This window comes from Balaenoptera physalus (assembly GCF_965194825.1).
Source record: "Balaenoptera physalus genome assembly, chromosome: 15".
NCBI classification, from domain to species: Eukaryota; Metazoa; Chordata; class Mammalia; order Artiodactyla; family Balaenopteridae; genus Balaenoptera; species Balaenoptera physalus.
In genome coordinates, this window is record NC_138894.1 from 82,306,273 (window position 1) to 82,557,782 (window position 251,510).

The 251,510-nt window shown below is 43.0% G+C and overlaps 2 protein-coding genes, 1 long non-coding RNA gene and 1 pseudogene across 10 annotated transcripts; 1 reads left to right on the top strand and 3 right to left on the bottom strand.

Moving 5' to 3' along the window:
- Nucleotides 1–28,388: 28,388 nt before the first annotated feature.
- LOC309643924 (beta-1,4 N-acetylgalactosaminyltransferase 2 pseudogene) lies at nt 28,389–58,625 on the bottom strand (annotated as a pseudogene). The gene is made up of 3 exons: nt 58,507–58,625; nt 58,003–58,106; nt 28,389–31,250 (listed from the first exon to the last, which is right to left on the bottom strand). The product of its transcript is annotated as a beta-1,4 N-acetylgalactosaminyltransferase 2 pseudogene (transcript).
- A 24,884-nt stretch (nt 58,626–83,509) lies between these two features.
- Nucleotides 83,510–130,783, bottom strand: LOC309644106. Of its 2 annotated transcripts, XR_014254239.1 has the most exons (3): nt 130,273–130,783; nt 119,079–119,168; nt 83,510–86,617 (listed from the first exon to the last, which is right to left on the bottom strand). It is a non-coding gene; the product is annotated as an uncharacterized lncRNA (long non-coding RNA). The 2 variants fall into 2 exon arrangements; XR_014254240.1 differs by lacking the exon at nt 130,273–130,783 and having other exon boundaries at nt 119,079–127,757.
- Nucleotides 130,765–235,979, top strand: LDAH (lipid droplet associated hydrolase). 5 transcript variants are annotated; one of them, XR_014254221.1, is made up of 9 exons: nt 130,765–130,845; nt 142,008–142,163; nt 151,848–151,991; nt 163,900–164,069; nt 195,294–195,528; nt 207,973–208,055; nt 220,424–220,660; nt 223,885–223,953; nt 227,115–235,979. XR_014254221.1 is itself a non-coding variant. In XM_082427483.1 (7 exons), exons 2-7 carry the CDS (start codon nt 142,010–142,012, stop codon nt 220,613–220,615), a joined length of 840 nt encoding a protein of 279 aa, XP_082283609.1. In that variant the 5' UTR covers nt 130,765–130,845; nt 142,008–142,009; the 3' UTR covers nt 220,616–223,846. The 5 variants fall into 5 exon arrangements, 3 of the variants coding, with proteins under 3 accessions (XP_082283609.1, XP_082283610.1, XP_082283608.1); XR_014254222.1 differs by having other exon boundaries at nt 228,914–235,979; XM_082427483.1 differs by lacking the exons at nt 223,885–223,953; nt 227,115–235,979 and having other exon boundaries at nt 220,562–223,846.
- On the bottom strand, nt 234,788–240,336 carry GDF7 (growth differentiation factor 7; the record flags this gene model as incomplete). Of its 2 annotated transcripts, none has more annotated exons than XM_082427475.1 (2): nt 234,788–237,171; nt 239,946–240,336. In XM_082427475.1, the coding sequence occupies 2 exons, from the start codon at nt 240,334–240,336 to the stop codon at nt 236,225–236,227; spliced, it is 1,338 nt and encodes a 445-aa protein (XP_082283601.1). In that variant the 3' UTR covers nt 234,788–236,224. The 2 variants fall into 2 exon arrangements, with proteins under 2 accessions (XP_082283601.1, XP_082283600.1); XM_082427474.1 differs by having other exon boundaries at nt 234,788–237,183.
- Nucleotides 240,337–251,510: the final 11,174 nt, after the last annotated feature.

Below are 251,510 nucleotides of genomic sequence, written 5' to 3' on the forward strand. Positions count from 1 at the left end.
AAGCAAACCAAAATTGAAACCTAAGAACCACCAGTCACAAGCAGCCAACTAGGCTCTCCCAAATAAGGCAACCCCTTCAGCTGTAGCCAATCAAATCATGTCCTCGCTTTGCTTCTGCCCCTTCTCCACAAAAGTCTTGCCCCCAGCTCCTCTTGCACTGCCCAGTTCAAATCGATTTTGCTCCCATAAACTCTTAAAATGTTTAGTATGCCTCAATTTATCTTTTAACACCTGTATATAGACAGCAGGCACACACACACGTGGCTACACACATCTGCATGAACGTACACACGTACCCATACACACACAAATGAACAGATGCACCCTACACTTACATACCCCCCAGTGCATCCTTCCTCTTGGTGCCTCCCTGTAGCTGCTAGAGACGCACCATCCCAGGTCCGCTGCCCACCTCTGCTTCTGAAATTCTCCCTTTCCTGTTCCACGGTACATTCAGCTGCTCCCTTGAAAGCCAGGGCTATGCCATCTGGTACCTGGAAGCAGAGAGGGGCTCCACAGCCATGGTCAGATGGCCGGTCCTTGAGAAAGGGGGCTGAGAGCAAGGTCTCTGTCAACCCAGCCTGGCGTCCCGGGCACCCACCGGTGTTCTGCTTGTTAGACATCAGCTCAACTAGGAGAGAAATAGCCCAATTACAGGCAGGCAGGTTTGATTGCCTGATTGCCCACAGCCGCCGAGCTCCCGGTAAGTCCACACGTTCAGCCTCTTATCGCAAAGTAGGTGAAGAGGCGTTGGTTCAGCCAGCTCTGGGTGAGCCCCAGCTGGGCACCGGCCGCGGGGCAGGGGCAGGGGAGTTCCTCGCTTGGCCTGTTACTCCCCATGGGGTACAGTTCCTGGAGCAGTTGTAGAAATCCCCAGAGTATGTCACAGCACTTTTCTCTCAAATGAGCTCCTGGGCAGGTCAGCCCACACCCTCTGCCTGAGCACAAGTCCAGGACCCCTCACCTCCCTGCCTCCTACTCCAGCCAGTATCACAGGGTGGGGAGACAGGCCCAGAAGTGGAGATGGGCTGTGCTCTTTCATTCATCAGTTACTAAGCACCTGCTGTGTGCCTGCTGCTTTTCTAGGAGAGAGCAAACAAACGCAAATCTCTCCATTCTGCCTGAGTAGCTCTGCCTGCAAAGCTGTCCCCTATCCTGCAGTAACATGTCATTTGTTGGCCTCTGACTCTATTGGGGCTACAAACTCCCTTTCTGTTCTATGAGGTGTTTGGGTCTCAGAACCTCCCATCTCGGGCTTTTATCAGGGTAACTCCCAGAGACGTCTAATGTCTCACGGCCAGGAGTGCAGCTGAGCCTCCAAGGAAAGGCCTGGAGTGTCTGAGCAGGCAGCCATCTCTGCTGGAGAAAGCGCTCCCTCCCAGCACCGGCCCCAGGCTGGCGTTTCTCCAGGGAGTATCTCTCATTTGAGTAAGATGTCCCAGAAATAAACCCCCTCCTGCCTCAAGAACTCCATCCAAGGGCCGCCTGGGGCCCTGACTGCTGCGGAAACGCACTTCCAGCTGCACACGTGCTGTCTCTGTTTCACTCCACGTAGAGGGGCCCCTGGGAATTTCAGAGGTGACACTGATGAATAGAATGCACACAGCCTGACTGCCAAGACCAACAGGACTGCTTGGAGGGACTTTCAGCCAAATTTCTGTGCTTGAGGAGTCGCTCACCAGAGCTGCTGCCGCTGGACCAAGCCACTCTCCATTGGGACCACCCCCCAACCTATAGCCTGGAAGAGCCCTGCACCCCTCCCTGCATGCAAGGAGCACACCCATAGCATCTCTACCGCCAGCACAAGACCAGACACAGAGTAATGACCCCCTAAACACACTGCTTGTGTTTGCCTCCGCAGAATCAGCTCAACGAAGGCAAGGTCTCTGTTTCAAACCCTTTCCTGGATGCCCATGTGTCCTCCCCCACCACCATCACCTCTTGTGCCATCTTGCTCCAGGTCAACATCAGCTGAAGGGTCAGGGCAGGGAGCCAGTTTTCTGCACAGCTCCTGCCTCCAAGGAGTTGACGTGACTCATCCCCACTGCTCGCCTCCATCCTCCCCGTGTACCTGTGCCCCTCCGGACAGAGGAGGTCACATCAGCACACCGGCTGTCCCTCACCCAAGGAGACTGATATTTTATACACAGCCTCGAGGTTCAGGGTAAGTCCCACTGTTGGCTCCAAACCAACTTTCAAAATTAACTTAAACCTCAAAATGTGCCAAAAATGCTCAGCCCAGGGTCAGGATTTACAGAGTTGCCCAGGCCATGGGTGTTAAGCTGACTGTGCATATTCCTCACTGGATGCAGGACAAGAGTGGACCAGACCTGGAACTACTCTCAGACCCCCCAAGTCCTCCCCAGAGTGGGGGTCTTCTACCCTGGCCTTGCCACCCAACTTTGCACGAGAGTGCCTCAGGCACGACCAGCAGGAGGAAGCCTCACTGCAAGCTTCCCGAGCAGAACAAGGATAGAAAAGACAAGAACAAAATGTTGCTTTGACTCACCTTGGTAATAATATTTCCCATTCCCTAGATGACCTTCCAACCCCAGAAAACCCATATAAAAAACTTCAGCCCACTCAGTAACATCAAGAGTTTGCAAAACGTGTGTGCCCATTGAAATGACAGCTAGATCGAGGCCTGAACTTTGTACTGTGATCTCAATGCCCAGAACAAGGAGGTCATTGGCTCCTGTTCTCTAATGAGTGACAAGAGCCACGTTGTTACGGTTTGGCTTGGTTTGGGTTTTGTCTGTTTGTCTCTTAAGCCTCTCACCATGTTATGTTCGTGCCACACAAAGAAAGCCTTAGCCATGAAGACAGGCATCATGGGGCCAGTAAGAACGTGGACCCATAGGAAATCTGCAGGACGAAAGGCAAACCTGGGCTGAGGGCCCCGGGCTCCACAATTTCCTAAGAGCCGTGAGCATTGCTTCCTTTCTCTTCTGAGGCTGTAGGCTCTGGCTGTTTCTGTGGCCTTGGCTCTCTATATATCAGGTTCTGCCAGCTTCTAGCTTTTTATTCAATTATGCCTTTCAGTGTCTGGGCAATAACTTTCGGGAGGATGAAAAAGTCACGGCACCACCAAATTTATCAGATGTCTGGGGAGCTTAAGAAAAATGCCTGTCTGGCAAATAGAAGGGTGTCAGAAAATAATGGAACTGGGAAGTGGGCAGGAGTTCTATTTCCAGTCCTAGTTCTGCCCCCAGCTGCCCATGAAATCTTGGGAAACTCCTTCTAGTCTTCAGTTTCCTTAGTTTCTTCAGAGGGAGGCCAAAAGGCAGAAAATGTCAGAGGGGCCTGGAGAACCGCCTCCCTGGAAGAAGATGCTGAGGCAGCTGGAGCCCAATTAGGGGCTAATTGCCGAGGCTACTGTGCTGGCTGACAGGTGAGGCCAGAACCCTTCTCCTCGGCCCTGGGAACCAAGCAAGCAGTCGGGATCTCAGACTCACACAGAAGATGCAGGGAGATGTGAGGTTGCAGGGTCCACTCAGGGCCCTCTCTCCCAACTCCGGGGCGCACGGCAGGCTTCCTGAGTCACTGCGTGCAGCAGAGTCCCCAGGGCAGCCACCCAAGCTGCACGCGGGCATTGTGCTGCTTAGGAAGGGGCACTGGTGGACGTGGTCCAGCTCACTCAGTGCAGGCTTCTACCAGGCAGAGGGCCAGCCAGCCAGCCCTGAGGCAGCTCATTCTAATGCTTGAGAGAGTCATATGGGATTTTAGGCTCAAAAAGACTTTTGATCACCACTGCCTCTTTGAGAGTGAAAATGGATGGTAATCCCCTTGTCCCAGAATTCTCATGGTCTATCTGTGAGATGCCAGCACTGTGACAACCCCACACTCTTCCTGGCCTTCCCTCTGCCCCGGGCTACAAGGCTGGTGATGTGTTTGAGAATCCAGCAATGGGAACTTGGGCTCCAGAATGGTGAAGGGCGAGCAGGGCAGCAGAGGAGCGCTCACCCACCCTAGACGGGCAAACAAACTAAAGCAGCACCTCCCTAACCCTCCCTTTGGTCCCTTTGCCTTGAGTGAAATCCAGGCCATGAGGATTCAAGAATGTGCCTCACAGTGATCCCAGACCCCAGCTCCTTATTAAACATTTCCATACTCATTTGAGCACAATCAGGATTTTTTAATCATCTTCCTGAACATCAATTTATGGGGATAGATCATTTCCAGATGTGATTCAACATACAAAAAAAAAAAAAAAAAAAGCGCACTCATTGATTAACAAATGATTTCTAGATGGAGAATACATGCGATTAGCAATCCGCAGCTGAAACTTGCATCAAATTCTGTTTGAGTGATACAGAAGCCAGGTACCCCCTGGTCCGGTTTATCTCTTTTCAGCTGAGGTCTCTTCCCTAGGCTGACTCAAGATGTATCCGTTTCTGACCAGAACAAACAGGAGCTGGAGAGAGTGCTTTGGCCTTTACCAGATTCTCTCTCCCACTTTTGCTGGTGATTTCTCACAGCCCCCAGGCTCTGGGCCACAGGCAAGAGCAAATGATCCACAGAAGAAGAATTCAGAGCTGCCAATCAAAAGACAGCTTTCTAGTCCACACTCAACAACAAATTGCCTACGAGCTTTAGGAAGACACTTGCCCTGTCCGTTCTATTCATTCCTCATTTGGCTACTCGCTGTACAAACATTTCTAAATCACGTACTGTGCACTAGTCCCTGATTAGCCTATGCTGTGTGTGCCCTTGTCCACAGCAGACATTGCTAATCGATGACTGTACACTTTCCCAAGATCCTTCCCTTGGTGCACTAGGCACCCACTAAAAACCTACTCCTGCTGCAGAGATTCAAATCTGGGCATGACTTGGTGTCCTCAGCCTGAGCTGGCAAGTCAGCAGAAGAGGCAGATCCAGACACACTTGCCACAGAAAGCAGCAGGAAAGCAAAGCCACAAGTGAGGGGAAACTCGAGATTCCAGAAAGGGCAGAACCGGGGCTTGATGTTTGGGCTCTGATGTAGGAACTTACCAGTTCAAAGAGGGATGTGCCCATCCTAGAAAGAAAATAAGGATCCTGAGAATTTGGGAGATTGCCCCAGTGCCAGTCAAAACCACTAGACTGGCTTTAGTTCTGCCCAGACTTAGCACCAGCAGCTGAGTCCGGTCCACCTGGGGCCTGCTTTGCTGCTTTTCTCTTTTGGCCTTTCAGAGCCCCTGCGGTTCCCCTAGATGCCCCACATTCCATCAGTTAATTGGTTTGTTCCTTCTATTCTGTGCATAGCAGATATCACGTGACATTTGCATTATTCCCAGCCCTCTTTCAAAGGATATCAATTCCTCCAATGACCGCAAGTGATTCTCAGTTCCTGAATGTTTCGCTGGGCCTCTGGAAGGGCAGATGCACCTATCAAAAAGGAAAATGTCTGCATCTTGGGCTGCAACCAAGCCACAACTTAATTTCCTCTTCTGGCTGTACTTCTTGAGAAGTAGATATGAAAAATGGGGCTGGGGTGACTTTGTCTCAGATAAACATGCGACACCCTGTAGCTGGACAAACAAGGTGCTTGGCTGGAAATAAGATGTTCTTTGGCTGGCATCTCCAAAATGTGACAGATTCTTCCCAGATGCTATTTAAAGGATGCAGTGAGCTTTTCCTGCCTTGATACACTGCCTACACCAGACTTTAAAAATCAGGCAGAGCGCAAACATAGCACCAATAAAACTGACGCTTTTCAAATAAATACTAGGTAGTAGTCACTAATAGAAGCATTTTGCCTGTGTTTTCTCCTTTAATCCTCACTGCAACCCTCTGAAGTTGTTTTTTTAATCATTATTATTACTATTACTATTAATATCTTCCCATTTTGCCAATGAGGGAACTGAGGCTCGGTGGGGTTAAACCAATTGCCCGAAGACACACAGCTAGTAAGTGATGCAGCAGGGATTTGAACCAAAACCTAACTCCAAAAACCATGACCTTAATTGCTACCGTGTGCTAGCTTAATTGCTTTAAGTGTCAGCTTAAAGGCTAGAGGCCACACCTATGGACTCTGTCTACCTCATGCCCAGAGGGTCCCCCCTGAAGCTTGTCACTGTGACAACAAGCATTTATTTGGGCCACAGAGGTTCTAAGATCCTCAACAAATCAGAACTCCCTTTTGTTCTCTTTCCAGGAAGTTTGGGGGCCTCATTCTGCCGGTGGGGCCTCTGGCTGGCCCGGAAAGCAGAGGGGCTTGAGTGCCAGGGCTCACCCTCAATAAAATGGTCACAGCTCTGGTAGAGGGACAGGAGCGTTTCTGAGGAGCCTGGAGCGGGCGGAGAGGAGGTATGTGCCGGGTTACTGCCTCACAGCACGGAAGGAAATGCAGTGTGAAGGCCAAAGTACAGGCAATTGACAATGTGCCGCTTTCACAGCCAAAAGCTAGTTTTCCAGGCAAAGCAGAAATTCTATATTGAACATACCCCTGTGTCACAGCCCAGGATGATGACTTTTAAATACAAATATAAAATAATAACATGCAGAAATTTGTCATGGGTCTCGGTTAATGACTCCCTTTCACCCTCCAGGTATATCCATTACCACCAGCAGGAACTACCAGCCGCGGTTTCTTTACGGCTTCCTCTGCATCGGCAGGGCCCCGGTGAGTGGCCGGGGCCAGGGAGGGGCTGGGCCCGGGGCTCGTGCAGGCTCTCTGAGCAGGCTGCCCAAGAACTTCCAGACTAGGGGAGCGGCCGCCCCCTGTCCTGCCCTCCGCATTACTGTCACCTGAATCAGGTGACAAAAAGGTGGGTCAGGCCGCTTCTTGATGTGCCATTGTGTAAGTCTCTGAGGGAGAAAGATGGTCTTTTCTCTTTCAGGATATCAATTCAGCCCTGGACATGTTTTCTGAGTTAAACTGGACCCTTTTAGTACAGGACAAAGCTCCTCCTGGACCGTCCCTGCAAGGGTATAGGTTCGCTTTTCCCTCTGAGTTACCTTGCCCTTGGGGACTACCCAGGCCTTCCAGCACACTCCTGGTGACCTTTGACCCTGTCTTTCCATCCTGGAAAGTCACTGGGGTTTAAGCCCCTAAGACTCTCTCCCTCTCCTGGGGCCCAGGGGCTCACACACTCTCCTTTATGGTTCTAGAACTCGTCTCGCTCTTTCCTCCAATATGCTCCTTGGACTTCGTCCTTGTGGTCATCCTCTCACCTCTGAATTGGCCTTGAAACCACGGCTTTCCCAACTATTAGCTCAGCTTCCAGCCGAAGTGCAGATGACTTCAATGAGTGGAGCTCTTGTGGGGGCCCCGAAGCAAACCAACTCTGCTCAAAAGTCTCTCCTCTGAAGGAGCTTGGGACAAGTTGCCTGGGGCAGGATTGGAGAAAACCGTGGGACCCGATTCTCTCCCTCCACACGGTGAGTGACTGTCGTCTCTGAAGGGTCTTCATCTCTGCAGCCCAGGAGACTGTACCAGATGTGGGTCCTAGAGAACCCGCCCTTGTCTGTCAGCTCCCCCAGAGGGGAGCGTCGTGTGCATCTTCTGCGCCTCCAGAAGCTCGACTGACCTGCCTACGACAAGAGTGTCAAGCTCAGGGGATCTGAACTCAACTTTCCCATCACCCCCCACCACTCAGCACCAAACCTACTTAACGCCCCACTCTCTTCTCTCTCTCTTTTTTTTTTTTTTTTTTTGGCCACACTGCACAGCCTGTGCGCTTTTCGTTTCCCGACCAGGGATTGAACCCAGGCCCTCGGCAGTGAGAGCACGGAGTCTTAAGCGCTGGATGCGTTTGTCACCTTGGAGTCCTTCCCACATGTCCTCAGTCAGCCACAACTCGAGAGACTCCCTCTCATTCGTTCAGCGTACATTTGTGGCATGTCTTGCATCTGTCTCTGCTGAAATGTCCCCACTGCACATGCCCCTTTCCTCTGAGTTTTGTTACAGCCATACTGTGAGCCCCGTGACTGGGGTGGGGGAGAGAGAAGCATCCAGCCTGAACCTTTCCCTCTCTCCTTTTTCCTTCTCTCCAGAATTTGATCTAAGAGAGACAGAAACTGCAGTAAAAACGTTTGAGGCTCTCAAGGTCATGCATAGTTTGGACCAGAGTATGTGTCAGGGCAACCCAAAGCCGTGGGCAAGCTGAGATTCTGGAGGAACAGAAATGAAGGGCCTTGTAGAGGAAGCTCCAGGGAAGGAGCCTGGAGCCAAAAGAAGCAGAGAGACAACGTCGTCTCAGAGAGCAAGACACAGATAGTCTGACAAGCACCACCTGGAAACTCTCCAGACTCCGTGAAGCCTGGCAGTACTTTCAGCCCCTCTCTCTGCTTATTGTTTATCCTCCCGTTTTGCTTAAGTTCATTTGAGTAGTTTTTGTTTCTTATGATCAAATAACCCTCAACTGAGCCAAAAGCTTAGAATGAATCTTTACCTTTTACATGTTCATGATCAGACTCGTCAGCCAAAATGGGCAACCCCTGAAGGCAGGTCCCACACCCTGCTCATCCGAGGCTCTGTGGACAAGGGGCAGACCTGGGCATCCGTGGAGGCACCTGTCAGCAGCATCATAATTCTCCAAGAAGACTTTCATTTCTTCAAATCTATTCACTGCCCAATCAGTCATGGAATATTGACCATGGCCCAGCATGGCCCTATGGCCCCCCTCCCAGATTCTCCTTTTGTTCTCTTTTCAACTTTTCCTGTCCCCAGAGACATCCCTCAGGTGGCAGATATCAGGGAGAGGGGCCAAACATCATTCACCTTGCAGGCGGCCAACAAATGCCCTGAAAAATTGCTAATTGTTCATCTTTCATTACATATCCATCCATCCATCCACGTCCTCACCCATCCATCCATCCATCCATCCGTCCATGCAGTCTATACAGAGCACCACTCCTGGACTCACTGGGATTGGGGATACAGAGATAAATAGCATCACGTCTCTGCCCTGTACGCAAGGAGCTCATACTCTGAGTCCACATAACATCAGGAGCCAGTGTGCTCAATCTCACCCCGAAAGCATAGCCAGAAATAGGTGGGGGAGAAGTTACTGAATCTTGCCCAGAAATCTTCCCGCTAACATTTACTCTCCCTAGAATAGGAGAGGAGTTGTCAGGCAGCAGAGAGGAGGGCAGGACCCTCTGTACCCGCTGACATCATGTGAGAGGTTGACTGTCATCCTTGCCCAGGTATGAGGCCAGCCTAGGAATAATCACTTGCCCTTTGAATGGCAGAGGAAGACTTTATGTTAATGCTTCAGTGAGCAGATGTACCCATCATCACCATCACTGTCATCATCACTGCCACCATCGCCATCATCACTACAACCTCCATCACCACCACCAGCATCATCATAACCATGATCATCATCACCATCATCACCCCCACAAAACTTACACAGCGATCACTACATGCCAGGCAGAGTTAAATACATATTATCTCATTTAAGCTTGTGGGAACTCTACAGGACAGACATTATCAGTATCCCCATTTCACAGATAAGGATGTTGAGACACGAAAAGATTAACTAGCTCAGGGTCACCAGTTTGTAAGTTGTGAAACTGGAATTCTACTCTAAGCACCTGGCATTTGTGTCTGTACTCTTCACCCCTCTGTGAAACTGCTTCTGATGAAAAGAGATGGACCTCCTGCCCTGGTGATGAATGGACAGTTGAGACCAGCACATAAGGAACAAGGTGAGAACAAGGCAGCAGGCACCTGAAGGGGGGCTTTAAGTGAAAGGGGGGTTGCAGAGAGTGAGGACTGCAGTGGGGAGAAAGGTAGCCAACGGCTGGAGAAAGCCTCTCCACCTTCCGGTCACAACATGGTAAAGCATGCTTCCACTGGGACAGACACTGTGTAGGTCCTGGGGACATCATGATTTCTCTTTAAAAGTTGGCCACACCTGGCTTATGCCTTGTTGATCCTGAGCTTGTGGGATTGGGAAGAACTAAATCACCCTCCCAGAGCCACAGAGCAAGCTTGGGCCTTATTAGAGTTCAGTACTGGGTAGGAGTGAGGTGAGTGGGCAGAGGGAAGGGGTTTTGGTTGGCATTCTTGGGACCCCTCACCAGGCTATGGTGGCCTTATGACTGGGAACCCAACCAACCCGTCAACTCCCCATTACAATTGTCACTCCCCTGCTGCCCAAAGATACTTCCAAAGGCTCTAACCCCAGTTATCACTAAGGAAAGAAATCTGGTATCCTTCAAGCTGAGCCCCGTTTCTCTGGATCTTAAAGTGACCTTCAGAAGTTAGTCTTAGATTCATAAGCAGCTCTGAGCCAACAGAACCTGGGGTAGGAGTTGTCAAGGGAAAATCCACAACAGGTAAAACAGTGGCAAATGGTCTTAAGGGCTACATAAAAGAGATTGTGAACTCTTGAGAGTCAAGTTAGTTAGTCTTTGAGAGATAAGACTGTGATTAGCATGTTAATTAGAGCTACATTTTATTTAGTGCTAATATTTACCAGACTCTGTGCTGAAGATTTACACACAAAAATCACATTTAATCCTCACAACAACAGCGCAAATTGGTTCTAACTTGAATAAAGTCTGGTTTTCTGGTTCTGCTTTTGAAAGAATTGTCTCAGCATGATGTCACATTCAAAGGAGCCTCTGTGGAGCCATCAAAGTGGTAGAAGAACCGACTCAATCAGCACTGTACTCCCTCAAGGAAATACCAAAGTGGCATCACCATCCTAACACAGAGAACCTTCTTAAAGATTGTCTTTCCCTAGTTCCTTCTCTTACCACCTGTTTCACATGCTTGACAGATGTCCCCAATCCTCTCTCTTCCCTCATCCCTAACGGGCAAGAAAACGATGGCTCCCAACGAAGCCTGCACAGGCTCCATCTCCTGCTCCCCTTCCCCTTTCTGGCTGGGCCCCTGTTCTTCAGTAGCACGCTGCCATTTGCAGTGGACATCCTATAAGCCTCCATGTTTTCCCCTCACCCACATCCCCCAATCTGGGTAATAAAGACACCATAACTTTCAGGCAAGAACAGCAGATGTGTTTGTTAGCCAGCAAGGGGAGGGCAGGAGAGAGATGTCTTATTATGGTGGAGACTGAGCTTTGGTACTTTTTGGACCATCATAAATGAATTATCAGCCACAATTTACAGATCAAAAAACTGAGGATCTGCAGAATTAAGTAACTTTTCCAAATCAAACTACTAAATGGATTTGAACCCAGGTCATTTGCAAATAAATGATAAAAAACTGTAAATAGCTGCCACCTAGCCAAATGCTACTAGTTCCTGTGGCTAACACTAGATTAATGACATGAATGCACTCTTCCCACTACCCTTCCGTGGGCCGAGACACAAAATATCCTTTCCCATTTTTGATCTTGTGACTTCTGGGATGTCACAAGCACAGATATACACCTGAGGCCTGCATGCAGATCTGTGCACACGATACGCACTCATGCACAAAAAGCACACTCCCACAACCTCACCTCCTGTGTCTGTGAAATCTCGGCAGCTTCTACACTGGCAAAAGGGAGTCTAGTATTTGAAACGGCTCCTGAGAATCCAGCACTTCTGCATTTTAGCCTCCTCTGCTACTGTGCGAGGGAGTGCATTCTTTTCACCAACGTAGAAATAGCCTTAGGAAATGCTGGATAAAGCTTTAGGTAAAGCCTTAGGTTTGTGCTGTAGGGAAGGGAGCAACTGAAAGACGTTCAGTTACCAAGACCAGAGCAAACAGGCAACCAGCTGGGGCCCATCCTGTTACCCACTGGGAGGAAAGAGGGGGATGGGGTTTGCCTCCTAGAAGAAGTGGAGGTTTTTTTAATAATAGATTGAACACTTTGTTTATATTTGTAAGAGTAATATTTTGGAAAATAATGATTACTATTTTTTCTCTTTTCTATTCCCCTGAGCATGACCTAGTCCTTAACCAGCTAAGGTACATATTAGTTGGATGGAGTGCTTTGGGGGTGGCTAGTAACGTTATAGCAGGAACGCATAGAAAAAGAGTTAATATTCAGCTCATATTATTGAAATACGATTTCACAGTAAGACAATAGGCCTGAAAGCTAGGCACTGACCAGAGAGAAAAGATGTTCTAAATCTCTTTAGGTTCTATTCAACATACTGACAATCAATCAGTCAGGCATGCAGTCATCAATATCTACTGAGCCCTTCTCTGTCCGTTCTAGAAAAATAGCCTCATCCTCAAGAAACTTAGGGGAAAGAGACAGACCACAAATAAACTAAAGTAAGACAATATTAGATATTGATAAATACTAAGAAGAAGATAAAATTGGGTAATGTGATGTGTCTGTCTGTTTTGCAGGGGTGGGTAGAGGGCCTGTGGTCCTCAGGGAAGTCAGGAAAGACTGATTGAGGAGGTGACATTTAACCTGAGACCTGAGTGATGACATAGCAACCACGCAAAATCTAGAGAACACAGAAGTAACAGCAAGTGCAAAGGCCCTGAGACAGGAATGTGTTCAGGAAATTGGAGAGAAAGACAAAGGATCATTGCTGCTGGAGGATTGTAAATGAGCAGAATGGAGAAATAGGAAATAGGAGAGGTCTACAGAGGGTAGGTCCTATGGGGCCTTGGAAACTAGAATAAATAATTTAAATTTTGTTCTTATTACACTAGCAAGCCACACTGTTTTAAGCATGGGAGTGACACAATTTAATTTATACTTAAGAAAGACCACCCTGACTACTATGTTGGGAGATTGGCAGGGTTTTTCAACCTTGCCACTGTTGAAATACTGGGCCAGGTAATTCTTTTTCTTTTTTTTTAAAATAAATTTATTTGTTTTATTTATTTATTTTTGGCTGCGTTGGGTCTTTGTTGCTGCATGTGGGCTTTCTCTAGTTGCAGCAAGCGGGGCTGCTCTTCGTTGAGGTACAAAGGCTCTCATTGCAGTGGCTTCTCTTTTTGCAGAGCATGGGTTCTAGGCACGTGGGCTTCAGTAGTTGTGGCTCGCGGGCTCAGTAGTTGTGGCTCGCGGGCTCTAGCGTGCAGGCTCAGTAGTTGTGGCACATGGGCTTAGTTGTTCCGCGGCACGTGGGATCTTCCCGGACCAGGGCTCAAACCCATGTCCCCTGCATTGGGAGGCAGATTTTTAACCACTGCGCCACCAGGGAAGCCCCCAGGTAATTCTTTGTTTTGGGGAGCTGTCCTGTATCTTACAGAATTGCTAGCAGCATCCTGGCTTCTCTCCACTAGATGCCAGCAGCACCCCCCCACCTTCCACTAGAGACAACCAAAAGTATTTCTAAACATGGCCAAATGTCCCCCCAGGGGGACAAAATCACCCCCAGATGAGAACCTATGCTCTATGGGGACACAAGTAGAAGAAGGAATCCCAGTTAGGAGACTGTAGCCATGGCCCAAGTGGGAGAAATGGTAGCTTAGATGCTGATGGTAACCATGGAGATGATGAGAAATGTTTTGGGTCCAAGATCTATTTTGAAGTTAGAGCCAATGGGATTTTCTGATGGATTAGATGTGGGAATGTGAGAGAAAGAAGAGTTAAAAATGACTTAAAATTTTTTGGTCTGGGCAACTGAGTAGATGGCAGTTCTATTCACCAAAATTAAAAATGCTTGGGATAGGGGACAGATACGGGGACAGGGCAGCCAAACAGTTATGGTGTTGATTATGCTAAGGTTGAGCTTCTTATTAGATATCCAAGTGTAAAGATTGAGAAAACAATTCAGGCAGACAGATAGATAGATAGATAGAGATTCAGGAAGAAGATAAGTATAAATTTGAGAGTGACTCACATATCAATTGAAGAAATTCAGGCTACGGAATTTTTTTCTATAGTGTATACAGGCCATGAGACTTGCTGTCAAATTCAGGAGGAGGATAATATACAGAGGAAGGAAAAGCTAGGAGTTCACCCCTCCCAGTCCTGAGGGATTAGGAGGAGAAGGGGTAATAAGCAGAAGAGACAGGGAGTGAGATAAGAGGCTCCAATATGTTGAATAATTGCATGGAAAGCCAGAAGGAAGAGTCTTCTGTCCTGGTTCCCAGTTGGGACTCTGAGTTAATTTCACTTCAAAGTCTATTCTTGTACCAACATGGCAGCAACCACACCAAAGTAAATTTAATTGTGAAGCATACTAGAGCTAAGGGAAGACCAAGCTTGAGTTACCTTTTCTGAGCCATTTTCAGTTTCCTTGTGGCGTGTCTGGGACCCAGACATTCCCACAGGCCCTCCAAGGGTGGGGAGGTTGTACGGCCACTGCGTTGGGAGCAAGAGTGTCTGCATGGGTCACCATGGCAGGCGGAATAATGACCCACTGCAGAGACCTCTCAGGTCAGAGTTAGACGTAGGATGCAGCAGACCCTGAGTCAGCCACGTGGGGCAACTGAGGATAGAGAGGTAAAGTCACACGCCTGACCAGCTGCTGACCTCAGCCATCAAAGACAGCAAGGCAAGCAGTGACCAGACCAAGGGACACTGGCTCAGAAATTGGAGGATCATCAATGCCTGAGGGATCTGAGAACATAGTATTCCCTCCTACCACACCCAAATGCCACATGGAGTAAGAGAAAGGAGAAGACAAGAGAGCTGGAATCAGTTTGAAATTATTCAATTGGACCAAAATTTAGTTTTATTTCTTCTTTCACCACGCTGTGTGTGGGAGCTCATGTGGAATATCAGATCAGTTTTAGGAAAATAAAGAAAGAACAATTTCTTTCATCAGTGTGGTTAGCATGGATAAACTTATTACTGCAGGACATATTGGTCAAATAGCCAATCCAGGGCTGTTTAGCAAACCATCTTTGAGATCCAGCTGTGCTCCGACTCTTGTACTAGGAACTGAGTATTTGTAGGCTCCCACTCATCGTGCAAGAGCTACATACACCAACATAGTTCAGAAGCACACAACAGTCTTTGGTAGTGTCATCAGGACAGTCCCAAGAGGAGTGGCAGGCTGTGAGCATGCCTTTGGCTGAAGGTCCCCATTCCAGGCTCTGTGGGAGGGGTGACACACATGATGAACTTCACACCTCAAAGAGTATGTGGTTCAAGGGAAAAACTGTCCACCATCAGCCTGTATCACTGTTTAAATAAGAAAAACATATAAACAAAATGATAGAGTCACAGATCCAAAGAGTAGTGGAGCTGGAAGAGACTTCAGCACTTGGTGGTCTGATCCCTCATTTAGCTGAGAGGACACTGGGGCATGGCCAAGGATCAGACCCCTTCTTGATCACACAGCAGATTCTAGGTGGAGATGGAACTTGTCATATCCTACAGCTCCTCGGTGATAAGAGCCACATAAGTGATTTTAAGGAGTTACTGAAAAACTAGGCCTATAGCTATCAAGGAGATGAACTTTAAAGAGAACCATCTACTTCTTGGGCTAGGGCTAGGGCTAGGTTGGAGACAGATGGTGTCCTAGCTCAGGCTGCTATAACAAAATACCATAAACTGGGTGGCTTAAACAACGGAAATTTATTTCTTACAGTTCTGGAAACAGGAAGTCTGAGATCAGGGTGCCAGTCTCGTCAGGTTCTGGTGAAGGTCCTGGTTTGCAAGCAGCTGCCTTCTTCCTATATCCTCACGTGGACGAGAGAAGGGGTGGCATGGGGGGAGGAGGGAGCCAGGCATCGGGTCTCTTCACCTTCTTATAAGGGCACTAATCCCATTGTGGAGGCCCTACCCTCATGACCTCATCTGAACCTAATTACCTCCCAAAGGCCCCACCTCCAAATACTATTACACTGGGGATTCAAAATATGAATTTGGAGGAGACAAAACATTTAATCCATAGCAGATGGTCTAGGAAGATGCAGTTAGAGAGGGTGGGCACCCCACCACCATCAAGGGTCTTGGTGCCATCCCCACAGGCATGATGCTACCTCATATAACAAGCACCTTCAGTGCCTATGGTGGTTGAGCTGTCACCAAGCCAGCAGGCAGAGCAAGGCCACAGGGAATTGCCCTCCATGGCTCTTTCTCCAGCAGCACTGACCAGCTACGGTAGTTGGCTGTGGTATTGCGGGTGGGGTGCGGGGTGGGGGTGGATAAACACAGCTAATACTTTGAATACTAGCTCTCTGAAGCTGTACCCTACAAAACATGGACTGCTTAATTTTTTTGATTTATGACAATTGTATTCTCATTTTACTGAGACACATTCTCCATACATAAAATGGAACCAACTTGCCATTCCATGCCTACAATTCAATCTTGCAATGAATCAGAAACCCAAGGACCTGGTTCTTCCCTTGGCTCTGACACTTGCTCTAGAACCTGGGTGGTGTTCTTTCCCTCTCTGGATCTTCCTTTCTGGGCAATGAAGGGATTAAACCTCCTGTCCGTCTTCTAGCTCTGTCAACCTGGGCTTTGAAGAATGAACTTGGTGCAAGAAGATGTTTCCCACCTGCCCTCCTTAACCGTAGATGGTGGGAGTGGCTACACAACCAATCACCCTACTCCTGGTCCTTAACTCTTTGACCTTCAGGAAACCTGGGGTCTCCTTCTGTCCTGGATGGCATTCTTAGCCCGGCAGAGTTGGCCTCAGGGGCCGGGAGTGGTAAGACTTGAGAATATTCCCCCTGGTGGCCAGAAAGCCCATCAGAAAGAAAAGGCCCCGCTTTCTTTCTTGGATTCCCTTAGCACTTCCTTGAAGCTGAAGGAATGACATCACAACAAAACAAAGTTGCCAAGACATACTCTAGAAAAATGTCCTCACATGGTTACGTTTTCTGCAAATTACAGCGTTTGGAGTATAAATCAGAGTAATTGTTTAAATCAGAGTGACTGTTGAAACAGATTTCCAGTGATCAAATCAAAAACGCAATCATTCTTGCGGTTCCTCCGGTGCTTGGAGCCCCACACACTCTGAAACTGTCGGTTGTCAGTTACATGGAGTGTTTACATTAACATGCTGCCCTAACAGAGAAAATATATATTTTAAGAAGAAAATGTGAATCCAGGGTTACAAGAATGTTTCTGAAACAGCTAAGTCATCTTGTTTCAAGTAAAACCAGATGTTTGCATCAAGAGAAAGCCAATCATTTCTTTTAATTATGCTCAATGGTCAGGCCACCAAGAATACCCACATGTGTACACATGAGCCGGTGGAAATCAAAGGCTTTGTGACAGAGAAAGCAATCAGCAACTCCCAGACCACCAAATGGCATCCCCAGCACCAGCTCTGGGCACTTTTTGAGTTCCTTCTCTGAGAAAACGTGGGTCCCGAGCAAGGCCAGGCTCAGGAGTGGATTCTCCAGTCGAGACTGAGGTTCCACAGAAAAGACGCCTGGACAGTTAAGTTGTCCTCTTAAGCACCCTGCCCAGGACACCCCCTATCAGCAAAGACTCAGAAAAGTGATTAAAGGCAAGAGCCCATTCCCCTCGTTGTCTTTATCCTGAAGGAGATGCAGTGGACTCATGCCAGCCTGCATGACCAGGTGGTGAGTAGAAGGTACACCTGTTAGTTTGGGCTCCACTCTGATGCACTGTGAGGTGCGATAGCCCTGGTGGAAGGTTCTCCAAGGGCCAGGCAATGACATCCCCGGCAGGTGGGCAGAGGGGAAGGCTTTTGGAGCTATCAGCTTCCCTCTGAGATCCAGGCTCAGTCTGAGAGAAGGTCTGCTCTCCTGAGCAGACGTCACTGCCTGCTGGGGGTCTTCACTGATGGACTCACAGAGATTCGTTCTAGAAATCCTGGAGCCAAGTGTTCCCCACAACCGAAAAGACTGGCTGTGCCCTTAAGGCTTCCTTCCAAGCACATCCACAGTACCTGAGCCTTCCCCCAAGTCCTGAATATTTGTTCCAAACAAGACTCCAGCATCTGCGTACTGCTTCTAGTAACAAGACAAAAATGTAATGCTTGCTTTGAATCTGTTCAGCAAACTTCATTGTTTAGGTACCAGCCTCACAATTTTCACTATTATTAGTTTTCTTTAAATTAACACGCTTTCCTTTCTTTTTTGGTTTTCACTTAAATAGCTTCTTTAGTCTTTTCCTAAAATAGTCAAGAACTCACAGATGTGTTAGTTATACATCTTTTAAATATGTGTTAAAATAAATATATGCCATTGAAATGAAAATATTCACCCATATCTGGGCTAAAATCTTCTCACATGCTACCATCAGTACTTGTCCACAGCTTTGGACAATTATTCTGTAGAATTCTAGCATTTCTTCTGAACTTTTAATCAGATTCCTTTAAATGACATGGCAATAAGTGAACGCAAGCCTGTATCACTCGTGAGCTCTGGAACCACCTTTCAGCACATTGGTGATGAGAGGAGTTCAAGACCTGCTTTGTTCATCCCATTAGAAATAACCACCATTTCCCACCAAGAGAATTAAGGGAGGGTTATTTTCTCCATGATTCATTATGAGAGGATGTGAACAAGAACGCAAATACGCACTAAATGTTTTCTCCAAGTCTTCACTGTGCCCCCAAAGTTCCATGGACATTGCAGTGCTTTTTTCAAAATAGATCCAGCATGGGAAGTTGTAAAGGAAAGCTAATCCTGTATTATTATTAAACTAAGAACTCTGCTTTGAACTCAGCCCAGAAGTCAGACCGTGTCTGTGGAGCAGGCACTTGCTAATCACTTCTTGGCTGCGGTTGACCGGCAATGTCCTCAAAACCAAGCCATCCTGGGGATTCCTGAAGTCAGAAGGGAAGTGAATTGTTTAAAAATAAAACACTCCTACTTCAGGCCCTTCAGACCCCCCATAAGACAGTGGTCTAATACTCTAAACGATTGTTTTAAAAAGTGTTTTAACTCCATTTTGTCAAATGTTTGCTTGGGTCTTTCAACCTCGTGGATAAAGCACCCTGACTTGGCTCCAGGTCGCTGGCCTGTTGTGTAACAGTGGGGTTTGCACTGTGGCTTCAGAGCTCAGAAGCTTCATCTGAAGTGTCATTGCTGCGATTCCACCCATTCATTCCTCCAACCTTTTCACAAACACGTATTAAGCACCTGTTGCATGCAATGATCCAAGATATTTGCTTTGGGGGATTTGAAGATGCCTTACTCATGCCAGCAATTGACCTTTTTAAATCCAGAGACAATGCCAGGAACATTCAGTCCTCTTTTAGTTCACTAGACATAAATCTCAGAACAATGCAGCATGCTGTTTAAGTAAGAAATTTTTTTTGGAAAATCACTTCTCTTGCAAGAGGTTGGGTCAAAGACTAAAGGGAATTTAATTAGAGCCTTAACTGGAGATGCAAATAGGTGCTGATACCATCAAAAAAGAAGAGGTTGAAGAAAGTGGCAAGACAAATAAACTCCATGTTCTAATGTTTGATCCCACTCTCAGCAGCTTCAAAAAATACATTCAGGCCTAGTAGGCACATCTGGATGCCTGGCATACAGCTAAGCAGAGATGCAAAGAGATCCAGAGCAGGTGGATCCCTTCACACCTCTGGCTACCTGGTATTTCCCCTGGGAGGAAGCCTCGGCCCTTGGCCCTGGCAGCTGATGTTTGGTAAAGATGCCTGCAGGGAAGGAGGCCAGCTGTGGGCAAAGGTCAAGAAGATACATCACCATCTTAGGACTCAGGGTCCTCACGGCTGCCACCCCAGAAATGCTAACCTTCAACCTGGTTATGCCAGGCAGTGCCCCACAATGAATTCCCACACTGTGAAAAGCCAGCAGCTGACCAGGCTGGTGAAGGCTGCTATCTTAATCTCATGACCTGAGGTCTCCCATAGCTGAACTTCACACACTTTGGAAGGTCATTCAATATTCATGGACAAATGGATCTTTGAGTGAAAGATCTGTACTGTACACTATCGCATGGGAATATTTCAACAGGCAGGGTATTTGAGCAGCTGGGGCCTTTTCAGAGAACTCAGCACATGTGTGGGGTTCTATACACTCCACCTGGGAGTGAGGCTCACCTAGAATATGGACAGCTCCACGCCAATCAGCAATCTTAGAGTTCACCACCAGAGGGCAGCAGTTCACACAGACACAATGGAACCTCCCCATTTGAGAGAGGAGAAAACTGAGGTTGGAAGAGGGGTTAGCAACGCACCCATGGCTCACAGGGAGTACTCGACAGATCCAGGTTCAGAACCCCAGCCTCCCTACTCCCAGCCAATGCTCCTCCACTGACCCCCCCCACCCCACCCAAGGTCTCCGGGAAGGAACATTTTGGATGGTTTATGCATCTTTATTTACAGTTCATGAAGTTGCCTGGTCAGACCTGCAGCTTCTCCCACCAGGGGTCACTGGATCCCCCAGCGATTCCTGAGATGCTCTATTTTCACTTGACCCGCATTAAGAAATACATTGCACTTTGCAACCCACATTTAGTATACTATATGCCATACACAAAACTGAAACACATTTTCACAGAGTAATACGTTTATTCCTGAGATACACTAGGATATTTTCAACGGTGCTTGATTCTATGTGTTCTTTTTTTCTTAATGCTAGGTGGCTCTCCATCCACTATGTTGATTTCACCACCCACTAATTGGTTGCCAGGCCTGGTTTGAAGCGTGGCCTGGAGAATGGCCCTTGAAAGAATGCAGGATAAAGTCTAATGCATTGCCACTCCTGTACATTCCAGGTCCTGGCAAGAGCTTAGGAGGGGCTAAGGATGCTGAGCTTCTCCAGTCTAGGAGGGAGATGATGGCCCAGGGGAAGTACCAAGGCAACCTTGATTCTCCATTCAGCCTCACTTGGTCTGTGTGAGTCCCCCTGAGAGTTCAGCCCTGTCCTTAGCCTGCTCTGCCAGGATTTCTGGCTTCAGACATCCCTGTGATCAGCCTTCCCCTGCAGCCTATGGGTCCTAGAACTGTGTGGGGTCCCCATTCTGAAGCTCTGAGTGAAGAAGAAGAAGGTAAGAATGAAGGAGAACAATCTGAGGCCAGAGGGCAGAAGATGCTCACAGCCAAGGGGCCTTACCGGGCAGGCACTGCAAGGGGAACTTTCTGAGTGGAGACCAGAATCTCCCAGGCACCCCCCGACTCTGGCAGCAGCCCTCCCTCTGGGGCACAGCCAATAGATCTGCCCAGAAAGTCCTTCCTGACACTCTGCCAAGTATTTCACTTGCTCAGTTTCATCCCCCTCACTCCTAGCATGTGACTCTATGAAGAAATTCAAAGGACGAGCCATCCCTCACTGATCAACCCCCCCAGTGATCCTAAAGTCCTGCCTGAAACCAAGGGCAGGGTCTCAAATCCAGTTCCCTGATGTCTGGGGAGATGCCTGGTGAGGCCCCACAACTGGTCATGGAGCTTCCAGCTTCAATCCTGATACTCACCTCTGATGGGAGGGAAATGTATAGTAATGAAGAAAATCCTTCAAACCCTCAGCCAGGGCTCTGCCCCAGGATGCTGCCTCAGTCCCTGATTTCCCATCACATCACAGTTCTGAAACTGTGGCCCCAAAGAGAAAAATGACTCTGAAAGAGTTGAACCAGTTCACTGCAGATGGTATTTATTGGGTGTCTACCAGGTACAAAGCAGTGAACTCAGCTTCGAAAGAAGGAAGAGGATGAGTTAGGTTCAGTCCTGCCTTCGAGTTTTTCCACAGCTTAGTAGAGGAGTGAAGCCAAGCGCTGGCTTGGGTACCATCCCCTGGGGAGCCTCCCCACCTTGCATGCTCCCACCCTGCTCCCTGCCCAACCCACTCCTCACTTACCATATAGGACTGCATTTCTTGGCTTACCTGTCTGCTTCCAATAGGATGTCGCTTCCTTGTGAGCAGGTCAGAGAGAGGCCATGCTGGGGCCATGAGGATAAGGAGGACTGCCTCTAGAAGGTGGAAAACACAGGGGAATTCATTCACCTCTAGAGCCTCCGGAATGGAGCACAGCCCTCCAACACCTTAATTCTAGCCCAGTGTCCTTCTACAGACCCCGTAAGATAACCAACGCGGGCTGTTTTAAGTCACCACATTGTGGTGATTTGTTACAGCAGCACAAGGAAGCTAATACAGATTTTGGTCATTTCATTTGGAGCCAATACCCTGTGGACATCTCTCTGTGTTTCAGAGCAAGAGGAGACATGGTCAGGTGAGATAAGCTCACCTCTTGAAAGCCACGTCCACAAGGGGGTTTATGTAGTTTTGTCTCAGTGGGAAAGGGATTGGAAGCTGGGAAGAGGGAAGTGGCCATCTCTAGGGAATTAAATTCTGAGGCCGGAGGATGGAAGGGATATTGCCTCACTGTACGCAGAGCGCAGGAGCAGTCGGACCTGCTGAGGGGCACCCACAGAGATGTGGACAAGGAGCACCAGGGCCTGAGCCAACCCTGAAGTTCGCACAGCAGAGCAGGTGCACAGCCAACAGAGGCCACCTTCGAACAAACCGCCTGGCCCTGGACAGGCTGGGTGCTGGATTCCCACTCTCACGGGTTTTCTTTCTAGGAGGGGCCAGACAGCAGACTTATAAACAGAGAAACAAAGACACACCCATGCTTTGTGGACGTGCTCTCTAACAGGGCACTAACCCTAACCCTAACCCTAACCCTAACCCTAACACCTGTTCTCTAACAGGGCACTCAGTGGACCAGAGCTGGGTGACTGCATTAGACTCGGGGATGGGGTATCAGAGACGGCCCCTCTGACCCTCTGACCTTTGACCTGAGACCTGAATGACAAGAAGGATACAAGTAGATCAGGGTTCACCTTTGATGTGCCAAGCACTTTCCATGTGCTGTTTTATTTAATTCTCCCAGCCAACCTACAGAATCTACATTATTGTCTTCTCCCCGTTTTACAGATGAGGAAACTGAGGTTCACCGAGATTAAGTTCCTTGTCTGAGATAACACAGCCAACCACAAAAGAACGAGGACCAGGCAGACATGCGGTCTGTTGTCTGGCTCTGAAGCCACAATCTTTTCTATTCTGCTCGTAGGGGCTCCAGTTGCATCCTTCTTGGAATTGTCCCAAATGTACCAGACAGAAATTTCTTTCCCGCTAGGTGTTGACATTTTGATCTTTCCTCCTTGGTCCCCTGGCAAGGGCAACGCACGAGGAGGTTTCCACCCTCCCAGCCGTCCCTCACGGGAGAGGATGAAGGTGGTCAACCGCTCCCACCCCCTCCACCTTCCTGACCTCGCTCTGGTGCTGTCCTGCCCTCCTTCCTGCCAGTGGTCCCCTCGGGCCCTGGTCCAGAGATCCAGCACCCACTCTCTGTGCGGCCTTGCCCTGTGGGCCAGTGGGTGGGAGAGAGAGCAAGGCCAGATGGGCCGAGCGGAGCCCGGAGTGACTGGCTGGTGGTATTCGAGCCTATTTTTATTCACAAAAATCTGTTCTGTATTTTATTCAGCTTTGGGGCAAAGAGAGGTCAACTCTCTTCACCTCTGCTGTAAGATGAGAATAGTGCAGGAAATGAAATGACAGGGAAGCCAGCCGGGGAGAGGGAGAAAGGGCAAATTACAGGGAAATTAAAAACCTGTGTTCAGATCAGAGTGGAGGGTGTCAAAGCTCTCCTTCCACAGGGCCTTCCTCCCCAAGACCGCGGGGCCTGGAGATGTGAGCCCTGCTGCCAGGCTTGGCAACCGCCACGTGAGGCCCGGTGACTTGGCATGGTGGTCCGGCACACGTGCTGCCCCAACCAGGCTTCCTGAGGAGGGTCCTGGCTTTGGCTGCTGCACCATCTCCTGGGCCTTCCGGGTCCAGTGGGGTCACTGGAAGGAACCTCCCCAGGCAGCAGAGCCCGAGAGCCTGATGTGCCGGCATATGGCCCGCCTTCCCCTTCATCATGGTTGCAGAGTCCCCTCTGTGTGCCAGGCGCAGGGGTCCTGTGCGTCTGAGTCAAAAGGCATGAAATTATTTGGAAACTCAGATAAAGTAGCATCCGCTCCTTGGCTCCACAGAGGCATGACGTCAGCTCCTGCGTGTCCTTCAAGGCCTACCTCCGACGCTGCAGCCTCCCCTCCCTCCTGGGATGGAGCAGAGACTGTGGCTGTGGTCCCAGCATCCAAGAGCAGGAATATGCCGGGCAGACAGCAGGTGCTCTCTTTCCTCTTGACCTGGCGGATGTGGAGACATGGTTTCAGTTCCATCCAGAAAATAACCTTGGAACACCTGTTAAGTGTTGGGTATGGGGACACGGGACAAGTTTCTACTCCCAGAGATCCAGCAATATGGGGGGAGGAATAGACATGCTCAACTCACCTCAGCAGAAAGCGGAGTGAGAGAAAGGCTGAACGGAAGTTTCCACCAGCTCTGGGAGCACAGAAGAGAGGGACTCATTGCCGTGAATGGGCCAGGGTGAGCTTACTGGGCAAGGAGGCATTTGGGTGAGGTCCTTAAAGACGAGCAGAATTTTATTTTATTTTGGTTTTGTTTGTTTGTTTGTAGCTAAAAGAAATGCAGTGGCAGAGCCCTGAAAGAGATGGGGGAATGGCATCCAGGAGGAAGAGTGGAGAAGCCAAATGGGGGCTGGGAACACTGACCTATTGTGGTACATTTGGGAAGCAGTGGGGAGCACCGTGAATTAGTCTTCTTGGGCAGCCATCACACAAACCCCAGACTGGGGGCTTCCATGACAGAAATTTCTCTCTCACGGCTCTAGAGGCTGGAGGTCTGGGATCAAGGTGTTGGCAGGGTTGGTCTCTTCTGAGGCCTCTCTCCTTGGCTTGTAGACGGCTGCCTTCTTGCTGTGTCCTCCCGTGATTCACCTCACTGTGTGTGCTGTCTCTCTGTATGTCCTAATCGCCTCTTCTTATAAGGACACCAGTCAGACTGGATTTAGAGCCCACCCAAGCAGCCTCATTTTAATTTAATTACCTCTTTAAAGGTAATTTAAATACTCCAAATACAGTCAGATTCTGAGGTCCTGAGGGTTAGGACTTCAACTCATGAATTTTAGGGAGACATAATTCAGCCCATGACAGACAGCACGCCTGTCTGAAGGGGATGCATGGGGTGAGGAAAAAGGAGCAACATGGTGGTGAGATGGAGAGAACCTCAGGTCAAGGCCAGATTCCATAATCTCCTGAGTGTAAGACTAATTCATTTGGCTTTTATGTTATTGGTTAATGTTATCAAAACATGCCCTGTACTCTGCTGTGTGCTAATAGATGTTAAGCAAACAAAAGACAGACCTTGGTGCTCCATGGTTGAGCTTGGGAAACCAATTTCTTCCCCGCAGGTCTTCTCAGGGCCCTTAAGTATGCTAATGTGTATTGTGAATTCTCAAGAGGGAAGCATGATCACTGAAACCAATTTTTAATAACTAGGAAACACCACTGAAAATACCAGGGAGCCAGCAAAGATTTTTGAACAGAGAAGCAACATGACCAAATCTTAAGCTTTTCATGCACAGGAGCTGAAAAATCTTGAGGTTGATGGGCCATCAGAGATGGTTAAACACCAGCTTCTGAGTGAGGGTATGTACCAGAAGGCCTGGCCTCCATGGGTAGCGTAGCCTGTGTCTGGGCAGAGCTCTCTGGAATCCAGGGGTGCCCCTCTGCTGCCTCACCATCCCTTCTTCCATTCAACAAGTATGAATTAGGCCCCTACTGTGTACAGGCACTCTGGTCTGCCAGCCTGCTTGTCCCTCAACCTGGAGAGCCCTGCTCATTGTGTCTCTGGGCAGGTTTTCTGTTCCATGTGGATAAGGGAACTCCAAGGAGTTTGAAAGCACCAGCCATCTGGGGCCTGCTGCCCTGGTCCACTCTCTCCTCTTCAAGTATATGCCACACCCGATGCAAAGACCTAGGACACATATTAGGATGACTAGGACACTCCTGGTACCTCAAGGCTGAGCTGAGGCCCTGCTGCTCTAGGCAACAAAGCAGTCACAGGAATGCAAGTGCAATCCTTCTGGAACAAAGGCCTTCATTTTCCAGCTCACAGGAGGCCCAGGAGGTGTAGACACATCCTTGGAGACAGTCATTCTCAAGAATTCACAAGGTTCAGTTAAAAGTGCTAAACTGGGGGAAATGGGACCCAAGTCTCAGACACGGGCAGAGGAGCCATGGGCCCGACAGCAGCAGAAACGGGACTGCCCACACCCAGTGGCCTCAGGGACACAAGTGGGCCTGCCTGTTCAAAGGCTTTCTCCTCTCTGCCTGGCCTAAGTCAGGGCTTTGCCTGCATCCCCACTAAGAAGCCAGTGGTAGGATGGAGCCCTGCAGGAGAAGAGCAAGGACCTGATGGGAGCTCTGGGGGAGCGGAGTGCACAGGGTTGCAGGGAAGGGCCGTAGGAGGGGGACTGAGAGCTCTGGGGTGCTGGGCACCCAGACTGGTGGTAAAAAGCCAAGTCAGGCTGTCAGGCCACAGCCTCTCAGCCAGACACCTCCCAGGCTGCTGGGAATTTAGATGCAACAATTTGTGATTGGGGGTTTGGGGATGCAGTCTCCTCCATATAGGAAAATTCTGATTTTTTTTACTTGTGTTTTTGCCAGTAATACGCGTGACTAAAACCCCTGTCTATTTCTAAGCCACAAGTTTCATTATCCCTGAGCCTGGATGCAGAGGAACACTTTTACCCACATTACTTAGTAACTACAATAAAAAAGAAAAATGAACAGAAAAAACAGAGCATTTCACACGGTATTTTCTTCTGCCACTACAACATGTCCCTGTGCCAAATGACCCATCAAAATGTCAGGTGCCCTCCAGGGCCAAGGGAAGTCCTCTTGCCCTGCACTCCCTTCACCCTCCCAACACCCGTGTGCTCTGATGCTCTCGGGGTGAGTCTGGTCTTGAGGCAGAAGAGAACCCCTTCCCACTTCCCTCACGGGACTTTCTCGGTCATTCCCAAGCATCATGGATCCGAGGAATAGCCTGCCCCCACTCAGTATGCTTTCCTGGCCTGGCCAGCCTGTCATTGGCATTTGCTGGTGTTCATCCCCAAGGGCTCAGATGGCATAAATTTATGGAGCCTTTCCTTCCCATTTTCTCTCTGTTTTTTTGGAGGAAAATAGTTAAGTACCCAGCTTACTACCATGAGCTTTTCCTGCCACGATGGAACCAACGTCTTTGGATGTCCCAAGTGGCACAGAAATCTAAAAAGACTGCAATCCCTCGGGCTCACATCACCTCATCACAGTCTGTGACCAAACGCCTGCAGCATACAAATGGAAGGTGACATGATTGAGCCCAGATATGGCCCCAGGTAATTTCAATGTCCCCACCCTCCTGAGATGCAGCAAGAGTCCTGGGGGCTCCCAGTCCTGACCTTTCATCCTGGCTCCAGACAAAGAGTCTCCCTCTCTGGACCACAGTCTCTTCTTCTGTAAAATAAACTCTAAGATTCCTTCCAATTCCCCAAGTCTATAATCCCATACGCCTACAGTTGAGTACCTGTAATGTTTATTTTGGGGGAAAGGGGATTTTTTATTTTAGGACTTGAAAGTTTTAACTTCAGACTGATAGTCATTTTGGATCATGTCACATTAATTCAAGGCTAAGTGAATAGCTAGACTATTGCTGTAGCCTGTTTTTTATGGGGAAAAGAGAATGACTGGGGAAATTTCCTGTCCCCAAAAACACGTGTTTTGAGCACAGTCTTTCTTTCTCTGCTTTGCACGTACAATGGGATTTTGCCCGTTTCTTCCACACTAGGGGGACAGGTCAGGGGGCCCCCACTCCTAGCTCCCTTCAGAATGCAGATGCCTGCAGTTCTCAGCAAGAGGGTGGAAGCAAGCAGGTGGTGGAACAGGAAGTGAGTGGCTCTTCTGACAAAGAGACCTGACTTCATACCAGCACCTGGTGCTTTGCCTGACGCTATGCTTCTGTCTAGGGCAACCTCACCCTGGGGCCGGGGGAGCGTCAGGCCCTGACGACTCCTGACCTGCAAGCTACACACAGCTGCTTGGGGCCAAATGGTGACAGCTGGTCGAGTAACCCTTTGGGCATCACCACACTCCCATTCAGCTTTAAGACCTGCTGGATGCCAGGGGGTGGCCTGAGCCATGGGTGCCAGAAACATCTGGTGGTACCAGCAAATGTGAGCTAACCTTCAGTCCTTTTTCGGGAAAACAGTTGATATGAAATAGAGTCTTGGATTAATGTGGTTTGTAAATGTAAAAAGTTGCTACTGAGGACCTCCAATCTCCCCAGATGTGTCAGAGTTCAATGTTGAGAGAAGGCTCTGAGAGAAGGGCCCAGGCACTGGAGTGGACTTCAGGCCCTTGGGTAGGGCCGTGACATTGCCCAAGACATTTGGAGTTTCGCACTGAACCCTAATTCCAGGCTGTACGGTCAGGCTGGCTGGGACGAGGCAGGGCAGAAAGCACAGGTGTTTCGGAACATCCAAGGAGTGCAACGTTGGCTGGTATGCAGAGCCCCGTGACTCTTAGAGGCCAATGAGGCCACATTTTCTGATATGAGGCCAGGAAATCATGTAGGGTCCTCTTTGTTTCTCTCTGCAACTGGCCAACACATGAAGTCCCAGGAACAAACTTAAACTCAAATTGTGAATTTCTAGGTCACACGAGGACACAGATTAATCAGAATATTTACCAAATGCTGTCAACACAAGCTGGAGGGAGCAGGCCTGTCGATGCCAGTGACATTTTGTGGATTTCTTGTAGCATGTTTTGTCCATCCTTTCCTTATTAAACATTCAAATCCTCTTCATGTTCTCTAAAACTAGATGCTGTCGTCTGCTCACCCGCTGAGCACCAGTAATCCAAGACACATGCCTGCAGCCACACTGGGCTGGAGGTCCCCAGGGCCCAGTTTCACCACATCATACACAACAGACACAGATGCACACACCAGGCATGTATCACGCAGATGCTACAAAGCATGCAAAGCCAGAAACCTCCCGTGAGACCCAGTCCCTTAGCCAAAACCCCGGAAGTTTTAAGCTGTCCTTGCAGAGCTGAACTATCCTGGCCCACAACACAAAACACCTGGTTCTCACAAGAGCTTCCTGATGTTAACATGGCAAGTGCCACCCCATATTTTGTATGGAGAAACTGAGGCCCAGCTGACCCAGTCACAGAAGTAGTTTAGTAGTCAGGTTTTTTTTTCATTTTTCATGAAGTTTTATTAATATCTCACAGACACATTTTCAGAGATCCTGAACTACCCTAGGCCGTCTTCAGGAGGAAAGAGTAGAAACAAAAAGGCGGAGCCAGTGCAGCACTGGGAGAATCTGCTGACTCCCAAGATAACCGAGAGAGCCTGCCTCATCATGATGGCTCCGCTCTGTAGATGACATGGGTCTTGAGTGGTCAGTAACTGATCTCAAGGCCCTGGAATTTAGTGGCTTGGCCACTGCACTTACGCTGTTTATCATGGTACCTCAGCACAGGGTCCAAGTTCAATCCCAGGCATTCTGGAATCTGTCTTTATGATAGGGAGTCTGATGCCAGGGAAACCTGTATTCCGGCAGTGAATGGACTCCCCCAGTGATCTCATCCCTCCAGCCGCCTGCGTCCCATCCATGTGCCGGGCTCCAGGTGAGCTGACTCCCCAGAGCCCTCCTCACCTGCCTGGTCCGCCTCTCATCCTCTGATCCGATTCCACTAGTGGACCGAACTGAAACAGGCTGCCACCTCCTCCAGGCAAGAACCCTGGGTTATTCACGTTATTTGAGTCCACAAGGTAGGACCAAAAAAATTTGTGGATGACAGTGATGCTGAAGATGATCTGTGATATAATTTCCAGCAAATAACCCTCAAGAACCCAGTGGCCATCTTTGTGACTGAGGATACCAACCCATCATATACTTTCATGTGAGATGAAATGAGATAATGTGAGATACGATATGTACAAAGGCTTCATAAATGGTAAGACATCATACAAGCAATAATGAATACAGTCTCCCTTGCCCTGATCAGTGATTGGTCCATTTCTAATGACCCTTAGCTTTTGATTGATATTTCCAATACCTGAGCCAGACCTATCTGCCCTGTCCATCTTATCAGGAGTTCAAACTTTTTTTTTTTTTAACTTTGGGTTTTTATTTATTTTATTTTATTTTATTTTATTTTATTTATTTATTTATGGCTGTGTTGGGTCTTCGTTTCTGTGTGAGGGCTCTCTCTAGTTGCGGCAAGTGGGGGTCACTCTTCATCGCGGTGCACGGGCCTCTCACTATCGCGGCCTCTCTTGCTGCGGAGCACAGGCTCCAGACGCGCAGGCTCAGTAATTGTGGCTCATGGGCCCAGTTGCTCCGCGGCATGTGGGATCTTCCCAAACCAGGGCTCGAACCCGTGTCCCCTGCATTCGCAGGCAGATTCTCAACCACTGCGCCACCAGGGAAGCCCAGGAGTTCAAATTTTGATAGGCCATCCACCAGTTCCTCTGTTTTAGATACCTGCAACCAGTCAGCCTAGCGCTTTTCCGATGCCCAGACAACCTTTATGTGGCACATTGGAGATGGTTCTTGAAGTAGTGGAGAGCCAGCTTGAACTAGACCTGAGCTTTGGTGTTGGTCCAGTATGCGTTGTAGCTCTTCGCCAGGGCTGTCAGCTCTGGGTCCGCCACTGGAGGATGGGGCTGGTGACCTACAGTCACATCTGAGCGGGACCCCCACAAGCAGGATCCCGAGCCCATCAATAAAGAACTCTGGGTGAGCCACTTGCTGTAGGCAGGGGTCAAAGCCAACTCTTTGGAGCCGTTCTGTGTGGGCCAGGAAGAAGCTGACAGCACCACTGGTCACCACGCAGCTGGGGAAGCCATCCAGGGGCCGGAAAGATCCTGACCGCCAGTGGAGACAGCCCCCATTCTCACTGTGTTCCAGGAACAGCTTAAACTGGAACACATTTCCAAGCACACTGAACGCCTACCACGTCCAGTTCCGTCTTCTCTAGGACATCCACCAGCACCTCAATCTTGGTCTTGTCGTTGAAGAGAAAGTCATCGTCCACCCAGAGAACGTATTTGGTGGTGACCTAAGATATGGCCAGGTTCCTACCAGCAAACCAACCCTTCCCATAAGGCATGGTGTAATATTCCACGTGGTTGTTATTAATTTTCAGGGGCTCCTTGCTGTCATCAGCCACGATCACGGCCAAGTCTGGGTAATGCTCACGAACGCTCTGGAGCATGGTCATGAGCTTGTGGGGACGGAGGAGAGTTTTGGTGGCAATGCTCACCAGGTCTCTGAGCTTCCTCTCCGGTCCAGGGTCATATAACTTGGGCATAACAGGAAGGCGGATGGTCACTGGAAACTTGGCCACTCAGGAATTGGACTCCAGACTCATCACATCCACCCTGCAGCGCTGGTACTCTGTGCTTGTGTATGTCACATGCTGGAGTATGAAATTCAAAAGCTTCCAGTTACTGGTCGAAGTGGTCAGCTGCTTCTGGCCTCCGCCCTGCACCACTCTGTCTGGGATGTCAGCAAGGGTGTTCAGTGTCCCCAGAGAAGCTGTCAGGGTGACCTCATAGAAGGGAGCATGTGGTCCTTCAAACTGGAGACCTGCACGAAGTCATCCCGAAACCCGCCGCCTCGCACATTCCGGGCTGGTGGAGCTGGGCGGCCACCCCGCCGACTGTCCAGCCGTTGGCACCCTAGTAATCAGTTTAGCAGTCAGTCAAGGTTTAGGTTAAAAGCAAAGAAAGGTTTCTTCCCCTACCCGTAGAGGAAAGGGGCTCTTCCTGGCCTGAGGGAGTGCCAGCAGCCCAGGCCTTGCCTCTGCTCTCTGTCCCAGTTTGGGGACTGGCCACTGCTCACCACTGCCCTTCTTACATACCACCTACTCAGAGTCTGGCAAACCCTAAACTTTGGCGATAAAGACCACATTCTGATGGCCGTGCTATGCTGAAGCTGTCTCGTCCTGCCCCCTGACAGCCTGTTGTTAAATATTCAGGAACCTTGCTAGTCAGGTGTTTAAAGGTTGGTATTATGAAACTGACTGTGGTGGGAATATTTATACCATGGAAATCAGCAAATGCCAAATGCCACACATCGGGGACTTTTTTTTTCCTAGAAAGATAGTTCATCAGCACATCACTGCTCGCCAGAGAGAATCACTCTGACTTCAATAAGACCTCAGGACTGGGACTTCCCTGGTGGCGCAGTGGTTAAGAATCCGCCTGCCAGTTCAGGGGATACGGGTTCGAGCCCTGGTCTGGGAAGATCCCACATGCCGCGAAGCAACTAAGCCTGTGAGCCACAATTACTGAGCCTGCGCTCTAGAACCCACGAGCCACAACTATTGAGCCCGCGTGCTGCAACTACTGAAGGCCACGCACCTAGAGCCCATGCTCCACAACAAAAGAAGCCACCGCAATAAGCCCGTGCACTGCAACGAAGAGCAGAGCCCGCTCGCTGTAACTAGAGAAAGCCCGCACGCAGCAACGAAGACCCAACGCAGCCAAAAATAATAAATAAATAAATAGATTTATTAAAAAAAAAAAAGACCTCAGGACTTTTTGAGCAGAGGGGATTTCTCTCAGGATTCATGGTGCATACAACAGAACCTGACTCTGGTAAGCAGATATGGGATTTTGGGGATGGATGTCAGATAGCCTACAGAATCCACAGGAAATCTGGAGAATCAGAATCAGGAAACAGGCTGGAACTGAGCATGGCCAGTCAGGGTCTGCCAGACCAGGCCACCATGCGGCTGGATGCTCGCGTCTCAGTTCTGCTGCCACAGGGCACTGAACCTCAACCCCAAGCACTTCCCCCTCGGCCAGAGAGAATTCTAAATGCACCTGCTCCTTGACATCCCTTGCTCTGGCTCTGAATGGGTGCATTTGATTGGCTGACTTTAAGTCGTATCTGCAACTCCCAGCAGTCAAGGTCATGAAGAACAATTCTCAGGCCTATTCTGCTGCTGCAGCAGGAGGTAGGAAGCTGACAACACTAGCGGATTTGCCAAAGAGAAGAAATACTGAGAATGCCCTCTGCAGAAAGGCTCTCCTGAGCCTGTAGGCTGCTGAGTTGATTGGTCCTAGAGCAACAGAAGAGAGAGCCTTAAAGGGTCCTACCCTCAAATCTGCTCCCACCCTGACATAAGTTCCTCCCTCCTCTGCCCACCTAGTTGTGATTTTTACAAACAAAATCTTGCTTTTACTGAATAAGATCCCTTTCTGAAATGAAATAGCCTTCCCAGATACATCCAGGGCCTGGGTGGCATATTAGTCACTCACACCTTAGTGTGGATCAGTCTAATCTGACATTTTCCCCTTATCCTCTTCATTCAGCTCAACTAAAAGAGTGGGAGTAATTCTCGATCACATACATTAGTGGAAGAATTAAGCATGGATAATCCAGAACAGGTAATCCAAGAAATATTTCCATGTGGCTCTGGGATATAGCATATGAGTCATTCATTATATAAAGGCATTAGAATTGCCTGTGTAAATTATGAGCACAATGGATGGAGAAAGGGCTGCCATAGTCCGTAAGTCCAGGGGTGTCTTTCAGCTTACAGACTGTAAAATCAATGGCACCCCTCGGAGTTGTGCAGTGCACAACCTACACAACTGTATATGGTAGCCCTAGTGGAGGCTGTTCAGGGCTCTCTGAGCAGGAAGGGAAGAAAGCTAAGAAGAAACAACACCAAAGAACACATAGAATTGATCTTATCACTGGGAGAAGATATATTACAAGATTTAATACATAAAATGTAAACATACGCACAGCACATGAACACTTATAATAAAGCATCTTCACACTCATCCAGACCCACCCTAATTCATCTAAAAAGAATCCGAGAAGGACCAAAGGACTTCTCAGTGTTTAACTATGCTTATGAAAACCAAAACATTAGAGATCTTTTCATCATTCAAGGATGTGCTGGTGGGAGGAGGGAGGGGCTGCTGGTAGACAGGTGGGACGACACTGAGCTGCTCAGAAGCCTGGTCCTCAGGTTGTTGAGTGACGAGGGGCTGAGAGGAGAGAAGCACACAGCCCGCCCTGCTCCCCCGAAGGCATGTTCCTTTATCACATGTGAAAGGAACTTACAGAGTAACAAGTACCCGATGCAGGAAGACTTTGGTCTCTAAGTGATCCCATGTTTGCAGGCTGTTGTTGATTTTACCCAAAGGAAAGGAAACAAATCACCACTTTTCTCTTGGAGGCCATGGTTGCAGCCCTGCCTTGGTTTTCTAGTCATCCCAGCAGACCTGGTGTCCGGAGCAGGAGTCAGAGCTCGGCCAGGTCCAGACCGTACAGCAGACCTCGGGAGACAAGTGGGCCCATCAGCCTCGGACCTGGGCACGCTGTCCCCTGAGCTCTCTGGTTCAACTGAAATCAAGCTGGACTTGGGCCGCCAAGTCCAGAAAACAAGGCCTTAGCTTGTGGTTAGGAGGCCTGGGCGCTAATCCTGCTGCCACCCAACTCGCGGGGTGGGCTAAGAAAGCCCCTTCCCTTCCTGGGCCCCGGATGGAGGCTACTGGGGCTCTTCCTCGTTCCCGCCGTGGCTGCTGAAGTGCTCAGGCTGCTCTGGAGACCTCTGTCTGATCCATAACTGCGCACACCACACAGTGCTGACCTCAAGCACATACATGGAGCTGGGTGTCCCCTTGGGCCTCCTCCTTTTGCCACCTCCCAAAGACCCATTCTCTCAGAGTCAGTCCAGGCTCCCGGTAGCCTGCCACCCCAGGAAGGACCTCACAAGGATTAAACGTGAAAAACAAAAGCAGATGAAGGAAACTCAGGGAAATATATTTTATAATCCATCAGGGGGAAATGCCTTTTTAGGCATGTCACAAAACCTCAATATCCATAAAATATGAGATCGACAATTTTGACTAGATTTCCATATTAAGAAGACGAACACCAAACAGCAAAAGCAAAGATAAATGAAAACCTAGAAGAAAATATTTGGAACTTATATCACAGGTAAAAGATGAATTTCCTTGAGACTTAAAAAGCTCCTTTGGAGTTTGAGAGATCTAATAACTAGTATCCCTTTTCCCACCAAAATTCCAAACCAACTTGTAATAGACACAGGAATAGGTAAATGAGGACCCCAAAACCAGCTTTATCACTCACAGAGTTTTGAAGAACATAATTTAGGTATGCAAACAATGGGCCTCCTAATACCAGACCCTGGGATGAAGCAGATCTGCCCCCAGATCACAGGCAACTGTGGAAACTTGCAGGCCTCACCTGGCAAGGGCAGGGCCTCTGTTGCTAAGTTGACTGCAGAGCCAAGGGCCACCAGGAGCACCTGTGTTCTGGAGGCAGGCAGATCCCAAAGGGCAGGGAGAGAGAGGCAAGGCCTGTTCACTTCCTCCTCCCAAACTTACCAATCAGATAATTTACTTCTCTCCCCCACAGCTGAAGTGAGTGAGGGGGGAGGGGGTCAGAAAGAGGACAAGATTTACATTTACTGATGTCCTTTCACTTGGAAATATAAAGCATGGAGAAGGGAAATCCTCCCCCGCTTCCAATAAATTCAAATAAGTCAGTAGAAGAAGAGCAATAGTACAAAAGAAAAATGAGAGGAGATATGAACAGACCATGCATGGAAAAGGAAATTCAGATACACGTACAAACATATGTGAAAGATGCAAAACCTCACTCACAATATAAAAATCCAAATTACAACTACCATGAAATATCACTCTGTACTTATCAAACTGGCAAAAGTCAAAAAATTTGTCACCACGTTGTATTGGTACAAATGTGGGGAATCAACATCCTCAGACATTGCTGGGGCGATGGCATAGCTTTTATGGAGGACAGTTAGGCAATAGGAATCAAAATTCGAAAGGCAATTACCTTTGACCCAGCAAATGCACTTCTAGGTATTTATCCTACAGATTTGAGATACGTGATATTCATGGCAGTATTGTTTTTGTAAATGCAAAAGATTGAAACGAACCGATATGTACATCGATAGAGGACTAATAAAATAAATCAAAGTACATCAGTGCAATATAATAATATAGAGCTATAAATATATTTAGGTAGTTCTGTATGTCCTAATATGAAATGACCTCCAAGGAAAGTAATATGAAATAAAGATACAAAATTTTTTGTACAGAATGCTACCATGTCCTTAAAGAAAATAATATATGTGCTTAGATATGCACAGACTCCTTCTAGAAGTTCACATAAGAAACTGGTTCCTTTAGACAAACTGGGAGATGGGGGATAAGGTGAGTAGGAGACCCACTTTTCACTGCATCATTGTATGATGATAAGGGCCCATAGGATGAGTAAGGTAGACTATCTATCTTTTCCTACTTAATGTGAATTTTCTTTAATGGATGACTTTCACCTAGTGGGGAGCTGCTGTCATGATGTGGTAGGTTTGGAAAGAGGCTGCTTTTGGAGCTGAGGCTCTTGATGGGAGGTGACGGGCCTTGTGGGCCCTCAAGATAGTGGGTTTCGAATAGCCAGAGGCCAAAACAAACACACACAGAAGAGCTAAGTGTAAAAGAGGGATCGGAGATGAGGACAAACCTCATGAACTAAAAGGCTGGGTCTGCTAAATTCTTACGGTAGAGGCAGACATGTCTGAGGACAGGAAAATGCATGCCCTGCTGTTCAGAGCACCTGCTTCAGAGCTGCGAATGAAGACAAAGGACCTTTAAGCCACAGCCTCCTGACTGTTTGCTCCCCAGCCACTGTGGCAGCTGTTGAAATAGCCCTTCCATCCCACTAGAATCTGGAGATAAACATCCTGTGAGGAAACCACAGCAAAGAGAAATTGTTCACTGTGGGCCATTCATCAGTGGGAAGCCTCTGTCACAGAACTCCACTCCTGGAGCTAAAGACTGCCCCCAAAGGGCAGGCATCACAATGCACGGCCCCTGTCAGGAGCAGGAATATCCAACACTGCCAAGGGATCAGTGCTGCTGCTGAAGAAGCCACACAGCACGCACTGCCCACAAGGCCAGACTGTACAGCTGTGAACCGGGGGTGCATCCATGAGGGTATGTGTGACTGTTGACTTTACATGTCAACTTGACTGGGCCACAGTGTACCTGATATTTGGCCAGACGTCATTCTGGGTGTGTCTGTGAGGGTGTCTCTGGATGAGATTAACATTTGAATCAGTAAACTGAGTAAAGCAGACTGCCCTCCCTAACGTAGGTGGGCCTCATCCAATCAGTTGAAGGCATGAATAGGACAGGAAGGCTGACCTTTTCTTAGGGAAGAGGGCACTCCTCCTGCCCCTCTGTTTGAACTGGGACATTGGTCTTTTCCAGTCTTCAGACTAGGACTGAAATATTGGCGCACACAAGTGTCTGTTCTGGGCAGTCACTGCTTCAAACTCTTCTGGCTTCTGTCATTTCCACCACACGCATGGGTGCAGCAGCAGGAGAAGAGGGAATGTGGTTGACCGCTACAATGGTGCACTCTGAGAATGCCTTCACTGACTTCAAACCTCATCTCCCTTACCGGAGACCCTTACACCCATGAATGCTCTGTCCTAATCTGTCCAATTAACCTTCCTAATAGACCATAAGTTATAAACCCTAGGGTCTACAGGGACCTGGCCGGTAACAAAAATGTCTGAAATGTGAGTGGTGGAGACTGTGACAAGGTGGAGAGCGGGTACCCCATCAAGCACATGCAAATTCTAATTTTTATTAAACAACATGCTGTCAACACAAAACACACCACTGTGTAACCTTTGTGGGCTACAAGCTCCCCATGGCTAGTTACAATGAAAACTAAAGTTTCAGATAAAAATAATGACAAACAATAGCATTGCAATTAACAACCAGGAACTTCTCTAAGATAGAGTGTGAAATAAAAATCCTTACAACAATCCCATGAGGGAGGCGCTACTATTATTTATTTTACAGGTGAGAAAACTGAGGCACAGAGAGGTTAAGTAGCTTATCTAAAATCACACAGTTAGTAGTATTAGAGTCAGAACTTGAACTTAAGTATTCTGTCTGCAAAGCCATTGAAATTGGGCTTGTTGTGAATTCAAACGCTACAAGAGAACTGTACTCTGTTACACAGGGGCATGATTATTGACGTGTCTGGCTGTATTCCTACAAAGTGCCCTGGAATCCTGAGCATACATCCAGGGATTTCCAATCCCTATAGAGAACCAATCCCTGTCAAGAAATTCCCTCTTTTATCAATGGGGTTTGCTTGGTGGATTAGCTGGATAATTGACTCTGTTCTCTACTTTCTTCAGTGTAGATGGACACAGTGACCAGTAAAAGCCAATGTCTTTCTGACTTAAAAGCCAAGGCTTTGCTGTGGTAGGATGCTCACGTTGTGGAGGGCATTCTCCACACAGCTTTGTGACCTTGAGCAAGTCCCCAAGTCACGAGGGCTTTCACCTGTGAGCAGATCAGGCTGGAGGAGATGTTCTCTTAGGTTCACCTGGGCCCATGAGACAAAGTTAAAAGTAGGGTTTTAGGGCTTGGCTTAGTCAGCTCAGGCTGTTATAACAAAATACTATAAACTGGGTGGCTTAAACAACAAACATTTCTCACAGTTCTGGAGGCTGGGAAGTTCAAGATCAAAGTGCCAACAGATTCAGTGTCTGGGGAGGGCCCTCTTTCTGATTTGCAGACAGCCACATTCTTGCTGAGTCCTCCCATGGCAGAGAGGGCTCTGGTCTCTTCTTCTTCTTGTAAGGGCACTAATCCATCATGGGGGCTCCACCCACATGACCTCATCTAAACCTAACTATCCCCCAACTACAAATACTATCACATTGGCAATTAGGGCTTCACTTCATGAATTTGGAGGGGTGGGGACACACACATTCAGTCCATAGCAGGGCTGACAGCTGAGTATAGTTGCTGAAAACACACCTTGAAAGACTGTACCATGCTTATCACACAACTTCATGGCAGCCGTCCCTGGCCTTCCTTTCTGTCTGACCACCTGCTTGCTAGCTAACAGCATGTACTATAATTCTGGGGAACCTCAGTCCTATCTTCCAAGTCTCCATTCCCAGACCACTGCATAATCTGGGCCTTCACACCTGTTCTTCAGCCCTCACCCAGTGAGGGCTTTGAGCACAAGCCAGAGGGTAACTAGAAACCCCTTTACTCTTGTGGTTCCCAGATTCACCCCCTGAGGACCTGCATGTTCGAATTTTGTTGTTGTATTCATTTGCAAAAAGCCAAATAAAGAACTTGCACCTGAAAAACATTGAACCTTATATGGTACTTGGAGTTCCAGGATGTAAAACTAGAGGTTAATCGTATACTCCTGCACAGGGGAGAGAGCCGAGGAACTAGAGAAGTAGCTTTCCAAAGCACACAGCTGGCCCTGGATATCTTCCCAGCTCTGCTGGAGAAGGAAGGGTAGGTCGCTCCCCAAGGGCCAGGCAGCCAACGCCTCCCCAGGCAAGGTGGCCAGCCAGAAGAATCCCATAGTCCAAGGTCTCTGGCAATCCTGAGGTCCGGCATGCAGGTCGGGCAGGATGCTGCTGCTACAGCCTGGAGCCACTGCCCACCACCAGCTGGTGGTGGCACTTCAGGCCTCTCCAAAGGGCACGGCTTGTGGCTCTCATGACCATACAAATAGCCAAAAGAGCTGTTTAAGTGATCAGTGATCTAAGTATCTATTAATGCTCAACAAGCCACCCCAACCCAATGGCATTAAACAACGATCCCTTATTATTATTATTTCCATGGGTCGAGGAGTTGAATGGGCTCCGCTAGACGGTTCTCATCCAGGTCCCTCACGCCATTGTGGGCAGGCAGTGGCTGGGGCAGGAGAAGTCTCTGAGGCTTCCTCCCTTAAGGGAGGAAACTGGGACCTCAGCTGAACACCCCCAGCACGGCCTTTCCACGTGGCCTGGGCTCCCTTACTTTAGTCTTCATTAAGCTTCTGCTCTGCGATGGGAGATACAGGGAACAAGGAGGTTTAGACCATGGTATCCCCCCTCCATAAATTCAGTCTCACTTGGGAGATGGCACCAAAAAAAAAAAAAAAAAATCAAGAAAACTAAAGAGCCACAGGAGATAGCAATGAAGCAGGCAGTGTGGGCAAGGAGGGTGAGATGAGTCGATTTCAGCCTAGAGGAGGAGTGGCCCGCCAAGGGAATATGCTGGGAGTGGGTCATAAACTTACACCGTCGGCACTATCTTCTGTGCTGCCATTCTTCTCATTGCTGTTAGCAAGTCTGTTTATTTTGCCTGTGTTTCTTTTGCTCTGTGTTGCTGTCAAACTGGAGTGAGTAGAGCAGGTGATGAAAGTAGTGTTTGGCCCACCATGTAGGAATGGAGGGGAAAGATCTAGGATGCAATAACTCCTGCCCAACTTTAAGCATTTATTCTTCTCATGGAGGGTTGAGGTCACCCACCTGAGAGAAGCAGAGCAGTGCAGAGCTGGTATGTGGGATGCAGGGATTAGAGCTAACATAGGAGGCCCTGTCTAAGGCATCTGGGGGCTGAAACAGCCCAAGGGGTGTCCAGGTCAAATCCTAGGACAGTATGCAGTGTCACCCATCTTGGTAAACAAAGCTCGTATGATGAGCCCAAAGCGTACGGGCTGGCCCGAGAGTGAGAAGCAGCCAAAGAAAGGCCAGAGATGGTTGAAACTGTAATCAAACAAGGGCTCCATCACGAGCAAGGGGAGCAGGGTACGGAGTGCCTGGTTTTGCCTTTACTGAACTTAAGCCATGTGGTGTTTGGGTGAGTCAGACTGTATGCCAAACAACCTAATCTCTGCTTAAATAATAGCAATGATGGTCAAGACTGAGTGCCTACCACGTGGCAGGCACTCTGCTAAGCAGTTCCTGTGCAAATCTCCTTTAATCCTCTTAACAACCCTATGAGGGGTTATTATCCCTGTTTTACAGATGAGAAAACTGAGGCTCAGAGAAGGGAAAGTATTTGTTCAGGATCAGCTGTTAACTCTGACCCTTGGCAGTCAGACTTTGCCCCAAAAGGAGCTTTCACTGGGGCCACCACGCAATGCGCACAATGCACCTGTGATGGTGGTGGGTTTTTTCCTTTTATTCCCAATGAGAAAAATGGAAAATAAGAGACTTGCCTGAGGTCCAACAAAGCGGGTAAGTGGCAGAATAGGGATCTGAGCCCATTCTAATTCCCCAGTCCAAGCTCTCTCCACTACTCCAAAGGCTCTTGTTTGTGGGGTGTCCTCCCCTGCAGACTCGAATGGCCTGGTACAAAGTTAAGGAGGAAAAGAATGCAAAACAGAGCTCCTCATAGCCCCAGCCGGGGGAAGAAAGCAGATCATTAACGGAGGTGAAGGGCAGGGCAGGGAGCAATGCTAACCATATGCCATCTCCCATTTTTCACTGAAAAAAAGAGAATCACCTTGTCATTTTTTTAAATTACCTGTCCTGAAGGGGGAAAGGAGCAGGTACTCCAAAGGGCTAGGCACCTGCTTTCCTCACCGTCTGCTTCCAATCTGTTATCTGGCCTGGTGCATGTCTCCTGTTCCCGGGATGTTTTAAGGGGCCTTCCTAGCTGGGTCCAAAGAAAACATTCATTTTGATTACAGAAAAGAGGCGCATCTGCTAGCCTGGATTTGTGGGAGAGCCCATAATCCCTGCATTTTACCTCCTATTAGCCTTCTTCTCCAGGAAAGAAATGTCCTACTCTTTAAAGTCGAGGCCATAAAACTGTGACAGCTCGCTTGCAAACAGAGCTGATTCTGGAACATGAAACAGCCCTTCAGATAAAATATACAACTCAGGTGTGGGAGTGAGAGGGCTGAGGCTTTAAAACTGAATCAGCTGTTAGTTACATTTTGTTTTATGGCTCTATCTGGGCAGTTCCCTACTGTAGAGCATCACCAGTTCCAACATTTTGGACATATTTCCCATTAGCCCTTTATTTGAAATTTTATGCTTCCCCTCATAAAAACCTTCAGCAGATTAATGTGCTTGGGATGTTTATTTATAAGTACAGCTGGTCTCCCTTCAAGTTGCTTTTATTGTCGAGTTGCCTGAGTGTGCCCTTTGTGTAGCAGCAGAAGGGTGGGACTGCATCCCAGCAACTAGCATTATCGCAGAGATGAGGAGACACGTGGCGGGGCTGGGGTCGGGGGTGATGGAGGACACCAGGCGGGCCTTTGAGGTCTGCCATGCAGCGAGGCACTTGGGAGCCTTCTTTGGCCTGGCTGCCATTATATGCATTGGGAACGGGCTATGTGTGGATGGAGGTACAGATGGAAACTGAGACAGCCATCCTCATCTCCCAGAGGGACCTATCCTGTGGACCCTTCCCTTCAAGACATCAGGACTGGCTTGACTTTGTTCAAGTAGGAGCTATTCACCCTTGAGCTGAAGAAGAAGATCAAGTACTGACCAAGATTGCCAGTATTACTCTAATCTTGGATGAACAATCATCACTTCTTTTACAAGATACATGATAATCAAATGTCTCGTAAATTTCTAAATTTGTACCATTCTTTCCTCCTTCCTCCTGCTTCATTATTTTTGCACTAAACGTGAGAAAGATCGTTATTTTTTAAAAGGTCATGTCTTTAATCAGGTTTTTTTTTGGTGTGTGTGTAATTTTATTAAGGACCACCAGATTGTATGGTCTTTTGCACATTTGGCTTCTTAGGTCTTATGCATCATAGGAACACTCTTAGCAACATCAGGGATGAGTATTCCCCCAGCTTCTGCTGTCTTTCCCCAGAACTGGAGGCAACCATTAGAAAGTTCTGCCTTCTGTTGGTGTCAGATCTGCCTCTCTACACAACTGCCGTCTTGCAAGTCCTACCCCTGTCCTCTGGGCCACACAGCCTATTTCCTCTCCTTCTTCCCTTTGAGAGATTTAAGGACCATGCTTAGTCCCCCCAAATCATATTTTTCCCACGCAATATGTCCTGTGCTCTCCCATGCTCTGAGTGAGAATCCAAACGACTGTTGGCCAAGTTAAGTCTTTTCCATCTTCCTTCGACTAATGGGTTCTTCTGCCAGCAAGACCACTAAGCCCTTGCCACACATGCCAGCCATTATGCAGTTATGTACTCTTGGCAAAGACTGTCTCTGAACTCCTGCTTCTGGGCTACAGAGAGAAATATTTTTTATCAGTCAGATGCCTTTTGATTACCCAGGAATTATAAGAGGCAGCAGACACTGAAACCAAAGAAAGAAGGAAAAAACTTTATACCAAATGGCTAGAGACTGATATTTGTCTTGCCCTTGCTCCCAGAAATGTTTGGTGATGTCCAATAGCGCAAGAAAATGCAGTCCAAGTATCAGATAATAAAAGTCATTCATGTGGTCTTTGGAGAGACAAATGCCCCATCCCCTGCCAAACTCCCTATGAACCCCTCACCTCCTTGCTGTGTAATTGGTTCTCAAAGGCCCTCTGAGTGTCAGGAAACCCTTGCCCACCCTCCACATCTCAGAGGCCAAAGGAAGCCGGGGTAAAAGCGACTGTGGTCAAGGCCTCAGGTCATTTAAGGGAAAAGATGAACAGTTGTTGGCATAAATAATCTCTTTGAAATACTAATGATTTTAACAAAGATGTAGCCCTGGGACCTAAAACTTTCCATTACACCCATGGCAAGACAGAAGGCCCTGGGACATTGGGAAGAGCAGAGACCCATCCACCAAGCATCTGGGGCCTGAATCACACCACACTTTGGGCACTTGCTGGGCAAAGTCAGTGTGACCCTCCTGATAAGGTGTCCCGATCACACATGACCTCACTTCCATCAACCCCATCTACCTGGTTAAGCTCCTGGGTCTAAGTCCTTTTTTCCCCAAAACTGGTCAAGCTTACAGATTACAGTTCCTTAGGAGAGAGAAGACCTTCTATAGGAAAAGTCTGGAAGCAAAGCTGGGCTATTTCCCGTGCTGGCCTCCACCCTGTCAGGCGCTCCTGGCAAAGACCAAGGATACTCTGGACTACCGGAGGGTGAGGGCTCTGACTTGGGATGACCAGGGAAGACTCCCTAAAGAAGAGGCCTGGGGAGGGAGGGAGGTGGAAGAGGCAGCGCTTGAGGAATGGGAACGGGGCGGGGGGACCCTACTTGTCAGTCAGCAGTGTACTTGCGCAGGGATAAATGGACACATTCACTGTATAAAACTGACTCAGAAAAAGACTTGGTACATGTGAGCATCTGTGCTTTCCACGGCTAGGCTAATCACAGCGCAGAACTCCAGTGCTTAAGAAACACTCCTGGCCCCTCGGAAGGGCTGGAGTCTGTCTTGATCTCTCCCGCCATACACCAGGGCTCACCCCTGCCCCCCAGCACTGCCCAGGACCCTTAGAATGCTGGGCTCTGACTTCAGGGGAAGTGAATCCTAGGAGGCGCCTTCTTCCAGCTGAGACAACCCAAGGACTGGGCTCTTTCCTTATAAGAAGCAACGGAGGGAATTCCCTGGCAGTCCAGTGGTTAGGACTCCTTGCGCTTTCCCGAGGGCCTGGGTTCAATCCCTGGTCAGGGAACTAAGATCCCACAAACCGTACAGCGCGGCCGAAGAAGAAGAAGAAGGGGAAAAAGCAGCAGCAACAGAACTATAATCCTGGCTCTTGGACTCCGGAAATTGCAGCTCTGGTGCTCTGGAGCCCTAGGTGGCCTCCACCAAAGTCAAATGATTCAGCCGACTCCCAGGGAGAGGGAGAGGGAGAGGCATGCAGGGAAGGACACTCAGAGGACTCATCAACCACTGGCCTTGCAAAGACAAAGCTTCCTTCCAGAATTGCTTCCAACTGGAGCTGAGTGTGCATTTCATGGACAACTTGAATGTAAGGGACTTTGGTTGTTCTCTACTGCCGAGCAGGACAGACCTTTACAGACCATCAGATTCTTCTGCTGCCACTGAACAGGGCAAAAGCCCAGTCAAACCTCCCAAATAAATAAGAGCCTTTCCCAAAGCTGGGACTCATAGAACAAGAGGTGGCTTCCACAAAATGTCCCAGTGTTCCCATCCTCTCCCAGGCCTCAAAGCCTGCCTCATTCAGTCAAAATGTCTCATACACACGCACACACACACACGCACACACGCGCACACACACGCAACACACGCACACACACGCACGCACACACACACACGCACACGCACATAGGAAAGCATATCCAGCCCAGTATGTCTTAAGAGTACTGCTACTCCCCAACTTACTTTGCAGGATTTCATTCCCTTGCCAAGTACGGCTACTTGACGCATCCTATTTATGAAGAAACTGTTAATTGAAACAGAGCCAGCCGCCCTCCCACAAAAGACTCTGTAGCCAATACAGTGTGAGTAATACCATGAGCATATGTGTAGGCATGTGTGAGCGTGGGTATGGGGGGGGCACCGGGCAACTTGGCTCCAAACAAATCTTGGGATTGTGTACATCCTGCATGACACACCCAGGCCAAATTCTAGGGCTCCCACAACCTCCAAGAGGGTGTGGGCAACAGGCTGGTGGCACAAGGCCAGGAAGCAGGGAAGAGAGGAAAGTATCTCCCTGGGGTCTGGCAAGAGTGGCTGCAGCCCCTGGAAGTGGCCCCCGCTAATGCTTTGGGGGTTCAGGATCCTGCCCATCTTGTTATCTCTCTCCTCCAGGGAGGGGCAACTAGCAGCTCTGGACTCTTGTGTCCCATGCAAGACAGCCTCCTCATCCCTGATTCAAGTTCCCCCCACCATGGGCCCCCAGTTCTGTCCTCATGACCTCTCTGTAGCCAGGCCATTCCTGTTCTGATTTTGTGTAGTCAGCTTTTTAAAAATAGGTTGTTTCACAGTTCCCAAAGCCAGAGGTGTTTTCTTTCCTTGTTTTTATCAAAAAAAGTAAAAAGCACCCATAGTGTCATCCCTTCAACTTGTGTAGACCATTATATTTATCATTCCATCCCATCTGGCTAGATTTTTTTGAGATTATCTCTAAACTATATATAACAACTAATGGAATATGGGAGAAAGTGTTAGTCTCATAAAACAGTGGGGAGAAGTAAATGGGATCATGAATGAGAAGAGCTTTGTAAATGACCTGGTGCAGGGCATGCTGAAATGAACATGATTATTCCCACCAGGTCCCTGCCATCTGGACCACCATGGGCACTCTTTCCTACCACGAGGGTCTCCTGCCTGGACTTCAAATCCTGCCTACTGGAGGCTGACGAGAGAAGGTACCCTCGGGTCCTTCGAAGCCTTGGGAAAGTCACTGCACCTCACTGGGGCTGATCAATGGAGGGACTCCAGAGTTGTCAAAAGACAGCAACTCTGAGTTGCCATCCAGCCTGATGTCCTACAAACCATTGGTCCAGATTTGCGCATCAATGCCCTGGGGAGGACAAGGGCTCCTGCAGGTTCTCAGGCCTGGCTGATCAGATCTTTCACATGCGTGCGACCAGATGCAGATGGGGCGTATAATATTCACACAAGTGAAAACAGTCACCTTCCTTGCAGGTTCTGGGCTGCAAAAGGTGAAGGGAACTCATGAATTCTCTAGTTCATGTTTCACTTTAGATTAGAAGAAAAACCACAGAAAAATAAACCGCGTCAATCAGCCCCGCTGTGTAAACAAGTGATTGATGATAACTCATGAGACAGTTTGCATTTCTTTATGGAGTGGCCGGCGACAAAGACCCCCAAACAAACCTTCTCTTTTACGGTTATTTGGAAAAGGAGCAAGGGAAGCATTGGTTTTACCTCTGGGAGCTGCTACAACCAGTCCTTCGTTCCCCGGACAGCCTCTCTGCGCATCAAGCCTGTGGCTTTTCTACTGTGTGGTCACCAGCAGCCTGCCATGGGTTGCGGTGAGGCCTTGTGAGCACTGCTCCCCAAGGCCCCCACCCTCAGGGGCAGGACTGGGATCTCCTCCTTAGGAGAGAGATCCTAAGGTGCCTGCTCGTTCACAAGGCACCTTTGTGCAAATTAGAAAAAGCCGGCCCCCATCTTTCAGATGCAGTTCTGGCTTGGCAGACAGACAGAGCCTTTGCAAATTAGAAAAAGGTGCCCCTACCTCCAGATCAGTGGTCTGCAAACTTTTTCTATCAAGGGCCAGATAGTAAATATTTTAGGCTTTGTGGGCTAGAAGGTCTCCATTGTCACACCAAAGCAGCCGTAGACAGCACATTGACAAATGAGTGTAGCTGTGTTCCAAAATGTTTTTATTTTTAAAAACAGGCAGTGGACCTGATTTGACCCGCGGGCTATTGTTTCCCAGCCCCTGCTCCAGGTGGATGCAGGCAAGCGCCAGGGCTTGGTAAATGGGACACAGGCTAAAACTCGTCCACTGCTCATCCCTTTGACTAGGTACTCTTGTGCAAAAACTACACAATCCTACCTGGTGGCTCTTCTCTGAATCCCCAAGGTGCTGGGAACCTAAGGTGACACACTTCTTAGACCTGGAATGGACCGCTCCAGTGAATCTTAGCATCCTTAATCACCAACTCTCTCCTGCTCTTACTGCCTCCAGATCTTCTTGCCAATCAGAATGCCAATTCCCTGCAGACCCAAAGCCTCTTCCTCATTCCACTGAGTAGCCCCAAGCCAGTGAACTGCACTGGGCCTGGATTTTAATACCACACTTCTATTTACTTGAAGAGATAAAGACAAGGTCTATGAAGACAGGAAATCCAGCAGAGCCAAATCTCAAGGATTCTCACATGAGCAAAGCTTTCTCTCTCCTGAGACCTCTGCTTTGGCAAAATACCAATTAACCAACGAATAATTGGTTGGAGTGGAAGATTAAGACAGTTGGCAGAAACTAGTTATTTCTGGACATTTTCCAGTTATTTTTCCAACCACTCTTCCAATTATAATTAGAATATAGCTGTGGCTTCATGTAAACACTGGACAGTCCACAACCTTGCAATACAAGCAAAGTCTACAGAAAATCCACTTCTTACAGCGCCAAAGAGCAGCCGTGACAGTGGTTCCCAGGAACACTGGTCTGACTTTAAGTGGAATACTCCATTATATTACTCACCCTTCATCTGACCTTCATAAATATCAAAACCTACCACCCTGCATCCTGACATTTAATCCTTTCCTGTCATCTAATGAGGCCACATTTGGTTAGAAGGTCACTTGTCATTTACAACGCTGAGAGAGACTTATCATTTTAATGAAGCTCCTAATTCAGAGAGTAATGAAACTGTGGACAAGATTACAACACGTACTGGCCGGGAGACAATGGAGGCCTCGGACTTAGCCAGGCCTTTGTGAAATCACACCGAAAGAATGAAAAACAACCGAGGAAGGCTGGCATTCCTGCGTAAGCTGCAGAGTCTGGCCGATGTCACTCTAAATTCAACTATCCAGAAGAAAGTGCGGATTCATGTTAATATAGTTTACAAGGTCCTATAATTTATCATCCTTTGTTTTTCTTTATGAATAACAGATTTTCCCTCAGCTGAAAAGCACATCGGAGGTTGGGTGGATGGGAGAGAGACCAAGAGCCACTTGCTTTTTCTTCAGTGGAATGGAAGGTCATACAAATTCTTCTCCCTATGAAAGCTTGGCAAAGTTTCGACAGGGGGAATTGCTAGGAAGTCCACGGCAGGGACCCGATTGCAGATGCAGCCACATTTCACGCTGGGGAGGGAAGTGAGGCACATGGAATGCTCTAGAAAGCAATGGTGGCTGACAGTGATGCCAAGCCCTGCCCTGGCGTGCAGAAAATGAGGACATAGCCTTTCTGAGCAGCAAGAGGAACTGTCCAGACACCACCCAGAATTCAGCCCAGATAGACGAGCCTGCACGCAGGGGTAAGGATGGATGACAAGCATATGGGGCCTTGACCTGGTTGGGGAAGGCAAAGCCGTTTCAGATTGCCTATTCCTGACACACCACTGTATTCAGTCATCATCTCAGAACTCGTGTCTCTGGCAGGAATCAATCTTTGCCCAAAGACTATTGACAGCAATGCTTCCTGCCACACCCCCTCCTCGCCAACACACACCCAGGGGATGAGATTCCACACTGGCTCCTGAGGTTAATATCATCTTCTGGTTTGGCCAGGAAACAGGGCACCATGTTGTAGTTGACGCGAATCTGGTCAAAGTACCTGCGGAGTTCTTTGGTGTGAGAGCGTAGAGGGACCGGCGGCTCTTTTCTCAGATGGAGACGTGAGAACAGAGGAGCGCAAGCTCCAGAGAGGGGAGGGGATTCTCCCACTGGAGCTGATGGAGGCATTCCTGGGAAGGGGAAAAGGCTGTTACAGGAAGGGCAGGGGGGACGTCAGACAGACCAAGTGCTGGCCAGGTGAGCTTTTCCCATGGTGACTGGGACGGACTCTATTTTCCAAAGATGAATGCAACAATTTTTGCCACCCACATGCTTTTCTGCAAGTTGATCTTGGCACTCTCCCACCTCCTTGAATCTAGGAGGGCTCTTGACGGCTTTGACAAGTTGAATGTGGTGGAGATGGCACCAGGCCAGTTTGGCTTCCTGCCTTTGGCAAGCAGGCTCTCGGGATGCTCCCTCTGGGAAATCAGCTTCCCTGCTGTGAGAAGCTCAAGCCATTTGGAGAGGCCAAATGTAGGTGCCCCAGTAGGGTGGACAGCCCCACTGAGCTCCCAGCTGATGGCCAGCCACCAGCTGCCAGCCACTAAAACAAGCTAGACGTGCAGCCCAGATGAGCCTTCGGATAACATCAACCCCAACACCATCTGACCGCAGTCACATGAGAGACTCCAAGTGGGAAACCACGCAGCTGAGCCTGGTTAGCCCACAGAACTCTGAGAGATAATAATAAACTGTCCTTTTAAGCCACCAAGTCTCAGAGTGGTTTGTTGCATATCAATAGTTAAGTAAAATATAGGTATGGCAGGAACCCTGACCAATCAGAATGGATGCTGACTGGCAGTAGGGCTGGAGCAGGGTCCTTAGAGAACTCCTGCTGTGCCAGATGTTCACCCTCTAATCCCCGGAATGTGAGGAGGTCCAGTAACGATGGGGGGAGGGGCTCAGGTGGCAGAAGGGCACCCAGGGAGACTGGGACCACAAGCATTTCAGTATCTTAACAGACATATTCACAAGCATCAGCTGGCATCATCCCTGGCATCCCTCATCCTGGAATTCATACCTACATCCTTGCTGGGCTGTATCAGATATGGGAAGGTAAACTGTGCCACTCCTGGGATTCAAGAGTCTCCTGAAAACCCAACACTTCCACTTTTTTCGAACTGTTTTCTATCCATGATTGCATTTGATCTTTAAAATTGTACTGAGAGGCAGATGTTACTGGCCCCCGTTTGACATGTGAGAAAAATCTGTGGTCCAGAGAAATTGAGGAGGGACAGAGACACTCACAGGAAGTATATTGGTCGGGACATTTTATTTCTGGTTCTGACACCGCCTCGGTCTGGGACCTTAAGCCATTGCTGTGACCTCTTAGAGGCTCCTCATCTCTAAAGTGAACAAATGGGAAGATGATTTCCGAGGGTGCACGTGGCATCACCATTTTCTGATTTTGTGACTTGCCTGAGGTCACCAGGAAGGGAACAGCAGACTCAGGACATGGTCTCAAGGGCCATGACTCCTTGTCCAGTGCTCACACGACTGCCTCCACAGCTGCCTTCCTAAGACATCTTGGTGTCATTATACAATGGGCAGCCCACCTCGATCCCCGGGCCTGGACAGGAGAATGTTTCTCGGTCTATACCCAAAGAAGAGTTTCTCTGCTTGTGCCTCGGGACCTGGGCCTTCTATTCTGATATCCAAGGACTAAATCTTTGGAGGAAGTATGGGGGTGAGGGGAGACAAGGATGGGGAGAGGCATGAGGTGGGGCAGTTCGCACTGAATTTCAGCCAGATCTGCCTAGGCTAGCTCTGAGTAAATCCTGCAGCCACCACACAGGAAGCTGCTAATCAGGGCAGACACTGTCTCATTCAGAGGTCCAGGGCCCGTCTTGACCTAGACCTAAGGCAGCCTCAGGAGGTGATGGATCTCTCCTGAGATTGTGTGGTTTCCAGGAAAGCATTCCAGAATCTGAAACCGGCTTCAAAGGAATGCGTATCTGCTCACTCCCGCCCTGGCTGGGAACCAGCCCAGGGCACCTTATTCTTATTAGGCTGGAGATGTCTTGGACACTAAGCTTGAAAAATGCACCGAGGATTCTGGCACAGATGGGGAATGGTGTGGCTATGCAGAAAACCCCGTTGTTGGCAGCACTAGACTTTCTCTGAAAGATTTTTGGGGCAAGTAATTTAACTCCTTTCTATCTCACATTTTCCAACTTTGAAATGGAAATGAGAAATTTCTTTGTCTTAAAACCTTCTTATACCTGTGAGGCTGGATGGGACAGAGTGGGAGCTGAAGCTTCCATTACCTGCTAGAAGGTGCAATAGATCAAATACCAGAATCAAATCTGAGGGAGACTCTCCAAGTAGAGAACAAAGAAGAGAGTCCAAAGTGGGACTGAAGTGAGAATTAGGGCGGAGAATCTGGAAAGATCAGGTTGGAAGGAGCAAATGTGACTGGATAGAAATGTGGACAAATTCCTGAGAAGGGCACCAACACCCCCTGCTCCTCCATACCCTGCATGTGTGTGTGTGTGTGCGTGTGTGTGTGTGTGTGTGTGTGTGGAGAGAAGGAGGGGGCGTTGGCCACTAAAGCAATGAGGAAGACACAGGTTATGCTTTATTATTTATTTACTCTCATCTGAACCTGGATGCAAGGCTACCAGGGGGTGCCCCACCTTGAGATGATTAATTTTATGTATCAACTTGACCACAGCACCCAGGTGTTTAGTCAGACACTAGCCTAGATACTGCTGTGAAGGTGTTTCTTTTAGATGGCATGAACATTTAAATCAGTAGACCTGATCAGCTCAGTGCTTTGTGACCCCCTAGAGGGGTGGGATAGGGAGGGTGGGAGGGAGACGCAAGAGGGAGGAGATACGGGGATATATGTATATGTATAGCTCATTCACTCTGTTATAAAGCAGAAACTAACACACCATTGTAAAGCAATTATACTTCAATAAAGATGTTTAGAAAATAAATAAATAAATCAGTAGACCTTGAGTAAAGCGGATCGCTCTCTCCATAATGTGGGTGGGCCTCGTTCCATCAGTGGAAGGTCTTAAGAGAAAAAAAGATTGACGTCCCCCAAGAAAGGAATTCTGCTTCCAGACTGGCTACAGGGTCAAAACTGCAACATCCACTCTTCCCTGGGTCTCGAGCCTGTTGGCCAAGCCTGCAGCTTTTGGACTTGCCAACCTCCATAATCACAGGGGCTAATTCCTTAAAATAAATCGGTCTTGGGGCTTCCCTGGTGGCGCAAGTGATTGAGAGTCTGCCTGCCAATGCAGGGGACACGGGATCGAGCCCTGGTCTGGGAAGATCCCACATGCCACGGAGCAACTGGGTCCGTGAGCCACAACTACTGAGCCTGCGCGTCTGGAGCCTGTGCTCTGCAACAAGAGAGGCCGCGATGGTGAGAGGCCCGCGCACCCCGAAGAAGAGTGGCCCCCGCTCGCCGCAACTGGAGAAAGCCCTCGTGCAGAAACGAAGACCCAACACAGCCAAAAATAAATAAATTAATTAAAAAAAAATACTTTAAAAAAAAGTAAAAAAAACAAATCGGACTTTATGTATCTACACCTAAATCTAAATCTACATTTATATCTATCTATATTTCAGAGGAGAGTGGAAGAGAGGTGATTGGGATGATGTCAGACTGGTGAGAAGTGGTCTGGGAGCAGTTGATGAGAGCCCTGTGGCAGATTCGTTGATCAGCACCTCGGCCTCAGCACACCCAGAAAATGCAGAAATTCCACCAAGATCTATTCTCTGCCTTCCTCTCCTCTCACTCTACACACAGTTTCCCTGGTTGATCTCATCTGCCACCTCCCATCTGTTCAACCATGTCCTCTTCTTCAATGATTCCCAGATCTCGATCACTGGTCTTGACCTCTCTGCTGAGCTCCAAAACCGTGTTCCCAACTCCTGCTGGACAATCCTTCTAAGAGTTCCATTAGTACCTCACACTCAACATATATAATCTGAACTTATCATTCCCCACCTCCAGAGAAACCCTGCTGCTCCTCCTGGTGAATGGCATTATCATCTACCCACCTTCCCAAGCAATTAACTTGAGAGTCAAGGATAACTCCTCTCTGTGCCGGCCCCTATCCAATAATCACTAAGGCCTGCTGGTGTTGCCATTAGGATTTTACCGGTGATAAAGTTACTGTCCTAATTCAACACTCATCTCCGGCCTAACTACTCGAACAGCCCTCTGTTGGTTTCACTGGTCACATCCACAGTCTACCAGGAGGATGCCCCAAGTTGCCCCCTTCATGTTTAGACTCTAAAAAGCAGCACTGCTAAAAAGCAGCATTTTTCTATTTCTTAGAGGTGATGATAATATACTGGTGTGGACATATCTGACTCAAGGGTGGCTGCTTCCACGGCATTTTGAGCCAGGCTCCTCCAGGCAACTTGGAGAGGCATCATTCTTATTTACATGCTCAAGTCTGCTTGGAGCCTTTGGTCAGTCTTCCCACACCAATCTAGACAGCCTAACCAGCAACTTCTTCCACTCAACTCTATCAGAGGGTCCTCCTGGTCACAAGAATGGAGGCAGAGAAAGGTCCCCCAGGTGACCTGGGTGGGCTTCAAAGCACATTTGCAGTGTAATACGCCCTCTGGGGAAGTTGGCCTGGACCATCAGCACCTTGGAGAGCTCTGACCTCTGTTGGGGAGTTAACTGGACCAGAGTCCTGGATTCTTCTGGGAGTGGTGGCAGGGAAGGAAAGGGTTGATGCTGTCCACCTCATTAACTAGACACCCGGCCCAGAAATTTCAGGGATCTGAAAAATATGCATGGCTCTGAAGTCAGCCCAGACTTGGGTTTCAGGGCCTCCACCTCTGCTCAGTTGGTCCATGAGAGGTTGGTGGTTATGAACCTGAGTCCTGGCCAAGCCAGTCTGACACTGAAGGCTAGTGCTCCCCAAGGTTCTGTGCTCAGACTGCGCAGGATTCAGCAGCTTTCACAATTTCACTTCAGGTTAATTGCCAATGAAAAGACAAGCCACCTTTAGAAGTTACCCATCTTTCTGAACCACTGCCATTTGTGCTTTGTTTACTGGAGTCCACCCCTGCCGTTCTCACTGTGGACTTTCCAGCAACCTCCGCCCCAGCACCGTAAGATGAACTGGCCAGCAAGGACTTCAGGGAAATGGAGGCTTCAACTTACCTCTTGCTCAATGCGGCAGGGCCTTACACTTTTGAGGGAGGAGACATTGCCTCTGGTCACACGCTCAGGAAACTCTGAGAGTAATTCACTGAGTCTGTCTCCAGAGCTGCGCTTTGCTCCCATTTGACCAGAGGCTTCTAAGGCTGGACTAGATAGAGGAGTAGAGCTCCACGTGAAGACAGCTACGTCTGGGCAGTCACAGAAAGCACCGCTGCCCTCCGAAGTTAACTCAACTGCTTCTCCGCTCACTTTTGCTCCCTTGGATCTAGCCCTGCTCTGCCACAGGGCTCTTCGACCTGCCTCTCTGTGTGACAGCCCTCCTGAGCTCCTGCCGCTGAGTCGTCACAGCCTCTGAGTTGCTTTCAAAGTGTTTCCCATTCTCCAGTGTCCCATCCAGTTTTCACAACGGCTCAGAGATACCGGTAGGCTTTCTGGTCGTCCCTCCTTACAAACGAGGAAACCACTGAGAGCTTAGGTGACCTGTCTAGACACACAGAGCTCCTGACTCCAGTTAGCTTCTCTTTATAATTTCTTAAAAACTGCCATCAGACCAGGACTCCACCATGGTGCCCAGAAACACGGCAGCATGGGCTTGTAACGCCGCCAGTGAAAAAGCAAAAAGAAAGGAAACTACCTTTTGAAGATTATACTCATCTGCCTGAGGTTTGCCCAAGTCCATCTGTTACTCTCTGCCTCCGGAGCACAAGCAAAAAGCAGTTCACTGGAAGCTTGTCAACAGCTTCCTCTGAGGTTCTTGAGATTTCCTGGGGACATTTCCACCTCCTCACCCATGAAGGTCAACCAAGGCTCCAAGAGAAAAAGCAGTCCTTTTTAACAAAGACTCACTGGCAAACATTTTGATCCCTGTTTATTTTGTCAAGCTTGCTTTAACTCTTCATATACAATGTCTTTACAAAGAAGATTTGAATCCAATAAAGAGAGAGACTTTTAGCTTTGCCTTCGTCTCCAAATGCCTGAGAGATGTGGCCATAAAGGGAAGACGTACCTAATTAGCCAAGGAAATTGTGTGAGGCGGGGAGGGGTTCGCTCATCCACAGCTGTGATCAAGCAGCAGCTGTGATGATGCGCGTGCTGGCCTCAAAGGACACCGTTTTCTTTTAAGTCTGGTTGCGGTACCTCACTCTGTGTTGTATCTTTAGCCATACTGGACCAGCTAAAACTAAAGGCCACATGGGCACCCCATGCTGAAGACCAATAAGTTCACATTTCTCTCACCCTCTTCCTCCCTGGGTCCCTGTATCTGAGTCAAATGTAACACCATTCAGAATTAGCAAAGACGGTTTATATGCAGTCATGCCTTACTCTCTAACAAGGGGAAAAAAATCTTTGGTTTTGTTTGATTACTTTCGAGGTCCAATTAGAATTCTGCTTTGCATAATAGATGTGCTCTTGGAGGTGTGAAGGTAAATCACTTGCTCTGTATGTGACTCAAATCCTATTTGAAATTTGCTCTTTAAGGAAGCTCAGCTCTGAGCCTTTTTATGAAGAGAGGATCACTGCGGCAAGTTGAAGAATTAACCATCACCTTTATTAGTTAAGGATGGTCAGACCTAGGGCTATCCTTGTCCCAAGGGGCGGAAAACAGCCTCACCTCAAGATGCCCCACAAGATTGGGCTCTTTCTCTACCTGCTTTCTCCTGGGGCAAAACCGGTCAGGCGGCCTAGACCATCTGAGGATCTCAAACACTCCCCTCTGTTACTTCCTCTCCTCTCTCCTCCGCGATCCTGTCCTAGGATTCCAGCCTCTTGGGGTCCTCATGCTTTCTATCCCTTTAGAAATGTCTGCTCTTGAGGAAGAGGCAACGCAGGCCACTCACCCCAACATGACGATTAGACCCTTATCTCCCTCTTCTGCGGTATTAGCATCCCTAACCTCAATTCCAGGGCAGAAGAGGCTCTGTCTCCTGGGAAAGGGTTTCAAGCCTTCTTGGATGGGCAGGCGGAGGAAGAATGTCGGGGACAGAGGCATCTGATGGGGACCGTTAGCCTGGTCTCCCTACAGGTAAGAACAACCCCACAAAGGGCTGCTTTAAGATAAAGAGGGCTCACCCTTAAAATGCTCCCTGGAATTGGGTGTGAGCACCTGCCAGACAGAACCTGAGGTCAGGAGTGAGAGGTTGAAGAAGAGACTGTAGCAGCTGTAAGCATCCAATGCACTCCAGAGCAAGTCTTTTTCTTACCTCTTGGGCAAAGAGTGGGAAATCTGGGTTCCCTCTGGGACACTCACACCCTTGTTGTGACCCACTGGGGTGGCGCCATCTGTGAGCTGGGAATTCATGGCAGTCACCCGTGCACCACGTGGGAGGCACGATGTGAGATCCGGCCCCATCAGGAAGAGCAGGAGTTGGGAAAGGAAGCTACACACTCTTGATACTCAACCCGAACACTTTGAAAATGACCCATCATCTTTGCCTTAAACTTTTCCATACGCGCAACATTATTAGAATTTCTCCTTAACTAGACAAATCATCCTCAGGATCCGGGACAGCTGTAGGACAAAATGTTTTGTTCCCCACCCTTTCCCTTGAGTTCTTGTAATGAAAGTTCTTAGTTAACACAAATTACCAGATTTGCTCTTTACTTTTCTGACAGATGAACAAACATAGGATCATCATTTCTATATAGGCCGGCTAGCCAAATCCATTTCAATTATCTATCACCGGGGTAGAATTCTCCTGGTGAGACAGGAAGACATGGAGGGAGAGTTCCGGGTTGTACTATTAATTCCAGTAAGCAGTTTCATGCTCATCCCCGGAAGATAAGAAGGCCTTGAATATAAACCAAACTATAGAGTTGGGGTATCTAACTTATTTAAAAACAAATAACAACAAAACACTTTTTTACTAATACAAATTGGGAAAAAAAGATAGAGAACATAGTTGAAAAGGCCCAGAGGTGAGATGCAAGAGACCTAAGTTCTCACCGCAGCCCGGCACCTATTCTCCATGTGGCCTTGACATGACCTTGTCACATTCCAGGCCTCAGTTTACTCATCTGTGATACAAAGGGGTGGATTCAATCAGCAATTTCCCATCACACGCTCTGGGCCCTAAAGACCCTAGAAGTTACTTTATGTTTTCTTTCAAAATTGTATATTTAAAAGTATTTTTAGGCATTGATGAAAGTGTGATTTTAAAACAAGAAGGATAGCCATTTTTAACACTGTGCAGACAGACAATAACTTATGTGACCAGTTTAACTCAGTTTTGTGGCAGACTCAAAACAGAGCTCCCCTTCCACCACCTGCCCCATTAATTGAAGGACATGGAGACTGCAAGACAAACTGCTGCAAAACAGCAATCATTTGGATCTACCCATCACCGCGAATTAGGATTTTCTCCAGACGGTGAAAACAAAATACATACATGAATTGCATTCTGAAACTAAAACACAGCAAGGATCACCATAACACTTAATTTCTAATTTTTTGCACGGATCAAAACAATCTCATTGTGCTTTCTTATTTGTTATAAGCTTGATATTATACAATAAATACATTTGTTGATTTATTGTGATTTAATTAATCATTAATTAATAATAAATATTAATATATTCATAAATAATGCTTTGCCTGCTTCAAGTTCCATATAAAATTTCATTTGAAAAAATGGTTCCAGTCCTTTACAAATTTTGAAAACCACTGGACTAATTATCTCTAATTTTCCTTCCAGCAAGAGGATACTTTATTCAAATCCTTCTCTGGGGATAGGGGAATTGTATGACTTCAGGAAGTTTCTGGCTTAATCAGAACCTTCATAAGAAAAACAAACAAACAAACTTGATTCCCACATCTACAAATCGCCCTGAAGAGCTCGGCTCCTTCTCCACAGGGAAGGAGTTCTGCAGAAGGAGATTGCCTGTTACTGTGCAAGATTCGGATTCTACCCCGTGGATCTCATGTCCTAGTTGCAGAGACTTGTGCGTAGATGGCTGACAGTGAGATAGAATGAAGTCAGGGAGCAGGAAGGAGCCGCACCCTGTCTGACCATCTACTCTGTGCCAGGCTCTGTAACTGGCATTACACACGTCATTTGATTTATTCTATTTATTGCTACTCAAAACTCTTTGCAATATTTTTTCCCTCGTACAGATGAGAAAATCGAGGTGGATACCCAGGCAGTGAGTGGCAGAAGCAGGTCTCAGATCTGCGTCACCCCCCACACACACACAAAACAAGCTCCCAGTGGGTGGCGAACAGCACAGCCCGCTCTCCAGCGTGGGGTTCCAGAGGCAGCGATCATCCGTGCAGACCACAGCAGTCAGGGAGTGCTGCAAGGAGGAGCTGGCCTTGGAGCTGGATCTAGAAAGATGAGGAGAAAGGCTCCAAGAATCAAAGAGAGGAAAAGTTTCCCAAGCAGAGACAGCGTGAGAAAAGCACAGAGAAAAAATGTTTCAGGAGAATGACTGTTCCGGTGGCGGACAACATCTTGTGTGACAGCACCCTGCCCTCCCAGCCGAATCTGCCAGCACCCTGGCACAGGATCCTGGTTGCCAGCAACTCAGACTACCCTCTGTGCCTTCATGTCCCCTCCTCCATTTACCTGGCAAGCTCTTCCTAGCCCACGTCTGCCTGGGGAAGTCTTTCCTGGCCTTCCAGAATTCTGCCAAATCCCACCCGCTATATGCAGCCACTCCTGATCCCCTCGACCAGAGGCAATCTCTCTTGACTCTGAACACCCAGAGTTCTTTTATTTATTCACCGTAAGGTCTCAATGGCTGAACACGCGAGAAATGTTTTCTGGGAAAGATACTGAAATGGAGGCTGGGGTCTCAGCCTCAGCAGTATCTCTATGTCCACTTCACACTTCAGCAGGGCCATCCTCAACCCCCTGCCCCCGGCCCCTGCCCTTGTGGCTCCAGACACTGGAATTCCTCCCCTCGGAGCTGTGATGCTAGGCATGACTCTGGGTAGAGCGTGCATCTTTAGGACATTTTTTCTCCCTGTGGCCGAGGTCCTAGCACCTAGGAGGTGCTGAGAAGTATTTGTTGAACCCAGCTGAACTCTAGTCCCAGATTCTCCCAGTTCTAACCCATGCCAATGTATTATGTATCTTTTCAAGTAACTCAGGTACTCTGACGACGACCATATTAGTAGCTTGCAGAAAACACTGTCACCTTCAGATTAAACGTAAAGTTCATCTTTCTCACATTTCTCCCAGCAAAACAAAAAAAAAAAAAAAAAAAGATTTTTATTGTTGCCACTGTTTCCAGACCATTATCCATAGCCTCAGTCTGCCTTCAAGGACCAGCTCAGGCCACACAGCAGGGCCACCCAGCAGCCCTGCACACACAGAGCTACCCCTATCTGCGGCCTCTGCGCCTGTGATTCCCTCCATTCCCTCCCCCATACTGCCCAGCCTCTGAGCATCTACCCTCGTGAGAAACCCACAGACTGAAGGGCTGTTCCAGACCTCTTAGCCCAAATAAATTCAGTCGTGCTGGCCAACTGTCTTGCATGAGCTCTGCCCCTAAATGGGGGACTGAGGCAGAGTGAGTAACTTCTCTCAGATCGCCATGGTCTGGCAGAGAAGTGGGCGCTCAGAAAGTGCTCAAGAGAGATTCAGCCTCCAAGCTCTATTTCCTGTGCAGACGTGGAGCTGGGACCCAGAACTCTCTTCCACTGGCCCTGAGGGAAGCATTCAGAGCAACCCTCCAAAACAAAGCCTGGCCCTGGTGGCCAGCTCAGCATGCACAGAACATCAAATGGCCGGACATGAAAGGGCTGAGGAGGATGCTTGCTGGAGAGGCACTTAGCCTGAAAAACCTGAAACCATCCCCTTGACTGAGGGCCGCTAACCACAGCTTCCATGAATGATTAATGATTATGGCCAGAGCTTATTGCAAACAGGCATGTGACAGCAGAGCCACTACCCTCCCGCAGGACCTGCCCGTGTGATTGATGAGCCACCGAGGGGGGCAGAGGGGCTGCAGGGGGATGAGCCAGCTCAGACTGCAGCCACCAGGCAGCACCCAACCTTGGGGGGAGCTGGAGGGATGCCAGTGCCTGTGCTCTGGGTGGCTGGCTTGTCTCACGTATCGCCTACAAGCCAGCCAGCAGTGAGTAGCTACCTGGGCGATGTGGGGAGGGCTGGGAGGTCTGGACTAAACTCTAATGAGGAGAGAGGTGCTGAAATGGATGAGATGCGGCCCCTGGCCCTGCAGGGGTTCCTATCCAGTGCGGCGCATCAAGCAGTATCACTATAGTTCCAGAACGAATAGGAGTGTGCAGGATGTTTTGAGAGACAGCTAAGTGCTCTGTGTGGACAGAACAGGCTGCAAAAATGAGGTGCCTGGCCTCAGACGCCTCCCCTCCGCCTTCTCCACCACCCACCACCGCTGCCAGCCAGACACAACTCCCGCCATCCTTGTATCACCAGGATTTGCAACGGGAGAGGAGAGGGCGGCTGACGTGAAGTCTCTGCTCTCATGCTTTCTCTGTCCCTTCCCAGAAAGGTCAATTAATACTGTGTCCTCACGGTGCCTCCCTCCTCCCAACCTGCGCCCTCCAGGACGCCGCGCGCCCTCTAGGATGGCTGAACCAGGGTTTCTGACTCTCCGACACATGGATTCGGTACAAACCTACCAGATTCACTGAGCACAGATTGTGCGGGCTGGAGAAGGCACAGCCCCTATCTTCAGGAGTTTAGTGTCAGCCAGACAAGCTTCCCTCATGAGAAACAAGCACAGGCAGAAGAAAGCACAGCCGCCAACGTGCTGCCAAGAGAGAGTGAGGAAAGGGAGAGTGACAATGCTGGGGGAGGCCAGGAAGCTGCGAAGGGCCCTCAAGGCTCCCCTGAGCTGAAGCCTCTGCCCCGGGCAGGGCCACTGTCCAGCCTGGGCCACCAATCTTTCCAAGGCCACCACCTTCCACCTGGGTCTCCGGAGGCACCTCTGAGTGGCCCTGAGGCCGTGGCAGCAGCCAGCAAACTCAGCAAACACCTAGGACCTGGCACAGGCCTGGGGCTCTGAGACGACCCTGGGAGCTAGCCGGGGACGACCCCTGTGGGGGTCTGGCCAGTCTGCAGACTCTGGCTCCGTTTCATCTTAATCCACTCCCGCATGTACCTGACATCGGATACTCGTCCTAGAGCATGCAAATCTAATAAATTCTTGGCTCCTGCAAGTTTCTTTAAAAAATATAAAAGAGGATCATATAGAAAGAAGTTGATTAATATACACCCTGCTAAAACAGCCTGGAACATCTGTGTATTAAGTTCATTTATTAAATTACACCAATCTGTATTTTAATGAGTGAAAGATACAGTACTTATTCTGTCATCCATCAAAATAAACTCAGGAAATACTTAACATTATAATCATTTTTCTTGTTTGAACACGAGTTATGAAATATGAATCCTGCACTAAGAATGCTGGACTTGCCATCATGATCAAATATGTTTTCACAGGTGCAGCAAATATTCAGTTTTCATTTCTTTCTCCAACTGTTGAAAATATAAACCATGTTTTCTAGTTCTTAGCTGGGTAACACTGCCTTCCCTCCACATGGCAGCCATTATTACGGACTTATTACCCACCGTCTTTCTTTCCCCAAACTCACTCCTCCTAAGTTGCTTAGTAATGAAAACACAGGCTTCTGTGAGGCCCCTGCAGCACAAGCTCTGCCCTCACAGGGCTCTTCTGGCTCAGACTGGGCCCTGTCCCCTTGTTCTCCTTCCTGGTGGCACCTATATCCTCCAGGTTAGGGCCTGAGGTTCCAAAGCCATTTGAGGCAAACAGTGCCTTTGGAGAAACACAAAAGGCAGTTGGGCCTCAGCTTCACTGTTGAACTTCCCCTGGCCGTGGGGTTTCCATGCCCAATCCCCCCGCCTCAACCCCCCAGAAACCACTCCACTCAGATGAGGCGCAACTTTAACACAGTCTGAAGCCTCAGGAGTGAGTCCAGCCTTTACCTGTGTTCAGCCATCCTTGAGCCAGAAGTCCCAGGATCCTTGGAGCAATGCCTTCAGCTCCCAGGAGCTGAGGAGGGCTGGTTCCCCTAGCCAGTGCCGAGTGGGAGCTCACTGGGGTGCAGGACGCAGGAGAGAGGCCCCAGCTGGGCAAGCGGCTGAGCAGAACCACGGGATGGGCTGATGAAACCCAATCACGAGCTGGCGGGCTTCTGCCTGCTTACCCCCTCAGGAGGCTCCCCCGTTGTCGCCAGAGTCCCACTTCGACCAAGTCCACGCCTATCTCTTTGATCTCTTTCCTGGCCACCCTGGTCCCCCAACACATCCACCGCACCCACTCTTCTCTCCGGCCCTCCTGAACTACCTCCTGCTAGTGAACAAACCCTTCACGCTCCCTCCCACCCCAGGCTTTTGCCCAGGCAATTGCCTCCACCTGGGCTACCCCTCTCTGCTTTGCCTTTACTTCGCCTGGTTAATTACTTAATTCTGATTTCAAGCCACACCTGTTTGGAAAGCCCAGTGGGAGGAGCCACTAGGAATCAGGGAAACCTGACAGAGGGACTGACCCCTAAGGAAAGAATGGGAAGGGATTCAAGGCAAAGGAATCCCCTGGAGCAAATGCATGGGGGCGTGGACGCCCTAGGTTATTCTGGGGATAGAGGAGAGACAAAGGGTAGATGCAGATGCGAGGGTTGCCGGACCTGGGATGAGAGTTTGGGGCCAGTTCAGGGAGGGTCTTGCGTGCTGATCCATAAAGGGACTTTATGCTAAAAGGGAATAAGGAGCTGCTTTTTTTTTTTTAACCTCTCACTTTTATTCTTGGCAGATTTAAAAAAAAAATATTCAGGTTCAGCTTGGTGGACATTAAACATGTAAAACAATGAAGGGGGGAAGGTGGGGTGGGGGGGTGGTGGTGGTGGGATGAATTGGGAGATTGGGATTGACATGTATACACTGATATGTATAAAATAGGTAACTAATAAGAACCTGCTGAATAAAAAAATAAAATAAAATAAAATTCAAAAAAACAAACCATGTAAAACAATGAATGTTACCATTTCAGACTAGTATAATCCAAAAACTGTCTTAGTAATATGAAAAGAATTCCTTTTCAAGTTTTTCGAATGTTTACACCTAAAAGCTCACCATTCCAAACAATTAAACTATATACAAACTTCCTTTTTTTTGGTGAGGAACATTTATATTTTTATCCATCATATAAAACTAAAAGGACCCCCAGCCAATTATCCTCCCTGGATGACCAAAATACCAGTAAAAGTGAGGGGCTTTTGAAGGGTTTTGAAAATTCAAGGGATATGTCTGGATTTGCGTTTAAGAAATAAAGACTACTCGGGATTCAGTGTAAAGAACAGGTGTACCGGAGAACCCAGAGCAGGCAGGGGCTAGAGTAGTTAACTGAGGGAGGGGTGTTGGGCTGGAGTGAAGGCGGTGGCAGGGAGCCTCCTCCCCACGCAGCCGGAAAGCACACAGTAGGTACACAGGAGGACTTCCTGAGAATGTCACTGATGACCCAGGCTCCCAGTAAGCAGAGGTCCAGGCCCCTGCTCTTCTGTGTCCAAGGAACCTCTAATCTCTTCAGCACTGGAGTACCATCCTCACCAAGTACTATTCAGTTTGTTGGTGAGAAAGGGACTCCCCCGACACTGAACAGGTGAGACTGACAGCAGTTTATCAGTCACATACACTCACAGTCACCACACACCACACACCACACGGGGTCCCATGCGGCTGTACCTGGGAGCAGAGAGAACCAGAAAGGGCTGTGCAAGACAGGCTTTCTGGGAACAGGAAGGTGGGCGCTCCCTGTGCCCACAGGAAGGTGTGATTGGCTTGCTTGAATCATTCCACAGCCTGGCAGGGAGGTGAAACCCGTTAGGTTGAGGACTGGGGGGGAGGCGGCTGATCCAGCTGATAGGAGAGCTGGCAGAGGGGAGCATTTCCCTTTGGGTAGGGGCATATCTGCTGAGAGCTGGGAACTCAGAGCGAGGCCTCTGGGGCCCTGTGAGGCTCAGAGGTGTCCAGGAAGCAAATGGCATTTCAGGCCTTACAATACAAGTGGGTTCCAGTGGAGAGAGAGGTTGGGATAGAGATGGGGGGCGGGGGGGGGGAAAGTAAAACAAAACAAAAGACAGGCCTTGACGTTAGTGTGACATGAACTGGGGCACACGTATACCTCAATTCTGTACACTTGAGGCCCTCAGGGGGAAAAAATAATATTTTTTAAAAAAACAACAAGGAACAAGAAAGAATGAGGTTCAGATTGGGGGGAAGGGATGGGCTAGGCTCTCAAATATAACCAGGCTGCAGGCCAGGGGTCTGTGTTCTCAGCAGAACAGAAAACGCTATTTGTTACAAAATGTCCTGGGAGCGATTGCCCATTGAGATAGCAGGAATAGAGGGAAATAAAACTTCAAACAGGGTTTAATGGCTGAGCTAAGGCGATTGGGCGGCGAGGCCGGCTGCTCTGTGTGTGAGCAGAGCGGGGCATGCAGGCGGTCGGCTGAGGGCCGCAGCATGTCAAAAACTTGTCTCTCTGTCACTCAGACACTTTCCCCAGGAAAAATTTTAAAGTTACCTCCTGGAGTCTACAGGGAGCAATGTGAAGACCTGGACACCTAATAAAATATAATGAGGCAGGTTGTAATCATGAAGCGTCTAGATGTCAAGACCGTTGAGAAACCTCTATAGGGACAGGATGAGATCGGCCCCTTGCAGATGCTTCCCGGACTCGTATCACTGGTGTGTGGAGGGGGAGAACCAAAGGAGCTGGAATCTGCCGGGAGGCCCCTGCGTGCTCTGAGCCGTCATACCTCGTGTCTGAAATCCAGCAGGAAACCAAGTTCAAGCCAGCTGCACCCACAGATCAAAGGTCTCGCCATCAAAGCCTGCTTTTCTATCAAGGGAACCCCCCAGCCAGAGATAAAGAGCCCCTGTTTCCACCCAAGGAGTAGCCAAGGAGTAGCCTGGGCTGGAAAGCCCTCCAAGGCCCCAGAGGAAGTCTTTCTGTGCAGACATGAAGAGTAACAGTCTTCTCTCTCAATCTCTCTCTCTCTCTCTCTCTCACACACACACACACACACACACACACGCACACACACGCACACACGCACACACACGCACACACACACACGCACGCACACACGCACTATAGTGGCCTAAGGATCCCTCAGAGCATCCACACCTGCCATAGTGGGGAGAGTGGAGAGAGCCTTCAGAGACCTGCAATCTGGAAGAAGTCTAAATTCCAGTCCCCCACACACAGCGGTGGCCTTGGGAAAGTCACTAGGAGACTCCCTACATGGCCTTGGACAAGGCACACCTCTTCTGGGCCTCTATCTGGTGACAAATGAGAATAAGGTTTGTCTTGCTTATCTCTCCCAACTGAGTGAAAAATCAGATGAGATAACGGATGAAAAAAAAGAACCTGGAAGCCTGAAGCCCTGGACAAGCGCCGCAGAGGTCGTAACCACAACCTCCCCTGTGCTGACTCCTCGTGGAGACTGAGGCAAGGACAGGCCTGCTGTTGATTCAGACGGGAGCCAGAGGTACCCCCCTCCAGCTCTTAGCAGACTGCCGCCACCCTGCCCCATCCACATTTCCCTCAGAGGGCATCTTCCACTGACCCACTTGTTATACGCTGATCTCACCGGCACTGGGGCTGACAAACACTTGCCCTGCTCTCAGCTTTGATGTGGAAGCTCCGCAACGCTAATAACTGCTTCCTGAGCCACCGACCAGCTCTGTGGTGTTTCCCCTCAATGGACGTGTTTTACTCCATAAAACAAAACCGGCTTTGAAATCAACTCTCAAGGTTGCTCTCTGGAAGTGACTTCATTAATTTTTTTCCTGCAAGGTCATGGACATAACTCAGACTCAGATGTGTCCAAAACGAAGCGATGTGTACATTATTCTTGGAATATAAAGCTCCGGATTGTTTTTCCCACATAGGCAGCAAAATGCCAAAACCAAGGCATCAGAGTCTGAGCCTACTTAATTCTAGCCCAACAATTCCCAAAGTGTGGTCCATGGAGCCCTGGAGTCCCCAGGGGCTTTCAAGACAATCTTCATAATGATGCCAAGATAATCTTTGCCTTCTTCTGTGTTGACATTTGTCTTGACAGGGCAATAGCAATGGTGTGTAAAACCGCTGGTACCTTAGCATGAACGCAGGCAGTGGTACTGAAATGTGCTAGCGGTCATTGTATTCTTCACCTACACTCACAGGAAAAAAACAACAGCTTTGATTAAGAATGTTCATGAAAGATCTACTTCTGTGTTGTCTAATCCAGTAGACTTAGCGGCTTTTTGCACGTTTGTGTCTAGTCTGAATTGAGAAGAGCTGTGGGTATAAAATACACACCAGATGTCAAAGACTTGGCACAAGAAAAGAATGTAAAATTTCTCAGTAATTATTTCACATTGATTAAATGTTGAAATAATATTGTGGGTATACTGGATTAAATAAAAGATATTAAAAAGAATATTCTTGAATAAGCAGTAAAAATTATTAATTTTATTAAAGCTGATCTTTTCAATCTTCCATGTGATGAAATGGGAAGTAGTCATCTAGCACATCTGCCGTGTCCTAAAGTACCGCGGTTGGCTCAAGAAAAAACACTTGTACTGTTGTTTGAATTGCAAGCTGAATAAGTCGTTTTTTGTTTTTTGGTTTTTTTCATAGAGCATCGATTTTACTTGACAGAAAAACTGACTCTGGTTACTCAGACTTGGGTACTTGGCAAGATATTTTTTTTGAAAATGAATAAAATAAGCCTGTCATTTCAAGGAGAACTCACAGTTTTTGTTGCCAATGATAAGATGCAAGCTTTTAAATGAAAATGAGACATTTGGAAAACTGGTGTCTGCCATTAGGAACGTGACGGCTTTCCAATACTTAAACACCTTTCTAGGGAGATGAGTGGTGATATTAATGAATGTGATTTTTGATATTGTGTAATGATATGCCACAGTCAAACATCTGGAAGATTGGTATAATGCAGCAAACCAATGTTTTCAAAATGACCAATATAGTGTGTTACAAAATTGTGCATGTGTAAAGTTTCTATTTAAAGGGCAAGATAGACCAAGGATATAGTGTAACCGAGTACAAAAATTCGTTAATGTGATTTCAGATTCCATGTGGTAACTAGCACTTAAAAAACCACCACTGGCTGAGTTTTGGTGTAGAATCACTGAAGAATATCCACAATTATCTGAAAAAGCTAATACTCCTCCCTTTTCCAGCTATATGTCATGCAAAGTTGAATTTTCTTCATTAATTCAACCAGAACAATATATCTCAACAGTCTGAATGTAGAAACAGATATGAGAGATGAACAGTCTTCTATAAAGCCATATTTTTCTTAAAGATTTTTTTGATGTGGACCATTTTTAAAGTCTTTATTGAATTTGTTACAATATTGCTTCTGTTTTATGTTTTGGTTTTTCGGCCCTGAGGCATGTGGGATCTTAGCTCCCTGACCAAAGATTGAACCCGCACCCTCTGCATTGGAAGGCGAAGTCTTAACCACTGGACCGCCAGGGAAGTCCCAGGAGGGGGGTGAACTTTTCTTTTTTTTTTGGCCGCACCTCGCGGCATGAAGAACTTCCCTGACCGGGGATCGAACCCGCTCCCCCTGCAATGGAAGTGCGGCGTCTTAACCACTGCACTGCCAGGGAAGCCCTGTACAGCCATATTTTAAAAGCATTTGCAAAAACGTAAAACAATGCCCCGCTTCTCATTTACTGTTTTGGAAAATAGAGTTATTTTTCATTAAAATATGCTATTTTTTAACATGTAATTTGTTTATGATTAGTATTTTTAGTGAATTAATTATTTTTAGTTTCTCAGTTTTAATTTCTAATATGGTGAATATTGATAGCTAAAACCCACATAAGTAAAAGTCTTTGGGGGCCACAATAATTTTGAAATGTGTAAAGGGCTCCTGAGACGAAAATGTTTGTGAAGGGCTACCCTAAAGGAATTTTGTCATGTCATTTACTTATTCTTCAAACCTATTGAGGCTCTATTACATAGCAGATTCTCAGTTGAATGTTGGGAAAATGGATAAGATACAGACCTCCCCCCAGGAAGCTCACAGTGTGATAAAGAAAATAGCTACCTATGATACAAAAGAATAAATCTAACAATCAAAGCAAGCTCTGGGAAAATTCTGTAACCCAATTTGGATATATGAAAATGAGTTCCCAGTGGAAGTGATGAGTGAGGTGGGCCTGGGTCATAAAGGATGAGATTATGCAGACAGAAAATACAGGCTCCAACGAGCCAACGGAGGGCAAGGAAAGAGGTGATTTCAGCTAGGTTTCTGTTAGACAGTGGGAAACAAAGAAAAGTTCAAGCAGAAAAGATATGGTCAGATTTGTATTTTTAAAAATAAATTGTTTTCAAACAACCCAATTTTTAAAAGGGCAAAGGACTTGAGTAGACATTTCTCCAAAGAAGACATATAAGTGGCCAATAAACACATGGAAAAATGCTCACTAATCATTAGGGATATGCTGATCAAAAACCACAATGAGATACCACCTCACACCCATTACTATATTTTAAAAACCCAAAACAAAATAAAAACAAAATAACAAGTGTTGGTGAGGATGTGGAGATATTGGAACCCAAGGTCAACTGCTGTATGATTTCATTTATGTGACATACCTAGAGTAGATAAATTCACAGAGACAGAAAGTAGAATGGTGGTTGCCAGGGCTGGGAGGAGGGAGGAGTGGGGCATTACTGCTTAATAGTGTTAAAAGATAAACTGAGGCATATTAAAAAGTTTAAGAGTTTATTTGAGCAAAAAACAATACAAATTAGGCAGTACCAAAACACTGGTTAAGAGCTAAGGGAAAGATGTGTAAGGAGAAGAGATGGAAGGCAAGGAAATTATTTGATTGGCTATAGCTGAAGCGGCTGCTTTATTTGAGAAAGTCTAGTTGGCTGTTTGGATTGGTTGTCCTTAGGTTTTGATTTCCTAACCTTGAGGCAATATAGGCTTAGGTTTGGATTTGCAGACACAGGCTACTTAAGGCATTAAAGCCGCCTCAGGCTAATGACCTCCTTATTTAATTGATTTATCAATGGGTACAAAGCTCTAGTTTTGCAATATGTAAAGATTTCTGGAGATGGACAGTTGTGATAGTTGCACAACAGTGCAAATGTAATTAATTCCCCTGAACTGTACACCATCTGGTTGTTCCTGAATTATATCCTTTTATAATAAATCAGTAATCTAGTAAGGAAAATGTTGCTCTGCATTCCATGAGCCACTCTAGCAAATTAATGGAACTGGGGGAGGGGGTCATGGGAACCTCTGATTTATAGCCAGTAGGTCAGAAGCACAGGTGATAAACTGGGTTTGCCACTGGCATCTGAAGTGAGAGGGGGAAGGGGTCGGGAAGCAGTCTTGTAGGACTGAGCCATCAACCTGTGGAATCTGATGCTATCTCTGGGTAGATAGAGTCAGAATAGAGTTGAATTATAGGACACCCAGCTGGTGTCTGGAGAATGACTTGATGCTCTGTGGGAAACTCCCTCACACACGCACATGCACAGAGAAACTGAGCCTCAGAACCATTTTAGGAGGAATTGAAGATGACTTGCTGGTTACTATTTCCAGCGAGAAAGGAGTAGGATCTCCATCAACTGATAAAAGAAAGTGCTTTGGAGGGTAAGATAATGAAGGTTTACTTATGTTGATACCAAGATGCCCATGTAAGTAGATATGTCCAGTAGGCAATTGAAGTCTAAAGCTCAGAGAAGTATGGACAGGAGACCAAAAACCCATCAGTGAAGGTGGTAGCCAAAACTGTGGGAGTGGACGAGGTTGTCCAGAATGTGTATTTATTGTCAGAAGAGAAGGCAGCCTGAGACAAAACTCTAGGAAACAAAAGAACTGAGGAAGCTGGGCTCATGAGGGAGATTTAAGAAGGGAAAAGCAAAGAGGTCCCAGGACAACCAAGGGAATGAGGTGTCATGAATGAAACAGAGCCTCAAGAATGATGTATATTATATTAGGAAAAGGATTTCCTTGCATCATTGCTTCTTAGGAACAATAAAAATATAACTTTATCATGCAAAAAAAAAAAGAATGAAGGCGTGAGGAACGGTGTCAAATGCAGCAAAAAAAGTCCAGTAAGATAAGGACTAAAGGTTGTTGGTTGGTTTTGGAAATTAGAATGTTAATTGTGACCTTATGGGTAGAAGTCAGACTGCTGTAGATAAAGAAATTCTTTAGCGAAGAAATTCTTTAGTGAAGTGAAGAAATGGAGGGGATTAGTAATCCTTGGAAACATTCGAATGAGAAGCCAGAAAGGAGATGCTAATTAAAGCAGTCAGAAGGTAAAAAGAGGGCTTTAAGGTTGTTGTTTATTTTTGTGGAGTTTTGTTTGTTTAAAATAGGAGAAATGGGCATGTGTATAGACTGAGAAAAAAGAACCAACAGAGAGGGAAAGAAAGAAGAATCACAGTTGTGCTCCGGGAAAGGATGCGATACAGAGGGCAGGTAGAGGTGATGGCTTCAACCTGTGCAGCCAGTGGGGGTGGGCACAGAGGTTTTGTAAGAGTCAAGCGCAGGGAGATGGAATAGATCATGACTCACAGCCTCATTTCCCTAAAAAAAAGAGGTCATATACTTAAAGTAACAAAGGAAGGAGTTGTTAAGGGTGTCATGAAAACAATAAGTGTTTGGAATAGTTACCTTGGGTAATAAGAATCAGCACCAAAGTGTCAAAGCCCCATTAGAATCAGAGGCTCTGAGGTAAATCCGAGAGGAAAACATGGAATCCTTTCACTACAACCATAGAAAGCACACCTGTCTGCATCTGAAGGGACAGGAAAATGCTCTTGCTTTGGCAAGCCAGGTGTCACTAGGACAGCACAGCCAGTGCTAGTGCATCTGCTGAAATGCTCATCTATCATCAACACAGGACCGCAGGCAGGGAGGGGTGCGGGCAGATGGCAGTACTGATTGTAGAAGCGTTGGCACATCTTGCTACTTGTCTTTACTATTAAGTCAATGCAGAGTTGATTAACTTAGCCTTGCTGAGTCTCACTTCCCTTATCTGATAAATGTTGATAATAAATCCTATCTCATAGGTTTGCTGTGTGAGTGAGAAAATATTTCTAAGGCATCTGGCAGCTAGTAAGTATTAGATAAATGGCAGGTATATGATGATGATCATCACAGCAAGTAACTATGGCCAACTGGGTTCCACGCCCAGGCACAGACCCATTCATAGAATGTGCCCACAACGAACTGCATCTCACAATCCCATGTACATTGGGCTGCTCCCTTCCTCCTGATGTTCCTCCCTCCTATGCTTCCCTAGAAGGCTAATCATATGAGAAGGGAACCCAATAATTAGATGCACTGCTTCATTTCACAGAAGAAGCAGGGAAAGAGAGAAGTGAAGAAAGAAAGAAGTAAAGGAGGGAAAATTGTGAATATTAATTTGTATTATCAATAATAATAATTAGATGGGAAGGCAGAAATAGAGTTTTTTTCTCACTTACATAGCAGGTAAGCTCCTGAAAAACTAGAATTATTGCAAAACAAATCCAATTTCCTCACAGACTTATGTGTCCATTTGTTGAGCCCAGCCTGTGCTAGTCACCATACTCAATGCCAAACATGCATCACCTCCTTTAATCCTCATCATAAGCCTATCAGGAAGCTACCCCCATTTTATAGATGATGAAACAGAGACAGAGAGTTTAAGGAACTTGACTAAAGATACTTGTACACTAGTGTTCATTGCAGCATTTTCACAATAGCCAAAAAGGTGGAAACAACTCAATTATCCATAAACAGACGAATAGATAAACAAAATGTGGTACACTGAAATATTATTCAGCCATACAAAGGAAAGAGGTCCTGATACATGCTACAATGTGGGTGGACCCTGCAAACATTACACTAAGTTAAACTAGCCAGACACTAAAGGACAAATAGTATATGATTCCACTTATATGAAATATCTAAAATAGGGTTCCCACAAGGGAACCCTAAAAGGCCAGGCATGCAAAGGGACAGGATCTCCACTAGGTTTTTAAAAGAGCTAAACTGCTGCCCCAAATCAGGGAAAGGGGGAATATCGGATTGTCAGCTACAGACATTGAAGAGCTGGAAGCACCTTACAGATTATTTTAGACCAATCATCTCCTCATTTCCCAAGGAGGAAGCAGGGACTCAGAGAAGTCTGGGAAAGTGCTCTGGTCACTCTTCAAGCCACTGCCAGAGCAGGACCCGGATGTCGCTGATGGTGGCCTGCCTCCAGCCCAGAGCTCACTCCTGCACATCCTGTCACACCTTGGATGTACCAGCCCTGCTGGCCAAGAAGCCTGCTGTGCTGTGAGGACCTCACTCAGAAGTCGGGGAGCCGGACCTGCATTCCAGGCAGCAAAGAAGCCTTCTTGTCCAGACTGCAGAGACAGGGCTGGAATCTCCATGGAGGGCTGCCTGAGATAGCAGGGGCCCAGAACTCCCTCTCAACGTTCAAACACGAGCCCGCATCTCACTCTGGCCACATGGTGAGGGTGTGGGAGAAGACCTAAGCTCAGCTGACACACACAGATGTTTCCTCAAGCTCATTTTCCATCCAGTAACATCTGGGCTCAGCCTTGCAGCCCCTCAACCGACACCCCACGGCAGCAGCCCCATGGCATTCATTGGTTTCCTTGACAGAATGTGGGTACAGGACAGAACCACTGTAAGGAGGACAGAGAGATGGGGTACTGTGAGGCAGGAAGAAAGGGTGGGGAGAGGACCTTATTTATACAGATGCTACAGCAGGTTTGGATTCCTGCTCACTGTTGAGGTGTGCAATTCACCTGCTTTTCTATAACTTCATGTTTGAGTCCCACTGCGCTGGGGTGGCAGAAGTGTAAACTCAAATACCTCTGTTTTCTCAGGACTGTGTGTATATCCTGGGAAGCTTCCACAGTGCTAAGGGGCCGGGTGGGAGGTCACATGCCATGCAGGCATTGCTGAGGTGCCCATCACCCATCTGGTTGTCAGTTTCCAGCCCATACGAGTCTCCAGCAGAACATCCCTCATTCCAGGCATAAGATGCTTTAGATCTGACTATTCCCTTAGCTTTCCTGTGCCACCTTTGAGGGCACAGGACTCATTTTATGCCACGTTGGGGCAGGAGAATCTTAGGCCACAGAGTATCTACCCTTCACCCCGGGGAACCCTTTCTAAAGAAAGCAGGAGTGGCGATCTCAGCACTCATTTGGGATGTCTGTCCCAACTTGTCTGCACACAGAATCCTCACTACTCCCCTAAGAGTATCAGCTTCTAGAAACATATGTCAACATAACTCTTCATTTTCTCTGCTTCCTACTTCTCCCATCCCTCTCCTGAGGGACTGAGCATAGAACAGCCTGATGTTTAAATTGGCTGAGTGGAGAGGGAAGGCCAAAATATGTAACTATGGGGAGAAAAAAACCCACATAAGTTAATGTCGCACAATGTTGTCATACTATATATCACATTCCTATAGGGTGTGGATGTGCAAGACAATCCTGGCTGTGTGCATATCTGTGGGCGGGAATATCACTCAAGAAGCTGAAAATGACTAAGGGAGATGAGGGGCTTGTGGAGAATGGCATTAGGGGAGAAATTCCTCCACCCTGGTCTTCTCTACTTGGGTGGGAGTAGAGAACTTGAGAGACGTCAGGAGGCCGAGGGCGCTGGGAACACCAGGTACAGTGAGGGGCATGGCAGACACACTGTGCAGTGCTTCTGGGCAAAAGAAGCCCAGAGGTAACAAATTCCAAAAAAGATGTCCCGTCCTCTGGGCTGACACAGAGAGCAGGGCCTTGGCAAACAGAAGGAGGGCTGCATTCCAGCCCAACAAGCCCCTCGGCCAAGCGGTGTTACGCCTCACACAAACTGCATGACAGGGAGTGGTATCCTGGCTACTTTTCATTGCAAAACCACGTCATACTTCAGATAAGATTACAAGGGAACCTGCAGGAAGGCATGGCTCCACACTCAGTGATCCTGGGTAGTTAAGGAACTCCAAACACAGAACGCCAAGGTCATCAGACACTGGCTACCTGAGTACTTGGTTAGCTTTGGTTTGTTGTTTTTGTTGAAGAGATCCCCACCTCTCAGGTAATGAGCCAAAGCTTGAGAATGAAACATTCAAACAGTTCCATGCTCCAAAGCTTACTTGCTACTCTAAATGGTTTTCATGTGTCTGTATATCTGTGCTCCTCCATGTAAATGCCATGGGACACTCTATAGGGAACACAGAACCTTAGAATTCACCTCCCAAGGTTAAAAAAATGATAAACAAGAGCAGAGAAAAAATAAAGTTGTTAAGCCAGCCCCTGCACATGCCCAATTTTCTGGTAACCCCGATCATATCTGAAGCAAAAGCTGCTTCTAATCAAAGGTGGTTGCATAGCTGTTATAATACTTTCCACATTGGACATTTTAACTTGTGCACAGTGCATCAGGAGGCCTGTGCATAAACAGACTGTCAGGCTGAGGCGGTATGCTCTCTCGAAGAAAAGCCTGCATAAACACACATGGAATGACACACCTCCAAGAAACACCTCCTGCCCCCGCTCACGATGACCCACCGGAAAATTGCTGTGCAAACTGCCAAGTTAACCTGATTCTAGGTTGCTGTTGGCACTATGAGAATGAACTGTTCAACCTCAGAAGTGTTCTGAAATCACCTGAACCAGAGAACACAAAATATCATCATAGTGACCATTCTGCCTTTCTTCCAAGGACGGTACATAACCAGTACCATTCTAGATGCACACGAGAGAAATTAGTTCATTATACCCCACTGAGGCTGCTAGACCCTCAATCAATGAATGAAAAGGCATAGACTGGGACCCATTGTATAGCCTGCAGAGTGTTAGGGAGGATGGATGATACAGAAGTACTGATACCCTAAGTGTTTAAAGTCTGATTGAGAAGGTTCTGGTTTTGCACACATAACTGAGCAAAGAGAACTAACTCTGCCTCCACAGAAATGGCGCCTGGCTTGTGGCGTTACTCAATGGGCCACCAAGTGGGGCGGGCAGCTTCCATCGTAAGGATGATGATTCTGGAGGTCAGCTCTGTTGTTACCCTGCCTTGAGTGACTCCAGGATGGAGAGAAGAGCAAGGTGAACACTGTGCAAAGTCCTGTAGAAGGAACAGAACAACAATCAAACCCTCTGAAAAGCATGACTAAGACATTTCGGAAAATGTGAGGGTGGGTTAGATGTCGATCAGTGATTAAGATAATTTTTCACAGAAGACACAGGGCCTGCCATGCCTTTGAAGGAAAATGTAATCAGTTCCCGGCTATGGATTGTTTCCATGTGTTTATTTGTCAACAGCCTAATGAAATAATGCAAAAGAGGGAGGATATCCCAGCCCTAGATCTTCCAACCTGGGGTGCTAAGCAGCCCACCAGGCTTGAGGGAGCTGGGCTCTATTTCCTCCCCTGCTCCAGGACAAACCTTCAACTCTCAGAGCCAGGATGACAGGGTTTCACTTCAGTAGAGACTTTGCATTTTTCTCATTCTGCCCCAACACTCACACAACTTGAATGCCTTCTCCCCTTTGCTGGAGCCTTCTTTAAAAAAAACAAAAACAAAAACAAAAAAACAGCTTGATAAAAATTGAAAGGACTAATGTTTGTTCCATCCATGGGCCAACACTCTGACCCTTTGGTACGATGAAGAGGATGTTACATTGGCAATCCTGGGCTCTAGCTCAGACAAGGTAAGGAGCTGACCCAGGATAAGTGAACCAACACCTGCCATAGTCATCGACAAGATCTGTAATCATTTTCTAAATGTTTTGTATTGAATTTGTTAGGTTATAAGGATGCTTTTATCAGAGACACTCTCCTTAAGTCAACAGTCTTTTGGGGTAGGGGGGAAGTAGTAAAATTATTCAGAACTCCACAGAACAAAACAAGCACAAGTTGGCCTGACCAGCTCAATGCTCCAGTGTATGGGGGCCGTACACTGGAAAGAGGCTGTCATCCAGGGAGAACCCAGTATTTCATGTCATCCTGATAATGTGTGCTCCTTCTCTGAGTTCCTGATTACACATCCCCATGTCCTCTTGCTTGGCATGATCCTGATGTTCCCTAACCATCTTAGGCTTCACACACACCCAGCGATGTGTGTCCATCATTAAGGAATGATTTCCCATCTGGCCCTGAGAACCAGTCACTTCAAATCTTTATTCATTCATTTCTCCAAATTTTCCTGAGGACTTTCTATATGCCAGGAACAATGGTAGGCATCAGAAATAGATGGACTGCCCTCAGGGACCATATAGTCCAATGGATGAGGCAGAGGTTAATAGATGATTATGACACATGGAAAGAAATTATATGGCAGAAAGGCATACAAAAGGAGCACGGAGGAAAGACTGTAAAATTCATTCTGCGTGGGATTGGAAGACCTCATAAAGAGGGGTACACATAAGTTGAGTCTTGAAAGATGAGCAAAAATTGTCCAGAGAATCATCAATCATTTCCGGGGGTTTTGATTTTCCTATTCCCCAAAGGACCAGGTCATACAACAGTTTATAATTATACCCATACTAAACTTTCAAAAATCCTTTCCTAAGATGCCAACAGTTACTGCTAGGGCTGATTGTAGCCACGGTGTTCTGGCATTGGGTGGGTGGGTTTTGCTGGTCTGCAGTCACCAAGCCCTGAGTCAGCTAGTCTCAGAGAAGGACTCTTCCGGGCCCACCGTATTCTATAAAGAGCTCCAAGCACCCATTGTGTGACTGGGCCCGTGTGTTTCTGGTCATTGTATGGCTGTGTTAATGTCAATGTTCAATTTAGAAAAGAAGGATATGGGTCCCTACGGACCTTCCACCACCCCCTCCTGCCCATGCCTGTCCTTAGACCTCTTTTCTCTTCCCTCTGGGGTGTTGAAAGCCCTCACTTTCACACTGCGCTTCCCTGAACACAGTGATTCCTACCTGCTGTTTCTTAAACAGTGGATTATAAGGCTGGCAGCTGGGGAACCGAGGCTCTACTTATAGGAATCAGGAAGAGTTTTGAGGACGGTACAAAGATGCGAGGACAGTATATTTTCCCACATGTGTGGGCCATCTGTTTTGCCTGTAGTTGGTTGGGGAATTTCTTCTTGGCTTCATAAGATCTTCAAAATCAACTTCTCTCCGGTCTGTGCTGTCAGTGAGCAAATCTCCCAACTTGCCCCATTCCTCTACCAACCAGACACACTTCAGTTACCTGCAGCTTTTAGGTTATGGATACTGGAGAGATCAGGGGTGTTGGATGCATACTATTCTCTGGAGCCTCTCTCAGCTGCAATAGGCCTTGGGCTTAGGACATTCCGCCTCCATACAGGAGTGTCCAGTTGTGCCCTTCACTCCATACAGGAGTGTCCAGTGTCTGGCCAAAGCACGAAAGATAACTGACACGTGGGGTGAAGCACAGAGGGCTGCAGATGGATTCCCAAGAAACCAATATCTGAAGCAGAGGAAGAAGATGGCATGATGGAGAGTGGGTGTGGCCAGACAGCTGGAGGGAATGAGAGGCGTGAAAGGCAGCAGCCGTTCCAAAGGAAGCGATGGTACCACCGTCACACACCTGCAAGAGGTCAGTTAGACAACCCTGCATGTGTATCCCCTGGATTCAGCAGTTAGGAGGCTGTTCATGAGCTCAGCAAGCGCAGTTTTCACGCAGTGGTGTAGGCGGCAGCCGGATTACAGCGACTCAGAGAGAGAATGATGGTGGTGATGGTTGCACAACAATGGGAATTTACTTAGTGCTCCTGATTTATATATTCAAAAAGCTTAAAATGGTAAATTTTATGTTATGCATATTTTACCTCAAAAAAAAACAGCAAAAAAGAGGGGGTATAAATGGACGATAAGGAAAGGAGAAAGGATGGAGATGGAAGAGATATGAGGTCCTGAATTTCTGTTTTGTTTTAACACGGGAGTGATAAGCATGTTCATAGGCCAAGTGAAAGGAGCTGCTAAAAATACATGACAGGAGACTTGACAGCCCAAAAGATGGACAAGTGGGGAAAACAAAGTCAAGGGCAAATTAGAGTGACTGGCCTTGGAAAGAAGAGGACTCGCCTCGTTCTGTGAAACCAGAGAGGAGGAGGGGAGGGTGTGGAGGGGAGACGCCGGCTCTGAGGAGAGGAGGGGAGGTCGTCTGGGATCCTGAGGAGGCCGCTGTGAGGCGGACGAGCTCAGGGCTGCCGCTGTGGGGCTGGGGAAGGTGCTCCCTAGAGATACGTGAGTTTATCACGTAACAAAAGGAAACAAGGAAGCGTTCTTTCTGGTGAGTCTTCTGTTCACTCTTGGTCGCTTGCTCTCGGTTGTGAATTGGTTGTCCTGACCCCAACTGCCAGGGTCTCCTCAGGAAGAAACGTTAACAAATGCCCCTCAGCCCTTTAGGCTGGGGCCTCCAAGAACCTCCAGGCCAACCTAGCTGGGGAGAAGGTGACAGAATTACGACTGGACTCCCAGGCTAGGCTTTGGGCAACCAGACGCAGGCCTGAGGACGATGCCAGGTTGGCCACGCCTCCAGCAGAGCCACTGGGACCAGGAGGACCCATAGCCACTGGGCCCCATTACTTGGGCCACATGTTTAATCAAACCAGGACAATGAACACACAGCAGGCGGTGTCAGACAAGCGTCAGGATTCTCCCTTTGGTTCCTGCTTTTATCATCATGTGGTTGTCGTGATGCCTATTATTACTGTTACCATTATCATTATTGTAGTTGAATTCAACCCAATGGGATTTGGAGTCCAACATAGAACACTGATGCAGCACAAAAGCATTTTTTATCTTGCCTGCCTCGTATATTAAGTTTCAGTTTTATAGGATTAAAACCAGCTGAGGTCTGAGGGCCGTCTCAGGCCCACTTGACTACCTTCAGGCGTCCTGCTGTGGTCTGCCACCCACAGCGACGAGGACCCTTCTGGGATACAGACGGCAGGGGCTTGGAGAGACTGGCAGGGGGGTGGTCTGGAGGAGCCTCTAATTAAAGCTCTTCAGACCTGCAACCGTGGGATCCTAACCTCTGCTTCCAGCGTGTGAACGTGGCTCAAACCCCAGACCCCCAGCAGGACTCTGAGGGACAGAAAACCCAAGAAGAAAGAGCAAGAAGCTCAGGGGCTGCAGTGAGGGAGGGTGCAGGGTCTAGCGTTGGGGAGGAGGCCGGCCTGGCTCAAGGTCGCCTCTGTTCCTCAGCCTGCAGACACCTGTGCTAGCCCAAGATAGGAGCAAAGGGGGAGGAAACCCAAGGGAGCAAGAGCCATCGTCGTGGTCTGGGTTTTACCTGCAGGAATAAGCCCTTGGGAAACGGAACATAAATGTCCCATTCCAGGGTTTCTCCTTGGGGAATTAGGGCAGCATTTCTGGGGCTCCCTGGTAGATCCAGTGTGCCTTGTGGCTGGAGCCCTGGGGTTGAGTAAACGGTCTGGACACTCCTGCCCAATCCCCTATTCTCCCCTGGCTCTCAGAGGCCCCGTAAGGCCTCCTACACTGCAGGTCCCTCTTCATGGAACAATTCCCTGTGAGAAACAGTCATTCATTCAGTGAAACATATTTATTGAATCCACACACGCGCCGACGTAAAGCATAAGACCCTGAAAGAATTTATCTTTGAGTGCCCCTTAGAGATGGTTTTCACACTGGGAATGAGATTGTCTCTGACAGCGAGAGCTAAGGGTGTGGTGGTGGGCAGTGAGCTGGGAGCTCGGAACAGGATACAGCCTTGCCTACAGAGTTCAAAGACTTGCCAGACTTCTCATGGGCAAATTCCTTTGAGCTTATAGCAGACTTCAGAGGACAGTTTGAGACTGCTTTCAACTTCAGCTTTTCAGAAGCTATGATGATTGGCCCTGGAGCTGGGCTTCTAATCCAGGATGCCCTGGTTCCAAAGCATACGCTCTTCCAGCTTTATTTCACTCTGCAGTCCTCTCTTACATGCTCCTACAGGATGGCTCCTGGGATAGTCAGCATTCCCTGGTTATCTTAGGAGATGTGTGTTCCTACTGGATGTGCTTAGGAGGTGAGCTGGAATAAGGAAGTCTGCAGAAATGAACAGGGTGGAAGTCAAGCTCCTCTGGTATCCAGATAGAGGCTTGCCCTCCAGGCTCAGTTTCCTAAGGTTAGGATCCAGGCAGAACCCAGAGACCAGAGAACATTATTTTCAAAGAAGCTGTTGGCCTCGTGGGTGCACTTGCTGCTGCTGTGGGAATGAGACATGATTTGGGGGGACTGAAAAAAAGACTAGCCCCATCTGGGAGTAGTTGGATGTCGTCGTGACATCTTAATAAGGAATAGAAATTGATCTCTTACAAGAAAAACAGATTCAGGAATGAGACGGAGGGCTCTTATATGGAAGGTGTAGAAGTGTAAGATCAGAAGGAAGAAGTGGCAAACAGAAAAAAATACAAGCTATACATTAAAAATGAAGAGAAAGTATATGAAGATGCTGAGAATGAAGAAAAGACTATGAGCTATGTCTTCGGAATATATCTAGCCTCTAATTCGGATTTTCTCCAGCTTCTGTGAGATCTGAGCCTGTTAGGCTGACTTTGGAGAGTCATCCAGACTCCTTAAGCATATGCACTTGAAGGAGCCTCGTGACACTGAGAAGTGGTAAGGAAGGGGTCAAGTCTAATTGGACTCCATCATATCAGACCAGACCCTTTCACCCATTTGGTTAATAAATATATATATTTCTGCACTTTACAGCCTTTGGACTTTGGGCAAGTTTAATTTAAAGTGTTTGGATCTTAATTTCTTCATCAATAAAATGGATCTAATACTTCATATAATCATTGTGGGATCTATATTAAATAAGATAATGTTATAAACATGTAATAATATATCTGGCATATAGTAAACCCTTAATAATGAGGTCATTCTACTTATCCATCTGGATTTCTTGCATTTAATTATTTTTTCTGGAGCAAAATGTCAGACACACCTTAAAAATTAGAGTGAACTCAAAAAACAGGCAAAGACCAGTTAACATCTATAGGTGTTCAGTCATGCTTCCTTACAGTGGTTTACCAACCTTAAAATAACTCGAAAATAGATCTCACTGCCCCACTTTTCCTCACCACCTTTAAATAATGTTTAGGTTATTGTTTTAACACACTATCCCTCGATGTGGGACTCAGAGCTTGTGAAAGATATGCCTCATCGGAGTATTAATGAATCCTGGGTTGTCTCTCAATTGAATTGAACGTGATGAATGATTGAGGCACAGCATATTACCCTTCTTCACCACCATCACTTCCATTTAAACTCCATAGTCAGAACTAGCTGTGTGGCATAGTGTTACAATGTGGGTTTTGGTTGAATATGGAAACAACATGAGGTAAGCATCTCTCTTCAATAGGCTCACAGTGATGGAGGCAAAGCATTCCACAATGCAGACATTAGAATGAGTTCTTTACTATTCTTTGTATTTTCTACTGGGGCAAATGGTTTTCCCAATGGATTACCCCTCTGAAATGGTCACGGAAATTAGATGGGAAAGACACGTATTTACTTTGCACTTCAATTTTCCGTAACAAATCTAAGTAAAATAGGGTCAATATACATGCAATGTGCATGCACTACATATATATAAAATACTACATTATATACATAGTATGCTTTATGTATATAAATTATGATATATTACATTTCTATATAAAATATCATGTGTGTATAAAATATTACAAAATCATGTAGTAACTATGGCCGGGGCAATAATGCTCACCACGTGGTCCATTTTCTTTCCTTCTAGCCTAGTACTTCTGGCCAATGGACTCTGGTCAAAAATGATACTTGTCACTTCAGACCCAATCATAGAAGAGCAGATATGATTTCTCTGTGCTTCTCTCTTCTTTTGCATTGCTGAATGAGGAATGTTCCAAACGATGTAGCTACAAGATGGTGGAGCATCAGCTGGATCCCAGGAGCAGAGCCCCCTCTCGCACCCTTCCTTTTGCTGACTCACAATGGACAGGTAACACGAGGGGTAAATATTTGCTATGTTCAGCCACTGGGATGCTGCAATTAATTTGTTATGACATTAAAAACTATTGCATCCTGGCTGATAGAGGAACTATTCCTCGGAATTCTCTAAACCAAACCTCAACTAGAGCTTTAAACTCACAGTCAAGAGTAGCAGGCTTTATGCAATGATTGCATTCTATTATCCTTTTCCCAAACTGATGGTAAAAACCAGGTTATAACTCAGTTTTATTAAAAGTATTTACATATTATCCTCTTAAATCTGGACTGTTTTGTTTAAAATACAAAACATTTTAATCTGGATGAGGTTTAAATGCATTTAAATCCTCAAGGTTCCTCTTCTATCTAGACTAACTTCCAAGCAAAGGGACTTTCCATAATAACTTATAAGAACATTCCCAAATCTAGTGTTCTTGAATTAGAAGGCAGAGGTCCTGGAGTTGTTTCACTTGTATTATAGAAGGTACTCACCAGATATTTTTGTGACATTAAGATAACTGAGCTAATGTTTATAATGTTAAAAAGAAAAAAGAAATAGAAATAAAAACAGAGCAGCTCTCTGCCAGCTTCACAGTTTATGTGAGACAAAAGGAAATGATGAAGGAAACATTTTTCACAGTTCATCCAACTCAGCTGGAGCCAAGTGATACAGGAGGAAGCAAACACGCTTCAGTGGTTTGAGTTCAAGACTATGAAGTGAGAATAATATACTGCTAGCTGACTTCACTTCACAGGGCTTTTATGAGGATTAAATAGTTAAAACACTTTGAAGATGACAAATGCTTCAGTGCTAAGCATTATTATTATCTGAAACTATTATTACATCAATTCCTTGTGTAATCAAGTATTATTATTGGAAGCTCTGCAAGAAAATCTAATCTTTGGAGATTTTCAGCTCTATTTGCAGAACAAAGAGGCATGGGTATCATTCGTCCTAAGTACTTTAGACATGTGGATCAAGAGTATCTAGACAGTGAGTGAGTATTTCTTGTTTGCCCCTATTTCAACTAATAAGAGCTTTGTATTTATTGGCATGACACAAAAAGCAATATGGTACTTTGGGAAGGAAAAAAAAACACAAGATTTAGATTCTAGAATAAAGTGAAACTAAAATGGAACCAACCCAAATATTTTCAGCTGAGATTAAACCCCTCCCGGCTATTTGAATAAATTGCTCTTTAAGTAATTAAAACTGTGACCTATGGTCTTCAGTAAATTCTGGGAATTTCTCTGCAGTCAGTTTCAAGTATTTTCTAGCTGGTTTCTTTCCAAAGAGTACACCTGTGTGTTAGTTGAACAATGTCTTACTGAAAGATGAAATTAACTACTTTTGTTTGATTTGGATCTTGGTTAAAATTCTGAAGTTAGATATTTATATGCAAAGCCACATAAAGAATACTAGCTTAAATTATTCCACCAGGGACTAAAATAAGATTTCCATTTAGTTAATAGAACATTAGAATATACTTAGCTAATGAAAACGATTCATCTCTGTTTTTCTATAAAATACAAGAGTTGGAGGAGGGGCAAAGAACTATTATTTTAAGTATAGAACTTCTAAGATACTAACTTTCTTCTCTTCTGTGCTACATCCTCTTCCTAAATTTATTCACTTTTGTTTCTGAACTTTGAAAGGACCTTGATCTATTTTAATTCATGAAAACCCAATAAAACATTGTTTTGACTTTAAATAATGGGTCTTTAATGCCTTTGATCCCCCTTTTCCATGTAAAATAAAAGCCTAATGATTCCTATTAAATGGGGGGAGTAAAGTTTATTTCAATAACTATTTTCATTTTACGAGTGCAATTTAAGTTTTCACTTTTGTCCATTAATTATATGGGATGTCACAAATGTTGTAAGGTGGGATTTATGTTTCTGATTTTTATCTCAATTAGTTTTTGCTTTGTACAGAATTAACACATAACTGAGTAGGGCTACCACCACCCACCTCTCCACCACCTTAAGAGTGCAGGTGTGTACAATAAGAATCTGGCGCCATTCACAACTGTGCTGCAGTTTCTGAACAATCATGCTTTTCAGTGAGGTTTGGGCCAGAATGGCCTCAAAATGGACTCCAAAGAGCTTCCATCTTGCCGTCAGAAAATGCAAACTCTCCAGGCAGCTCAACATGTGGGCTTTACTGGGCCTTGTTGGGAAAGAATGCTGCTGTTTTCCCCTGCCATATTCTCTGGGGCTCAAAACAAGAGACCTGGTCAAGAATAGGAGAGAAACTTTAGTTCAAGAAAGAAGACTTTTGACCTAATCAAACATATAAGCCTTTGCACAGCAAAGGAAACCATAAACAAAACGAAAAGACAACCTACGGAATGGGAGAAAATATTTGCAAATGATGCGACAGACAAGGGCTTAATTTCCAAAATATACAAACAGCTCATACAGCTAAATATTAAAAAAACAAAAAAAGCCAATCAAAAAATGGGCAGAACACCTAAATAGATACTTCTCCAAAGAAGACATACAAATGGCCAAAAGGCACATGAACAGATGCTCAACATCGCTAATTATTAGATAAATGCAAATCAAAACTACAATGAGGTATCACCTCACACCAGTCAGAATGACCATCATCAAAAAGTCTACAAATAATGAATGCTGGAGAGGGTGTGGAGAAAAGGGAACCCTCTTGCACTGTTGGTGGGAATGTAAATTGATATAGCCACTAGGGAGAACAGTATGGAGGTTCCTCAGAAAACTAAAAATAGAGCTACCGTATGATCCAGCAATCCCACTCCTGGGCATATATCTGGAAAAGACTAAAACTCTAATTTGAAAAGATACATGAACTCCAATGTTCATAGCAGCACTATTTACAATAGCCAAGACATGGAAGCAACCTAAGTGTCCAAAAACAGATGAATGGACAAAGAATATGTGGTATACATATATGTCTAAAATTTTATATATAAAAAATATATATAATATCATATATAATATAATATATATAATGGAATATTAGCCATGAGAAAGAATGAAATAATGCCATTTGCAGCAACATGGATGGACCTAGAGATTACCATACTAAGTGACGCAAGTCAGACAGAGAAAGATAAATATCATATGATATCACTTATATGTGGAATCTAGAAAAATGATACAAATGAACTTATTTACAAAACAGAAATAGACCCACAGACATAGAAAACAAACTTATGGTTACCAAAGGGGAAAGGGGGGAAAAGAGACAAATTAGGAGCTTGAGATTAACAGATACACATTACTGTATATAAAATAAACACCAAGATCCTACTGTATAGCACAGAGAATTAGGGAATTATATTCAATACATGTAATAATGTATAATGGAAAAGAATCTGAAAAAGAATATATATATCTGAATCACTTTGCTGTACACCAGAAACTAACACAACATTGTAAATCAACTATACTTCAAAAAAAAAAGAAAAAAAAGGAAAGAAAGAAGCCTTTTAATTCTACCTAGTGGGCCTCCTACATTGACTCCCAAATGTTTTGCAAACTGCCTTGGGGAGAGTAATAAATGTTTGTTATTTTTTAAAAAGACTATTCAAAGTTATAATAAAAAATTAGAGAAACAAATAACTAAGGAAGATAGATGACATTAGGTATAGAAATAGGTATCATGTGAGAAGCACTGGGCAAAAAAGAAGTAAAGCATTCGTGTGCTAAACATAGACTGGAATGGATGGAAGGCCCAAGTAGACACTAAATATTCATGTGGCATGTGACATATCAGAGTTTCATGAGACACTAAATATTCATGAGATCTTTAATTCGCCACTTGCTGGTGGTACCCATTTAATCTCCACTTGTTCTCAACCACCACTCAGTCTGGGGTGCTTATTACGCAGCAGTAGTATTCATGGGACACTGGTGACCCCAAACAAGACATTAATGCCCCACAGAACTGATGCCCAAAGAGCCAAAGAGTAGGAGTATCTGCACCTTTGAAGGCCATAGGTCTCTAAAAGTTTAAACACATATGTACAAGAAAGGCGTAATTGTATTAACATATATAAAGACCTCTTACAAATCAATAAAAAAAATAAACACAATTGAAAAAATGGTAAAAGGTACAAATGTACAAATTCACAGTAAAAAAAAAAAAAATATATATATATATATATATATATATATATACGTTTTAGAAGGAAAAATAGAAAGTCTGGCTTTCAAATACTCTTGCAGCCACCTTCTTCTAGTTCCTCCAGCATCAGAGTGGGAGGAGGGAGAGGGGGAAAAAGGCAGATGGATGCTACACTCTCTTCTCTGTGAGTTGTTGAGGCAGGCAACCCAATGCTGACTCTTCTGAGCCGCAAACACGCGGTTCCTCAGAGGGTCACATATTTCTCTCTTATCAGGTTCACCCCAAAAATATGCTTCTAGGCATTCCCTAGGATGTCTTACGTATGCTCACTTATACACTTAGATTTCATGTGGCTTCTTCTGTTCCAGCCTTTCCTTGGAATTCCAATGTCTCTGCTTCAAGGATTTCACCACTCCAACATTCTGTTACCCTTGTCACACAGATTCAAGAACAATAAAAGGCTACAATTCTTACAAGAGGGAACTCTGTCATGGACCCTATTGAGGAAATTCAGTTGCCCAAGAATCCAAAGGACCTCCTCTGGAAGTGGTCCCATGGCATGACCTGCGGAAAGTATGGGGGTTTATGACCCTCCAGCCCTCCCTCATTTCCTTCTTAATTCTTTTCCTACCTTGTCTTCAATTTACAGCCTTGCTGCTCAAAGGGGATCCAGCAGGGTCACATCACCTGGAAGTTTGTTAGAAATGGAGAACCTCGGTCCCACCTCAGACCAGCTTTACCAGAATCTGTATTTTAACAAGATCTGCAGGTTGTTCTGAAACACAGTAAAGATGGAGAATTACAGAATTATAGAAGAGAATTTCTGGAACCCCAGCTCCAGTTTTTCACACCCGCATTCATTCTTAGCTGCGTGGCTCTAGGAAGAAAAGCTCTATTCCTCCTCCTTCCTTCTGCTTCATCCCACTCCACCTTGCACAAAGCCGTCCTTGGCAGTGTTTTACTCCTGTGCCCACTCTGTCCCATTATCTGTTACCCTTTCTTGTCACCTTGACCTTCCCTTCCTGTTGATAAATGGCTGGGCAGACTCCTTGGCTCCATTTACCCTCCCAGAGAGTCTGGAAACACACCCTGAAGATCAGCTGTGGCTGGCTTGAAGGGCCCCGCCTTGCATCTTCTCATGCCAGATGTAATCATTCCCAGAGTTCAGAGGTTTATGACTTGTTTCTTGTACTTCCAAATGTGCGGTCAAGATGCCCTAGTGTTGAGTTGGCAGGACTAATGGCTTATTTAAATATTTTCCAAGTCTGCTCTTTCAGACCACTTCTTCCACGTGGATATCACTTGTATGAGAATGTGAGTGTAGTGAAATCATGAGACTCATGTCAAATTTGTCTTCAAACTTTTGTAACAGTTGCATTGTACCATCAGTTTCCACAAATTAAATCTACTCTGAAAGAAAGCATATCTGGAATTGGCCCCCAAAATATTTCCATAGGTTCTCGGATGTACTTTGCAAGTGTGTTTTTGCTTCCTAGATGTGGCAAGAAATTATATTTGAAGTTCAGAAAGGGCAAAGATGACTTTCTATATTTCTGGTGTACTTGGAGAATCCACCTGCATCCATAGAGTCAAAATGCTTTTATCTGAATGCACACAGATGCACACAACTGCTATCCGTTATTGCCCATACTTTTTGTACACTTCAGAAATTGAAAAATAAAAGAAACACAAAGGTTATCTTTGAGAAGAAAAAGCAACCATAAAACTAATGATATTATGTATCTTATAGGCATTAGAATAATGAGGCCAATTCATCACTGAAAAACAAAAAAAAAAAGAAAAGACTTCACTGGTTATACAATGCAGATGATGTCCTCTTGATGATACAAGAAAACAGTAGTTTTAATTTAAACTGATAAGGTATTTAGAAGATTTATTTAACTGGTGAAGAGTAAAATAGAAACTAGCCGTTGTTCATTCTCTATGTGCTTAGGTATTTTTGAGAAGGTAAGAAGTTCAGGATAAGAGGGAATCTCAAAGAGGATTTAAAACAGACTGGAGATAATTTTCCCCCATAATTGGGTCAGCATTAGATAAATGAAGGCCAGTTGGGACTCATTGAAAGAATACTGGTCCCAAAGAGCATTCCTTGATGAGACAAAGGTGACATCTGCTCTGTTCCAGACTCCTCAGCCATCCAGAGTGAATGTGCTGTGGATCCATAAATAGCTCCATAAACGAGTTTTTCTAGTCTAGTCTAGTCATGATCAAAGATCTAAGTGTTCACCAAAACCCACTCTGCTTACCTAACGTCAACAAATAGTCATTGTAAAACCAACATTCACAAAGGCAACAAAAGAAAAAAAGTAAACTGAACTTCATTAAAATTAAGAACTTTTGTGCATCAAAGGATGCAATCAACAGAATGAAAAGGCAACCGACAGAAGGGGAGAAAATGTTTGCAAATCATATATCTGATATGGGTTTAATATCCAGAATATGTAAATAACTCCTATAACTCAATAACAAAAAGACAAACAACCCAATTTAAAATGGGCATAGGACTTAGATATTTCTCCAAAGAAGATATATGAATGGCCAATGAGCACATGAAAAGATCTTTAACATCACTAGTCATTAAGGAAATGAAAATCAAAATCACAAAGAGACACCACCTCACACCTACTAGGATTGCAATAATTAAAACAAAAAACCAAACAAACAAAAACATGTTGGTGAGGGTGTGGAGAAACTGGAACCCTTGTACATTGCTGCTGTAAAACAGCTTGGTGGTTCCTCAAAAAAACTAAACATAGAATTACCATATTGATCCAACAATTCCACTCATAGGTATATACCTAAAATAATTGAAAACAGGGACTCAAACAGATACTTGTACGCCAATGTTCATCATTATTTACAATAGCCAAAATGTGGAAATAACCCATGTTCATCAACAAATGAATGGATAAACAAAATGTGATATATATACAAAAGAATATTGTTCAGCCATGAAAAATGAAGTTCTGATACATGCTAAAATGTGGATGAACCTTGAAAACATTATGCTAAATAAAATTAGTCAGACACACACAAAAAAGTATTTTATGACTGTACTTATATGAAATCTCAAGAACAGACAAATTGATAGAGTTGTCTTCCTCCTTGGCTGTGTCTCCTGCATTGGCAGGCGGATTCTTAACCACTGCGCCACCAGGGAAGCCCTGGGGCCATGTTTTAAAACCACCATATCTTCAGTAGTGGGTTGCATTGTGTCCCCCACAAAAGATATGTCCAAGTCCTAACCCCTAGTACTATGAATTTGGAAATAGAGTCTTCGCAGATCTAATTAAGTTAAGGATGTTGACATGATATGAGTCTGAACTAGGGCCCTAAATCCACTAATTGGTGTCCTTACTAAAGAAAGGGGAGGGAAATTTGGGACATACAGACTTGGAGACACAGGGAAGAGAGTCATGTGGAGATGGAGGCAGAGACTAGAATTATGACAAGCCAAGGAATGCCAGGACCACCAGAAGCTGGAAGAGGCAAGGAAGGATTCTCTCCTGGAGACTTCAGAGACAGCGTGGCCCTGACAACACCTGGCTTTGAAACTTCTGGCCTCTATAACTGTGATAGAATGAATTTCTCTTGTTTTAAGTCGCCAAGATGGTAGAAATTTGTTATGGCAACATTAGGAGACTAACACACCTCCAAAGGAATGAAGAGTTGTGGGAGTAAGTTTTTAGCTTCTACTTTTTCCCAGCCAACAGAGGCTTGGGGGTGCTGCTCTCAGTACAGCGGCTCTCTGCTCCTCTCCTCTTACAATATGCCAGGGTCCCAGTGATACAGCCCCGTCATCCCTGACTATCCTTGCTGTCAAATCAAGTTCAAGAGTGCTCCTGCCAAAACTCTACTTATGATAGTGCCATTGTTCCCGGTAAGGAATTGTCAGTTTTGCCCTTCAGGATGGCCATCCACCTTGGAGAACTGTGTTCTGCCAGCTTCCTCTGTGACGTCCAAGACACAAGTATAATCTCTTGGTTTCTCCTTTGGCCTGTTTGGTCTCCACTGTATTTCCTCATAGATTGTGATTAAGGTTATAGATGTTTCCCTTTTTGGTAAAGATGGAGTTTATATGTCTGCTTTCTGTTCTCTTAGTTGCTTTGAGGATATCTCCAAGACAAGAAGGTACCATCATCTTAACTTTACCCTGCTATTTAAAAACTGGGAGTCCACAGCACACCATGCCATCCAAAATTTTGCTATTCTACAACCAGGGTCAGCAAATTTTTCCTGTCAAGGGCTAGACAGTAAGTATTTTAGGTTTTGCACTGTAACTACTCAACTCTGCCATTGTAGTACAAAAGCAGCCGCAGGCAATATGTAAACAAATGAACATGGCTATGTACCAATAAAACTTTATGGACAGCAAGAGAATACAGCAGAAGAGACGCCATGTGTCTTTCAGGGCTAGGTTATGAAAGGCATTCAGTTTCTGCCCTGTTTTCTGGGACACTGAGCCACCGTGTAAGCATGTGAGCTGCCAAGCTGGAGAGGCTCTGAAATACTTAATGAGATATTACACACGGAGACTCACAAAGGAATTCCTCCTAACTGCCACCAGCAGCGAATGTTTCTCTAGCACCGTGCTCTCCATTACCATCCTCTACCGAGTGCTTAAAATGTGGCTGGAGCAACTGAGGAACTGAATTTTATTTTATTTATTTATTTTTTTAAACATCTCTATTGGAGTATAATTGCTTTACAATGGTGTGTTAGTTTCTGCTTTATAACAAAGTGAATCAGCTATACATATTAAATTTTAGTTTATTTTAATTAATTTAACATAAGAGTTACATAAAACATATTACTAGTTTTTATACTGATTGCATGTTGAAATGATAATAGTTTGGATATACTGGGCTAAATAAAATATACCACTAAAATTAATTTTACCTGTTTTTTTTTTTTCCTTTTTTTAATGTGGCTACAAGAAATTTCTTAATTAACTATGGCTCACATTATCTTTCTATTGGAATATCTAGCATTTTTTTAAAAGGTTCTGGAGCCCAGGGCTGGGGACCTGGGCAGTTGTCTTCCTCCCTGGCCAGGTCAGCCACTTGAACCCGGTGACCTTCCATGGGCCTCCCAGGGCTCTGCTCTGCACCCAAGCATGGAAAAGACCTCAAGTTCACAAGGAATGCTCCTGGAAGTTCAAGGATATTTTAGAACAGAAAGACAGGCCTTCTTTGACTGATGCTATTGCTCCTTTGGGGCACGATGGCATTTTATAAAGATTTTAGTTAAACAACCTTGCTTTAAATACCAGTGAGGCTCATTACTAGCTGTATGATCTTAGGTTCTGAACCTCTCTGAACATCAGATGCTTCATGTTAAAAAAAAAAAAAAGATTTATTGTGAATGTGTTTAATCCATCCTACTAAATCTGTGAGTTTTCTGAAGATGTGACGTGATCCCTGCCTGGCAGAGCTGTTGTGAGGATCAGGGGTCAGGGTGTAAGTGGCCCAGGATCTAATGCGAAGTAAACAAATAAACAATACTCAGCACCTAAGAGTTCTGAAGGGGAAAGAAGGATAAGCCCTGGAGAAGGCAGTAGTGACTAAAGAGTTTATATTTGTGTGTGTGTGTGTGTGTGTGTGTGTGTGTTGCTTGGGGGAGGGGTGCAGAAGACAATCAAGTAAATAAACAAATAAATACCTAACTCAGGACGGGATGAGTACCTCGAGGAGAAATAAAGTAGGGCAAGGGGCGGAGAGGCTGATTGGGAAGGCTTCTCCACTAAGGGACCTCCACTGAGGGTCACCCTCGGCCAGGTCTCCTCTCTGTCAAGGGCTACGCCTTCAGGGATGTAGCATTTGGGCAGAAACCTGGCCTTTAACACTGCCCCATTTTACTTTTCATGTATCTGCCTAATTTTTTTTTTCCTTTTTCCTTCAAAAACTGACCATCTAACCCCAGAATCACCAGAGCAGTGCAGTTTTCTAAGAAACCAATTTGACTAAAGCCAATTGTCCTAAAATCAATCCTTCTAAAAGCAATTTGCACATAGTTAACTTGTTCAGGTGTCTACGTACCATATGATACATTCACCTACTTTTTTTTATGTTGAACATTTAGAGCATTTTCTATGAAGTCAGTCTGTTTTAACCTCTTGTGAAGTTTTGTATTTTTCTAATTGTGTTCTGTTTCAGTCACTTGCTGAAGGTATTTCTGTCTTATTTTCATGTTTCTAATAAACATGTATGCAGTCATTCACACATGATTTATCAAACTGATCCCTTTTGAAATTTCTTGCCTCTGTCTTACATCTTTCTTTGTCTTTTCATACCTACGTGTCTCTCCAGGTTTCCTCACACAAATTAGCCCCACCTGTGTTTAATGCAATTAATGCAGGATTACTATTGAGACTGAGACAAACTATTCCACAGAAAGCTTCCTAGCGGAAACTTTTTACTGTGTGCGTCTAGCTTCGTAAAGTGGAAAAAGAAAATGACAATACCTGTGTAGGTGTGCTACACATGTTCACATTAAATCCATTTGGATTTAAGGCTTTAGAGGGTTGAGTTGCCAGAGCCCACATGTGTGGGCAGAGGCCAGACTACAGGTTTTCTGACTCCAAACTCAGCGCTTCAATTAAGCACTCTATACTGCTCCTTTTAATAATTTTGCAAATGTGCTAATTAGTTAAGTAAGACATGGTTGATCTACCATTTGCTTAAACACTGTCTCATTTGAATTTCCAAAATGTCATTTCTTATTACCATTGCCACTTTACTGAGGAGGGAACTTGGTCGAATAAATGAACAAATTAATTAATTATGTAAAGCAGGATATATAAACTTAGTCCAGTGATGAAAAAAACAAACGTTGAGATCAGGAAATAGTTGAACAAAGTAACAAAGGAACGTCCTTTAGAACATTTAAGCCAGTGGTTCTCAGACAGGGGAGATTTTGTTACCCTCATGACATTTCTAGAAATGTCCGGAAACATTTTTTTATTGTCACGCTGGGGAAAGGGTGCTACTGGGTAGAAGCCAGGGACGCTGCTAAACAACCTACAATGCACAGGACAGCCCCTCACAAGCAAGAACTCTCTGGCCCCAAATGTCAATAGTTGCTGAGACCAAGAAACCCTGTTTGAAGGGTCACTTGTTTAGGGAGGTAAAAATGGGGTGTAGTCTGAAGACTAACGCGCATCTTGAAGGGAACAGTCTTCCCTGTACAGTCCATTTCCTTTCACGTGTCTAGCCATTTATAGCCAAGCTCCTATTTCAGAAAGAAATCCACGTTCCTATGTTCATTTTGTCAGCCTGAAGTCTTGGGCGAGGTTCTGTTTTGCTTGTCTGCTTTCTCTGGCACAGTAAATCTCTCCACCAACTCTCTTTGAGAGCTTGACTCTTGCTCTCATTGGAGAGATGATAGGCCATTATTGCCTCAGGTTTTGTCCCTGCTCCCAGCGCATTGCCTGGGCAAGGCTCCCAGGTCAGGCGAGGTCTCTGGCTCAATCTACTCCCTTCCAGGCCAAGGTCAGCCCAGGGACCAACCCAGGCAGGGGAGGGTTTTCTGTTCCTTTCCGTCTCTCTCCAACACCATGCTACCCAATGTCTCTTCTGTCTTTCCTCACTCCTCCTGCAGACAACTAGTGGAATCTTTATCCTGGCTGCCTGACAAACCTGCCCCACCTGGCATCCCTACCACAGGACTCATGTCTTTCAGTCTTCCCCTTGAACCCCATTCTCAGATAAGGTCACTCAGGAAAGTCAAGAAGTTAATGGCTGATAATTAATGTCTGACCCGTTCCACGCAGAGCTGCCTTTTCACAAAGGGCTTTGCTTTGGCTCATGGGGTGAGAGCTAATGGGGGGTATCAGACATGTTAGTACAAAGTGCTTTCTCATCCTTCACCTCATTGGCTCTCAGGTCTCCTCTCTAAAGACTGAGAGAGCGAGGGATTTCTAATGCCCAGTAGGAAGATGGGGAAACGTGCTCAGAGCTCCAGGTGACCCAGCTGGCTGCTGGCGGTGCTTGCATGAAACACGGGGCTGCAGACACTAAGCCCGGTCTCTTCTGCAGAGAGACACCTGCATGGAGGGGTCGGCGAGGGGTGGGGGAGTAGAGCCCTCGCAGTACACCCCCGCTCCTCCCTACAAGCGCAGCCGCTCTTCTGCTGACACCAAAAGGCAGCTAGCCCGGTGACCCAGAAGGGGAATCCTGGACTCCACCTAGGGGAGGCCCGGCCCTTGGAGCTGCATGGTTTGATGCAGTTTGGGGTCCTGAACAGTTCTTCCTTGTTAAACCCCGACAGAATTGTGCTGTCAGCATCTTCCCTCCTCAGAACAATCCCTGGCAGATGCTCGCCCCTCCATAAAGGCCCAGTGAGCTTTCAGGTGTTTGGTGCCTGTATTTCCTTTCACTCCTTCCTGGCCGGGGAGGAGGACTCCAGTTGAAATGGCTCACATTCTTCTTCTGAGTTCTCACTCTGCCCTCTTGCCTCACTAAGTAAGGGTAATTGTTTTTTTTTAATTAATTAATTTATTTGGTTGCGCTGGGTCTTAGTTGCGGCAGGCGGGCTCCTCAGTTGTGGCGTGAGAACTCCTAGTTGCGGCATGCATGTGGGATCTAGTTCCCTGACCAGGGATCGAACCCAGGCCGCCTGCCTTGGGAGCGCGGAGTCTTATCCACTGCACCACCAGGGAAGTCCCAAAGTAAGGGTAATTATAAAAAAGGCAAAACAAAACTTAGAATTTTATTGTCGGGTAAAATGCAAAAACATTTAAGAAATTGCCTGAAAATCCCTAAGGAGCCCTCAGTCTAGAGGGGAACCAAAAAAACACAATTAAATAAGGTCTGAAAAATGTTGTACTTGATATATGCCCACAATGTGGTGGGAGCCCAGAGGAGGGAGAGAGCACCTGGGCAGGGTGGCAGGGGAGGTAGAGACACCTTCACAGAGCAGGTATCATCTGCCATCACAATCAAATAATACAGCATCCTCAGGTGAGAAACATTTCCTGTTTCAATGGCACCCCTACTTTAGTTGGTAGCTTTATTTTCCATTATATAAACTTCAAATGTCAGTATTCTTGGCATGCAGCATTGCTTTACTAGAAAATCAAAGTTTTGAAGTGATTTTCCATGTAATTCAAAAGGTAAAATATTAATTGAGAAAATGTAAAGTTTTTATTGGTGTTGTTTTGGTCCAAATTATGCTTTCTATGCTTTTGCAGCCTGTTGAATTTTACCCTGGATCAACCTTCCTCTGATTTGTGATAAAGATCTAACACTACCTATGGCCACAACTGCCTCCATGCCATCGTGTTTCTCCACAGCAATCATGAGCAAGTTACTCTATTTCACACCAGCTGTGGCAAAATAGGACGATTACCTAATGCACCCTAACAAATAATGTGACAATTATTTAGCAACCTGCCTTGATGTTATCACTGCTGTAGTCATCTCATTTTATTACTCTCTCTGGCTAAACTGCCTTAACCTAGTTATGCACTCCCTGCCCTTTCTCTTTAAACTCCCACAGTGATCTGACCATACTTAGTCCAAATTTTTTGCTTTGTTTTGTTTTCACAGGATATTTATGTGTTACAAACAACTTTTTCCTTTTTAACTAAATCAAGCAGCAAAGCTCCTGAAGGTGCATTGGTTTGGGATGTTCTCCATCCATAGATTCAGGGCATAATCATCTGAGATCATGGGGTTATGATCAATGATGTACTGTCCTATTTTAAATTAGAAAAAGAACCAGACAGACTGACTCTAGATAGAGCCTGCCCCCTCTAGCACTTCACACTAAGCTCTCCTGGGGCGGCCGTGACCACCATAATACAAAGCAACTCTGGAAGTGCAGGAGAGGCAGAGATTACTACAATCTAAGAAAATACCAGAAAACTGGAAAGATAGGGGACCTTTAAGCCTGGGTAGGATTTCAAAAAGTATAGAATAGGAGAGAGGCCATCCAAGGAAATGGACCCGTCTCCAGCAAGACACCATGGTAGAGAAGGACCTATTAAAAAAAGAGTCAATCGGTGTTGCTGGAGAGCAAGACTCTGGGGAAGGGAGAAGGAGGTGAGCTATATAATTGGGTCAGAGCCAGATCGTGTAGAACTTTAGATGACAAGCTGGGCATGGACTTTATTCTGGATGGACTCGAATGATAAAAGTAAGAGGTTTTGAAACTTTAATTAGGACCCCAGCTTCAGGGGGGAAAAGAAACTTTGTAGCCCTCAAACTGATCAGATTGAAGTCAGGACAGATAAGGTGGAGTAGGGGTAAAAGGCTGGTATGAAGAAGAAGAAAGCCAAAGATTAGACAGTGTACATCAAAATATTCTCCCAGTGCAAGGTTCAAGGGAGGCACCCAACAAATACTCCCTGAAGTTGATGATTCCAGGATTTGGAGTATGAGGGGCTGGTGAATGTCAATTCAGTGGGATCAAAAAAAAAAAAAAAACTAGGCATTGGGAAGGAGATGATGGGGTAAGCCATGGGCATGTTGCACTCAAGGTGCTGAAGAGACATCCAAGCGGGGATGGCTAATTGGCATTGGATATACAAATCTGGAGCTCAGGAGGGAGATTTGAGATAGGGATGGAGTCATCAGTGTTTAGAGCACAGGTGAAACTACCAAAATAAATTATATCTTCCAAGAAGAATGTATAGAAGGGAACAGAGGGCAGGAAGGATCTTTGGGGAACATCAGTGCTTGCTGGACAGCATGCTTTTGTGAAGGCATCATTGCACCTACCATTATCCCCATTGTATCTCCAGAGCCTGGCAAAGTCCTGGCAAAAGAGCAGATACTCAATAAACATTTGTTGAGCAGTGAAATGACTGAATTCAGGGAGCAGGTAGACTGCACTTCATCAGAGGAATGAACAGAGATGGGACAGAAACGGGACCTTACCTTTGTTGAGCATCAGCTATCTACCGAGATACTGGCTTTACCTGTGGTTTCTCCTTTAAGAGAATGAAATGATGTCATGCAAAACTTCAGAGTCTGGCTTTACAGTGACCTCAGTTTTTGCAGTGTCTGCAATTCCTGTGCCTTCCCGTTGACTTTCCCCTACCCTCAACATTTTTGTGTTTAATATTTACTTAAGGAGTCAGGGCAAAACAAAACTCCTTTGAACTTGGAACACTTTTTTTTAGGAGTAATTTTTTTTATTGAGGTATAATCAACATAACATTATATTAGTTTCAGGTGTACAACACAATGATTGATATTTGCATGTACTGCAAAATAATCTCCATGGTAAGTCTAGTTAACATCCAAGGGAACTTGGGACACTCTTAACATTCTCTTCTGTAAAGACAACTCTCAGATAACCAGAAACCTGGTGGTTCTTCTGGGACTGTTGCGTGTGTTCATTTTATTGATTAATTCATCATTTTCTAAGAGCTGGCACTGCACAACACATAGGAAGCAGATACGGCTCAGCCCACTGTATGCTCAGCATTCATACAGTTCAAATGTGTGTGCGCTCATTCATATGCACGCATGCGTGTGAATATTCAATCATAATATAATCTGTAAGTAAGCACAGAATCTGCATTCTGTGGGCACACACAGAGCAGCAAGCCTAACTCTGTCTTAAAAGCAGAGATAAAGGTGAAAGATCATGGAAGTCTTCACAAAAGAAAAGATACAAAAATAGAGCCATGAAAACTAAATAGGTTTTGGAGGGTTTTGGTTATTGTTTTTTCCAGGCAGAAGGGGCCACATAAGCAAAGATGATGAGACATGAAAGGGCCTGAGTGTGAACTGCTTGAAAAGGTGGGGGATGAAGCTGGTGCAGTTCCCCAGAAGGGATCTAAATGAGTGTGACATGACTGGATTTGTGTTTTGGGAGGACCCTTCTGGCAGCTAGTGTGGACATTGGATTAGAGCCTGGAAAGATGCCTGAACAGACAGCTTTATGCCAAGATGCCTTCCTTTCCATCCTCTTGTCTGCCATGTAAGGGCCCCAGGAGGGCTGGATTTTGAAGACTGACATTTGCATACAGGTTGAACCATTAGAATAGGTTCCAGACCTACCTGTATACATGAATGCCTTTGCAGTCAGCAGAAGGCATGGAGGGTGCAGACTTGTCGTTGGGAGATATAAGAATGAGGCTGCTCAGGAAAGTAGCTCAATGGTTTGATCTAATTTGTACTTACAAGTCTTAATTTATCATGAATAAGATTTCTTCTAATCATTACTAGGTTTACCCTTAACTCCCTAAAGCCCCTTCTGTATTCTAAGAAGCGTTTGCTTTATGTATTAACGCCGGCCTCGGCTCAGCCCCAGCCCGAGCCCCAGCCTCAGCTACAGGGAAATCTCAAAGCTCTCTTAACCTCAATTGGCATAGCTCCTTTCATCAGGATTTACCCTTAGTAATTTACATTTTAACAACTCTGTTAACACAGATAGACCATCATGCTATGAAATTCAAGTGGGATTTGCAAAGAGCTTTTATGGCCTAATACGGCCCCTTAGATTCTATCTTGGAATATGGTTTAACCACCTCATCAGAATCAAGAGTTTTAACTATCCAAAACCATTTTTTTTAAGTGATGACTTAATTGCTGTTGTATTTAACTGCCTTTTCACACATGTGTTAGGCATTTTGCACATATGTAACCAAAAGAACTAGAGACTGAATTTCTACAGTAATCTTAAGAGCCAAGAAATAAGAATGGAGGATTTTATTCTACAGTTTAAGATGCACATGCCCTAGCATGTCTGGCAACAGACAGAAGCCATGTAAAGGGCTGTCATTTGCAGCCCTGGGAATCTTCTTCTACCTGTTAATTTACTCTCAGAGAATAAAAATGCATTGCTCAATCTGGGCCTTGGAAAGTGACTTCTATGCCACAGCGGATGAAGGTGTTAGGTGAGGTTCTGCATCAGGAAATTTTCATACAACAATGACAGCCAGGCGTGTGCCTTCTGAATGCCATCTATGCCTTCCTTTGCTCTCAGCATCTTCTTTCCCCTGGCCCACAACTAAAGTCCCAGCAGGAGGTTTCTGGGATTTCCTGGCAAGCAGATGGCTATCCAGAGCACGGCTGTCAATCCACTTGGTACAGAGCGAGGATGAAAGGTGCCTCCTCTAGAAAAATGCCCACAAAGTCTGAAAGGATGGGCGATTTTACGGCATATGGGCAGATATGCTAAGGATCTCTAGTAAGAGATAAAAACCGACCTACCTTATCTGCAGAGTCAATGTCACCGTTTACTCTTCCTAAGAGCTTTATTATTCCACAAATCTTATTTTCACCTTATATCTGAATTTTTTTTTTAATCAAGACATTCTCCCCCGCCTCCCCAGGCCAGGGAGTCCATCCCAATATTCACTAAATTTATTACATTTATAAATATTTTTATTATAAACCTACTATTTGTAACAACCTATGGAATTGAACTTGTTTTCCTTTTCCTTTCTTCTTCTGCTTTAAGTTTTATTTTCTCTTGATGTTATAACAGAAGCAACACAATGAAGAGTCCAGAGGTCTCTATGTTAGCCTGCACCCTGCCAATACTGCTGGAGATCATAGAAGGTCAATTAACCCTTCGAATGTTCAGATTCCTCATCCCTCAAAAGGGTGACAGAAACTTTCTGGACCGCTTGCCCGACAAGACTGTTGTGAGCCTCAGACAAGAACCATGTCTGAGAATGCAGTCTAAAACCCACCATGAGCTAGAGCAAAGAAAAGGAGTTTCAAATTTTCCATAGATATTTCACATCAAGCATCACGTAACTTTGATGTACTTACTTTCCTTTGATATCATCCATAACTTTGGCTCTCAAATAGTTCACATTCTTAGAATTAATTTAGTAATAATTTGCTGCATGTGCTTCCTGTAATATTTATAACCAACCCTGAAGGCAATAACTTTCTCACCTAAGAACTAAAGATTTTAATGGTTATGATTCCATATTAAAATCATTTTAGGACTTCCCTCCTGGCACAGTGGTTAAGAATCCATCTGCCAATGCAGGGAACACGGGTTCAACCCCTGGTCCAGGAAGATCCCACATGCCGTGGAGCAACTAAGCCCGTGCGCCACAACTACTGAGCCTGCGCTCTAGAGCTTGTGCTCCACAACAAGAGAAGCCACTGCAATGAGAAGCCCACGCACTGCAACGAAGAGTAACCCCCGCTCGCTGCAACTAGAAAAAACCTATGCGCAGCAACGAAGACCCAACACGCCAAAAATAAATAAATTTAAATAAATAAATAAATAAAATCATTTTAAATTATACAGTATCAGGCCATCATTTAAACCATTTCAGATCTAAGAGATTTGCCGACATGTCTTCATATACTGTCTACTACTGTTGGATTATTCTTTCAGTCCACAAATACTGATTAGGCAAACACTCTGAAGAGTGCTAGCTGCAGAGACCGTGCAGCTGCTGGGAACTAGGAAGTGAGTAAAAGAGGAAATTAAGGAGAAGCATACATTATAGATTGTGAATTTGGGGAAGATTTTATGGGAAATTTTTCCATTTTTTTAAACAAAGCTTCTTTTCAGATTTCCACACTTCATCATTAAAATTTACAATGATTTTCTGGGGCTTCCCTGGTGGCGCAGTGGTTGAGAATCCGCCTGCCAATGCCGGGGACAAGGGTTCGAGCCCTGGTCCGGGAAGATCCCACATGCCGCCAAGCAACTAAGCCCGTGCGCCACAACTACTGAGCCTGCGCTCCAGAGCCCGTACTCCACAACAAGGGAAGTCACCGCAATGAGAAGCCTGCGCATCGCAACGAAGAGTAGCCCCCGCTCGCCGCAACTAGAAAAGCCCGCGCACAGCAACGAAGACCCAACACAGCCAAAATAAATAAATAAATACATAAACTTTAAAATTTACAATGATTTTTAAAATGTGTCTTTGGCAGTGGAGACTATGTTAGGTCTGGTAAAAAATCCTAGCTGCTTTCTCTTTTACCCAACAGCTCATCTGAAACCTTTTACCAAATCAAGAACATAAGAGAACTTAGGATGAAGTTTGTAGGGTAGGAGACCCAAAAATCAGCTGATAGAAAATTAAGCTTTTCTTGGATGGAGCCTGTGTAAAATACTTTGCACTTACGTATAGAACTGCTCAGAGCAATGTCTGTGGAGGTGAATTCAAAAGCTCCAAGTGCCTGGAACAACAATTGCACTAGATCAGGTCCAGGAACATATAATCAGACTAGAAAGAGGGATTTTTCCAAAAATCTGAGTTTTCTTTTCATCTATAATATTGCTAGCAAATGGAAATGCTACTAGGTTAAGTTCTAGCACTTTTCTGGCTATAAAAGAGCCACATATACAATAAACATAGGCTATTACGCATTGTCAACTCTAGATCACAGAGAAAACAGTATGGGTGCCTCCTAATGGCTAGTGATCTCCTAATGAAGTGCATTTGAGTATTGATAAGAAGTATTAAACTATTTCTAACTTATTAAGAATATTATTTGAATTTCATTTCTCTGTTAAACAAATATCTCTAATACTAAATAGTATGCTTCTGTTTGGGCTTATATATTGAGGAAAATTTGAATTGTACAAGTATTTACTGATCATGTATAGAATTCAAGCACCATATTTTCAAATTAAGCTTGCTTTTATTTAAGGTTTTTCCTTTAAAAATATATTCAACCAAGTAATCTATATTTTATTGTATTCAAGCAAATACACATAGAAACCTTTAGAAAAAGTTAACATGCACCATTTTCTTTTTCAACAAAAAACACCTTTAAAAGGAAATAGTACGATTAGCCAAAAGCAAATTACCAAAAGGGTTGACGTGTTGTAAGACTATGGGTTTAGGAACTGTGTAGCAAAACCATGTTGTCTTCTTTAAGGGCTGCAGGGCAGAGATTAGCTGACTTCTATGTCTGGCAGCATGGTAGGCACAATCCTCTCAATGACCCTCCTGATAAACACCACTAAAATTGCTGGATAAAATATTTTAAGTACTTCTTTAAAATGAATAACTGACCTGACAAAAAGGTCAGGAATCTTCAGAAGAAGAAAAAAATTGGGAATTAAATGAATACCAAAGTCAACTAAATGAAACCACACAACTACTAGAAGAAATGTGGGTGAGTTCTGCTTTAACTTCAATGTAGTAAAAGACTTTCTAACTGCAATTCAAAATCCAGAGGCAATAAAACTGGAAGAAAATATTTGACAGGTTATCACGGACAGAAGGTTAATGTATCTAATTTTAAAGAACTTTCAAAATTTGGGAGACAAAAGACCAAAAATCCTTAGAAAAATGGGCAAAACACAGACAATTCACAAAACGAGATCTCAAATGGCCCTAAAGCATATGGAAAGAGGTTTATCCTCACTCATAATAAGAAAAATGAAAATTAAACTACACTGAAATGCCATCTCTTACCCAATAGATTTGCAAAAAAATTTAAGTGTGTCTACACACTCTGTTGGTAAGGCTGTCAGAAATAGTTTTACTCATTGCTGATGGAACTGCAAAACAGGAAAAATCCTATATGGTGAGGAATTTGGCAATAACAAAACTATATATATACCTATCCTTCAGCCCAGAAATCCCCCTGCTAAAAATTTACACCTCCAACAATACAAAAATTCATATGCAAAAAGCTATTCATAGTAGCATCATTTATAATTAAAAAATGTTGAAAACTACGTAAGTATCCAAGCTTAGGAGATCGGTTGAATAAACTGTGCACATACACCCAATGGAGTACTATACAGCTGTAAAAAAAGACTGAGGGTGATCTCTCTGAACTGTTCTGGATTTATTTCTAGGAGATATTATTAAGGGGAAAAAGCAAAGTGCTAAAGAGTACATGTGTTATGACATCTTTTGTGAAAGGATGAAAGGAAAATAAGAAAATATCTACTTACCATTACAAAAAAGAAATACAGGATGGATTAACCAGAACGCAATAAACTCTGTTACCCACTGGAGTGGGAGGAAAATATATGAGAGGGAGTGAAACTTCTTTCACTTTTGAAAGCATATCATTATCCTACATATTCAAAAATGAAATTAAATCAATGAGAAAAGGAATTGGAGGGGGGGATGTCTAAAACAAAAAGAAGCCAAAAAAAACCCAAAAAACCTGAGCCTCATATTTCAAATAAACATTATAAGCACACTGAAGGGGGAAAAGAAAGAGCTAATCCATGTACCTTATGAATACAGTGTGAGACTATATGCCCTCAGAATTGGGAAGAGTTGGGTATAGGAGAAAGGGGAATGCAAATCAACACTAAAGTCTTTGCAGTAGGTTTATTTGTTGTCACGGTATGGGTGAAGCAATCCTGAAACTGTTCTAAATTTATCAGAGGACTGAGCAAGTGAGTAAATGTGCCAGTGTGGTTGGGAGCCAGGGTCCTCACCATGGAGGAGGAAAGTTACAAATAAGGAATGGAGGGCAGGCAAGAAAACACGCTGTGGGAATAGGTAGGAATTGGAGATATCAGTATGAACGTATGATTTCTAAAATACGTCTATGTAAGTATATATGCATGTTTATATTTACATGTCTGTATATGTATGTGTGCATATACATGCATACGTTTCCTAGCTCTGTCCACTGAAAGGGTCAAGAAACAAAGTTACCCCAGTAGCAATGAGCGTACCTAGCACCCATTCCTTGGTCTCTAATACCATTCCCCACTAAAAGGAACCAGGGCTCCTTGGGGAAATAGCTCATCCCAGGGAAGGTACAAGGTAAGCCTGAAACAACTTGTTAAACCAGAAAATCAGCAAGTGCTGAAAATTTTTATTGGCGCTTATTATAAGGACACCTTAGCCAGCTTGAAGGGGTCCCCACTAGCCAAATCTGGGACAATTTGAGTAACCAAATAATTAACTGCAGTAATTCTAAACCATTAAAAAATAGAACTCTATGCATCAATTACAATAATATATAAATAAATAGACAAGGGAGAAGGGAGGTCTCTTGCTTACTACAGAATGCCAAGAACCTACTGGTAAATGTCAGCAGGGTCCTGGGTTAGAAAATCATGATTTTATAACCATCATGGTAAAGAATCATCAATGGTTGGTAAACTCAGGGAGGAATTTTGATGAGGAACGGGATATTTGCATGGTTTTACACACAGGATACTTAACAGTTGGAAGAGATAATAAAAATTATTATTATACCATTATAAAATTGGGCAACACCTTGACCAAGTGATCAAAATTAATACCATCAGTGAGGGACAGATGGACACTGTGTACCTCCAGATGTGATACCCTAAAAAAGGACACATCACTAGTGTTCTATTCTGGCTGAAATTCATAAGCTCAAATTAATCAGGAAGAAATAATAGAAAAAATACAAAATGAGGAAAGTTCTGTTTTAAAAAAAAAGTGAGTGGCAGTTGGCAGAGCGGGGGGCAGTCTGTAATCTTCAAAAATGTCAACGGCATAAAACATAAGAAAGGCTATAGAAATGTTCCAGATTAAGGGAGCTAAAGAGAAATGACAACAAAGCACAGTATCTGTCCCTAGACTGGATCTTGTTTTGGAGGGGTAAAATGCTATAAATAATGTTATAGAGCAACTAACAAAATTGGAATATGGATGGTAGAATAAAAGTATTCTACATAAACATAACATAAGTATTCAACATAAACATATGAACTTGACAATTGTACTGTGGTTATATAAGAGCACAATTTTTTTTTTAGGAATAACAAATGTTTATTCACAAATGGGTAAGTAACACATGTAAGAGAATATCCCTATTCTTAGGAAATACACTAAAGTACATAGCAGTAAAAGGGCCATGGTGCATGAAATGTAATGATTCAGGGAAAAAACTATTATATATAGAGAGAGAATGAAAAGAGAGAGAAAGAAGGAGAAGAGGAAAGAGAGTAAGAGTGCAAATGGTAAACCCAATGGGGTGAAACATTAACAACAGGTGTACTGGGTTGGTCGTGTCCCCCAAGAATTCACATCCTTCCCAGAACCTCAAAACCTTATTTGGAAATAGGGTTCTTACAGATGTAATTGAATTAAGATGAGGTCATACTAGAATAGGGTGGGCTCTTAATCCAATATGGCTAGTGTTCTTAAAAGACAAGAAGGAACACAGAGACAGGCATACACAGGGAGAAGGCTACATAATGAAGCAGGAAGAGATTGGAGTGATGCTTCTATAAGCCAAGGAATGCCAGGGATTGCTGGCAACACCAGAAGCTAAGAGAGTATGAAACAGATTCTCCCCTAGAGCTTTCAGAAAGACTATGACCCTGTCAACACCTTGATTTTGGACATTGAGCCTCCAGAACTATAAGAGAATAAATTTCTGTTGTTTTAAGCCACCCAGTTTGTGGTAATTTGTTACAGAAATCGCAGGAAACGAATACAATAAGCAAATCTGGGTACAGGGTGTACAGAGTATGCCTTGTACTATTTTGTTTTGTTTTGTTTTTTGTAACTTTTTGTAAGTTTGAAAGTATTTTCAAATAAAAACTTTTTTAAAGGATGTAAAGACAAACAAACAACAAAACGAAAAACAGAACAATAGGCCTTCTAAGAATCTTATGGGTCTTGTCCCGTTGCAGTCTCACAGGGAGATTTGTGAGTGTGACTTTTGTCTAATGGAGAGGATTATAAGTTGATGCACAAAAAGCTTACAACAGCATTTTCAAAAGTATTTTATCAACTTAGACTGAAAACGACAGAGATAATGAAAAGAAGTCTTTGTATTCCCAAACTGCTACGGACAGGAAAGAGCCTTAGAGAACTCCTCAGCTTCAACCACATGTCATTTCTTATGGAAAAGGAAAGGGGACTCATGGGGCAGAACCAAGAGCCCAGAGAGCAAAGATCCCTGGAGAACAATCCCAGGCATAGGACTGAGCCCTAAGCAAGGCACCTGCAACATCCCCTAGCTGAATTTCAGAATAGCCCCAGACAGGTAAGTGCTGTGTACTCTCATGTTTCCTGTTTCTGAATGGGAGGGTTTCACTCCTGTATGTTGAATGTGTAAGGAACAGAAAACTTGTCTCTTCTCTTCATAGTCTTCAGATTAAAAGGAATGAAACTCTGACATGGATGGACCCAGAGATTATCATACTAAGTGAAATAAGTCAGACAGAAAAAGACAAATATCATATATCGCTTATATGTGGAATCTTAAAAAATGATACAAATGAACTTATTTACAAAACAGAAATAGACTCACAGACAGAGAAAACAAACTTATGGTTACCAAAGGGTGAAAGCGGGGAGAGGGATAAATTAGGAGTTTGGGATTAACAGATACACACTACTATACATAAAATAGATAAACAACAAGGACCTACTGTATAACACAGGGAACTATATTTAATATTTCATAATAACCTCTAATGGAAAAGAATCTGAAAAAGATTATATATATACACACACACACACACACATATATCTGAATCACTTTGCAAAAAAAAAAAGAAAGAAAGGAAAAGGAAAAAAAAGGAATGAGATTCAAGGAGTTGTACCTGAGGGATGGTACCCCACCGAGAAGCCTCATCTGCACTTGGACCTGATCAAGATGATAAGATCCTGGGCTTCAGGTTAATCCTTAAATGGATGAGACTTGGTGGTCTTGGGGATAAGGAATGAGTTTATTTTGCACATGTGAGGGATGGAAACTGTTGTAGTCATAAGGCAGACTGGGGAAGAGGGTATTTTCCAAATATGGCACAATAATACTGTCATTCCACATGATCTTTTTACAATGTGACTTTGAGTCTTCTCCCATTAACAGAGGAGGTCAATAACAGGATTGCCAGATTTAAGAAGGAAAAATACAGGAAGCCCAAATAATTTTTAGTGTGTAACCCAAATATTGCATGTGACATACTTAATACTAAAAAAAAATGTGATTTATCTGAAATTCAAAGTTAACTGAGCATCTCATATTTTATCTGGCAACCCTAGAATTCCTCACCCTTAAATCTGGGTGACTTTATGATTATGGCAGGTATGATGCTATGTGACTTCCAAGGCTGGGTCATAAAATGAGGTACAGATGCCTGGTTCCTCTCTTGGGCGTTTGTACTTAGAATATAGTCCCATGCTACGAGCAAGCCCAAGCAGCCTGTGGAGGGGCCACATTGAGAGGAACAGGGGCTGCTGGCCAACAGCGCTGGCTAAGTTCCCAGACAACAGCTGGTACCAACTTGCTAGCTGTGTGGTTGTGTGAGAGCTATCTTAAAAGTGGATCTTTATTCCACCCCATAGTTGAACCATCCCAGTTGTGCCACTAAGTTTCAGGGTTGTTTGTTATGTAACAATAAGATAACTAGAAAACTAGGGGGGAAAAATAGAGAGAGAGAGAGAGAGAGAGAGAGACTGAGATTTTAAGGAACTGGCTCATATGACTTTTGAAGCTTCACAAGTCCAGAATCTGCAGGGTAGGCCAGCAGGCTAGAGACCCAGAGAAAAGCTGTATTCCGAGTCCAAAGGCAAACTTCTATCAAAATTGCTTCTTGCTTGGGAGAGATCAGTCTTTGTTTTATTAAAGCTTTCAACTAACTGGATGAGGCCCACCTATGTTATGAAATGTAATCTGCTTTACTTAAAATCCACCAATTTAAATGTGAATCTCATCCAAAAAACACCTTCACAGAAACATCCACAATATTGTTTCACCAAATATCTGGGCACCATGGTTCAGTCAAGTTGACATAAAATTAGCCATCACACACATCAAAGGCTCAGAGCTCAGGATTCCAGCACTTTTCTTCTGGGCCCTGGAGAGGCCTTGACACTTTATTATGTACAACTTCACTGGAAATGACAGAAGTACATGCTCTTTGCTGCCAAAATTTACCATTGATTGGCACTGATGCTAAGTACCTAAATTGCAACTCTGGGGGTGTAACATTCATTTGATGACAGAACAGATTTGAAAAATCCATTCAATGCCATACAGGAACTAACCCAAGCAGCAGGATTCTTTATCAGAACCTCATGAAGTATGGGAGGAAGACAAGGTATAGTCTTGATAACAGGCACACGTGCTTTAAGGCTTTGACACTAATGACCAGTATCCAGAGATGAAAACAGATGTGAGGGTTAATGTGAGGGTTAATGTGAGGGTACTTCTACTACCCTCAGTACTTCCACTTATCCCTGACCTATGGAGAATGGGGAGATGAGAACATTCAGTGCTGTTCCAAAACTGTTTCTGGAACATACCCAACAAGGGATAGACATGACAAGAGCTTCTCTTCCCACCTTGCAAAAATCCTATGGTGGGTGGAGGAGTGTCTTGCTTCAGGGAGGCCTTTCCACAGCTCTCTCTTATCTCTCCACCTTCAAGTCGTATGCTGACCCCATCCCTCCTCTTGTTTAATCAAATCAATTTCTCCTCCTTGAAGGAAAAGGAGGGGTACTCTTTTTTTTTTTTAATTTTTATTTATTATTTATTTATTATGTTTATTTTTGGCTGTGTTGGGTCTTCGTTTCTGTGTGAGGGCTTTCTCCAGTTGCGGCGAGTGGGGGCCACTCTTCATCGCGGTGCGTGGGCCTCTCACTATCGCGGCCTCTCTTGTTGCGGAGCAGAGGCTCCAGACGCTCAGGCTCAGTAGTTGTGGCTCACGGGCCCAGTTGCTCCGCGGCATGTGGGATCTTCCCAGACCAGGGCTCGAACCCGTGTCCTCTGCATTGGCAGGCAGATTCTCAACCACTGCGCCACCAGGGAAGCCCTGGGAGGGGTACTCTTTATGTTATAGACCAGAATATTTCCAGAAATCTGGGTAGAGAGTGATCAATATGTGATATCTTGCAATATATCTGTTTTTACTGGGTAAGACTCTACCTCCAATTTAGATTAGCACTAGAGAGTCAAGTTCCAGATACCTGGGCCCTTACTTCCCAACTATTTCACATCCATGATACCCATATCTCACATCTAGAGGAGAATTTGACCATATCTACAAGACCAACCTCTTCTTTCTCTAACTGGACAGTCACCCATTATCCTGAATTCCTATGATGCTTGTACATCATTTTACTCACTTACTTGATCAAAAACACAAGCAAAGTTGGGCCACCTCCCTGAAGTTTGAAAAAATCATTTAATCCCTTAACATCTCTGAGCTTCAGCTTCTTCTTCTGTAAGAGTAACAGTTGGAACATGGCAATTACTATGCTTGCCTCACAGACTGTTGTGACTATCAGATGAGACAAATCGGGGAAAATGCTTCAAAATTTAAAAAGCAAAGAAAATCACAGAATATAAATTATTATATTGTCAGATCTGCCTTATACTGAAAAAATTCAGAAAACAGAAATTTTGTCTGTCTTCCCTTTCAATGTCATCATTCATCCCAAGTTCAAAATTTTGAAGTCATTTTCAATATCACTCTTTTTCATTCTCTAGTCCAAAGGTCATTAAACCTTTGAAAAAATCCCCTACATTCTTCTTTCACTTTCCATCTAGGATGTTCTCAAGGCTGTCTTTAATTCTCCCCTACCCAGCTCAGCCAGCAACTTCCAAATCCAATCCTTGTGACACATGACTGCCATGTTAGTCTTCTTAAGCCATTTATGTTTAGAATTCCATTCCCCTCCTCAAGAATTACCAGAATCTCCTCACTTTCCTGTAGGATAAATTTCAAAGACCTTCACTTATCTTATCTTCCACTGCTTCTCTTTATAATTTTCCCAATCAGTAAAATCTTTCCTCATGTCTTGGTCATTCCAATGCTCATAATCTCTAATACTTTGCTTATAAACTATTTTTCTATACTGGATGATCCTTGTTTTATCCCATTCTGATAAGAAGTCTAATGTGGTTTATGGTGCTCAGCTCAGCCACGAATCATTAGAAGAAGGAAATGTTGGTTTGTGTCTGCTCTCATAATAACGCTAGTTCCATCAACATCGCTGATGTCCAGCCTCTTTGTACATATGAATCCGGGTAAGATGCTTGATTAGGTTTATAAGTACATCTTGTCCTACAAGACTAAGCCAACAAGGGTAAAGACATTTTATTGAACAAAAAATGTCCAATGATTAAGAAAAATTAGTACTTGCAGCAATCAACCACATTCCTCTCTGTTTACATCTAAAGTTATGACCACTTAGAGCAATGGAAAAAATTTTGTGTTCTAGAACAGAAAGCAACATTTTAAAAGTATAAAGTAAACAAGGAGGAAAAATGTCAGAAAATCATCTCAAGAAGTCCGCCTCATCTTAAGAAGTTATCCACTTAAAGTATAATTTCAAAAAGTTAAAATGACTTTTAACTTGCAAATACAAAATGAACACAAGTCAAAGATTTTATTCAGTATTTTATTTTACTCAAGCTATTAATTAGTAAGAGAAACAGTAAGATATTAAAACTAGCTTAAAGGAGAATTTGAATATATATATGTTCATATATATGTATATATATACATACATATATATTGAATTTATATTTCTGAAATATCTTTGGAATCCTGAAATCGATTACCTAATAGATGTAAAACTGATTAATATTCTTAAGCCCAACAAGATATTAATGTTTAGGCTTCTCTTTTTTACCGAGAGAAATCAATTTTACCTCTACCAGACAAAATTCATTTGCATTACTAAGGACAATAATCATATGTACTACAATCAGTTTTTTATAAATTACCTTCTACCCCTATAGAAGGCCCATAGAAAACCAGTGAAAGAAGCACACCTGTTTTCAATTAGACAACCCCCAAGTATACACTAGACAATATCCAGCACTACACCGAAAGGACATACATCAATCTCTTTTGCCCATTTCCATGTCTGGGACAATGTTTCCTGATGATCCCCATGTAAGCAACACTCCACAGAGAAGTATAATAGGGAAAAAGAAAGCAGGGGTGGTCTGTAGATCAGCCAAGGCCACAAAATGGAAAAAGAGGAAGGGCAAATTAAAGCTGATGCCCCACTAAAGCACCATGGGTGGGCAGAGGTGACATCTTGACTTTCAATCTGCTGCTTCTAGGACCTTTGTTACTGTCACTAAGACCTTGCAAACAACCCAGACTCCTATTTGCAACTCCCTAAAAACTTCCCAACTCAGTTAGACAATAGAGGAGTGCTATACCACAGGCCAAGATGTGGTGGAGATCTTGAGCTGATTCTGATCAGTTCAAACTAAATGTAAGTCACAAGTCTTTGGTCTCACTCACCAGGATGCTGCCTTCCTTCAGGAGGATTATGGATGTCCTAGGACACCAAGTAAGAGGTAGTCCCATACAGAGTGGTTGGGTACCTTCCAATCAAAAGCTCTGAAAAGAAGGTCGTAACTCCTCCTGCTGAGGGGTCATGAGTGGCAAGTTGACCACTGCTAGGGAGTTTCTTATTAGGCAGCTAAACCCAAGGGCAAGTAGTAAAGCTCCTCAACCCAGGGGATGCTCAAAAGGAGAGACAGCCTGTGGACACTGGTCTAACTCCTTTATGGCTCATGGGTAGTGAATACTTTAGTTGCTTGCTCAAGCGGGACATGGAATGGTCTCCAGATGCCATCTGTCTTCCTTTCCCCATGGTCCATCCCAGTTCCACCAAGCTCTCCCCTAATTGGTTGTATCTTCCCCTTTCTCTCGCAACCCTCCCAGACTGAAGAATGTCCCCAAGCTTCCTCTTATCAAAAAGTCTTCCAATCTATAGTCCAGTCACTTGAGTTTCTCCCCTTTCACTGAGGCTTAGAGTTTTGAAACAAAAACAAGGATGGCTTTCTTTCTGTCTTCTGCTGTGTCTTTCCTACCCTGATGCAGGGAATGTGGAGTGCCCATTTGACTGGGTGAGAGAAGGGCCAGAAGGACACAATAGGAACAAAACCGAATCAGGTACTATTTCAACAGCATCATACCACAAATATTGTCTCAAAAGCATGGAGTGGATTTGAGACACCAGTGACCCAGCCAAGATGACTGGCGACATAGCTTACACCATCCACAGCTGCACTCAGAGTCAATGCTTCTCTTTCACAATGTTGTTTATTCATTCGTTCATTCAAAGATGTTAATGTTTTGATATTTTATTTTGTTAACTACTTTGTCCAAGTAAAGGAAGCATGATGCATAAAATATCAAATAAAAATAAAGGAAAAAATTACTTTGGAGGTGAATATAATATTCAGAGTCAATATAGGTCAGAAACCATACTGGATGAGAGAGTTTCTGAGTTCAAATCGTCATTTGAACTGAGAAAACACTTGTGAAGAACAAAGGAAAATGTAACTGACTGAAGTGCCCTGGACCTTGCAATACAATCAATGGTGATAGAAACAAACTTCCATCTCTATGCAGGTAGAATTGGATACAGAAAATCCATATACCTCTGAATTGAGCACCTACTGTAGGAAAGGTATTTTCCTGTTAAAGCCATAAGTAAAAGTAAGGTGAGACATCAAAGGAAGAAGATTTCTGTGAGAATAAAAGCTACGTTTTCAGGAGAAAATCAGTTGGTAAATGGAGTTGGGGGGTGGGAGGGACTTAACGTGTTGGAATCTCATTCACAAGAGCTTGGAAAGCTGGTGAAGAAGTTGTGATGAAAACTGTCATCCTCCCAGAACTTATTATTTATGCTATGGCTCATGGATGCTCTGGCAAATTTGATTTTAAGAAACTGTGAATTTCTTCTCCATAAAAATGCATAAACACACAACTTTTAAATGTTTTATTTCATTGAAAATTGACTTGTTCGATAACCTGGTATCAATATTGCACAGTGGAAAGAATATTGAATGGGTTCTGCCACTGACATAGGTGAGTTCATGTAACCTCTGTGGGTCAACTGTAAAATGAGAGGGTTGGACTAAATGACCTCTATATGCCCTTCTAGAACTAACATCATACATGTTTGTAATTGAAGAGAAATTCCATATTCCTTAGCGAAGGATCTTGCGTTGAAAGCAGGTACTCTTGGGGAAAAGGGTGTCTTCCCCCACTCACTCTTTCCTCCTGAGTTCTCCCTTACTCTTAAGGTCCCTGGTTGACTTTTGTAGTTACCATCATGCTGACTTCAGAAGGACTCTGCATATCCTCATGCCCAAGATGGACACAGGCCCTTGCCTTGGTCTCCTGAATAATGCTTAGATGCACCTGAAACATTTAAAATGGAAATACACACAGAGAGTAGCACACATCTAGAATAAATTGACTCATAAGCTATGACTTACTCATGCTCACTTTGTGATCTGCTACAGGGGTCCCACTCAGTCTACATCCTCATGGGCCTCCAGGGATAAAAAGGCAAACTTGAACACTCCTCACCTGAAGGTGTCCTTATAAAAACCTAGACTCCTCATAGTTCAGGTTCAGAGAGGGTGAGAAAGGCTCAGTTATTTCTTTTATCCACTGAGTTCCCCCTTACAGTGGTTCTGGCCTCTCATCTATATGACAGACACCAAGAATGATCTTTTGAGACCTGAAACCATAAAACGTCTAGAAGAAAGCATAGGCAGTATACTGTTTGACATCGGTCTTAGCTAAATTTTTTTGGATATGTCTCCTCAGGCAAAGGAAACAAAAGCAAAAATAAACAAATGGAACTATATCAAACTAAAAAGCTTTTGCACAGTGAAGGAAACTATCGACAAAATGAAAAAGGCTGCCTACTGAATGGAAGAAGATATTCTCAAATGATATATCTGATAAGGGGTTAATAGCAAAAATATACAAAGAACTCATACACTCAACATTAAAAAAAAAACAACCAACTTGATTTAAAAATGGGCAGAGGACTTGAATAGACATTTTTCCAAAGAAGACATACAGATGGCCAATAGGCACATGAAAAGATGCTCAACATTACTAATCATCAAGGAAATGCAAATCAAAACCACAACGAGATATCAGTTCACACCTGTCAGAATAGCTATTATCAAAAAGACAACAAATAACAAGTGTTGGCGAGTATGTGGAGAAAAGGGAACCCTCAGGCACTGTTTGTGGGAATGTAAATTGTTCAGCCACTATGGAAAACAGTATGGAGATTCCTCAAAAAGTTAAAAATAGAACTACCATATGGGGACATCCCTGGTGGCACAATGGTTAAGAATCCATCTGCCAATGCAGGGGACATGGGTTCGATCCCTGATCCAGGAAGATCCCACATGCCACGGAGCAACTAAGCCCGTGTGGCACAACTACTGAGCCTGCGCTCTAGAGCCTGTGAGCTGAAACTACTGAGTCTGTGTGCCACATTGACTGTAGCCCGCGTGCCTAGTGCCTGTGCTCTGCAACAAGAGAAGCCACCGCAATGAGAAGCCTGCGCACCACAACGAAGAGTAGTCCCCGCTCTCCACAACTAGAGAAAGCCCATGCGCAGCAACGAAGACCCAACACAGCCAAAAAAAAATTAATTGATTGATTGTTTTTTTTAAAAAGGGAAAAAAATCTTAAAAAAAAAAAAAAAAAGAACTACCGTATGATCCAGCAATTCTACTCCTGGTTATTAATCCAAAGAAAACAAAACCATTAATTTGAAAAGCTATATGTACCTCTATGTCCATTGCAGCATTATTTACAATAACCAAGATATGGAAGCAATCTAAATGCCCATAAATAAATGAATGGATAAAGAAGATGGAGTACATACTTACAATGGAATACTACTCAGCTATCAAAAAAAGAATTACATCTTGCCATTTGAAACAACGTGGATGGACCTAGAGGGTATTGCACTAAGTGAAATAAGTCAGACGGAGAAAGACAAATACTTTGTGATTTCACTTATATGTGGAATCTAGAAAACAAAACAAAGGAACAAACATAACTAAATAGAAACATAGTCATAGATACAAAGTACAGACTGGTGGTTGCCAGAGGGAGGGGGTGTGGGAGAAGAGAAAGAGGTATAAACTTCCAGTCACAAATGAGTCACAGTATGAAATGTACAGTGCGGGGGAATATAGTCAATAATTATGTAATATCTTTGTATAGTGACAGATGGTAAAAAAAAAAAAAAAAAAAAAAGGCAGAAAAGAAATGAATGACCTTTTGGAAGACCTCACCCTCACCACCACCACCAATTCAAGAGTCATGCCCTGGCGGGATTCCGTTTGATCCTTCTATTAGAACACAACACAGTAACCCCAGCTCTCCTACTGGGAAATAACACAGGAAAGATATCTATGAAAGTAGACCAGTATTATACACTTTGGTAAGTGCTGTAAGGCAGATGTATCGGTCAAGATTAGAGTTGGTGCACGTAACAGAAAACCTAAATAGGGCCAGGTTAAAACACAATAAATAAACCTCTGTCTCTCATGTGAAGAGTTCAGAGGTACATAGTCCAAGGCTGTTAAGGCAACCTCACAGTGTCAATCTTAGATTTCTCCTTCTTTCTGCCCCACTATCTCTAACACACGGTATTTCTTCAAGGGAGCCCTGTGGTCCAAGATGAATGCTGGAGCTCCAGCCAGTACATCCACATTTCAGGCAGTATGTAAAGATAAAAAAGGCCAGTTCCAGTTTTCGCCTTCTGAGAGGATTTCTTAGAAGTCCCACTCAGCATCTACTTATATTTCATTGGCCAGAGATTGATCACTTGGCCAAAAGAAGTTTAGGAATTGGGCACACTGCCACTCCAAATAAAATCAGGAATCTCTTACGAACGGAAGAGGGGAGAAGGGATATTGGATTGGCTGTAAATTAGCCGTCTTTACTTCAGCAGGTGTGTACAAAATACAGTGGGAACTCTGTAGGATGCCTGAGGCAGGGTAGGAAAGGCTTCACTGAAAAGGTTTAGAATTTGAGTTAAAACAAAAGGAACGAAAGGAATTAATTAGCTTCCCCAGTTGGTGAAGAACATCCCAGGCCACACAAATAGGATGTGCAAAGACAAAGGGATCAGAATATAGCTTGTAGGGAAACTCTAGAAAGTTTAGACTCCTGGAGGGTGGAGATGAGGCCAGAATGGAAGATTAGGACCAGATCGTGAAGACCTTATTATGCTGGATAGAGTGTGGGTTCCAGCTTTTAGGTAAGAGGGAGCCAAGAAGCAATATTAAGCATGGGAGTGACACAGTCTAATGTTCACAACTCAAAGATCATTCAGCACTCACGTTAGGATATGTCCATTAATGAGTGGTGCAAGGGGAATTCTGTCACATCCTAAATGGTTCACCCCAATAGAGTCACTAAGAGATGTTAAGAACATCTCTAGTGCTGGGAGAAAAAGGAAGGAGGAGCAAGGCAAACAACTGGGCTAAAAACACTTTCCAAGACTTCCTTCCAAAGACACACACACACACACACACGCAACACACTACAGACAAACCCAATATAAACACATTCCAAATCTGCAGAAGTTTACAGGGAATCCTGGGGCTCAGATGAACATAAAGGAGGGAAAAAATTAAGAGACGGATAAAAAAGTAACACTTAATTCTGATCTATTCTTTTGTTCTGTCTTTTATAGATCAGTCTCCCCCACCACCACTTAAATCCTATCTCACTCTTAACATAATGGAGAGCCAATTTTTTAATCAAAAGCCATTTTTAGGATCAAAGAGAAACATATTTCTAGGCGGATAGTATGTTAGTTATATCTTGTAACATCATATGGTAAGGGGTATTCAACTAAAATTAGAGATGATATTCACTGAAATTCTCAAAAAAATCAAATGCCTCCAAATCCAGGGGGGGAAATTGAATCTTTTTTCTTCCAGGATATTTTTCTCAAGTACCAGCGGAAGTGCTAATGAGAGACAGGCCTCCTTGCCATTCAGTGACAAATGTAATAGGTTACATGAAACCACAGAAAATGAGTCTATTTAAAAATGTCAGATACAACACTAAAGGAAAACTAGGTCTTGTATTTTTTCCTCTTGATCATGGTCTAATAGAGACAATTCAGAAATGATTTCTTCTGAACTTGGTGATATTCATGATTGAAATAGTGTTGCTAATGATAACAATGTGTAGAATTATTACATGGAAAGTACTAATAATGCAAATCATATGGCCTGTAGTTGCAGTTCCCCTGCAGATTATTTTTTCCTAGGCATATTTGATTACTCAGAGATTAGCATACTAAAACTCAGATTTGTACTAACATATAGAGAATTGGGGTTTATAAGAACAAAATTAGACAATTAACCAAATTCTCACTTATGCCAGCTTTGCCGTGTAAAATAATGACAATGTAAGGCAGGGGGCACTGAACCAAAAACATTATATTCAAATATTTTTGACATCTTACATTTTTGCTTAGATCTATCAATAAATATTTAATATTCTTTAAGACATTACAATATTTGAAAAATTATATAAGCACTTGCTAAATCAAAGGCACAACTCTTAATTTATTGTGTTAAAAATAAGATGCATATTTTGGAATCTTTAAATATTGCCCGACTTCTTAACTATGTTTTCAAGAAAAAAATAGAGTATTTTCTTTTCCCTGTTTAGAATTTTTTAAACTATCTTCATATCCCACACTGTTTATATATCTGATGGTTATAGAAGACCATTTTTTTCCTTCTATAAGAGAGATCATTTATAAAGATATATTATATCACTATGATTACAGGTCATTTCCACTGGTTTTAAGGAGTAATAAAATGAGAATTTAAAAATTGCAAAAAGTAGAGGCAGTGTTATTTTTCATATTAGTGAATTTCTATAACCATGTCCCAAAGCTGACGGGTATAGAGCAATGGGATTTTCTCAAAGAAACAAACCTGTAATGGAGGAACTTTTTTGACCAAAGGCTTGGAATCAAACAAATCATGACTATGACCACATATGTGTCATAAAAGCAAAGACACAACTATAAATTTTGATAAAATTTAATTAGCAAAAATTACATCTTAAGTTCCATAAAATATACTTATACATTATTTGTTCAAAAGATGTTACTATGCCATATTTGAGTATGCATATTATATGTATATGTAATATAGTATATAAAGGTACATATAAAAGAATATATATACATAAATATATTCAATATATGCTGTGTCAGACAGTTTTGCCAGCTGATGATGCAATAACAAAAAACCTCAGAAATCTCAGCAGTTTACAACAACAAAGATTTAGTTCTTGCTCCCATTACACATCCTTCACTGGTTGCTTCCACCTCTATTCCATGTCTTCCTCATTCTGGGACCCTGGATAAATGAACAACCCCAATCTGGGACATACTGATCTTGGGGCAGAGAGATAAGAGGAATGACAGAATCCCACAAGGGTAGAAACGCTCAATGGACCATCTGTTAACATTTCATTGTCCAAAACAAGCCACAAATTTGATACCAATGGGACACAAAATACAATCTCTCAATGGGAAGGGCAGAAAATTATTGGGAATAACTTTATTGCTTAAGAGACTTCCTGGAAACATGTTTATCCAAACAATGGACTGTTCAGCTCTCTTCTTCACAGGACAGTAGATCTCTCAACTGGGCAAATCTGCCTGCTTATCAAATGACTTTACCCATCAGTACATCAGAAATATGGGATAGAAGCAAAGCAAAGCTCAGAAGAAAATTCATAGCTGGAAAGTTTATATTTACAAACAAGTCTCAAGGTAGGAAAAAAAGAATGTCAAGGAAAGCAGAAGGGAAGAATCATAAAAAGTATTCAATAATGAATTTGAAAAGAAAAAACATAAAACTATTACATAAATCCAAGAGCTGCTTCTTCCAAAAAAAATGTAGAAATATATAAACACAAACCATTAGGTCATCTGATCAAGTGGGGAAATGAGAGATAGCACAAAAGTACAAAAGTTGAAAATGATGATGGAATAACCACAAACACAGAGAAAACTGAAAGATTCATAAGTGACTACTTTGCTCAACTCTAAGCAAATAAATATGAGAGCCTGAATTAAAAGGGTGATTTTTAGAGAAAATATAAATTATTGATAGTTCCAATACTATTTAAATTGTTCCAGAGCATAGAAAATAAAAAGAATGAAAGCTTCTAAATTCTTTTTATAAAACTAGTGTAATACTGGAAACAAAACCCCTAAAAGCCACAAATTAATCCCACTTAAGAATATCAATGTATAATTCTATGTAAAATATTAGCCAATAGAATATAGCAGCGTATTAACATACCATTTTATTATTATTTATATTTTTGACAAGACCCCCAAAATAGTACCCTTCATCTGGATTCTGAAAAAACTGAGAAATAAGACCCTAGTCTTATTTATGCTTACAGAACACCTGGAGGCCTAAATATCATCTCGATTTCTGATAAAGGCTATATTAGGGCCCATAGCTAGCATGCGTATCAAAAGGGCTTGCAAAGTGAACCCCAGAATTAAACAGACTTACCCACTCAGTCAGAGGCAATCTTCTACAGGGGTGGAGAGTTGCTTAGGTTATATCATGGAAGAGCAAAGACCTCCTACTCCCTATGGGATGCTAGCTCCCAGAAGAAGAAAACAGAAATGAGTTAACCATGAATAGTTTATTCTTCCAAAAGTTACGTTATCAGGCAAGTCACTCCACTTTCCCTTGGCAGAGTGCAGAGGGGCTTGAGAGAGGCCAGGACTGTTAAACTAATTGAGGTCCTTCATTTTGAAAAGAAACATTGCGAGCGAAAATTATATTCCAGCTTGTTGGTTTTGTTGGTTTTTTAAAAATTCATTTGGTTTGACCATTAGCCTATGGTCTATATCCATCAAGAGAGAGACCCAATAGGAGAGTATTGCTCCCACCCTCAGGAGGCTATTCTACCGATAACTGCTCTTTGGATGTCCTTCTAGGACCACTGATGGACGAAATAGATTTTGCCTCCAGAAGGCTATCAACTTGCTTAAGAGTACATTATTTAATAAATCCAAGGCCGTGCTATGATTCATGCTCAAAGCTAAAACTTTATTTTATCTACATTTTATTTTCCATTTTAAATTTTGTCCTTGCTACACTGTCTAAAATAGACCATCAGAGGCTCTACAATGAGAGTAAATGACAACATTAATATACTCCAGTGGTAAAATGCAAACACTTACTGTTATCCTAGAAGCCCCAGATTGGAACCATGAGGACACAGTCAGCTAGATCCATTTTAGAGAAATTGAATACGAGATGGATATTTAAAAACATTAAAGAGCTATTGCTAATTTTGTGCAGTGTAATAGTGGTATTGTTGCTCTTTCTTTGAAACTCCTTATCTGTTAGAGATTCATACTGAAGTATTTAAGGTTAAAATAATAGTGTCTGGAATTTGCTTTTAAATGTTCCATCAAAACAAATAAACAACAACAACAACAACAAAACAGACATGTGAACATACTGTAGATGTAATAAATGTAAGACTACAGATATGTTTAAGGTATCTTGAAAGCCAAGTAGTCTAATTCTGCCTAGGAAAGTAAGGACAGTGATATTTGAGTGTTGAAAGTTGTGTAGGAATTTTCTGGGCGAATGGGGTAGGGTTACCAGGGAAGAGAATAGCATTCCAGGCAGAGGACATGAGACATATAAGGTCATGAAGGCTTGGAAAGTATGTTGAAATGGACGTGAAGGAGCACAGGGCAATTCTTCAGTAGAAGCTGTGAACAACCTTAGGGAAAATATTTGAGGTAAAAGCATTATTTGTCTTATTCTCCAGGATAGAGCATATCTTGGGTCACAAATCAAGCCTTGGTAAATTTAAGAAAGTTGAAATCATATCAAGTATCTTTTCCGACCACAACGTTATGAGACTAGATATCAATTACAGGAAAAAAACTATAAAAAATACAAACACATGGAGGTTAAACAATACACTACTGAATAACCAAGAGATCATTGAAGAAATCAAAGAGGAAATAAAAAAATACCTAGAAACAAATGACAATGAAAACATGACGACCCAAACCTATGGGATGCAGCAAAAGCAGTTCTAAGAGGGAAGTTTATAGCAACACAATCCTACCTCAAGAAACAAGAAACATCTCAAATAAACGACCTAACCTTACACCTAAAGCAATCAGAGAAAGAAGATTAAAAAAACCCAAAGTTATCAGAAGGAAAGAAATCATAAAGATCAGATCAGAAATAAATGAAAAAGAAATGAAGGAAACAATAGCAAAGATCAATAAAACTAAAAGCTGGTTCTTTGAGAAGATAAACAAAATTGATAAACCATTAGCCAGACACATCAAGAAAAAAAGGAAGAGGACTCAAATCAACAGAATTAGAAATGAAAAAGGAGAAGTAACAACTGACATTGCAGAAATACAAAGGATCATGAGAGATTAATACAAGCAACTATATGCCAATAAAATGGACAACCTGGAAGAAATGGACAGATTCTTAGAAAAGCACAACCTTCCAAGACTGAACCAGGAAGAAATAGAAAATATAAACAGACCAATCACAAGCACTGAAATTGAAACTGTGATTAAAAATCTTCCAAAAAACAAAAGCCCAGGACCAGATGGCTTCACAGGCAAATTCTATCAAACATTTAGAGAAGAGCTAACACCTATCCTTCTCAAACTCTTCCAAAATATAGCAGAGGGAGGAACACTCCCAAACTCATTCTACGAGGCCACCATCACCCTGATACCAAAGCCAGACAAAGATGTCACAAAGAAAGAAAGCTACAGGCCAATATCACTGATGAACATAGATGCAAAAATCCTCAACAAAATACTAGCAAACAGAATCCCACAGCACATTAAAAGGATCATACACCATGATCAAGTGGGGTTTATCCCAGGAATGCAAGGATTCTTCAGTATACGCAAATCAATCAATGTGATAAACCATATTAACAAACTGAAGGAGAAAAATCATATAATCATCTCAATAGATGCAGAAAAAGCTATCGACAAAATTCAACACCCATTTATGATAAAAAACCCTCCAGAAAGTAGGGATAGAGGGAACTTACCTCGACATAATAAAGGCTATATATGACAAACCCACAGCCAACACTGTTCTCAATGGTGAAAAACTGGAACCATTTCCTCTAAGATCAGGAAAAAGACAAGGTTGTCCACTCTCACCACTATTATTCAACATAGTTTTGGAAGCTTTAGCCACGGCAATCAGAGAAGAAAAAGAAATAAAAGGATTCCAAATCGGAAAAGAAGAAGTAAAGCTGTCACTGTTTGTAGATGACATGATGCTATACATAGAGAATCCTAAAGATGCTACCATAAAACTACTAGAGCTAATCAATGAATTTGGTAAAGTAGCAGGATACAAAATTAATGCACAGAAATCTCTTGCATTCCTATACACTAAGAACGAAAAATCTGAAAGAGAAATTAAGGAAACACTCCCATTTACCATTACAGCAAAAAGAATAAAATACCTAGGAATAATCCTACCTAAGGAGACAAAAGACCAGTATGTAGAAAACTATAAGATGCTGATGAAAGAAATTAAAGATGATACAAACAGATGGAGAGATATACCATGTTCTTGGATTGGAAGAATCAAAATTGTGAAAATGACTATACTACCCAAAGCAATCTACAGATTCAGTGCAATCCCTATCAAACTACCACTGGCATTTTTCACAGAACTAGAACAAAAAATTTCACAGTTTGTATGGAAACACAGAAGACCCCAAATAGCCAAAGCACTCTTGAGAAAGAAAAACGGAGCTGGAGGAATCAGGCTCCCTGACTTCAGACTATACTACAAAGCTACAGTAATCAAGACAGTATGGTACTGGCACAAAAAACAGAAATATAGATCAATGGAAAAGTATAGAAAGCCCAGAGATAAACCCATGCACATATGGTCACCTTATTTTTGATAAAGGAGGCAAGAATATGCAATGCAGAAAAGACAGCCTCTTCAATAAGTGGTGCTGGGAAAACTGGACAGCTACATGTAAAAGAATGAAATTAGAACACTCCCTAACACCATACACAAAAATAAACTCAAAATGGATTAAAGACCTAAATGTAAGGCCAGACCCTATAAAACTCTTAGAGGAAAACATAGGCAGAACACCCTATGGCATAAATCACAGCAAGATCCTTTTGGAGCCACCTCCTACAGAAATGGAAACAAAAACAAAAATAAAGAAATGGGACCTAATGAAAATTAAAAGGTTTTGCACAGCAAAAGAAAACATAAATAAGATGAAAAGACAACCCTCAGAATGGGTGAAAATATTTGCAAATGAAGCAACTGACAAAGGATTAATCTCCAAATTTACAAGCAGCTCATGCAGCTCAAAATCACAAAAACAAGCAACCCAATCCAAAAGTGGGCAGAAGACCTAAGTAGACATTTCTCCAAAGAAGATATACAGATAGCAAAAAAACACATGAAAGGATGTTCAACGTCACTAATCATTAGAGAAATGCAAATCAAAACTACAATGAGGTATCACCTCACACCGGTCAGAATAGCCATCATCAAAAAATCCACAAACGATAAATGCTGGAGAGGGTGTGGAGAAAAGGGAACCCTCTTGTACTGTTGGTGGGAATGTAAATTGATACAGCCACTATGGAGAACAGTTTGGAGGTTCCTTAAAAAACTAAAAATAGAACTACCATATGACCCAGCAATCCCACTTCTGGGCATATACCCTGAGAAAACCATAATTCAAAAAGGGTCATGTACCACAATATTCATTGCAGCTCTATTTACAATAGCCAGGACATGGAAGCAACCTAAGTGTCCATCGACAGATGAATGGATAAAGAAGATGTGGCACATATATATACAATGGAATATTACTCAGCCATAAAGAGAAACAAAATTGAGTTATTTGTAGTGAGGTGGATGGACCTAGAGTCTGTCATACAGAGTGAAGTAAGTCAGAAAGAGAAAAACAAATACCGTATGCTAACACATATATATGGAATCTAAAAAAAAAGAAAAAAATGGTTCTGAAGAACCTAGGGGCAGGACAGGAATAAAGATGCAGATGTAGAGAGTGGACTTGAGGACACGGGGAGGGGGAAGGGTAAGCTGGGACGAAGTGACAGAGTGGCATGGACCTACATACACTACCAAATGTAAAATAGATAGCTAGTGGGAAGCAGCCACATAGCACAGGGAGATCAGCTCGTTGCTCTGTGACCACCTAGAGGAGTGGGATAGGGAGGGTGGGAGGGAGAGGCAAGAGGGAGGAGATATGGGGATATATGTATACGTATAGCTGATTCACTTTGTTATAAAGCAGAAACTAACACACCATTGTAAAGCAATTATACTCCAATAATGATGTACAAAAAAGCATTATTAGTCTTGATTGTGCAAAGTTGAGACTAGAGTCAACTTTTCTCCACAGGATCATGCCACTTAGACCATTTAATTTAGACTATTATATTTTGTTAAATCAATCTCCTCATCTAGAATGCCATTTTCTTTCTCCTTTATGCAAATAGTGGCTATCTTTCAAGGCAGGACTCAAGAACTCCTTTCAGTCAAAAGCTCTTCTTACCCAATTTGTAGTTCAGTGAATTCCCCCTCTTCTAACTCTTAAAAGCATGCTATTCAATATGGCACTTGATGATGAGCTTGTCTACAATATCAGGACAGTTTTATGTGGGATACTCTCATTTCCTCAGCTAGAAGGAGTTACCTTGAACCAAGCCCAGCACAATGCTTAGAATGTTATAAAATTTATCATGTGGAATATTTCCCCAAGCATTGGGAGAAGGCCAGATGTGGGCAGCCAAAAGTTCGGGCATCCACTCAGTCCCCAGAGATACTCTTTGTGGTCCATATCTCAATTTTACCATCTGGGAATAAAAGATCAAAAAAAGCGAGAGAAAAGGAAAATGAATGTGGTTCTCTGACCTCTCTGAAATGTTACAAAAATGAATGATGCTTAAACTAAAAGTTAAGATGCTTTAATAATGTCAGAATTTCAACATTTAAAAAAATTTTTTTTGTTTAACGCTATCAATTTCAGTAAGGAGTTCTAAATAAGACCATAAATGAAAATGTACTCTGTGCTAATGACATGACTACTTTTTAGTTTTCAGGAACTAGACTATGAAAAGATAGGAAAGCATGAGACTCTTTTAAAAGGATCTAAATCGAAGAAAGCAGAAGTTGAACAGAGAAACCATAATAACAGAACAAGAGAATAGTAGACATTTTAGTTCCCCTGTTGTGTGGTAGCCAGCATTGTGGAGAACAATATCTCCATTGGATAATTCACAGAGAGCTAAATCATAGGCCTGGGCCTCATTAAGGTTGCTACTGAGAGTGTGAAACAAATACGTTAGTCTGGTTGGTTTGGACTGAGAATAGAATTCCTTTGCAGTTTTTAAGGACACAACATAATGAATTTTTAAGCTATAAACTTAAAAACTAATACACATGGCTAAGCCAAAAGAAACTCAAACATTAGAGGAAAACATAAATTAGTCAATTAGCATTCTCTCTATCAAGATTAAACACTTATCAAAAGTCACATGAAACAGGAATACAGTCGTCCCTTGGTATCCACAGGGGATAGGTTCCAGGATTCTGGCACCCCCAATTCCAAAATACACAGATGCTCAAGTCTCATATAAAATGATGTAGCACTTATTCAGCAAATAGCATAATGGAGGAACAATGAAAGAGAAATGGGCTTCTGTCACGTTTGGAAGAAGTAAGAGAAGTCATAGGATTTGGGTAACAGCCTGTACTCTGAAGACTGAATTCTACCTGGCTAATATTATTCACTTGTTTACAAAACAGAAATGTCTAAGCCTTTATTTAGTTGGTATATTAGTTTCCTATTGTTGCTGAAACAAATTACCACAAATTTATTGGCTTAAAATTTATTATATTACAGTTCTGGAGGTAAGAACTTCAAAATCAACTTCATTGGGCTAACATCAAGGTGGTGGCGGGCCTGTGTTCCTTTTGGAAGGCCTAGGGGAGAATCCATTTCCTTGCTTTTTCCAGCTATTGGCTGCCTGCATTCCTTGGTTTGTGGCCCCTTCCTCCATCTTCAAGCCAGCAGCATAGCATCTTCCGATCTCTCTCTGACTATGACTAGTGCTTTCACCATCACATTTTCTTCTCTCCTTCAGCTTCCAGTGTCACATAGCTTCTCTGACTCTGTTCTTCCTGTTTCCCTCTTATATGAACCCTTGTGATTACATTGGACCCACCTGGATAATCCAGGCTACTCTCCTCATCTCAAGATCCATAACACATTTTAATCATATCTGCAAAGCCCTTTTTGTCATGTAATGCAGAATACTTACAGATTCCATGGATTAGGACAAGGACATCTTTGGAGGGCCATTACTCAGTCTATGACGGTTGAATAGATGGATAATACAGATAGACATTTTGATTTATGAAAAACTCCATTCTTATTTTACTGGGGAATATAAAGTCTCCATTAAAAAATAAGAAGGAACAATGTGTAAAAGTTCTGTAGCAGTATAATTAGCCCACAAAAACCTTGTTGAAACGAGCAATTAGTTTCTGAGGAACCCAATAAAATGGGAACATACTATACTCTAAGGAGATATTCATCTGTAGCTAGTCCCAATCTCTACTTTGTTTTTAATTTATAGAGATAGTTGAACTACATTTCCCATATTTTTCTTATCCTTAACATACCGTGCTCTGCCACTAAAAGCTTCTTTATGGTATGGTTTCATTGAGGGGGACTAATGGATCCTATCAATGGATAACAGCAAAACATTTGGAGCTGCAGTTATATAACATGTGGTGAATGACCTTGAAAGTCTTAAAATAAAAATATTATTCTAGCCTCTTTCATATATATGCATATATATGTATATATATACATATATATGTATTATTTTTGATGGCCTTAACATCTAAATGTTGATGTTTGCCAGATTTTTTTTAGTTCATTCTTTTTATTAGCCAAGTGCCTCTACGAAGGCAATGCTATCAGTCCTATAGTGAGACACTCCAAGTCTCAGTTCAGGTGTGCTGGCTTTTAGGACCAGCTATCTCTTGGTCAGGAGGAACAGTATAACTATAATATGGGGGTTAAATGTGGTTTTGTCGATTTTTAGCTACTGATTTTAAATTTATGTTTAAGAGAATCATTATGTGGACTTCTTGACCTAAAATGTTTGAAAAAAGACATTTATGTAGATCTCAGGGTACACCAGAGCCATCTTAAGGAGGCTGCATGGAGCAATGGTATTTTTACAAGCATTTAGAATTATTTACACTTAAAGATTTACAAATGAGAAAATTCACTATTAGAACCAGTGGAAAACCACAATTCAAAATTCACTGATACTCTCTCTAGAATATATATTGAAGATAAATCTTAGTTGTCTTCTACACTTAGAAATAAATCTTTATTTTTTTCTTTTATTTCCTTGCTCTTTTCTTCTTTTTCTTTCTCTTGTTCCTTTTCATATAATATTCAATCTACATATCTCAATTCAAAGGGTGTCTAAACTAAGAGTTTTAACTTTCTGTGTAATGGAATAATAAGGAAGATGGGAACATACTTTATTAATAAGTGCAGGTCCTTCTAACATTCTCATAACATCCACCAGAAATATTCTTTCCTGTTTTTCGAAACAAAACAAAAGCACACTCGTAGATACAGAGAACAGATGGGTGGTTGCCAGAGGGGAGGGAGTTTGGGGGTAGGTGAAATGGGTGAAGGGGGTCAAGAGGTACAAACTTCCAATTATCAAATAAATAAGTTGTGGGGATGTAATGTACAGCATGGTGACTATAGTTGATAATATTGTATTGCATATTTGAAAGTTGTTGAGAATAAATCTTAAAAAGTTCTCATCACACACACACACACACACACACACACATACACACAAAAGAAATATTCTTTCCTATCAGAAAGATCTAAGTGTTACCTACCACTCTGTCTCACTCTCATTGCTATTGTGGGCCCTCAATCACTTCTGCAAAGTGTCCCCAACTACTCTCTTACCTCTGCTAAAGTGTCCCCAACAGCTGTGGCAGTTTCTAGGAGCTGTTTTTAAAGATCCCTGCATAGTTGATCTGGGCCATATCAGAAATGCAAACTTTTTATTTTTTTCCTCTTTCTCTTCAATGATGTTGCACAAAAAATGGCAGGAGGCTGAGACACAAATGGCAGGAGGCTGAGACACTACCTCCCCTGCAACTTCTTCCCTGTAAGTGCTACATGTGGTTGACAGTCTCCTTAAATCATCCCCTGTCCACGGGACACTGCACAGCTTCTCTGCTCAACAGAAGGCAGGTTTCCTTGGTACTCTGTCACAGTGGTTCCTGAGCTGCATTGCCTTGGGATCCCAAAATCTCTCAGAGATTCTGTGGGAAATTTCTTCTTTCTGCTTCCTGCCAAAATCCTTCTCTTGCTAGGACTCAGACATGAATCCATCTGGTTTGGGCAAAGAGGGGACCATTTATCTCAGACCATCATTCTGAACTCTGTCCTCAAACTTCTCTTTCCCTTCTAGACCTATGTAAAGCATTTAGCACAAAACTTGGCACAGTAAATGTTCAGGAAATATTAGCCATTACTCTCATTTGACAAAAGTCTCTCCTTCTAGTAATTTACATTCCTTAGAGTCCCATAATTAGAATAATTATTCTACATAAGCCTAAATTTACCTTTTGAAGCTTTCTTTCCGTAAATTATTCCTTGCCATGCAGTCATGAAGTTAAACAGTCAGAAGATCCTGCACTGCATCTCTTTGTGGACACTGCTAGATTAATGAAATGTGGAGTCAGCCCCTGAATGCTTTTATAATGAGTCCCCAGATGCCCCTGGAGTAGGTCAGCGTCTGGCCAACAGCCAATGAGGAACAGTGGCTGGCTAACAATCACGTGACTGAGCTTAGTGCTGGATTTTCCAGCCTCAGTGGAGCTTCGAGATATCTGCAGCCCTGACCAACCAGCTTGGCTGAAACCTCAAAGACTTTGAGCTCCAGGTAGGCTCTCCGGGATTCCTGACCCTCAGAAACTGTGCGAGATAATAAATGTTTTAAGCTGCTATGTTTTGGGGTAATTTGTTAAGCAGCAGTAGGTAATGAATGCACTCCTCACTCTCTTTTACTCTGCCTTTTAGTTCCTCTTCCACTGTCACTATATGTCAATGTATTTAATTTGTTTATTTTGGGTTTTGGTGAGAGCAAGTGTTTTTCTCTCTGGGTTGCCTTTGCATCCTCTGTGCCTGGAAGAGTGTTTGGAATGTAATAGGTAGTCAATAAACATTGAATGAGTAATGAGAGTCTAAAATTCTTGTAAAAGGTGAAACTGTTTCAATTTCATTTATTGTTTTTAAATCAGTATACAATGGTCTAATTTTATAGCCATGTCCGCTTGTAGTAGACACCTTTGTGGAATGTTTGCCTGCTCACTAAAATCCCCTTAACTGTAGCAGATGGTCCCTGTCTACAAGGTACAATATGACCCCTAGTGCTTGTTACTGATGATTGGACAATTGCTGACAACCAGACCCAAGACAAGGCAATCAGAAAGTCTCCCCTGAGTATTTAGAATTAAAATCAAGAGCGTGAGAAACAAGATCCTCTCTGTGTGGCTGTCCCTGCGTATCAATTAGGACAGGCTACATTGTAAGAACACCAGAAGTAACAACAGAGGTTTCTTTCTTTCTCGGAAGTATTCATCACAGGATGGTCAATAGGCTTTATGTAGCAGCAGCTACTGAAGGACACAGGCTCTTGGGACAGACATCATTCAAATGTTGCCATCACCTCACCAAAGGAAAAAGTGAAGTTTTGGAGCATCTCACACAAGAAATCAACTGCTCAGCTGGAAGTGACACAGCATTCTCCTCACAACTCATTGGCCAGAATTACTCACATCCCCTTGGTCCCTCCCTTCCTCCGCTCTCCACCCCTGAACTATAAGGGAAGTGCAATCCTAATAAGTGCCTAGAAGGTAGAAAGTAGAAACTATTTGAACAGCAAATAATATGGGGATAATAACACAGACTGGCCAAAGGTCTGGAAAGATAGATTTAAAAAAAAAAAAAATGGAACCTCTTTGGTTAACTTTTCTGGCACAGCCTTATTTAAAGAAGTCAGAGACACAAATCACTTGAGCAATGCACCATAAATGCATATGCAAGAATTGAAAGAACTGCTGCATTTGAACCACACTTATCGGAATTTTGCACACATTGAGCTGTGCATTAGTACCGAGGGACAATACCTTGAACATACCACGTAATGTCACTGCAATGTAATCATTCACTAATTTTGTGCATTTGTCTATGTTTCCAGACTCTATGGTCACACGTTAATACTGACCTCATTGGGGTTGCTGTGAGGATTAAAAATGAGTTGATTTATGAGAAGCTCTTAGCACAGTGAGTGGCATCTTCTAAACTCATTGGGTTAACTATTATATTTAGGAAGTAAAGTGAAAGCAGGGAAGGTAACGAAGAGGTACCAGTCAACTTCCAACAACTGGTTGGAAGGTGGTGCCTATCACTGAGATGTTGAATGAAAAAGGATCAAGTCTTCTTTTCTATGTGTGGGGGAGATTACTGATTTGCCAGTCTACTTGTCTGCTTCTACCCCTGGCTATAAAACTACTTTGTTTTCTCTATTGCATTTTTGAACAGATATATGCCACTCACCTATTACGTGCCAGGTGCTGAGGATGCCAACAGTTCGCAAGATGAATATGACCTTTGTCTTCATGGAGTTTGGATGTGGTAAGCTCGAAATACCTCTGGAATAGGCATTTTCAGCATTTTGCTAAAGGGTCGAGTAGCAGAGGCTGGGCATATTAATGCTAATAAACAGGGCAACTGAGAACCAACTTCCCTGTGAATGTGGGGAAAGGAAGGGAAGAGATGCAACCAGTAACGTAGGAAGGGAAACATGGGCATGGGGGAGAACCGGAGAAAGGGAAGCTGAAGTGTATCAAGGATGACTAAAATAAGAGGCGGATGAAATTCAAATGAAAGGGAAGAGACAGTTCCAGCATAGCGACAGCTTCCCAGCGGTCTCGCTGGATCTTGGCCACAGGGCCCAACCCAGGGTCAAGAATCTCCCAAACCCCGCCAAACCACGTGTCCTAAAGGCACCAGTTCCCGGGAGCGGCGCGCGGCGCGGTGCTGTGACGTCAGAGAGAGGCGGGACTTCCGGTCCCGGTGACGCCTAACCAGGACGGCCACGGTAGAGCCAGCTGCCTTCTAGGCTGACAGGTGAGGACCTGCCTCCCACGCTCGGGGTGACTTTGTAGGAGAAAGGACGGCCGGGCAGGCACGCGGGAGCTGGAACCCTTCCTCTCTATGGCTCCTCGCAGAGCCCGTGCTGTCCTTAGCCAGACGGCTGCGACCGCTCGGGGGTTCGGGGCCACTTTGGCCGGGAGCCCCTTTGGCTGCTTGCCCAGCGGGAACGTACCATTTGTACTGCTAACTGTAGCCCGCCTGTGGAGAGTCTTATGGCGGCCCCTCTGGGGGGTAAGGTCCAGGACGTTGGGCGACTGGCAGGGAAGAAGTGACTAGAAGTGACTAGAGTCTGGGCCGGGGACTCCAAAGGTCTGAGTTCTTGTATCAACCAAGCCTCTAGCCCTGGGCAAGTCACTCTCTTCCCTCCCTGTGTCTCAGTTTCCAACCTTGTCCATTAACGGGCTCTTTTGGTTTGGAATCGAGATTCTCATCAGGATCAACTTCCTTCCCCACGCCTCTCCCAAATTTGTTACACCAGGTATCCTTGAGAACTGACTCTTGCACCAATCTCTGAACTTGACACTCCCCTAACCAGTTGTTTGAGGTTCACTATAGCTGCGGTAATATTTCTCCGTGGCGCCAAGGTCAAAACGGCGCTTGCTCCCTTGAATTTGGAGTGCAGCATTTTGGGGAAACAATTGCGGCTTTTGTTGCCTCTACCGAGTGCCATGCATCATGGTATTTTTCAGAAATAGTCTGTCTCATTTTTTCTCATGTATAAAATGGAGTACAGTAGTAGCCACTTGATAAGATTATTTTATTAACTGAGATAATTCATACAACACTTGGAACAGTGCTTTACATGTAATAAGCACTCAGTAAACATCAACTCTTAAAGAATGACCCATACACTGACTCTCACAGCTCTCTTGAAGTTCTTTGCAGCAGACCCTAGTGCTCACGCTGCTTTTCATCCACACATAGGCCTTACTGTAAACTGTCACCCTTGGGTTTTTTTATTTTTCTACACGAGACAGGTTGCATAATTCCTTTAAGATCCATCCAAGTTGTTGAGTGTGTCAATAGTTTGTTCCTTTTTATCACTGAGTAGTATTCTATGGTATGGTTGTACCACAGTTGGTTTTACCATTCACTTGTTGAAGGACATTTGCGTAGTATCCAGTTATGGGCTGTTACAAATAGAACTGCTGTGAATCTTTGCTTGAAGGTTTTTCTGTGAATATGTTTTCATTTCTCTAGGAAAAATGCCCAATAGTATAATTGTTGTGTCATAGGGTGTGCATTTAGTTAATTCATGTGATCATATGTTTTTTCTTTAGCATCTTGATATGGTGGACTACACTGATTGACTTTTGAATGTTGAATATACATGGAATAGATCCCACGTAATTCTTCTTATACATTGCTAGATTCTATTTGTTAATATTTTGTTAAGGTATAGATATGAGAGGTATTGGTGTTTAGTTTTGTTTTGGGTTTTTTTTTTTGATTTGTTTGTTTCGTTGTGTGTTTTTTTTGGCCACACCGCATGGCTTGTGGGATCTTAGTTCCCCGACCAGGGACCAGGGATTGAACCAGGCACAGGCAGTGAAAGTGACGAGTCCTAACCACTGGACCGCCAGGAAATTCCCATGTAGTTTTCTTTTTTTGTACTGTCTTTGTCCAGTTTTGGTATCAGGGCAATAGTATTCTGTAGGGTCTTTAGTGATAACCCCTGTTTCATTCCTGATGTTAGTAATTTGCATCTTCTCTCCTTTTCAGTGGTGGTTTATTGATTTTATTGATCTTTTTCAAAGAACTAGCACTTTATTTAATTTTTCTGTTTTCAATTTTATTGATTTTTGCTCCATCATTTTCTTCTGCTTGCTTTAGGTTTATTCTACTATTCTTTTTTCTAGTTTCTTGATTATTAATTTGAGACCTTTTCTTGTTTCTAATGCTAGCATATAGTGCTATAAATTTCCCTCTCAGCATTGCTTTTGTTGCATCTCACAAATTTTGGTGTATTGTCTTTTCATTTTCATTGAGTTCTATGTATTCTTAAAATTTCCTTTGCAACTTCCTGTTTGACTCATGGATTATTTAGAAGTGTACTCTTTGGTTTCCAAGTATTTGGAGATTTACCTGTTGTCTTTTCTGTTACTGATTTCTAGTTTTATTCCATAATGGTCAGAAACATAAGCTGTATGATTTTAGTTCTTTTAAATTTACGTTTGTTTTCTGGCTCATGATGAGGTGTATCTTGGTGAATGTTCAATGGGCACTTGAAAAGAATGTGTATTCTGCTGTTGTTGGATGTCAGTTGCATGTCAATTATATCCTGTTGGTTGATGGTATTGTTAGGTTCTTCCATACATTATTGACTGTCTGTCTAGTAGTTGTTTTCATTGCTAAAAGTTTCCAACTATAATTGTGGAATTTTCTCTTTCTCCGTTTAGCTGTATTGGTATTTGCTTTATGTATTTTGAATGTCTGTTGTTCAGTGCATGTATATTTAGGATGTCTTCTTGGTGGATTAATCTGAAATGTCCCTCCTTGTTCAGTAATTTTCTTTGCTTTAAAGTCTACTTTATCTGATAGTTGCATAGCCATTGTTGCTTTTTTAAAAAAATAATATGAGCATGATATATCTTTTCCCATTCGTTTATTTGCAACCTACCAATGTCATTATGTTTGAAGTGAGTTTCTTGTAAGCAACATATAGTTAGGTCATGTTTCTTTTTAAATCCATTCTACCAATCTCTGCCTTTTAACCAGTATAATTAGAGCATTTGTATTTAAAATAATCATTGATATGTTAGGGCTTAATTCAGCCATTTTATTATTTATTGTTGTTGTTGGTTTCCTCTGTTATCATTTTTCTGTTTCTCTTTTCTTGCCTCCTTGTAGGTTACTTAAATGCTTTTTAGAATTTTATTTGACTTGTTTACATTCTTGAGTATATCTCTTAGTATACTTTTTTTTTCATGGTTGCCCTAGGTATGACAGTATATATACATAACATCACACAGCCTACTTTTGTATTGACATTTTACTACCTTAAGTGAAGTGTAGAAACCTCACTTACATTTACATCCTTTTACCCTTTCCATTTTTTAAATATAATTATCAGATTTCCTCTACATACACTGAATACCACATTAAACTTTTGCTTCAACCATGAAATATTATTGAAGAAGCTAATGACTAGAAACATAATCCATTATATTTACCACTGCTTTTACCTATTCCATTGTTCTTTTTTATCTGAAGTTAAACCTTATTCACTTATTCCTTTCTGTTTGGAGAACTTCCTTTAAGAGACCTTACTTAAGAGGTAGCTATGTTAGTGACAAATTCCTTTAGTTTTTCTTCATTTGAGAATATCTTTATTTCTCCTTCATTCCTGAAGGATAGTAAGGATAGTTTTTTCTGATAAGGAATTTGGGGTTGAGAGTTACTTTCCTTCAGCACTTGAAAAACGTTTGCCACTTCTTCCTAGACTCCTTGGTTTCTGATGAGAAATCTGCTGACATTCAAATTATTGTTCGCCTGTAGGTAATATGTCATTTCTCTCTGGCCGCTTTTTAGATTTTTTTCTTTGTTTTTAGTTTTCTGAAGTTTGACTATGATGTGCTTTGTATTGTATTTCTTTGGTTTTATCCTATTTGGGGTTAACTCAGCTTCTTGAATCTGTAGGTTTTATGTGTTTTGCCAAATTAAAGAGGTTTTTATCCATTATTTTTTATAACATTTTTCAGCCCCATACTCTTTCTTCTATATCCCTGGGACTCTGGTTATACAAACGTTGGGCCATTTGTTATTTTCCTGCCAGTCCCTGAGATCCTGCTCATTTTTTAAAAAGTCTGTTTTCATCTTGTTTAGATTTAGTAAATTCTATTGATGTGTCTTCAAGTTCACTGATACTGTTCTGTCAATTTAACTCTACTAGTGAACCCATCCACCAAGTTTTTAAAAATGTATTATACTTTTCAATTCTATAGTTACATTTGGTTCTTACTTTTGTAAAGTATTTTATCGTTTAAGGAGAATTACTTTGAATATCCATGTAATTTCTGAGCAAAATTAATGATAGCTGTAGATTATTTGTGCATATAAACTAATCATCTTACTCAAGATTTTAATCTTCTCAGCAGAATTATTGCTGTAATTAACAGAAGAAAAGTGAACAGATGTAATTTTTCTCTCCTTGTTTCAGGCAATTTCATATTAGAAACCTAATAAAAGGGAAATGGGGAAGGAAATGAAGAAGGAAATCTAGGCCTTGGTAAATGGCAAACTGTAGTATCCCAGTAGCAGGTGGAGTGGGAATTTTGGAATTCTAGAAAAAAGAAACCAAGAAGCAAAAATGAAATGAAAAATTTACATTTGCTTACTAAAACTTTTAAAGGAGTTTTGTGATATAGTTCCAGATTCAGAAAGCCCCCTCCTTTCCCCCTTTTTCCCTTGAATAACACTGACGATTTTAAGTACAACAGGTAACTTTCACTGGCCATACTTGAGATTTAGGTAATGTTGATTCTTGGTTTTATTGGTTCGATTTCTACCCTTACCAAATAATTAAAAATTAATCATGGACCCAGTTGCCAGATTCATTGACATTATAGCACTGTGATTAAAAACGTATTTCCCAGTAAGTATGAAAATTTAATATATGAAAAAGTGGGGAAAAGATGATTTTTTTAATTAAATAGGATTAGCACAAGTAACTCTCTATTGTAAGAAAAACAAAGTTGAATTCTTATATAGATGGCTTAAAAGTTAAAATGTAAAAACTAGAATAATAAAAATTAAAATAAACGTCTAGGAAGCTATATGTTAAATATAGGAGTCCAGAAAAGGGTTAATATCAGCAATATACAAAGTTGTCTCACAAACCAATAAGAAAATGATAAATAACCCACTTGGAAGTCAGGCAAAGGATATGAATAGACAGTTCACAGAAAAGAAAGTCCAGAAGGCCAGCAAACATGAAAAGATGTTCAAATATACTAGTAGTCAGAGAGATACAAATTAAAGAGTGAGATATTTTATACCTAAGGACTACAAGAATTAAAAGTAATGGTACTGCTTATTGATGATAGGATTGTAGTGTTTCCATTCCCCTCATCTTTAGCATCAGAATCCAAGTCATCTTTGTCACTTTCCCTTCCCTGGATTCCCTTACAGAATTATTACCAAGACTTTAGTCTCTCATTCACTCCTTTCCCACTCTTGCCCTTATTTCTTGCTTAGGTTATTTTGATAGCTTCCAAACTCTAGTGAAATCTTGTGTTTTTTCTGTCTTTCACAATCTTCTTAATAATATAATTTGAAAGGGTCTGCAGAACTAAAATCTTTGTTTAACCTATTTTGACAGATTGTGTTTTCCAAAGTTGGCTACAACAGTAACTCCCATACCACACACTATTCATATGATATGATACTTCCCTTATTTAGAGAGGTCCATTTTGCTCCCCTTGCATATGGGTGAGCTTGTGGCTAACATGGAAGTAATGCTGTGTGACTTCTGAGACTAGGTCTTAAAAGGTGATGCAGTTTCAGTCTGGTACTCTTGAGACAATTGCTCTTGGAACCCAGTTCTCATGCTCTGAACAAGCCCAAAATAGTCCATGTGGAGAGACCATACAGAGTAGACATGTATAGATATTCCTGGCCAGCAACCTATCTGAAAGCAGCATCAGTCATCAGACATGTGAATAAAGATACTTCCAGAGGACTCTCACTTCCAGAGGACTCTCACTTCCAGAAGACTCTTGCCCCCAGTGAACATATCACACCCACCAGTGACCACAGGAGAAGCAAATAATAATATTAATAATAATAAAGATAAATAAAAGAAATAATAAAATAAAGAACCATAGCACAGCCCTTGTTGAGGGCAGTGGGAGAGGAGGGGCTGCTCCGAGTGTGGTCCTTGCCTGGATTTTGACACAGCAACTTTCTGTAGTGAGCACTTTGTATGAATTGTGGACTTCCTTTTCTCAAGGTGTGGATATTTATTCTGTCATCTGTCTAGAGCACACGTTGAAATCCAACTTCTAATAAACATAATGGTGCATTCCCCGCCCCCTGCCCCCCGCCCACAGTAAAAAGTCTCCTCAGCTAAGGCCCCAGATATTACAGATTAGAGATAGGCTATTCTTGCTATGCCCTTTCTTAATTCCTGACCCACAGAATCCATGAGTATAATAAAATGGTTGTTTTAAGCCACCAAGTTTTGGAATAATGCAACAGGCATAACTAGAACACCCATATAATGTATATAATATTGGTGTTTGTGACTAATGACAGCTATCTTTCTTCCTATCCAATCTATATATATTTATTTCTCTTCTGTGTCTTATTACATTGGCAGAGACCTCAAGTACACTGTAGAATAGAAGTGTTGATAGCAGACTTTCTTGTCTTGATGTCAAACGCAGAGGTGCTTTTAGTATTTCACCCTTAGTAAAATATCTGCTGTAGGTTTTGTTGTTGTTGTTTTTGCTGTAGGTTTTTTATAGATTCTTAGATTCTGTAAAAGATAATCCCTCTATTTCTTCTTTTTTAAGAGTTTTTCATGACTGTATTGTATTTTATCAAGTGTATTTTCTATATTGGTTGAGATGATTATATATCTTTCTCCTTTATTCTACTAATGTGTTACATTGATTACATTTTGAATGTTTAAACAACCTTGCATTTCTGATTTATACACAATTTGGTTGTCGTGTATAACCCTTTATGTATCACTGAATTTGGTCTACTAATATTTTGAATAGAGTTTTTGCATCTGTGTTTCTGAGAGAGGTTGTCCCACATGTTTCCTTTCTTATAATGCCCTTGTTAGGTATTATACCAAAGTTTACTGGCCTCATAAAATGAGTTGATAAATGGGCCCTCTTTTTCTGTTCCCTGGCCAACTCTGTAAGATTGGTATTATTTCTTCCTTAAGTGTTGACTCTCATCTGGACTAGGAGTTATGAATTCAATGTCTGCTGGTTATAGGACTGTAAAGATGTTTCTAGCCTTTTTGTGTTTGTTTCAGAATTTGCCCACATCAAATTTATTGGCATAAAGCTCCTCATAATATTCTTTTATTATCTTTTTAATGTCCATGAAATTTGGAGTGATATCTTCTCTTCACTTCTGATATTGGTTATTTGTGCCCTTTTTCTTGATGTGTCTTCTCAGGGGTTTGTTTATTTATTTATAGGTCTTTTCAAAGAGCAAACTTTTGGCTTTGTTAATCTTTTAAAATGTAAACTTTCTTTTCCTATCACATTAATTTCTATTTTTTGTTATTTTACTTTTTCTATTTTATTTATTTGGATTCATTTAGTTTTTCTAACTCCTTAAGATAGATAGTTAGATCATTGATTTCCAGCCTTTTTTTCCTACTATTTTAGAAAATATTTTAGAAAGTATTTTAAGACTTTAAATTTTCTTACATTCATGCCTTTGTCTGTATCCTATACATTTTGATATATCATATTTTCATTATTTGTTTCATTATTATTTAGTTCTAAATTGCATTGTGATTTCTTCTTTCCCTCATCAGTTATTTAGAAGTATATTGCTTAATTTCCGAAAATTGGCGGATTTTCTTATTATTTTTGTTATTTAGTTTTGGCTTAATTCCACTGTGGTTAGAGAACATCCTCTATATTATTTCAGTTCTTCGACATTTGTTGAGTCTTGCTGTATGGCCAAGTATATGGTCAGTTTTGGTAAATGTTCCATGTACACTTGAAAAGGATATGCATTTTGCACTTATTTGGTATAGAGTTCTATATATGTCAGTTATGTTGATTATGTTAACATAAATATTAATAATGTCAATCAAAATTTATATATTTTTGTTGATTTTTTTTTCTGTGCTCATTCTATCATTCTAAGAGGTGTGTTAGAATCTTTCACTATGATTGTGGATTTGTCTATTTCTCTTTTTACTTCTGTCCCCATACAATGTTGTTACAATATTATTGACCATATTTCTTATGCTGCATATTACATCCCTGTGACTTATTTATTATATAACTGGAGGTTTGTACCTCTTAATCCCCTTCACCTATTTCACCCACCTTCCTACCCACTTCAGGATCAAACTTAATTTTAATGTACATTTTAAACTAAAAAAGCCTCTCTAATTTAAAACAATTCCTAGACTCACTTCTATTATATACCAAACATTTAATATACTACAGAGATAACCAGCATGTCAAAGTTTGCTACCAGGCTAATTAAAAAAAAAAAGAACTTGGAATAAAGCTTCCGCTGCCAATTTTGTATGTATTTGTACTTCTTATATTGTGTTTTGATAACAATTACAAATTTTGTATCTCTTCCCTGGGCCTTTAAAAATTTAATCCTCACTTGTCTAGTCACTAAATACTTTACAAGTAGGTTTAGTACTATGCCCAGGAATACCACTAATTAATTGCCAGTCAAAGTGCAGATACATGCAGAGTGTATGCTCTGCTTTGTGTAACTATGGGACAGTAACACAGGTCACAACTTATATTTGATAATAATATATATAAAATTTTTGTCATTTGAAGAAGTTTCAGCAGCTCCTTATCTGCCTTATATACATGATAAATAATACAAGTTATTTTTAGATTTTGTTTGTGCTTTAACTTTGAAAGAAAAGTATCTTACTGTCTCTTTTTCAAATGTAATGTAGTTTCATTGAAGACTACCTGGACATTGCAACGAGTTTTTTAAAAAAACTTTTTTATCATGTGCAGTTCTTACATGATGGATAAAGTAGAATTCTGAGTAGCCAAAATAAAATGCAGACATTACTTGGATGGTGAGGGACTCATTTATAGTGATCAAATGCTGCTTTTCAGTTTTGTGTATTGTCTAGGTTTGTATAAGATTTAATTGGAAAAAAATTCTTTTACTAAATAAAGTTAGAAACCCATTAATATAAGCAGATGAACGCCTATGCTTAGCTGAGTAAGGATTGCCTAAGTTGTACAGATTATATCTACACTGTACGTATGGTTTTTATCCAGGCTAAGTCTTGCTGTTTATCAAAACTGATCATTAAAATTGTTTGTGGGTGGCGGCTGAAGGTGGGGCCATCAGCCTTTAATAATATATATTAGAACACATTGTCCTGTCTTAACCTGCCCATTGTTGGCAGCATTGAATTACCTTGGGTTCTTAGGTAAGGAAGAAAGTAAAGTTTTTCTTTACTTTTTTTATTTGGCTGTGTGAGATTCAGAAACATAAGAGTGCAGTAAAATAAAAAGATGCTTTACAAATACATACATTAACTCAGTGTTTCTCAGTTGTATTTTACTTGAAGTGTTTTAGAGTTGTTACTTTTTTGTTTTCTGATTTTCATAGACTGTTTAAGTTTCATATCTACTTGCATTCTCATTAACTTTGTGGCTAATCAAAATCCTAAGATGTCATTTACTTTGAAGTTAAGTATTTATGAGTTGATTACAGTTAATAACTTTGGATTCTCTTGTGGTGCAAATCTTAAATTTAGCCAGTGTTCTCTCTGTCAGTGCTCTAATTTAATACTGTGTATAACAGTTAAATCTAATATTGTTTCTAACACTTTACAAATGTCATAAGACCTTTATAAATATACTGTATTTTGTGGTAGTTTCAAAGATTGGGCTACAGTGACATTTATAAGTGAACTAAAAATCAATCCACAAGAAAAGGTGAGATGATACTTTTATTTATTTAGTCAGTCAGTATATTTTTAATATAATTTTGAAAGGAGACCCCACTTTTTAAGTGAAAATTTTTCACTCCAGGTATTTTTCCAACCTTGGCACTGTGGACCTTTTGGGCTAGTGATTCTTGGTTGTGGGCGCCGTCCTGTGCAGTGTAGGATGCTTAGCAGTACCCCTGGCCTCTACTCACTAGATGCTGGCAGTAACACCTCCCCTGATGCCAAGTTGTGACATTGAAAACTATTTTTATTTATTGCCGTATGTCTTCTGGGAGCAAAATTGTCTCTGGTTGGAAGTCACTGCTCTAGAGAGACCTCACAGCCTGAGCACGGGGCTGAGGGGACAAGTGCTCCAGAAGTCTTCTGAGAGGGTACATTGAAACCAGGGGAGAAATCCTTCTTCCTGCGGTGCCTCTCTTCCAGTACACTCTTCAAGGTCAACATCATATCAGTTGGCAGAGGAAAAATATTTAAAGGACCCAGATCCATTTTTCCAGAGAAGGCAATGAAGGATGAATTTGGAGGCAATAAATTGATAAGTGGCACAAGGGGGAAAGCATTCCAGAAGTGGTGGCAGAGTAAAACCATTAGCAAAGGTATAGGAGCAGAAAAGCATGAAGACACTGAGGAAACGCAGGGACAAGATAGACCAGAGTACAAGCTTGGCATAAAGTGGTAAGAGGAGAAAAAGCTTTAAGGGTACTTATAATCTAGACTCTAGAGGGCTCTGAATGAAAGGAGGATAGTTGAAGAGGAGGATGGAAAGACCAATGAAAGTTTGGGACATGGTTGTGTTGATAGACACAGGGAAGGCAGAGGTGGAGGGGTAATATAAATAATTTGGGACTGCATTTTTACACATATCTTGATTATTCAGAAAATTGTTCATGATGTTATCTCATATTCTGTTTTCTTCCACCTATCCATTTCATAATTTAATAATGTAATGCTTTAATAATTTATAAAAACATACAGAATTTGGGATGAGAGGGTTAATAGAGGAAAAAACTCAGAGCTCATCAACGAGTTCACTGTCCCTCTTTACAGTTCTATCTGAGAGAGTACAAGGGCAGCCATAGCCTCTGTATTTTTTCACCAGACTTCACCAGGTGAAGGTAGGGGAACTTCTCTCACTGGTAGAGCATATAGCTATACAAGAATTCCAGCAGAGGGAAAGTGGAAGTTAGCCATGGATATTGTCAATTTAGACTGGAGAGGAGAGTGGTGGGATTTTTGTTTTGATTCACACTCCTCTGTAGTCTTTAATTTCACCAAAGACATGCCCCTCTTTCTCTCTTCTCTTGTGGTTTAATTTTTTTTTTCAATCCTGTAATCTAGAATAGCTGAATAGTCATATATCTCTCATATCTCTTTGTGACATTTCCTTCTAGGTATATTGAATTTTGTCTTTTTTATTCTCAAATATTGTCTTTGGCTCAAAGTTTTATATTTTAGTGACTCTTCTTATTGTTCTTCTCCACTTATTTAGAAATGGACTCAGAAATCAAGGAAGAAATTCCTGTGCACGAGGAATTCGTTCTATGTTGTGGAATTGAAACCCAGGTTCTAAAATGTGGGCCCTGGACTGACCTCATTAACGATCAAATTGCCAACAGGCCTAAGCTGCTTATTTTCATTATTCCTGGTAAGTTTAAAAATCTGGATGAGAAGACTGTATACAGATACTTATAACTATTTCTGATTTTAAGAGAATTTGATAAATATAAAAATCCTTATAGAAGGAAATAGAATCACTCAAACCATTGATAACAACCACCCTTGATACTTTAGTGGCTGGACATTTTGTTTGTCATCTATGCATTAATAGTATATATATTATATACATTTTTAAAATCACAATGTATGCCATAAGTAGTTTTATAATCTGCTCTTTAAAATTTCTTAACAATATTTAGAATAATTAGAACTTTATCAAATAATATTTTTTGACAGTTTTCTAAGTAATTTTTACTGTCTTATTTCAAGATGATTGTAAGTTTATGGTAGAACATTTATTTATTCTGGGATCTGTCAGCTGGGTCATTTGTGATTTATGCTGGATCAGTATCAATAGAATGTTAGGGGAAGATGCTTGATTGTAGGTATTCGAAGCACTTTTTAAAAATATGAGCTTGAAAAATATATGTGTGTGTATATATATATATCAGCCTAAAGATTAAAAATGAAACTGTTAATATGTATCATATTATATCATCTCATGTACACAGCTAGGCCTATGGGGTATTATGATTTCTTTTCTTGTACATTTTTGTTTGTTTTCCCTGGATTAATGGTTGTCCCTTTTATTTGCTTAGTTTTCTATGTTTCAATCGGTAATTTATCCTAAAATTATTCTCCAGAAGTGAAAAAAACTTCTCAGCTTTTGAGTAATAGGGTTTCTGTTTTGTTTTGGTTTGCTTTTTGGGGCTGTCCCTCCCAGAATTCTGTGTTCTTCGGCTCCAGTCTAGACTGGTTGCTCTCTAGGCTTCTTACACAGGCCATCCTGGGGACTCCTTTCACTTTTCTCCTGGTTGGATTCCTTGTTTCCTGGATCCCGTATTTTTTTTTCTGGGTTTATTCCCTTGTTTTTGGTGGAGCATACCTTCTAGGAGCTTCCTGAGAAGAGGTGCATGGGAAGTAGTCTTTTACATTTCTAGCATGTCAGAAAACATCTTAAGAGTTCTAGGTTGGAGATCGTGGTTTCCTTAGAATTTGGAGGGCATGTTCATTGTTTTCCAGGGTTCAGACTGTTTTTGAGAAGTCTTGATATTATTCTGATTTTTTATCTTTTGTATGTGAAGCTCCCCCCCTCCCGCAGCAAAAAAATATTTTAGATCTTTTCTTTGTTCTAAGATTCTGAAATTTTATAGTCAGGCACCTTGGTATGGCTGTTTTTCATACATTGGATTTTGGTGGACCTTTTTAAGCCAGAAACTTAACTTCAATTCTCAGAGCTCTGTGTTCTTTTCTTTTTTATAGTCTTCTGTTTCATGTGTTTTGTGGGTGCATTATCTCTTTTTTTGGCTTCCTGCATTGTTAGAGTTTTTGCTGCATTCCTTTTTCTGTTTCTATTAGTGTTTGTTTTTCCTCAAATGTTTGATCATCCTTGACTACCCTTTCATTTTTAAGAGGAAGACGTAAAAAATTTATTGGAAGCTTGTATTCAGGGGTGGGGCTTGTCCACAGGTATGCCTAGGGTGACTAGACATCCTAGTCTGAGGCGTTTTCGAGGACACATGACTTTCGGTACTAAAACCATGACAACAGGATGGGCAAAACGGAGTGGTTGGTTACCTTAGGTAATCCTCACCTTAAGGTGATTGGGTAGGGACTCAGCATTTCATTGGAGGATTTCCAGCTTTCAGTATCTGTAGCTGTTTCTTGGATTGTTCACTTTTCCAGGAAGGAATCTTCCAAGTATCCTATTTGAGGAATGGAAGCCTGTCTGCTAATGTTCAGATCTGAACAAGGGAGAGGAGGTTGGAGTTTCAGTGTTTCTTCTCAGTGTAGTGCTTTTGTTCTCAACTGGGCTAAGACTTCTGATCCAGAATCTCTCTTTGGTTTAACCTGTTCTGAAAATAAACTTCCAGTGTTCTGCCATGATGTAACAGTCTTTTTGGAAAGCAGTCTGTCAGCATCTATTAAAATTAAAAATACAGGGACTTCCCCGGTGGCACAGTGGTTAAGAATCCACCTGCCAGTACAGGGGACACAGGTTCGATCCTTGGTCCGGGAAGATCCGACATGCCGCAGAGCAACTAAGCCTGTGTGCCACAACTACTGAGCCTGCTCTCTAGAGTCCGCAAGCCACAACTACTGAGCCCGCGTGCCTAGAGCCCGTGCTCCGCAACAAGAGAAGCCACCACAATGAGAAGCCCGTGCACCGCAACAAAGAGTAGCCCCCGCTCGCCGTGACTAGAGAAAGCCTGCGTGCAGCAACGAAGACCCAACACAGCCAAAAATAAATAAATAAATTTATTTAAAAAAATAAAAAATACATATGCTCTGCCAATAGTGAGGGAGAGTTTGAAATTATAGGCATGACAAGTGCTATTATATGAAGCGGAGATTTGGAGGCAATGGTGGAGTGTGGGATTGAGAAAATAATTAGAAACATTATATTGGACTGGAGAAGGAATATCTTTCTGAGGCTAGAATGAAGGAGGTGACGTTGGTTACTGTAATGGAGAAGTGTGAAGGTGTGTCAGAGGAAATAAAGTAGTTCCTGCCTCCTGACCTCTGTTTTCTCTGTTAATTAAGAGTTGAGGTGATCTGTGGAGAGTAAGGATGGCAGAGGGTGGACTGGAGCCTTAAGGAAATTGGTCAGCATTGAAAATAGCAGATACGCAGGATGAAAGGAATTATTGACCAAAAACAAGTAGATTTTGAGCAGGGCTGTGATCAAATAGCAGGTATATTGGGAGTGAAGTCTAAAAGGGTCAAAGATTGAGCTGGAGAAGGGCTATCAGAGTTAGGATGCTTTGGATGTAAACCATTTCTGGGTAATGAAAAGACATAGGCCTGTCATTGTTAAAGTTGTTGTCAGGATCAGCAGCATCACCTAAGAACTTGTTACACATGCAAGTTTTGGGACCCTATCCTAGATCTTCTGAACCAGAAACTCTGGGGGTGGGGCATCTGGGTTTTAAATTTTATTTATTTATTTATTTATGGCTGTGTTGGGTCTTCCTTTCTGTGCGAGGGCGTTTTCTCTAGTTGCGGCGAGCGGGGGCCACTCTTCATCGCGGTGCGCGGCCTCACTATCGCGGCCTCTCTTGTTGCGGAGCACAGGCTCCAGACGCGCAGGCTCAGTAGGTGTGGCTCACGGGCCCAGTTGTTCCGCGGCATGTGGGATCCTCCCGGTCCAGGGCTCGAACCCGTGTCCCCTGCATTGGCAGGCAGACTCTCAACCACTGCGCCATCAGGGAAGCCCCGGCATCTGGGTTTTAAGAAGCCCTCTAGTGGATTTTGATATGCACACCACTGATCTAGGCTGTGGCTACTGGAATTAGTTGCTTAAATTGGATATAGGTGAAGTTCTTTGAATTTGATCGAGATAATGAATTATGGGACAAAGTCAGGCCGCCCAGATTTTGAAATCACCTAACTTATGGAATGGCAAGTGAAACTGCCATTTAAGGGTCAAGGTTTTCAGGGAATGTGTGAGAATGACTAGAAAGTTGATAGATGGAAGCAGATGGCTTCAATCTTAGGGGAGGAGAGGTTCTTACAGTAGGATGAACTATAAGTGGAGCAAACAGCCCACTCTGTACTTCCCCACTCAGAGGTGTTTTCACTCACGCATTGGTATTAGGTGCTAGGAGTGGTGTGTTGCAAAAAGCCTTTGCTCTCATTGAGGTATACGAAGTGTTAGAGAATAGTGAGGTCTCTTCCGCAGGGCCGTGAAAGGAAGAGAGTCCATCATAGGGGAGAGCCAGGTTTAAGATATGGTGAAGAGATAGAAGGAGCATTCATTGAAGACACTGAGGAGAAAGGGAAGTTTAAAAGACTTGTTTTTTAATAGTGTCATTGTTTTATAGTGCTTTGACATTTTCAGATCATTTTGTTTCCTGGTGTTCTTTTCTGTTTGCCCGTCTATTCTCCTCCTGCCCTTGGCCCGTTTCCTTGGGCTTTGTGCAAGCTGTAGGCTCTTGCTGCTCTTTAGTTTGCAGAATTCAAAATTGTATTTTATTTGGGGAGCTAGTCCTTTTATACTGTGGGGAAAATTAGGATGACAGTATTTCAAAGATTGTTAAGCCACTATAGACCTTATGTTTAGTCCATCTCTGATAGACTGACGTAACATTTTATTTTAAATCACTTTTTTTTTAACATCTTTATTAGAGTATAATTGCTTTACAATGGTGTGTTAGTTTCTGCTTTATAACAAAGTGAATCAGCTAATCCCCATATCTCCTCCCTCTTTTGTCTCCCTCCCACCCTCCCTCTCCTACCCTCCCTCTCCCACTCCTCAAGGTGGTCACAAAGCACCAAGCTGATCTCCCTGTATTATGCGGCTGCTTCCAACTAGCTATCTGTTTTACATTTGGTAGTATATATAAGTCCATGCCACTCTCACTTCATCCCAGCTTACCCTTCTCCCTCCCCATGTCCTCAAGTCCATTCTCTACATCTGTGTCTTTATTCCTGTCCTGTCCCTAGGTTCTTCATAACCATTTTTTTTTTTTAGATTCCATATATATGTGTTAGCATACGGTATTTGTTTTTCTCTTTCTGACTTCACTCTGTATGACAGACTCTAGATCCATCCACTTCACTACAAATAACTCAATTTCGTTTCTTTATATGGCTGAGTAATATTCCATTGTAGTGCCACATCTTCTTTATCGATTCATCTGTCGATGGACGCTTAGGTTGCTTCCATGTCCTGGCTATTGTAAATAGAGCTGCAATGAACATTGTGGTACATGACTCTTTTTGAATTATGGTTTTCTCAGGGTATATGCCTAGGAGTGGGATTGCTGGGACACATGATAGTTCTATTTTTAGTTTTCTAAGGAACCTCCATACTGTTCTCCATAGTGGCTGTATCAATTTACATTCCCACCAACAGTGCAGGAGGGTTCCCATTTCTCCACACCCTCTCCAGCATTTACTGTTTGTAGATTTTTTGATGATGGCCATTCTGACCAGTGTGAGGTGATTCCTCACTGTTTTGGTTTGCATTTCTCTAATGATTAGTGATGTTGAGCATCCTTTCATGTGTTTGTTGGCTATCTGTGTATCTTCTTTGGAGAAATGTCTATTTAGGTCTTCCGCCCATTTTTGGATTGGGTTGTTTGTTTTTTTGATATTGAGCTGCATGAGCTGCTTGTAGTATTTTAAATCACTTTGCTTATACACATAGCAAAATTAGTTCATCACTTTTAAGTTAGTAATGATAATGAGGAATTATTTATTGGAAGCCACAGATTGAGTAGCTTTTAATTTAGTTTCATCTTTTCCAATGAACTTTTGTTGTAGAATTTCTGCTAATAGCGTCCTTGGACTTCCTTTAAGTAGTGAAATAAGCAAAGGGAGGCAATATGAGAACTCAGTATAGAACATATTGAATCATTATAATTCTCAAGTGGTCATATGGGGATAATGGAATCATGTGGCATGTCTTGTGTTGTGAGTACAGTGATTGGAGATGGAGCAGAGAAGGCTCTATGGAGAAGCCCAAAGTTCTGTCCACATGACAACCTTCTCTAGATGCCATGCCACATTAACTTGATATATGGAAGTTTTGTCCCCTACAAGATTAACTAGAAGGCATAAGTCTACAATTGCAATGTTAAGTAGTTAAGGGTTTATTGGCAGTCAGGGTCTAGAGATGATCACCACAGCCTCTGTTATACGTTGCTTAGGCATTTCACTATGTGTATGTTCAAGCATGTGTTTATAACACCTTTTGATATCCTTTGATAAACGGTATAACTTGCATTTCTGTATTGGAATGCTTTTGAACATCTTTACACCTGGAGATAGATATATATACATACATCTATATCTGATTTTAGTTGTATAAACAAGACCCTTTTAATTTTCTCTGTGATGTCCTAACCAGGAAGTTTAGTTCATGATTCATAAAGTGTAACATAAGCCATAACATTTAAGTGGTGAAATATGCAATGACATTTAAATGTTTTGCATTATATTTTCTACCTCTGTCTCTGTTGTAAGTTGGATCTCCATGCTACTGGCCAATGTGGACTCTCTTCAGGAGTCAAGCTCTTTATTACTTGAGGGCCTTTGCACCTATTCTTCCATCCTAGTATTCTTCTCCCTCAAATCTTTACATGGTGGATTTCTTCTCATCTTTTGAGTTATAGCTAAATGCCACCTCCTCAGACATTTTTCTCAGGCCATCCTAATCTTGTCCCTTCTCTATCATATGATCCTGTTTATCTCCTTCATAGAAATTATCACACTCTTGAACTATCTTATTTACCTACTTAGTTATGTGTATATATTCTCCCACTAGAATATAAATTACAAAAAAATAACTAAAAGAATACAGTAAGTCCCCTACATACGAACGAGTTCTGTTCTGAGAGCACGTTCATTAAGTCCAATTTGTTTTTAAGTCCAACAAAGTTAGCCTAGGTACCCAACTAACACAATTGGCTATATAGTACTATACTGTAATAGGTTTATAATACTTTTCACACAAATAACACATAAAAAACAAACACACAAAAAAGAAAACAGTTTTAATCTTACAGTACGGTACCTTGAAAAGTACAGTAATACAGTACAACAGCTGGCATACAGGGACACGTTCGCATCTTTGAAAGTTCGCAACTTGAAGGTTCATACGTAGGGGACTTACTGTATTCCAAAGAAGCTATAGTAGTGAATGGAATAAATGGACATGGAGTAGTTGGCATTATCATTTACTTCATGGTAATAAAATAGTAAATCAGAAGGTTTAAGGGGATTTGCTTAAGATCTTACAGTCATTAAGGGAAAGAACTCAGACTTAAACCCGGAGATAGAGAGAAAAAGTTGTTTTTTAGCAGTTCCATTATCTAGTACTCATTCATTCTGGTTTTATGTATCCTGTCATTGCAACTATTGTGTCTAAATCATGTAATTATTATCTTTGGATTCTCCTTAAAGTTAAACCAGTTTAACACTCTCTACATCCTAAACTTACAGAATGCTACATGTTAAATCTATTCAACTTAAAAAATTAAAAATGTAATAATAATTGTAGTCATAATAGCAATGATAGTAGTAATAATAGTAATAATAATAATGGCTGTCCACTCATTATCCTTGGTGATAATGTCAGCTACTTTATAGCGCTGTTGTAAGATTAACTAAAACAAGGTATGCAGAAGATTCTAGACTAGGTAATTTTATGTTCTTTTTAAAATTCAGTATTATTTACTTTTTATGTTCTTTCAGTCTTCAGATATTTATTGAGCACTTATCATTTGTATGATAACACTGGTAACACCTTTGGCAAGTTATTTAACCTCTCTACCTTAGTTTCCTCACCCATAAAATGGAAATAATAATTGTACTACCTCATGTGAGGACTAAATGAGTTAATATATATAAAACACTTAAATACTGCCTGGCATGTAATAGGTTATAGCACTTAAAATTGTTATTATTTTCTAGTCCTATGAAGAAAACTATAAAACTTTACTGAGAGACAAAAAATATTTGAATATGAGACATGACACATTCCTAGAAGGTTATACTCAGTAATGTGGAAAATATCAAATATTTCTAAACTTATGTATAAATGAGATAAAATTTCAATCAGAATTCCAAAGAAATTTTTAAAAATTGAAACTGTTGAAAATAATTCTAAGGGCCTACCAGTTACTGAAACATTAAAAAACAAACAAACAAACAAACAAACAAAAAAACACAATGTAGTAATCAAGACAGTATGGTGCTGGCAGAGAAGAAAAGGAAAAAATAAGTGGAATTATTTGGAATCAGAAGTAGCAAACAAATGTAAGAATTCAGTATTGGATCAGAAGACATTTCAAATCCATGCAGAAAGAATGGGTAATATAATAAATGCTCTTGGGACACTTGGCTATTCACTTGAAAAGAAGCTGGATTACTGCTTTGTACTTTACACTCAAGAATATTCTAACCATACTGAAGATTTAAATATAAAACATGAAACAGTGCCATCACATCCACCATTGATGTTACAGTAACTCTGTGCTAATACACACCCTGTTTCCCTTCTTTCTCTAGCTGCAGAGCAGACAATTAATCAGGTGACCAAAGAACACATTACTTTATTTGAGGAAGTCTTCACCTATTTAACAAAGATGACACTAGCACCATCACAAAAAGGAATTTGGAACTTGAGTCACTAGGTCAGAATGCAACAGAAGCAAAGTAACAATAGGGGTGATAAGGCCTTCATATATTACCATCATGGCTAGACACTGATGACAAGTTTGAATAGCTAACATTTATACAGCAAGCAGTGTATTGAGCAGTGTTTAAGTATTTTACATATATTAGTTCACTTAGTTCTCACATGAGGTAGTATGATTATTATCCTCATTTTATGGACAAGGAAGCCAAGGCCTGAGAGGTTAAATAACTTGCCAAAGGTCACACAGTTGGTAAGTGGCAAAGTAAGAAAACCATCCCAGGCAGTCTGGCTCCAGAGTCTATGCCCTTAACCACTTTGCTACATTGCTTATCTAGGAAACTAAAAGATATAGACAATGAAGAAGAAATCAGTAAAATTTGACAAGGATGGCAGAGGTTACATCAGTACAGCAAAACCCTGTCATGGAATTGCAAAGAGGAGAAAACCTAGCAGCATGAAGAAATAGATAAATTGATTGGAGAAATAGATATTGGTGGAAATAGACTAGTATTTATGAAGGTGTTATACAGATGATGATTGTAAGATGAAAACACCATTTCACTCTTTTCCCCCAAAGATGTATCAGATTGACTATTTTTAAAAAAGATCATTTATTCATTCTGTCTCTTTATAGCAAACCCATCTCAAAAATACCTTCTGTACATACACAAGAAAAATCTACATGTATTAGTTGGTGGTCTTTTCCCCCAAAGATCAAACTATACATCTCTACAATATAAGTACTTGTGATAAATGACCAGAAAACAATTAGTAGACTCCTTAAAGTTTTCTTTGTGAATGATTCTGACACTGATTGGTTTTTATGCAGCTTGGTAACTGATCATAGTCAAACCTTGAAGGGGCTGACAGGCAGTATTAATGATTTTAGACAATGCGAAACCACTGGAAGGTGTTTAAGTAGGGTACTGCTGTGATTCAATTTGAGGTTTGGAGATATCTCTCTGGGTACCCTGAACAATGGATTCCCAGGGGACAAGAGTAGATAGAAGACCTGTTAGGAGGCTGTTGTGGGAAACCCAGTGGGAAGTGATAACACTAATGGAGAGAATTGGACAAAGTTGAGATGTATTTTGGAAGCAGAGTTGACAGGACTTATTGATGAATTGGATGTGAAGAACAGGAAGGAACCAAGAATGACTCCTGCTGTTAGGACTTGAGTATTTGATTTATGATTGGTGCTTCCACTTATTAAGATGAGGAACATGGAGGAAGAATTTATTTGAAGCAGTTGGAGAACAAAGCAGGAGCAGAAATTTTCTAAATGATAATTCCCAGACTTAAGGTATAAAAGATATTAAAATTGAGTTGTATGGGTAAATGTTACTACATTTGTATAGTAACATTTAGGGAAGTATAAGGAGAAATAGATCTTTCTTTTTCAGTCAGCACATTGTCTTATGTGAGTTTATTGCTTTGGTTAATCTAAAAGTCTGTTTCTTTTCTTAGGTAACCCAGGTTTTTCTGCCTTTTATGTGCCATTTGCAAAGGCTTTGTATTCTTCAACAAAAAGACGCTTTCCAGTTTGGGTTATCAGTCATGCTGGGCATGCCTTGGCCCCCAAAGACAAGAAGATTCTTACAACCTCAGATGGTATGTGTTTGTTAACATCTGCTTTCCTTTACAGTGAATGGGTGTTCATATTTCTAGAAAGCCTGCTAAGGTTAAGAGTTATACCAGTGGAAACCTCCACTTGTGGCATTGGGCCCATGATGCCACAGTCTGGTAATTTTAGGATTTGGGGGGTCATTTTAATCATCCTGCAGGTAATTTTCTTTAAAAGTTTGGGCAGATCAAACAGTTTGTCTAGGACTTGCCATCTGTATTTACCAACTAGTAACCAACTATATGTTTATCGATCATGTACTATAGTTCCAGGGTTGTATTAAGAGGAACGGTGAAGTAGTATAAGATGACGTGGTCCTTAGCCATGGTTCCTACTCTAAAGAAGCTCTCATTCTCATGTTTAGAGAGTGATTAAGTGATAAACTCTGGCCTGCTGATCATGTGGATACTTAAGGAGTAAACAAAGGAGAGAGTAAAAGAGTTTTAACAGTTGAGTAGAATTTGGAATTGAGGGGTGGAGGTGGGTGCCTTCTGTATAATAGGCAGAAGGATTAACATAGCAGGAAGAGAGATTCAGTAGGTACTTGAGTGCTAGGCAGGGCCAGATTGGGAGGAACCTTGAAAGCTGAAGGGAGAACTAGGACTTTACATGGTAAATTTCTGGAAGCCTTTAAATGGAGGAAGTAGTACCACAGAGTTGCAAATTACCTGCTTCTAATTCATGAGTATTCTAGTGTGTTCACTTTTCTAAAAAAAAAAGTGAGATGAGAGGAAAAAAGAAAAACATAATTTCTGTGTGGGCATTCCCTAAGGGTTCCGCTTTGTTAATCTGAAGTGGGAGAGAGGTGGCTATGGCTTCATTGCCTAGTTTACCCCTGGTTCTGGTATGCCTCTCCTATGGTATGAGCATCTTCTTGTACTTATTGAGCATCTAATGATAGGGAAAACCATGTGTGGGTAGGGAGGGAGAAAGAGGTAGGTGATATGGGAACTTTCTGGACTAATCTGTTCAAATTTTCTGCAACTCTAAAACCATTCTAAAAAATAAAATCTGTTAATAAAAAAACAAATACTGGAGGTTTTTAATAATTTTAATATTTACATTATACTTTTTATCATTGTATTAGTTCAGACTCCCATAACAAAACCCATAAACTAGGTAACTTAAATAGCAGGAATTTATTTTCTCATAGTCTGCAGACTATAAGTCCAAGATTAGAGTTTCAGCATAATTGTGTTCTGATGAGAGCCCTCTCCCTGGCTTTCAGGTGGCTGCCTTCTCTTTTTGTCCTCACATGACAGAGAGAGAGAGGGAGAGAGAGAGGGAGAGGGAGGGAGCACGATAGAGCAAGAAGGAGTGCAAGCCAGCAAGCTCTCTGGTGTCTCTTCTTATAAGGGCACTAATCCCTTCATGAGGGCCCCACCCTCATGACCTCCTCTAACCCTAATTACCTCCCAAAGTCCCCATCTCCAAATACCATCACAGCGGGGGCAGGGGGGTTGTTCAACGTAAGAATTTTAGGGGACACAAATATTCAGTCCATATAATCATGAATGGAAATGTTATGTATTAACATTTTAAATCTGATCACAGGCATAGGTCAGCATATACATATGACATTGTACCTGAGCAATAGTAGAACATACAAATTATCTCTTTTTTTTTTGCTAAATATTTTTTTTTTGCTAAATATTTGTTCAAGTTTTATTAGCTTCCCTTTGGTCCATCCTCAGAAGTATTACCTTACAGTTGTTAGAAGCAGGCCCTTTGAAGCCTCGATCCTGTTGAGTAGCAAAGGAAAAGTTTCTGTTCTAAGTGGCAGCTCTTTCCACAGTCATGAACATCTGCAGGCAAGCTAAATTGTAATAATTTTTTTATTTGAAGAAGTGGGTGACAATTAAGAGGTGATTCCTATTTTTATCCATGTCCTATTTTTGGCTGTTAACTGATACATATGGTCAAGACATAATGTAGTTATTGGAGAATTTAAGAAATGAAATCACCCTGTGCATACAGAGTAGATAGATACTCTTTGGTTCTGTAGTTAGCATGGGATTTGGTTCTCTTTTCTTTTCCCTCCTGAAGCCATAGCTCAAACTATTCATGTGTCATCTCACTGTGAACATCACAACTCCCTGGCTCTTGATCTCTTCTCTTAATTCTTACATATCGTGGTATAGATCAGCTTCCTGAAATTTTAGTTCTGGTTCCAGAATCCTGTGTTAATTTTAGATTGACTTTAACATCAGATGCCAACTCTTGAGAATGGAATTTAAGCTTTCTTTTTTCCTAATTCCATTTACTCAATTTAATCTTTTTTGAGTACCTGCTGTGAACCTGCCTCTTTGCTAGCACTTATGGAAAAATACCTCTGTGCTTAAAGCAAATCTGTTGCACTTACATTGTTTATTATTAGGTTATCTCACCACCCAGACTTCCTGTGTCTTTCTTTTTAAGGCATCACATGTAAGATTACATTTATCTTGGCTAATCTCCTCCTCTCTGTTAAAACAGTTTCCACTCTCAGTGATCAGGCCCTTGATAAGCAGGATCATCCAGACTTTGTTTCAGCTCTTTAGTTGCTCAGATTTCTTCTACTACCACTTTCACCTACTTTATCTTTTTTATTTCCCTAATTATCTTCTATTTAGAATTATAAATTTACAGATTAAGTGCAATCCCTATATAAATTCCTACAAAAATTACAGCTGCATTTTTTCACAGAAATAGAAAAAAAATCCTAAAATTTGTATGAAGCCACAAAAGATATCAAATAGCCAAAATAATCTTGAGGAAGAAGATTGAAGTTAAGGTTCAAAGGTGAAGTTATTACAATTCCTGATTTCAAACTATATTACAAAGCTAGTAATCAAAACTGTATGGTAGTGGCATAAAAACAGACCAGTGGATCAGAATAGAGAGCCCAGAAATAAACCCACAAATATAGGGTCAGCTAATCTTTGACAAGGGCACCAAGAATACACAATGGGGAAAGGATAGTATCTTCAATAAATGGTATTGGGAAAACTGGATATCCACATGCAAAAGAATGAAATTGAACCCTTAACTTAAACCATACACAAAAATTAATTCAAAATGGATTAAATACTTAAATTTAGGACCTGAAACCATTAAACTCCTAGAAGAAAATGTAGGAGAAAAACTCCTTGACATTGGTCTTGGCAATGATTTTTTTGGATTTGACACCAAAAGCACAAGTAACAAAGGCAAAAATAAACAGTTGGGACTTTATCAAACTAAAAAGCATCTGTACAGCAAAGGAAACAGGCAGCCAAATGAAAAGGCAGCCTATAAAATGGGAGAAAATATTTGCAAACCATATATCTGATAAGGAGAATTTCCAAAATATATAAGGAACTAATACAACTCAGTAGCAAAAATACTTAATAGCCTGATTTTTAAAATGGGCAGATTTTTCCAGAGAAGACATACAAATAGCCAACTGGTATATGAAAAATGCTCAACATCATCAGTCATCAAGGAAATGCAAATCAAGACCACGATGATATTATCATCTCACACCTGTTAGGATGGCTATTCTCAAAAAGACAGAAGTTAACAAGTCTTGGAGAAAAGGTCACTTGAGCAGTTATGTAGGTTACCCAAAGCTTTCTGAAAGGGAAAGCCTTCATGGGTGGGGGTGGCCTAGTTCCTTATCTGGTTGTTTTGCTAGTAGCTGGGTCATTACAGCTGGCAGTATGTTTATTCAAAGTGGATGTCTCATCACTCAAAAGCTTAATGTCAGGCACTTACACTCAGTACATGAGGTGATGGATGTGTTACTCAACCTGACTGTGGTAGTCATTTCACAGTGTATATGTATATTAAGTCATCACCTTGTACACCTTTAAAAACAAGCATGTTGTACAACCTAAATATATACAGATTTTATTTGGCAGTCATACTTCAGTAAAGCTGGAAAGAAAAAGGAAAATAATTTTTGAAGCTGGACCATGGGTACATGGGGGTCTATTATACTATTCTCTGGACTTTTGTGTATGTTTCAAAATTTCCACTATTAAAAAAAGGTTTTAAAGAAAGGAAAAGGATTATAGGATCTTAGAGCTAAAAGTATCTACCATATGATCCAGCAATTACACTCCTGGGTATATAACCAAAGAAAGTGAAAACACTAATTAGAAAAGAGATATGCATCCCAATGTTCATAGCAGCACTATTTACAATAGCCAAGGTAATGGAAGCAACCTAAGTGTCCTTCAGCAGATGAATGGATAAAGAAGATGTGATGTGTGTGTGTATACACACACACACTGTGTTTTACTCACCCATAAAAAGAATGAAATATTGCCATTTGCAGCAACATGAATGGACCTGGAGTGTATTATGCTTAGTGAAATAAGTCAGACAGAGAAAGACAAGTACTGTATGTTATCACTTATATGTGGAATCCAGAAAGTAAAATGAATGAATATAACAAAACAGAGAAAGACAAGTACTGTATGTTATCACTTATATGTGGAATCCAGAAAGTAAAATGAATGAATATAACAAAACAGAAACAGACTCATAGATATAGAGAACAAACTAGTGCTTACCAGTGGGAAGAGGAATGGGGGAGGGGCAACACAGAGGCAGGGGGTTAAGAGGTACAAACCACCGTATATAAAATAAATAAGATACAGGAATATACTGTACAGCACGAGGAATGTAGCCAATATTTTATAATACTTTTAAATGGAGTATAATCTATTATATAAATGTTGAATCACTGTGTTGTACACCTGAAACTAATATAATTTTGTAAATCAACTATATTTTAATTAAAACAATCAACCTAAAAAAAAAAGTATTTACATTAAATTCCATCTTGAACCCTTATTTTTCAAGGAAGGAAAGTAAGGCCCAACAGGGCTAAATGACCTTGTGCTGGTGAGTGGTAGAACGCAGACAGGAAGCCAACACTTCTGACCCTGAGGTCAGTGCTCTAGTCCTGTGGTAGGTCATCTCAGGTGGCTGGTGCAAAGTGCTAGTGATTAGCCCTTCCACGGTCACAGATTGTACCCTGGTCTGTCACCCTTTTCCTGCCATGTCTTGTAAGGGGGACAGGATAAGTGGGGTGTAGATGAAACTATGCAACTCATGGCAAATGCTTGCCTAAATACCTCAAAGTGCCTCTTTTCATAGTGTCTTTTTCTATCTGTTTACGTGTATGTGTGTGTGTGTTCCTCTGTGAATGCAATTTACTTTCGAGCCTTTTACACTTCTCTTAAAGACTAGGGTATGCTTTGAAAGGCAAGCAACTATTGATTACCTAGCAGTGAGAGATTTTGTGAAGTGAAACCGAATATACAGATTTTATTGCCTTGATTAAAAACATCTATTTCAACAGCTATCACAGAAATGTGGCTGAATGTGAATCAAATGTATAGTATATACTTGCTTTACCTTGAAATAGTTTAAAAGATACATATTATTGAGTTATTTCTTCATATATACCCAAAGAAATTTGGGGGTTTTAATACCACAGTTTTTCCTCTGTCAGGAAATTTGTACGTCTGCTTAGAATGTGCTTTGGCTATCTTACGTGGTATTGGAAAACAGAGGTGTTAAAAGAATTCTTAGAAAACAGGCTTGTTTAACATGCTAAATCTCGAAAAGCTACCAGTTTTGCTGGCCTATTATCTTAACTCTGGCAAGAGAAGAGATAACCAAGGACAGGAGGAGCTAGGAAGTAGTGGAAATACCTCATAGCACTCATGAAGGGTAATACCTCTTCTTTCATGGTGCTCAAACTTAGTGATGATTAGCGAACATGTCTTATTCCTATATTCTTACCTCAGTGAGAACGGTCATCATAATAGAAGCTATATATTGAATTACCTAATGAAAGCAACATCCACCTCAGTTATCACAGTAAGCCCTTAAGTCATACTTGAAGACAAAACAAACGTTGAGCAGAACATGAGTAGCAACTTTGAAAGTTGAAAATAGACTCAAAAGAGTAACCCTACATCAGGGGTTCTCAAACTTTGGCTGGCATCAGAATCACCTGGAGGATTTATTGAAACACAAATTACTGGATGCTACCTCCTGAGTTGTTGATTCACTACAAGTGGGGTAGGACCTGAGAATTTGCATTTCTAACAAGTTCCTAATTAATATTGATGCTGCTGGTCCTGGTACCACATTTTCAGAAGCCCTGCTGTAGATCTTCACCAGTAAACACTGGTGGGGAAAACCAGCAGAAAGTATCTATTGTGTCTGAATTTCTGAGAAATGTCTTTAATTCTTGTTTTAAATTGACATATTATTTATAACTTTATTTCGAGTATGCTTATTGCTTAGGCTGCTTGTGTGCTGTTGAGTTAATGACTTAGTAATTAGAGCCTGGGTCCTTTGCTACTAATGAGAACAGTGCCATCTAGAGGCATTAGCCCAAAGGGCCACCACAGGGCCAAAGGAAGCTGTGGTTTCTAGAGGGGGGTGAAAGGGCAACTCATCCATCATCAAGGATTTATCGACAACCTACTAGATTATTATGTGTGGTGCTACAGAGGTATACAAAGAAATGAAAATGCTGCCTTTTAGTGACTTTCCATCTGTGTTGTGAGTAGCCCAAAAGTTCTATAAAGGGCACATGGGGCTCTGAGCTTCACTGGTCCCCCCTATTCAACCAGAACAGTTCTGCCTTCATCTGTTTTACAAATTGGAGGTTATGTTTATAAATGCATGCTACAGTAGACTGAAATGGATAGGCAGGACAGATATATTATTCATCATCCAAGATTATTGTTCTAAAGTACAGGTGTTCTGACATGCAAAATCTGGTGTGAAAAATATGTAATCATTGAGAGAAAAGACATAAGCTATAACCACACATCAAATGTTGAAAGTACGTTTTGCTTCATATTAGCACATGTTAAAATTATGAACAGTTGGAAATAATATTCTAGTTGCACCACATTATCACAATCATAAATTGGGTATAATTGGGAGAACAGATGTTCACCAGTGTCAGAAGGAGGTGACTCAGGAAAAAAAAAAGTGTGAAAAGAAAATTTGAGGAATTAGAAGTATAAACTCTTTCTGGCTTTGATTTACTATGGAGTCAGCTTACTTGATGGCAGATTCATTATCAACTATTTTGTCATTTGTTCCAAACGTGTAACAGAAAAGCTAGAAATCATAGCGGTTTAGTTTCAACTGGTAAAACATTACCTAAAAAAGTTACATAGTCTTTCAACTAATGATGAATTTGCGTCATGTTTATCCCGAGAATCATTAAACCGCTCCCACTCTAGTACCCGAAACTGAAAGAAAAGAGAAAAACCAGTAGGGCTTTCTCTTGCCAGGACTCTGATTGGCAGAAGAACATGGCGGCTGCAGGGAATGACTAGATTCTCCCGAGGCAGGGACGGTTAGTCAAGCAAGTCTCAGGGCTCTCAGTCACTAGAAATAAACAAGTAAGTCTCTCAGTAGGTGGGAAGAAGCAGAAAACCAAAGGGTAGAGCAAGAAGAAGAGTTAAGAATCGAGCAAACTGTTAGATTCTCGGGGAAGACAGAAGTAAGAAGCAGACAGGAGGAGGGAGAAGAGTGTTGTAGCTGATGTCCTGTAACACAGACCGGATCGTTGTCCCTCCCTTTGAGATCCTTGGGCATCTTCTCACTGCTCACACAGCGGAGTCCAGACTCCTTAGTGATGCTCAGGGTCCTGCCTGATCTAGTCTCAACCTTCCTTTCTAACCTTATTTGTTCCATCTCTCTCATAACCACAAACAGGCACAGTACTCATCGCAGGGTCCAAAATTACACCTCACTCTTTTTTTTTTTTTTTTTTTTAATGTGGGATCTTCCCGGACCAGGGCTCGAACCCGTGTCCCCTGCATTAGCAGGTGGATTCTTAACCACTGCGCCACCAGGGAAGCCCACACCTCACTCTTGTATGCCTTTATGTTCTAGTATCATGAATTTAGAGTAAATTTCATTTCTCTTTTTCAGTATGTATATGTAATGCTAAACAATACATGATATTGTTTTGTGTGTTTTTTAAAGCTTGACCTAAAGAGTAAACTGTATATTCGTCTTGCTCAAAGCATTCTTTAAAATAGGAAGTGCTATTTTTAGCCTTTTAATCTCCACGTGTAAGTTGTATAATTAAAGTTATTATTAAGGTATAGCTTTGGAGTAATGATGGGAGCAGGATGGAAGACTTCACTAGTTGAGAAAATTCTGGTGTAAGATTTAGAGAGTTTCTGTCTGCAGACTCAGTCCTACAGAAGGCTCATGTGGCACTAATCTTTGGTCTTGTTGGCTCTGTTGTCATTGGCGACTTGTAAATACTGTTTGTGTGACAATGTATAGTAAAACTTATGCATTTATATTCAATGTGTATCTAGATAAACATATATGTGGGTGCGTTGTTAAAATATGTGTTGTTAAATTTAGACCATTGTGATAGTATTCAAATGTGTAGTTAAAATTACACAGTTACAGTAATGTGCATGTAGTAAATAGTATTTTCCAGGTATCTCTCTTGGTTTATTTGGAGAAAGGCATAGTACTTTTTATGAATTCAAAGGGGCATTACCTTTCTATTTTGATCCAATAAAACCCTCTTAATTTCTCAAGGAAATGCTTGAGCTATACTTACTTCAGTGTTTTGTAATAATGTTTTTATCTACTTCTGTTTCCTCTTATTAGACTGTGAGCTCCTTGAAGGCAAGGGAGTATATTGTATTTATATCTGTGTTTTCAATATTATCATGGGCCAATTAGTCACTGTTTTCTGTCAGAGCAGTCAGTTTCGTTCATGAGAAATGGAAGAAAATAATAGTTATCAGATTTACCTGTGTCCTGAAGCTATAAGGGATGCATGATATTTTGATCCAGAATTGACAGAATTTTAATAACTGGATCAATCAGTTTGAACAACTAGATGAAAAGTAAATGTGAAGTACTGATATTACTTAATTCCCCAAAGAACTACTTAGGAACAGATTATACATACCTTTTGAAATAAACTCCAGAATCAGTAAATGATCTATGAAGTGAATTCCATTGAGATGGGTCTAAGAAACAGGCTCGGGTTCTAAAACGCAATTGTCAGTACTATATTCAGGACCATATATTGATAAAGAACTGATGAATTGGATTGCCATCTATCAGTTCAGGCAGTTTTCAGTTTAGAAACAGTTTACTTTCCAAATATACTTAGTTGATCGTAACTTGGAGTACATTTTCCCTATAAAAAGAATGGTATAAATCATTTCCATATTATCATTCTGATTGTGATACAATTGAATGTGATTTTTTTACAATATTTTTATGGAGAGTAAGTAAATGATTCCTAGAATTTTTTCAGAGTATATTAAAATCATAACAGGAGAGAAAGTATAGAGTATACAGTCCAGTATATAGATATTCTTTTAGCTTTTAGTTTTTGCTAGTAAAATAATATCCAGAGAGCACATTGAAATTTTCTATCATTGATTATTTATTTATAGAAAGTACTTTCCCCATTAATCTCATTACTTCAGAAAACACTAAGTAGTGTGTTTATCTTGGAAATCTACTGAGCAATTCCCAGAGGTAAAGCCAGACTTACCTCTGAAATATTCACTTCGGTAATGATTTGAATTATAATGATCATTAAAGTTCATCTGAAATATGTTTTAGGACCTTATTTCTAGAATCAATGAAGTTTTTAAATGTTTATTATATTTAGCTCATTTTCTTTCTCTTTGCTCTAACCATATAAATGTGTATTTGAGGGAGGCCTTAAATGACAGGAATTGAAATGATAGCAATCATAAGTTTCATTTCTCAAATAGTTTATGCCAGACACTTCCTATGTGCTTTAAAGTGTTATGCAAGCAACATTCCTCGGAGGCTAGAATTACTATCTCTGTTTTATATATGAGGAGACTGAAGCCAGAGGTCAAAGTATTTGCATGGAGTCACATAGTAAGGTGCTTAGCTGGGAGTTAGAACCAGATTTATCTTGTCTCCAACGCCCTTGATCTTTGTAATACACCATACTGTCCCAATGAAAGGAAGACTTCAACATTTTCAAAAGCTGTATATTTTGAAAAATAAAGAACTTGGGTTGCAAATATTATAGGTATTTGTTTTGGGGTATCAGAACAATATGATGACTCCTGGGTAGAGTGATCAGAGAAGGTATATGAGAGAAGTGGAGTATAAACAACTCAAACTTAAATAGAATATTAAATAAATAAAAACTTGGATTTGGAGCCATCAGAGGCCCTACGAAAATCAAATTTCCAGATTCTGTCTCTTCCCAATTCTGTTTTATGGGGAACTTCCTTGTTAAATAGAGAATGAATTCTAGGCTCACCTGGGAAGAAGGGTTAAAGCAGAACATGTCTCACCTGGGAAATCTCCTGTTTCAGTAGTACCACTGAAATGGGGAGCTAAGCCTCATTAATTCAGTAAAAAGCGCTTCAATAACTGTATGCCAGGCATTGGAGAAAGAGATAAGCAAGACAGGAAGTACAGAAGTAAATTAGGAGTAGTGTGGTGAGACAAACATGGGATGTGGTGGAAACTGAAAGGAAGGCTACTTTACTCCTCATCTACTGAATCATAAAAAGGCTTCTCAGAGGAGGTAACACTTGTTGAGAGTTTGAAGGATAAAGAGGAGTTAGCCAGATTAACAAGGGGGAGCTGAGCACTGAAGGAAGAAAACCAGCATGTACAGATAAAACTGAAGAGCAGTTCTTCGTAATGAGTTTTGGGTACCTTTATTATAGTTTGCATCAGTACCTTGCAGGAGTCATGAAGGCAAGAAATTTAGTGTTCCAATGATTCCAATTTCAGAAGGCAATTGACTACCTTGTGATATCTTGAAATATTACACCCTGTCATTGTGGGGTTGTATATATGTTCATAGGGAAAGCCTACTGAAGTTTTCTCTGCTCATAGAATATTAGAGCTGGCAGCATCCTCAGACTGTCTAGTCATTTCATATTTTCAATCAACAATAATATTTACTGGGTGCTAGTCACAGAGGACACAGAAATGAAAGATGGACCTTGCCTTCAAGGAGCTCGCAGTCGAAGGGAGGAAACAGACAGTTATACAAGTATGATAAAGTGCTATAATAAGAAGTGAATACTAGTTAAACACAAAGGAAGGCTCATTTATTTTTCTTGAAGATTAGCTAGATAAAGTTTTGAGTAGATCTTGAAGAATCTTAAAGACGTTCATTTGTGAAAGGAAGAAAGGATATTTCAGGTCAGGACTGTGCTGGTTAAAATGAACAGTTTAAAACATTCCTACTTATGCCTTTTAGTCTTGACTTCTTTAAACAAAGATTATCTAAAATAATGAAGCAGTGTCATGGATTTTCTTGGTTATATATTAATCATGTAACTTAGCCTAACCAGTGGTTGACAATGTATGGTCCTGGGACCAGCAATATCAGCATCTTCTGGAAACTTAGAAATGCAAATTTTCGGGCTCCAGCCCAGACCCACTGGATCAGAGACTCTGATGGTGAGGCCTAGCAATGAGTGTTTTAACAAGCCTTACAGAGAATTCTGATGCATACTCAAGTTTGAGAACCAGTAGCCTAAACTGTAGTAGTTCATGGAGTAGTTGAGAGTTCATGGGCTTTGAGGACAGACACCTGGGTTTGAATCTCACCCGTCCCACTTAACAGGTATGTAACTGCCAATCTATCACCTAACGTCGGTGAGCTTTGGGATTTTCATCTATAAAATGAAGATAGGAATATTTCCCTTCCAGGGTTGTTGTGAAGATTGGTAGATATACTTAAATAAAGTGCCAACACTGTGGCTTGCACATGGTAGGCTTTCAATAAATGATAACTACTGCTATTGTTATTGGTTTTTTTTTTAGATATTTTCCCCAGTGAAGTGATTGCTTTCACTTATTGAATGAAAACATAACTTATATTTTTTCTTTTAGATCCAAATGCTCAGGAAATTAAGGACATCTATGGACTCCGTGGTCAAGTGGAACACAAACTAGCTTTCCTGAGAACTCATGTGCCAAAGGAAATGAAACTTGTGGTCATTGGCCATTCCATAGGCTGCTATTTCTCCCTTCAGGTTCTGAAGCGTGCCCCTGAGCTCCCGGTAAGTACGCCTCAGGAGGTGGCTGTCGGTGCTTGATTGTGCACTCGCACAAATCCTCTCAGATTTCCTTTGCTTTTTTGTCTCGTACTGAATTGATAAATAAAACACAGAGAGGGATACTTGGCAGCTGCCTTTATCCTTATCTCTGTATTACTGTGGGCCTGTGTGGGTGTATGTTCATACATTTCCCATAATATTTCAAAAAATAACGCTGAAGGAGGTAGGAATTTTCTGAATAAATGCCTCTTCTTTTTAAATTGAAGTATAGTTAATTTACAGTATTTTATTTGAACAAATGCTTTTTAATCTAGGGTTATCTGGAGTTCTTAAGTTACATACAACTTGCTGTCTTTGGTAAAGGAATATGTCTTTTTAAATATTTATTTATTTATTTTTTGGCTGTATTGGGTCTTAGTTGCAGCATGCAGGCTCTTCGTTGCAGTGTGTGGGCTTCTCTCTAGTTGTGGCATGTGGGCTTAGTTGCTCCGCAGCATGTGGGCTCTTAGCTCCCTGATTAGGGATCAAACCAGTCTCCCCTGCATTGCAAGATGGATTCTCAACCACTGGGCCAGCAGGGAAGTCCCTGTAAAGGAATATTTAAAAGCAGTCACCAACTAGGGCTGAGGCAATAATCTTGTCTAGGGAGAGTATTATGCAAATATTCATGCCTCCTCTCAAAAGGAAGAAAAATTATTATTATCACCATTGTTGATAGGCAAACAGTTATTCTTAAGGAACATTAAATCTTTATTTAGTCATAAGTCTGAATCCTTATCTGTTCTATAGCTTGGCAGCCTTTTTGAGACACTCATTTATTCATTCATTCATTCGTTCACAAATACTTACTGGGTGCCACTATGTGCCAGATATTAAGTGAGACACTGGAGATATAAAGACCTATTTAAAGTGCCAGGAAAGCTAGTGAACTATACAACACTTCAAAACAAAACCAAACCTCATACTTTCACTGACATATACCATTGAAATGACCCATTAAATGAATGTGATTCACAACATAAATTATTTCTTCATTCAACAAACTTATATTAAGCACTTGCCATGTATCAGGCCTTGTGCTGTGTTTTGAAGACATCCCAGTGAATAAAATAGTCTTTGAGGTAAGAGAACCTGAAGTCTAAGGGAGGACACAGACTAACCCATAGGTGTGATACCTACTTCTTATGTAAATAGAGGGTGTTGAGATCATGAAGGAGTGCTATTTAACCTGGTAATCTGAATACAAGATAGGAAGTGATTCCTTCCTGGAATCTCCCTATCCTAGGATATTGACTTTTCTCACTCCATGTGGTAAAATATCTTCAGTGGAGTCTTGGAGCTCACTAGGAGTTTGCTTCTTTTCCCACCAGCTTGACACACTTACTTCTTATAATTAATTGTCTTTGGGAAAAGTACAACTATAGCCTCCTTGGGTGTGGTTTTTAATACCAAATGGAGGCTGTTAATTTCTTACACTGGGTATCAGAAAGTATATTTTTCATTTCTAAGTGTGAATTCAATAAATTCTAGATTGCATTCCATTCACTATATTATTGCTTCTACCCTGGTTTTTTTCCCCCTAGATGAGGCATCTTAATCAGAAAACGGGCTTTCCTTTTGTTTTTAGCATTTTGCATGGCTTCTAATCTCTGTTGTGCCTCTAAAGCTCCTCTGGTACCATGTTATGAGGTTACTGTTTCCATAGTGTCCAGTCTTAGCCCTTAGCAGTTCTCTTTGCACAGTTGCCACAAGTCCTCACTCTAGAAACAAGACACCTACGTTCAAATACTTGCTGTCATATTTTGTCTTGGTGACCTTGGGCAAGTTATTGAGTCTCTGTACCTTTGTTTCCTCATCTGTAAAAGGGGGATAGTAGTATGTTCTTCAAAGGATTTTTGTGAGGAATTATATAAAGAATTAAGAATGGTGCCTAGAACTTAAAAGTTCCATATAAGTGTTAGCTATTATTATTATAATGGAGATGACTGGAAGCACTGGCTCAGTAATTAGGTTAACTACTGTGTTAGTGATCTACAGCTGTGTAACAAGTGACCTCAAAACTTAACAGCATAGAACAATACACATTTATCCTCTCACAGTTTCTATGGACTTGGGACTGGTCACAACTTAGCTAGGTTCTGTGGTTCAGGGTATCTCACAAGACCGTAATCAAAGTGTCTTTCAGGGCTGTGGTCTCATGTGAAGATCTGAATTGAGGAGGATCTGCCTCAATTCACTCCCTCAAGGGTTGTTGGACGGAGGGCCTTGGTTCATCACTGGCAGTTGGGTGGAGGCCACCCTCAGTTCCTTAGAATGTGGGCCTTTCTAACTCGCCCCATGAGAGCAAGTCTGGGAGAAGAGCCAGAGAAAGAGTCTGCTGGCAAGATGGAAGTCACAGACTGTAACCCAATTACAGAAATGATATCTCATTACTTTTACAGTATTCTCTTTGTTAGAAACAAATCACTAGGTCCAGCCCAAACTAAAGGGGAGGGGATTACACTAGAGCATGAATATTAGGAGGTGAGGATCACTGGGGACCATGTCAGAGGCTGCCTACCCCACCACTAACTACAGTTAGGATTTCACTTGTGTGATGTACCATCAAGCATGTAGATATATAGGTATATATCAATATATAAATTAAAATACTGGATTTATTTCCTGATGTAGGAAGTAACTTGGTCCTGTCAAATAAAATGTTGCAAACTGATATGACATATAATTTTTGGCTATTAGTTGTTCCAGGGGTTTTAAAAAGAGTACTTGCATGTTTGCAATAATAATAACATTATTATTTGTGGTGGTTAATTTTACATGTCAAGTTGATTGGGCTAAGGGATACTCAGATAGCTGGTAAAACATTTCTGAGTGTGTCTGTGAGGACTTTTCTGGAGGAAATTAGCATTTGAATTGGACTGAGTAAAAAAGATCTGCCCTCACCATTGTGGGCGGGCATCATCCAATCTGTTGACGGCTCAAATAGAACAAAAATTCCCAAGAAGGGCAAATTCTTTCTCTCTTCTTGAGCTGAGTCAGCCATCTTTTCATGCCCTGTGACAGTGGAGTTCCAGGTTCTCAAGTCTTCGGCATCATCTGTTCCCCTGGTTCTCAGGTCTTCGAACTCGGACTGAATTATACAACTGGCTTTCCTGGTTCCCATCTTGCAGATGGCATGTTGTGTGGGACTTCTTGGCCTCTATAATTGTGTGAGCCAATTACTATAGTAACTGTTCTTTTATCTATATCCATATATATAGTCTGTTTCTCTTGAGAACCCTGACAAATACACTACTCTAAACATAGGGAAGAAAGTAACCATTTCTGAGTCCTTCAGTTTGTTAACTTAATCAGAGATCTTTCCTTTTGGTTTTTGTTTGTTTGCACCACATCCATTCTGCATGTAATGTATAATTTCTCTTATGCATATTTGAAAACAGTTGTTCAACACACTTGTTTTGAACCCATCTCTCTTTTTTGGCTTGCGTTCACAGTGTCTGTTGGGAAAGAAGTACAATGCGTCTTAAGGTTAATGTAGCTTCTTATAGCTTCCTCAGCTCTATAACTTTCTAATTAAGGCTCTGCTTTCAGGTGTTCTTACCTTTGCAGGAATAGTGGTGAAAAGGAAAAAGGCAGATGAAACATGAGCTTAACCTAGTCTAATTGTGAAGACATAAGTCATACTGTGATCATAGAGTTTTCAGAGAGACATGAGAAAGTGTGTTTTCTTATAAAGGGTGTACTGTAGAAAATAACGCATGCAATAAATTGTCCACAAAGGTTACCCGGGGAGGAGGGCGAACATCTGTATGATTTTTTTATTATTCAAAAGCTTTATCTGGTTTCAGTTAACTACATTATTGAAGTCCACCCCCGCCCCGCCCCGCTTAAACACCTGGCCCAGTTAATATTGGTGGTGTGACCCCAGCTGAAGTGTTGAAATTTCAGTGTCTCTGGGCTACTCTAAGGTGGCACAGTGCCTGCATGCCTGAAGTTAGCACGACACACTCCATCTAAGATGCATTTGACAATCAAATAAGTTTGTATTAGCCAGAGTGTTGCAATCCCTAATCATTTTGCCAAAAATAAGTTAGCTGTTATGTTTTACAACATATGAAGTGTGATAATAAGAAACTTGTGTTTCCATCTCTCTGTTATTTTTACTGGAATATTTGACTCCTATAAGATTTTAAGGACATATGTGTAGTTTAGTAGCTGGTTTATTTGGTTTTATTTTGGTTTAATTCTTTATAATATTTTTGTAACTAATTATAGGAAACTTTGGTCTTAAAATTATTTTAAGAGACTTACTGCATATTTTAGACATAATGTCTGACCTATGTTTTCATATGCTAAAGAAAATAATTGACTCTTAAAAATATGGTAGTAAAAATTTTGTTTGTTTCTTTAAGCAAATTTGGAACATAGAATTATAGAAAGTCTTCATATATTGTGACAGTAATGTCCAGAATAAAGAACTTAAAAAAGAAACTTAAGAAAATAGATAATTGGAAGACTGTTAAATAGTACTGTCATCACTTAAAATAATAAACACAATTTCAGATTCATAGGATTTTTAGAGACCGTCTAGTCCCATCTTTAATTTTATAGGTAGAAACTGAGAGAAAAGTGCCTTGCCAGGATCCAGCCTCGGCTCTGTCTTAATCTAGGGGTGGGGTACAGTTATGTTAGCTGTGGATATAAAGACAGTCTACAAAGATATCTGATGGTTCTCTCAACCTTTGGATGATGGCAGAGACTCCAGATAGTATGCCGTGTTCCTGGAGTGTTCACAGCTAGCTCCATGTGACTCATTACATTGCAGCTCAAGGAGTAGGAGACCCCATGAATACTGTTCTAGCAATTTGGGGCAGATGGGGTGACATGGGAATAAAAAAGTAATCATCTTACCCCCACTATCTAGAATCTTCTTTCCCTCAACATCAATCCTCTGTATGTTTAAAATGTTCCGTCTGATTTTGCCAATAAATTGCATAAAGTTCAAGGTTGGGAGTTGAAAGCGCTCAATTCTTTTTTTTTTTTTTTTTAATAAATTTATTTACTTTAGGCCGCATTGGGTCTTTGTTGCTGTGCACGGGCCGTCTCTAGTTGTGGTGAGTGGGGGCCACTCTTCGTTGCGGTGCGCGGGCTTCTCACTGCGGTGGCTTCTTCCGTTGCAGAGCACGGGCTTCAGTAGTTGTGAAAGCCCTCGGTTCCTAACTGGGCACTGCACTAAGTCATGAAGTGAAATTCAAGTAACTTAACTATTATTTTCCTCTAAGAATTTATATGGCATTTAATGATAATACTTCCTCCCCTTCCAGGGGTATCATATCCTTCAAAACTTAATTTTTTATGTTATTTGGCCTTCCTTCGGGAAGATGCACAATAACATAGACCTTCCTTTGTCTGTCTGGTTGGCAAAAATATCTTCTCCCTAAATGAAATTTCCAGATTACTTAAACTGACTCCTTTAAGCCCCAGACTATTTTATCCAGTTGGGTAAAAATTTGTCTAAAATATATTTTTTACTTATCTGCCTTCTTCAACAATGTAGGTTGATTATGGAAGAATTTTTCCCTAATGATTCAAGGACATCATTTTGATACTGTTATTATACTACAGTAAAATACAATTAAAGGGATTTTGCCTATGTCCTGAAATTTCTTAGGTGATAGTGCTTCGTTAAAAAAGAATTCTCATGTCTGTTTATTTTATAGTTTTTCCATCTCCTCTCCTAGTGTTAGGTGCCATTTCTCTTCCCTACTTACACTTTGTTGCTACTAATTTGCTGCAGATAGAGAACACAGATAACCATGTTAGAATTTTGTCTCAAGTAAGAATGAACACATCTTAAATGAAGATACGAGAGTAAAATTGACAAAATTAAGTAAATGGATTTTGTTATTGTTCAGAGCAATAAAAAAAAACTTACTTTTGTTTCTTTTGGGATCCCCAGTGGTGTTGTACATACTCAGAATTTTAGAGACTCAAAACACACCACAGGTACAGCTGAGAAGCTTGAAAAACTTTACCGAAAGAGTCAAAATAGTATGTTAGATCATGTATGTGTTGAATCAGGAGTACATCTCATCTAAATTAGGAAAAAAATAAATTCAGATATTCTGGAAGTAATGAGATCATTGAGCCTGTGGTGTACTTACACTATTCTGATGAACCTGCGTATCTGCAAAGTTAGACATGCTTGTGAGAAACATTTATATGACGTCACTAAGTTGTGTTCAGCAGTCAAGATAATCTGGAGGTGGGGGGAGAATAGGAGGTAATTCATTTGTCAGAGTAACTGTTGTAAGAGTCCTGTCCCTAGATTAATTGCTAAGAAGCCAAAGGCAAAATGAGGAAGTACCGTGAGGCTCTGAGTGTTTTAAAAAGAGAGGTGGCCTCTAACTGGGAAGATCAAAAAAAGCATCATTAAAGAGCTGGTATTTGAACAGAGGAAGGATGAGTCAGTATTTAGAAGTATTTATACACAGAATTTGACGGGGTTTTTGGGCGGGGTGGGGGTTGCTATGCCTTCTAAGCAGTAGGAAATGTATGAAGAGAAGAGAAATGGGCTTTAGCACTGGGCACATGAAGAGAGCATTGGGTGGTCGGATTTGGATGCAGCGCAGTGTGTGTGAAGGGAGCAGTGGGACAGCAGAACCTAGGCTGATAGAGTGGAAAGGCAAGAGAGTTTGCACTCTGTTTTCTGGACAGCAAGGAGCCCCTGAAGGATCTGTGATAGTAATAGTCATTCATCGGGTAAATTAATGTCTCATTGAAAAGGAAAATAAAATGGAGAGAGAGTATAGAGTAAAAAGTGAACAACCAAGTGATAGGCAAGTTTGCTAGTCCAAATGAGAAATAATGAAGACAATATATGGGATTTGCCCAGGGAAGTTGTTAAGAGAGAAAAGAAACAGGTCATAGATGTACATTAGGGGAGTGACTTTATTTGGTGGAAAGGAGGATGAAGAGGAGGAAGCAGAGAAAAAGGCAAAAGGTATAATAATTTTCCACGCTGTTGGCTGCAGTCTATTAGTGGGTCCTGTATTCACTTCAGTGGGTTGCAACTAGTGGATTAGTCAAGATGCAGTAGACTATGCCATGGTAACACAGTGTTAGTGGCTTTTAACGACAAAGATTTGTTTATCGCTCATGATATAAGTCCTTTGAGGGTGGGCTGCCCTTGTGTAGTTCTCTCCATGCACTCTTAGTCCAGAATCCAGATTGATGTAATAGCTTCTATCTGGAATATTCCAGTCTCGTAGCAGAGAATAAAAAGGAAATAGTGAACTACATGCAGCATTCTAAAACCTCTGCCTGGAAGAAGTGACATTTGTCACTCCTCATACTGCATTGGACACAGCAAGTCACATAACCAGGTCTGCCAACAGGTATTGGTAATTGAAAGGCCATTAATGGTCTGGAAGAGAACATTTTTAGTGAAATAATGGGAGAAGGAGCTTGCAGGAAGTTAGGTGATCCAGGAATTGGCCAGTGAAGGGGAGAAGACAAGAAGATAACTTAAGGAAGAAGCTGGTGAAGGGAACATCTTTTCCCTGTAATTGGGAGAGAATTTAGCATATGCTGGGGGGAATAACCCATGCAGAGAGAGAGATGCTGAAAATGAAAAAGGAATAGAAATGTTTATCGGAGCAGATTTCCTTCTCTTTGTCCTTTAAGCCTGCACACTTGAAAACCAGGAAAATTGGATTTTTCTTAATCTTCACATCCTTGCAAAAGTGTTTTGGTGCCTTATACTTGGTTCTTCATTTGAGCCCAGAAACCTGAAACAGTTAAAAATTGAGGTTATTGTCATTACTAACAGTTATACATGCATTTGAAATTTACAAAACATGTTCATATGTAACAAGGTTATTTAACAACCTAATTTTTTCCCATTTTACAGATGAGACCAAAGTTCCAAGGAGTTATGTGTCTTATCCATATGTCAGTTTGCTAGTAAATGGCAGAACTAGGACTCTCTATTCTGTTCTCTAACTTTTCCATCATCAGCCTTCAGGTGAGTTAGTTAGGAAGGTTACGATTATAAATAATTAGAGCAAGTTACTTTGACAAACCATCAAAACCTATTTAACCTAAACTTAAGTTTTCTACTTTTATTTCTTTAAGATTTGAGGTCTTCAAATACACAAGGAGGGTTTTAGCAGTTAGTGGGTGAATGCTTTCGGGGGGAGGTCAGAGAGAATTGGGAGAAATGAGAACATGTCTTGAGTGTCTGGAGCATAGAAGATCAAGGGAGCTGGTAGTGAGGTGTGGACCAAGGGCAGAAGTTAAACTCCGAAGACAGTGAATCAGAATCCTAGAATTGAGCTGGGACAAAAGGAAGATTCGAATGTGAAGGGAACTGGAAGATTCTGCAAACACAGTGCACAATAGTCTGCAGTTGTGTCTGCATAACCCGTTAGTGAACCCCAGTGTGTGAAAACCACAGGGGTCAGGCAGTCGACAGCCACTCTGGGTTTGTGAAAGACTTTCCATTTCAGAAAACAACACATCTCCTATTCTGAGGAAAGTTCGTACTGAATATGATGAAATGCTATTTTTCTAATCACTTATGCATTTATTTAAATATATATATGTTATCTGTTTATGTGTACACACACACACATTATCTTTTCTGAATTACCCACAGACTACCTTATTGAAAATTAGACACATGGAAAGTTTCAACTTTTCAACTTCAGCCATTTTTTAGTTATCTGCATATTAAAAAAAGATCCTAAAATTGCTTTGAAAGTGGAAAAATTGTGTGGGCTTTTTTCATTTTTCATAACTCAAAAACTATTTAATATATTTTTCTCAAACTTTGCAAAAAAAAAAAAAATCACCTTTGGGCTGAAACCAAGCATGGAAAATTTCACCACAAAGGGCTAATTTTTTGGAAAGCTGCAAGAAAATGAAAACAGTGGTTTATAATAGAACGTTCTTCATGCATGTTAATACTTAGTACTTTATCTAATGCATTTCATCTGAGAATTTCTGAACACTTTTCAGATTTAAATATTGAGCCATTTTAATATATGTGTATCCGTGATAGACTGTTAGATATGGAAAATTCCCCCCATGCTCTCAAAGGTCCAGTATATATTGGGAGTTAGTGAGATGTGTTTAAAGGGACAGGTAGGACAAATGATGTGAAGTGGCTACTAGCCAGAGAAAGCCTTACATTTACTGCCTAAACATATTTTAGCACCACCTCTTCCTGGCCCAGGAGTAGTTGTGAGTAGAGTATACTTGATGACGTAAGGTATTTGATTCATATATCTGAGCCAGTAGTTCTCAAACCAGTATCAGCATCACCTGGGATCTTGTTCGAAACACAAATTATTGGGCCCCACCCAGACTTAAGAATCTTAAACTCTAGGGCTGAAACTCACCAGTCAGTGTTTTAACAAGTACTCTAGGTGATTCTGATGCATGCTCTAGTTTGAGAACTAGAACTTTTTCCAAAAGCTTGGAACGTAGAATATTCTGAGATGTTACGGACAATTAAATCTGTCCTCGGTCTTTCCATGCATGTCATCTCTACCTTCTCATATCATTCCTTGGAAGCAGGAGGAATACTTATCAAGTTCTCTAAAAGAAAGATCTTCTTTTCTATATTTCATGTTCTCTAGCTCTTTGCACCTATGACCTTATCCACAAGCACAGTGAGCCCCCTTGAGTAAAATGTTGATATAGGGAAACAGCACGACCAAGACGTATTTTCTCATTTCCATAATTCAAGCCTGGGATGGGACCATATATTTCATTCTCATTTCTTTGAAGTCTTAAGATCCAAGATTTAAGCAGCAAGGTAGCAGAGGTCTGTCAGTGGAAGCTGATTTAAGCCCTGCTCTTTTATGGGCAAGTTCTTAATCTTAAGTTTCGTAGGGGCCCTCTGCATTCCAGCAAACTCCAGTGTCGGTATTTTTGTGTGTTTAGGCACAGAAGTAGTTGTGTATGTGGCATTGTAACAAATTTTGAGAATATTCTCCTGATGACAGAAGTGGACTTTTAGCTGATCACTGGTGCCCCAGCTTGTAAGGGTGAAGCTTAGGTATAGCCTGGGAGAGGTGTTTAAGCAGTTTAAGGTATATGTCTTCAGTTGCAACCCATCTTGACAGAAGCATGAATATAGCTATCTAAGCTAATATCAATGGAAAGGAAAAAGAGACATCTTTTTTAATTGATCATTTAAAATTTTTATTATGAAAAGTTTCAAACAGAAAAAAAAAAATAATTGTATAATGAATCTCCAGACACCCATTATCTAGATTAACATAGCTACTAATATTTTATCTTTACCTCATTTTTTTTTTTTCCTCAAATACTTTCAGGTAGATTACAGCCCTCATAATATTTCATCCTTAAAAACTTTATTGTGCATCTTTTAAAAAGGACTTTTTCTTATATAACTACCATGTCATTATCACACCTAGCAAAATTAATGGTAATTCTTTGATATTATCTAATACAGTTCATATTCAGATTTTCTTAGTCCCCAGAATGTCTTTTTACAATTGGTTTGTGAGATCTTTCTTTAAATTAGAGGCTTTTCTTTCCAATTATAAAAGTTAATATATTTGTAAATTTCAGACAGGTAGGAAAAGCAGTAAAAAAAAGCAAATGTGCCTTTGAGGATTGCTGTAGTATCCAGAGAGACATAACATACTTACCACAAATTGCTTTTATAAAACAACAAGTAGCCTCTTAAAACAGAATGTGAAATTGTTTAAAGAAAGGTACCAGTGGGTCTGAGAATAATTTGTTACAAAGAAATTTGATTTAAGAGTTCATGATTTTAAAAGTAATTAATTTGTTCCTTGAGTTTTCATGCTTAGACCAGAGAGGATAATGCAATACCCCTTTCAATTTTGTTTTTATTTAATAAGAAAAAAAGGAAAATATGGGATATTTTTGCACTATTATTTATTAGGGTGTATTTAAGATACTTAATTCCCTTATAGATATTTAGCATAATTAAAGGTTAAATTATTATTAACTGTTTTACTATAATTATTATTTATTATATTACTATAATTATAATTTAAGGACCTTATTCTTTCAACAGCTCTTGAAGGGGGTTATTCTTTTCCCATTTTATGCGTGAGGAAACTGAGACTTAGAAGGACAGAAGTAACTTGTTCAAGTAGACAACTAATAAGGCTGTGCTGGGATTTGAATCCACATTTGTTTGGCTCCAAAGTCCATGTTCTTAGCCACTAGGCTAAAAGTTAATTTCTTATTATAAAGAATTTGTGGACATCAGTAAAAAGAAGAGCAACTTCTCAGATAAAGGTGCAAAGGACATGAACAGATAGTTCACTGAAGAAGAGCTAGATAATAAAGTCTATCAAAAAATGTGTACTTAGCACAATGTATGACACAGTGCTTAATAAACTAGTGTCTGGTAATAGTTAATAATGTCTGCCTATTAACTGAAAAAGTTCAGTGTTGTATGCGTATACTTCTTTATGTATTTTTAGACAGTCTGAACAGGTAAATACCAGGTGGCTTACAGTGGTTATCTCTGGGGGTTAGAGGTAAGGGTATGTATAGGAGGTGGAGACTCTACGTTGTTTCTACTCTTTTACAATGATCATGTGTTACCAGAAAAAAAATAGTTCCTATAAAAAGTGTTCATAGCCTTTGAACCTACTAATTCTTTTCTTTGGAATCTATATTAAGAAACTAATCTCAAAAATAAAGAACACATATGTGTACAAACATTATTTATTGTATCAAAAAAATTGTAAACATCCTAATGTCCAACTCTAAAGGAAAGTTTGAATATGGAACTTGCAACTATTAAAATTATATTTTCAAAAGACATTGTAATACATGAAAGTTAATTGTAGAATATTAAGGATGTTAAAATATAAAGAGAATATAGAGTACAGCTGTATGTCAAAGAAAACATACATTTAAAAGCTTGAAAATAAAATGACCAAAATGAATACAGTGGTTATGTTTGAGTGGTGAGTTTTGGAGTGATTTTTTTCTATTTATTTTTTGTCCTTAAAATTTCTTTTAATGGCATATATTTTTATAATGATTTAATGGTTATGTATTTCCTTTCCTTTTTTAAAAAGCAGTTTGATTTTATGACTTCATAACAGAAAGTTGGTTCAGGAGAGATAAAGTTTTCAGTAACTTGTTACACAGCAAGAGACAACAATCACAAGGGGAAAGTAAAAGGGTAATGTAATGTCAGCTTCACGGTTTCTCTGCAGGAAAACCCACCCCCGAGACCAGCAGTGGCCCTTGGTCGGTAGCAGCATCTTCGGCAGTAGCAGCCATCCTAGCCTTTTAACTCATCCTACTCTACTCAATTAGCGAGGCTTTTCCCCTTCCTTGCAATTTTTTATAAACCCTGCCTTCCCCCCCTTCACAGAATAATTTGGGTTGTCGCTAGGTACATATTTTGATGGCCTGCCTCACGATCGTTGTTTGAATGTGATAACAAAACCACAGGTTGGGATTAGCATCATCATTCATCCTACTGCTGGGGTGAAGCAGACCTTATTCAGATCTCATTGGACTGCAAGTTTCATAGTGGCTAGGACTTCAAGAGGGTCTGGGGTGTGAGTGAGTGAGTGGCCCATGCTAAGGCAGAGATGTTGTCTTTGTGAATACCCTGGCAGTTGGATGGATACAGGTCTGAAAAATACAGCTTGTGCCTTGCTACATTTAGACCTTGTTAAGCCAGTGAACTGGATGTTCACAGAAGAGCAGATTCTCAGAGCCTCAGTGGACAGAGCGTAGCAGTCAGAAAAGAGATAACATAGAAGAAAGTAGAAACAGATGAGCAGAATTCTGTGAAATTGTTTTTTTGTGGCTATTGTTGATTCCAGCCAGAAGATTCTTTTCAGGCCTATCAGTTTGTGGAGATGAGAACTATGAATATGATCTTTAAGGAAGGAAAAGACTCTTTAACATGTTTACCCTGTGTGCATGAGGCTGTTTTACCCTCCCTTCTTGCTAGTATGGAAAATCTGTGAACAATATGCAATGTAGGCCACAAAAAATTCCCTGAAGTGGAAAAAGCCTGGCAGGCACTAAATGAAAGATGCTTCACGAGAATGAAATGTGGTTGCTTTGAGATCTTACATTCTGAGCCAGTTCAGACCAATTGTATTTGGTTGGGAAGAAGCCAGATTATCAGGTATCAGGGAGGTATATTGACAAACGGATAAAGACTGAAGCCAGCGTCATTTCTGACAACCTGTTCCTAGGAAACCAGACAGTAAATCATTTCCCATTATCAGTCATACAGAGACCAGAGGAAACATGCATGAATGAAGTCTGTAGACAGTCCAGAAACTCCATTTCAACAAATAATTTTATCTCCTCACCAGTACAGTTGTGGGAGCTTCTGTATAAGGCAAACTGAGTGTTAGAGATTCAGCCTTTTCCTCTTTCATAACCTACTACCTTCAGAAAAATGCTGAGGAGTTTCTTGTGCCTATTGCAGAGGAGAAAGGTTCTAGGACTTCAGTAATATTACACAAATGTTGATTGATAGTGATTCAGAAGTGATTTCATAAAATCTTAGGGACGATTCTGATTATCTGGGTGCCAGGGGAGTTCTCCTCAAGATCCTCTGAGGGAGATGGCATCAATTTGTCCCCTTCGGTCGCAGTCCCTACGCCTGCCCTGTACATACCTGGTACTCCTCCTAACTATTATTATTTCTTGTTGCCCACTTCCTTTCTGTTTTTCCTGCCACCACCTAACAGATGGCGTCTATCCACCTTTTCAAGTCATCTCAGTGCAAACTTCTGTGTGAACTCTTTCCTGATTCTTCCCAGTTATTTTTACTGTCCTTCCTTTATAACCCTTTTTCTCAAAATTCTACCTTGTATTACAGGCATTGCATATTTATTTGATTCTCCTATTAGATCTTTGAGCTTTTCTTTTTTAAAATTAAGGTGTAACTTTCACACAATAACTCTTTTTTTCTCTCCCTGCTTCAATCTGGTTATTCTGCCCTATTTTCCAGTTCACTAACCCTCACTTCAGCTGTGTATAAACTCCTTTTAAACCCATCTGTTGAATTCTCCATTTCATTCATTCTATTTTTTGCTTATAGAATTTCCATTTTATTATTATTATAGTTAACCATTTCCTAAAATTCTACATCTCATCATTTCTTTTTTTTAAAAATTAATTAATTAATTTATTTTTGGCTGCATTGCGTCTTCGTTACTGTGCATGGGCTTGTCTCTAGTTGCGGCGAGCGGGAGCTACTCTTTGCTCTGGTGCACGGTCTTCTCACTGCAGTGGCTTCTCTTGCTGCGGAGCACGGGCTCTAGGCGCATGGGCGTCAGTAGTTCTGGCACATGGGCTCAGTAGTTGTGGCTCGCGGGCTCTAGAGCTCAGGCTCAGTAGTTGTGGCACATGGGCTTAGCTGCTCCGCGACATGTGGGATCCTCCCGGACCAGGGCTCGAACCCGTGTCCTCTGCATTGGCAGGCAGACTCTTAACCACTGCTCCACCAGAGAAGCCCTTGTCATTTAATTTCTTGATCATATTAATCACAGTTAATTTGAAGTTCATGTCTGACTTTATTCTCCTTTGTACTGTCAACAATTTTTTAAAGTACAATTTTACTCTTAAAAAATAAAATTCAGAGGTGACATATTTGAAATAAAAATAAATGAAAATCATAACTGATAATTCGAGTGTCTAAGCCTCTTGTAGTTACATTTCTTTTCTGCTTTTTCCTTCTTTGTTTTTGGTCATGTTGCCTTGTCCCTCAGTATGTTTGTGTATTAGTCAGGGTTCTCCAGAGAAACAGAACCAATAGGATGTGTGTATACATAGAAAGTGACTAACCATAAGGAATTGGCTAACACAGTTATGGAGGCTGACAAAGGCAAGATCTGTAGTCAGTAAACTGGAGACCCAGGAGAGTCGATGGTGTAAGTTCTTGTCCAAAAGCAGGCCAACTCGAGACCCAGGAAGAGTCAGTATTTCAGTTGGAGTCCAAAGGCAGGGAAAAAAAACAGTGTCCCAGCTCAAAGGCAGTCAGCAGAAGGAATTCTCTCTTCCTCAACCTTTCGGTTTTATTCAGACCTTCAGCTGATTGGATGAGGCGCACTAACACTGGGGAGGACAGTCTTCTTACTAGGTCTACTGACTCAAATGTCAGTCTCATCCAAAACATCCTCTCAGGCACACCCAGAATAATGTTTGACCAAATATCTGCTAATCCCATGGCCCAGTCAAGTTGACACAGAAAATAAACCGTCACTGCTTGGTAAGGTTCTTTTTAAATTGAATACCTGACATTATATATGAAAAATTATTAAGACAGTATGAGGCTTCTGTCTTCCTCCAGAGAGGATTTACCTTTGCTTTTTTTTTTTTTTTTAAAGTCAAAGATTTTTATTTATTTATTTATTTATTTATTTATTTATTTATGGCTGTGTTGGGTCTTCGTTTCTGTGCAAGGGCTTTCTCCAGTTGCGGCAAGCAGGGGCCACTCTTCATCGCGGTGTGTGGGCCTCTCACCATCGTGGCCTCTCTTGTTGCGGAGCACAGGCTCCAGACGCGCAGGCTCAGTAGTTGTGGCTCACGGGCCCAGTCGCTCCGCAGCATGTGGGATCTTCCCAGACCAGGGCTCGAACCCGCATCCCCTGCGTTGGCAGGCAGATTCTCAACCACTGCGCCACCAGGGAAGCTCTACCTTTGCTTTTGACTAGCAGTTATAGTGAGGATCGATCACTTTAATGTGATAAGGAATTGGACTGAATCAAAACTATCTTTGTGAGGCCTGGTTCATCACTGCTTCTAAGGGGTAACCCTTTAGTAGTTCCCACTGAGAGCCCAGGTGCCTTCTCTTTAATGGGCAGCAAATGCCCAAGTTTTGACCCTTGAGCCACAGAAGATTTTCAGAAACTGTTCAGCTTCTTGGCCTTATAGCCATTGCTTGCAAATTGGTAAATAACTGAGAAGAACTGTTTCAGCACACCTCTCAAAGTTTCCTTTTTCTCTAGAATTTTGGCCCTTCAAATCTCCTCTGCCTTTGATGCTTCCAAAGACACTTTAAAAAAATGCTTTTTCCATCTTTTCTAATTGTTCTTGGCAGGCAGATGGCTCTGCAGTAGGCTAGCCTGCCACGCCCACTCTCCATGGCCACCATCACCACTGCGGCCTAGCTTCCAGTTCTTCCGGCTTTGCCCTGAGAAGTATTCCCTTTCGAGTTTTTTATTCTTTATGTGACCTGTTTTTTCTCTGGACAGTTTTAGAATCTTCACTTTATTCCCATTATATTTTGTGATGATACTCCTTGCACTGTTTATCCTTTTTAATCTGGAAACTGGCATCCTTACGTACTGAAAACTTTTCTTGTATTTTTTTCTTCTTGTTTTCTGATTATTCATGTGTTAAACCTCCAGAAAAGATTCTCTTGATTTATTTCATTTTCCATTGTTCATCTTTCTCTTCTCTTTTAAAGTTCTATACGATGAGAAATGGATATTTTTCCCAGCCTTATCTTGGAATTCATCTAATTAAACTTTTGATTTCAAGCCTTCATACAAACAGTTTCTAAGATAATTTCTTGTTCTTTGTTCCCTTTTTGTACAATCCTTTTTATTCATGGGTATTTCTCTCTCCCTCTCTCTCTCTGAGGAAAGCAAATTTTGGGGGTTTTGCTGTATTCTTGCGCTGTCTCTATTCATTCTGAATTTTCTTTTTCTCGTTTTGCTTATGTTGATCTATAATAGAAGGTTTCTCAGATGTCCGACATTCCTTTTTATCTATTCACATTTAGGAATGAAGCATTGGAAATCCTAGGAGGTTTGTGTGGGGGAGTGGGCCTTGTCAGCTGGGCAGCTTCACCGCAGGGTCATGGGACAGGGGTCCTGACTTTTTTTTTTGGTGTTGTTTCCCAGTGTCACTATTAGTATGTTCTTTCTCTAGAGCCATTCAGTTTCTCCCCCTAAAATCTTCAAATCTCCTGAGAGCAGCATCATCTAAGTGAAACATGAGAGGCTGGTGTTTGCTTGTGAGAGTGTCAGTATTCATGTTGGGCTTTCACTTAATCCTCCATTCCATTGATGGCCCTTTTCCCCAGCCATTCCCTATGCCTGGAAAGCTCTCTCCTTCAACTTCTGTACACAGTAAACCTCCATTCCCGAGGTGCAGCTCCGGAGGAGGAGCTGCTTGGGGGTACTGGATGAGGCAGTCAACCTGGAGACCCTGCCCCTTAGCCTGACTTTCATTTATTCAGTTTGCTGTGTCCTTGCACTGTCACTGAGCACCTGGTATGGACTTGAAGGCACCCATGATCAAAACAGGAAAAAAGCCCTGACCTTTCAGAGGTCATAGTCTGCTAAGGGGAGATGGTAATAAACATAAAAATTAATATGTTCAAAGGTGAGACTGCCTTGATAAAAAGTGGAGCAAGATACGGGGATTAGAAGTGCCATGGCTGGGGGATAGAGGGCAGTGGTGGACTGTACTTTATTTTTTAATACTTTATGTGGAAATAATTTAAAACTTACAGAAGAGTTGCAAGAATAAGAATAGTACATAGAACACCGTATACACTTTACCCCAATTTACTGTTGTTAATATTTTACCTCATTTTACGTGTTATTTGCTCTCCCTCTTCCACCCCCTACTGCTCTCTCTCTCTCATACATATATATGAGGGGGGTAGGGAGAGTAAGTGTGTGTGTGTGTGTGTGTGTGTGTGTGTGTGTGTACACATACATATAAGTGATACATATATGTATATATATATATAATATTTCTTTCTGAACTATTTGAGAGTTAGTTAAATATATCATGGTCCTTTGAGGTGAATGAATGTTTTTAGTTGGTGGCTAATATTTGAACTGGTAACAGAGTATATGATTCCCATTTTCATCATACAGTATTTTCAGATACCATGGGACATTTTTAGTTGATAAATTAGTGACTATCATGTTTGTATGTCAAGTGCAGCGTAACAGTTGGCAGTTGGCAGAGATGTTTAAAGGCTCTCGGGAATGCAGGCCAATCCTGTTAGTGAAGGTAGGGCCTCCCCAGGGGCATTTGGCCACTCTCTGAGCTCTGTAGAAGCTGAGGCCTCAGAAGCCCAGTGAGGCAGAGGTAATAAGACTCAGGAGCTAGTGCGGTGTTTGGCTAAGCCTAGGAGTTATCATGGTAGCACCGGGATGGTTGCTACCCTCAGGAAGCTGGTGCGTCTGGGTGACAGTGGGAGAGGAAGCACCCCCTTCAGAGACCTGTGAGGGAAAAGATATGTTAAGATATGTACATCTCTGATACATCTTTATTTTTTCCTGAATTGAAAGGAGAGATTCTTACCTGTTTCATTATCATAGCTGGTATTAGGGTTTATGGACTTTCTTCAATTATTTGGGCCTAACTTTTTGTTGTGAGTTAACTGCTTTTTTCCCCAAGTTTTAATCTGTATCTCACGGGGGTCTTAGCTTCCCTAACTGTTGGAATTACCTGCTGTCAGATAAAATGGGACATACTTTGCCGTACTTTGTGCCTTCCTTTTGACTTCGGAGAAGCTAGGAGTGTTTACTGGGGCAGCTTCTGTGACAGAAATCCCTTGTCTGCTGCTTTGGCCTGCACCCAGTGTGTGTCTCTGCCATGGGCCCTTTCATTGTCTCACTCTCCCTAGTCTGAAGCCCTGTGATGGATACCTTTGCCTGGTCTTCGTACAGGTATGAAAGTGGTATTTTAGTATATGGAACTGAAGCGTATACATTTCACAGTGTCTTTCAGCAAAGTTAAACAGGGAAGAATCTTTTTTACTGATTTCCCTGGATAACCTTGAGGTCTGTCATCAGCACTTTGCTTATGTAGATATTCAGTGAATGTTTGTCAAACAGTTTCTCTTTCCATGGCCCTTTTCAAAGGTTCCTAGGTGCCAACTTAAAAAAATTGCAGAACATGAGAGTTGTGAGTTAAGTTTTATTGGGGGCAAAATGAGGACTATAGTCCGGGAAACAGCATCTCAGATAGCTCTGAGAAACTGCTCCAAAGAGGTAGCGGGGAAGGTATATATGTGATTTTGGTGATGGGGGAGTACATACAATCAGGCACATATTTTTTGCAGAAGGTTTCTGCTAGTCTCGTGAAGGTTACTGCTAGTCACAAGGAGCAGACGTCACCATGAATGATTTTAGTGTTTTTCTAGATATTAGGAGATACAAGAATTGGGCTCATAAAATCAACTCCTGAAAATATCTAACTATCTGAAGACCTGTTCTGCCAGTTTTTCCCAGAGCACAGAGCGCCTCATTTCAGCTCTGCACCCTGAACTCCTTTCAGGGGGTGTTGGAAGTCAGCAGCTGCAGCAGCACATGATTTAATCCTTGTAGAGGTAGATGGCACGTGCCAATGGAAAATGCCAATTTGTAGTTGACATACACCACAGTGAATAAGAGGCTTCTCATGCCCATTTTATATGTCTCTATGGTACTCTTTATTTCCCGTAGCCTGGTACCTATCGGGCGTTACTGTAGATACCTCTCCCATTTGACTTTAAGTTCTCTAAAAGCAGAGGCTCTTTCACCATTTTGTCTCCAGCACTCACCACAGCATCTGGTGTATCGTAGGTGCCAATATATCTTTAATGAATGAACGAATTAACAAACTAACAAACAATCAGTAAACCCAGTGAACGACTCTTCCCTCTCAAGTGGCTTAAGCTTTTAAAGACTGGAGTTTCTAACTTAGAAAAGTCCCAACCCCATTGTCAAATAATCATGTTTCTTGCTTCCTGACTCACACAGAGTATTCCAGCTCCAAGTTCAAGGAATTGCCAAATAACAGTATTTTGATCAGCAAAGCCATTCTTTCAGATTCTGTGTAGCTTTGCCATTATTAACCCAGAGAAAGCTGATGTTGCCAAAGGCCATAGTAGCTACATGAGAATATCAGAGCTGTAGACATGAGGATGGGTTTGTTATTGTCACCATTCACTGAATTCTGAGGCTACCTGGAAAACACTGTTCAATTTGGAATAACAGTTGCTCTGTAATAGATTGCTGTACTCCAGAGCAGCTTGAGCATCATTAATTTCCTGTTTCAGTTCTTAGTGATTCTGAATCTGAAAGACTCAAAAGGAAGTAGATTACAAGAGATTTTAAGCTGAGGAGAAGAGCATTTTGCTTTCAAAAGAAAATAAATCTGAAGTGTATAAAATGACAGAAGCTTGAGAAGAATGGGTTATAGGAAGAATTTGAAGCTATGTTTCAAATATTTAAGTGTAATCATATGCAAATATCTCTGCAAATATGCAGCGTTCCTTGTAATTAGCAACCCTGACATGTAGATTAAATGCATGAAATGGCTTTTTTTTTTTTTTTTACATTCAGGTAATTAAAGTGTAGAAAAATCTCTGCCCCAGAAGATCTGAGTATGATTCACATGAATGGGAAATGGTAAAAGTGGTCAGTTTCATGAATGCCATCTATCTTAAGCAAAACATATTGAAGTGGCATAATTGTTTTTCAGTATCAATTTTGAAGGATCTTCCTTCTTAGGATTTAACGTTATTTCTGAAGCTGAATGATTTGAAACACTTGTAAATATTGGCCTATCTCTAGCAATAATGGTAGCAGTTGTTTAAACCACAGGGAATTATGTCACCAAAAATAATTATTAAGAAATTCTTTTGTCTGCAAGTATGTCACCAAACAATAATAATTATTAAGAAATTCTTTTGTCTACAAGTATACGGTGTAATTAATGGTTAATGGCATGGGCTCTGAAGTAACCCTCCTTGGGTCCATACTTCATCTTTGTTATTTAGTAGCTAAACCTCACTTTTCTCATCTATAGAATGAAGAAACTTACTTGATGAGGTTGTTATGCATATTAAATGAGATTATGTATATAAAGTACATCAGCCTAGTTCCTAGAAGATAGTAAGCTATCATTACTACTGTTATTCTAAGCAGTTCCCTACTGTGGGGCATATTCCTGTCTTACTAATGTATGAAATTGTTAAGACAATATAAGATCTCAAAAAGCAAGCTCTTGATCATTAAAATAGAATGGAGTTTGCAGTTTATAAACTGAATACATATGATTAAATAAGCTGAATAGTCTCATCCTAAAGAGAGGAAAACATGGCCTTTTGGGGAGAAGAGATAAACTAAACTAGGATTATTCCTAGGTCTGCGTTTTGACTACTAACAGCTTTATCTTTGAAGGCTGCCTGGTTTATATTGCATGTTCTCTGACATGTCTTAACAATGTTGGCAGTCATACGAAAGGAAAAAAACTATGTGCTATGTTTTCTTGTTTTCAGCTTGTTATAGTAGGGAAGTACCCTGCCATTACTGCAGCAGGTGGGCTCAGCTGATAAGCAAATAGGGAAAGTAGCAGTGATGCTATTCTTTCAAAGATGTTGAAGTACTGTTTATCATGGCTTCATTTAGTCATAACACACAGGCATCATTGCTGCACCCCAGAAAAATAAGCTATCTGAACAGTATAAGTGTATTGAAGATGTTTTTTAGATTTTACTGTGTTTAAAAATAAAATGCCTATTTAATGAAACAGGTTGTACAAAAACCACACCTGAACATCATACTCCTTACTTTATGGCTATACTTCAAATTGTTTCCTAACTTCCTTTCTGGAAAATGATTAATAATAATAAAAAATTCAGGAAAAATAAACATCAAAATACTGTCTCCAATTCCCCAAACGTACCCTGTATAAAAAGTCCCACTGTGTATATTTGCTTTCCCATACTAGTCAAGAAAACATGGTTGTGCTTCATTATCAAAAGTTGACTCAGATTTCAAATGAAAATGTGAAATATATAAAAATGTTTCCTTAGAGTAGAATGAATTGGCCAGCCTAGAAGTTCTTTCTTTAATGAGACAGTAACATAAGAAAACGTTTTGTCATGTACACAGATTTGGAAACTTTCTCTGCACAGCTGTGTTATAAAATTGGGTATACTTCCTTGACCTCAGTGATTTTTTTGCCAGTAGGTGTCTATATGAATAAAAGAAATTTTTATTACTGTTCCTTAACCTATCATATTTGGACTATAAATTTCATTGAAATTATTGTTATGGTATCTAGGAAAAATATAAGTTTCACCCAACAGGTAATAACTGTTGCTCTCCAAAGGCAAGAGAGGAAAACCAGTCTCACCAACTATTAGTTGTGATAAACAATCTTTGGTTTTATATTTTTGAGAGGCAATGATGCCTTCAGAGTACACATTAGAACTTCCTTATTGTTTCAGTACATTCCCATGATTTCAGAGTGCACTTTAATTCTCAATTTATTATTGATATAGATCAACCAAATGTAACCCTGTAGTTCCTCATGTATTTTTAGAGTTTTTCCTTGCATGCAGTTTTGTTTAACACAGGTCACAGTAATGGATCGTTTATACAAAGTAACGGATTGCTTCCTCTTTCTGCCAGCTGATTTGATCAGCCTGAAGTTCCTTCGATACTGTGGGTTACATAACTAGTATGGAATCTGTATGGTACATTTTTTAGTATGACAGTAACTGTATTAACCATTTAATCCTTTAGGACATTTTAATAAACACAAGGAAGCCCGTTATTTTGAAGTGAATAAACTTGAAACTAAAATGAGCAATGAGTTACCATACCGGACTCAATTACCAGACTTCTTGGAAAACAGATTATTTTCATTAGTTGATTGTTCTGGTTAACTGTGGATTGGCCAGGAAAAAAAAGACAAAAAACAAAAACCATTTCTTTTGAACTTTCCCCTTTTAAGTGTTTGTAATGTGTTTTAGCATATTCTCCTGCTTTTATAAGCAGAGAACAATAGAACATAATTTAGTTTTACTTTCCTGAAGAATTTGTAGCACCTGAGAGTCCTAGTTCTGAATATTTTCTCTTATCATCTCTGGTGCCATTATAAATGCAGAAAGTTTGAGAGTTGAATAGTTAATTTCTAGTCAGTGGAGACTGCATTATTCAGTGACATCTAATTTTCCAGGTATCACTTACAGGATATAGTTGAAGAACCTAAAAATAAGCAAAATTACCTTTGTCCTTTCGGAATAAAAAGTTCAGAGAACATATGAGCCCCAAGGCTTAGAATGTCTTCTTTGAAGCTTGCTAATTCCCTTTTAGTCATAATTCCAACTAGTTGGTTTCCAAGAAGAAACAGAATTTGGACACCCTCATTGTCAGCACATGTGAATCTGCCTAATGTTCATTATAGCATAGTATTCCATTAAATGGATATGTCATAATTTATGTAACCAGTCCTAATTATGGACATTCATCTCCAGTCTTTTGCTATTCTAAATAATTCTGTTTTCCAGTTTTCCCAACTGCATTTATTGAACAGCTCTTTTTTTTTTTTTTCTCCACTGATACCTTTATCATAAACTTAATTCCCATATATGTTCAGGTCTGTTTCTAGACTCTTTTTTGTTCTTTTGAGCTGTATGATCCTTTTCTGATCATACAGTTTTAACTACTGTAGCTTCATAATATGTGTAATATTTAGTAGAGCTAATCTCCCCTCTTTCTCTTCTTTTTCAGAATTTCTAGGTTTAGTGCCTTTCATTTTCCAGATGAACATTAATATAAGTTGTCAAATTTCAAAATAAAGATCATTTTTTAGTATTTTAATTGGTATTGAATGAACTGAATTGATAAACTAACTTTGTGGGAGAATTTATATCTCTTTTGCAATGGAAGAGCAAATGTCCCTTTGGATTTTAAAGTTTTCTTTATATAAGTGTAGTACATTTCTTTTTACAGTGGTATTTAGCTGTTATTTTTATACATGAGATTTTGTTAATGTTTAAAACATAAGGTGAAAATAATGGTAATTTTACCTTCCCAATATTTCTAACTCTTACTTTTTTTAAAATCTTGTCAAATTTCATTGATATAGTACTTCTAGGACAGTATTAACAATACAATAACCAGAGTAATCCTATTAAGATGGAAGTCAAACATATCACCCCTGTTTTCAAAACCCTTCAAAGGCTTTTCAGTTACTCAGAGTGAAAACCAGAGGCCTAGGGGACAGTCCATCGTCTGCTGCCCCTGTGATCACAACTGCCGCAGCCTGAGCTGCTATCCTCTCACATACTCGGCTCCAACTGTACTTCTTGCTTTTTACTCAAACACCAAATTAGGTTCTGTTTTATGGCCTTTGCACTTGCTCCTCCCTCTCCCAGAAAAACTCTTTTCCCAAATATCATCAGCCCACTCCATAACTGCCTTTGCACAAATGTTACCTTTCACTGAAGCCTTCTGTAAACACCCTATTTAGAGCTACACCACCACTTCCAGCAATTCCTAGGCTTTTTTCATTATCTTATTTCTTTCCTACCCCACCATAGGACTTGAGATTTACTAGTATTATACATCTCTTAATTACTTATTATTATTTTATTTTTATAATTATTCATTCCTTAGATTGTCATATAATTATTTTTAAATTATTAATCATTTATTGTGACTTACTAACATACATGTTTTATTCATTGTTATATCATTTACTCAATTCTTTATTTAGTATTTACTGTCACTTATGTTTTTATCACTTATATCTTTCTCATGCAAAAAATAGTAAGAAAGAAGAAAAAATGGGGTAAGGAGATACAAAAACTAGAAAGCACAAAATAAGATTTTAGATTTAACTCCAAAATATTGGCATTTTTTAAGTGAAAATGTAGTAAACGTATTAGTCATATTAGTTAAAAGACATAGACTGTCAGATTAGATAGAGATAATAATCCAACTATCTTCTAAATATAAGGCTATAGAAAGGTAGAAAGTAGAAGTGTGGGAAGGGTATATCTTGCAACTTCTAACCAAAAGAAAGCTGGTATAGCTATGTTAACATTAAACAAAATAAGCCCTAAGGGAAAAACATTACTAGAGATGAAGAGAGTTCCTTCATAATTATAAAAGGTTTACTCTATCAGGTACTAATAGTCAATAACAGAATAAAAGAGGTAATATCACTACTGGTGGTCCAGAGATTGAAGTATAATAGCAGGATATTATAAATAACTTCATGTCAATAAATTTGGAAGTTTAAATAAAATGGATAAATCCCTAGAAAAAGATAACATCAAAACAGATTCTCAGGGAGAAATAGAAAGCCTGAACGGTCCTAAGCCTTTAAAGAAATTGAATCAATCAATAGTCAAATCTTTCTAAAAATAAAACTCTAGAGATTTCCCTTGGTGGTCCAGTGGTTAGGACTCGGAGCTGTCACTGCTGTGGCCTGGGTTCAATCCCTGGTTAGGGAACTAAGACCCCATAAGCTGTGTGGTGTGGCAAAATCAAAATGAAACAAAAAAACCAAACTTTACGCTTCACTGGTGAGTTCTATCAAATATTCAGAGAATAAATCATTCTATTATATTACAAAATCCTCTGAATAATGGGAAAGGAAACCATAGTCTCCAACTCTGTTTTCTCAAACTAGCAAAGCCTTACATCCAAACCTGGAATAAATAATATAAGAAAAGCAAATTATAGGCCAGGCTTACTCATCAACATGCAAAAGTCCTACACAAAGTATTAGGAAACCAAATATAGTAATATGGTAACATATGAGAAGGATGTATCATGACCAAGGTGGGTCTATCCCAAAAATGGAAAGTTAGTTTCACATTAGAAAATCAATTGATAGTTTACCACTTTAATAAATGAAAGGAGAAAAATCATACAATCATTTCAATAGGGACAGAAAAGGTATTTTATAAAACTCAGTATCCATATATGGGTTTTATCCATATAAAACTCATATCTGTATCCAATGCAGAGAGCCAAAAATACTCAAGGCATTTTTGAAGAACAAGAAAATGGGGTTTAAGTTACTCTACCAAATATCAAAATATAAAGCTTTAGTAAATAAGACGTGTGCTCTGGGCACAGAGTTAGAAAAGTAGGCCAGTAGGACAGATTATAGAACCCTGGAAAGGACCTATTCACATATACACAGGATTTACAACAGAAATGTCACTGCAGAAAAGCAGGAAAAGGGCAGTCTTTGCAGTTAATAGTGCTGGAACAATTGAGTTTCCATATGGAAAAAAATTAAATTAGACCCATATTTCACACCACACATAAAAATCAGTTTCAGGTAGATTATGAACCAAAAAGTGAAAGACTAAGCCATCGAGCTTTTAGAGATATTATTGAAGAACATTGGCTGCCAAGGAGCCTGCAGTGACTGTGAACTGTGGCCGACCTGGCTTTCTTACGGTATTGTGTTCCTATAGCTCCAGGTGGGAGTGACAAACGAGAGCCCAGCTGAGGCTGAGAAGTCAGTTTCTTCATCATTGTCTTTGCTGCCGCTGCAGCTGCTGACAAGAAACCTGCTCTTCAGCCTCGAGGGAGAACTCTTCCTGTGGGGTGGGGAAGGGAGCTCCTTCTTAGCCCTTCAGCTGGGAGGCCTCAGCAGGGCAGTGAGAAACCCTGCCTCTCTCAATACCAAAGAGTGCTTAATACAAATCCACCCCTGTTTGAAATCTCTCAAGACTTAAGTCCAACAGAACATTGGTAGCACTTACAGGAGTTAAAGGACTCATGATATTAGAATTACGTCAAGAGATAGGGGAAGAAATCTGAATTTGAAGGTATAAAAGTCAGTGGTTAATTGTAGCACCACTCCAGTTGCTAAAAGATTTTTTATCGTTTCTGCCCCTCAGAGTCTTAAAGCGTGCTGTTTGGTATCCAAGTGCAATGCCAGATCCCTGAATTAAACTGCTAACATTAGACAATATGATAAAATTTACTTTCTATGTGAGTTCCAGACACCCACCAAAGTGATCATACTTTCGAAAACAGAAGAAGAAAGGCTAATAATTAATGCCATATTGTTTAAGAGTTCTTGTTGATCCACATCATTAGTACTTGGTATTGTTAGATTTCTTATTTTTTGCCAGTCTGAAGGGTATATTCCATATCTTTAAGAGAGACAGCAGCCCTGTTTGACTTTGAGCCATTGGGAGCAGTCCTGAAGAATATCTTTGGACAGAAAAGGCAAAGGTGAAGCAGTAGCATACCCACTGTATATGGAATACGAAAATACAGAGACCTGTTCAAGAGCCCTGGAGACATCGGGAAGCTATCAGTTTCTTTACTTATGCTTCCCAAGACTGAAGGTAACTATCGTTAGGATGCTCATGCTACATACTGTGCTTACCCTGTGTCCTCAACACCATGGTCGTCACTGATGAATCAGGAATGCTGTGTCCCTGTGTTATGCTAGAAGGGGAAGAAGAAGGTGACCAAGTATCAAAAGTCCCAGGATCCCGAAGCTGATTTCATTCCTCCTGTGTTTGTGTTCAAATGCATTGAGTTAGGGACTTCCCTCGTGGGGCAGTGGTTAAGAATCCACCTGCCAATGCACGGGACGTGGGTTCGATCCCTGGTCCGGGAAGATCCCACGTGCCACGGAGCAACTAAGCCCGTGCATCAAAACTACTGAGCCTGTGCTCTAGAGCCCATGAGCCACAAGTACTGAAGCCTGCGTGCTCTAGGGCCTGCCTGCCACAACTACTGAGCCCCCGTGCTGCAACTACTGAAGCCCACGTGCCTAGAGCCCGTGCTTCACAACAAGAGCCACCACGATGAGAAGCCCACGCACCGCAACAAAGAGTAACCCCTCTCGCCACAACTAGAGAAAGCCCGTGCGCAGCAACAAAGACCCAACACAGCCAAAAATAAAATAAAAATAAAAGTTAAAAAAAAACAAGACAAATGCATTGAGTTAGAGTTCACACTGAAATTGGCATCCAGGGAGAATGATTCCTTTAATTGACTTCTCTTGTCCAGTCAGACTTCGCAGAGATCCTGTGACCTTTGTGTGAATCTTTGTATATAACCTTTGTATAAACCCATTGTAATACAGGCAGCTGGCTCTGACTGGAAGATTCTGGATCATCCCTGACATTCTGGAGCCCACAGTGATCTGCATCACAGGTGCCCATGAATGCCCCATAAAGGCCCCAAAGGCCTTTATTAAGCACAGTCCATCCAGCATCTCCTCTGCTTTGTGCTTGAGAAGATGCCAAGGTGGCAGAAACTCCCATATTCTGGCTGAAACTCAGCATTCATTCAAAAAGCACATTATGAGCACTTTGCCATGTGTTGTTACCAACCCAGCATTTTAAAAATCATCTGAAAAGGCTGTGCCTCCCTGCTCCCAAAGAACGTCAAGGCCACAGGGAACAGTACATTCTTACTTATGTGACAGAGGAGGAGATCTAGTAGAGATCAAATTACTGTGACCAAACAAGAAACAACTAAAATATCTCAGATATTGTTGAGAGAAAAGGAAAAGTCTGCAGGAAATGGCTAAGCACTTAGCTGATAGATATGACCAAGGAAGAACAAGAAGATATCATTATTAGAAAGAAGAGTCCTCCACAGTTTCGCCCTCAAATCGCTGTTCTCTATTAGTGAGACAGACATGAAGGCAGAATGACAGGTGTTACCTGATCAACTTTAACATTTGGTCAGTGCCATCAAATAGGTTACTATGAAAAAGGACTGTCAACAGTGGAAGTTAAAAAAGAGACTGAGTCCACAAAACCCCACCTTTACTATCAGGTCTACCAGGAAAAGTGCATCCAGTTCATCCAGAAGGAAGAATGTAAATACATAAGGGAAATGGCAAATCACTGATGCCTGAAATCAAAGGAGCAGACTCACAGCTGAAGTTAAACACAGCCCAAGGCTTAAATCCACATTGTAGAACAGATAAGAGGTAGCATGAAAAAATAATATCTTCTAGAATTTCTTAAACCACAGACAAAGAACAATAACTGTAAGAGAAAAGACTGTTAAATTCAACTGCATCAAACTTAAGAGCTTATCTCCATTAAGAAAAAAAAAAAAAAAGAATAAGGGTTGAACAGGCAAGCCAAGAACTGCACCATGACAAAGGACTGGTATCTAAAATAAAAAGCAACTTCTACAAATCAATAAAAAATAAGACAGTCTAATAGAAAAATGTGAGACTTAAATAAGACATTTGCAAAGGATATATAGAAAATGTCCAAAAAGCATATAAAAGGCTTATTAGTCATCAGAGAAACACAAATTAGAGCCACAATGAAATACCTCTAAACACCAGGTTGGTCAATTACAATTATAATTACAAAGTTTGCCAGTACCAAATGTGAGGAAATGTAACAATATGAACCCTCATGTCTGATGGTAGGGGAGTAAATTGGTATAAGTACTTTGAAAAACTATTTGGGAAATTGGGATTGACATATATACACTAATATGTATAAAATGGGTAACTAATAAGAACCTGCTGTATAAAAAAATAAATAAAATAAAATTCAAAAATTCAAAAAAAAAATTTGGAACTACCTACTAAAGCTGCACGTGTGCAACCATATGACCCCATATTCCTACTTCGAGGTGATATAGTCAACAGAAATACATGCACACATGCACAAGAGATGTGTGTAAAAATATTATAACAGCATATTTGTAATAACACAAATATCTGTCAGTAAAATAAATTGTGTTTTGTTCTTACAGTGGAAAACTGTATAGCAAAGATAATGAGCTATTGCTACATGTATCAGCATGGTTGGATGTTATAAACAATGTTGAGTGAAGGAAGTAAAATACAAAAACATACTGCATGATTACATCTATATAAAGTTCATTAACAGACAAAAATTAACTATGGTATTAAGGGATAGGTGTTAGTCTGCTCAAACTGCCATAACAAAATGCCATAGACTGGGTGGCTTAAACAACTGACATTTATTTTCTCACCATTCTGGAGTTTGGAAGTCCAAGGTCAGCATGCCAGCATGGTCAGTTTCCAGTGAAACTTCTTCCTGGCTTGTAGATGGCCACCTTCTGTCTGTGTGTTCGCCAGATCTCTTCTCTGTGTGTTCTTGGGATGAGAGTAAGCTCTCAGGTGTCTGTCCTTATAAGGATACTAATCCTATCCATTAGGGCCCCCCTCTTATGACCTTATATAACTGTAATTACCTCTCTCTACATGCAGTCACCTTGGGAGTTAGGGCTTCGTCATATCAATTTGGGGGTGACACAGTTCAGTCTATAGCAGGTTGATAAGCATTAATATAAAGCAAAATAAGGAAGTGATTATAGTATTAAGGAATGATAAGTATTGATACAAAGAAAAGTAAGGAAGTCAGGATAGAGATTACCTAAGATGTGAGCAGAGGAAGGGGTTGTGATTGGAAGATGCCATGCTGGCAGTGTCTTGTTTCTTGACCCACACAGCTGTTCATTTTATAAATTATTTGTTAAATTGAACATTTATGTTTTATATGCTTTTCTGTATGTATGTTATACTTAACAATTTAAAAGGTTTTTTTAAAAGTAAAATCTTGTGTCCATTCTCATTTCCTGTTCTACAGTCTGCTAACATTGTCGAGCTGTTCCATGTATGTTCCATTTATGTTATCCTATTATTAATATGGATTATACTTAACTATTTTGACTTTTCTGATCCCCCATATAAATTATTTTTATATATTAATTTTTAAAATATTAATATGGTAAATAATGGTAAATTTTAGATGTTTTAGAGATGCTCTTTTCTTCTGGTATATTATTAAAATATATTTCATGATATTCTGATGAATTGAGTTGAAATGATATTTTTGTCCTTAAACATTTTCCCACATAGGTAGAAATTCCCAGCTTCCTTTGTCCCTGGCCTACACTTTATTGAGGTTGAATCAGTTGCTAAAAATATATTTGGTCCTATTAAAGATTATCTTTGGCTGGTAAGATTAAGGAATAGAGGAGCTTTTCAAAAGTGAACTATCTCTAAATATAATCAATAAAAGAAATTCTGACTAGAAATGGAGTCTTTTATGTAGCTTTATTCTCTTTTGGCATCATTAGTCAGTCAAGTTGGTATAACTACTAAAATGGTACATTCATTTCTACTTTCAGCAATCCTTCATAGGGATTGTGAGTTACTGTCACAATCAAGAACTTATCTAGGAATCTGATTTCCTCCTCACCCTGAAAGTTAACCCCAGCAACTTAAGGGACATCCTTATATCCTACCCAGGTCGGTTGAGGGCTGAGAAGGCAGTGGGTGGTACTTCTTCTCAGCCTGAATAGATTGTTAGCCATATTCTAAAACTCAGTCATTTGTGGACACTATATAGAAGAAACAGTAAAGCAATGACTTATCCCTTAAGAAAACTTCTCATCAAAGTGTTTTTTTTTTATTTTTTTATTGTAGGTAATTCGCTCTTTTCTGCTCTTTCCAACAATTGAGCGAATGTCTGAGTCACCCAAAGGCAAGCTGGCCACTCCACTTTTGTGCTGGTTTCGATATGCTTTCTATGTTCCTGGCTACTTACTACTTAAACCGTGGCCTGAGAAAATCAAGTCCTTGGTGATCAGAATGCTCCTTCGAAGGATGAACCTACAGAGTGAACTTTCGTTTCTGAATTTGTTGGAACCGTTCTGCCTCAGTAAGCACATTTTAAAATGTATATGTTTATTCTTGTATCAGAAAGTGTTAAGAGAATAATCTCAGGCAGTGGATGAGTATCAAGCAAGGAATTATTTGTTGTATTTTTCTCCCAAAAGTTTAAAACTAGAAATAAGAAGAAAATAGTGAGGAGTATTCTAAATGACAGAAAAGCCTCATCATGCTTTAATTTTAAATCTTATCCTTCTGATTCTCCACTCTAGCTACAGGATGATGAGAAAGAATTCTTCTGTATCGAGTATATATGGAGTCCTTACAGGAATCCAGGGTGTGCCCTGTTAAGCTCAGTGTGTGAACTTTGCAAAAATCAGCCCAAGAAAATCAGGCCTAATGTTCCCATAGAGTGAACAGGCTATGATTTTACTTTGCTCTTTAAAAGTTCTTGGAGAAGTTTAAGTTATAAAACTAACAATAAATAATAGTCATGGTAATGTAACACTGGATGCGTTACTGATTATAGTTTCTGAATGTGCCAGGGAATGTTTTTGCTACTTTACTTCTTGGCTTCAAATGTTGCTTTTAAATGTAATTTATTTGTTTAGTTAATACTAATTTATATATTTACAAATGATTTTAATAATAAAATATGCTACTTTCTTAAGCCATAAAATGGGATAATAATATCCCATACCTCAAAAGATTATTATAGGATTAAATGTGATAATATATGCAAAGTGTCTATCTAGTATTTTATTTGTAATAAGCCTCCAATGAATGATATAACAACAGTTGCAGCAGCAGCAGCTAATAGCTGCTGTTCTAAGCTTTAACCTGTAGTCCTCAGAAGAACTAATAAGGTTTAGGTATTATTATTGTCCCCATTTTACAGATGAAGATACTGAGGTTCAGAGAAGTTACATGATTTGCCTGAAGTCACACAACTAGTGGGTAGTGTTCAAACTCCAGCAATATGCCACTGTGTTAAGCTTCCTTTTACCATAGCTGCTGCTATTATTGTCTCTTTGCTCCTTTCAGTCATAAAAGCAGGACTCCTGAGTAAAGTTTACCATGCTCACCTACATCGAGTGCCACGAGATCATGTGCATAGTGAATCCAGAAACAAGTCACAGCCCTGCCTTTAGAATTGTACAGCTACAGATTGTATGGGAAGTGTTTCTCTAAATATGTAGCAAGAAGCAGTCATCACAAATACAAAGTTCAATATATTTTCTATATTTGTGGATTTTTATGCTCTCCCCAACTCTCGTTCTTTGTTATAGGCTTAGCATAGCAGCAGCAGAAGATGAGATAGGGAGTAGGGAAGCAAGGCTCAGGACAGTCATAAAAATCACCAAACATTGAAGTTGGAGATGTCCCTTGAAGACCTTCTGGTCCAGCCCCTTATTTTTCCCTCATAGAAGAGAAAGAAATGGCCTAGTAAGTGAAAATGGCACTGACTACAAGTCAGAAAACCTCAACTCTCATTTTGGTTTTGCCTCAGACTCCCTCTGTGGCCTCAGTTTAGTCCTTTCCCCTCTCTGGTTCTCAGTCATTGATCAAATCAAGAGTTAGACTGGACACATTTGGAAATTGAGATCAAATGGAAATCACTTGAAATTCTGACAAACATATATAAAACTACTCCATGTATACTTCAGTAAGTCATTACAGTTTACAGATTTTTTTTTTCCTTCTTTAATCTTTTTCTTTTTACCCTTAGAAAGGATTTTAAAAAAGCATTCTCTAGTTAAGGAATCCATTTTCCTCCAAGGACTTCTGCTTCCAGGAAGATGAAATAGATGTATTCTTTTCCCTGTTTCTCCTACTAAGTGCTAAAAATCCTGCATATTATATGTAAAACAAATATAAGACTCTGAAAGGTAGAGAAGAAAGCATACTATGTAGGGACCTTGGGACCCACAGAGCAACACAGTGGTAAGTTCCCTGGGTTTTCTTTTTACCATGTATATCCTAGACTTGGAGCCAGTGACCCAGAAATACCAATGGGTGTGGATTTTTAAAAAGCCCTGAAAAAAGCCTGCACTCTGTAGCCAGAGGACCAGGAAAATGGCAACCTTTCTAAAAGAAACTTTTGGATAATGACTGCCCTAATCTAACCATGCACCATAGTAAAAACCGTGGCCTTATCCTTACCCAAATCAGCAAAGGCCAAGTGGGAGGCCTGGACTTTACCCCACACCCAACAGTAATGAGACACCCCTCTCCTTCCTCACTAGGGTGGTGTCCAGAAGAGGCTGAATGGAGAGGCAGGACTTTCACCACTGCCCAGCAGTAATGAGGCCACTACCACCACCACTCCTATGAGATCAGTGGGGATCATGTGGGAAAAGCAATAAGGCAATTCTACCTCTCCTAGCTGGGATGGTAATAATGGAAGCCTAGTGGGGAGTCAGAATTCCTACCCATGTCCAGCAATAATGAGGAGCCCCTCCACCCCTTGGTTGTCAGTAGAAACCAAATGGAGAACCTGGATTTCTGCCCCACCTGGCAGTAGTGAGGTGGCACTTCTCCTTCCCCACTTCCCTTGCTGAAGAAGTGTCAGGGGAAAAAAAACAAAAAAAACCCACCTAAAATAGAAAGTTTAAATAAGATCAGGAGTATCATAATATCCCAGTTGTCCTTAGTTAAAAATCACTTGTCATACCAAAAACCCGGAAAAGCTCAATTTGAATGGAAGAAGACAATAAATGCCAACACCAAATGACAGAGATATTAGAATTTTCTGACAAAGATTTTAAAGCAGTCATTATAAAAATACTTCAATGAGCAATTAATAAGCATGTTTGAAAAAAATGAAAAAATAGAAAGTCTCAGGAAAGAGAAGGTTTAAAGAAAAACTGAATGGAAATTTTAGAACTGAAAAATATAATAACCAAATTAAAAACTCAGTGTTTGAGCTCAACAGTAAAATGGAGGGGACAGAGGAAAGAACCAGGGAACATAAAGATATAACAATAAAAATAGGAACTTCCCAAATTTGGTAAAAGACATAAACCTACAAAATTCAAGAAGCTAGATGAACTCCAAATAAGTAAACCCAAAGAAATCCACACCAAGACACATAAACATTTGAAAACTAAAGCAAGGAAAATATCTTGAAAGCAGCCAGAGAGAAATGATACATATTTATAGAGGAAAAGCTATTTGAGTGACAACTACTTTCTCTTCAGAATCTATAGAGGCCAAAAGAAATGGCATATATTTCAAGTGTAAATAGAAAAGAACCATAAATACAGAATTCTATATCCAGCAAAAATGTGCTTTAGGAAGGAAGAGAAAATTAAGACACTCTCCAATGAAGGAAAACTAAAGGAATTTGTAACTATCAGACGTATCCTAAAAGAATAGCTATAGGAAGTTCTCTAAACTGAAAATAAATGATCAAAGAAGGAATCTTGAAACATTTAGAAAGGAAAGAACAGAAAGAAAAAATGTGTGTAATTACATTTTCCTTCTCCTCTTGAGATTTCTAAATTATGTTTAACAGTTGAAGCAAAAATTATAACATTGATATGATCTAAGTGTATACAGAAGAAGTATTTAAGGCAATTATATTATAAATAGGGGAGGGTAAAATAACATAAAGGGAAGTAATATACTTCTGTACTTCACTTGAACTGGTAAAATGTCAACACCCATAGACTGTATTAAGTTACATATATAATGTAATACCTAGAATGACCACTTTAAAATCTATAAAAAGAGACATACTCCAAAACACTATAGGTAAATCAAAATAGAATTCTAAAACATTTAGTAAAAAACATAGGAAGGCCAGAGAAAGAACACAGAGAAATAGAAAACAGACAACCATCAGAAAACAAATAATAAAATGGCATACAAGCTCTAACATACCAATAATTACATTAAATGTAAATGGTCAAAATATACCAATTAAAAGATAAAGATTGACAAAGTGGATTAAAAAACGTAACCTAAGTATATGCTGTCTTCAGAAAACTTGGTTAAAATATAATCATATAGGTAGACTGAAAGTAAAAGAATGGGAAAAGTACATCATGCAAACATTAATCAAAAGGAACCAGTAATGACTATATTAATAACAGATAAAGTAGACTTCATAGCAAAGAAGATTACCAGGAACAAAGAGTGACAATACATAATAATAATAATAAAAGGTTCAATTTACCAGGGAGTCATAGCAATTCTAAATGTGTATGCACGAAACAAGTGAGCGGCAAAATATGTGAAGCAAAAACTGATAGAACTGAAAGGAGTAATGGACAAATGCACAATTATAGTTGGACGCTTAAACACCCCTCTCTCAACAATCAGTAGAATAATAGAACAGAAAAAAATTAGCAAGGATATAGATAAATTAGCAACAGTATCAACCAACAGGATTTTTTTTTTAATTAATTAATTTATTTATTTATGGCTGTGTTGGGTCTTTGTTTCTGTGCGAGGGCTTTCTCTAGTTGTGGCAAGCGGGGGCCACTCTTCATTGCGGTGCGCGGGCCTCTCACTATCGCGGTCTCTCTTGTTGCGTAGCACAGGCTCCAGACGCGCAGGCTCAGTAGTTGTGGCTCACGGGCCCAGTTGCTCCGTGGCATGTGGGATCTTCCCAGACCAGGACTCGAACCCGTGTTCCCTACATTGGCAGGCAGATTCTCAACCACTGCGCCACCAGAGAAGCCCCAACCAACAGGATTTAATAGACGTTTATAGAACACTCCACCCAAAGCATCTGGGTTTCTGATAGGCATTAGATAGAGAGCTACCTGTGCTTTCCTTCTACCTCTTTAGAAATATTTTCTAAACCCAAATCAGCACATGGGATATAAGAAAGTTTTATTTGTTTTTCTATATATATTTAGTGACTATATAACACATCACATATGACATATGACGTGTTTAATGTTTTTTCATTAAAATGGGTACTTATATAAAGATTTTTTTTCAATTTTTCTACAGCAGAATTCTAAACACCCTCTTGAAGAAGTAGGCTCCATAAGCTGCACTTGAGAGAAAGGAATCTTCCTTTCAGCTGCAGTGATTGACCTCTTACTGAGTCTTCCTGGAGCCCCAAGTGCAGGCATCAAGGAGCAAGACAGTTTGGACATAGGACACATTCCCCTCCCTGACTCAAGGCAACCAGAGCCTTCCAGCTGCATTGTTGCTTGGGGAACCCTGGGATTTCTTTCCCATAGTAGAGTTATATTGTGTGCAAAATAGACTTTTAGACCAGACTAAACACTCAGCCACACTGCTTTATCTCTGTTCCAAACAACCAACTTGCAAACAAACTTTTGGAGCACAGCCCTTATGTTTCTGACATTCTTTCCTTCTCTGATTTTCTGTTCTCTTCCTTCTGGATCTGCCTTTCTGATATCCAAGTAACTAGTACTTCAGTAGTCTCTTTTGTTTCCCCTTTACCCACCCTGTCTGTATAACCTTGGGTAAAGAGAAAGGAGGCAAGAATTACCTGTCTTCTTGCTGCTTTGTGTTCTTGGTTTATTCTCTGCATGGGTACTTAGTTCAATCTCCTAGTAGTGACCGTAGGCTAACCCTTAAGCAAGCATTGCAATCGTTCTAGCCGGCCTCTTTATACCTCTCCCCTTTGGGTCCCGTGTCACCCCTGCCTCCTCTTGCAACAGCTACCACAGAACCTGCCTTTACCCAGGCTTACCCTGGCCATCCCTCTAGTGATTCCTTTTCCCTTGCTTATGACAAACGCTAGAAGGCCCCCGCGGAGAGGGACTGATACTCATCAGATAAGACCCTGGCCCTTGTGGATGATTAGTGCACTCCTCCCGAGCTTGTGTCCCACGAATGGCGAAGGGTAATCGATATTCAAGCCAGTCACTTGAGTTGGTGACATGATTTTCACGTTACACAAAGAGAGGGGTCATCAGGGGAAAGGAATACCAGGTCTGAGATCATTTTCGGTGGTCAAATCTATGCCATCCGGACCTTCCTCCTCCAGACCTGCTTCTCTGTGGCTTGACTGTCATCCAGACAACGACCTTTAGCGTACCAGTTTGACTTTTAGGAGGACTTGGGGTGTTTTCACATTATGTAATGTCTGTGCTTCAGTAGAAATCTTATGGAAACAAATGGAGGAAGTTTGCCAGTCCAAGTAGTGGATAATAAATCCTGACCTATCTGGATAGAAACTGATTTTCTGTATCCTTTAGTTTACACACATATTTTTTTATTGTAGTAAGGTCTGAAAAATTCAAGGAACCAAAGTATTCAAGTATTTCAAATGCTGTTGTCCTTTTGGCAAAAATGGTGCTTCTTACAGGCTGAGATGCTATGTATTAGCCTTCTTCAGCAGACTGAGTGAGTAAAACATCCTTTCCTATCCAGCATTCAGGATAGAGTAGCCCTAATTCAATTAGGATACTTTATAAACTTTACCACAGTGTTCATCAGTTCAATTGATACAACTCGATTGTTTTGAATGTTATTTTTAAAGAAAATATATGGTTTTTTTCTTTAATTTTAATTCTGGAATATTTGCTACTACCTATATTCTTTAGAATAGATGTTCTTCTGTTTCATGAGAAATAAATTTTTCACTAAGAGAGCTGAATTGGATTTTCTGATCAAAGCTAAAAGCAAATATATTTTAGCTTAGCAGTATCACAGGTCAAGATAATTAACGTTAAAAAATATTTTAGGGTCTTTTTGTTAGGCCAAATTGATGTTTTAATTCCTTTCAGTTACCTAACTAGAAAAACATAGTGCAGACAAAGGGCATTCCTGGTAGATTACGTTACTTCTGTTGCATACATTCTTGTAAAAGACACTTTCATAATCTTTCCTTTCCTTAATCAATATGGAAATAACTTTTAAAAACATGTACAGTGATATGAAATGAACAGAACTATTCAATGAACTGACACATAAGCTTCACTAAAAAATCACAAATTTCTTCTCAGAATATTTTTTACTTAATCCCAGAATAATATTTTGAATAAGACAAAACCAGACTGCCATGTTACCTATTCTCTCATTTATGTGTGTAGCTTAGGAAAATCCATTTATAAAAGCCAACTTCAGCTTTAGTTATTCATAGAAGTTTAGCCTAAAATTCAGCAATGAAAGAAAAGATTTTGAGTGTGTGTGGTCAGTATTAGGATTTAGGGCAAAAGGTGATTAGATACAGTACTAGAATATCATCTCTGGTTTAGAAGTAAATGACTCAGTGAAGGTTTTATTTTTTTCTATAGAAATATATATATATATATCTTTAAATTATCTGCCACTCTAAAAAGTTGTATTATTTTTTAAAAAGTCATACACCTTGAGTTGTGTGTTTCACTTTGGTGAACTCAGTGTCACATAGATAAGACTATCTGTTTGCAGACTAAATCAATGGTTATAATAACGAAAGTCTTGGCTTATGGAGAAACATATGTGAATAGTAAGCACTCCAAATTACGCAGAAATTTTAGAATGGGAGAATTACTTTTTTAGATCTGGTTTTCACATTGTTAAAAGCCACAATTGGCACAAATAGAAATGGTAGAAAACGATCGGGAAAAAAATAAAGACCTACCAAAGAACTGGCCCTTGTAAGACTTCCTCTGGGTTTCTGAGCATGTGTAGTCCTGCTTAACTTCTGACAAACTCTCCTGGTTTATGCTTCTTGATTGCCTAGCCTTAACTTTGCCTGAGCAGCTCTGGACGGAGCTCTGCTGGAGTATGGGATACTCACATCTCCAGGACTATCCAGTTTCACAGTCTGTCCTCAGCCCCAAGAATTTTGCTAACATGCAGCCCTTCTTGGCTCGCACCTAACTCCTCTACATTCGGCAACATCTTGCCAGCCTCAGGGCCAGTTAGAAGATGTGCTAGGAGGGGCTATCCTTGGAATGGCTTTTTTGCAGTCAGCTCCTACCTCTTCCCTCCTATAGGGAAGATCTAGTATGTATAGATAAGGCTTGATGCCACCCTGCTCCCCTACTCAAGTACCAGAATCTGATAGGAAGCTGACAACAACATCAACCCCTGTTAACCAAAAACACCCAGAAAATCCAGAGACCCCGTTTTTATTTGCTTTTATTAGCTAAGACTGAGTTTGGCTATAGATAACAGAAAACTAAATTACAGTGGCCTAAACAGATAGGGATCTATTGATATTTTTCTCATGCACCAAGAAATATAAAGGGGAGAGTCCAGAGACAAATAGTATCTCAACAGTGCCATCAAGGATGTGGGTTCTTTCTAGATTTCCACTCTTTGTCCTCAGCACGTTTATCCTCATGCTCGTCATCTCATGATCACATGATGACTTCTGCTACTCTAGGCCTCATGTCTGACATTCAGATGGAATTAAGGAAAATGGGGCAAAAGCACAGGCTTATTCCTGATGAGGCTTTGGCTTATTTAGGAAGAGAAGTCCTTCCCCAGGAATCTTGCCTCTACATTAGTAGCCAAAACTAGGCCATATCCCTAGCTATAAGGGATGTGGAAAAGCCATATGTTTTGACTTTCCCATGTCTCTAGTCAAGGAAATGAGGGGTTTTTTATTGGCTTTTGGGTAGGTCCTAGTATTTACTACATCCCTACTTCAAGATGGTCTTGGACCTACCTACCTACTCATCTTCCATGGACCTACCAAACACCTAGCTAGTTAACTCCATCCATACTAGTTAACTAGTAATCTAGATAGTTAACTCCATCCTCTTCACCGTAACTAAAGTCCACCACAGCCATGTCCCCTCCAAAATGTCTTTGGGCTTCACAAGCCCTGAAACCTTATGGCATACTTTGGACATACAGAACCTAACAGCCATTTTAAAGAAAATTAAAATGACTAGAAATAATATCTTGGTCAGAACAGACCAGGAGTAACAATCACATTTTACACTGCAGTGTACACACCCATGTATGGGAGATTTCCTACCTCCAAATTTCACCTGCCCTAATTAAACTGGGCCCAGTTCAAGTAATTCCCTTTGCTTCAGCACCATCAACCCTTCCTCCCCAATATAAAGGCAAAACTGAACAAACTGGGGCATTTCTACTGTGAAACTGTGCTAATGGCACTGGATCACATACCACCAAAACAGCAGGACAACTTGGCTTCCAACCCCCAAGTTCTACTTCAGAAAACTGTTCATACATCTCCCCCAAACCTCCTATTGTATCATTAATTGTGGTTTTTCTTCCCTCTGCATTTTCCCTCACTGCTATGGCCAGTGCTTTATGTGGCCTAGTTTGGGGCCAGTCTCAACAGAAGCTCTTAGATTGCCACTCTTGCCTGCAATGATTTGTCCCAGTTTTATACCAGTACCTGCCAGCTTGGCTTACCATGTCAGTGTTCTGGCCTCTCTTGTGATGTCAGCTCTTGCACCACTTCAAGGAAGGCAGCAGGTTTTTCCTCCTGACCCGTTTCCCTCCTACCCCCCCAAAAAAGGAAAACACTGGCCGAGTCCCTTCCCATTTATTTTATTTAACAACCCTTAACTCACAGCTGCCATGAACCAAGCACTTGCATAATCACTGGAGAGAATAATAAATGAAATATAGCTGCTGCTATATTTATATATATATATATATATATATATATATTTATATAGCATGGTAGGGGAGATAAATGTGAAGAATTTTAACATATCACAGTTACGACTGTTATGAATACAGATACAGGTCAGGAATGGTACCAAGAAAAGGAGAAATTAGTTCTACCTAGATAAGTAAGGGAGAAGACAAATGAATTTGGACTTGAAGATGAGTTGGGAATTTTCCAGACAGACAAAATGGCATCAAGATAGGTGATTGAGTTAAACAGAAGGCAGCCTTCTATTGTAGATTATGTGTACTTGGAGAATTTAGTGGTACCATTTAGCCCATGAGGTGAATGTCCTATTGGTCTTCCAACTTTAGCCCTCACTCATTTCGTTCCTTAGCCAATCCATTGTGAGTTGATGTCCTGTAGTCATATTTAAACACTAAGCAGATTTCAGAAGAAGATGGTAGCAAATAAAATAGAACATTAGACTCAGTGAGGTTTTTATTACACCTGTATTTAGATTTTTAATGAAATAAAAGTAAATAAGTACCATTCTTCTAAATCATTCTCTTCCCTTCGTGTTTTGTTTCCATTACTCCTGCTCCTAGATATTTCCTTCACTATGGTGCTTGAAACTGTGAATTCTGCTGGGTTTCCAGGAATGCTGTCAATAGTCATTGCCAGGAGAAATGTGTTTTCCCCTTAGGAAATTACACTTCTATTTAGTATTATTGTTTCTGACCACTGTGCTGTGTTATGAGCATTTTTGAGGAAAGAAAAAGATAATTGCTTCCTTGGAGCTGTTACTGGAAAGGAAACTGGTATTCTACTTTCTAAAAACAAACAACAAAAAAGTACACTTAGATGGGAAATTACCAGGAAAAACAAGAATAAGAATAAAGGTGAGGTGAGGTACATTCCCTGATGAAAAATTTACTTTTAGAAATGTAAGATTGCTTACAAGGTTTTTGAATGTTTATATTTTTTCGAATTCAAGAATAACACTACAGAAAAGTGCTTAAGACATAAATGTTTATCTCCATGAATTATCAGAAAGCAAACTCCCATGTAACTCCCACCCAGCTCAAGGATCACCACTGCCTGGATCTCAGAAGCCTCTTTTATACCCCTGCATATCCCACAATCCACTTCTGAGCTCATTCAGGTTGTTGGCAGAATCCAGTTCATGTGGCTTTTTGACTGCAGTCCCCATTTTCTTGCTGGCTGTCAGCCAGGGGTCCCTCTCAGCTCCTGGAGGTCACTTTCAGGTCCTTTTCACATGAGCTCCATTTTCAAACCAACAGTGGTACATTTAATCCTTTTAGTGCTTTGAATCTGTGACTTCTTCTTCTGCCACTAGCCAGAGAGAACTCAAATTTTGAAGGACTCGTGTGATCAGGGTAGGTCCACTGGGATAATCTCCCTTAAAGTCGTCTCAACTTTATAACATAACCTAGTCATGGGAGTAATATGTCATCATACTCGACAGGTTTCACCCACACTCAAAAGGGAGGGATTGTAAAAGGGCAAGGAGTATTTGTGTCATCTGGGAATTCTGCCTACCACAGACCACCTGTTTTCTGCTGCTCTGAAATGCTACCTTTGTCCAAAATTAAATATCTATATATGTGTAGTCATTTCTGGAAGAATTTATTTAAAATCAATATTATTTCTTCCTTAAATGTTTGGTAGAGTAGACCAATGAATTCATCTTGCCCTCGAGTTTTCTTTGTGGAGAGGCTTTAAATTACAAATTTAATTTCTTTAATAGATATAAGACGATTGAGGTTATCTATTTATTGTTAAGTGAGCTTCAAATTTGTGTCTTTGGGCAGACTGGCTGTTTCATCTAAGTTATTGAATTTCGTGACATAAAGTTGTCCACAAAATTACTTGATTATCCTTTTGATATCTGTATTATCTGAAGGGCTGTCATTTCTCTTTCCTGAAACTGGTAATGTTTTATGTCTTCTCACATTTTTTTCCTGATCAGTCTGGCTAAAGATTTATCAGTTATTGAACTTACTTTTAGTTTCATTTAGTTTCTCAGTTGTTTTTCTGGTCTCTATTTCATTAATTTCTGCTGTGAATTTTATTATTTACTTTATTCTGCCTACTGACTGGAGTCAGACCAAATATTTTTTATATCAATATACGTAAGTATGTTAAGTCCCTTTATTTAAGAGAGAGAGACTTTAAATTTTGTTTTTAAAGAAATCTACTTATGATTTCAAGAGACATACTTAAAACAAAATGGCAAAAGACTAAAAATAAAAGACAAATAGGCAGACGATGCCAAAAAGAAAGCAAAGTAACAATAATAACACCAATCAAAGTAGAATTCAAGGCACAAAGAATCAAATGAAAATTTGTGTAGTAGTACCAGAAAATCACATAAATTCATGTTATCTCTGGCTTTCTTCCTTTTTCTCAGTTATTTGACATCTTGAAAATGAGGGTCACTCTGCTCATTCTGCAGTCAGTATAATAGAACTAACCCTTATAAGCAACTCTTAAAGATCATTTAAACCTGTTTTAAAATAAACATTCTTTTTAGTTGTGTCCTTTTTAAAAAAATTATCAAGATGGTTTCATGTTCGTAACTATGTGTGGTTTCCCTGGTATACATGATTTATCTATCAAAATTTGTGATTCTAAACCCTAAATCATAAAAATGCCTTGATCGGGTATGATTACACACATCTGCTGTGATATCTGACATTAGGCCATCATACTGCTAACGTTGCTATTGAGAAAGCCAGGTGAGGGTGAGAGAGATTCTTCCACAGGGCATGCTCTTGTTTCCGGTGACAGTGCATGTTACTGACTCACATGCCTCTCTTGGCCTCACTAATATCTCACATCACATAGCACTTGGCAGAAGAAAAGAGTAAAACAGGAATATACTACAATTAGTTTGACATTTGTGTTTGTTCTATATATTCTAAGTGTTTACCTTTTTTTTTTTTAATGTAGTTAATGCTGCCTACCTTGGGAGCCAAGAAATGATGGAGGTGGTGAAGAGAGACAATGAAACCATAAAAGAACATTTATCTAAGGTAATCACTTTAGTGCTACAAGGAAGTAAGTAGATGGGCAGAAATACTTACTGAGGATGAAAGGCTAGAGTTGGTTAGAATCTGTAAGACCTCAAGGGTTTGTAATTTTCAGATCAAGTTCTACTTCTAGTTAACATTAAGGCAGTCCTTGAAAGTTGCATAGAAAGTAAGTAAAGCTGACTGCATAGTTACTTAAATATGTTTTACCACCTGTTTTTGTTGGGTTTATTTTTAGAATCGATACTTCTCTCTAGAGCTTTGTACTGAAAAGACTCTCAATAATATTTATGGAAAAAATGAGTTATATTAAAATATAAGTGAAACGTTGGAAAAGAACTAACATGCCTATGATCTGATGATCCAGTGAGCCCGTCTTTCTTATTCTCCAATGCATTAGAGTAGGAATGCCCAGCTGACATCAAGGCGAGTTTTCTATACAAGCAGGTGCAGAAAGGCAACAATTGAAATATTAGCATTTTTGAGTTGCTGCTGTAAGTGCTAGAATCTTAACACAGGCGTATTTGGAAGCACAGTTTCTGAAACTGTGAGGGGCCATGGTTTAGAATATGTCTAAGCACCCTAGAATTAAGGTGGCCCTGGTACTCCCATGACATCATTTGTCTCTCTGTCCATCCTGAATAGGATAGAGCTGTACCATCTAACACGGTAACCACTAGCCACATGTAGTTATTTGTGGCTACTCTGAATTGAGATGTGCCATGAGTGTAAAATACACATTGGATTTCAGAAACTTAGTACCAAAAAAACAAATAAAATAGTTCATTAATATTTTTATATTGATTAGCTGTTAAAATGATAATATTTTAGATACGTGGGGGTAAATAATATATATTATTAAAAGCAATTTCATTCATTCCTTTATACTTTTTAAAATGTAGTTACTAGAAATTTTGAAATTACCTGTGTGCCTTTGTATTTCTGTTGGACTGTGCTAATATAGAGCTTTGCAGTCCAGTGCTGAACCGTGACATCTGCTGGCTGCAATGAAACGAGCCCCACTGAGTGACCAACTCTTACAGGGCCCAGGAACCTACAATCTGCAAGTAAAATCTTAGATATCCTGCTGGGTTTAGAATCTCTTCATAAACTTTGAAACATTTGACTTAAACTTGACTATAGTGTTAATTCATATTTCTATAACTTCCCAATACAATTATCTTAAAGCAAGAAATGTATATGTTCTTAAAAAAATATTTTTAGAATATCGATCTATCCGTAGCTTCACCTAGAGAGGACTTTTGAAAGTGCCATTCTGTGTTTGTCTTATGGCCATAGTGGTCATCATATTTCTAAAATAGCAATTGGCCAGAGGTTGAAATTTTGAAGGCAGAGGAAACCCTCATTAGCTGAATGGGGGAGGTTGGGGCCTCATAAGGACCCTCTTCCCAGGGCTTTCAACTGTTTCCACTCATTGACTTATGTGAAAATGCAAGAAAAACAGTATTTTATTTTTTAGTTAAATTATAAGTGAATTTGTTTCAAAGCTGTGCTTAAGTTCTCAAGGCTGGAAGTTCATAAAAACAACTCAGTTCCCAGTTAATAATAAGACTGGCAGATGCTCATTTCCAGAAATCACACTTGCTGAATGACTAGACCCATCATGTGTCAAAGCCCGTCTTACCACCTGTGGAAGCCAGCTGCTGTAAAGTACTCATCATTCCTGGATTCTGTTTGTATGTTGTGCTCAGAAGGAGGTCAAAGGAAGGTGCTAACTTATTCCTGTCCTAAGTTAAATCCATATGCAAGTGTAATCATTCCCAGATAGAGGGCTGCTCATGGTAACCATGTCAGGACCGTACTTTACTGAAACTTTTGTGGGAGAAATATGGGGGTATAATGGTAGATGGCAGGCATTTCAAGGTTGATATTAACACACGGTCACAGGACTATACTTTTCAAACTACAGGGAATGGTTTTATTTTGTTTTTAAGATAGCATGACATGTACTTGTGGAGTTTGGGAAAGCAAGGCATTGTTGAGTTTAATGATGCACAACTACCTGCGATTAATTGAATGTCCTTTCTACCAGCTAAGTTTGAACTCTCCACTAGAATAATACAATTGCAATTCCTAAGTGAAACGAGGTATAGAAAGACAGGAAGTTTATTGCAATTTTTTTGTTTCTGTAATGAAAAAAATGGAAACATGCTGTAATTTAATATTGGTAAAAGTTGAATCAACATATGTCTCAGTCTGCTTGAGAAAGTAAGGAAACTTAAAAGGGCACATAGTTCTAGCAAAATAGTGGGCATTTTCCCCTGCCTTCCAAACAACCCTGATAATTAGTCAGACTTGAAAATCACTTCCCAAGACTAGACATATCCCTACTTTAGATATTCTAGTCAAGGATACTCTGTCTCATTTCTGCCCAAATACAAGCCTTCAGAAACTTTGTAAAGTTATATGTAAAGTTATAATATCGCATTTATCACACAGTATTTAAACAGTCGGTTTTCCCCTCTCACCCCCCTTGAAGGTTTTTCTCATCTTGGTATCCCTGTGGCCTAGCACAATGCATGATACCTGGTGAACAATCAATAGATGTATACTAGATGGATGGACAGGAAAGCTGTTACAGATTCTAAGCCTTTTTTGTGCCATGGATCTCTCTGGCTGTGTCGTGTATGGACTCCTTCACAGAATAATATTTTAAAGTGCATGAAATAAATACACGGGATTACCAAAAAAAATTATATTGAAGTATAGTTACCAAAATATATTAAAAGCAAATTTGTGATATATAATTTGTGCATCTTTATTAACAAACTAAATAATGAGATATAATAGCAGTCAGAATTACTATTGTAAATATGTAGTGATGTGTATAAACTTTAAGTTACTTAAAACAATTTTACTGTAATTTGAAAATTTCAGTAATTTTATAGATGACAAAAGATAGGTATTTCTAATATTTCTGTGGTTTGTTGCCTGTATTCATAATTGAAGGAAATACTAAATTATTGTTAGAGGTTAGCAAAAAAAATGATATATTCATTTTCCCTTCCAAGTTTACATTACTCCGCTCCCCTCAACTGCCACTGCATCTACCCATGAAACTGCGTGGACCTGTGTAGATCCCAGGTGAAGAAGTTGCTTTGAGGCACTAGAAAAGGTTAGGGAGCATGGTATTGTGGTTTGGGCACTGGCCTGAGAACAAGAAGCCATGATATGCTACACTAAAGAGACTATTTTGAGTTGTTAGGGAACCATTGAAGGATTTAAGGAAGGGGGTAATAATCAGGGTGATACTCAGAATGTTTGACAACCATATGACATAACCACTGACCCATCAGAACATATGCCATCTGTGAACAAACAGCCAGTTCAGAGGTGCCAGTTCATATCAGTTAGTCCTAGGAATGTGGCTAGATTAACCAATGAGAGGGATTATTTGGGGGAAAATGTGTATCAGAATGTTGGAAAAGAATGAAATTTGAAGTGGGAAAACTCTTTAGAAGACTTTTACAAGAACGAAGGCAGTGGAATTGGGGATGAAGAACGGGTAGAATTTGGAAAGATTTAGGAAGTAGAATCAAAGACACTTAGTACTCATAGGATGTGAGAGAATGGAGATGGAGTCTAAGATTATTTCTCTGTATTTGGATTTTGTAACAAGATAGGGAATATGGGAGAAGTGCCAGCAAGTTGTGGGAGCTGGTTGAGAAAGTAGTTCATTTTGGTACTTTTGTTTGAGATACCTGTGGGACATCCAGGGGACACATGTCTGGCAGGTAGCTGGATATATGGGTGTGAAGCCTAGAAGAGGAATCTGGGCTGAATTTTGATTTGGGAATGATGAGGATATATTTGGAGTCATGAGCATGGAAATAGTAACCCAAGGAAGTATGTGGTATAAGGAGAGAATACATCTAAAGGTTGACCCTTGGGAACACAATTTAAAGGTTGGGAGGAAGGAGAGGAACTAATGAATAAGACGGAAATGGAGGGGGGAGGGATGGGAATGAGAACCAGGATGGAATAAACCAAAGTAAGAGAATCAACTGTACATTTTCACCACCCCAGTCCCAATCCTTCTGGGAGCCGCTGGGGTATGCTCTGCATTATGAGGCACCTGGTGTGTCTGAGGCAAATAGGAGGTCAGCATTCCCATTCTGTCATTGTTCTCAGCTATAAGGGGATGTATTCTCATTCAAAGAAAAGTGAATTAGTGTTTGGTTTAGAAACTTGAAGTTTTCATTTAAAACTCACTTAGGAGGGAAATTCTAAACTGCCGTGACCATCCTTGGCCTAGGCTTATGGAAACAGCTGGTGTGTGCTACTGCCAGACCAAATCTGAGCTTCACTATCAGTCAATAGGGGTCTGAAATTGTTCCCAGCGAGAGCACGTGAGACGCTGCTTTCTGATGAAGGTGGGCAGCGGTGGAAGGACTTCCTGCAAAGTGGTGCTGCCCCTGCCCCCAGAGGGCCAGCCTGGGGCCAGCAGTGTAGTTGGGAAAGGGGCAGGGTGTCCTCAGGAACAGGGACCCCTCTGCTACGGCTCTCCCCATCCTGCTTAGCCCGCCTGAGCCCAGAGGCGCATGTTGCCTTTGGGAACAAGCAAACCTTGCACAGTTGTTTGCAGATCGGGGCATGCAAATCCTTCGGACATGCACACGTCCCGCTTAGTGGAGCATAGGATGTGCTCTCTGGACCAGCTCACCGGGACTGCCTTTCCGCCAACCTCGGTCTGAAACTGATTGTGTTAGTTCTGCCTGTTTAATTTGAAGCCTGTTCAGAATATCATAATCATCCCGGAAATAGATAGGTTTGTTTGTATCTCAATCACTTTGACCTGGAGCGCTTCATTTTAGGCACTCATCGTGTCAGCATACGCTTGAGTGTTCTAGTGGGGCGTGATCGGAAGGGGAGGAGCGTAGCGGGGAGCAGAGTCTTCAGAGGCACAGCCCGAGGTTCACACTCCAGCCCCACCATGTGCTTACTTACGTGACCTTGGTTAAGTTGCTTGGCCTCACTGTGTCTCCTTTCTTCATCAATAAAATGGTTTAATAATACTATCTACTCTCATACAGTTGTTCCAAAACTATAATGCTATATGCAATTCATATAAAGACCTTGCAAGAGTGTCTGGCATGTACTAAGCATTCAATGAAAGTTTATTATTATTATTACAAAGTTAGTTATATCCTAGATATGCCTCTGAGTACTTTAAAAAGACTTTGCCTAACTTTTCCTCCCCCTGCACACCCCTTCAGATATTTTCATTCTATAATGAAAGATTTTGGTAATATTAAATATGTAGCCAAGTGACCCTGGAATGCCCCAGTCCCATTCTGGCCACTGCTTCCCATAAAATGCCTAAGGGAGATGTTGTATAGGAACAGCAGTGAAGGAAGACACAGTAGTACTTAAACTTTACCAGGACTTGGGCCCAGTACGGAGAATTCAGATGAACTGGAATTGGCCATTTCTCTAAGTTAGTTAAGCAAGACCCTTCCCAGCACGTCTGCCAGTTTCCTGAGGCATATAACCAGGGAGAAACAGAAGCACAGGAGGATAAATTTGCTCCCAGTGCCTCATACTCTGCTGCCTCACCAGAGGAAGATAGATGCCTTGGGTCAGCTTCTCACTCCAGACCCAGGTAAGAAAGAGACGAAGCTAGTTACTCTGGAAGGAGCAGTGACTTCCGTTTGGGAATGAGCAGGTTCTGGCCCTTTACACTTGAATCCTGCAGAAAGAAGAGAGCCCCACTTTGCAGGGCTTTTGATGCATGATTGTTCCAGCTGCTGGAGAGTAGCCCAGCCTCTAACCCGCTTGGACCTCCTACTCCTTTCGCACCCAGTTCCCACTGCTCCCCTAGATGCTTTCAGGGGGAGCAGGGCTCGGTGCTTGTGAAGGATTGTGTGTTCACCTCTGTCCTCAGCCACCTTTTTTAATTTTTAGGGATTTTAATTCCCTTTTTTAAAAAATAAATTTATTTATTTTATATTTGGCTGCCTTGGGTCTTCGTTGCTGCACGCAGGCTTTCTCTAGTTGCGGTGAGCAGGGACTGCTCTTCCTTGCGGTGCGCGGGCTTCTCATTGCAGTGGCTTCTCTTTTTGCGGAGCACAGGCTCTAGTTGCGCAGGCTTCATTAGTTGTGGCTCACGGGCTCTAGAGCGCAGGCTCAGTAGTTGTGGCACACAGGCTTAGTTGCTCCGCGGCATGTGGGATCTTCCTGGACCAGGGATCGAACCCGTGTCCCCTGCATTGACAGGTGGATTCTTAACCACTGCACCACCGGGGAAGCCCTAATTCTCATTTTTTTAAGAATGGTAATTGAGCCAGTTCTAGATAAAAGAAAGAAAGGAAACAAGGTAAGTCGGAAAATGAATTTTCTAAACTATCTCCCTTTCTTCAGCAGTTGTTCAAGTTCTTAAAAATGGTTGCTCAGAAAGGCTGCAGTGAACTGTTAAAGCTTTGTGACTGCTACCTCTCTGTTCCTGAGAGGGATGGGATTTTCAAATAACTGAAAGGAGATGCTTATGTTACAGAACAGGTTTCCTTTAAGGTTGCAGGGTCGAGGCTTAAGTGTCTGACTTGGCGGGGAGGGTGGAAGCAGCAGCCTGTCGCTCCTGTGCAGCAATTCCTGTAGTCCCCGTCGACGACTGAATAGAAAGAAGTAATTCAGATAGAGATTTTGTTTTCCAGTTTTATTGAGATAGAATTGACACATAACATTGTATTAAAGTGTACAACGTAATGATTTAATACATGTATATATTGCCCAGTGATTATCACAAGTTTAATTAACATCTATCACCTCACTTAATTACAGTTTTTTTTCTTGTGATGAGAACTTTTAATGTCTACTCTCTTAATGACTTTCAAATATACAGTATAGTGTTAACTATAGTCACCATGCTGTATATTACATCCCCAGAACTTATTTATCTTATAACTGGAAGTTTATACCTTTTGACCACCTTTACCCGTTTCCTCCACCCCCTACCCCCTGCCACTAGTAACCACCAGTCTGTTCTCTGTTTCTGTGAATTTGGTTTTTTGTTTTAGATTCCACATGTAAGTGAGATCGTACAATATTTGTCTTTATTTGTTTGACTTCACTTAGCATAAAATACCTTCAGGGTCCATCCATGTTGTCGCAAATGGCAGGATTTCCTTCCTTTTTTATAGCTGAATAATATTTATTATCACCAGATAGAGACTTCTGTGTGTGGCTTTTTTCATGTTTAATATTTTAAGATGTTGATATATCATTGGAAGTGATTTTTGTTAGTTATTAGCTAAATCAAATATATAAACTTGTATCATAAGGTGGTTTCTAATATGTCTTTTGTTCTTAAAATAAATCCTCTATTAGTAATGCATAAAAGCCAGCAACTCAGTGTATACTAAAACAAAGCTTTGTTGCATCAATCAGGGCAGAAGTCAGGTTTTCCTGCTTCTGGCTCCTACAGTACTTTGTTCATACCTCTCTCTGCCTGTTGTGTTTAAGGGCCAGCTTGTACATGCCTGAGTTCTTCGCTACTCTGGAGCTTCTCCAGGGCAGAGCTGTCTTACTTCTGAATTTCAACCACTTAGCCAGTGCCAGATGGGAGATAGGTTTAGAATCATTTTGGGTGGAAATGCTGGGAATCTGCAGTTTCAAGAGCAAAAAGTTAAAAAAAAAAAGCCATTGGAAAAGACAACTGTGGCTGCTCTGTGGGGGCAAGCTGCAGCAATTTGCAGGGACATTTCAACAGGGACATGTCTCCTTAGGGGCAACTGAAGAGTTAAAGGAAGATATACCTGTGAGCACAGAGACTATCTGTGATAACTGTGGTTATCACAGTAACCATAATTCCACCTTACTGTAGAAGGTACACAGAGAAAAGCAAAATCCTGGGCAATCAAAATCTAGAATTGAGAAAATTAAATGTTATGTTTAACAGAGAAACGATTACTTAACATAACAATTTGGAAATAGAATAATTTCCATCTCAATAATGTATACTCTTTATCAACTCTCATGCATATCAAAGCAAGTGCCAAGGAGAAATAAACTATAGGAAATAATTTATTTTCTTGTAAACATTTGATTTAAACATCCTTCTGATAGCCTAAGATCCTTGGTTAACAATTCCAGTATTTTCATCACCCCCATGGCATGCAGCACCCCAGAAGAACTGTATACATCAACTTTGTGCGTGTCGGTGATTGTCACATTCAGGTAGTTTTCATAACCAGTTTAAGACCTCTCAGTCTTCAGGTTTGTGTTTTCACACCATGGTTCAGTTTATTCTTAATTGTAAATAGTAGTAAAAGGTACTGATTAGGAATGCCATCTCTGGATTTATAACTCAGTTTTTCACTGGGTTATATTCACTAATTGTTTCAACTTAAGCAAGTTAGTCTCTCTAAGCCTGTTTCCTTTTCTGTAAAACAGGAATAAAATACCTTCCTCAGAATATTATTATAAGGACTCAGTGAACACAAAACTTAGCATAGAGCCTGGCAAATCATTCTCAGTTTTCATCAGGTCATCGTTATTTGTTGCGAATCATTTTTACATATCGACGTAGTAGTAGTGTACACTCTTCACCACTACACTTTGGTGTCCGATTATTTCTTTCTTTCTACCTCACCTGTCCTTCCCCTTCCCCCACCACTACCACCACACACCCCATACTTTTCCAGTTTCCTGTTTCAGGTTACAGGTGCAGAGTCCTCTGTTCAGATCTATTGCCTGTGACTTATAATCTGTAGGGATCAGGAAGTATCTTGAGCCAGTATATGTAAAGGCAATAGAAATAACCACGTGTTTGACTTGTAAGCCAAGATTTTCTTACAGAGCCCTTCTTCTGAAGAAGAACTTAAAAAAAAATATAAAACAAAACAAAAAGACCTTACCCCACTATCACTTAGAAACGTAACCAAATACAGCCCCCTCAAAATGATTACAGTATGGAGGATTGAGAGGTAAAATCAGATGAACATATGGGAAATCTGTGATCCTCATTGTTACGCTGTCTTGAACACTGACGTCACTTTGTGTTGAGGTTCCTAGCGTATGCCTTGGGCAGCGTGTGCCCCATAACTACTTGGACAGGACTTGTCTCTTGACACCTGAAGGTAGGGGTGGGTTCCTGTAATCCATATTTATTACTCCTGCTCAACTGTCTGATACCTTCATGCATGAGGGAAGGAATGGCGTTTCCCCAGTGCTAAGGCTCATCAAGCTGGACTTCTCAGTGGAGACAGTTGCAGTTGCAATTGCCTCACTGAAAAGGAAACGCTCCATAGAAATAGTCTTTGAAGAGTTAGGCAGAAAGTAACAGCAGGTGCCACAGTGATGCTTTCCTCCTTATCAAAGAGACTTCATTGGGGGAGGTGTTTCCTGCCTTGCTTTCCTTCTAGTTGACCCTTTTGTATTAGGGTTTTTCACAGGACCTCACCACCATAGCTTGTACTGGTGTGAGGACTCCCAGGGTACCCTTCCCAGTGTCCCAATGTCTTCGGGCAAGAGAGTGCAGTGGAGCAGAGGAACAGACCTGATGGACACGAGCCCAAGTCTGAATTTCGCATTTCTAGATTTCTCAACACTGTTTCATACTCTGAGAAGTGCTGAACAACTGTGCATAATGACTGTTCCAGATGCTATTTCCTGGATATAATTTAAAGGATTCTTGGTGCTAAGAGTAGGGAGTGGTTTAGAGAGAATCTAAAGTTAATAGCCCTATTGGTAGATCATTAATGCCTGCGGACAGCTTGTACTTGCAGCAGTATTGCAAGGGGAAGCTGTGGCACGGTGGTTGCTGAGAAATTCTGAGAAATTTATTTTTTCCACAACTGGCCAGAATAGTCCCCCACTGGTTGTGAGGTTGCAGCATTTTAGAGCTATAGAGAGAACGGCACCAGGAGGAAGAGCCAGGCGACTGCCAGGCTCTCCTGTTCTCCGGGAATCAAAAGGAACTTCCTACACTGCTGAGAGCCCTGGCAAAATGAAGTGTGGCCTGGGGCCTTTGGTGTGCCGAGAAATGGTTGTAGTGACAAAAACAGGAGAGTAGGAAGAGCAAATTCAGTGAGAAATCTGTGAGCCACAGATCCTTTGCAGCTTTCAAAACCAAAGCCCAGGTGAAAGCCAGAAAAATCCCTATGAAGTGTTTTGGAATAAGTCTACAACTCAAAGTTTATTTGTTAGTAATTGACTCTCTGGAGTACTACATTAAATATTCTCCTCTTCAAAGTGTTTTTTAATTAACCATCTCTTTAAATGTTGGTTACATCATAATATTACTGTAATAAAAGCTGGTATTTTTATAAGAGTGATCTCACTTGTCCATATTCAGATAATGGATTTAATGATCCAAGTAGAAAATTATCCAGTGGGCAATAACACGTATTTCCCATATCCTCCTCCCGCCTCTGTTTGATCCCCTCCAATCTCTTCGTCACTGCAGCCAGAGTAAGTTTCCTACCATACAGACTTAATCACGTCACTTCATTGTGTGAAGTCTTTTGTTAGCTCCTGTGGACTTCAGAACAAGGTACAACCTCCTTAGTGGGGCACAGAGGCTGTTCATGACTTCATCTCTCTCCACCAGCTCTCCAGACTTATCTCCCATATTCCAGCCTTTTTTTTTTTTTGGCTGTGTTGGGTCTTCGTTGCTGTGCACGGGCTTTCTCTAATTGCGCGAGTGGGGGCTACTCTTGGTTGTGGTGCTCGGGCTTCTCATTGCGGTGACTTCTCTTGTTGTGGAGCACGGGCTCTAGGCACACGGGCTTCAGTAGTTATGGCGTGTGGGCTTAGTAGTTGTGGCTCACGGGCTCTAGAGCGCAGGCTCAGTAGTTGTGGCGCACGGGATTAGTTGCTCCACGGCATGTGGGATCTTCCCGGACCAGGGCTTGAACCTGTGTCCCCTGCATTGGCAGGCGGATTCTTAACCACTGCACCACCAGGGAAGCCCAGCCATTTTAAATTACTTCCAATTCCCAAGCGTGCCATGCTCCTTCATACTTTTTATTTGCTTGGTATACTCCCCACAGTGTGCTCCCCCAACTTGAAGACTCAACTTGGACATCAGTGCTCTAGGGAACCTTTGCTGCCCACTGGTTCCCACCAGATGCCCTTATCCGGGCTAATTGTCTTGTGTACGTGGTGCCTCCAGTCCTTCCCTCCCCCAGAGACTGTCTTATTATCTGTTTTCCAGGTTCCTAATACAGAGTAGATGCTCAATAAGTATTTGCTGAATAGATTAATGATTAAATGTTTGAATGAGTGAACAAATTTGGTGTGTTATGGAAACTACAAGTGACTGTAACTAGCCACTTATGGCATAACTCTTTTTTCAGTGATAACGGATGTCAGAGGGGCCTTAAAATTTAGTTTTGGGGTTTTTTTGGTAGAAATTACCAGTATGTACCCTTCTGAATAGGATTTCGTTTTTGTTGCCTTTTTTTTTTTTTTTTTTCAGAAATACAGAAGTAGAACATAGTTTTTCAGTGAAGAACAGCAGCTTAGAGCTAGACGTAGATATAAAGATGTGTGTGTGTATACGCTTATAAATGTATATGTGTATATACACATATATACACACATATACATATTTATATATACATAGGTGGTGTATATATGCTTATGTGCCCATACGTATGTACACATATGTGTGCATATGTACACATTTGTATGTGTATATACATATATGTGTATGTGTGAACATGTGTGTGTGTATGTGTATCAGGGATTGGTACAGATCAATAGTCAATAAGCATCTTAGTAATGCCTCAAAGGAAGCTCTGTCTCCATCCAGCCTGCTTGCTGTCACCTGAAGTATGATTGTAACACCTCCCCACTGAATCAGCACACTCTCCTGCTACCTGGAGCCTATTCCTAGAAATGTCATAGACACTCTCAGGGTTCTGATAACATTTCATCTGCTACATTAAGAAGCAGAGTCCATCTGAATCATCTTTGCATACATCCAACAAACATGTCCCATATGCCTAACATGTGGCTGTATGAAAACTATTAAGTGTATAATGAATGGTTACTAGTTACTCAGTGATTATGTCTCAGTAACTCTTCCTTGCCCTCATCGGCCAACTCTCCAGTGTCCATCTCAACCTCAACATACACAACTTTGCTGGCGAGTCCTTTTAGTGAATCATGGGTGATGTATCACACCAGGCTCTCCCTACATGGGTTTCTTTCCATCAGATGCCAAGGTTCGCTCCCATAAACCATGAAAGCTCACTGCCTTGAGAGAGCCACTCTCTGCAAGGAGCCTTGGGACTCGCTTATAGGGCCAGGTGCAGGGGCTGTTTTCAAAGCATTACAGGTTGCTGGTGTCATATCTGTGTTGGGAGGGGAAGTGTTTTCTAATAAAATGTTTTTGTCTTGTCTTCTAGCTTACATTTTACTATGGTACTATAGATGCTTGGTGTCCAAAAGAGTACTATGAAGACATGAAGAAGGATTTTCCAGAAGGAGATATTCGGCTCTGTGAGAAAAAAATACCTCATGACTTTATCCTCTATTTTTACCAGGAAATGGCAGACATGGTAGCTGACTGGCTAAAGGATGATCTGTCCAAAATATAAATCCTGACACAAGGAGCAAGCACTGACAGCTAGTACATAAAGCCAGTAGGTGTACTTAGTAGTAAGTAGTATACTTAGTAGGTAAATGTTTAATTTTAATGTTGGATATTAGAAGAGAAAAAAAGTGAGACCCTCTTGGCTTAAAAACTATCAGCTCCCAGCTCCCCATGCTACAGACTGAAATAAATACAGTTGATCAATATTCCATAGGATTAACAACACATTTTCCAAGACTCAGGGAACACAGTGATCTAAACAAAGTCTCTTATGTTTGCACGAGATGCCCAGTGGCACCATACAGTTTACTTTGGTAGGCAAGATCCTTGCAGACAAAAAGAAATCTAAATTTAGTTGATTTATAATTGAGTTACAATGTAGAATAGATTCCTCTAGAGAAAATTATGAAAGACCTACTAGAAAATGTAAGAGACCGGTGAATGTTAAGTGTGTAGCCGGATATGTGAAGCATATGAGATCATGAGAAGGATACACTCAAGTCCAGTAGCAAGAAGTGATGAGCAGTGGACCTGGGTCTCTCTTAAGGACAGAAGCTGAAGGTCAGCCCAGACTAACTTTGCACAGGTGTTGGCTGAGATCATCAGAATCAGACTGGATATCAGAACAGCCTGCACACCCCACCTGTTACTACCTTGCAGCATGTTTCCAACCACCAAGTCAGCCTTCTGTCTGGCCGCCAGTGGCACAAGCCCCAGCAGAGCCAGTGGCAGGGGAAGCACTGCTTGTCTCCTTTCCCGAGGAGTGTGACTTCCCGGTCTGCCTGCAGTAGTCAGCAAATAAAGCTCGTCAGACATTCCTCTGGTCAACTAACAGCTAATAAGAGTTACTGAAGGATCCCGATTTCTGCCTTCCTCCACAGATAGCCAGCAAGCTCTGGCTGTGAGCTCCCTGCAGGCTCCTCTTCTCCAGAGCCAGGGTGGGGAGGCCCTAGGCTGTCCCAGTTCAGCCTTGTACCTGCCACATGCAACTGCCCCTTCTGTGATTTTTTTCAGTCAGACTCCGCTGAGGACCAGCAGTGAACCAAGTACTATAAAGGCATTGTGGATAGATTGTTAGCTACATTATGATTCTTTTCTTCTGAAAATCTTCTGGTAAGTAATTTTTGAAAGGGCATCTTTAAATTGCTGAATAGAGAATTACCATAAATGATTTCTCCATTAGTTTTGTTAGTTGGAAAGAAATTGTTTTACTAATGAACCAAAACAACCCATTAAATTATGTGAATTCACCCTCTCTGGGCACCTTGAGGTCCAGTAAAGAAGAAACTTGTTCTCTGGCCTAGAGTGGGCTAACAATATTGCTTCCTTCCCTAAATTGACTCAATCCTGGGACCTTAGGAGCCAGTAAGTCCCGCTGACTGCAGAGATGGTTGATGATAGATAGAAACATTCCATTTTCTCCTAGAGGAAATCCCTCATGGTGTCCCATTCGTTAAGGACAGTGGGATGTTGTCCTTCTTCTCAAAACCTAAAGCCCCCTGATGAAAGATTCACCTCTGATATGCTGCCAACCCAGTGGTGAGCGTTGTATGAGTTATGACCCTTTGGCGTGGCTTCTGTGTCAGAGCAAATGACTTCTCAGAGGGGAGGAGCCAAGCTCCAGGCAAGCAGTGCTCTTGGCCCCAGAAAGGAGCCAGTAGATGCCTAAGCCACTGGGGCAAGGCTGCATACAGAGTCCTTATTGGCAACTGTGTAGGGAGACCTTCTAGAAATCTGATGTTAGGAGCTCGGTCTCATGGCTCTGAAGTGCCTTGCATACAGGAGATGCTCAATAGTACTAACCCGAAGCACTTAAGCAAGTACTGGGTAAATCATGCCACTGGAATGAAGAATAACATGCCCAGCTTTTCTTTTAGCGTTACTTTACAACATTACTTCCTATTTCAGGAGTCCACGTGTATGGAATTATATCTGATAAACCACAGGCTACCAGAGCTTAAAAAATGATAAGAAGTAAAATGATAAAGTAAATTTCCTGTTTATCATCTAAGCACCAAATGAATTTTCAAAATAAGTGTTTTACCCGCACTTTCTGACCTTGCCTGGCCTGATCTCTGTGTGTTGGGGGAGGAGGGGTACAATCTTGGCATCCTCCTGAGTTAGACTCGGGTCAGAGTCTCTCTGTTAAATTGAAAAGCCACTTTCTCAGTGCTTCTTTTAGAGAAGGAAGAATCAGATTTCAGGAGATTGAAGTTCATTTTATTTCATTAGGAATTAAGCAAAAATGTTTCCGTGCATATGTATGAGGTGATAGGGTATGTGAACTCTGGAGGCCTTACTGTCTGTGTGATTTTAGACAACTTCATCTAATTTCTCCATGCCTCAATGTCCTCATTTATAAGATAGGATTAATAATAATATGTACCTCATATTGTTGAAGAATTCAATGGGATGATTAAATGAAAGCATTTAGCACAATGCCTGACTAAGAGTATCTTCTCAATAAAGACTGGCTATATTAATAATAATTATTATTAAACATCATCATAATAAAAAATAAAAGACTAAAGTTGGTAAGCAGTGGATGAAATCCATTTTCCAGAAGCATTTCTGCCTGTATATCCCAGTCAGCCACTTGAATGGCCCTTGTCAAAGATTTAATAACTTCATCTGGAGTTATCTAGGGCTGAATGAAAGGCCTAAACTGGAAATCATGACCATTTGTTCCCAGTCTGCTCTGGACCGTGGGGGAGAATCTCCAGAGGCAGCCCCAGTGGCTTTTCGTGGCCAGGTGTCCAAGGCAGCAGCCCTCTCACCATTGGCCTCTCCACTCCACCCTTGGAGAGCCAGTGACCTCCAAAGGCTTGATTTTTCAGTATCCTACATTATATTAAAATTAAATTTAATTCCAGACGTGAGGAGACACAACAACTTAATGTAATACCTGATTCTGGATTAGATGTTTTTGTTATTAAAAAAAAACTGTTAGGACAGTTTGCAAAACTTCATTGAATGGGATCTGAAGAGTAGATGGGAATAAGAGACCAATGTTAATTTTCTGATTTCACTGGTTGTATTGTGGACAAGTAGGAAAATGTCCTTATTTGTACTGAAGACACACAAGTGTCAGGGAGCCATGGGGCATTATGTCAATTTACTCTCAAATGGTTCAGAGAAAAAAAAAGTTCTTTGTTCTTGCAACATTTTTGTAAGTTTGAGATGATTTTGAAATGTATACGAACAATTATTTAAAAAAAAAAACAAAAAAACACACTCTCCTTCTGCATCTGTCTCTTATTGCTTCTTTTCCAGAAAGTGAATTACTTCTTCTAGGAAGTAAATGAAGACAGGGGTTCAAATCCTGGATCTGTCATTTATCAGGTTTGTGATGTTCAGAGGCTTAACCTCCCTGAGCCCTCTCCTTCACTCCCCCACTGGCCCTCATCTACAAAAGTACTTGCGTTAGCTTTTGGACTTCGGAAGGGTTTTTGTTTGTCTTTAATGGGGTCAAATGAGGTCTTGCATATAGTATTTAGCACCCTGTCTGGTAGATGCTCTATTAAATGGTACCTAAAGGAGAAGGATAGCAAACTTGTTTGTCTTTTACACTCTCTTCTCTTTGGTGCAATGGAGGACTCCTCGATATCCCAGCTTCTGCAGTGTTTCACCCAGCCTGAAATTTGATTCTAATCGTCTCAGCGTTTCTGGTTCATATTGGTGAAGGAGGCCACTCGCTCACCTGATACAGCTTTCTGACCCCAGGCCATTGCAGGCCTCCCACACACAGCCCAGGACACCCAAACATCCCCTCGAGGAGCTTATATAGTCCTTTGAAAAGATGTAGGAAGCAAAGTGTTTCTTAAATAACACGAGGCATCATCTTTGTTCCTGGCCCCCTCTTGCCAGAGAGAAGAGACGTCCTTGGGCTTCTCCTTTCCTTGCTGGGTGGGGCCTAAGGAGCGGGCAGTGCCTGGGACTGAGTGAGCTCTGTGAACTGGTACATCTCTGAGGACTTGAGGCAGAAGCTCTCCTGTAGGAGTGCCGAGGACAGGGAAGATTTCCGTTCCCAAGGGGCTGAGATCCCTGCCTCTGTGCCCTGGAGGCGTAGGGGAGTGATCACAGTGGCCCACGTGGGGAGCCGATGTGGGACATGGGTCTGTCCTCTCCAGCAGGCTGAGGGCATCTCCAGAGCAAAACGGTGAGGGCCGGAGAAGGCTCCGGGTTGCCGCAGTTCTGTAAAGAGGAAACTGCTGGAGGGAGGGTGTGGCAGGGCTGCTCCTCGTGCCAGAAGGACAGGCAGAACTTGGGTGGGTTTGGAAGAGAAGAGAACAAGTCCAGAGAAAGAATGTGCTGCTCACCCTGCACTTTCACAGCGTCTCATTCAGGCCTCACAGTCGTGTGTTACCACGAGGGTGCCAAGCGGGTGACGTGCTCAAGACCTCACAGCTACTGAGTGACAGCTGGGCTCTGCCCCAGCGACACGGCTTCAGCCCTTCCCATGCACCGTGCTGCCGCCTGAAGGGGACAGCGAGCAGGCCGCCAGAGGAGGGGAGGCTTGGGGAAGGGGTCACGCGAGGGCCGGCGAAGGCCAGGTTGTCAGGGGAAGGGAAGAGGAGAGGGTTGGGAACAACTGAGGAGCGTCAGAAGAACAGAGGATACAACAGACACGGCTTTGGGGTGGGGGTGCGTATCAAGCAGCAGCCTGTGCGGGTCAGAGCTGGGGCTGAGTCCCGCATTCCGGTCTCGGCAGCTTTGCTACGGCCACCGGGTGCTCCAGACGCACTTACTTCCCTCTGCTCCTGCAAACTTGTGCTGTGCCCTGAACCTTTGGGATCAACCGCTCCAGCTTTGAGAGTTCCCGTGCCTCGACCCTTCCCCAAAATACAACCGCTTCTGCCCCACAGAGTGGCCTCTCTCTCTCTCTCCCCACCTCCTCTGTCTCTGTGTCTCTCTCTGTCTCTCTGTCCTCTCTGTCTCCCTCTCTCTCTCTCTCTGTCCTCTCTCTCTGTCTCTCTCTGTCTGTCTCTCTGTCTCTGTCTCTCTGTCCTCTCTGTCTGTCTCTGTCTGTCTCTGTCTCTCTGTCTCTGTCCTCTCTGTCTCTCTGTCTCTGTCTCTCTGTCCTCTCTGTCTCTGTCCTCTCTCTCTGTCTCTCTGTCTGTCTCTGTCCTCTCTCTCTGTCTCTCTGTCCTCTCTCTCTCTCTCTCTGTCCTCTCTCTGTCTCTCTGTCTCTCTGTTTCTCTGTCTCTCTCTGTCTGTCTCTCTCTATCTCTCCCCCCTCCCTCCCTCCATCTGAACCCTCACGGTCCCCTGGTCATGTCTCTATTTTCTCAGGGCTTATAGAATAGGGCCTGTCACACAGAATAGTCAATAAATATTGTTTCCTAAATTAATAAAAGTTGCTTCCATAGGCAGCAACATAGCATAGGTTGCCTAATAGGCAACCTCTCCAGAAATACAGTTCCCTCAGTCAGTCAGACTATCAGGGAATCACATCGCTGGGACTCCTTCCTTGTCCCTCAAAACTGAATACGTAACTGGACGTATGACATGGACTTGCTATTTTATCCCTTAAGCATTTCCTCAGCCTTGCTCTGCACAGTTGGGTCAGACAGATTCCAGGACATAGACTGTTCACTATCTGGCACTAGCAAGGCCACGGCACGTCGTGGCCCATTCTTCAGCCCGTCCTGCTGCAACTGTTACTTCCATTCTTCTATGATTAGAAAACCTCTGGAGTTTGGGTATTAGCAACTACCAAGTATGCGGTTATTATTTGTTGAGCGCTAACCCTGTGCAACACCCCAAGTGGGAATTACAGCAACAATACACGAGAGCCCGCTCCGGGACAGCAGAGCGTTTTCATTTTGTATCGCATTCCTCAGACACTCTGGCAGAGGGGCTGTGCTGACCTCCCCACACTGGGACAGACTTCCTTGCTGGGAGGGTCTATGGGAAAATTCCTCTTCCCGGGGATGGGAATGTGACCCTGTGACTGGGCGTCCATGACAGCCAGGAGTGCGGTGCACCTGCAGGGCCTCCCTCCCTCACAGAGCGACCAGGATCCCACCTCTGCAAACCCACTCTGCTCGGGCTTCGCAGAACATCTGGGCTTCCTCCCGCTGGCCGCGGCTGCAGGGCCATGCACCTGCATGCGATTAGGGCTCAGCAGACGCCCCCAGCCTCACGGTCGGCGGCTGCACACTGGTGACACGTCACAACGGATGAGTTTCTCCCCAGATCACTGTTCCTTCAGAGCAGAAGAGCTTCCCGGGGGCACGGGAGCACAAGGCATCCACAACCAGGTCAGGCAGCTCTGCCCTCAGCAGGGCAGCAGTTGGTGGCATCTTTGCTTTTACCTGCCTTGGAGTGAGCAGAGAGCGGGCATTCCAGGGCATACCAGGGCCGGGGGAGCGGAGAAGTCAATCTTCGCCTCCTTTTAGCATCAATCGTTGCAGGGCCTATAGACCGTCTCGCGTCAGTGTTCGGGAAATAGGATAAAATTTTAAGTGCCACCCCTGACTTTGCTTTCTCCTTGTAACAAGCCCTTCTCAACTGAAAGTGTACTCCTCTAACCACAGAATTCCGGGGTAGGTCAAGTGGAGAGTTAAAAATAAGAAAATGAAGAACTGACCAAGGATTGTTAAAGCAAAGCAATGTAAGACTTTACACTTTTCAGTGGCAGAGTCATAAAGCTTATACGTTTACAGCAACCTGCCAAATGAGTGAGTTACAAGGTGCATTTTTATTCCAAAGAAAGAGACTTCTTTATTTGGTAGTAATGAAAGTAAGAAGCAAAAAGGGAGCAGACTTTCTTGATTTACCTTTCACCAGAGCAGGACACATGACCAAGGGGACAGGCATTAACACCCTGCAGGAGCATTGGATTACAGCGGACGTGTGCTGCCATCACTCTGCGAAAAGGTGTGTCACACTGGCCCGATCCATATCCCAGAGGAGGTGATCCTGGTAACAAGTCATTAGTGAGGGCAAGTCCTTGTCATCTTGCCACAACTGCTGTTCCATCACTTATCCTCTCCCACAAATACTTAGGAACAGATGAAATAGCTTTCTCCTTCAACTATAGGAAACAGGTGTGAGAGCCAGGGCAGTAGTGGAAGGCTGTGTGGTCGGTCCTCTCTTGCCTGGTGTAGGAGAGATGCTGAAGGAGCCAAGACAGCATCACAGAGCACAGATCTTTGTACTCGTCCAGAAGAATACTGAGCAAAAGTATCCTGCCAAATTCGCTGTAGGACTTTGTTGGTTTCCCTAGAATATGTAATTGGCCTTGCAGAGGAAGCTGCTGCAGTTGGGCTTCTGCCACTGGAATTCAAAGGCACAACTGTGGCCTCCAGAGTGGGAGTGCTCAGGCTTTCTGGATCCTGCAGCAGCCTGATATGTCTGAAAACAGAAAACCTTTCCACTCACACTGTGCTTGGAATGACAACGATCACTCATTACAAATGCCAGCGCTCGTTTTCCAAAGAGAAAATGTTTTCCACTGCATTTTGGCCTCCTCCCCCGAACCCAAGCTGGATTCTCCTACCTTCCCATGCAGTGTCTTCATACGGTGTGGGGCTGCACAGCGTCCTATGCAGTGTCACACCAGTCACAAAGACCCAGGAAGCAGCAGCCCCATGCCTGGGGCCCCCATCCTCCTGGACTTAGAGCCTGAGGTGTTTCAAGGGGGAGTGGTCAGCTTAAAGACTTATGGGCCCGGAACCCCTGTTTCAATGCAGTCACTCCTAACGCCTCAGTGGTTGGCTGTTGTTCTTAACATGGGAAGGCCGGATCTCAAAAAGTAGTTCTTTAAAGACCAGTCGGGAGCAGTTTTATCAATAAAATATTTAATCAACTTATCTGTACAAAATATTAAGATGGTTAATGAAGAGTACACAAGCATGTTTAACAAATATATACTGCTATATCATTGTCAAGAAAAATAGAGATTGCTGTTTTACAGTTCATTTACATTTCATTATGTACATCTATTTAAATTTGAGAATACATATACACAGTGGATTTGTACCTGCCCTCGAAGAGTTCCCTGCTGGCCGGCCTGGGCACGGGGGCAGCGTTCTCGACGTCAGCTTGCACTGCCCAAATGGCCAAGCAGGGCAGCAGGGAGCTGGCCCGATCTCCAGCCCCCAAGCCTCAGAGTTCTGCCCTGGCCGAACCAGAGCTGGAAAACAGGTGACAAAGGAGATTCCAGCTTGTGTTAAATGAGTTTAAAAACCTCTCCCCCTTTCCCATCTTACTCCCAAGCCAAGCTGAGAAATACTGTGTCATTGCAAAATGAAAGGGACTTCTATCCCTCCCCCCAAATAATTAATTTTGTCTTCAGCTGCTGAGGGAATGGCGTGTCATTGAGCTGTGATGGCATCACCGTCACTTCGAGTTTTGCCCATTTCCTTAAAATCACAGTATTGGAGTTGGAGTGTGTGTGTTTGTTAAGGGGCAGGGTGTCCATCACGTCAGATGCCGCTGTCCACCCAGGGCCCGCTTAAACAGCACCGCAGGTAAGCTGGTGCAGGACTTCTGCAGAAGCCTTCACGGTGAGAAGAACTGCTTCTTTATATATTAAAAAAAAAAAAAAATCTATCCAAACTTTTCAGAATCCCTTATTGTCATCTGCTAAAGGACAAGTAAAAATCGTAAAAAAAAAAAAAAAAAAAATGTAAAAAATCATTAACTTTTCTTTTTGGGGTGAAATATTTGCAGCTAAAAGACCTAAAGTGACTTGATTATGATTCTTTGTCGTAAAGAACATAAAAGCTGTTCGCACTACAGCATAAAGCGAAATACCAAAAACGAAACAAAACGAAACAATGACTCTAAGGATGCTGGTATTCAATCCGTGATTGATCCAGGTGGAGCGTGACCGAGAAGTTCCCCTCTCCAGAGCCTCTGTTCCTGGCTTGGAACTTGAGTATTTCCCAGCCAGAAAACACATTTTATCACGAGCTTGCTTTCTCCCTGAACTATATCATCACTTTCGAAACAGAAAGCTGAATGGCTGACTTTGCTCTGACTCTGACAGGTCCTGACCCAGAAATATAAGTTGCAAAGAAATAAGCCCGACTCATGCGTGCACTCCTTCCTCAAGCCAGCCTGCTCACCTCAAGCCAAGCTGCTGCTGCCCTGAGCCACGGGGATACGTGCATCTTTTTCTGCCCTTGGCAGCCTTCAGTCACTCAGAGATAAACATGCAGACAAGGAAAGGCCTTCGACACACCTTGTCAGTGCTTTTCAGACCCACTCACCCCACTGAAAAATCCGGGTGAGGGCCGCTCAGGGGTGTGAGGTCTGAGAGAAAGCAGGCTCGTCAGAAAGAATGTACAAGAGGCACAAGTTGTGTGCAGCTGCACTGAACCACCAGCTAGAGGCTGCCCTTCCCCATCCTGCGGCCCAGGGAACGTGCTCAAGGGAGATTCAGCCTGTGTGCTTCCGATGGGTTTGTGTTTACCTCTAATTACGCAGGACCCCTGTGAATAAGCCTGGCAGGGTGGGAGTCTTGTCTCTGTCAGCCACGAGCACACCTCAGCCCCAGAAGTCTCAGCCGAGGTTCTAGATTCTGGCAGCCAAGTGTCTGAGCAGAGTCCAGCTGGGAGCAGACACCTCGCGCCGCCTCTAGATGCAGTAACCGCTTGTCGGTGGAACAGCACAGCGACGAAAAGAAGTGGCTGCAAAGGAGACAGCCGCTGGCCCACCCCCGCCCGGCCAGATCTCCAGTCACAGCGCCACCACACTCCTGCTCGCCTGCATCTTAAAAGACAGTGAAAAAGAAATGCAAAAGCTAAACGGCTGGCCGCGTCCCAGAAGGTCTGTGCCACCAGGCCTAAAGGTGCCTGGGACTTGACCATCAGAAGCTTCTCCGTGTTTTTCAGACAATTTATTTCACATCTCATTACTGACTTAGAAGATAAAAATTTCTGCACTGCCCTAAACTAGCAGGAGGAAGTTCATCAGGAAAAAAGAGTGAAAACTGTGCTTCATACACCAGCAGGCTAAGCTGCCCTGCTTACAGACTTACCTGCCTGCAGAAACACCTCTCAGGAAGCTGCCGCGAACACTGCAGCCCTCTTACGTGTAGGGGGGTGCGTGTGAGAGAAGCCAGTCCTTTCTTCTGCCAGCACAGCACACACAGTATATACCAGAATGTACTAGAAGGGGCCTGTAGGACTGCTCCCGGAAGGTCCGCACAGGCAAAGAAGCGGACCACCGCTCACTGCTTGTGCTGCTCTGGGGATGCATTTGCACTTTTCAACAACTGTAAGCATGACTTGAAATGCAAACTAATTTTTCAACAACCTCACACCCTTCAGTTCCACCCTGGGAGGCCTGCATGGCTCTGCTGTAGCCGCTGCTGTTGCCATGAAGCCCCAACGCGATCACTGCCTGCAGCTAAGCCCCAGGCCCGGGGCACCCACGGCACCCAGGGTGCCGGCAGTTGCGGGGCAGGTGGAAGAGGCTGAGCTCCGGGTGCACAAACGGCACGAGCAGAGAGCAGCCCTGAATGAGTGACCAGCCCGTGCCGCAAAGGTCAAATGCTCGATCAGCCCCTCTGACTGACTAGGCTGACTTCAGCCCTCTCCCTGCAGTTGCGTCCAGGCAGGTGGCTCTCTGCAAGCCTGCGATGTGGCCCTCCTGGAAAGAACAGGCTTCTCTCGCCTAAAGCCTCTTTGCAAGTTAACCGTTTGTGCAGTTTTCAGCTCTGGGCACAGATTAAAGTCCAGGACGGCACAAAGGGAGGCAGAAGGCTGCTCCAGTAAAGGGCCGGAAGGCTCCAGGTACCAAAGGCCAAGCTATCTGAAAAATTAGAAGTAACATCTTTTTGCCCCCTCCTTTCTAGTGTTTCTTAGTGTTTAACTCTGCCATCATTTTCCAGGGCCTAAAAAAGAAGAGAAAGAGTAGCTCTTCTGGTACCTGGCCCTGGGTTGCACCCCCGGCAGCTGGGCCGGACGCGGGCGTGGCAGTGACGTGGCTGAGGGGCGGGTGGGGACCTGGCGGAGCAGTTCACCCTCAGGCAGGCTGGCTTGCCTCATCCAGGGACTCTGGGACAGTCTGGCTCGCCAACGAGACACAGCCTCTTCTTTCGTCTGCCCCCACAGAGGCACCAGCAGCGTGGGAACCTGCCCAAGACCGAGTGTGGCTCTACCCACCCCGTGTGAGCCCAGGCAGACCTCGAGCAGGGCTGGCAGCGCCCCTCAGCTGGGACACAACGTGAGAAAGGTCGTGACTTTGGTGAGCTGAGCCCTAATGCCCCCCCAAGATCGTGGCCTCCCCCGCGCCTGCCTTGCCCCAGGGGGAAATCAAAGCACCATCCAGGAAGCACCAACAAAGGCTAAGAGTGTAATGAACACACGCACACACAGGCAAAAGCTGCAGCACTTGTGAGAGCGGCTTTGGGACTGGGTCTGAGGGAACCTTCTCCAGAAAGTAGCATCTGCTCTGCCTTTGTGATGTGAGTGGGCTCTGGGGACAAAGGAGAATCCCAGAACCACGGGACCTGAGCGCTCCTCATCTTATAGGAGCAGCAGTTGAAGCTCTGAGCAGGGTGGTGGCTTCTCCAGAGATGCCTTGTGGAGCGGCCTTCCTGCGGCGGCCATGCCGGGTGGGGCAGTTCAGTCCTGGGTGTGAGGAGCCCATGGCGGGCTCGGCCCCCAGCGCCGCCTACAGCCCCTCAGAGGGGTCTGGCTACCTCCCATTCCCACTGCCCTCTAGCTGTTGGGTTCACTCAGCCGCTGCCTCTTCCCTCCCCAGGCCAGGCCCTCTCTGAGAGGACGATGCCGGCCCCTGGCCCCTTCTAACTGCTGCCTTCCAGAGCCTCCCAGCCCACCCGGCATCGCCCAGAGGCCCTCTGGCCCGCAGCCCACTGAGCCAGCCCTGCTTTCTGGACCTGCAGGAGATTCTGTGTCCTGAGAATCATTTGTGGCCCAGAGATGGCTGCAGTGCTTTCTCTTCCTCTCACTGGATTTTCTGGAGACCACATTCAAGCAAGGGAAGAGTCTGACTTTTTCTGTGCACAAGCTGCTCTTGAAAAGCATTCAGTTTTTCTCCCTGCTTTAAGAAGAAGATCAGTCTACAGTCCATAGTTATTTTCTGCTTTGAGTTTGAATGAAATTGAGAACAGGATAAATGACTTGTAGGATTTGAATTCCACTTGGATTACACCCACAAGGTGGTCAGTACTCTCGAGCACTGGTAGAAGCGAGGTTTCTGCTCCTGCTGACACCTCCGAGAGCCGTCAGGGGGGAAGTCATCGCACTGGGGTTTGATGGGTGACTCGCCAATCACACAATCCACTCCTCTTCTCCCTCCCGTGCCATGTTAGCAATAAAATGCCACGACAGGAGGGCGAAGGGGAGCGTGTACTCGATGAATGGCACAGCTCAAGCCTGCTTCCCCAAGCTGAGCTGACAAAGCCTGCCACCCTCTCCGGAGGGCCCAGCCCCCCTGACTGGAAAGCCAGAATTCAACCAGGCAAGCCTTGTGGCATCGGTGGGCACTGCCACCCGCCAGTGCAAGGGTCGCCCTTGGTACGGAAGTCTGGCTTCAAGCAGCAGTGACCAGACTGCCTGGGGGTCTGGCAGACCTGGCACCTACCCCCTGAGGGCCCCAGCTGGCCTGCCCTGTGCTCCCCAGGCAGGGATGCCAGACCTCCCTCTCTAGCAGGAAGAGTAGTTTGAATGATCTCAACTAGCAGTACAAGATTCTCCCCCAGCAAAATGGAAAATGTGATTTACTTTGAGAGGAATACGTTGGTGACCACAGGTGAGGAGGGGAGAGCCACCTTCGCTCGCAGTCCTGACACACTCCGTCCCTGCTTGTCAACAGCCAGCTCTCCCACCCCTAGGGATGGGAGATTCCAGCTGGGTGATTCGGCCCCGCTCCCCGCTGCCTAGAGGACAGACAGACGGTACACGGCACTACCAACTGTGCAGGCGGAACACGCTTCTCCACATCTTGACAAAGCTACTCAAACCACAGCTCTGCAGCAAAAACCTGTCTGCCTCCACACGTGATGGCCCTTTTGCTGTCTTTTTTACAAAGCACAGCACATCATCCCCTCCATTCACCTGCTTTTAACTCTGAGACACCAGAAGCCTGAGATGGGCCATGGTGGTCCCTGGGGTTACATGCAGCTCTGGAGGAAATCTAGGAGGCATTCCTTTTATGTGATAAAGAACACACTGAGGGCATCAGGGGCCATCGAAGGAACCGTCACTGACCAAGGACAGCGTCCCCCAGCCAGGGGTGCTGCCTGGGCTCAAGATGCAGGGAGACGCCCCCCTTCCACCGTCAATTACAACGCCCCTTGGGAGAAGCAAGTCAACAGAGGAAACAGAAAACGAACATTTTTTTTCCTGCCATAAAAAGCTCAGGCTAAATCAAGACATTTCTTCCTCCCAAATTGTTTTTCCTAGTTACTAAAAAAGTATCAAATGTTTGCTTTTGTCCAAAGATATTATATATCCTAGAATTTCTTCAAAATAATATTTAGCTATAGTTTTTCAGCTCCCTTTCTAAAACTTCTAATACCACAAGTTTTAATACTTTAGTGCCATTTAAAAAATTCTTCATTATGACAGGTATCAGAGCAATCACCATGCAATTATTATTGGAATCATAGTTTAGAAAAGGAGAGTGCGGCTTCCCTGGCAAAATTCGTAAATGTTTGCCCAGTCATTGAAATCGGATGGGAGTGTACCATGGCAGCCACTTCGGGATTGTGTTATTTGTTCGTTTGAACCTGAAGGGACTGTTGCATTTTCAGGTTATGTATAGCTACTCACACAGCCACAGCATATAAATTCACATGATAAGTGTGCTTTCTCCTCCTTCGGGGGAACTTTAAAGGATAAAAAGGACTCAGGTGGGACCCTTAAATAAATTAGCTGTATCTAAATCTTTCAACTTTCTCTTCCTCTCTTAAGAGTGTAATCACTGAGAATTAAAATTTGTATAAATTGTCTTGGACCTTAGCATCCAAGACAAGAAGGGCAAGATGAATGCCTCTTGGGGACCCTAAAGGAGAAAGCCCAGCACAGCCGTAAACGGGAGGACCCAGGAGGGCTGCAGCGTTTCTCAAGGAAGCCCTCGGAGCCCCAGACAGGTGGAATCCAACTTGTTTCTCTTCCCTCTCCCAACCATTTACACAGGCCACAGAGGACTCCCAGGCAGAAATGAACCAAATAAGACAACGAAGTCTGGCATGTTCGACCTCCCTTTTACATGGACAGACACTCCTACCATCAGCAAGAATCCTGGGAGCGAAATACAGAGACTGGGGGATAGGCTTCCACCTCAGGCCCCCATACCACCGCCCTTCTAAAGGGGCCACAGCAGCCGAGCTGCAGATGCCCTTCCACGGAGCAAGGAGGGGAGGGGCCAACCTGCCTCCTGCTCTGAACCACTGGGTTGTGGGGAGTTGAAATCTCACAAAAGCACTTTTGTGTGGCTTCGCTTCCCATTACTATCACACTGCCAAAAACTACAGCAACAATACAGTGAAAGCACATAAAAGCCGACACAGACTTGATAGCTAAGCACAAGCACGTGTTGGCCACTCGAGGGCACCATTTGGAGGGGGCTGTGCCTACCTGGCAGACAAGCCCCAGTCCTCTGCAGGAGTCTGCCCCAGGACACCTCCGGGCCTCTTTCAAACCCAAGGAGCCTCCTCCCAGCTCCTTAGGAAAACCTCCTGGCAGGTCTCTAGGGAAAGCCATAGCGCCCCCCTTTCCCCATCCCCAGACATTGCACTAGCTTCCTCCTGCGCGCCCCCAGTCTACCCAGCTTAGGAGCTGCAGAAACTGACAGATGCCACGCACCCCCGACCCGATGACATGTAAGGTCAGACTGGCGCTTTAAAACCTCTCCCCCATCTCACCTCCCCACTCCGAAAATTTTCTTTCCACTTTCTAGATCATTCCCAATTGGAATTTGTATTTTTTAAAAAAGGTGGTGCTGACCGTTGCAGAGATCTGGGAAGCTCCACAATGCAGTCTTTCCGACAAATGTTCCTTTTCAAAACCGGGAGAATGTTAGACTTTGAAAGTTCAAGGGAAAAGATAAGGCCTTTTGCAGCGGTTCCTCCCCAGAATAAATGGCCCCGATGCAACGCAAGCCTTCGGAAAGGGCATTACAGCGCTTCCGTCGATCTCAGGTGCAACACCGGGAACTCTGCCCCTCAGCGGGCCGTGCCCCACACTCAGCCAGAAACAAAAAGGGGTGAAATGAGACTCAAGTATCCCTTTAGCTCCCCCATTCTGAAGCCCCCAAGTCCCTAACCCGTTTCTACCCGATTTGGTGCCAGTTACTGTAACAGCAATGCAAAGCCATCCTCTCCCAAAAGGGGGCGGTGGGCGCAATGGTGATCTGTTTGCAAAATACACATGACTGTGACATTCGGTAGCGTCGAGGTCATCTCTCCCCAGGGCTTTCGGATGCTTCCACCGTAAATGTGCGCATGAGTGACGAAGTGTGTGGGTGTGAGTGTTGGTGTGTGAACGTGCGCTCTCCCTCCTCCGTGCGGCCGCCGGGCCAGACTCCGACACGCACCCACGCTAGGTGACAGGCTCGGCCCGAAGCTGCTCTCAGCGGGGAGTCCGTGGTGGCGCGGCTGCCCCCTCCGTGGCCCGGCCTGGCCCGCATGCTACCTGCAGCCGCACGCCTCCACCACCATGTCCTCGTATTGCTTGTAGACCACGTTGTTGGCGGCGTCGATGTAGAGGATGCTGATGGGGCTGAGGCGCGCGGGCACGCAGCAGGAGGCCGGCGCGGCATCCGGCGCCATGGAGTTGAGCAGCGTCTGAATGATGGCATGGTTGGTGGGCTCAAGGTGCGAGCGCAGCGGGAAGTCGCAAACGCCCTCGCAGTGGTACGCTTCGTAGTCCAGCGGCGCGATGATCCAGTCGTCCCAGCCCAGCTCCTTGAAGTCCACGTGCAGGGGCTTGCGGCTACAGCGGCTCCGGCCCCTGCGCCCGTGGCTCCGGCCCTCGCCCCCGCCGCTGCCCTGCGCTACCCGAGTCCCGGCCAACGCCGTCCGCCGCCGCCTGCGGCCGCCGATGACCGCCATCGGCAACCCCATGTCAGGTCCCTGTTCCGGCGGCGGCTCCGCTGCCAGTGCGGCCCCGAGCGCGCGGGCCTGGGCGCGGATCTCTCGGAACAGGCTCTCCTTCCTCTGCGTGCGGGAGGAGACGACCAGCAGCGCGCGCTCCTCCGCCGCCGCTCCGCCTCCGCCCCGCGAGTCGAAGCCCAGCAGCCGCAGTGCCAGCGGGACCGGCGCGGGACCCGCCACTCCGCGCAGCAAGAGGCAGAACGCGCGGGTGGCGCGCGGCTCCCGGCGGTGGCGCCGCAAGGCGTCCGCCACGTCGAACACCTCCCAGCGCGCGGCGTCCAGGGGCTCGGCGGCCCGGGAATGCAGCAAGCGCGGCGCGCGCGCGGCGCTGGGGCACGTGGACAGCAGCAGCAACGGGGGAGTCGCGCTGCCGGGGCCCCGCTCCGGAGACTCGCGGCGCAGCACGCGCAGCTCCGCGCCCACCACCTCGTCGGCGTCGGGAAGGCTGGACACGTCGAACAGGAAGTTCAGGCCGGTCTCGGCTGCTGATTCGTCTGCAGGGGACGGGCAGAGACAGAGAAAGCGGTGTGAGAGCGAAGCCGGCACGCCTGGCCGCGGGGCCTCCTAACTGCAAATCGCCCAACTGCCCTGGACGTGAGAACAAGGCTCGCTGGAGCCGGCGCCTGCCTGGGCGTCTCGGCTCCAGCCGGAAAGCCGCCAGCCTGGTCCAGAAGAAAGGGAGCCTTAGGTTCAGATTATCTGGATCTGGGTTTTGGTTCATCGAGCCAAACGATTTCCTACAACCCACGGACATCAACTGAACGCACCCCCGCGCCCGAGACCAAGACTTAAGGCCACTACAGTTCCGCTGCCTGCCCCAGAGCCATGGGTTTTCGAAGACTAGGTCGGAGGCCAGATTTTCGGCCGGTGGCGGAAAGAAGGCCCGGTGGGCGCATCAGAAGTCGTGCGCCTCTTCAAGACCTGGAGGCCAGGCCGGCCGCGGTAAGGGGACTGCTCGTTATGGCCCTGCTTAGCCGCCAAGAGAGCCTCGGAGCCCCGGCTGTGCGAAAACGGAAAATTCTTGTCCCCTGTAAACTGCTTTTGCTACCTCTCTTCCCCAGCCCAGCCTGGACATTCCAGCCGGCCACAATCTCCCATGCAGGCGCAGGCGGGGGCTCGTCTAGAAGGGGAACGCGCCCTCAGGGCTGCAGAGACCCTTTAGTGCCTCCAGCCTCCTCGCTTTGCTGAAGGGGAACTGAGGCCCATATTAGGGGCCCGGCTCAGCCCCTGGTCGCGATGGGGAACTCCAGGCTCAGCTTCTCCCAGTGTTTCCGCCACCTCCGACGGAGGGGAAAGGCGGCAAAGGAGCGCAAGCAAACTTCTGGGAAGGGTTTGAGGCAGCGGAGACTGCCTTACTGCAGTGAGGGCAGTGAACCGAGTGAGGTCTCCCCGCCAGTACCCTCTGGTCCCCTCGCAGACTTATTCTTTCCCTCCGTTACGACTCAACTCGGGCTTTGGGATTTTACTTCTGGTTGTGGGCACTTTTTTCTTTTGGGGCTCAGAAAGGAAAAAAGAGTTGAAATTCCACCAAGCAGCAGATAAGGAGCTCCCTTTGAAGAAGGTCATATGGTTTCGTTTTGCCCCAAACGCGAAGAGACTGTGCAGACTCCCCCCACTATTGGAGATTTGCTCACCAACCACAGATGCCAAGCCATCGACTCCTGGGGTCTGAAATCTGGGTGCTGCTGGTGACCTCAGGCAGCCCTGCTCCAAGCTGAGGCTCAGGGTGGAGAGGGAAGCAGGAGAGGTACTGGGCAAATGCTCCCCACCCCTCCCCCATGCTTTCTCCCAAGGCCTTGCTCGCTGCCACACTTTCTCTGAGCTTCTCCTGCAGCCTCTCTCAGCTTTGAGATGCTGCCACTGCATCCTCTCCCTCCAGAGGGAGGAAGGAGAGGCAGCCTTACTAGCCTTGCCAACCAAGCAGAGCTCCCCAGGAAAGGATTTAGCTCAGGCTGAGACTACTGAAGGCCTAACTCGACCTAAGAAAGAACATCTGGTGCCTCTACAAGCTTAGGGCCCTGCACATCTCACCTCTCCCACAGCTGGGAGCCCACTCAGCAGTGTTAGGGCTGGGGCCTTCCCTGGCTCTGTACACCAGGACTCGGGCTCCCTATGAGTACCCTAGCATCCCATCCAGGATGCATGCCAGGCCCTCGGAGAATGCTTGAAAGTTCCCACCAGACTATAAGGCCATTTGGGCCCAGGATGCCCCTGTATCCCAAATAAAGCAGTCTGTGTAGACATTATGTGTATGTTGGAGGGGACGAGAGATTAGATCACTGCCCCGCCTCTACCTGCTTTCCCAGGCTAGGGTCGGGCATATACAACCCCCAGTGGCTCCCAGGCAGGACCTGGATTGCAGCAGCACTTACTTTCCGGCCCTATTTGCCTTTCGTTCCTTTCTGCCTTCCATGCTGAGTCTCTGGCTGGATAGAATTAAGGCCGAAATTACTTGCATTTCCGCCTGAAATTAGTTAAATTTTCCCTATCTGTCTGTTTTAATGGCTTCAATAGAGATTAATAAAATCCAGATGACACTCACCAACCACCACAGTCTCACCCAAGTCCTACCTTTGGAGGGCCCAGGGCGTAGTAAGGTGGGGTACTTGGTCTCAGAGAGGCCTGCATTCCTGCAGGGTCGCTGGCCCTCCTCTCCTCTCTACACAACCGGAGTCCTTCACCCCTGGCTCCCCCAGGGGCCCAGCACAAGGCAGGCACCCATAGCTACACACCTCTACCCAGACGCAGCCTGCTGAGCAGCGCCCTCCCCATACCTGGTGATGCCACCAGCCTCTCCAGAGCCATTTACTTTAGTCTGATGCCTGCTGTGTCCCGCATTCCCCTCCGTTTCCCCCAGTTTGTACGGCCCCCTTAAGACTGGGAACTGCAGAGCAACGAAGCAGCCGCCTCCACCACCACTGCGCAGTCCCTCTGGGCCGGACCCCCTCCTTGCTTCTCCGGATCTCCAACACAGCCTGCCTCCTCGAGGGGACCCGCCGGCCGGCAGGGCCAAGGCAGCCCGGCGGAGGGACGGGCTCAGCCCTCCGGGGCCGGGCGCTGCAAGCTGCCGCGGCTCTAGCCACAGTCCAGGCGCTGCGGGTTCGGGTGCGTGGGCCTCGGCGAACTTTCTAACACCTGAGGCTGGGATGTGCGGGGACCGAGGGCCCCCGAATGGAATGGTGCCGGGGCAAGGCTCCGGCGGTGACCTCAGCCTAGGACCCGACAGGATGGACGGGCGCAGTGGAGGTGTGAGTACCTTGGGTCGCCTTGTCTGCGAAGCCGGTGATTGTGTCCGCGCGGCCGTGGCGGCCAGAACCCGAGGTGGAGGCGGCGACTGCCCCGGCCGGAGCCCTCCCGGCCAGGCTCCGGTAAAGCGACATCATGAACTGGTGCGGCACCACCGAGCCGTTCCTGAAGCCGGAGCCCGCGGCGCGGCGCGCGGCGCGGGGCCCGGGAGCCGCGGCGGCCGGGGCAGCGGAGGCGCCCGCAGTCGCGGCGAGGGTCCTCCCGCCGCCGCCGCCGCCCCCCGGACTCCCGGTCGGCCCTGCCCCCGCCGCTCGCAGCACGGCGGCCGCTTCGAGCCCGTCGCGGGGGCGGCAAGCGCTCAGCAGCCAGAGGCACAGCGCGGCGGCCGCGCTCAGGTCCATGGGCTCCGAGGGCCAGGCGGGCGGGCGGCGCGGGCTCCGTGGCTTCGGGAAGTCCCCCGGCGCCTTTTGAACATAGTGTTTAATAATGGGGGAAGTGTGCGCAGCAAGCTGCGGCCCCCCCTCCTCTCCCACCCCACCCCCGCCCAACGCCCGGAGCAGCGCCCCCTGCTGAACACTCGGGCGGCAGCGCCGCGCCCCCTACTCCGGCCTAACGCTGAGCCCAGGGCCGGAGCCTCCTCCCCTCGCCGAAGCGCTTCGCCCCCACTCTCGCCAGGCGAGTGTCACCGGCCGGAGGCTCCCGCCACAACCGGGGCCCCGCCTCGCGCTCCCAGGGCAAAGTGACCCCCTCCGCCCTCGCTGCGCCGGGGCCAAATGCGCCCTCGGGAGTCAGAGGCTCCGATACACCGCGCGTACCCGCCCAGCGTCTTCCCCACTCCCCTGCGGAGAAGCACCCGCCCCCCGCCTGCTCCTGTTCTGCAGGGGCCCGAGACGCCAGAAGAGCGGCCGCGGAGGGGCTCGGCCTCGCCTGTCAGTGCCACGATCCCGTGGCCACCGCGCACAGAGAGGCCACCAGGGCGCGCAGGGTGGACACAAAAGCGCGTTTTTGATCACCGGTTCCGCGGTTCCCCACCCTGGCACAGCTTCCAAAGATCGCAGCGGGAGGCCGGAGCAGGGTCAGGGGACCCGTAGGGAAGAGAGGGCTAGCGGCTGGAAGGGCAGGCCGGAAGGACAGCGGGACAAGGACCGACGGTCGAAAATCAAAGGTTTGGGCGCGGAACACGCGCTTAGACGGGAGCCAGGATCTTAAAGGAGCTCAGGAACTACGAAGGCAGCCCCAGGGTGATGAGGGGACTCCCGCGCGGGAGCGGCTCCCCGAGTTCGTCTGTGCGTCGAAAGTGAGGACCTTCCGCCCGCCTCCCAGGGGACCTGGCTAACAGAAACGGGCTACCGGGTATGTTGGGGCGCAGGCAGAGCCGGGAGGGCGGGCGGTGAAGAGCCTCGGGGTGGCGCCTCCGTACTTCCTTCCCGGGCCTCGGTTCTCCCGCAGGGCGGGGGATGGATGGAGGGGGCGCCCGGGACCGCAGTCGTGCGGGCAGCTTGGCACTTGGGTCCGCAGCCCGCAGGGGTAGGTCCCGGAGGCCACATCTCAGGGAGACGCACCAGGGAGGGTGGTCGTCGGCGGTTGTCGGCTTAGCTCCACCAGCAGCCCGGACATCCCTCGAATGCGGGAAAGCCCAGCGGATGGACAATCCGCTGTTGCGCAGACGGAGGGCTGGAGCCGGACGGCGGGCTGGAGCCGGACGTATCCCCGTAGCAGGGCAGGCGCGTCTTTTTATTTTAAAATTGTATTTGCTACCGAACTGGAAATCTAGGCTGGGGTAATGCGTCACGGTTACTTTGAGTGGGCGATCAGCGTCAACCCGACGCCACCGGACCCAAAGCCGCGTGAGTCCCTCTCTCGCCCAGCTGCCCCGCACTCTGACCCACGGAAGACGCCCGGCCCGGGGAGCTCTTGGGCCGACTGCGGCCCCAGGCTTCTGAGTTCCCCTACACCCGCTGCTTCGTCCCGAGCGAGCTCCTCAGTCATCGCCCTGCCGACCACCGCGGAGATGCAGCGCCCGCTCAGCTGGGGACTTTGGGCCACGCACCACTCCGGGACGTATGGGAGCAGGAGAGGCCTGGCAAAAGGTCATAACTCGAGGACCCCAGGCGGATCAGGGGGGCGGAGGAAAAAGGCCCGAGGTTCGAGAGGGAATGTCTGGGCAGGAAGGGCGGTGGGAAGCTAAGATGATCGGGGCTGCATTAACCCACCTTGCCTTTGGGACCGAGGACCGGGAGCCCCGACAAGGTCGTGGTCACGGGTCTCCCTCTCTGCGTGGTCCCGGTACAGAGCGGCCCTGCACGAACCCACGCAGGCTCTCTGGCAGAGCCACCCCCTAGAGACACTGGTCAGTCAAAATAGTGATCGCCCAGCCACCGGTCTCTCCGCTGGTGCCGGTGCTGCGTCCCTGCTGTCTTTCTCAGCCTCCTTTCCTCCTTCAGCCACGCACGAACAGTCTTCAGAAGTTTTGCATGTCATCTCGTCTGTGATTTGCGCAAACACCCTAGGAACCCTGAGCTGGGGTCAAGTAGCCCTGGTTCTGGTCATGGCTTTGCTCTTTACAACCAGTCCCTTGCATCATCTGGGCTTCGACTTCTCCAGCTGTGTGAGGGAGAGAATGGAAGGGTCCCGGCCCAGGCCTGGTACAGCAGGTGCCAAATAAACGTTTGTTAATTGCATGATACCTCCGCCTTGAGGTCACCTTGGGGCTTAGGAATTAGGGACGGGTTGGGGTCCCTGTGCTCTTGCTGTCCCTGTGGGAGCAGGCCATTAAGCTTCTTTGAGACTGAATTTCCTCATCTATAAAATGGGGAGATTCTCACTTCAGGAAGGTGGTGTGTGTCCAGGATAACAGGCTGGCACAGAGGAGCCTCAGTTGCCCTGCCTCTGTTAGTCTGTTCTGGGTCCCCAGGGAGATGATGGCCGAGAGAGAAGTAGCTTCTAGGCCCTGGAAGGCTCTGGAGGAGACTGCTGGGGGGAGGGGTGTGGGATGCTCCTGCTCGAGCCACCACCCACCAGCTGCGTGTGCTCGAGCCAGGCCTTAGCTGCTGTCACCTGTGTTTCCTGGTCTGTAAAGTGAGGCAATAATGCATTCATTCATTGCTTATCCATCCCTCTATTCGTTCCTTCTTTCCAGTAAATACTGTGAGCAGCCTTCCGTGTGTTGTGGATTCAGCAACGCACAGGACAAACGCATGGAGCTTTTGTAAGGGCAGAAGAGACAGGAAACACGTAAATCCATAAATGCACGTGAATGTACAGTGCACTGTTAGGTGGTTCAAAGTAAAGTGATGGGAAGGGGGGATGGGGGGCCTTTCTGACCAGCCACACTGAAGGGGAGGGAGGGAGGGAAGCTTGGGCCATGGCTGGCTCCCTTTCCTTCCTCTCAAATAATTATGATAACTGTTAATAATGGTCACCGTTAACCAAATAATGATGGTTCTTCTCCTAGTGCCAGGGGTCCTGCCAACTGCTTAACATAACACATGTCACTTCATTCTCGCCACTGCGGTGTCCTGTGAGGTAGGTATTATTATTCCCATTTTATTGCCAAAGAAAGTTGAGTCGCAAAGAAATTTAACCCCTTTCCCAGGTCACCTAGTGAGTGGCAGAGCCTGGAGTCATCAACGCTTGGCTGGGCAAAGGGTTGCCTCTGGCTGCCCAGAGGGGAGGTGAGATTGTGGGGGGCTGGACCTGCAACGCTCTCCCCAACTCCAGTGGAGAGGCAGAAGGTCCTGGCTTTCCTTGCAAGCTCTTTGGAAAATTCTTGGCAGAAAAAGAACTCTCAGGTCCAGGTGAGGATTATGAAAGCATCGTCTTAGGGACTCCTTCTTGCCTCTGGCGTCAGCTGGGAGCTCACAGCACCCGCCACTGAACGCACTCTGTCATCCCCAGCACCAAGGCCTGCCTGTGACTGGAAAAGCCACGGAGCTCAGAGTAGGACGGGCTAGTAGGAGCACGTGGTCCAATGGCTAAGTTTACATGATGTGACCTGATGGCCTAGCGAGTCAGGCCCACGGTGAGAGCTTGCCTTGACCAGGACTCTGGCTGCCCTGTCCAGAGCTTCCCTGGGACCCATGACTGAGCATCAGTCTGGAGTGCAGGCAGCAGCGCCCTCCCTGAGCACAGAGGAACATGAGACCAGGAGTTCCCAGCCCTCTCTCCCTGACTCTGTGAAGCTGAGGCCTTCTGGTGAGCAGGTGGCCTTTTGGGGCCACAGTGTCAGGCTGGCCCAGGTTCGCTTGGGGCTTCCTCCTGGGGGACACGGGGAGCCTTTGGTAGGTGGGCCAGGCAGGAGGGAGCTAGTTGTCCCAGCCTGGAGACACAGAAGTTGTATCCTACCTGCTGCAAAGTGCATTTTGAAGGTGGGTTCCTATTCCTCTGTGTTGCCCCAGTGGTCACTGTGCAGCTGGGGATGAGGCTCAGGGGCCGGTGCAGGAAGTTTAGAGAAGGCTGGGAGAAAACTGGGGCTGGAGTTCCAACTTCCGTTCTTTATCAGTCTGCAGACCACCCTCCCAGTCTCCCAAGAGCGCCAGACTTCAGCTGGTAGCTCCTCAGAGAGGGGAGGTGAGTCTGGCTCCAACAGGGGAGGAGGGGAAAAGCAGCCTGGTTGGGGGCGGGGTGTTTCTTGACTGGGGTGGGCAGGAGCTGTCCCCACATTCTCATCCCCAGATCCTTCCCTTGGAGAGCACTTTGCCGCTCATCCGTCCTTTGCAGAAACTGTTTGCTTTCTCTGACCACCAGGTTTCTGACTCAGGTCCTAGAATCCAAGGATCTAAAGGAATATTTTGGATTATTTGGGCCAACTTTACATGTTATGCCTGATTCATCACAAACTGCTACCCAGGCTGTGCTTGCATACCTGCAGAGATGGGAACTCCCGCCTGATCCCAGGCAGCCTTCTGATAGCTCTGAAGGTGGTGGGGAAGTCTGCACATGAGACCCGTGAGAGCCACCACATCTCTTAAAGGCACCTCTGCTGATGGGAGTTCACACGCCACCTGGGAACACGAGCTGGCACACTGGCTTGATGCCGCTTAGGAAGCTGGTCTTGGATTCTCCCAGCTTGAACCACTGGAAATTGGACCCCCACCCCCACCCCCAGCTGCAGCCTGCTCAGCCTAGAGCCAGTGTCCCCTGCCACACCAGGCACGAGGCCCCGTGTCTGATGACAAGAGCATCAGAAGTTTCCTTAGAGATCCAAGGTGCTCTACACCTTGCATTGCCCACATCGGGCATCCAAGCCCCCAAGGAGGGAAAGGGATCAGTACCCTGTCATTTGGCATCACAGCCACCAGGGATGATGGGCCCCCCTGTGATCCTGTGCCTTTGCTCTCTGTGCAGCTCAGAAGGTCTCTTCCCAGCTCTGCCCTGGGTACCCTGGAGGTGAGGGAGAGGATGGATGAGGGCTCAGCCTCCACCCTGTCCATTGTTAGGGGTTCTGGGTCCCTGCTGCCCAGCACTATTGTGGAAGGTAAAACAGATGCCCCCTGGCTATGATGTTGACGGTTCCCGAGAGTCGAGAGGCCAGAATTCAAATCTGGCCTCTATCCTTGGACCGCAAGTCCCTTGGCCCTTCCTGGCTTTCGATCCCCAAAGGCACAGTGAGGTTGACAATCAAATGTCCACCGAGGGTCCACCTGTGAGAGGTGGAGAGCATATGAGGATGGGACCCAGTGCCAGGGACCTAGCCAGGAACCTGCCCCCAGTCTGGACCTACTATGGCTGTTGTGATTCAGAGCTGGAGAGGGTTAGAGGTCAGGAGGCAGGGTTAACCTGCGGCTCTGCCCCAAGAAGGTGTCCCTGGGAGGGCAGGGGAGGGAAGATGGTGACAACAGACTTCAGAGAGAGCCACCTACCAGCACATCTGGTGCTGTTGTTCTCCATTCAGCCAGACATGTGCTCCAGCCATCTCCCCCAGAAAGACCAGGGATGCGGCTGTGGGTATGGGAAGATCCCATCAGGGTTCTGGCTCAGTCCCATCTGATGTCCAGGTCTGGGCTTCCTCAGGCTCAGAAGCATTTCCCATGCTCAATGGAGAGCTGCCTCCCCCCAGGTTACCCAGGGCAACAGCTCTGGCATCCACACCAGGGTTGGCTGCAGCCCGGTCCTCGGCCACTGGCTTGGCCTACCTTTGAGTGAGGAGGGGAAGGGATCGAGAAGAAGGGAGTGAGATAGCTTCTTTTCCAGAAGTTTCACGGGGGACCTCTCAGAGCCCTTCCTTGGGTTTGGGACAAATGGCAGCAGGCTGGCGGATACTGCCATCTGCTGGTCACTGGGTATAACAGCATCACAGTGTGGCTGAACTCCCTCCTGCTCGGATTTACAAAGGCCAGGCCAGTCTGGGAGAAGACTCAGGAACCCCTGCACCCTCACCCTGCAGTTGAACCAGCTTACCTGGAGCTCTAAGGTATCCTGGGAGTTGAGGGGACAAGGATGACACACCTCCGCTGAGGTCAGGAAAGAAACTAGAATATGGGGTCATGATAAAGACCTGGCTTCCAATCTACCTTTGCAGTGCACCAGCTTTGTGACCTTGATTAAGTTAATTAACCAGTCAACCTCCATCTTTAAATGGAGACAGGGATTCCTACCTGTCAGGTGTGCCTAAGAATAAAGGAAACAAAGTAGGTAAAGTCCTTACCATAGTGCCTGGCTCAATAAATGGTGGCTTTTACAGTTTTCTAATAAGTAAGTCCTGGTTTAACCAGTTGGAAGGCTAATCTAACCTGTCCATCCAGTCTCCTCTGTACGGCCACTGTCTTTGAGGCATTTCCCCTCTATGAATATCACTAGTCTGAAGTTGTGTCTCCATTAGATTTTTCTTGGAGACCTTTGTGGACACATTAGATTAAAACAAAACAAACTCCTTTTGGAATAAAAACTGGTAATTCTTAGACTGTGCAGTGATTCGGAATGCCCAGTCCTCCAGTCTTGGTCAGATAGGAGCCCAGGGTTTCTGTTCTAGACACACAATGAGTAGGGAACCAAACTGTCCTCTTTGCCTGGGAAGATAGGTGCTAACAGACGTCAGGAGCAGAGTTAGAGGACCCAGAAGTTGTGTCCCCCAGTCCAGGATGTGAGTGAGACTTTGCGGACGCCCCAGAGGATGAGGACATTGGGACCAAAATGTCTCATGGTTCCCACAACAGAGAGTCGGGCAGGAGCATCACAGGGCTGACCCAGGGACCTGGTGTCACCAAGTTGGGTGGCCTGTCTCAGGTCTTCTGGCCCACATGGCAAAGGCATCTGTGAGATCTTCAGGGGGCTAGTCTCTGAGGCTGCCCTGCAAAGGGTGAGGCTACCTACAAAACTGGGGACTTGGCCTTAAGCCACGGCAACCCCCGTGTGCTTCCCACTTTCTTAGGTAGCTGATCCACCTGTAAATAATACCTTAATTCATGGCAGAGCCCCAGCTGGGTTCGGTCCTCCCAGACATTTTTTCCTGGCTTGGATAAAGAGTTGGAGAACTCTGATCAAAGTGCTTATTCCTGATTGCTGGGGGCACAAATCTGAAAGAGTTAGAAAAACATAGGGTGACAAAATCAAAATCCCAAAAGTCACCAACAAATCATTGCAAATTAAAAGAATAGTGGGATGCCATTTTTCTTTACTTCTCAGGTCAGTAAAACTGAAGAATGTAAAATCCATTAATGGTGAGAGGAGAAACAAGTGGGCATTCTACATACCCTTGGTGGGAATATAAGTTCAGAGAGATTTTTCCAAGAGCACTGTGACAGCAGCAATATTTTAAAGAAGGAAATCCTTTGATTCAGCACTTTCAGTTGTAGAAATTTAATTTGTTACAGGTATACTCACACAAGTGAAGATAAACATACAAGGATTTTTAAAATTGAGGTAATAGTGAAAACTGGAAATGACCAAAATGGCATTTAATAGGGTAATAACAAAATAAAGTATGATACACCCTCGCGTGGATTGCTTTTCCCTTATTATAAGAATGAGCTAGATTGCGGGCATCTTTCTGTGCAACAGAAAGATGCCCGCAATATTGAATGCTGTAATACAAGGAGGGCAGAGTAGAGAGAGCAAGGAGCAGACTCTCAGCTACCCACACAAATGGTCAAGCCACACTGGTGGACGTGTGTCTGTCCAGGTGTCACTGTGTCTGTCACTGTCCTTCCACCCATGCTCTGTATCCCAGCCCTCTTACCTCCTCAGGGATCTCTCTCACTTCTTTCTGCTCTGTCTAAAAACAGATTCGCATTTTTACATCATGAAACAATTAATCCTCCTTGGAGAGCTTCATTATCAGATTTCAATATAAACGAATTCCCATGTAGCGCTTGAAGTAGAATCGACAGATCAGGACAACAGGATAGGGAGTCCGGAAGCAAATCACGATGTTTGTAAATATTTATAATACAATAATGGTGACAATTCCAATGGAGGAAAGGATGATGTACTCAATGAAACTTACTAATGAATGATACTGGGTACTTGACTAAGTATTTTGAGAAAAAAAAAATGACCCTTGTCTCTTGACATAAACCAAAATTAATTCCTAGTGAATCAAGGAATTGATTGGAGAAAACATATTTGGAGGAAATATGTGAATATTATACGGTCTGGGGTAAGGAACGCTTTTCTAAGTATAATTTCATTGTAAAAACAACCACCAAGAGAAATGTCCACGGTTGGAACTACATAAAAATCTTAAAACCTGCATGAAAAAAATTCTAAAAACAGAATGGACCTTGACCAACTGACCCAACTCAACATCACCAATCATGGGGACGTTGACAGCACGTGTCACCTGATGTTGTCACCAGCGTAGTGCTCCTGCCAGATAGTAACCTGCATCGAACCATGAAATTAATTAGACACATCCCAACCCAGGAGCATCCTAACCATTGGTGTGGGCCCCTCAAAGATGTCAGTGTCATGGATGATGGAAAAGCCCAGGAACTGTTAGAATAAAAGAGACTAAAGGAACATGACGATTAAATACAATGCACAGCCCTCCATCCAATTCTTGATGGGCAGCGGAGGGAGGGGAAAGCAGTTGTAAATAAAAGACACTATTGGGACAACTGAGCAAATTGGAATATGATTGTATGTTAGGTAATAGTATAGTGTCAATGTCAAATTTCCTGCCTATGGCATTGTGGTTATGAAGGAGAATGTTCAGGTTCTACAAAATTACTCTCTGAGGTATTTATCAATAGAATGAAGCGTCATGATGTCTACAGCCAACTCTTAAATGTTTCAGGAAAAACACAGAGACAGAGAGAGAGAGAAAGGATGAAGCAAACATGGCAATGTTAACAATTCTGCAGTGCATCTGAGACATGCAGCCCATTCCCCTCTCCACGACTGAAGTGCTCATCCCCCTCTCCCTGCTGCTGAGCAGTTCTCTGCTCAGTCCTTCCTGGGGCTCATCTTGGCTGAAGAGAGCTGCCTCATCCAAGGTCGGGCCCCTCCTGGGACGGCCCACATCCGAGACTGGTCAATGTCCGATGTCCAGGGTATAAAGGTCCATCCCCTTGTCTCAGCCCAGCTCCCCCTGCGATAGGCTGGGGCCTCTGCTGTGATTGCATCACACTCAGCTCCCTCCACTCAGACCCCTACCTCCACTACGTCCAGGTGACCTTCCTGCTGGTTCCATTTCAGACAGAACCCAACTTAGGTGAAGGGTGTACGGATGTAGTATGAACCCTTCCACTTTGCTGTGAATCTGAAACTTTTTCAAAATAAACACTTAGGGGAAAATATTAAAAAATAAATAAGGGATAATATCACAAAGTGTTAGTACCTTTAATATATAAAGCATCCTTACAAATCAACAAGAATAAGAGCTTTTTTAAATGTGCAAAGGCAATAAACAGGAGAGTTAGAAAGAAACATTCTAAGAACAACAAACTGGTGAAAAACGTATTTAACCTCACTAGTAATCAAATAAATGTACTTCTAAAACAAGAAATATCATTTTTCACTTAACAAAGTCGAGAGGATTTAAGAAAATGAATCCAGGGCTGGAAAGGGTTTGGGAGGCACACTTCATTCAGCCTTTCTGGGACAGTTTGGTGGCAGATGTCAAAGCCATGGAATAAATTTTGCAACCCTGTGTGCCCAAGTTCTCAGCCTTCTGAGGTCCTCTTTTCCTTAATATCCAAACAAAAAAGCTGGATTTGCTGTGACCAGGCAGTGGGAATTCCTGAGGAGTCCCTGGAGCCTGTGCTTCCACAGTCACCTTTCAATCCATGCTCCTTCCTCATTGCTGCTGACTTGTCACTTTTTGGAACTGTGGTGCTGGGAACTCTGCATCCCACACCTGGTGCCATTTCCTTCCCTTATTTCAAAGATCATTTCCCCAAGACTGGTGTGCATGGTGGCTTGTGAGGGTTTGGGTTACAGAGCAGAACGGGCCTTCTCCATGTGGCTGGGGGCCCCCCATTCATCTCTCCCAGAGCTCAGGTAGATAACTCCCCCCAAATTTCTTTTATTTCATAACACAAAGATATTAAACTCTGGGTCTCATTTCTCTTCTCCCAATCTCCCGAGACCCTCCCTCCCTCAACAAAGTAAACAGAGACTCACCAAAGTGTTTTCTGACACTCTAGCACTTTCCCTCCAAACTTCCCCCTCATGTATTTGGCTCAAACATCAGGCAGCATTTCAAAGTTCACCCAGCCATCTCCCACCACCCACACGCCACCTTTCCATCATATACATGTAGCTTAAGGACTGGCCAAGTAAGTTATGGTACATTTGCACACAATATTCTAAGTAATCATTTAAAATGATGGTTTGGGAGGAAATTTAACATGGAAAGATGTTTACAGGGTAGTAAATGAAAAAGCAAGTTACAAAACAGTATAGCCAGTAAGATTATGTATCGTTTAAAAGAAAAGCTAGGGACTTCCCTGGTGGTGCAGTGGTTACGAATCCGCCTGCCAATGCAGGGGACATGGGTTCAATCCCTGGTCCGGGAAGATCCCACATGCCGCGGAGCAACAAAGCCCATGCATCACAACTACTGAGCCTACGTGCTAGAAGCTGTGAGCCACAACTACGGAGCCCTCACGCCACAACTACTGAAGCCCACGCGCCTAGAGCCTGTGCTCTGCAACAAGAGAAGCCACCGCAATGAGAAGCCTGTGCACCGCAATGAAGAGTAGCCCACGCTCCCCGCAACTAGAGAAAAGCCTGCGCACAGCAACGAAGACCCAACGCAGCCAAAAAAAAAAGCTAATTTCTTATACATAGGAATAGAAAAAATGTCAGGAGGGCAAGAACAACAAAAACATTAATGATTGTTATGTCTGGTATCAAATGAGAGGCGCTTTTTATTTTATTTTGTGTTTTACTATCCATATTTTCTAGTTTTTCAGCAACAAGCATGAATTATCTCTGTATAATAGTTCTAGAAAATCCTCGGCTTGCCTCCTCTGCTTCAGACTCGAGCTTCTGAATGGTGAAGATTGTGCCTTATCCGAGAGGCGTTATCCAGTGCTATTGAAGCATTGTATCAAAACTATCTGGAGGGACTTCCCTGGTGGTCCAGTGGTTAAGACTCTGCACTCAGTGCAGGGGCCCCGGTTCGATCCCT

Coding starts and splice junctions, on each gene's coding strand:
- LDAH (XM_082427482.1), top strand. CDS start 142,010: ATGGACTCAGAAATCAAGGAAGAAATTCCTGTGCACGAGGAATTCGTT. Junction 164,070..195,293: donor AGCGTGCCCCTGAGCTCCCG/GTAAGTACGCCT, acceptor TTTTTATTGTAG/GTAATTCGCTCTTTTCTGCT. Junction 208,056..220,423: donor TAAAAGAACATTTATCTAAG/GTAATCACTTTA, acceptor CTTGTCTTCTAG/CTTACATTTTACTATGGTAC.